The 288,358-nt window shown below is 38.9% G+C and overlaps 1 protein-coding gene and 2 pseudogenes across 2 annotated transcripts; 1 reads left to right on the top strand and 2 right to left on the bottom strand.

Annotated features, from left to right (window-relative positions):
• Window positions 1–67,969: 67,969 nt before the first annotated feature.
• On the bottom strand, window positions 67,970–106,060 carry LOC104673737 (annotated as a pseudogene).
• Window positions 106,061–108,395: 2,335 nt separating this feature from the next.
• Window positions 108,396–237,432, top strand: CHIC1 (cysteine rich hydrophobic domain 1). Of its 2 annotated transcripts, XM_030934482.1 has the most exons (6): window positions 108,396–108,826; window positions 122,765–122,819; window positions 129,764–129,919; window positions 229,626–229,682; window positions 229,955–230,014; window positions 231,245–237,432. In XM_030934482.1, exons 1-6 carry the CDS (start codon window positions 108,528–108,530, stop codon window positions 231,293–231,295), a joined length of 678 nt encoding a protein of 225 aa, XP_030790342.1. In that variant the 5' UTR covers window positions 108,396–108,527; the 3' UTR covers window positions 231,296–237,432. The 2 variants fall into 2 exon arrangements, with proteins under 2 accessions (XP_030790342.1, XP_030790343.1); XM_030934483.1 differs by lacking the exon at window positions 229,955–230,014.
• On the bottom strand, window positions 182,397–184,955 carry LOC104669206 (annotated as a pseudogene).
• Window positions 237,433–288,358: the final 50,926 nt, after the last annotated feature.

Here is a 288,358-nt window from a genome sequence, read left to right as displayed (position 1 = left end):
TTCTTCCTAGCATCTTTCTTTAAAATTTGGCACGTTTTTGCAGTGGCTGGTACTGGTTGTTCCTTTCCATGTTTAGTGTTTCCTTCAGGACCTCCTGTAAGGCAGGCCTGGTGGTGAGAAAATCTCTTAGCATTTACTTGTCTGTAGTGGATTTTCTTTCTTCTTCACTTATGAAGCTTAGTTTGGCTGGATATGAAATTCTGGTTTGAAAATTCTTTTCTTTAATGATTTTTAATATTGGCCCCCACTCTCTACTTGCTTGTAGAGTTTCTGCTGAGAGATCCACTGTTAGTCTGATGGGCTTCCCTTTGTGGGTAACCCGACCTTTCTCTCTGGATGCCCTTAACATTTTTTCCTTCATTTCTACTTTGGTGAATCTGACAGTTGGGTGTCTTGGGGTTGCTCTTCTCGAGGAGTATCTTAGTGGTGTTCTCTGTATTTCCTGAGTTTGAATGTTGGCCTGCCTTGCTAGGCTGGGGAAGTTCTCCTGGATAATATCCTGAAGAGTGTTTTCCAACTTGGTTCCATTCTCCCCATCACTTTCAGGTACACCAATCAAATGTAGGTTTGGTCTTTTCACATAGTCCCATATTTCATGGAGGCTTTGTTCAATTCTTTTTACTCTTTTTTTCTCTAAACTTCTCTTCTTGCTTTATTTCATTAATTTGATCTTCAATCACTGATACCCTGTCTTCCACTTGATTGAATCACCTATTGAAGCTTGTCCATGCATCATGTAGTCCTTGGGCCATGGTTTTCAGCTCCATAAGGTCATTTAAGGTCTTCTCTACACTGTTTATTCTAGCTAGCCATTCATCTAATCTTTTTCCAAGGTTTTTAGCTTCCTTGCAATGAGCTTGAACATCCTCCTTTAGCTCAGAGAAGTTTGTTATTACAGACCTTCTGAAGCTTCCTTCTGTCAACTCATCAAAGTCATTCTCCATCCAGCTTTGTTCTGTTGCTGTCAAGGAGCTGCAATCCTTTTCAGGAGAAGAGGCACTCCAGTTTTTAGAATTTTCAGCTTTTGTGCTCTGGTTTCTCCCCATCTTTGTGGTTTTATCTGCTTTTGATCTTTGATGTTGGTGACCTACAGATGGGGTTTTGTTGTGGATATCCTTTTTCTTGATATTGATGCTATTTCTTTATCTTTGTTAGTTTTCCTTCTAACAGTCAGGTCCCTCAGCTGCAGATCTGTTGAAGTTTGCTGGAGGTCCATTCCAGACCCTGTTTGCCTGGGTATCACCAGTGGAGGCTGCAGAACAGCAAATATTGCAGAACAGCAAATATTGCCGCCTGATCTTTCCTCTGGAAGCTTCGTCAAAGAGGGGCACCTGCCTCTATGAGGTGTCAGTTGGCCCCTACTGGCAGTTACTCCCAGTTAGGCTACACGGGGGTCAGGGCCCCACTTAAGGAGGCAGTCTGTCCATCCTCAGAGCTCAAACACTGTACTGGAAAAACCACTGCTTTCTTCAGAACTGTCAGACAGGGACGTTTAAGTCTGCAGAAGTTTCTGCTGCCTTTTGTTCAACTATGCCCTGCCCCCAGAGGTGGAGTCTACAGAGGCAGCAGGCCTTGGTGGGCTTCAGTGGGCTCCACCCAGTTTGAGCTCCCCTGGCCACTTTGTTTACCTACTCAAGCCTCAGCAATGGCAGACGCCCCTCTCCCAGCCAGGCTGCCACCTCAGAGGTCAATCTCAGACTACTGCGCTAGCAGTGAGCAAGGCTCCATAGGTGTGGGTCCTGCCATGCCAGGCATGGGATATAATCTCCTGATTTGCCATTTGCTAAGACTATTGGAAAAGCACAGTATTTGGGTGGGAGTGCCTCATTTTTCCAGGTACCATCTGTCATGGCTTCCTTTAGCTAGGAAGGGGAAATCTCCTGACCCCTTGTGCTTCCTCGGTGAGGCAATGCCCCACCCTGCTTTGGCTCAACCTCCATGAGCTACACCCACTGTCCAACCAGTCCCAATGAGTTGAACCAGGTACCTCAGTTGAAAATGCAGAAATCACCCATCTTCTACAACGATCACGCTGGGAGCTGCAGACCGGAGCTGTTCCTATTTGGCCATCTTGGAACGGACCTTCGAATTAGACACATTTTTTAATAACACTGGTTCCCAGGAGGATTTTGGCCTCCAATGTCACTCAGAGAAATGCTGAATTTAACAAATTATTATTAACTGAAGGGAAATTATAGGTATAAATTTCAGGGCATGCAAGCATAGGGCAATGTGTGTTGAGAGCTGCTGTTACAACAGTGCACAGGCCTTTTCATTTTATTGCAAGTTGCAAATAGACCTGGTTTTCAAACAGGAAAGAGTATCCTGTTCCTGCCAGGGAAATTCAAGTGGTAGGTCCTTGTAGAACCACATTAGGTTTATTGGTATTTATTCCATATTCATTAGCCACGATGCTTGGATTCCATTTTTCCCAAGGGTCAAAGTTCCTAGGCCTTATAGCTGAACAACAATTGCATAAGGGGTGATAGTCTTCATCACCATTTTTATGGGGGTGGTTAGATTGACGTAATATAGTTCAGATTCTACCCGTTTTGGAAGAGAACTAATTGAAGAAAAACTAGAATGACTATTATTATCCAACTTATGGTAACTACACAACACAGACACCATGGAAAGTTGGTAAGCATTTGCTTATTTCTTGATTGTTTTATAAACAGATACTTCAGGTCTTCTACAAGTTTACAAGTATAGTGGCTGCTGGGAGCTTCTGGTTCCAGGTCCAGGGCCTCAGGTATTGCTGGTAATACATCCTAGAAAGATGTATTCAACTATCTAACCCTAAAACTTTAATTGCTGAGGTCATGGCCAATATTACTGAAAATGGTCCCTTCCATTTGGGTTGTAGTTGTTGAGTAGGTGACCCCTCTTTCCATGTTTTCGTTAGCACCATATCTCCTGGCTTTATTTTGTATTTCTGGTTAGTTCCCAGTGTGGGGAGTCATTGAGTCCCAAACTTCTGTAACGTTTGCTGAAAATTGTTCCAGTTTAACTAAGTATTTTATCAGACTGGCTGTTTCTAGATTATTTAAGTCATTAGTTGAATATAATCTCCCATATAACATTTTATATGGGTTCATATTAATTCTTGCTCTTGGGGAATTGCAGACTCTTAAGAGGCCTATGGGCAACAAATGAGTCCAACTTTCTGATGTTTCCTGACATAGTTTAGCTAATGCTCATTTTAGAGTTTGATTAGCTCTTTAGACTTTTCTGGAAGATTGAGGTCTCCATGCTGAATGTCAATAGTATTTGATTCCAAGAGCTCTAGCAACCCCCTGAGTTATCTGGGAGACAAAATATGGGCTGTTGTCACTTTGGAGACTCTGGAGTAACCCAAACTGGGAGATTATTTCTTTTAATAGAATCTTCACAACTTTGTTAGCCCTCTCTGTTCTGGTAGGGTAAGTTTCAACCCAGACAGTAAAGGTATCTATTAACATTAGCAGAAACTTGTACCCTCTACAAACTGGCATATGAGTAAAGTCCAGTTGCCAGTTTTCCCTGGGTAAGTCCCCCTTCTCTGGATTGTCCCCATTAGAGGAAGCACTTTGTATCCATGGTTGTTGACTGCCCTCAGTGTACAGGCCTGACAGACATGTTTCACTACCAGAGCTAAATTAAGCCCCACAAAGAGGCTGTTTACCATGGTCAAAGTGGCTGTTTACCATGGCCAAAGTGGCATCTCTCACAACATGAAAAGAGCCTTGTAGGGATTTTATGATTTTCCACTGGGCTGCTTGGGGACGATTTTTTTTTTTTTTGATTCCCATACGCCACCAAAATTCCTATTTTAGTCTCCCTTGCTATTTTATTAACTGTTATTCCTGTGGTGTATATTCTGGTTTTATTAAGGAGTCACCAAAAGGGAGCAGTGCTAAGATTTGCTGAGACTGCACCCTGGGGGTCACTACTTTGGCTTCCTTATCAGCTTTTGTGTTCCCTTGTGCTATAATGATTAAATATTTTTAATGTCCCTTACAATGTATTGTGGCTATTGCCTTTGGAGGTTGTATTACTTCTAGTAGTTAAATAATTTTGGGTCCATGTTTTATGGAAGAATTTCTCCCAGTTAATAATCTTCTTTCTTTCCATACTGCAGCATGAGAATGAATCACAAGAAAGGCATGCCTGGGATCTGTATACATGTTAAGGCTTTTCCCTTTTCTTAATATCAGAGCTTGGGTAAGAAAAATAATCTCAGCCTTTTATGTGGACCTGCCTAGGAGCAACAGCTGGGACTTCATAACAGTATTATAGTTTACTATTGCATGTCCAGCTCAGTGCTTCCACCTTGACACAAAACTGATACCATCTGTGAACCAGTCATCTTCAGAATCTGGGAGAGGTTGATCCTTTAAACGAGGCTGGCTTCAATATATATGTGCAGTGACCTGTTCACAGGAGTGATGAGTCATTGGGCTTGTAGGCAAAAATGAAGCTGGGTTTAAAGTGTTACAGGTTTTAGTGGCTACATTTGGATTCTCTAGGAGTATGACTTGATATTTGGTTAACCCTTCCCCTGTCATCCAGATATGTCCTTTTATTTCGAAGACTGACTTACCTGACGTGGGGTTAACACTTTTAGGAACTGTCCCAAGGTGATCTTAATGGCTTCTTCCACTAACATAGCAGTAGCTGCTATTACTTGCAAGCAGTTTGGCTACCTGGTGGTTACCCCTATTTAATTTTTTGAAAAGTAGGCAACAGGTCTGGGTTATTTTTCTAATTTTTGAGCAAGCACTCATATTGCTATGCCTTTTTTTCTTTCTTCCACATGCAGGAAAAAGGGCTTAGTGAGATTTGGAATGTTGGGTGCAGGAGCCTGACTGACAGCCTGTTTTAACTTGGTAAAGGTTTTCTTCATTTCTGGGGTCCATTCCATTGGCTCATTTTCTGACCCCCTTGTGGCCTTATAGAGGGGTCTTGCTATGAGTTCAAAATTTGGGATTTGTATTCTACAAAATACAGCCATTCCCAGAAATGTGCAAAGCTGTTGTTGCTTATTGTGGGGAGGCTCCAAGTCACATATGGCTTGTACCCACTCTGGGGATATTTTGGGACTCCAGGTGTTAAAATGTACCTCAAATATTGAACTTGTTGAAGAGTAATTTGGGCTTTTTTCTTTGGCACTTTATAACCCTATTCTACCAGAAAGCTCAATGCTTTTATAGTATTTTGGTCAGAAGTTTCCTTGGTAAGATTACTTGTGTGTAAGAATATCATTTATATACTGCAGTATGCTTCCATTATCTAGCTGTAAGTCTCTCTGATCTTTTTCACGTCTCGGGCAAAATAATGGGTGCTATCTCAAAAGCCCTGGAGGAGCGTCGTCCAAGTGTATTGTTGCTTTTCTGTTGTATTTTAATCTTCCTATTCAAAGGAAAAAGGGTATTGAGATTTTGGGGCCAGAGGAATGGAGAAAAAGGCATCTTTTAAGTCTAAGACTGAAAACCATTTGGCATCTCCTGGCACTTGAGTGAGGAGAGTATATGGATCTGCTACCAGTGGGTGGAGGGAGATAACAGCTTCATTAATTATTCTAAGATCTTGTACTAGCCAGTATTCTCCTGAAGGTTTTAAGAAGGTTAATATGGGGTTGTTGTAAGGGGAGCTACAAGGTGTCAAAAGCTCATGGGCTAGCAGTTCCTGAATGATGAGTAGTAATCCTCTCCTTGCCTCTGGTTTAATCGGATATTGTTTTTGACTAGGAAAGTATTCAAGGTTTTTAAGCTATATTTTGACTGGTATTGCCATTTTAGCTTTCCCCAATTTCCCAGCATACCATGGTAGCAGGGTGACCTGTTTATTAACATGATCTGAGATGTTGTTTATATTTTTAATCGTTAATATCCATGCCTGGCAGAACTTGAACTGCAGCAGTGCCCTTATTTTGACCATAATGTCCCTTTCTAATAAAGGAACTGGGTGGGTTGGCATTATTAGAAACTCCTGCTGAAAAATTTTTGTTTCAAATGACAGATAAGGGAAAGAGTAAAAATTCTAGTCTATGGCTTTCTTTCCATTCCCATAACACTTGTAGGTCAGGGGGAGTTATCCTGTGTAAGCAGTGAGGACAGAGAAATTTGCCCCATGTGTCAAAAAGAAATGAAAAATGGGTGCCCCCGCATGTTCTCACTCATAGGTGGGAATTGAACAATGAGATCACTTGGACACGGGAAGGGGAACATCACACCACACTGGGGCCTATTGTGGAGAGGGGAGAGGGGGGAGGGATGGCATTGGGAGTTATACCTGATGTAAATGACGAGTTGATGGGTGCTGATGAGTTGATGGATGCAGAACACCAACATGGCACGTGTATACATATGTAACAAACCTGCGTGTTGTGCACATATACCCTAGAACTTAAAGTATAATAAAATAAAATAAAATAAAATAAAATAAAATAAAATAAAATAAAATAAAATAAAATAAAGTAAAATAAAATAAAATCAAGAAAAATGGGTGCCCATGATGTCCAGAGTTACCTGGGTCTCCTTAGTGGTAATGATGATGTTCCTGGACACGAACAGTGAGGAAGACCCTGGGCCCCTTCAGTCTTTGTTTAGTTTCCCCTTTTGCACTGCTAGAGTTTTAACTGGCTGGGGCCCTCAGTGAGACTGTGGACAGTCAATTCTCCAATGCCAGGGATTATGGCAGGAACCTTTGCATTGCCGACAGGAGCTTGGAGGAGGCTTGGTGAAATTCTCTACCCAATGTCCATTTTTCCTGGATTTAAAGCAAGAGCTCTTATCTCTGGGCCCTCGCTGGCTTCCCTCAGACACCTCTTGGGCCTTTGGAGTGTTGCCAATAAGGCAACCATAATTTTGTCTTGCTGCTTCTTTTCTTCCCTTCCTCCAGGTTATGATTGTTATATACCATGAAGGAAGTATCAAGAAGTTCTGCTTTGTGTGTTTGTGACTCAATCTGCAGCTTCTGGAGCTCGCACCTAATGTCTGGGGTGGATTGACTGATAAAATGCTGAACCATAAGTACTTTCCCTTTCTGAGAGGCTGGATCTAAGTTGGTGAATTTTTTGAAAGCCTCTTCTAGCCAACTATATAACATGACTGAATTTTCTTCTCTACCTTGGGTGACTTCTCTTAGCTTGTCATAGTTTATGGGCTCTGCTATTCTCTTTCTTATTCCCCCTATAAGAGCCTCTAGAAATTTTGCTTTATGGATCATCCATCTAGGGAGTTATAATTCCATTCAGGGTCAATTATGGGAATAGCATCTACCCCATGATGATTTCTGTCTGGATTTAGGGTAAATAAATGATCTGCTTCCTAATGGGCAGTCTCAGAAATCTGTTCTTTCTCTAATGGGGTGCAATAAGTAGCTAGGATGAATTGCACATTCCTCCATGAAAGATCAAATGCCAGGAAGAGAGTTTGAAACCATTTTACAAACTTCCTGGGATTTTCAGAATAGTTTCCTAATTTTTTTCTTGCATTGTTGTATATCTGTCACTGAGAAAGGGGCCTGTACTCTCATTGGGCTTTCTGGTCCTGCCACTTCTCTGAGAGGGAGCAGGGTTGGACAAGGATCAGCATATGAGGTGCACTGGCAGGTGTGGGGAAGGCTTAATGGAGCTTCTATGGGTACCCTGTGATTATCTTTCTGGCATACTAGGTGAAGAATGATATGGAGGGAGCTGTTGCTCCCCCGAGAGACTGATGTACCCTGCAACAGGGGATTTTCTACTACGTCTAATTCTGCCTTGGAATCCCCCTTTTGAGAACCTTTCCTTGTGGCCTTGCATATGGATGGATTTTGATATAAAGTCAAAAAGGCTTGAACATATGGGATTTCTGATCATTTTCTTTGCTTTTTGCCAAGTAAGTCTAGCTGCAGGATGATGTTAAAATTAAGGCTACCATTGACCACCCATTGTTTCTGACTGGCTAATTGGTAATGTGGCCAAACCATGTTACAGTAGAATATTAGGTGTTTCTTCTGCAAGTCATCAGGGTCAAATTGTTCCCAGTGTTTGAGGATGCAGCCAAGATGGGTACCAGGCAAAACTGAGACAAAGTTTTCATGCTTGGCTGTGGAGGAGAATAAGGGGAAACCAGGATCTCTGGTTTAATGCTTCTCACTGGGTGTACTCTGTGGAGTGTCTGTGCCAGAGATGAAGTCCACTGGGGCATCCCCCATATGGTTCTCTTTTCAGTGTGCCAGATATCTATGGTCTTAGAATGTCAGATATTTCTGACCTTGGATGGGCACCAGTGCTACTTAGAACCTGGGGATTTCTTCACAACTGGTGTCCAACAATGAGTTTTCCCTTTGTGCCTGGGTGTAATCCTTGGCCCTTTGCCTCCCTATAACCAGCAAAAATGTTTTCTTTCTCCAAAGAGCCTTCCTAGCTAGATAGGAGACTATGGCTCTGATTGCTAACACTTGTAAAGGACGGGTCTGGAATTGGTTAGTTGAAAGCCTATCAAGAGGGTTTCTCTAGACTCAAGATATACCAAAGAAGCCAGGCAATGCAATTTCCCCAATCATCACCTGCATGTTTGAGGAAGTGGTATCAAATGTGCCATTGTGTCCTATGGCTTAACATGCAGCCTATTATACGAGGTGGTCCCCCTAAGTCAGAGCCACCACACACACACACACACACACACACACACAAACCCACTCTACTCTGTTCAGTCAATGATGGGGCCCCATGTGTGGAATTAATGGGAGACCTTCTGTTCCCCACATAGCATATGCAGTCATTATAATTCTCTCTTTAGAGGAAATGTCCTGTATTGACCCTACACTTATTGTTGGGATTTAATACCTTGGTCCCCTTATCCCTAATATGGCATGAAATAAACATATCTAATCTTAAATAGGAAAGATCTGAAGTCATAATGTTATTGCCACACACACATAAACCTCCCTGAGGCAGGGATTTGTCTTGCACCTGGCAGAGCCTAATTGCTCCATTCCCTGACCAAGTTATCCTGTCATGGGAGTCTTCTCCCCAGTGGCTCTTAACTGCCCTACCCATGCCCATGATGGAGTGGCTTGAACACAAGACAACAGAAAGACACGACTAAAAATAAAATGTTGCCTCCTGGCTGGCTCTCTAAATTTGTTACTAGATGGTGTCATGCAGTTGCAGGTTCTTGGTGTCCCAAACAAATAATTTTATGTGACACACACAGCAAAGCAAAGCACCAATAGTTCATTAAGTGCAGTATTACACTCTCAGAGTGGGAGAACAGACTGACCTCTGTGAAATGACATCAGCCCCAGCTTGGTGTAGTTTGAATATTTTTATGTTTTCTTTTTTTTCCCCAAGGCTGCCTAATCTCTAGCCAGTGTCTTCCTTATGATTGATCAGTGGGTTGCTCAGCTTATTTGGCCCTTGTGTGCTTGCATGTCATTTCCATCCCATAATTTTAAGTACAGGCATAATATGCAGTCCATATGCATGAACTTCAAGTAGTGAATTACCATATGGGGACATTTTAAGGATAATTTTTCTCCTTAATGTATATGCCCATCTCTGAGGAGTTGCCCCTGACAGGCATGGTCTGAATCTAGCCAGTCATGGGGGCTCCTTACTCACTTTTTAAAAATCTTACTTTTGTTTTGGCTGCTGAACCTCTGCTTCTTCTCTACCTTCTTGTTCACTCACCCCTTCACCATGCTTCTGCTGTTACTCATTCTGCCCTTTATCCAATCTCTGATTTTCTCTACTATCTCCTGCCTCAATTCCAGATTTCTATCAAGCTCCTATTCCATAGGTCAGGGAACCAATAAGGACTTTTGCCCATTGCTGAGCCTAAATGTTCTAATTATGCATGCCCAAACTAGGGAAATAACTATAGGACGAATTTGCAGACCCACTGGATCTACTGTAGATGGACTTAAGCTGAAAGTTTATTGATCATCTGATCTACATAAACTCCTGCTCTAGCGAACAGCAGTGACATTCTGGGTCTTCTGGAATTAGTCTGTTCAGGGCCAGTGCCTATTTAATCCCTGAAAAGTCAGTTATTTTCTTATCTCTTTGCACAGTCAGCCTGTTAAAAGATCATAGGTGCCTTTGGGGAAAGCTTGGAGAAAGATTAACATTGTAAATTTGTGGCAGTGTAGCTGGATCCCTTATTAAGGGGTCTTGATCTCTCCTTTGTTCAAGGAATCTGGATCTGTGAACTGTCTCAAATATGTTCATTGATTAAGGAGTTGTAACTCTGTGTTTTAAAATTCAAGTTAGGCATCTGCTCGATAAACTTAGACCTCTTCCACTTACACCAACCAAGTAATAATTTAGTAGACTGTTCATTTATTTCACTGTGAACAACTAACTAACCAATGCCATACATCTCTGCAAGAAAGACTATCTCATTACTACTTTGACTGCTATCCATTATGGAAACCATGTTTGCATTGTCTTGTCAATTAAGTTCTGCCACTTGGCCCTTGTCCTCCGAGGATCCAATCTATCCTAATTGCATTTAGGGTTTTCAATTTGGTAGCAGTAGTTTCCACTGTAGTTTTTGCCTACAGAGAAAAGTGACCATATGACTCAAAGATGTTGGAGATCCCCTCACAAATTTATTTCTCATTATCATGGCAAAAAGTGTGTTCTTTGGACCCTCCTGGGATATAGAAATATTACATGATAAATCCCTTCTAACATTTCAATCTCTAACAAGGCAGTTCTGACATTTCTACTTCATTTGTAGCAGGCCATCTTTTGGTTCATGTTTCCATCAATTAACCATCCAAATGGACAGAAACCTTTCTAATCTCTCAGGTTAAAACATTGAATCCAGAATCTCTGCTTAGTAGACCCATATCAACGATTTCAGTCTGATCCAACTCTGTTTCTTCCACCATTATCCTACACCCTGATATCCATTTCTAAGCATATAACCCAGATTTTTGTCCATATAAATTAGAAAAAGCGTGGAAATCCCTTAGCGTGTAGCATGCTTCCTCATGGGTCACACTTTATAGCTCACCCTTTGGGGCTTGCTGGGACCTAAATCTAGTTATAGACTCATACACACATACACACACACATGTGCACACACATGCACACACATACAGTTTTTCCTACATAACAAACTTTGTACCCTTTCACCACCCCAGTTCCCAAGCCACCCTTAGGTAACCACCATTCTTCTCTGTGTCTATGAATTAGACTTTAAAATTCCACGTATAAGTAAAATTATACAGCACTTTTCTTTCTTCTTCTGGGTTATTTCATTTTACATAATGTCTTTGAGGTTTATCCATGTTGTTGCAAACATCAGTATTTCCTTCCTTTTTAAGAGTAAATAACATTAAATTACATATAATGAAATACATATATACACACAAGTAAGTACACATATATACTACAATTTCTTTGTCCATTCATTCATCAATGGACCACAGTTTCTTTTTTTTGAGGGGGGCAGTGGAGGAAGTAAAAAGGCGAAGAGGAAAAAAGGACATTTCTACCCAGCATCAAGGGCTACAAAAACTCACTGTGGTTGCTTTCTACCAATATGATGTGTGTAAACAAGCTTCAACATTTGCCTCAATAAACCAGGTAAGGACACATTTAAAGCAGTGTGTAGAGGGAAATTTATAGCACTAAATGCCCACAAGAGAAAGCAGGAAAGATCTAAAATTGACACCCTAACATCACAATTAAAAGAACTAGAGAAGCAAGAGCAAACACATTCAAAAGCTAGCGGAAGGCAAGAAATAACTAAGATCAGAACAGAACTGAAGGAGATACAGACACAAAAAGCCCTCCCAAAAATCAGTGAATCCAGGAGATAGTTTTTTGAAAAGATCAACAAAATTGATAGACCACTAGCAAGACTACTAAAGAAGAAAAGAGAGAAGAATCAAATAGACGCAATAAAAAATGATAAAGGGGATATCACCACCGACCCCACAGAAATACAAACTACCATCAGAGAATACTATAAACACCTCTACGCAAATAAACTAGAAAACCTAGAAGAAGTGGATAATTTACTGGACACTTACACTCTTCCAAGACTAAACCAGGAAGAAGTTGAATCCCTAAATAGACCAATAGCAGTCTCTGAAATTGAGGCAATAATTAATAGCCTACCAACAAAAAAAGTCCAGGACCAGATGGATTCACAGCCGAATTCTACCAGAGGTACAAGGAGGAGCTGGTACCATTCCTTCTGAAACTTTCAATCAATAGAAAAGGAGGGAATCCTCGCTAATTCATTTTATGAGGCTAACATCATCCTGATACCAAAGCCTGGCAGAGACACAACAAAAAAAGAGAATTTTAGACCAACATCCCTGATGAACATCGATACAAAAATCCTCAATAAAATACTGGCAAAATGAATCCAGCAGCATATCAAAAAGCTTACCCACCATGATCAAGTGGGCTTCATCCCTGGGATGCAAGGCTGGTTCAACATACACAAATCAATAAACGTAATCCAGTATATAAACAGAACCAAAGACAAAAACCATGTGATTATCTCAATAGATGCAGAAAAGGCCTTTGACAAAATTCAACAGCCTTTCAAGCTAAAAACTCTCAATAAATTCGGTATTGATGGAACGTATCTCAAAATAATAAGAGCTATTTATGACAAACCCACAGCCAATATCATGCTGAATGGGCAAAAACTGGAAAAATTCCCTTTGAAAACTGGCACAAGACAGGGATGCCCTCTCTCACCACTCCTATTCAACATAGTGTTGGAAGTGCTGGCTAGGGCAATCAGGCAAGAGAAAGAAATCAAGGGTATTCAGTTAGGAAAAGAAGAAGTCAAATTGTCCCTGTTTGCAGATGACATGATTGTATATTTAGAAAACCCGATCATCTCAGCCCAAAATTTCCGTAAGCTGAAAAACAACTTCAGCAAAATCTCATGATACAAAATCAATGTGCAAAAATCACAAGCATTCTTATACACTAGACAAACAGATAGCCAAATCATGAATGAACTCCCATTCACAATTGCTTCAAAGAGAATAAAATACCTAGGAATCCAACTTACAAGGGATGTAAAGGACCTCTTCAAGGAGAACTACAAACAACTGCTCAGTGAAATCAAAGAAGACACAAACAAAAGGAAGAACATACCATGCTCATGGACAGGAAGAATCAATATTGTGAAAATGGCCATACTGCTCAAGGTAATTAATAGATTCAATGCCGTCCCCTTCAAGCTACCAATGACTTTCTTCACAGAATTGGAAAAAACTGCTTTAACATTCATATGGAACCAAAGAAGAGCACACATTGACAAGACAATCCTAAGTCAAAAGAACAAAGGTAGAGGCATCACACTACTTGACTTCAAACTATACTACAAGGCTACAGTAACCAAAACAGCAGGGTATGGTACCAAAAGAGAGATAGACCAATGGAAAAGAACAGAGCCCTCAGAAATAATACCACATATCTATAGCCATCTGATCTTTGACAAACCTGACATAAACAAGAAATGGGGAAAGGATTCCCTATTTCATAAATGGTGCTGGGAAAAATGGCTAGCCATAAGCAGAAAGCTGAAACTGGATCCTTTCCTCACTCCTTATATGACAATCAATTCAAGATGGATTAGAGACTTAAGTGTTAGACCTAATAACATAAAAACCCTAGAAGAAAACCTAGACAATACCATTCAGAACATAGGCATGGGCAAGGACTTCATGTCTAAAACACTAAAAGCAATGGCAACAAAAGCCAAAATTGTCAAATGGGATCTAATTAAACTAAAGAGCTTCTGCACAGCAAAAGAAACTACCATCAGAGTGAACAGGCAACCTACAGAATGGGAGAAAATTTTTGCAATCTACTCATCTGACAAAGGGCTCATATCCAGAACCTACAAAGAACTCAAACAAATTTACAAGAAAAAAACAACCCGATCAAAAAGTGGGCAAAGGATATGAACAGACGTTTCTCAAAAGAAGACATTCATACAGCCAACAGACACATGAAAAAATTCTCATCATCACTGGCCATCATAGAAATGCAAATCAAAACCACAATGAGATACCATCTCACACCAGTTAGAATGGCAATCATTAAAAAGTCAGGAAACAAGAGATGCTGGAGAGGATGTGGAGAAATAGGAACACTTTTACATTGTTGGTGGGATTGTAAACTAGTTCAACCATTGTGGAAAACAGTATGGTGATTCCTCAAGGATCTAGAACTAGAAATACCATTTGACCCAGCCATCCCATTACTGGGTATATACCCAAAGGATTATAAATCATGCTGCTATAAAGACACATGCACACGTATGTTTATTGCGGCACTATTCACAATAGCAAAGACTTGGAACCAACCCAAATGTCCATCAGTGACAGACTGGATTAAGAAAATATGGCACATATACACCATGGAATACTATGCAGCCATAAAAAAGGATGAGTTCGTGTCCTTTGTAGGGACATGGATGCAGCTGGAAACCATCATTCTCAGTAAACTATCACAAGAACAGAAAACCAAACACCACATGTTCTCACTCATTGGTGGAAATTGAAGAATGAGATCACTTGAAACAGGAAAGGGAACATCGCACACCGGGGCCTGTTGTGGGCTTGGAGGAGGGGGGAGGGATAGCATTAGGAGATACTCCTAATGTAAATGATGAGTTAATGGGTGCAGCACACCAACATAGCACATGTATACATACGTAACAAACCTGCACATTGTGTACATGTACCCTAGAACTTAAAGTATTAAAAAAAAAAAAAAAAAAAAAACGTGAGATCTACTATTCTCCCACCTATGAGCCACACCCTCATTTTAGGGTATTTATCCTGTTCTTGTGTTCTGCTGGATCTCAAAAATAATTTCAAAAAAATTACAGACCGGGAGCAATGGCTCACACCTGTAATCCCAGCACTTTGGGAGGCCGAGGCAGGTGGATCACGAGTTCAGGAGAGCAAGACCATCCTGGCTAACACGGTAAACCCCGTCTCTACTAAAAATACAAAAAAATTAGCCTGGCGGGGTGGCGGGCGCCTGTAGTCCCAGCTACTCAGGAGGCTGAGGCAGGAGAATGGCGTGAACCCAGGAGGCGGAGCTGGCAGTGAGCCAAGATCATGCCACTGCACTCCACCCTGGGCAACAGAGCGAGACTCCATCTCAATAAAAACAAAAACAAAAACAAAAAATGTAAAATGTGTTTGCTAACTGCAACAACAACAAGATAAAAGCATGTTGCTTTTCAGTTACAATTGCCAGCCTTCCACAGGTTAGCTTGGCTAGGTCCAAGACCCATTATTTTGGGCTGGAGGAGGGAGCACAAGAAGAACCCTTTTGCTACCACAACACCTGATCTTCTACTTGTTTCCCCATCCCTGGATGCTTCCTTCCACCATTCTTTTGAAGGTGAAAAGAAGCCAGTTTGACAGTGTGGAAAGAGGAATTTTGCCAGTTGCCTTTGCAGTGTAGAGGAAAAGGACTGCTCTGTAAGCCATATCTGTGGCCACTCTCCACCATTTTGTGGTGGGGTCCTGAGATCTGGGAGTAGAGGGACTGAAGGGAGCCACTGGACAGTGGTTTTGTTAGCATTTGAGGGGGTTGCTGAGCAGCAAGTACAGGAAGAACAGTGTCTACCTGTCCCACAGTACCCAAAAGGCACCTCTGGGTGTAATTTCTTCCCATCATACTCCTCCCCTACATCAAGTGGACCACCTTCCAGGTGAGATGCAAAAGAAAAGGACTCTTCGGAGTGGCAGCTTGGAAGGATGCACATCCAGCTGCTCCACGCTGGTTTATCTGCTGTTTTTCCCTTTGAGCATCAGTCTTGGACCTGGGAACTATAACTACGTGCTTCCTCTGACCTTAAGTGGTGCAGCCAGACCTCACAAACCCTTTTTCTAGAGGCCCCAGCAGAAGCAAGAAGAGAAACTACTGAGATGCACACTGAGTGTTACATGGCTTAGATCTCAGTTGATTGAGGGGGAAGGAACTTGGTAGTTTTCAAAAGCCAGCTCTTGACAAAAGCTGAACCCAAAGTCTTCCTCCCACTCTTTTTTTAATTGCACAAATACACTTAACAGTGCAGTTTTACACAGAATGCTGACAGCACTTTTCTTCATATTTTACAGAAGGGCTTGAAAGATATAATTTTTTATTGGTAGTCTTACTACAGCACACCCAAATCTATTTTTTGCTGGCAGACTGCTTTGTTGGTAGCAGTTAGAACATATCAATAAATATTGATCCCCCAAAGAAGACACAGTTATTTATCAAATTACTGGTCCTAGAGAACTCTTTACCATTGAAAATAGAATCCATTTCAGAAAACTCAGAACCAATTCAGATAATTCATCTTTCAGGTTCTGTTCCTCCAGGATCACTCTTAAATCTGTGTCAGTGTTCTATCAGAGCAGCAGAACTAGAAGGGAGAGAGATATATATATATATTAATTTATTGCAAGCAGTTGGCTTATGTGATTGTGGTGACTGGCTAGGAAAGCATGAAATCTGCAGGGCAGTTGAGGGCTAGAACCTCTCAGGCAGAAGGTGATACTGCAGTCCACAGGGGGAAATTTCCTCTTCCTCAGGGAAACATCAGTTTTGCGCTTAAGGCCTAATGCTTAGGATTAAGACCAAAGATGTGCAAGACTTGTGCACTGAAAACTACAAAACCCACATGAAAATATATCACAGTCAAACTACAGAAAACCAAAAATGAAAGGAAAACCTTGAAAGAATCAAAAGAAACAATCTCATGTATGGAAGAAAGAAGTTACATCATACCTTTCATCGGAAGTCATGCAAGCAAGAAGACAGTGCAGTTAAATCTTCAATATGGTGAAAGAAAAATCTGCACACCTAGTATTCTACATCCAGAAAGAAAATTTTCCTTCAAAATTGAAGGAGAAATTTAAAAAATTTGGACAGATACTGGGGTAATTTATTGCCAGAAGACATGTCCTGCAATAAATGTTAAAAGTTTTCATCAGAAAGTAAATTTGTTAGGCATATCAGAGACTTGGATCTACATACAAATTAAAATTATCAGAAAAGGAATTAATAAAAAGAAAACAATTTTTAATTTTTATTATTAATCTAAAATATAACTGCTTAAAGCAACAATAGCTGCAATGTATTCGTATCTATAGTATATGCATAAGTAAAATAAATAACAGCAATACCAAAAAAGACAGTAAAAGGGAATTAGGCATACACTGATAAAATATATTTACACTATGCATGCAGTGTATAATGTTACGTGAAGGTAGAATCTGACTATTTAAAGTGTATATTGTAAACCCCAAAGTAACTGGCAAAATGTTAAAAACAAAAAAGTATAAATGACACAGCAAGAGAAGAGATAATATGTAATCTTAAATGATACTCAAGAGAGGCTGACAAGATGGCCAAATAGGAACAGCTCCAGTCTGCAGCTCCCAGTGAGATCAATGCAGAAAGCGGGTGATTTCTGCATTTCCAACTGAGGTACCTGGAGCATCTCAATGGGATTTGTTAGACAGTGGGTGTAGTCCACAGAGGGTGAGCTGAAGTAGGATGGGGTGTCGCCTCACCTGAGAGGTGCAAGGGGTTGGGGAACTCCCTCCCCTAGCCAAGGGAAGCCATGAGAGACTGTGCCATGAGGAATGGTTCACTCTCACCCAGATACTATGCTTTTCCCATGGTCTTCACAACCCACAGACCAGGAGATTCCCTCAGGTGCTTATGCCACCAGCGCCCTGGGTTTCAAGCACAAAACTGGGCGGCCATTTGGGCAGACACTGAGCTAGCTGCTGGTATGTATGTATGTATATATATATATCGTAGTGGCACCTGGAATGTCAGTAAGACAGAGTTGTTCACTCCCAGGAAGGGGGGCTGAAGCCAAGGATCTAAGGAATCTAATTCAAAAGATCCCACCCTCACAGATCCCGCAAGCTAAGATCCACTGGCTTGAAATTCTCACTGTAGGCACAGCAGTCTGATGTTGACCTGGAAAACTCAAGCTTGGTGGGGTGAGAGACATCTAACATTACTGAGGCTTGAGTAGGCAGTTTTCCTATCACAGTGTAAACAAAGCTGTGGGGATGTTGCAACTGGGTGGAGCCCTCCACAGCTCAGCAAAGCCACTGTAGCCAGACTGCCTCTCCAGATTCCTCCTCTATGGGCAGGGCATCTCTGCAAAATGGCAGCAGCCCCAGTCAGGGGCTTATAGATAAAACCCCCACCTCCCTGGGACAGATCACCTGGGAGAAGAGATGGATGTGGGCGCAGCTTCAGCAGATTTAAATGTTTCTGCCTGCTGGCTCTGAAGAGAGCAGCAGATCTCCCAGCACAGTGCTCAAACTCTGCTAAGAAAAAGACTGTCTTTTCAAGTGGGTCCCTGATCCCGTACCTCCTGACTGGGAGATACTTCCAAGCAGTGGTTGATGGACACCTCATACAGGAGAGCTATGGCTGGCATCTGGCAGGTGCCTTTCTGGGATAAAGCTTCCAGAGGAAGAAGAAGGCAGCAATCTTTGTTGTTCTGTGGACTCTGATGATGATACCCAGGCAAAGAGAGTCTGGAGTGAACCTCCAGCACACTCCAGCAGACCTGCAGCTGAGAGACCTGACTGTTAGAAGGAAAACTAACAAACAGAAAGGAATAACATCAACATCAACATAAAGGACGTCCAAAGAGAAACCCCATCCGAAGGTCACCAATATCAAACACCAAAGGTAGGTAAATCCACGAAGAAGAGATAAAACAGTGCAAAAGGCTGAAAATTCCAAAAACCAGAAAGCCTCTTTTCCTCCAGAGGATCACAACTCCTGCCAGCAAGGGAACAAAACTGGATGGAGAATGAGTTTGATGAATTGACAGAAGTAGGCTTCAGAAGGTGGATAATAACAGACTCCTCCACATTAGGGGAGGGTTAGAACATTGCATTGCATGCTCCAACCCAATGCAAGAAAGCTAAGAACCTTGAAAAATGTTAGAGGAATTGCTAAGTAGAATAACCAGTTAAGAGAAGAACATAAATGATGTGATGGAACTGAAAAACACAGCACAAGAATTTCGTGAAGCATACTCAAGCCTCAGTGGCCAAATCAATAAAGCAGAAGAAAGCACATCAGAGATTGAAGGTCAACTTAGTGAAATAAAGCCTGAAGACAAGATTAGAGAAAAAAGAATGAAAAGGAACAAACAAAGCCTTCAAGTTATATGGGACTATGTGAAAAGACCAAACTTACATTTGATGGGTATACCTGAAGGTTACAGGGAGAATGGAACCAAGTTGGAAAACCAGGAAAACTTCCCCAACCTAGCAAGACAGGCCAACATTAAAATTCTGGAAACACAGAGAACACCACAAAGATCCTCATCGAGAAGAGCAAACCCAAGACACATAATTGCCAGATTCACCAAGGTTGGAACGAAGGAAAAAATGTTAAGGGCAGCCAGAGAGAAAGGTCAGGTTACCCACAAAGGGAAGCCCATCAGACTAACAGCAAGTCTCTCTGTAGAAACCCTACAAGCCAGAAGAGAGTTGGGACCTATATTCAACATTCTTAAAGAAAAGAATTTTCAACCCAGAATTTCATACCCAGCCAAACTAAGCTTCATAAGTGAAGGAGAAGTAAAATCCTTTTCAGACAAGCAAATGCTGAGAGATTTTGTCACCACCAGGTCTGCCTTACAAAAGCTCCTGAAGGAGGCAGTACATATGGAAAGGAAAAACTGGTACTAGCCACTGCAAAAGCATATTGAATTGTAAAGACCATTGACACTATGAATTAACTGCATCAACTAACGGGCAAAATAACTAGCTAGCATCATAATGACAAAATCACATTTACACATAACAATATTAACACTAAAGGTAAATGGGATAAATGCCCCAATTAAAAGACACACACTGGCAAATTGGATAGTCAAGACCCATAGGTTTGCTGTATTCAGAAGACCCATCTCACGTACTAAGACACACATAGGCTGAAAATTAAGGGATGGAGAATATTTACCAAGAAAATGGAAAGCAAAAGAAGCAGGGCTTGAAATCCCAGTCTCTTATAAAAGAGACTTTAAAGCAACAAAGATCACGAGAGACAAAGAAGGGCATTACATAATGGTAAAGGGATCAATGCAACAAGAAGAGCTAACTATCTAAATATATATGCATTCAACAAAGGAGGACTCATATTCATAAACAAGTCCTTAGAGACCTGCAAAGAGACTTTGACTCCCACACAATAAGAGTAGGAGACTTTAATGTCCCACTGTCAATATCTTACAGATCAATGAAACACAAAATTAACAAGGATATTCAAAACACGAACTCAGCTCTGAATTAAGTGGACCTAATAGACATCTACACAACTTTCCACCCCAAATCAAAGGAATATACATTCTTTTCAGCACCACATCAGACTTATTTTAAAATTGACCACATAATTGAAAGTGAAACTTTTCTTAGCAAATACAGAACAATGGAAATCATAAAAGTCTTTGAGACCACAGAGCAATAAATTTAGAACTCAGGATTAACAAACTCACTCAAAACCGCATAACTACATGGGAACGGAACAACCTGCTCCTGAATGTCTACTGGGTAAATAACAAAAATAAGGCAAATACAACTAAGTTATTTGAAACCAATGAGAACAAAGACACAACATACCAGAGTCACTGGGACACAGCTAAAGCAGTGTTTAGAGGAAAATTTGTAGCACTAAATGTGCACAAGAGAAAGCAGGAAAGATCTAAAATTGACATCTTAACATTACAATTGAAAGAATTAGACAAGCAAGAGCAAACAAATTTAAATACCAGCAGAAGACAACAAATAGCTAAGATCAGAGCAGAACTGAAGGAGATAGAGAAATGAAAAACCCTTCAAAAAATCAATGAATCCAGGAGTTGTTTTATTGAAAAGATTAGCAAAATAGATACACTGCTAGTGAGACTAATAAAGAAGAAAAATATGAAGACTCAAATAGACACAATAAAAATGGTAAAGGGGATATCACCACTGATCACAGAGGAATAAAAACTACCATCAGAGCATAGTGTAAACACCTCTGTGCAAACAAACTAGAAAATCTAGAAGAAATGGATAAATTCCTGGACACATATACCCTCCCAAGAATAAACCAGGAGGAAAATGAATCCCTGAATAGATCAATAACAAGTTCTGAAAATGAGCAGTTATTCATAGCCTACCAACCAAAAAAAGCCCAGGACCAGTCATATTCACAGCTGAATTTGACCAGAGGTACAGAGAGGAGCTGGTCCCATTTTTGCTGAAACTATCCCAAACAATAGAAAAAGAGGGACTCCTCTCTAAAACATTTTATGAGGCCAGAATCATCCTAATACCAAAACCTGGCAGAGACACAACAGAAAAAGAAAATTTCAGGCCAATATCCCTGATGAACATCAATGCGAAAATCCTCAATAAAATACTGGCAAACTGAATCCAGCAGCACATCAAAAAGCTTATCCACCATGATCAAGTTGGCTTCATCTCTGGGATGCAAGGCTGGTTCAACATACACAAATTAATGAACAGAATCTATCACATAAACAGAACCAATGACAAAAACCACATGATTATCTCAAAGGATGCAGGAAAAAGCCTTCAATAAAATTCAACACCCCTTCATGCTAAAAACTCTCAATAAACTAGGCATTAATGGAACATATCTCAAAATAATAAGAGCTATTTATGACAAACCGACAGCCAGTATCAAGCTGAATATGGCAAATTCTGGAAGCATTCCCTTTGAAAGCCAGCATAAGAGAAGAATGCTTTCTGTCAGCACTCCTATTCAACATAGTATCAGAAGTTCTGGCAAGGGAAATCAGGCAGGAGAAATAAATAATGGTATTAAAACATAAAGAGAGAACGTCAAATTGTCTCTGTTTGCACATAACATGATTGTATATTTAGAAAACGCCATCGTCTCGGCCCAAAATCTCCTTAAGCTGATAAGCAACTTCAGCAAAGTCTCAGGATACAAAATCAATGTGCAAAAATTACAAGTATTCCTATACACCAATAGTAGACAAACAGAGCGAAATCATGAGAGAGCTCCCTTTCACAATTGCTACAAAGAGAATAAAATACCTAGGAATACAACTTACAAGGCATGCGAAGGACCTCTTCAAGGAGAACTACAAACCACTGCTCAAGGACATAAGAGAGGACACAAACAAATGGTAGAACATTCCACGCTCATGGATAGAAAGAATCAGTATCGTGAAAATAGCCATACTGCCTAAAGTAATTCAAGGATTCAATACTATTCCCACCAAACTACCACTGACTTTCTTCATAGATTTTGGAAAAACAACTTCATATTTAAAGTGGAACCAAAAAAAGACCCGTATAGCCAAGACAATCCTAAGTAAAGTACAAAACTGGAGGCATCACGCTACCTGATTTCAAACCACACTATGAGACTACAGTAAACAAAACAGCATTGTGCTGGTACCAAAGCAGACATGTAGACCAATGGAGGAGAACAGAGACTTCAGAAATGACACCCCAAATCTACAGCCATCTGATCTTTGACAAACCTGACCAAAACAAGCAATGGGAAAAGGATCCCCTTTTCAGTAAATAGTGCTGGGAAAAGAGGCTAGCCATGTGCAGAAAACTGAAACTGGACCCCTTCCTTACACCTTATACAAAAATTAACTCAAAATGGATTAAAGACTTAAAAGTAAAACCCAAAACCATAAAAGCTCTTGAAGAAAACCTAGGAAATACCATTCAGGACATAGGCATGGGCAAAGACTTCATGACTAAAACACCAAAAACAATGGCAACAGAAGCCAAAATTGACAAATGGGATCTAATTAAACTAAAGTGCTTCTGCACAGCAAAAGAAACTATCATCAGAATGGACAGGCAACCTACAGAATGAGAGAAAATTTTTGCAATCTATCCACCTGACAAAATTCTCATATCCAGAATCTACAAGGAGCTTAAAGAAATTTACAAGCAAAAACCAAACAACCCCATCAAAATGTGGGGGAAGGGTATGAATAGACACTTCTCAAAAGAAGACATTTATGCAGGCAACAAACATTAAAAAGAGCTTATCACTGCTGGTCATTAGAGAAATGCAAATCAAACCCACAAAGAGATACCATATCACCCCAGTTAGAATGGGCGTCTTTAAAAAGTCAGGAAACAAAAGATGCTGGAAAGGCTGTGGAGGAATAGGAATGCTTTTACACTGTTGGTGGGAATGTAAATTAGTTCAACCATTGTGGAAGACAATGAGGTGATTCCTCAAGGATCTAGAACCTGAAATACCATTTGACTCAGCAATCCCATTACTGGGTATATACCCAAAGGATTATAAATCATTCTACTATAAAGACACAGGCACACGTATGTTTACTGCAGCACTGTTCGCAATAGCAAGGACTTGGAACCAACCCAAATGCCCATCAGGGATAGACTGGATAAAGAAAATGTGACACATATGCACCATGGAATACTATGCAGACATAAAAAAGGATGAGTTCACGTCCTTTGCAAGGACATGGATGAAGATGGAAGCCGTCATTCTCAGCAAACTAACACAGGAACAGAAAACCAAAGACCACATGTTCTCACTCATAAGTGGGAGGTGAACAATGAGAAAACATGGAACCAGAGAGGGGAGCATCACATACTGGGGCCTGTCGGGAGGTGGGGGCTAGGGGAGGGATAGCATTAGGAGAAATACCTAATTTAGATGACGGGTTGATGGATGATGCAAACCACCATGGCACGTGTATAGCTGTTTAACAACCCTGCATGTTCTGTACACATATCCCAGAATTGAAAGTATAATAATAAAAGAATAAACAAAGCAGGAGCTAGTACAAGCTAATTTTAATCTTGGGGAAAAAAATCATTCAAAACCACACAACTACATGGAACTTGAATAACCTATTCATGAATGACTTTGGGGTAAATAATAAAATTAAGGCAAACATCAAGAAGTTTTTTGAAACCAATGAGAATAAGGAAATAATGTACCAGTATCTCTGGGATGCAGCTAAAGCAGTGTCAAGAGAGAAATGTATAGTACTAAATGTCCACATCAAAAGGCTAGAAAGATGTTAAGTTAAAACTTAACATCTCTACTAAAAACACTAGAGAACCAAGAGAAAACAAACCCAAAGCTAGCAGAAGACAAGAAATAACCAAGATTAGAGCCAAACTGAAGGAGATAGCGTCACATAAACAGAAAAAAACCCTTCAAAAAATCAACAAATTCAGGAGCTGATTTTTTAAAAAGAAAAATAATAAAAGAGAGAGACTTCTAGCTAGGCTAACGAATAAAAGAGACAAGAATAAAATAAACATAGTCAGAAATAAGAGGGATATCACCACGGACCCCACAGAAATACAAACCATTTGGGGATACTACAAACATGTCGATGAACCCAAACTAGCAAATCTAGAAGAAATTAATAAATTCCTGGAGACATACATCCTACCAAGACTGAACCAGGAAGAAATTAAATGCCTGAAGAGACCAATAAACATAGTATTGGAAGTTCTGGTGAGGGCCACTAGGCAAGAGAAATAAAGGGCATTGAAACAGAAAAAGAGGAAGTCAAATTATTTTTGTTTCCCAATGACATGATCTTATATCTCAAAAACCCCATTGTCTCATTCCAAAAGCTGAAATTTAGGCAGTAATAAATATCCTACCCACCAAAAACGCTCAGGACCAGATGGACTCACAGCTCATTTCTACCAGAGGTACAAAGAAGAGTTAGTGCCATTTCTACTGAAACTATTCCAAAAAATTGAAAAGGAGGGAATCCTCCCCAACTCATTCTAAGAGGTCAGCATCATCTCGATATTCAAACCTGGCAGAGATATAGCAACAACAACAACAACAGAAAAGCTTCAGGCCAAGATCCTTGATGAAAATCAGCGCAAAAATTCTCAATAAAATATTGGCAAACCAAATCCAGCAACACATGGCTTATCACGATCAAATTGGCTTCATCCCCAGGATGCAAAGTTTGTTTAACATATGCAAATCAATGAATGTGATTAATCCCATAAACTGAACTAAAACATAAAACATGTGATTATCTCACTAGATGCAGAAAAGGCTTTTGATAGAATTCAAAATCCCTTCATGTTAAAAACTCTCGGTAAACAAGGTATTCATGCAACATACCTCAAAATAATAAAAACCATATATGAAAAACCCACAGCCGGTATCACACTGAATGGACAAAAGCTGGAAGCATTCCCCTTAAAAGTGGACACAAGACAAGCATGCCCTCTCTCACCACTCCTGTTAAACATAATATTGGAAGTTCTGGCAAGGGCAATCAAGCAAGAGAAAGAAATAAAGAGTATTGAAATAGGAAGAGAGGAAGTCAAAATTTTTTTGTTTGCAGATGACATGATCCTATATTTCAAAACACCATCATGTCATCCCAAAAGCTTTCTAAGCTGATAAGCAACTTTAAGCAAAGTCTCAGGATGTAAAATCAATGTGCAGAAATCGCAAATATTCCTATACAATAACAAGCAGAGACACAAATTATTAATAAATTTCCATTCATAATTGCTACAAAAAGAGTAAAATACCTAAGAATACAGCTAACAAGGGAAGTGAAGGACCTCTTCAAGGAGAGCTACAAACCACTGCTCAAATAAATCAGGGAGGACACAAATAAAAAAACTTCCATGCTCACGGATACAAATATTAATTTGAAAATGGCTATACTGCCCAAAGTAATTGATAGAGTCAATGTTATTCCTATTAAAGTACCATTGAAATTCTTCACACAACTAGAAAAAAAACTAATTTAAAATTCCTATGGAACCAAAAAAGAGCTCAAATTGCCAAGACAATCCTAAGCAAAAATAACAAGGCAAGAGGCATCACTCTACCTGACTTCAAACTATACTACAAGGCTACAGTAATCAAAACAGCATGGTATTGGTACAAGAACAGACACATAGACCAATGGAACACAAAAGAGATCTCAGAAATAAGATTGCACACCTACAACCATCTGATCTTCGACAAACCTGACAAAAATGGGCAATAGGGAAAGGATTTTATATTTAATGAATGGTGCTGGAAGAATTGGCTGGCCGTATGCAGAAAATTGAAACTGCACCCCTTCCTTACATGATATACAAAACTCAACTCAAGATACATTAAAGGCTTAAACATAAAACCCCAAACTACAAAAAAACCCAGAAGAATATCTAGGCAATACCACTAAGGACATAGGCACGGGCAAAAATTTCATGATGGAAACATCAAAGGCAATTGCAACAAAAGCAAAAATTGACAATTAGGATCTAATTAAAGAGCTTCTCCACATCAAAGGAAATAATCATCAGCGTGAACAGACCAATTACAGAACGGGAGAAAAATTTTGCAATGTATTCATCTGATGATGGTCTAATATCAAGAGTCTACAAGAAACTAAAACTCACAACAACAAAATAAACAAATAATCCAATTAAAAAGTGGGCAAAGAACATAAATAGACACTTCTCAAAACAAGACATATATGGTCAAAAAACATGAAAAAAAAGCTCAACATCACTGATCATTAGAGAAATCCAAATCAAAACGGCAATGAGATACCATATCATGCCAGTTAGAATAGCTGTTATTAAAAAGGCAAAAAGCAACAGATGCTGGCAAGGTTGTGGAAAAAAAGGAAAACTTTTACACTGTTGGTGAGAGCATAAATTAGTTCAACCATTGTGGAAGACAGTGTGGCAATTCCTCTAAAACCTAGGTGCGGAAACTCCATTTGACCCAGCAATCCCATTACTGGGTATATACCTAAAGGAATATAAATCATTCTGTTATAAAGATACATACACACATATGTTCATTGCAGCACTATTCACAATAGCGAAGACATGGAATCAACCCAAATGCCTATTAATGATAGACTGAATAAAGAAAATGTGGTACACATACACCACGAAATACTATGCAGCCATAAAATGGAATGACATCATGTCCTTTGCAGGGACATGAATGGAGTTGGAAGCCACTATTTTCAGCAAACTAATGCAAGAACAGAAAACCAAACACTGCATGTTTTCGTTTATAAGTGGGAGCTGAACGATGAGAACACATGGACGCATGGAAGGGAGCAACATACACTGGGGCCTGTCAGAGGGGTTGGGGTGAGAAAAGGGAGAGCATTGGAAAGAATAGCTATTGGATGCTGGGCTTCCTGGGGCATGGGATCCTCTATGCAGCAGGCCATAATGGCATACGTTTACCTGTGTAAGAAACCTTCATATTCTGCACATGTACCCCTGAACTTAAAAGTTGAAGAAAAAGCAAGAAAGAAATGCTTCTAATTTTTGTATGCTAAGTTTGCATCCTGTGACTTTACTGGATTTGTTTATTAGGTCTAATATCTATTTTTGGTGGAATATTTAGTATTTTTTACATATAAGATTATGTCCTCCGCAAACAGGGATGTTTTGACTTTCTCCTTTTCAATTTGAATGTCTGTTATTTCATTCTTATGCCTCAGGGCTCTGACTAATGCTTCCAGTGCTGTCTTGAATAGAAATAGTGAAAATGGGCATTCTTGTTTTGTTGCTAATTTCTAGAGAAAATATTTTCAGTTGCTCTCCATCCAGTATTAAGTTAACTGTGAGTTTGTCATCTATGGCCTTTATTGTGTTTATGTATAGACCTTCTACATCTAATTTTTTGAGTTCTTATCATGAAAGGATGGTGATTTTGTAAAATGCACTTTTCTGTCTATTGAAATAATCTTATAATTTTTGTTTCTCTGTTAATGTGTTGTATCACATTTATTTATTTGTATGTCATAAATCATCCTTACATCTCCAAGAAAAATATGAGCTGATCATAGTAAATTATCATTTTATTTATTTATTTTTTAATATACTTTAAGTTCTAGGGTACATGTGCATAACGTGCAGGTTTGTTACATATGTATACTTGTGCCATGTTGGTGTGCTGCACCCATCAACTCCTCAGCACCCATCAATTCGTCATTTATATCAGGTATAACTCCCAATGCAATCCCTCCCCCCTCGCCCCTCCCCATGATAGGCCCCAATGTGTGATGTTCCCCTTCCCGAGTCCAAGAGATGTCATTGTTCACTTCCCACCTATGAGTGAGAACATGCAGTGTTTGGTTTTCTGTTCTTGTGATAGTTTGCTAAGAATGATGGTTTCCAGCTGCATCCATGTCCCTACAAAGGACGCAAACTCATCCTTTTTTATGGCTGCATAATATTCCATGGTGTATATGTGCCACATTTTCTTAATCCAGTCTGTCACAGATGGACATTTGGGTTGATTCCAAGTCTTTGCTATTGGGAATAGTGCCACAATAAACATACGTGCGCATGTGTCTTAATAGCAGCATGATTTATAATCCTTTGGGTAGATACCCAGTAGTGGGATGGCTGGGTCATGTGGTACATCTAGTTCTAGATCCTTGAGGAATTGCCATACTGTTTTCCATAATGGTTGAACTAGTTTACAATCCCACCAACAGTGTAAGTGTTCCTATTTCTCCACATCCTCTCCAGCACCTGTTGTTTCCTGACTTTTTAATGATTGCCACTCTAACTGGTGTGAGATGGTATCTCATTGTGGTTTTGATTTGCATTTCTCTGATGGCAAGTGATGATGAGCATTTTTTAATGTGTCTGTTGGCTGTATGAATGTCTTCTTTTGAGAAGTGTCTGTTCATATCCTTTGCCCACTTTTTGATGGGGTTGTTTGTTTTTTTCTTGTAAATTTGTTTGAGTTCTTTGTAGGTTCTGGATATGAGCCCTTTGTCAGATGAGTAGATTGCAAAAATTTTCTCCCATTCTGTAGGTTGCCTGTTCACTCTGATGGTAGTTTCTTTTGCTGTGCAGAAGCTCTTTAGTTTAATTAGATCCCAATTGTCAATTTTGGCTTTTGTTGCCGTTGCTTTTGGTGTTTGAGACATGAAGTCCTTGCCCATGTCTATGTACTGAATGGTACTACCTAGGTTTTCTTCTAGGGTTTTTATGGTATTAGGTCTAACATTTAAGTCTCTAATCCATCTTGAATTAATTTTCGTACAAGGAATAAGGAAAGGTTCCAGTTTCAGCTTTCTGCCTAAGGCTAGCCAATTTTCCCAGCACCATTTATTAAATAGGGAATCCTTTCCCCGTTTCTTGTTTCTCTCAGGTTTGTCAAAGATCAGATGGCTGTAGATGTGTGGTATTATTTCTGAGGACTCTCTTCTGTTCCATTGGTCTATATCTCTGTTTTTGTACCAGTACCATGCTGTTTTGGTTACGGTAGCCTTGTAGTATAGTTTGAAGTCAGGTAGTGTGATGCCTCCAGCTTTGTTCTTTTGACTTAGGGTTGTCTTGGCAATGCGGGCTCTTTTTTGGTTCCGTATGAACTTTAAAGCAGTTTTTTCCAATTCTGTGAAGAAACTCATTGGTAGCTTGATGGGGATGGCACTGAATCTATAAATAACCTTGGGCAGTATGGCCATTTTCACGATATTGATTCTTCCTATCCATAAGCATGGTATGTTCTTCCATTTGTTTGTGTCCTCTTTTATTTCACTGAGCAGTGGTTTGTAGTTCTCCTAGAAGAGGTCCTTCACATCCCTTGTAAGTTGGATTCCTAGGTGTTTTATTCTCTTTGAAGCAATTGTGAATGGAAGTTCATTCCTGATTTGGCTCTCTGTTTGTCTGTTACTGGTGTATAAGAATGCTTGTGATTTTTGCACATTAATTTTGTATCCTGAGACTTTGCTGAAGTTGCTTTTTAGCTTAAGGAGATTTTGGGCTGAGACAATGGGGTTTTCTAAATATACAATCATGTCATCTGCAAACAGGGACAATTTGACTTCTTCTTTTCCTAACTGAATACCCTTGATTTCTTTCTCTTGCCTGATTGCCCTAGCCAGAACTTCCAACACTGTGTTGAATAGGAGTGCTGAGAGCGGACATCCCTGTCTTGTGCCAGTTTTCAAAGGGAATTTTTTCAGTTTTTGCCCATTCAGTATGATATTGGCTGTGGGTTTGTCATAAATAGCTCTTATTATTGTGAAATACGTTCCATCAATACCGAATTTATTGAGGGTTTTTAGCATGAAAGGCTGTTGAATTTTGCAAAAAGCCTTTTCGGCTGTGAATCCATCTGGTCCTGGACTTTTTTTGGTTGGTAGGCTACTAATTATTGCCTCAATTTCAGAGCCTGCTATTGGTCTATTCAGGGATTCAACTTCTTCCTGGTTTAGTCTTGGAAGAGTGTAAGTGTCCAGGAAATTATCCATTTCTTCTAGATTTTCTAGTTTATTTGCATAGAGGTGTTTACAGTATTCTCTGATGGTAGTTTGTATTTCTGTGGGGTCGGTGGTGATATTCCCTTTATCATTTTTTATTGCATCTATTTCATTCTTCTCTCTTTTTTTCCTTATTAGTCTTGCTAGTGGTCTGTCAATTTTGTTGATTTTTTCAAAAAACCAACTCCTGGATTCATTGATTTTTTGGAGGGTTTTTTGTGTCTCTATCTCCTTCAGTTCTGCTCTGATCTTAGTGATTTCTTGCCTTCTGCTAGCTTTTGAATGTGTTTGCTCTTGCTTCTCCAGTTCTTTTAATTGTGATGTTAGAGTGTCAATTTTAGATCTCTCCAGCTTTCTCTTGTGGGCATTTAGTGCTATAAATTTCCCTCTACACACTGCTTTAAATGTGTCCCAGAGATTCTGGTATGTTGTATCTTTGTTCTCATTGGTTTCAAAGAACATCTTTATTTCTGCCTTCATTTCGTGATGTACCCAGTAGTCATTCAGGAGCAGTTTGTTCAGTTTCCATGTAGTTGAGCGGTTTTGATTGAGTTTCTTAGTCCTGAGTTCTAGTTTGATTGCACTGTGGTCTGAGAGACAGTTTGTTATAATTTCTGTTCTTGTACATTTGTTGAGGAGTGCTTTACTTCCAATTATGTGGTCAATTTTGGAATAAGTGCGATGTGCTGCTGAGAAGAATGTATATTCTGTTGATTTGGGGTGGGGAGTTCTATAGATGTCTATTAGGTCTGCTTGTGGCAGACATGAGTTCAATTCCTGGATATCCTTGTTAACTTTCTGTCTCGTTGATCTGTCTAATATTGACAGTGGAGTGTTGAAGTCTCCCATTATTATTGTATGGGAGTCTAAGTCTCTTTGTAAGTCTCTAAGGACTTGCTTTATGAATCTGGGTGCTCCTGTATTGGGTGCATATATATTTAGGATAGTTAGCTCTTCCTGTTGAATTGATCCCTTTACCATTATGTAATGGCCTTCTTTGTCTCTTTTGATCTTTGATGGTTTAAAGTCTATTTTATCAGAGACTAGGATTGCAACCCCTGCTTTTTTTTTGTTCTCCATTTGCTTGGTAGATCTTCCTCCATCCCTTTATTTTGAGCCTATGTATGTCTCTGCATGTGAGATGGGTCTCCTGAATACAGCAGACTGATGGGTCTTGACTCTTTATCCAGTTTGCCAGTCTGTGTCTTTTAATTGGAGCATTTAGTCCATTTACATTTAAGGTTAATATTGTTATGTGTGAACTTGATCCTGCCATTATGATATTAACTGGTTATTTTGCTCGTTAGTTGATGCAGTTTCTTCCTAGCCTTGATGGTCTTTACATTTTGGCATGTTTTTGCAATGGCTGGTACCGGTTGTTCCTTTCCATGTTTAGGGCTTCCTTCAGGGTCTCTTGTAAGGCAGGCCTGGTGGTGACACAATCTCTAAGCATTTGCTTATCTGTAAAGGATTTTATTTCTCCTTCCCTTATGAAACTTAGTTTGCCTGGATATGAAATTCTGCGTTGGAAATTCTTTTCTTTAAGAATGTTGAATATTGGCCCCCACTCTCTTCTTGCTTGTAGAGTTTCTGCCGAGAGGTCTGCTGTTAATCTGATGGGCTTCCCTTTGTGGGTAACCCGACCTTTCTCTCTGGCTGCCCTTAAGATTTTTTCCTTCATTTCAACTTTGGTGAATCTGGCAATTATGTGTCTTGGAGTTGCTCTTCCGGAGGAATATCTTTGTGGCGTTCTCTGTATTTCCTGAATTTGAATGTTGGCCTGCCCTACTAGGTTGGGGAAGTTCTCCTGGATGATATCCTGAAGAGTGTTGTCCAACTTGGTTCCATTTTCCCCCTCACTTTCAGGCACCCCAATCAGACATAGATTTCGTCTTTTTACATCATCCCATACTTCTTGCAGGCTTTGTTCATTTCTTTTTCTTCTTTTTTCTTTTGGTTTCTCTTCTCACTTCATTTCATTCATTTGATCCTCTATTGCTGATACTCTTTCTTCCAGTTGATCGAGTCGGTTACTGAAGCTTGTGGATTTGTCACGTATTTCTCATGTCATGGTTTTCATCTCTGTCATTTCGTTTATGACCTTCTCTGCATTAATTATTCTAGCTATCAATTCTTCCACTCTTTTTTCAAGATTTTTAGTTTCTTTGCACTGAGTACGTAATTCCTCCTTTAGCTCTGAGAAGTTTGATGGACTGAAGCCTTCTTCTCTCATCTCGTCAAAGTCATTCTCTGACCAGCTTTGATCCGTTGCTGGTGATGAGCTGCGCTCCTTTGCAGGGGGAGATGCGCTCTTATTTTTTGAATTTCCAGCTTTTCTACCCTGCTTCTTCTCCATCTTTGTGGTTTTATCTGTCTCTGGTCTTTGATGATGGTGACGTACTGATGGGGTTTTGGTATAGGTGTTCTTCCTGTTTGATAGTTTTCCTTCTAATGGTCAGGACCCTCAGCTGTACGTCTGTTGGAGATTGCTTGAGGTCCACCCCAGACCCTGTTTGCCTGAGTATCAGCAGCAGAGGTTGCAGAAGATAGAATATTGCTGAACAGCGAGTGTACCTGTCTGATTCTTACTTTGGAAGCTTCCTCTCAGGGGTGTACTCCACCCTGTGAGGTGTGGGGTGTCAGACTGCCCCTAGTGCGGGATGTCTCCTAGTTAGGCTACTCAGGGGTCAGGGACCCACTTGAGCAGGCAGTCTGTCCGTTGTCACATCTCAACCTCCATCTTGCGAGATCCACTGCTCTCTTCAAAGCTGTCAGACAGAGTCATTTGCGTCTGGGCAGGTTTCTGCTGCCTTTTTTGTTGTTGTTGTTTAGCTGTGCCCTGTCCCCAGAGGTGGAGTCTACAGAGACAGGCAGGTTTCCTTGAGCTGTTGTGAGCTCCACCCAGTTCGAGCTTCCCAGCGACTTTGTTTACCTACTTAAGCCTCAGCAATGGCGGGTGCCCCTCCCCCAGCCTCACTGCTGCCTTGCGGTTAGATTGCAGACTGCTGTGCTAGCAATGAGGGAGGCTGCGTGGCCGTGGGACCCTCGCGGCCAGGGCTGGGTATAATCTCCTGGTGTGCCCGTTTGCTTAAAGCACAGAATTGGGGTGGGAGTTACCCGATTTTCCAGGTGTTGTGTGTCTCAGTTCCCCTGCCTTGGAAAAGGGATTCCCTTCCCCCTTGCGCTTCCCAGGTGAGGCGATGCCTCGCCCTGCTTCAGCTCTCACTGGTCGGGCTGCAGCAGCTGACCAGCACCAATTGTCCGGCACTCCCTAGTGAGATGACCCCAGTACCTCAGTTGAAAATGCAGAAATCACCAGTCTTCTGTGTCGCTCACACTGGGAGTTGGAGACTGGAGCTGTTCCTATTTGGCCATCTTGCTCCGCCTCCCAAATTATCATTTTAATATGCTGTTGATACCATTTGCTAGTATTTCGCTGAGAATTTTTGCAACTATTTTCATCAGAAATGCTGGCCTGGAGTATTTATTTTTGTTGTGTCTTTGAATGGTTGTGGAATCAGGGTAATGCTGGACTTGTAACATGGGTGAGGAAGGAATCAATCCTCTTCAATTTTTTGTAGAAGTTTGAGGATAATTTGAATTAATTCTTTTTAAAATATTTGGTAGAATGCAGCAGTGAAACCACCAGGTCCTGGGCTCTTCCTTGATGTAAAACATTTTTAAAAATATAGTTTCAACTTTTCTTTTACATATGAGGGTATACATGAAGATTAGTAACGTGGGTATACTGTGTGATGCTGAGTAATGAAGCACGGGTCCTGTAACCCAGGGAGTGAGCATAGTACCCAATAGGTAGCTTTTGTTTTCTTTTTTTTTTTTTCTATTTTTTTTATTTTATTCCTTCCAAAAAAAAAAAAAAAAAGCAAAAAGCAAACAAGATATATACGCAGAATGTACAGGTTTGTTTTGTAAGTATGCATGTGCCATTGTGGTTTGCTGCACCTATTGCATCTGTTGACCCATCCTCTAGTTCCCTCCCCTCACCCCTCACCCACAACAGTCCCTGTTGTGTTATTACCCTCTCTGTGTCCATGTTTTCTCAGTGTTCAACTCCTACTTATGAGTGAGAACATGCGATGTTTGGTTTTCTGTTCCTGTGTTAGTTTGCTGAAGATGATGACTTTTGGCTTCATCCATGTTCCTGCAAAGGACATGATCTCATTTTTTTATGGCTGCATAGTATTCCATGGTATATGTGCACTACATTTTCTTTATCCATTCTATTATTGATGAGCATTTGGGTTGGCTCCATGTCTTTGCTATTGTAAATAGTGCTGCAATAAACATACATGTGCAAGTATCTTTATATTAGAATGATATACATTCTTTTGAGTATATAACCAGTAATGAGATTGCTGGATCAAATGGTACTTCTTTTTCTAGATCTTTGAGGAATCGCCACACTCTCTTCCACAATGGTTGAACTAATTTACATTCCCATCAACAGCGTAAAAGCATTCGTATTTCTCTGCAGCCTTGCCAGCATCTATTGTTTCCTGACTTTTTAATAATTGCCATTCTCGCTGGCGTGAGATGATATCTCATTGTGCTTTTGATTTTGATTTCTCTGATGATCAGTGATGTTGAGCTTTGTTTGTTTGTTTTTTCCTGGATATTTGTTTAAGTTCCTTGTAGATTCTGGATATTAGACCTTTGTCAGATGGATAGAGTGCAAAAATTTTCTCCCATTCTGTAGGTTGCCTGTTCACTCTGATAACACTTTCTTTTGCTGTGCAGAAGCTCTTTAGTTTCAGTAGATTCCATTTGTCATTTTTGGCTTTTGATGCCATTGTTTTTGGTTTTTGAGTCATGAATTCTTTGCCCATGCCTATGTCCTGAATGTTATTGCCTAGGTTTTCTTTTATGGTTTTTATGGTTTTGAGTTTTACTTTTAAGTCTATAATCCATCTTGAGTTAATTTTTGTATAAGGTGAGAAGAAGAGGTCCAGTTTTAGTTTTCTGCATATGGCTAGCATGCTTTCCCAGCACCATTTACTGAATAGGAGATCCTTTTCCCATTGCTTGTTTTTGTCAGATTTGTCAAAGATCAGATGGCTGTAGATTTGGGGTGTTATTTTTGAGGTCTCTGTTCTGCTCCATTGGTCTACACGTCTGTTTTATTACCAGTACCATGCTGGGTTTTTTTTTTTTTTTTTTTTTTTTTTTTTTAACTGTAGTCTTCTAGTATATTTTGGAGTCAGGTAGCGTGATTCTTCCAGCTTTGTTCTGTTTGCTTAGGATTGTCTTGGTCATACAAGGTCTTCTTCAATTTCACATGAAATTTAAAATACTTTTTTTGGCAATTCTGTGAAGAATGTTAATGGTAGTTTGATGGAAATAGCACTGAATCTACAAATTACTTTGGGCAGTATGTCCATTTTCATGATATTGATTCTTGCTATCCATGAGGATGGAAAGTTTTTCCACTTTTTTTTGTCCTCTCTTATGTCCTTGAGCAGTGGTTTGTAGTTCTCCTTGAAGAGGTCATTCCCATTCGTTGTGAGCTATATTTCTCAGTATTTTATTCGATTTGTAGCAATTGTGAATGGGAGTTCATTCATGGTTTCACTCTCTGCTTGCCTGTTGTTGGTGTATAGGAATGTTTGTTATTTTTGCACATTGGTGTTGTATCCTGAGACTTTGTTGAAATTACTTATCAGTTCAAAAAGTGTTAGAGACTAGGTGTGTTGGTTCACGCCTGGAGCCACAGCATTTTGAAAGGCAAATGGAGGCGGATCACCTGAGGTCAGGAGTTCGAAACTAGCCTGGCCAACATGGTGAAATACCATCTCCACTGAAAAAAATACAAAAATTACCCAGGTGTGCTGGTGCATGTCTGTAGTCCCAGACACTTGAGAGGCTGAAGCAATAGAATCACTTGAACCCGGGAGATGGAGGTTGCAGTTAGCTGAGATCACACCACTGCACTCCAGCCTGGGTGACAGAAGGAGTCTCTGTCTCAAAAAAAAAAAAAAAAAAAAAAAAAAGTTTTTGGGCCGAGATGATGGGGTTTTCTAAATATAAAATTATGTCATCTGAAAACAGAGACTACTTGACTTCCCCTCTTCCTATTTGAAGGCCTTTTATTTTTTTCTCTTGCTTGATTGCCCTGGTCACAATTTCCAATACTATGTTGAGTAGAAGTGGTGAGAGGGGACACACTTGTCTTGTATCAGTTTTCGAAGGGAATTCTTCCAGGTTTTGCCCATTCAGTATATTGGCTGTGGGTTTATCATAAATAGCTCTTACTATTTTGAGATACGTTCCATCAACACCTAGTTTGTTGACAGTTTTTAACATGAAGGGATGTTGAATTTTATCAAAGGCCTTTTTTGCATCTATTGAGACAATCATGTGGTTTTCGTCTATGTTTCTGTTCCTGTGATAGATTACATTTATTGATTTGCATATGTTCAACAAACCTTCCATCCCAGGGATGAAGACGTCTTGACCGTGATGGATCTGTTTTTTGATGTGCTGCTCAATTTGGCTTCCCAGTATTTTATGTAGGATTTTTGCATCAGGGATATTGGCCTGAAGTTTTCTTTTTTTGTTTTGTCTCTGATAGGTTTTGTTATCAGGATAATGCTGCCTTCATAAACCGAGTTAGGAAGGAGTCCCTCTTTTTAAGTTGTTTGGAATAGTTTCAGAAGGAATTTACCAGCTCCTCTTTGTACCTTTGGTAGAATTTGGGTGTGAATCCATCTGATCCTGGGCTTTTTGGGGGGTTGGTAGGCTATTAATTACTGCCTCAATTTCAGAACTTGTTATTGTATATTCAGGTATTCAATTTCTTTCCAGTTTAGTCCTGGTAGGGTGAATGCATCCAGGAATTTTTCCATTCTTTCTAGATTTTCTAGTTTATTTGTGTAAAGGTGTTTATAGTATTCTCTGATGTTAGTTTGTATTTTTGTGGGGTCAATGGTGTATCCCCTTTTCATTTTTTAACGTGTCTATTTGATTCTTCTCTCTCTTTTTCATTAGTATAAGTAGGGGTCTATCTATTCTGTAAATCTTTTCAAAAAAGAGCTCCTGGATTCAAGTTTTTTGGAGAGTTTTTCATGTCTGTATCTCATTCAATTCTCCTCTGTTGTTAGTTATTTCTTGTCTTCTGCTAGCTTTTGGATTTGTTTGCTCTTGCCTCTCTAGCTCTTTTAATTGTGATGCTAGGGAGTTGATTTGAGATATTTCTAGCTTTCTGATGTGGGCATTTAGTGCTATAAATTTCCCTCTTAACACTGCTTTAGCTGTATCCCAGAGATTTTGATATGTTGTCTCTTTGTTCTCATTAGTTTCAAAAAAACTACTTGATTTCTGCCTTAATTTCATTATTTACCCAGGAGTCATTCAGGAGCAGGTTGTTCAATTTCCATGAAAGCTTGTGGTTTTGAGTTTCTTAACCTGAGTTCTAATTTGATTGCACTGTGGTCTGAGAGACTTATGATTTCAGTTCTTTTGCATTTGCTGAGAATTGCTTTACTTTCATTTATGTGGCCAATTTTAGAATAAGTGCCATGTGACACTGAGAAGAATGTATATGCTGTTGATTTGGGGTAAACAATTCTGTAGACGTCTACTAGGTCTGCTTGATCCAGAGCTGAGTTCAGGTCCTGAATATCCTTGTTAATTTTCTGTCTCATTGATCAGTCTCATACTGACAGTGGAGTGTAAAAATCTCTTACTAGTATTGTGTAGAAGTCAATGTCTTTTTGTAGGTCTCTAAGAACTTGTTTTCTGAAACTGGGTGCTCCTGTATTGGGTGCATATATGTTCAGAATTGTTTGATCTTCTCGTTGAATTGTTCTCTTACCATTATGTAATGCCCTACTTTGTCTTTTTTGATCTTGTTGGTTTAAAGTCTGTTTTGTCAGAGACTAGGATTGCAATCCCTGGTTTCTTTTCCTTTGCATTTGCTTGGTAAATTTTGCACCCTTTATTTTGAGCCTGTGTGTGTGTCTTTGCCTGTAAGATAAGGCTGCTGAATACTGCACATCACTGGATCTTGACTCCTTATCTGATTTGCCAGTCTTTCTGTGTCTTTTACGTGAGATATTTAAGGTTAGTATTGTTATATGCAAGTTTGATCCTATCATCATGATGTCCTTTGGTTATTCTGTGCACTAGTTGATGCAGTTTTTACATAGTGTCATTAATCTTTATAATTTGGTGTGTTTTTTAGTGTCTGGTACCAGTTTCTCCTTTCTATATTCAGTGCTTCTTTCAGGAGTTTTAGCAAAGAAAGCCTGGTGGTAACAAAATTTCTCAGAATTTACTTGTCTGGAAAGGATTTTATTTCTCCTTCACTTGGGAAAGTTAGTTTGGCTGAATATGAAATTCTGGGTTGAAAATTCTTTTCTTTAAGAATGTTGAATATTGGCCCCCAATCTCTTGTGGCTTGTAGAATTGCTCCTGAGAAGTTCACTGTTACTCGGATGGGCTTCCCTTTGTAAGTGACCTGGCCTTTCTCTGTGACTCCCTTTAACATTTTTTCCTGCATTTTAACCTTGGAGAATCTGATGATTATGTGCCCTGGGTTTGATCTTCTCATGGAGTATCTTAAAGGCATTCTCTGTATTTCCTGAATTTACATGTTGGCCTATCTTACTAGGTTGGGGAAGTTCTCCTGGATAAAATCCCTAAGTGTGTTTTCCAACTTGTTTCCATTCTCTCCATCTCCGTCTGGTACTCCAATCAATTGTAGGTTCAAGTGAAGGGGCCAAGATGGCCAAATAGGAACAGCTCCAGTCTGCAGCTCCCAGTAAGACCTACACAGAAGGTGGGTGATTTCTGCATTTCCAACTGAGGTATCCAGTTCATCTTATTGGGGCTGGTTAGGCAGTGGCTCCAACCTGTGGAGGGTGAGCAGAAGCAGGGTTGGGGGTCACTTCACTCAGGAAGTACAAGGGCCTGGGGATCTCCCTACCACCAGCCAAGGGAAGCCATGATGAACTGTGCTACCCAGCCTGGTTACTATGCTTTTTCCATGTTTTCTTGCAATCTGCAAATCAGGAGATTCCCTTATATGCCTACACCTCAAGGGCCCAGAATTTCAAGCACAAAACTGGGCGGCTGTCTGGGCAGACACTGAGCTAGCTTCAGGAGTTTAATTTTTTATTTTGTACCCCAGAGGTGCCTGGAACTCCAGTGAGACAGAACCATCCACTCCCCTGGGAAGGGGGCTGAAGCCAGGGAGCCAAGAGATCTAGCTCGGTGGGTCTCACTCCCACAGAGCCCAGTAAGTTAAGAAATACTGGATTGAAATTCTTGCTGCCAGCCCAGCAGTCTGAAGTCAACCTGGGATGGTCCAGCGTGGTGTGCAGAGGGGTGTTCGCCATTACTGAGGCTTTAGTAGGTGGTTGTACCCTGACAGTGCTAAGGAGGCTGGGAGGTCTGGGCTGGGTGTAACAAAGCAGCTGTGGCCAGACTGCTTCTCTAGATTTCTCTTGACTGGACAGGGCATCTCTGAATGAAAGATAACAGTCCCAGTCAGCAGCTTAGAGACAAAAACCCCCACTTCCCTGGGGCATCGCACATGGGGTGAGGGGCGGCTGTGGGTGCAGCTTCAGTGGATTTAATCATTCCTGCCTGTCAGCGCTGAAGAGAGCAGCTGATCCTGACAAGAGGCATTCTCCCAGCACACTGCATCAGCTCCGCTAAGGGACAGACTGCCTCCTCAAGTGAGTGCCTGACTCCACATCTTCCTGACTGGGAGAAACGTCCCAATGGGACCAACAGATACCTCATACAGGGGAGTTCCAGCTGGCATAAGGCTGGTGCCCCTCTGTGATGAAGCTTCCAGAGGAAGGAGCAGACAGCAATCTTTTCTCTTCTGCAGAATAACCAGTTAGAGAAGAACATAAATGACATGATGGAACTGAAAAACACAGCATGAGAACTTCATGAAGCATACGCAAATATCAATAGTTGAATTAATCAAGCAGAAGAAAGAATATCAGAGATTGAAGATCAACTTAATGAAATACAGCATGGAGACAAGATTACAGAAAAATAAAATAAAAAGGAACAAACAAAGCCTCCATGAAATATGGGAGTATGTGAAAAGACCAAACCTACATTTGATTGGTGTACCTGAAAGTGATGGGGAGAATGAAACCAAGTTGGAAAACACTATTCAGCATATTATCCAGGAGAACTTGCCCAACCTAGCAAGAGAGGCCAACATTCAAATTCAGGAAATACAGAGAGCACCACAAAGGTACTCCTTGAGAAAAGCAACCCAAAAACACATAATCATCAGATTCACCAAGAAAGCCTGGTGGTAACAAAACTTACAAGGGACAATAAGGACCTCTTCAAGGAGAACTACAAACCACTGTTCAAGAAAATAAGAGAGGACATAAATAAATGGAAAGACATTCCATGTTCATGGATAGGAAGAATCAATATCGTGGAAATGGCCATACTATCCAAAGTAATTTATAGATTCAATGCTATCATCATCAATCTATCATTGACTTTCTTCACAGAATTGGAAAAAAATACTTTAAACTTCATGTGGAACCAAAAGAGAGCCCATATAGCCAAGACAATCCTAAGAAAAAAGAACAAGGCTGGAGGCATCCCACTACCTGACTTTAAACTATACCAAAAGGCTACAGTAATCAAAACAGCATGGTCCTGATACCAAAACAGATATATAGACGAATGGAACAGAGCAGAGGCCTCTGAAATAACACCATGCATCTACAACCATCTGATCTTTGACAAACCTTATAAAAACAAGCAATGGGGAAAGGATTCCCTATTTAATAAATGGTGTTGAGAAAACTGGCTAGCCATATGCAAAAAACTGAAAATGGACCCCTTCCTTACACCTTATACAAAAATCAAGATAAATCAAAGACTTAAATGGAAGACCCAAAAGCATAAAAACCCTATAAGAAAACCCAGGAAATGCCATTCAAAACATAGGCATGAGCCAATACTTCATGACTAAAACACCAAAACCAATTTCAACAAAAGCCAAAATTGACAAATGGGATCTGATTAAACTAAAGAGCTTCTGCATAGCAAAAGAAACTCGTCAGAGTGAACAGGCCACCTACAGAATGAGAGAAAATTTTTGCAATCTAACTATCTGAGAAAGGGCTGTTATCAAGAATCTAAAAAAAACTTTAAAAAATTTACAAGAAAAAAACAAACGACCCCATCAAAATGTGGGTGAATTATATGAACAGACACTTCTCAAAAGAAGACATTTATGCAGCCAGCAAACATGAAAAAAAGCTCATCATCACTGGCCATTGGAGAAATGCAAATCAAAACCACAATGAGACACCATATCACATTAGTTAGAATGGCGATTATTAAAAAGTCAGGAAACAACGGATGCTGGAGAGAATGTGGAGAAATAGGAACACCCTTATACTGTTTGTGGGAGTGTAAATTAGTCCAATCATTGTGAAAGACAGTGTGGTGATTCCTCAAGGATCTAGAACCAGATATACCATTTGATCTAGCAATCCCATTACTGGATATATACTCAAAGGATTATAAATCATTCTACTATAAGGACTCATGCACATGTATGTTTATTGTGGCACTGTTCACAATAGCAAAGACTTGGAACCAACCCAAATGTTCATTAATGATAGACTGGATAATGAAAATGTGGCACATATAGACCATGGAATACTATGCAGCCATACAAATGGATGAGTTCATGTCCTTTACAGGGACACGGATGAAGCTGGAAATCATCTTTCTCAGCAAACTAACACAAAACATAAAATCAAACAATGCATGTTCTCACTCATAAGTGGGAATTGAAAAACTAGAACACGTGGACACAGGAAGAGGAGCATCACACACCAGGGCCTGTCGTGGGGTGGGGGCCCAAGTGGAGGATAGCATGAGGAGAGAAGGAAGGGAAAAATAACCAAATGCAGTAAATAGAAAAAGTTACAAATGCTATAGATTGCATTCAACTATATTAATATTCATTTTAAATGTGGGTGGTCAAACACTGTGGTTAAAAGACAGAAATTGTCAAAATGGATAAAACATAAAGGGATTGAGGAGTATATAACTTCCCAACACAAAGCTGAAGTAACTATGCTAATTTAAGATGAAGAAGGTTTTAGGACAGAAAAGATTATCAGATATAAAGAAGAACATAGCAAGATAATAAAAGAGTCAATTCTCCAAGAATACATAATAATTCTAAACATATATTCATCTAACAAGACAGCATCAAAACGCATGAGTCAAAACTGATTTTAAAAATCTGTTTGGGCCACCTTGCCTGCACCTGCCTGGAGACAGCGGTTCTCCAAGCTCCCAGAATCCAGCGAGACGTGCCGCACACCAACGGAGGGGACATGGGCAGAGCAATGGTGGCCAGGCTCGGGCTGGGGCTGTTGCTGCTGGCACTGCTCCTACCAATGCAGTTTTATTCTAATCAAACAGCTGTTGTAACAGTTTCAAGTAACTCCTCCCAGAGTACTTCGGCTTCCCCAAATCCAGCTAATGCCACCACCACCAAGGCAGTGGTGGTGCCCTGCAGTCAACAGCTAGTTTCTTCGTGGTCTCACTCTCTCTTCTACATCTCTACTATAAGAGACTCAGGCCAAGAAACATCTGTACTTCCCCATCTTCCAAACCCAATCCAAATGGCTTCTGGAAGTCCAACGTGGCAAGGAAAAAACAGGTCTTCATAGAACCTACTAATTCTACACATTTTATTGACACAGAAAATGTTGACAATCCCAAATTTGTGTAGTTTGAAGAACATGTTAGAGGTTTGACTAGATAATGGATGCCAATATTAAATCTGCTGGAGTTTCACTTACAAGATGAAGGAGAGGCAACATCCAAAATAGTTAACACATGGTTTCCTTGAATGTGGCTTAAGAAATATAGACATTTAATGTTACCTTAAAAATAAAAATAAAAATTTTGATTGTGGAATGGAGATTCAGTTTTCATTTGGTTCATTAATTCTATAATTCCATAAAACAGGTAATATAAAAAGCTTCCATGATTCTATTTATATGTACATAAGGAGGAACTTCCAGATATTACTGCAAATCCTCAATGTATTGTTTCAACAGCACTAATTTAATGCTGATATACTCTAGATTAAGTTTTACATTCTTGGGTTATCACTGTTCTCTTGGGAACTGAGCTTACTCTCCTCTTGAGGCTTTGGATTTGACATTGCATTTGACCTTTTATTTAGTAATTGACAAGTGCCAGGAAAATAATGAATTAAAATCTACCCCCAGGTCCAAGCATTCTGAGTAACTCTTGATTATCCATACAGAGTCAAACAGTAGGCATTTCCTATCACCTATTTCCATTCAACAAGAGCACTACATTCATGGCCAGGTGCGGTGGCTCAAGCCTGTAATCCCAGCACTTTGGGAGACCGAGACGGGCAGATCACGAGGTCAGGAGATCGAGACCATCCTGGCTAACACGGTGAAACCCCGTCTCTACTAAAAAATACAAAAAACTAGCCGGGCGAGGTGGCGGGCACCTGTAGTCCCAGCTACTCGGGAGGCTGAGGCAGGAGAATGGCGTAAACCCGGGAGGCAGAGCTTGTAGTGAGCTGAGATCCCACCACTGCACTCCAGCCTGGGCCACAGAGCGAGACTCCGTCTCAAAAAAAAAAAAAAAAAAAAAGAGCACTACATTCATTTAGCTAAACTGATTCCAAAGAGCAGAATTGCATTGACTGTGACTAATTTCAAAATGCTTTTTATTTCTGCATATGTTAAATATTCTTTACAATTAAAAAAAGATCTGTTTTGAAGGTAAAATTTAAAATCATGAAATTAAAAAGGCAAAAATGTAAAGGAGTCAAAACTATAAATCAAATATTTGGGAAGTGAAGACTGGAAGCTAATGTGCATTAAATTCACAGAAACTTTCATACTCTTTTTGTATGTACTTATTTAAAAAACTATGGATCAGAATCACCACATTTGGAACACTTTTTGTTATCAGTCAATATTTTTAGATAGTTAGAACATGGTCCTAAGCCTAAAAGTGGCCTTGATTCTACAGTAAACTTTTTACAACTGCCTCGACACACAGAAACCTTTTTAAAAAATAGACGCTCCCCAAAGTCTTTTGTTCGCGTGGTCACACACTGATGCTTAGCTGTTCCAGTAGTCTAATATGGCCACAATAGTCTTGATGACCAAAGTCATTTTCTTCCACTGTTAGAAAACTACATGGGAACAAACAGATCGAACAGATCTGAAGCTACTCTGTGCATAAATGAACACTCTTTTGCTTCATTCCAGAATGCTGAACATCTATTTTGGATTGTATATTGTGTTTGTGTATTTATGCTTTGATTCATAGTAACTTCCTATGGCATTGATTTGCATTGAACACAAACTGTAAATAAAAAGAAAGCAATGGCTGAAAGAATGAAAAAAAAAGCTATCTGAAAAAGATTAATAAATTGTTAAGCATCTAGCCAAGCTAACCAACAAATAAAGAATGAAGGTATGAATTAGCCATACCAGATATAATAGACGGTTCATCACTACTGATCCTGTGAGCATTAAAAGGATCATAAAAGATACTGACAATAATCCTGTACCTTCAAATTTAATTTCTTAGGTAAAATGAATCAATCTCTTGAAAAACACAAACTACCCGAGGATGTGGCAAGATGGCCGATAAGGAACAGCTCCAGTCTGCAGCTCCCAGCCAGACCAACAAAGAAGGCACGTGATTTCTGCATTTTCAACTGCATTTTCAACTGAACCCAGTTCATCTCATTGGAACTGGTTAGACAGTGGGTGCAGTCCACTGAGGGTAAGCAGAAGCAGGGTGGGGCATTGCCTCACCTGGGAAGTGCAAGGAGCCAGGGAACTCCCTCCCCAAACCACGGGAAACCATGAGGGACTATACCATCCAGTCCGGATACTACTCTTTTCCCACAGTTTTTGCAATATGCAGATCAGGAGATTTCCTTGTGTGCCTACATCACCAGGGTCCTAGGTTTCATGCACAAAACTAGCAGCTGTTTGGGCAGACACTGAGCTAGCTGCAGGAGTTTATTTTCATACCAAAGTGGTGCTTGGAACCCCAGCGAGACAGATCCATTCACTCCCCTGGAAAGAAGGTTCAAGCCAGAAAGTCAAGTGATCTCACTCACCAGGTTCTGCTCCCATGGAGCCCAGCAAGCTAAGAACTATTGGCTTGAAATTCTCACTGCCAGCACAGCAGTCAGAAGTCGACCTGTGATGATCAAACTTGGTGGGGGAAGGTGCGTCTGCCATTACTGAGGCTTTAGTACGTGGCTTTCCCCTGACAGTGCTAAGGAGGCTGGGAGGTTTGGGCTGGGCATGGCAAAGCAGCTGCGACCAGACTGCTTCTCTAGATTTCTCTTGACTGGGCAGAGCATCTCTGAAGGAAACATTAACAAAATAGATAAACAGCTAGATAAACTAATAAAGAAGAAAGGAGAGAATAATCAAATATACGAAATAAAAAATGGTAAAGGGGATATCACCACTGATCCCATAGAAATACAAACTACCATCAGGAAATACTATAAACACCTCTACACACATAAATTACAAAATCTAGAAGAAATGGATAAATTCCTGGACACATATAGCCTCCCAAGAATAAACTAGGAAGAAGTCAAATCCCTGAATAGACCAGTAACAAGTTCTGAAATTGAGGCAGTAATTAATAGCCTACCAATGAAAAAAAGCCCAGGACTGGAAGGATTTACACCCAAATTCTACCAGAGGTACAAAGAGGAGCTGGTACCATTCCTTCCAAAACTATTCCAAACAATAGAAAGAGAGTGACTCCTCCCTAACTCATTTTATGAGGCCAGCATCATCCTGATACCAAAATCTGGCATAGACACAACAAAAAAAGAAAATTTCAGGCAAATATCCCTGATGAACATCAATGTGAAATCCTCAATAAAATACTGACAAACTGAATCCAGCAGCACATCAAAAAGCTTATTAACCATGAGAAAGTCAGCTTCATCTCTGGGATTCAAGACTGGTTCAACATACGCAAATCAATAAACATAATCCATCACATAAACAGAAGCGATGACAAAAACCACATGATTATCTTAACAGATGCAGAAAGGCCTTAGATAAAATTCAACACCTCTTCATGCTAAAAACTCTCAATAAACTAGGCATTGATGAAACATATCTCAAAATAATAAGAGCTATTTATGACAAACGCACAGCCTATATCATACTGAATGGGCAAAAACTGGAAGCATTCCCTTTGAAAACCGGCACAAGACAAGCATGTGCTCTCTCACCACTCCTATTCAACATAGTATTGGAAGTTCTGGCCGGGGCAAACAGGCAAGAGAAAGAAATAAAGCGTATTCAAACAGGAAGAGAGGAAGTCAAATTGCCTCTGTTTGCAGATGACATTATTGTATATTTAGAAAACTCCACCGTCTCAGCCCCAAATCTCCTTAAGCTGATAAGCAACTTCAGCAAAGTCTCAGGAGACAAAATCAATGTGCAAAAATCACAAGTATTCCTATACATAAATAATAAACAAATAGGCAACCAAATCAAGAGTGAATTCCCATTCACAATTGTTACAAAGAGAATAAAATACCTAGGAATACAACTTACAAGGGACAATAAGGACCTCTTCAAGGAGAACTAAAAACCACTGCTCAAGGAAATAAGAGAGGACATAAACAAATGGAAGAATGTTCCATGCTCATGGATAGGAAGAATCAAGATCGTGAAAATGGCCCTACTATCCAAAGCAATTTATAGATTCAATGCTATTCCCATCAAGCTACCACTGACTTTTCTCACAGAATTAGGGAAAACTACTTTAAATTTCATATGGAACCAAAGAAGAGCCCATATAGCCAAGACAATCCTAAGCAAAAAGAACAAAGCTGGAGGCATCACGCTACCTGACTTCAAACTATACTACAAGCCTACAGTAACCAAAACAGCATAGTACTGGTACCAAAACAGATATATAGACCAATGAAACAGAACAGAGACCCCAGAAATAATATCCCACATCTACAACCATCTGATCTTCGACAAGCCTAACAAAAACAAGGAATGGGGAAGTGATTCCCTATTTAATAAATGGTGCTGGAAAACTGGCTAGCCATATGCAGAAAACAGAAACTGGACACCTTTTTCACACCTTATACAAAAACCAACTCAAGGTGGATTAAAGACTTAAATCTAAAACCTAAAACCATAAAAACCCTGGAAGAAACCTAGGCAATACCATTCAGGACATAGGCATGGGCGAACACTTCATGACTAAAACCCCAAAACCAATTTCAACAAAAGTCAAAATTGACAAATGGATCCAATTAAGCCAAAGAGCTTCTGCACAGCAAAAGAAACTATCATCAGCATCAACAGGCACCCTACAGAATGGGAGAAAATTTTTGCAATCTATCCATCTGACAAAGGGCTAATACCCAGAATCTACATGGAACTTACACACATTTACAAGGAAAAAACAACCCCATCAAAAAGTGGGCAAAGAATACAAAAGGACACTTCTCAAAAGAAGACATTTATGTGGTCAACAAACATGAGAAAAAGCTCATCATCACTGATCATTAGAGAAATGCAAATCAAAACCACAATGAGATACTATCTCACGTCAGTTAGAATGGTGATGATTAGAAGGTCAAAAAACAACAGATGCTGGCGAGGCTGTGGAGAAATAGGAATGCTTCTACACTGTTGGTGGGAGTGTAAATTAGTTCCACCATTGGGGAAGACAATGTGGCGACTCCTCAAGGATCTACAACCAGAAATACCATTTGACCCATTTATCCCATTACTGGGTATACACCCAAAGGATTATAAATCATTCTATTATAAAGAAACATGCATATGTATGTTTATTGCAGCACTATTTATAAAGACTTGGAATCAATCCAAATGCCCATAACTGATAGACTGGATAAAGAAAATGTGGCACATATACACCATGGAATACTGTGCAGCCATAAAAAAGAATGAGTTCATGTCCTTTGTAAGGACATGGATGAAGTTGGAAATCATCGTTCTCAGAAAACTAACAAGGAAACAGAGAATCAAACACCACATGTTCTCATCCATAAGTAGGAGTTGAATAATGAGAACATATGAACACAGGGAGTGGAACATCATACACTGGGGCCTGTCAGGGGATAAGGAGCAAGGGGCAGGAGAGTATGAGGACAAACACCTAATGCATGTGGGGTTTAAAACCTAGATGACGGGTTGAAAGGTGCAGCAATCCACCATGGTACATCTATACATATGCAACAAAGGTGCATATTTTGCACATGTACCTCAGAACTTAAAGTAAAAATAAATAAATAAATCAAATACTTAAATGTCAAACCAAAAACCATTAAAAATCCTAAAAGAAAACCTAGTCTATATCATTCAGGACATAGGCATGGGCAAAAACTTCATGACTAAAACATCAAAAGCAGTTGCAACAAAAGCCAAAATTGACAAATGGGAACTAATTAAATTAAAGAGCTTCTGTACAGTAAAAGAAACTATCATCAGAGTGAATATGCAACCTACAGAATGGGAGAAAATTTTTGTAACCTATCCATCTGACAAAGGGCTAGTATTCAGAATCTAGAAGGAACTTAAACAAATTTACCAGAAAAAAAACAGACAACCTTATCAAAAAGTGGGCAAAGGATATGAACAGACACTTCTCAAAAGAAGACATTATGTAGCCAACAAACATATGAAAAAAAGCTCATCATCACTGGTCATTAGAGAAATGCAAATCAAAACCACAGTGAGATACCATCTCATGCCAGTTAGAATTGCTATCATTAAAAAGTCAGGAAACAACTGATGCTGGTGAGAATGTGGAGAAGTAGGAAGGCTGTTACACTGTTGGTGGGAGTGTAAATTAGTTCAATCATTGTGGAAGACAGTGTGGCAATTCTTCAAGGACCTACAACCAGAAATACCATTTGACCCAGCAATCCCATTACTGGGTATATACCCAAAAGACTATAAATCACTCTACTACGAAGACACATGCACATGTTTGTTTATTGCAGCACTATTTACAATAGCAACGACTTGGATCCAACCCAAATACCCATCAATGGAAGGCTGGATAAAGAAAATCTGTCACCCATACACCATGGAATAGTATGCAGCCAAAAAGAAGAATGAGTTCATGTCCTTTGTGGGAACATGGATGAAGCTGGAAGCCATCATCTTCAGCAAACTAACACAGGAACAGAAAACTAAACACCACATGTTCTCACTCATAAGTGGGAGTTGAATAATGAGAACACATGGACACAGGGAGGGGAACATCACACACCAGTGCCTGTCAGCAGGTCGGGAGCAGGGGGAGGGAGAGCATTAGGACAAATACCTAATTCATTCAGGGCTTAAAACCTAGATGATAGGCTGATAGGTGCAGCAAACTACCATGGCACACGTGTACTTATACAACAAACCTGCATGTTCTGCACATGTATCCCAGAACTTAAAGTAAAAAAAGAAAAAAAGAAATAAAAAAAAGGAAAGGCCACACACAAAAGGAACATAACTATAGTTCCAGATGGGTAATTCAGAACCAATAGAACAAAGACAAATGTAGCCCTATTAGCTTTAGCCCAGCTCATCCATAATTCAAATGAGCCACAGAAGTCTACTCTAAGTGCCTCCAAAAAATCAAATAAGGTGTTAATAACTACTAATCCACATGCAAATCAGTTAGCATGGTTTTTCCTGGACTTGTCTGCTCGTGGGTATACTTTCATTTCCTGTTGAATTTAGATTGATCAATTCTTGGGAAAACTATGAAAATAAAATGTTTTAGTAAGCACATACACAAAAAATAAAATAAAAATAAAAATAGGCTGGGCGCGGTGGCTCAAGCCTGTAAATCCAGCACTTTGGGAGGCTGAGACAGGTGGCTCACAATGTCAGGAAACTGAGACCATCCTGGCTAACACGGTGAAACCCCATCTCTACTAAAAACATACAAAAAACTAGCCGGGCGAGGTGGCAGGCGCCTGTAGTCCCAGCTACTCGGGAGGCTGAGGCAAGAGAATGGCGTAAACCCGGGAGGCGGAGCTTGCAGTGAGCTGGGATCTGGCCACTGCACTCCAGCCTGGGCGACAGAGCGAGACTCTGTCTCAAAAAATAATAATAATAAAAATAAATAAATAAATAAATAAAAATAAAAATAAAAAAACTCTCAACAGATTCAGTATAGAGAGAATGTACATCAACACAATAAAGGCCATATGTGAAAAACCCACAGCTAGTATCATACGAAATAGTGAAAAGCTGAAAGCTTTCCCTCTAAGATCAGTAACAAGACAAGGGTGCCCAGTGTCAACACATCTTTTTTACATAGTACTGGAAGCTTTATTCAGAGCAATCAGGCAACAACAACAACAACAACAACAACAACAAAACAAAACAAAAATCCCAATATGAAAGAAAAAAGTAAAAATGTCTTATTTACTCTTTGCTCTAACAGATGATATATCTATATAACCCAAATATTTCACCACAAAACTGTTGGAACTGATCAATAAATTCAGTAAAGTTGGAAGATACAAAATCAACGTGCAAAAATAAGTACCATTTCTGTATCCTAATAAAGAAATATTGGAAAAGGAAATTAGGAAAACAATCCTATTTACAATAGCAACAAAATAAATAAAATACCTAGGTCTAAATTTGACCAAGAAGGTGAAAGAATTATACTGAAACTATAAAGCAATGACTAAAGAAATGGAAGAAAACAAATAAATTAGAAAATATCCCATGTTTATGTATTGGAAGAGCTAATATTGTTAAAATGGCCATGTCACCCAAAGTGGTCTACAGATTTAATGCAATCTTTATTAAAATTCAAATGTCATTTTTCACAGAAATAAGAAAAAATTCTTAGATTTGTATGGAATCACAAAAGACCTCAAGTAGCCAAAACAATCTTAAGCAAAAGGAAGAAAGCTGTAGGCATCACACTCCCTGATTTCAAACTCTAATACAAGACTATAGCAGTCAAAACAGCTTGATATTGGCATAAAAACAAACACATAGACTAATGGAACAGGATCATAGCCAAGAAATAAACCCATATATTTATGGCCAATTTATTTTTGACAAAGATGCCAATAACACACAATGGAGAAAAGCAGTCTCTTCAAACAGTTGTGTTGGGAAAACTGTTTATCTACATGCAGAAGAATGAAATTGGATCTTTATTTCACATCATATGCAAAACTCAACTCAAACCAGTAAAGACTTAAATATAAGACCCAAAACTATGAAAATACTATGAGAAAACATAGGAGGAAAGCTCCGCAACATTGGTGTGAACAATGATATTTTCGGTATGATCCCGAAAGAACAGACAACAAAAGCAAAAATAGACAAATTGAATGACATCAAATTAAAAAACTTCTGCACAAGAAAGGAAATAATTATCAGAGTAAAAAGACAGCCCATAAAATGGAAGAAAACGTTAACAAACCATGCAGCTCTTAAGGAGTTAACATCCAAAATATATAAAGAACTCAAACAACTCAATAGCAGAAAAACAAACAAAAAAAAAACTAATTAAAAAGTGGACAAAAGACTTGAATAAACATTCTCAAAAGAATGCGTACAAATGGCAAACAGGAACATTCAAAAAAAGGATAAGCATAGCTAATCACTAGGATAAATGCAAATTAAGATTATAATGAGATATATCCTCACACATGTTAGAATGGCTTTCTACAAAAAGATGAAAGATAAACATGGCAAGGATACAGAGGAAAGAAAATTCTTGATATTTTTGGTAGGAATGTAAGTTAGTAAAGTGGTTATGGAATACAGTATGGAGTTTTCTCAAAAAACTAAAAATAGAACTACCATATGATCCAAGAATCCCACTTCTGTGTGTATATCCAAAGGAAATGAAATCTGTAATTCGAAAGGGTTGCTGCACTTCTATGTGTATTACAGCATTATTCATAGTAGCCAATATATAGATGAAACCTAAGTGTCCGTCAGTGGATAAAATGAATAAAGAAAACATGGTGTACATATGCACAATGCAATACTTATTGGCCTTTAAAAATTAAGGGAATTCTGTCATTTGTGACTGTGTGGAAGAGCCTGGAGGACATTATGCTAAGTAAAATAAGCTAGGCACAGAAAAATGAATACCACATAATCTCATTTATATGTGATTTCTGTAAAATTGAACTCATAAAAGTAGACAGTAGAATGATATTTACCAGAGTCTGGAAGGGGAGTGATGGAGGGAGTGAGGACTTCTTGGTCAAAGGGTACAAAGTTGCAGATAGACAGAAGGAAGATGTTTTGAGATCTATTACACAGCAGGTTGATCATAATCAATAATAATGTATACAGTCACGCATCACTTAATTACAGGGATACTTTCTGAGAAACATGTCATTAGGTGATTTCGTCATTATGTGAACATCATAGAGTTTACTTACACAAATCTACCTGGTATAGCCTACTATGCACCTACGCTATGTAAAATAGCCTATTGCTCCTAGACTATAAAGCTGTACACATTGTGACTATACTGATTACTGCAGGCAATTGTAACATCATGATAAGCATTTGTGTATCTAAACATATCTAAACATAGAAAAGGTTAAGTTAAAATACTATAATATAATTTTATGAAGACACCATCATACATGTACTTTACTGTTAACCAAAAAATCATTATGTGATATAGATTATATTTCTTTTTTTTTTTTTTTTTTTTTTTTTTTTTTTTTTTTTTTTTTTTTGAGACGGAGTTTTGCTCTGTCGCCCAGGCTGGAGTGCAGTGGCCGGATCTCTGCTCACTGCAAGCTCCGCCTCCCGGGTTTACACCATTCTCCTGCCTCAGCCTCCCGAGTAGCTGGGACTACAGGCGCCCGCCACCTTGCCCGGCTAGTTTTTTGTATTTTTTAGTAGAGACGGGGTTTCACCGTGTTAGCCAGGATGGTCTCGATCTCCTGACCTCATGATCCGCCCGTCTCGGCCTCCCAAAGTGCTGGGATTACAGGCTTGAGCCACCGCGCCCGGCCTAGATTATATTTCAAAATAACTAACAGAGTACATTTCAAATGCCTCACCATAAAAATTAAATGAAGTGAGTGATAGAAATGTTAGTTAGCCAGATTTAATCATTCTATGTTATATACATATATCAAAACATCATATTGTACTCAATACATGTATACAATTATAATTTGTCAACTAAAAATAATATCAATGTGTAAATTAAAAACACACAGGTCAAGAAAGAAATCAAAAGAAAAATTAGAAAGTATTTTTTACTGAATGAAAATTAAAATACATCTCAAACTGTGGGATGCCACTAAATCAATATTTAGAGAAAACTTATAGACTATTTCAGAAACCAAGAAAAGACTGAAATCAATTATCTCAGCCTCCACCTTAAGAAACTAGAGAGAAAAAAAGAAAACCTAAAGTGAGCAAAAGGAAAGAAAATAATAAAACAGATAAGAGAACAACCAATTAAATATTTTATTTTAATGGAGAAAATTGACAAAACTGAAATCTGGGTGTTTAAAAACTTTAAAAAGTCAATCAATTAATTGATAACATGTGTTACTTTACTGTAGCATTTGGCATATGGCTTTTTTCCCTGAGCATAAAGTTGTTTAGATCCATCCAAGTTGTTGCATGTATTAACAACACATTCCTTTTTATTGCTGAGTGGTACTCCACTGTAGGGGTTTACCTTTATCTGTCAATTGACTCTGAGGGAAATTTGGGCCTTTGCCAATTTTTCTTGCCTATGGTTGTCTAATTGGTCCAGCATCATTTGTTGAAAAAGTTATGCTTCCTAATTTGAATTGGTTTTGTACTGTTGTGAAAAATCATTCCATTGATTCATGTGTGTATGTCTCCACCAATACTATACAGTCTTGATTACTGTACCAATCTCAATATTAGATAAAGTGATTATTCCCACTTATGTTTCTTTTTGAAATTGTTTAGCTATTCTAGATACTTTGCTTTTCTGTATAAATTTTATAATAAAGTTATATATATTTACAAACAAAACTTTTGCTGGGATTTTGATAGAAATTATGTGAAATCTATAGATTAACTTCAGGAGATTTGGCATCTTGACTATATTGTCTTTTAATTCATAAACATTATATATATATATATATATATATATATCCATTTATTTGGATCTTCTTTTATTTGCTTTATCAGAAATTTCTAATTTTCAACATACAGAGCCTATACATGCTTTGTTAGAATTATACTTAATTCATTTTGAGAGTGACTGCACATGGTGTCACATTTTAAATTTCCATTTCCATATATCAATTGCTAAAATATAAAAACTTGATTGGCTTTTGTGTGTTGATCTTGTACCCTGTGACCTTGATAAACTCACCTGCTAGTTCTAAGAGTTTTGGGTGTATTCTGTGGGATATTTATGTAAATAACCATGTCATTTGCAAATTGTGACAGTTTTATTCTTTTCTTTCCAATATGTATGCCGTTTATTTCTTTTCCTTGACTTACTTCATTGGCTAGAATTTTCAGCACTATTTTGAATAGGAGTGGTTAATTAAGATATCTTTGTTTTATTCTAGAGCTTAGGGGGAAAGAATTAAGTCTTTCACCATTAATTATAATGTTAGCCATAAGTTTTAAAAACACTCTATCAAGGTAAGGAAGTTTCTCTCCAATCCTAGCTTGTTGAACAATTTTTTTCTTCATGAACGACTATTGGATTTTTTAAAATGCATCTCTGCATCAATCAATATGATTATGGTTTTTTTCTTGTTTAGCCTGCTGACATTGTAAATTACACTGATTGATTTTTTTAATACTGAACTAGAATTACAGCCTCTGGAAAAAAATCTACTTGGTCGTGTTGTAAAATTATGCATAGACATAGCTAGATTCTGTTTTGTAACAACTTGGTAGATTTTTGCGTAAGTCTCTGAGAGATATTTATCTGTAATTTTCTTCTTCTATACTTTCTTTGTTCAGTTATGGTATTAGAAAAACACTGGCCTCATAAAATGAATTGTAAAGTAATCCTTCACTTTTTATTTTGCATAAGAAATTGTGTAAAATTGGTGTTAATTTTTCTTCAAATATTTGGTAGGATTTTCTGGTGGCATTATCTGTGCCTGGGGATGGTTTTAGAAGGGTTTTAACTGTAATTTAATTTTTAAATAGTTCTAGGACTATTTTAATTATTTATATCCTATTGGTTGGCTTTTGGTAGATTGTGGCTTTTAAGTAACTGCTGTATTTTATTAAGTTGTCTAGTTATTGTTTCTAGAGTTGTTTGTAGTATTTTCTCTTTCTTTCTTATAACTTTTATTTTAGGTTTAAGGGTACATGTGCAGGTTTGTTAGTATTTTCTTATTATACATTGAAGGGCTACTGAATCTGTAGTAATAATCCTTGCTCTTTTCCTGATATTGGTAGTTAGTATCATCTTTTTTTTTTACTTTTGTCGGTCTTGCTTATACGTTTATCCATTTCATTGAACTTTTCAAAGGACCATCTTCTATTTCATTGATTTTCTCTACCTGTTTCTATTTTTAATTTTATTGATTTGTTTTTATTATGTCATTCCTTCTGCTTGCTTTGGGTTTATTTTGTTCTTTTTCTATGTTATTGAGATTGGAGTTTAGATTATTTATTTTGGGCGTTTCCCTTTTCTTTTCTTTTTTTTTTTTTCTTTTTGTTTTTTTTTTTGTTGTTGTTGTTGTTGTTGTTTTGTTTTTTTGTTTGTTTGTTTTTTTGAGATGGAGTGTCACTCTGTCACCAGGTTGGAGTGCAGTGGCATGATCTCAGCTAACTGCAACCTCCACCTCCTGGGTTCAAGCGATTCCCCTACCTCAGCCTCCTGAGAGGCTGCACACTACCACAATCAGCTAATTTTTTTTTTTTTTTTTTTTTTTTTTTTTTTTTTTTTTTTTTTTGGTATTTTAGAAGAGACAGTTTCACCATATAGGCCAGGATGGTCTCGATCTCCTGACCTCATGATCCACCCACCTCAGCCTCCCAAAGTGCTGGGATTCCAGGCATGAGCCACCGCACCCGGCCTCCCTTTTCTAATTTAAATATTTATTGCTATAAATTTCTCTCAGTCCTGCTATAGCTGCATTCCATGGATTTTGATAAGTTTTCATTTTAATTTAGGTTTGTGTACTTTTAGAAAATATTTCTTTGAGGCTTACACATGAATTATTTTAAAAGTATATTGTTTAATTTATAAATGCTTGGAGATTATTCTATTATCTTTCTATTATTGATTTCTAGCTTGATTCTACTGTTAGCAGATAATGTACTCAAAATTATTTCAATTGTTTTATATCTACTGGCCCATTTTATTTTTATTGGTGTTCACATAGCATATTTTCTCATGACCATTCTTTTTTTGTAATTTTTTAATGTTAGATTCAGGGAGTACATGTGCATGTATGTTACATGTGTATGTTGTATGCTGGCTTACTTTCAATCATTACATTTGAAATGTTAGTTGTAGACAGCATATTATTGGGTTTGTTTTATTTTTTAATCCACTCTGTCAACTTCTGCCTTTTAGTTGGCATATTTAGACCATTTGCTCTTAAAGTAATTTTTGTTAGTTAAGACTTAAGTCTACCATTTTATTATTTGTTGTTTGTTCTATTTCTCATTCTTCTGTTTTCCTTTTCTTGCCATTCTGATAATTTCTTGAACATTTTTAGAATTCCATTTTTATTTGCTTATACTATCTTTAATATCCTTCTTTTTATAGTTTAATTTCTTTGATATATGAATAAAAGGGGAAAAGGGTAGAACTCTGTAAAATATTTGAAGAGATTTATTCTGATCCAAGTATGAGTGGCCATGGCTCATGACACAGCCCTCAGGACGTCCTGAGAACATGTTCCCAATGTGGTCGAGGTGCAGCTTGGTTTTATACATTTTACAGAGGCATGAGACCTCAATCAAATACATTTAAGAAACATATTGGTTTGGTCCCAAAAGGTGGAACAACTCAAAGCAGGGGCTTCCAGGCTATAGGTGAATTTAAACATTTTCTGATTGACAATTAGTTGAGTTTATCTGAAGACCTGGGACAGATAGAAAGAGAATGTTCAGGTTAAGATAAAGATTGTGGAGACCAAAGTTCTTTAAAGTCTTACAGTGGCTGCCTTTACAGGCAATAGGTGACAAAGGTTTCCTATCCAGATCTTAATCTCTTTAGGTGTAGGAGGGTCTGGAAGAAAAAGATCTAGCTGTGTTAACAGAGATTCTTTACAGATGCAAATTTTTCCCTACAAAGAACAGCTTTGCAGGGCCATTTCAAAATATGGCAAAGAAACATGTTTGGGGATAAAATATTTTTATTTTCTTCTTTGTCTCACAATGTTATGCCAGAGTCGGTTTGGAAAGTAAATCATGATATATAGGGTTAAATAAAACCCATCTGATGATAGTTTATTATTTGTAGGGCATGGCTCCGCAAATCCCTTAGATAGAAATTTGGACAAGATAAAAATAAAAGAGTTTAGTCTTCGTGTGTGTGTGTTTATGCAACTTATCACAGTCTACTGATACCAACATTAAACAGCTTCAAATTAAGTATTGAAACCCTACTTTAACTTACCTCCCTTTACCCTGCCCATTTTTTAAATATAGTTGTCTTACATATTTCTTCTGCACACGTTGAGGACCATATCAGATGGTGCTATAATTTTTACTTCAACCTGTCAAACAAGATTCAGAAACCACGTGAAAAAAAAAACTATTATATTTTTATCCCTATCTTTACTCTATTCTATATTCTTGTTTTCTTTCGGAGATTCCAAGGCTTCTGCTTCTATATATATTTATTTCTGTTAAGTGAACTTTCTATAGCTATTCTTTAGGAGTAGGTTTACTTATAACAAATTCTTTTAATTTTTTTACCTGAGAAACTCTATTTTCCATTCACTCTTGGAGGATATTTTGCTGCATATAAAATTTTGAGTTAACAGTTCTTTAATTTCAGCACTTGAAAATGCTGTGCCACTTCCTTCTGGTCTATATGATTTCAGTTGAGAAATTCAGTTTTTTATGTTGGTATTCTTCCATGCATCATTTTTCTCTGTATTTGATTTTTTTTTTCTTCAGTTTTTAAAAGTCTATGATGTGTCTTGGTGTGGATTTCCTTGGGTTAGTCCTGTTTAGTTTACATGGAGCATCTTGAATCTATATGTTTGTGTCTTCTGTCAAATTTCAAGTACTCTTTTAAACCCACACTTATTTTCCCATCTTTCTAAAACTCCAATGATATAAATGTCAAATTTATCATTGTCTCCCAGGTCTTTGAGACTCTCACTTATTCTTTTCAGCCTACTTTTTCTTTGTTGTTTCAGTTAGGTAAACCCTCTTGAACTATCCTCTAATTCACTGATTCTATACTGTTATATCCACACTAGCATTGAACTTAGTAAGTTTTCTATTTTTGCAACTTTAATTTTCAATCTATAATTTACATTTAGTTCTTTTTTATTACATTGTAATTTTTTACTTCTTTTATTTTTTCATTTATTTCAAGAGAATTTGAAATTTCTGATAAAAGCATCTTTGTGATACCTGTTTTAAAATCATTGCAGATCATTTCAATTCCTGTGTCATGTCAGTTTTGGCATCTGGTAAGTGTCTTTTTTATTTGTCTTGTGATTTTAAGTTTTGGCCTCCTATTTTCCTGGTATAATGGGTAATTTTATATTTTATCTGTATATTTTGGATTAGTCAATTGATTTGTATTAAGTTGCAAAGGCAACTCAATGCAACTTAATGAAGAAAGGATTGTCTTTTCAATAAAGATCACTGAAACTACTGGATATCTGTAGGCAAACAGATAAATGAAAGTCCTCTCATAATTTACACTTCATAACTAATTAACTCAAAGTATATTATACATCTAAAAGTAACACTGGAAAGTACAAAACTTCTAAAAGAAAATACGAGAGAAAAATCTTTTGGCCTTGCATAAAGCAAACATTCCTTAGAAATGACACCAAAAGAATGACCCATAAGAAAAAATGATAAATTAGACTTTATCAAACTTTCCAAAAGAAAAACAGTATATTTCTGTAATCCCAGCACTTTGGGAGGCCGAGACGGGCGTATCACGAGGTCAGGAGATCGAGACCATCCTGGCTAATACGGTGAAACCCCGTCTCTACTAAAAAATACAAAAAACTAGCCGGGCGAGGTGGCAGGTGCCTGTAGTCCCAGCTACTCGGGAGGCTGAGGCAGGAGAATGGCGTAAACCCAGGGGGCGGAGCTTGCAGTGAGCTGAGATCTGGCCACTGCACTCCAGCCTGGGCGACAGAGCGAGACTCCGTCTCAAAAAAAAAAAAAAAAAAAAAAAAGAAAGAAAAACAGTATATTTCTTCTCTGTGAAATACATGGTTAATAGAATAAGAAGATAAGCCATAGAGTTCAGTGAAATCATTGAAAATCACACATCTGTCAAAAAAGCCTTTTATGCAGCATGTGTAAACAACTCTTGAAATTCAGTTATAAGGAAACAAACTCCATTTGAAAGCAGGCAAAAGTCTTGAACAGTTAACCAAAAATTATAGAGGTAGCAAAGAGGCACATAAAAATATGCTCAATATATTAGTCATCAGTAAAGTGCAAATTAAAACAATGATGAGATACTACTAAACACATATTAAAACTCAAAATTGAAACTTAAATTTTGTAACTAAATTTTTAAAAAATTAACATTAAAAGAACTGACAACACGTGGTGCTCTTGAGAATGTGGCATAACTGGCATGATTGTTGGTTATACAAAATGGTATAACAACCTTGGAAAAACAGTTTTAGTTTCATATAAGATTAAACATCCACTTACAATATAATATAGCAATTGCACTCTTAGATTATTGCCCAGAGAACTAAAAACTATGTAAGTACAAAAAAATAAAACTGTATAAAAGTGTTTATAGCAGCTGTATTCCTAATTGCCAAAAACTGGAAGCAACAGAATGTCTATCAGCTGTTGAATGAAAAAACAAACTATGGAACATTTATACAATGTATAATGCTACTCAGTAATAAACATGAATTGATACATGCAACATGATGAGTATCAGAAGAAAAAGGTAAGACTCAAAAAGCTACATACTATTTGATGGCATATTATATGCCTGTCTTAGTTTATTCCTGCTGTTATAACAAAAGATCTGAAACCAGGTAATTTATATAGAACTTAAAATTATTTCTCATAATTCTAAAGGCTAGAAGTTCAAATGAAGGTGCTGGCAGGTTTGGTTTCTGGTGAGAGCTTGATCTCTGCTTACAAGATGGTACTATGCTGCATTCTTCAGAGGGGAATAACACTGTGTCCTCCTATGACAAAAGGAACAGAAGGGGAACAAAAAGGCTTAGCTAGTTCCTTCCAGTGCTTTTATATGGCACTAATCATAACCATGAGAGCAGAGTCCTTATGGTCAAATAACCTCCTAAGGCCTCACCTCTTAATACTGTTACACTGGGGATCAAGAATCAACATTAATTTTGGAGAGGATACAAACATCCAAACTATAGCATTCTGCTCCTGGCCCACCCCAAATTCACATCCCTCTCACGTGTAAAATACATTCATTGTATCTTAATAGCCCAAAATATCTTAATTCTTTCCAGTATCATCTTTAAAGTCTAAGTCGAGAGTCTCACCTAGATCAAATATGGGTGAGATTCAAGGTATCATTCGTCCTGAGGAAAATTACCCCTCCAGCTGTGAAATCAAACAAGTTGTGTGTTCTGAAATACAATGGTGGGATCAGCATAGGATAGACATTTCCATTCCAAAAGGGAGAAATAGGCAAGAAGAAAAATGGCCCAAGTAAGTCCAAAACACAACAAGGCACATAACATTAAATCCTGGGGCTTGAGAATAACCTTTTCTGACCCTATATCCTGCATTTCAGATACACTGGAGTAGAGTTTGGGTCTCTAAGGCTCCAGACAACCCTGACCCCATGACTTTGCTGTGGATAACCCACAAAGCAGCTCTCAAGGTTTGAAGTCAGCTACTTGCAGCTCTCCTAGGTTGATGTTTCATGCTGGAGGCTCTTTATTTCTGGGGTCTTGGAGGCAGCCTTACCCTCACAGCACTGCTTGGAATTGCCCTAGTGGGGGATCTCTTCGTTAACCTCAATTCCACACCTCTTCTGGGCATTCTTCTAAGTGGAGACTCTCTGCAATGGTCCCACCCACATGGTAGACAAGGCATTGCCCTAATGGAGGTTCTCTGGGGTGGCCTCACCCCTGTGGCACTTCTCTGCCTGGGCCCTGAGGTTTTCTCCTAAGAATCTCTTGAAATCGCCGGGCGAGGTGGCTCAAGCCTGTAATCCCAGCACTTTGGGAGGCTGAGACGGGCGGATCACGAGGTCAGGAGATCGAGACCATCCTGGCTAACACGGTGAAACCTCGTCTCTACTTAAAAAAATACAAAAAACTAGCCGGGCGAGGTGGCGGGCGCCTGTAGTCCCAGCTACTCGGGAGGCTGAGGCAGGAGAATGGCGTAAACCCGGGAGGCGGAGCTTGCAGTGAGCTGAGATCCGGCCACTGTGCTCCAGCCTGGGCGACAGAGCGAGACCCCGTCTCAAAAAAAAAAAAAAAAGAAAAAAAAATAAAGAATCCCTTGAAATTTAGGTGAAGATAGCCATGCCTCCACAGCTCTTGCACACTGCATGCCTGCAAAGATGATGCTACATAGACATTGCCAAGATTTACTACTTGTACCTTTTGAAGGGGTGGCCAGAGCCACACCTGAGTCCTCTTGAACCATATTTGGTGTAGCCAAGGAGTGCTGTGCCCAAATGCAAGGAGCAGAAACTTGAGATGGCACTGGGCAATGTGTTATATCCTCAAGGCCTTGGCACTCTGGGCCTGTGATGGGCCCGGTAGCCTTGAAGATCTCTAAAATGTTGTCAGTGTCATTCTTTCATACTTGATAAATAGCATCTGACTTCCTTATGTCCACACTAACCTCCTTGTCAAATATTTGCTTGGCCACACCTTTAGTTTTCTCTCCTGAATATGCATTTTATTCTTTAAATGGCTAGCCTGAAAATTTTATACAATCTTTAAGTTCTACTTCCCCTTTGATTATACATTTATTTTAATTTATCTATTCATTCATTTATTTTGTTTATTTGTTTGTTTTGAGATAAAGTCTCACTCTGTCGTCTAGGCTGGAGTGCAGTGGCGCGATCTCGGCTCACTGAAACCTCCACCTCGCTGGTTCAAGCGATTCTCCTGCCTCAGCTTCCCTGAGTAGCTGGGACTACAGGCGCATGCCACCACACTCAGTTAATTTTTGTATTTTTAGTAGAGACAGGGTTTCACCATATTGGCCAGGCTGGTTTTAAACTCCTGACCTCAGGTGATCCACCCACCTTGGCCTCCCAAATTGCCAGGATTACAGGCATGAGCCACCTTGCCTGCCCTTATTCATTCATTTATTAAGACAGGGTCTTACTCTGTCACCCAGGGTGGAATTCAGTGGCATGATTATAGCTTGCTGCAGCTTTGAACTCCTAGACTAAAATGATCCTTCTGCCTAATCCTCATGCATGGCTAGGACTATAGGCACATACCACCATGACTGGCTATTTTAAAAAAAATTGTAGTGATGTGGTCTCACCATGGTGTCCAGGCTGGTCTTGAACTTCTGGCCTCAAGTGTTCCTCCTGGCTTGGCCTCAAAAAACACTGGGATTACAAGCATAAGACATCTTGCTCAGCCAATTTCATTTTTAATTTCTCTTTTCTCACATTCTACTATAAGCAGTCAAAAGAAGCCATGCCACACTTAAAACAATTAGCTTGGAGATTTCTTCCACCAAATATCCTAGTTTATCACTCTTAAATTCTGCTTTCCACAAAGTGCTAAGATATGGAAATAATTCAGACAAGTTATTTGCCACTTTGTCATAAAGGTGGTCTTTTTCCAATAAAATTTTCAATATTTTCCAATAAGATATTCCTATTTTCTGTCTTTAAGACCTTTACTTTCCATATTTCTGCCAACATTCTTATCACAACCACTTAGATAATATCTAAGAAGATTCAGGCTCTGTCTACAGCTATCCTATTTTGAGTCTTCAACGGAATCACCCTTAATCCTCCATTCACAGCAATCTGGGCTTTTTCTAGCATTACCTTTAAATTCCTCCAGACTCTATCCATTAACCAGTTCTAAAGCCACTTCCACATATTCAGTATTTGTTACAGAAATACGTGGGTCATTAGTACCCATTTCTGGCTCAGTCAATTCAGGCTGCAATAATAAAATACCGCAGACTGAGTAATTTATTAATAATAGAAATGTACTTCTTACAAATCGGGAGACTGGATGTCCAAGATCAAGGCACCAGCAGATTCAGTGCCTGGTGAAGGCTACTCTCTACGTCCAGATGACATCTCATTGTTGAATACCCCAGAGGGGATGAATGTCGTGTACTCACATAGCAGAAGGGGAATAAAAGGTTTACTTAGTTGCCCACAGCCTTTTCATAAGGCACTAATCCAACCCACGAAAGCAGAGCCATCATGGCCTAATCACTTCCTGCAGGCATCATTTCTTAATACTGTTGCACTGGAAATTATGTTTCAACATAGAATTTGGTGGGGACACAAACATTCAAATGATAGAAATGCCGTTATGGAAAAGGAAAAATTTTAAGTGGATGCCAGTAAATGAGGGTTCAGGAAAGGTTGGACTATAAGGATACAGCACAATGAACTTTTGGGGGATGATGGAATTATTTCATATTTTGATTGTGGTTGTGATTACACCTGTTTGCATTTTTCAACACTCATAGAATTATACACGAAGAAGTATGTTTACCATATGTAAAGAGAAAAAATGAATAAATGAACTACCAACAAATATTTATGATTTATTTAATAAGAAATATTGCAATTTAAATAAAAACACCAAAAACATATCAAGGAACTTTAGTGGTGATCTTTATTTGTATCCGAAGTCCAATAAAATGGAAAAAATTATATCTGTCATTTATGAGCTAATTGGAAATTTGAACACAGGATGTTGAGAATGTAATTAGTATGTTGGGTATGATTGTGGTATTCTGATTTTGTTAAAATAATACCATTGGGAGTTTTATTTTTTAATGTATTGAATACTTACAAATGAAATGTGATGTGTAGAATTTTCTTCAAAATAAATATAAGAAAAAGAAAAGTGAATGGGTGTACTGATAAAAAGTAAATATTATGTTGTTTTTGCTGAGTGATTCTTGAACTTGATAATGAATACACTGTGATTTATCACACAATTCTGTCTATTTTTTTAAATGTGAGATAATTTGGATATTTGTCTCCTAAATTTCTCACGTTGAAATGTAATCTCCAATGTTAGAAGTGGGGCCTGATGGGAGGTGTTAGGGTCACGGGGGCAGATTCCTTATGAATGTGTGGGTGCTGTTCTCACAAAAATGAGTGCGTTCTTGCTGTGAGTTCATGTGAGATAGGGCTGTTTAAAAGTGTGTGGCACCTCCTACATCTCTCTCTTGCTCCCACTCTCACTATGTGACATGCTGTTTCTACTTTACTTCCCACCATAAGTAAAGGTTCCCTGAGGCCTCACCCAAAGCCAAAAGGATGCTGGCACCATACTTCCTGTACAGCTCTGTGCAACCATGAGCCAATTAAATATCTTTTCTTTATAAATTACCCAGTCTCAGGAATTCCTTTAGAGCAAAACAAACACATTAACACAAAAAATTGTTATCAGGAGTGGGGTTTTACTATAAAGATGCCTGAAAATGTGGAAACGACTTTGGAACTGGGTAATGGGCAGAGGTTGGAAGAGTTTGGAGGGTTCAGAAGAAGACAGGAAAATGAAGTAAAGTTTGGAATTTCTTAGAGATTGATTAAATGGTTGTGACCAAAATGCTCTTAGAGATATGAACAGTAAAGTACAGGCTAAAGAGGTATCAGATGGAAATGAGAAAGTTGTTGGAAACTAGAGTAAAAGTAACCCTTGTTACATGCTAGCAAAGAACTCAGATGCATTGTGTTCATGCCCTGGGGAACTGTGGAATTTTGAACTTAAGATTGTCAACCTAGGGTACCTAGTGCAAGAAATTTCTTTCTTTTCTTATCTTTTCTTTTCTTCCTTCCTTCCTTCTTTCCTTCCTTTCTTTTTCATCATCACATCCTAGATTTATTACAACTGACCTGCAGGCAAAAGGACAGAACTATTACACAAACACTTCGATTCCATGTATATATCTTAAATAGAGGAGGAATTCAAATAAGAATACAGGATAAAATATTCCAAAGCTCCAAGAAGCAGTTATGTTACTGAGCTCCATTTTTTACAGACAAATAAGGCAATATCCCTGCACATTAGCTTTTTGATAATTTTTATACATTTTTCTCTGGTACAAGAGAAAAATAACCAGAGCTCACAATGTACAGTTCTTACACTATTTTCACAGTTTGTGAACACTATACACCCTTTTGTTTTAATAAAGATACATTGTAATAAACTCCTTGCCCTTAAGTTTATAGTATATAATAATCTATGATTAATATATGAAAATAGCCTTTTTATGTGGTCAGATTCAGTCAGATTCACTCCTGGACAGTCAGAATTGCTTTTTTCTCCATTTGCATAGTGGCAAAGTGAGTCTATGCTGAGACAGATGGAAAGTTGACAGCAGAGAAACAGATTCCTCTTGAGTCCCCTGGAGAAATGGAGGATGACAGCTTCCTGTGGTCAAAGGGAGACATAAAGCAATGTCTCCTTTCAGAACAGTGGGAAGTCTAAAATTTAGGATGCCGTGGGGGAGAAGATAGGGAAATAAGGCAAGTAGACCAAAGAGATAATCACTTTTGAATTCTGCAATTTACAGGGATGTGATTTTAAACAGCACCATTCTCCCTTCATTGTTTGATAGTATTTATGACTGTCACTCTGAGAGGAGACACAGCAATACCTGCCATGATTTGGTTCTGTAATGGCATCACCTGCATCTCAGACCATGGCTGCTTTATATTCCAGTGTGCTTGAACCATTCACAGTGCTGCTTCACTGTCATACAAAGCCTTAAGGTTCAGTGCCAGGGAGGCCCAAGCAAAACCTAATGAGAACCTGGCTAATGGATAAGTTAAGAAGCACACAATACTTAAATGGCCTCTTGTAACAGTGCTGAGGGTTTTGTTTTGCTTTTTGTATTTTTTCCAGTAGAATTCCAATGCCAAGAAATGGTGGTGTACTACAAGAGGTTCTAGCAGGTGATGAACGTAAAGGTTGCCATTTCAGATCCTCATCTGGTCCAATGTGTCTCTAGAAAAGATGCCTCTTTATCACCTACCACATTGACTGGGCCCCACTATTCTTAGTCTTTTAAACACTAGCGTATATGAGAGATTTGGGGCTAAAAATCCTTGGTAAGGAACATCCCTGGTAATTAAAAAGGTTTTTTGATATAAAAAAGGCAAAATATTGGATTAAGCAAAAGTCACATAGCAACAATAGACCACAGGGGAAGGGAAAGAGATTCGGAAACTGAAGACCTGGACCAGTGATGGCAAGAAGGAAACAACTGAGATTTGGTCTTTTGCTGCCTACTAGAAATGTTTATCTAATCAATCAAGGCACATTGCTACTAGCTACTTCTCCCTGTTACTGAGTTATGATGGCCAAAGTATCAGGTTTAGGACCAACTTATCTACAAGTTGTTCCAGATAAAATAGTAGAATTAAAAACATCTGTAAACTTTGCCTTCTGTACTGTTTTCTTCTTTCAGTCCTGGTGGTTTGTGGCAGGTGGAACATCAAGTTGGCAGCACACCGAACTCTGAGATGAAAAATTCTTAGGATCAGCACCTTCTTTGACAAGTGGCAGACTCCTGAGTCTTCCCAATGCAAAGTAGGACTGGTAAAGGAGAAAATAACACATCCTGTCCTGTCTCAATATTTCAATGTTCACCTCTTTGAATGCAACATGGTTTTTGGTAAAGATAAATTCATTCTAATTTAACATGATATTTCAAACAGGAAATTTGGCTGAGCACATTGATCCTCAAACATCAACTGTAACTGTAAAGCAACGAAATATCACATAAGTAAAGCTATTGCACTTGGTGAAGAAAGTAAATTCCTCCTTTGTCTCCCAGTTCCAGAAGGCAATGTGTCTCATTGGCTGTGCAAGCTCTTCTCACTCAAGCATGAGTCTCTATGTTCAGATATAGTACCTCCATCACTGTGTCCTTCCAGGATTTGGAAGTCTGATAAAACACCATTCCAGTAGCTGCATCTCCAGGTTTGGCGTCTAGAAATGAATTTAAGATGTGATCTAATCACAGTCAACAACTTGACAGTACTGACTTCTACATTTCATGAATATGTTCATCACAAAAGAGCAGGATGAGGTCTCTCTGACCAGCACTAACACTGTGTGATCAGTCAGGTATTACAAGGCTGCATGTTCTAGGTGACAGGAATATACAGACATGATGGAAATGAACGCCAATGTTATTGCACATGGTGTCTGGGCGAGCAATAAAAACACTGTGATATGGGATGAAAATTCTTTACCTTTTGCTTCCTCTCAGCCCTTTTTTCTAGAGTCTGATGTAGCAGCGATATCAATCAACATACACAGGAAAGCTGGGAGTAGCTGACACTTGATCCAGGATTTAACAAACATAGCATGCGACCTCAACAGTACGTTCTTCATACATCAAAATAAAAAGATGTTTCAGAAGCTCTTTATACTTTGACCTTTTGGATTCATCCTTCGTAAGGCACAAGTTGACAAACTTGATAAAACTGGGGAGAATTCCCTCTCCTCAGAATTACTCAGCTGCGGAGGATCTCCTTTCACGACTTGTGTTAGTTGATCAAATACACTATTCCACTTTGGATAAGGAAATCGGCCCGTGGCCAACCATACAATGTGATCTCCAAACTCCAGACATCACAGCGGACATCATATGCTTGTCACGATGCACTTGGGTCTATTCTTTCAGGTGCCATGTATGGCCTACAGCTAGCATCTTTTGTCTTGGCAATAGAGTCCACAACCTGTCCACTGATGCTGAAGTCATAGAGTCTAATATTTTCACTTCTGTCCAGAAGAATATTGGAAGGTTTGATATCTCTGTGAATAATTTTCAAGTTCTCTTTTAAGTGGTTTAGTGCTTTCACAGTTGCTAAAGTGATTTTGCCTAAAATTTCTTCTGTAATAACATCGTCTAATACACTATATACATATTTGTGAAACTTATCAAATGAGGTAGACATGAGTTCCATACAGATCAAGCAGTCACCCTCTCCGAAGAGTGCACCATAAAACTGAACAATGTAAGGGCAATCACTACGCCGAATTACTTCATCCAAATCCATAAGAAGTTGTTTTTGTTCTTTTTCATCCACTGTTGACCAAATTTTTTAACTGCCATTATTTGTCCACTTGGCTTGTGGACCATTTTGTTGACAGAACCATAAGCTCTTCATCCAATTTCTCCAAGCTTTTCAAGTCCTCTGCAGTGAAATCCCAATGTTGTTCAGCAGAGACCTTCAGTTTTCCTGATAACTCAAAGCTGTGTGATCTCGGTCTCTCTATGTGTGAGTTTTGAATTCCTGTAGGATTGGGATTCAGAGTAAACTTGGCTGTAGATTTGAAAGGTGGATTTGCAAAATTTAACTTCAGTGCTTTGCATTTACCCTGCATGCTGCTGACAGCTGGGTGACCTGGCGCCAGGGATCCTATGGGGCTGGGGTGCCGCTGCAGCTGTCGCCCCTGGTGCAAGAAATTTCTAAGCAGGAAAGCATTCAAGATGTAGCCTGGTTGCTTATAACAGCATGTTATCAGATATAGAAGCAAATAAATGACATGAAGTTAGTGCTTATATTTAAAAGGAAAGCAGAGCATAAGTTCAGAAAATGTGCATATTAGCCCTGCAGTAAAGAAAGAATCCAAGCAGGCTTTAGAGCAATCACTTGCTAGAGAGATTAGCATTACTAAAAGGGAGCCAAGTGCTAATATCCAAGACAATGAGAAAAAAAAAAAAAGACTAGGAGGCATTTCAGAAGTCTTTGGTACAGCCCAGAGGTCTACCAGGAAATAATGGTTTCAGGGGCCAAGTCCTGGGTTCTGCTATCCTACTCAGCCTCAGGACACTGCTCTTCATATCCTGGCTGCTCTGGCTCCAGCCTTGACTCAAAATGGTCCAGGACACTGCTTCAGAGGGCACAAGCTGTAAATCAGCAGCTTCCATGTGGTGTTAAGCCTGTGGGCACAAAGAATGCAAGAGTAAAGGAGCCTCGGCAACTTCCACCTAAAATTTCAAAGGTTGTATGAGAAAGCATGGATGCCCAGGCAAAAACTTGCCACAGAAATGGAGCTGCAACAGTGTGCCTCTACTAGGGCAGTGCTGAGGGGAAATGTGGCATTGCAGTTCCCACACAGACTCCCCACCAGGCCACTGCCTACCTAATGGAGCTGTGAGAGGGGGCTGCCATCCTCTAGACCCAACAACAACAGAGGTAAGCGCAGCTTGCACTCTCAGCCTGAGAAAGTCATAAGCACTGGGACTCCAACCCATCAGGGCAGCCATGTCAGCTGCATTCAGCAATTCCATAGAAGCAGAGCTACCCATGGCTTTGGAAGTCCACTCCTCACACCAGTGTGCCCTGGATGCAGGACATCAAGTCAAATGAGATTATTTTGGAGCTTTAAGATTCAAAGAATATCCTGTTGGGTTTAAGACTTGTGTGGGGCCTATTAGCCCTTTCTTTTGACTGAATTCTCTCTCTCTTTTGGAATGGGGACGTTTACCCAATGCCAGTACCACCATTATATCTTGGGAGTAAATAACTTGATTTTGATTCTACAGGTTCATAGATGGAAGGAACTCGACTTGAGTCTGAGATGAGGCTTTGGAATTTGGACTTGAGAATTTTTGTGTTGGGGCTGAAACAAGTTAAGACTTTGGGGGACAACAGAGAAGGGATTATTGTCAGGCTTCTGAGCCCAAGCTAAGCCATCATATCCCCTATGACCTGCAGGTATATATCCAGATGGCCTAAAGTAATTGAAGAATAACAGAAGAAGTGAAAATGGCCTGTTCCTACCTTAACTGATGACATTACCTTGTGAAATTCCTTCTCCTGGCTCATCCTGGCTCAAAACCTCCCCCACTGAGCACCTTATCACCCCCACCCCTGCCCACCAGAGAACAACCCCCTTTGACTGTAATCATCCTTTACCTACCCAAAACTTATAAAATGGCCCCATCCCTACCTATCTCCCTTGGCTGACTCTCTTTTCGGATTCAGCCCGCCTGCACCCAGGAGAAATAAACAGCCTTGTTGCTCACACAAAGCCTGTTTGGTGGTCTCTTCACATGGATGTGAGTGAAATTTGGTGCCGTGACTCAGGTCGGGGGGAACCTCCCTTGGGAGATCAATCCCCTGTCCTCCTGCTCTTTGCTCCGTGATAAAGATCCACCTACGACCTCAGGTCCTCAGACCAACCAGCTCAAGGAACATCTTACCAATTTTAAATCAGGTAAGCAGCCTCTTTTCACTCTCTTCTCCAACCTCTCTCACTATCCCTCAACCGCTTTCTCTTTTCAATCTTGGCACCACACTTCAATCTCTCCCTTCTCTTAATTTCAGTTCCTTTCCTTTTCTGGTAGAGACAGGAGACACGTTTAATCCATGAACCCAAAACTCCAGCGCCAGTCATGGACTCAAGAAGACAGTCTTCCCTTGGTGTTTAATCATGCGGGGATGTCTGCTTGTTATTCACCCACGTTTCAGAGGTGTCTGACCACGCGTGGATGCCTAGCTTGGTCCTTCACCCTTAGTGGCAAGCATTGCTTTTCTGGGGGGCAAGCACCCCACCACCCCTTCTCTCTGTGTCTCTACCCTCTTTTCTCTCCACTTTCCAAGGGGGCAAGCACCCCCACCCCTTCTCTCCATGTCTCTACCCTCTCTTTTCTCTGGACTTGCCTCCTTCATTATAGGCAGCATTTCACCCTCCATTCCTCCTTCTCCCTTAGCCTGTGTTCTCAAGAACTTAAAACCTCTTCCACTCACACCTGACCTAAAACCTAAATGCCTTATTTTCTTCTGCAATGCTGCTTAACTACACTACAAACTCAATAATGGCTCTACATGGCCAGAAAATGGCACTTTTGATTTCTCCATCCCACAAGACCTAAATAATTCTTGTCATAAAATGGGCAAACGGTCTGAGGTGCCTGACGTCCAGGCATTCTTTTACACATTGGTCCCTGCCTAGTCTCTGTTCCCAATGCAACTCATCCCAAATCTTCCTTCTTTCCCTCCCACCTGTCCCCTCAGTCCCAACCCCAAGCATCGCTGAATCTTTCCAATCTTCCTTTTTTACGGACCCATCTGACCTCTCCCCTCCTCCCCACGCTGCTCCTCGCCAGGCTGAGCTAGGTCCCAATTCTTCCTCAGCCTCCACTCCACCACCCTATAATCCTTTTATCACCTCCCCTCCTCACACCTGGTCCAGCTTACAGTTTCATTCCATGACTAGCCGTCCCCCACCTGCCCAGAAATTTCCTCTTTAAAAGGTGGCTGGAGCTAAAGGCATAGTCAAGGTTAATGCTCCTTTTTCTTTATCCGACCTCTCCCAAATCAGTTAGCGTTTAGGCTCTTTTTCACCAAATATGAAAAACTCAGCCCAGTTCATGGCCCATTTGGCAGCAACCCTTAGACTCTTTACAGCCCTAGACCCTGAAGGGTCAGAAGGCCATCTCATTTAAATATGCATTTTATCACCTAGTCAGCTCCTGACATTAGAATAAAGCTCCAAAAATTAAATTCCGGCCCTCAAACCCCACAACAGGACTTAATTAACCTCGCCTTCAAGGTGTACAATAATAGAGGCAGCCAAGTAGCAATGTTTTTCTGAGTTGCAATTCCTTGCCTCCACTGTGAGACAAACCCCAGCCACATCTCCAGCACACAAGAACTCCAAACGCCCGAACCGCAGCTGCCAGGGGTTCCTCCAGGACCTCCTCCCCCAGGAGCTTGCTATAAGTGCTAGAAATCTGGCCACTGGGCCAAGGAGTTCCCGCAGCCTGGGATTCCTCCTAAGCCATGTCCCATCTGTGTGGGATCCCACTGAAAATCGGACTGTTCAACTCACCTGGCAGCCACTCCCAGAGCCCCTGGAACTCTGGCGCAAGGCTCTCTGACTGACTCCTTCCCAGATCTTCTCAGCTTAGCAGCTGAAGACTGATGCTTCCCGATCACCTCAGAAGCCACTTAGACCATCGCAGACGCCGAGCTTCGGGTAACTCTCACAGTGGAGGGTAAGTCTGTCCCCTTCTTAATCAATACGGAGGCTACCCACTCCACATTATCTTCTTTTCAAGGGCCTGTTTCCCTTGCCTCCATAACTGTTGTGGATATTGACGGCCAGGCTTCTAAACCTCTTAAAACTCCCCAATTCTGGTGCCAACTTGGACCATATTCTTTTATGCACTCCTTTTTAGTTATCCCCACCTACCCAGTTTCCTTATTAGGCCAAAACATTTTAACTAAATTATCTGCTTCCCTGAGTATTCCTCGGCTACAGCCACACCTCATTGCCACCCTTTTTCCCAGTTCAGAGCCTCCTTCGCATCCTCACCTTGTATCACTCTACCTTAACCCACAAATATGGTACACCTCTACTCCCTCCCTGGCAACCAATCACATGCCCATTACTGTCCCATTAAAACCTAATCACCCTTACCCCACTCAATGCCAGTAACCCACCCAAAGCATGCTTTAAAAGGATTAAAGCCTGTTATCACTCTCCTGTTACAGCATGGCCTTTTAAAGCCTATAAACTCTCCTTACAATTACCTCATTTTACCTGTCCTAAAACCAGACAAGTCTTACAAGTTAGTTCAGGATCTGTGTTTTATCAACCAAATTGTTTTGCCTATCCACCCCATAATGCCAAACCCATATACTCTCCTATCCTCAATACCTCACTCCACAATCTGTTATTCTGTTCTGGATTTCAAACATGCTTTCTTTACTATTCCTTTGTACCATTCATCCTAGCCTCTCTTTGCTTTCACTTAGACTGACCCTGACACTCATCAGGCTCAGCAAATTACCTGAGCTGTACTGCCTAAAGGTTTCACAGACAGCTCCCATTACTTCAGTCAAACCCAAATTTCTTCCTCATCCATTACCTATCTTGACATAATTCTTCATAAAAACACACATGCTCTCCCTGCTGATCATATCCAACTAATCTCCCAAACCCCAATCCCTTCTACGAAACAACTCCTTTCCTTCCTAGGCATGGTTAATGCAGTCAGAATTCTTACACAAGAGCTGGGACCATGCCCTGTATAGCCCTTCTGTCCAAACAACTTGACCTTACTGTGTTAGCCTAGCCCTCATGTCTGCATGCAGCAGTTGCCACTGCCTTAATACTTTAGAGGCCCTCAAAATCACAAACTATGTTCAAGTCACTCTCTATAGTTCTCATAACTTCCAAAATCTATTTTCTTCCTCCCACCTTATGCATGTACTTTCTGCTCCCCGGCTCCTTCAGCTATACTCACTCTTTATTGAGTCTCCCACAATTACCATTGTTCCTGGCCCAGACTTCAATTTGGCCTCCCACATTATTCCTGATACCACACCTGACCCCCATGACTGTATCTCTCTGATCCACCTGACATTCACTCAATTTCCCCATATTTCCTTCTTTCCTTTTCCTCACCCTGAACACACTTGGTTTATTGATAGAAATTCCACCAGGCCTAATTGCCACTCACCAGCAAAGGTAGGCTAGGCTACAGTATCTTCCACACCTATCATTGAGGCTAACGCTCTGCCCCCCTCACTACCTCTCAACAAGTCAAACTCATTGCTTTAACTCAAGCACTCATTCTTGCAAAGGGACTACACATCAGTATTTATACTGACTCTAAATATGCCTTCCATATCCTGCACCACCATGCTGTTATATGGGCTGAAAGAGGTGTCCTCACTACACAAGGGTCCTCCATCATTAATGTCTCTTTAATAAAAATGCTTCTCAAAGCCCCTTTACTTCCAAAGGAAGCTGGAGTCATTCACTGCAAAGGCCATCAAAAGACATCAGATCCCATCGCTCAGGAGAATGCTTATGCTGATAAGGTAGCTAAAAAAGCAGCTAGCATTCCAACTTCTATCCCTCACGGCAGTTTTTCTCCTCCTCATCTGGCCACTCCCACCCACTCCCCCACTGAGACTTCCACCTTTCAATCTCTTCCCACACAAGGCAAATGGTTCTTGGACCAAGGAAAATATTTAGTTCAAGCCTCACAGGCCCATTCTATTCTGTTGTCATTTCATAACCTCTTCCATGCAGGTTACAAGCCACTAGCCTGCCTCTTAGAACCTCTCACTTCCTTTCCATCATGGAAATCCATCCTCAAGGAAATCACTTCTCAGTGTTCCATCTGCCATTCTACTACTCCTCAGGAATTTCTTAGGCCCCCTCCCTTCCCTACACATCAAGCTTGGGTATTTGCCTCCTCTCAGGACTGGCAAATTGACTTTCTCACATGCCTGAGTCAGGAAACTAAAATACCTCTACACTTTCACTGTATGTGTAGAGGCCTTTCCCACAGGGTCTGAGAAGGCCACTGCAGTCATTTCTTCCCTTCTGTTAGACATAATTCCTTGGTTTGGCCTTCCCACCTGTATACAGTCTGATAACAGACCGGCCTTTGTTAGTCAAATCACCCAAGCAGTTTCTCAGGCTCTTGGTATTCAGTGAACTAATGGTCTTTTAAAAACACACCTCACCAAGCTCAGTTACCAACTTAAAAAGGACTGGACAATACTTTTACCACTTTCCCTTCTCAGAATTCAGGCCTGTCCTTGGACTGCTACAGGGTACAGCCCATTTGAGCTCCTGTATGGACACTCCTTTTTATTAGGCCCCAGTCTCATTCCAGGCACCAGACCAACTTGGACTGTGCCCCAAAAACTTGTCATCCCTACTATCTTCTGTCTAGTCATACTCCTATTCACCATTCTCAGCTACTCATAAATGCCCTGCTCTTGTTTACACTGCCAGTTTACACTGTATCTCCAAGCCATCACAGCTGATATCTCCTGGTGCTATCCCCAAACTGCCTATCTCAACTCTTAAAGTAAATAAATAATCTTTGCTGGCAGGGCTATGCTGAACCTCCTTAGGCACTCTCTAATTGGATGTCCTGGGTCCTCCCAATTCTTAGTCCTTTAATACCTGTTTTTCTCCTTCTCTTATTCCGTTTAGTTTTCCAATTCATACAAAACCATATCCAGGCCATCACCAACAATTCTATATGACAAATGTTTCTTCTAACAACGCCGCAATATCATCCCTTACCACAAAATCTTCCTTCAGCTTAATCTCTCCCACTTTAGGTTCCCATGCCACCCCTAATCCTGCTCAAAGCAGCCCTGAGAAACATTGCCCATTATCTCTCCTTACCACCCCCAAAAATGTTTGCCACCCCAACACTTTACCACTATTTCATTTTATTTTTCTTATTAATATAAGAAGACAGGAATGTCAGGCCTCTGAGCCCAAGCTAAGCCATCATATCCCCTGTGACCTGCATGTATACATCTAGATGGCCTGAAGTAACTGAAGAATCACAAAAGAAGTGAAAATGGCCTGTTCCTACCAGCCTGGCCAACAAGGTGAAACTTCATCTCTATAAAAATACAAAAATTAGCTAGACATGGTGGTACAAGCCTGTAATCCCAGCTACTTGGAGGCTGAGGCAGGAGAATCACTAGAACCCAGGAGGCAGAGGTTACAGTGAGCTGAGTTAACACCACTGCACTCCAGCCTGGGTGACAGAGTGAAACTTCACCTCAGAAAATAAATAAATAAATAAATAAATAAATAAATAAATAAATAAAGTATTGGTGAAGATGTGGGGGAAAAAGGAACCCTAGTATACTGTTTACAGGAGTATAAATTGGTACCGTCATTATGGAAAACAATATAGAGATTCCTCAAAAACTTAAAAAGAGAACTACCATACTATCCATCAATTCCATTTCTGGATATACATACAAGGGAAATAAAATCAGTATCTTGAAGTGATATCAGCACCCCCCAGGTCCATTGCAACATTATTCACAAAGCCAAAATATAGAGACAACCTAAGTGTTTGTCAAATAAATGGATTTCTAAAGTAGACACACACACAAACACACACACACACGAAATATTATCTAGCCTTAAAAAGAAGAAAATTCTGTCATTTGTGACAATGTAGATAAACTAGAAGGATATTAGGTGAAGTGAAATAAGCCAGACACTGAAAGATAAATATTGTATGATCTCCCTTATATGCGGATTTTTAAAAACTTGAGTTGGCTAGGTGTGGTGACTCATACCTGTAATCCCAGAGCGTTGGGAGGCTGAGATAGAAGGATTGCTTGAGGATAAAAGTAGGACATCAGCCTAGACAACATGACAAGACCTAGTCTCCATTAAAAAAAAAAAAAAAAAGCTGGGCATGGTGGCACATAACTGCAGTCTGAGCTACTTGGGAGGGTGAGGCAGGAGGATTGCTAGAGTCAGGATTTAAAGGTTGCACTGAGTTATGATCATGACACTGCACTCCCCATCTCTGAAATTTAAAAAATATATAAATAAACAAACAAGCTGAACTCATATAAGTAGAGATTAGAACATTGTTTGCCAGGAAATGCAATGTAAAAAAAAAAAAAAAATCGAGAGCTGTAAGTAAAAGGGTACCAAAGTTTAGTCATGTGGGATAAATAAGTTCCAGGGATTTAATGTACAACATGGTGACTACAATACTATATAATAACTATAAAATACTTTATTATAGACTTGTAATTTGCCAAAAGAGTTGATCTTAGAACTCGGGGTCTGGTGGGCAGAGCAAGATGGCCAAATAGGAACAGCTCCAGTCTCCAACTCCCAGCGCGAGTGACACAGAAGACCGGTGATTTCTGCATTTTCAACTGAGGTACTGGGTTCATCTCACTAGGGAGTGCCGGACAATCGGTGCTGGTCAGCTGCTGCAGCCCGACCAGTGAGAGCTGAAGCAGGGCGAGGCATCACCTCTCCTGGGAAGTGCAAGGGGGAAGGGAATTCCTTTTCCTAGCCAGGGGAACTGAGACACACAACACCCGGAAAATTGGGTAACTCCCACCCCAATACTGTGCTCTAAGCAAACGGGCACAGCAGGAGATTATATCCCACACCTGACCGGGAGGGTCCCATGCCCATGGAGCCTCCCTCATTGCTAGCACAGCAGTCTGCGATCTAACCGCAAGGCAGCAGCGAGGCTGGGGGAGGGGCGCCCGCCATTGCTGAGGCTTAAGTAGGTAAACAAAGCCGCTGGGAAGCTCGAACTGGGTGGAGCTCACAGCAGCTCAAGGAAACCTGCCTGTCTCTGTAGACTCCACCTCTGGGGACAGGGCACAGCTAAACAACGACAACAACAACAAGAAAAAGCAGCAGAAACCTGTGCAGACGCAAACGACTCTGTCTGACAGCTTTGAAGAGAGCAGTGGATCTCCCAATACAGAGGTTGAGATCTGAGAACGGACAGACTGCCTGCTCAAGTGGGTCCCTGATCCCTGAGTAGCCTAACTGGGAGACATCCCCACTAGGGGCAAACTGACACCCCACACCTCACACGGTGGAGTACACCCCTGAGAGAAAGCTTCCAAAGTAAGAATCAGACAGGTACACTTACTGTTCAGCAATATTCTATCTTCTGCAGCCTCTGCTGCTGATACCCAGGCAAAGAGGGTCTGGAGTGGACCTCAAGCAATCTCAACAGACCTACAGCTGAGGGTCCTGACTGTTAGAAGGAAAACTATCAAACAGGAAGGACACCTATACCAAAACCCCATCAGTACGTCACCATCATCCAAGACCAGAGGCAGATAAAACCACAAAGATGGAGAAAAAGCAGGGCAGAAAAGCTGGAAATTTAAAAAATAAGAGTGCATCTCCCCCTGCAAAGGAACGCAGGCCATCGCCAGCAATGGATCAAAGCTGGACGGAGAATGACTATGACGAGATGAGAGAAGAAGGCTTCAGTCCATCAAACTTCTCAGAGCTAAAGGAGGAATTACGTACTCAGCACAAAGAAACTAAAAATATTGAAAAAAGAGTGGAAGAATAGATAGCTAGAGTAATTAATGCAGAGAAGGTCATAAACGAAATGACAGAGATGAAAACCATGACACGAGAAATACGTGACAAATGCACAAGCTTCAGTAACCGACTCGATCAACTGGGAGAAAGAGTATCAGCGATTGAGGATCAAATGAATGAAATGAAGTGAGAAGAGAAACCAAAAGAAAAAAGAAGAAAAAGAAATGAACAAAGCCTGCAAGAAGTATGGGATTATGTAAAAAGACCAAATCTACATCTGATTGGGGTGCCTGAAAGTGAGGGGGAAAATGGAACCAAGTTGAAAAACACTCTTCAGGATACCATCCAGGAGAACATCCCCAACCTAGTAGGGCAGGCCAACATTCAAATTCAGGAAATACAGAGAATACCACAAAGGTACTCTTTGAGAAGAGCAACTCCAAGACACATAATTGCCAGATTCACCAAAGTTGAAATGAAGGAAAGAATCTTAAGGGCAGCCAGAGAGAAAGGTTGGGTTACACACAAAAGGAAGCCCATCAGACTAAGAGCAGATATCTCAGCAGAAACTCTACAAGCAAGTAGAGAGTGGAGGCCAATATTCAACATTCCTAAAGAAAAGAATTTTAAACCCAGAATTTCATATCCAGCCAAACTAAGTTTCATAAGTGAAGGAGAAATAAAATCCTTTACAGATAAGCAAATGCTTAGAGATTTTGTCACCACCAGGCCTGCCTTACAAGAGACCCTGAAGGAATCCCTAAACATGGAAAGGAACAACCAGTACGGGCCATTGCAAAAACATACCAAAATGTAAAGACCATTGAGGCCAGGAAGAAACTGCATCAAGTAACGAGCAAAATAACTGGTTAATATCATAATGGCAGGATCAAGTTCACACATAACAATATTAACCTTAAATGTAAATGGACTAAATGTTCCAATTAAAAGACACAGACTGGCAAACAGGATAAAGAGTCAAGACCCATCAGTCTGCTGTATTCAGGAGACCCATCTCACATGCAGAGACATACATAGGCTCAAAATAAAGAGATGGAGGAAGATCTACCAAGCAAATGGAGAACAAAAAAAAGCAGGGGTTGCAATCCTAGTCTCTGATAAAACAGACTTTAAACCATCAAAGATCAAAAGAGACAAAGAAGGCCATTACATAATGGTAAAGGGATCAATTCAACAGGAAGAGTTAACTATCCTAAATATATATGCACCCAATACAGGAGCACCCAGATTCATAAAGCAAGTCCTTAGAGACTTACAAACAGACTTAGACTCCCATACAATAATAACGGGAGACTTCAACACCCCACTGTCAACATTAGACAGATCAATGAGACAAAAACTTAACAAGGATATCCAGGAATTAAACTCATCTCTGCAGCAAGCAGACCTAATACACATCTATAGAACTCTCCACCCCAAATCAACAGAATATACATTCTTCTCAGCACCACATCACACTTATTCCAAAATTGACCACATAATTGGAAGTAAAGCACTCCTCAGCAAATGTAAAAGAACAGAAATTATAACAAACTGTCTCTCAGACCACAGTGCAATCAAACTAGAACTCAGGACTAAGAAACTCAATCAAAACCGCTCAACTACATGGAAACTGAACAATCTGCTCCTGAATGACTACTGGGTACATAACGAAATGAAAGCAGAAATAAAGATGTTCTTTGAAACCAATGAGAACAAAGATACAACATACCAGAATCTCTGGGACACATTTAAAGCAGTGTGTAGAGGGAAATTTATAGCACTAAATGCCCACAAGAGAAAGCAGGAAAGATCTAAAATTGACACTCTAACATCACAATTAAAAGAACTGGAGAAGCAAGAGCAAACACATTCAAAAGCTAGCAGAAGGCAAGAAATCACTAAGATCAGAGCAGAACTGAAGGAGATAGAGACACAAAAAACCCTCCAAATATCCATGAATCCAGGAGTTGGTTTTTTGAAAAAATCAACAAAATTGACAGACCGCTAGCAAGACTAATAAAGAAGAAAAGAGAGAAGAATCAAATAGATGCAATAAAAAATGATAAAGGGGATATCACCACTGACCCCACAGAAATACAAACTACCATCAGAGAATACTATAAACACCTCTATGCAAATAAACTAAAAAATCTAGAAGAAATGGATAATTTCCTGGACACTTACACTCTTCCAAGACTAAACCAGGAAGAAGTTGAATCCCTGAATAGACAAAATAGCAGGCTCTGAAATTGAGGCAATAATTAATAGCCTACCAACCAAAAAAAGTCCAGGACCAGATGGATTCACAGCTGAATTCTACCAGAGGTACAAGGAGGACCTGGTACCATTCCTTCTGAAACTATTCCAATCAATAGAAAAAGAGGGAATCCTCCCTAACTCATTTTATGAGGCCAACATCATCCTGATACCAAAGCCTGGCAGAGACACAACAAAAAAAGAGAATTTTAGACCAATATCCCTGATGAACATCGATGCAAAAATCCTCAAAGAAATACTGGCAAACCGGATTCAGCAGCACATCAAAAAGCTTATCCACCATGATCAAGTGGGCTTCATCCCTGGGATGCAAGGCTGGTTCAACATTCGCAAATCAATAAACGTAATCCAGCATATAAACAGAACCAAAGACAAGAACCACATGATTATCTCAATAGATGCCCTTTGACAAAATTCAACAGCCCTTCATGCTAAAGACGCTCAATAAATTCGGTATTGATGGAACGTACCTCAAAATAATAAGAGCTATTTATGACAAACCCACAGCCAATATCATACTGAATGGGCAAAAACTGGAAAAATTCCCTTTGAAAACTGGCACAAGACAGGGATGCCCTCTCTCACCACTCCTATTCAACATAGTGTTGGAAGTTCTGGCTAGGGCAATCAGGCAAGAGAAAGAAATCAAGGGTATCCAGTTAGGAAAAGAAGAAGTCAAATTGTCCCTGTTTGCAGATGACATGATTGTATATTTAGAAAACCCCATTGTCTCAGCCCAATATCTCCTTAAGCTGATAAGCAACTTCAGCAAAGTCTCAGGATACAAAAGTAATGTGCAAAAATCACAAGCATTCTTATACACCAGTAACAGACAAACAGAGAGCCAAATCAGGAATGAACTTCCATTCACAATTGCTTCAAAGAGAATAAAATACCTAGGAATCCAACTCACAAGGGATGTAAAGGACCTCTTCAAGGAGAACTACAAACCACTGCCCAGTGAAATCAAAGAGGACACAAACAAATGGAAGAACGTACCATGCTCATGGATAGGAGGAATCAATATCGTGAAAATGGCCATACTGCCCAAGGTTATTTATAGATTCAATGCCATCCCCATCAAGCTACCAATGAGTTTCTTCACAGAATTGGGAAAAACTGCTTTAAAGTTCATATGGAACCAAAAAAGAGCCCGCATTGCCAAGACAATCCTAAGTCAAAAGAACAAACCTGGAGGCATCATGCTACCTGACTTCAAACTATATTACAAGGCTAAAGTAACCAAAACAGCATGGTACTGGTACCAAAACAGAGATATAGACCAATGGAACAGAACAGAGCCCTCAGAAATAATACCACACATCTACAGACACCTGATCTTTGACAAACCTGAGAGAAACAAGAAATGGAGAAAGGATTCCCTATTTAATAAATGGTGCTGGGAAAATTGGCTATCCATAAGTAGAAAGCTGAAACTGGATCCTTTCCTTACTCCTTATACGAAAATTAACTCAAGATGGATTAGAGACTTAAATGTTAGACCTAATACCATAAAAACCTAGAAGAAAACCTAGGTAGTACCATTCAGTACATAGGCATGGGCAAGGACTTCATGTCTAAAACACAAAAAGCAACGGCAGCAAAAGCCAAAATTGACAAATGGGATCTAATTAAACTAAAGAGCTTCTGCACAGCAAAAGAAACTACCATCAGAGTGAACAGGCAACCTACAGAATGGGAGAAAATTTTTGCAATCTACTCATCTGACAAAGGGCTAATATCCAGAACCTACCAAGAACTCAAACAAATTTACAAGATAAAAACAAACAACCCAATCAAAAAGTGGGCGAAGAATATGGACAGACATTTCTCAAAAGAAGACATTCATACAGCCAACAGACACATGAAAAAATGCTCATCATCACTCGCCATCAGAGAAAAGCAAATCAAAACCACAATGAGATACCATCTCACACCAGTTAGAATGGCAATCATTAAAAAGTCAGGAAACAACAGGTGCTGGAGAGGATGTGGAGAAATAGGAACACTTTTACACTGTTGGTGGGAGTGTAAACTAGTTCAACCATTATGGAAAACAGTATGGCGATTCCTCAAGGATCTAGAACTAGATGTACCATATGATCCAGCCATCCCATTACTGGGTATATACCCAAAGGATCATAAATCGTGCTGCTATAAAGACACATGCACACGTATGTTTATTGTGGCACTATTCACAATAGCAAAGACTTGGAATCAACCCAAATGTCCATCAGTGACAGACTAGATTAAGAAAATGTGGCACATATACACCATGGAATACTATGCAGCCATAAAAAAGGATGAGTTTGCATCCTTTGTAGGGACATGGATGCAGCTGGAAACCATCCTTCTTAGCAAACTATCACAAGAACAGAAAACCAAACACCGCAGGTTCTCACTCATAGGTGGGAACTGAACAATGAGATCACTTGGACTCGGGAAGGTGAACCTGATGTACATGACAATTTGATGGGTGCTGACGAGTTGATGGGTGCAGCACACCAACATGGCACAAGTATACATATGCAACAAACCTGCACGTTATGCACATGTACCCTGGAACTTAAAGTATAATAATAATTTTTTAAAAAGGGTTGATCTTAAGTATTCATAGCACAAAAAATAAGTATGTGATGTATACTTCACATACTCAAGTATACTTCAATAAAGAAAGAAAAATTAAGCAGGAAATATCCAAGAAATCTACATGTATATTACTATCATTAATAAGAGATTTAGTAAATTTGCTGAATAAAATTTATTATACATAAAATAAAATAATAATTAATATACTAAAGACTGTAATGGAAAGGATAGAGGACATGCAAAATCAGATAGGTAATTCTAACAGGGAGATCAAAAATATAATAAAGAATCAAATGAAAATGCAAGAAGGCAAAAATACAATTACAAAAATAAAGAAGACTTTGCTGGATACCAGGAGACTTGAAACAGTTAACAGAAATAATCAGGTAACTTGAGAACAGGGAAACAGAAATGACAAAAACTGACACAGACTTGGAAAAACTAGACTGTAAGAAACAGAACACTACATCCAAAAGCTGTTGGATAACATTGAATGGGCATAACATGTGTAATTGTACCCCCCCCCCAAAAAGAAAGAAAAGAAAACAAAACAGAAAAAAACATTTGAAAAAACAATGACAAAATAAAAACTGTGTCAGACACAAAATCACAGATTCAAGAAGCACAGAGAATAAGCAGGGAAAATGTCAAGCAAACAAGCAAAAATTCCACCAAAACATTTCAAATTCAAACTAGTGAAATTCAAACAAAAGAAAATTATGAAGGCAGACAGACAAGAAATGACATTACCTACAGAACATGAGAATTACAGCAGAATTCTTATCAGAAATCCTACAGGCAAAAAGAAAGTAGAGATGAGGGGCCAAGATGACCAAATAGGAACAGCTCTGCTCTGGAGTTCCCAGTAAGACCAACACAGAAGGTGGGTGATTTCTGCATTTCCAGCTGAGGTACCAAGTTCATCTCATTGGGACTGGTTAAGCAATGGTTCCAACCCACAGTGGGTGAGCAGAAGCAGGGTAAGGTGTAGCTTCACCCCAAAAGTGCAAGAAGCTGGGAGACCACCCTCCCCCAGGCATGGAAAGCCATGAGGAACTGTGCTACCCAGCTGGGTTAATATGCTTTTCCAATAGTTTTTGCAATCTGCAGATCAGGAGATTCCCTCATGTACCTACACTACCAGGGTCCTGGGTTTCAAGCACAAAACTGGGCAGCTGTTTGGGCAGACACCAAGATAGCTGCAGGAGTACCTTTTGGTACCCCAGTGGCACCTGGAACTCCAGCAAGATGGAACCGTTCACTCCCCTGGAAAGGGGACTGAAGCCATGGATTCAAGTGGTCTCACTCAGCAGGTCTCACTACCATGGAGTCCAGCAAGCTAAGAAACACTGGCTTGAAATTTTCACTGCCAGCATAGCAGCCTGAAGTTGACCTGGGAAGATCAAATTTGGTGGGGGAAGGTGGATCTGCCATTACTGAGGATTGAGTAGGTGGTTTTCCCCTGACAGTACTAAGGAGGCTGGGAGGTGTGGACTGGGCAAATTCATCAGAGTGCGGCAAAGTGACTGTGGCCAGTCTGCATCTCTAGATTCCTCCTGATGGGGAAGGGCATCTCTGAAAGAAAGGTAACAGCCCCAGTCAGGAGCTTACAGATAAACTCTCATCTCCCTGGGACAGAGCACCTGGGTAAAGGGGTGACTGTGGGTGCAGTTCAGTGGATTTATTCATTCCTGCCTGCTGGATCTGAAGAGAGCAGCTGATTCTGACAAGAAAGATTCTTCCAGGACAGTGCACAAGCTCTGCTAAGGGACAGACTACCTCCTCAAGTGGGTTCCTTACTCTTATGCCTCCTGACTGGGGACACCTCCAGACAGGGGTCAAGAGATACCTCATACAGGCGAGCTCTGGCTGACATCAGGCTGGTGCCCTCTGAGATGAAGCTTCCAGAGGAAGGAGCAGGCAGCAATGTTTGCCATTCTACAGCCTCCACTGGTAATACCCAGGTGGACAGGGTCTGGAGTGAACCTCCACCAAACTACAGCAGACCTACAGAAGAGGGGCCTGACTGTTAGAAGAAAACTTAACAAACAGAAAGCAAAAACATCAATGGGAACATAAAGGACCCCCACAGAAAAACCCCATCCAAAGTTCATTAGCCGCAAAGATCAAAGGTAGATAAATCCACGAAGATGAGGAAAAACCAGGACAAAAACACTGAAAGTTCTGAAAACCATGCCTCTTCTCCTCCAAATGATAGCAACTCCTCTCCACCAAGGGCAAAATACTTGACAAAGAATGAGATTGATGAATTGACAGGAGTAGTCTTCAGAAGGTGGGTAATAACAAACTCCTTTGAGCTAAAGGAGCATGTTCTAACCCAACGCAAGGAAGCTAAGAAGCTTGATAAAGGTTACAGGAACTACTAACTAAAATAAACAGTTTAGAGAGGAACATAAATGACCTGCTGGAGCTAAAAAACACAGCACAAGAACTTTGTGAAATATACACCAGTATCAATAGCCAAATTGATCAGGCAGAAGAAAATATATCAGAGATTGAATATCAACTTACTGAAATGAGGCATGAAGACAAGATTAGAGAGAAAAGAATGAAAAGGAACAAACAAAATCTCCAAGAAATATGGAACTATGTGAAAAGACCAAACCTACATTTGATTGGTGTTCCTGAAAGCGATGCTGAAAATGGAACCAAGTTGGAAAACACTTTTCAGGATATTATCCAGAAGAACTTCCCCAACCTAGCAATAGAGGCCAAAATTTGAATTCAGGAAATAGAGAGAACACCACTAATATATTCCTCGAGGATTGCTGGCAAGATGGCCAAATAGGAACAGGTCCGGTCTGCAGCTTCCAGTGAGAACAATGCAGAAGGTGGGTGATTTCTGCATTTCCAACTGAGGTACCCATTTTATTTCATTGGGACTGGTTGGACAGTGAGTGAAGCCCACAGAGGGCAAACTGAAGCAGCATGTGGCATCACCTTACCCAGGAAGTGGGAGATTTAGGGAAATTCTCTCCCCAATCCAACGGAAGCCATGAGGGACTGTGCCTGAGGAACAGTGCACTCCAGCCCAGATACTGCACTTTTCCCATGATCTTCACAAACCACACACCAGGAGATTCCCTCCAGAGCCTATGCCACCAGGGCCCTGGGTTCAAGCACAAAACTGGGTGGCCATTTGGGCAGACATTGAGCTACTGGCAAGAGTTTTTTTGCTGTTGTTGTTTGCTTGTATTTTTTTTCATACCCCAATGGTGTCTGAAATGCCAGTGAGACGTAACTGTTCACTCCTCCAGAAAGGGGGCTGAAGCCAGAAAGCCAAGTGGTCTGGCTTGGCAGGTCCCACCCCCATGGAGCCTAGCAAGCTAAGATCAACTGGCTTGAAATACTTGCTGCAAGCACAGCAGTCTAAGTTTGACCTGGGACACTCAAGCTTGGTGGGGGAGGGGTGTCTGCCATTGCTGAGGCTTGAGTAGGCGGTTTTACCTTCACAATGTAAACAAAGCCACCAGGAATTTTGAAATAGGTGGAGCCCACCACAGCTTAGCAAGGCAGCTGTGGCCAGACTGCCTCTCTAGATTCCTCCTCTCTGGGCAGGGCATCTCTGAAAAAAAGGCAGCAGCCCCAGTCAGGGACTTATAGAAAAAACTTCCATCTCTTTGGGACAGAGCACCTGGTGGAAGGGGTAGCTGTGGATGCAGCTTCAGCAGGCTGAAATGTCGCTGACTGATGGCTCTGAAGAGAGCAGCAGATCTCCCAGCACAGCGTTCAAGCTCTGCTAAGGGTCAGACTGCCTCCTCAAATGGGACCCTGACCCCTCTGTTTCCCCACTGGGAGACAAGTCTCTCAGTAGGGACTGAGAGAACTTCATACAAGAGAGTTCTGGCTGGCATCTGCATGTGGCCCTCTGAAACAAAGGTTCTAGAGGAAACAACAGGCATGGATCTTTGTTGTTCTGCAGTTTCCGTGGCAAACAGGGTCTAGAGGGGACGTCCAGCAAACTCCAGCAGACCTGCAGCAGAGGGGCGTATTAGAAGGAAAACTAACAAACAGAAAGGAATAGCACATCTACTCAGAGTCCCAAGCTGAAGGTCACCAACATCCAAGATCAAACATAGATAAACCTATGAAGATGAAGAAAAATCAGTGCAAAATGACTGAAAATTCCCAAAACCAGAACTCCTCTTCTCCAAAGTCACAACTCCTCAGCAGCAAGGGAACAAAACTGGATGGAGAATGAGTTTGACGAACTCATAGAAGTAGGCTTCAGAAGGTGGGTAATAACAAACTCCTCTGAATGAAATGAGCATGATCTAATGCAATGCAAGGAAGATAAGAACATTGAAAAAAATAATTAGACAAATTGCTAACTAGAAAAACCAGTTCAGAGAAGAATATAAATGACCTGATGGAGCTGAAAAACACAGCATGAGATCTTCGTGAAACATACACAGGTATCAATACTCAAATCAATCAAGTGGAAGAAAGGATAGTAGAGACTGAAGATCAAATTAATGAAATGAAGTGATAAGACAATATTAGAGAAAAAAGAATGAAAAGGAACCAAAAAAGCCTCCAAGAAATATGGGACTATGTGAAAAGACCAAATCAACATGTGATTTGTGTACCTGAAGGTGATGGGAAGAATAGATCTAAGTTGCAAAACACTCATCAGGATATTATTCAAGAGAAGTTCTCCAACCTAGCAAGACAGGACAACATTGAAATTTAGGAAACACAGATGAAACCACAAAGATACTCCTCGAGAACAGCAACCGCAAGACACATAATTGTCAGATTCACCAAGGTTGAAATGAAGAAAAAAATGTTAAGAGCAGCCAGAGAGAAAGGCCAGGTTACCCACAAAGGGAAGCCCATCAGACCAACAGCAGATCTCTCTGCAGAAACCCTATGAGCCAGAAGAGAGTGAAGGCCAAATTTCAACTTTCTTAAAGAAAAGAATTTTCAACCCAGAATTTCATATCCAGCCAAACCAAGTTTCAAAAAGGAAGGAGAAATAAAATATTTTATACACAAGCAAATGCTGAGAGATTTTGTCATCACCAGGTCTACCTTACAAGAGCTCCTGAAGGAAGCACTAAACATGCAGAAGAACAACCAGTACCAGTCACTGCAAAAACATGTAAAATTCTAAAGGCCACTGACACTATGAAGAAACTGCATCAATTAATGGGCAAAATATCAAGTTAGCATCCTAATGACAAAATCAAATTCACACATAACAACATTAACCTTAAATGTAAATGGGAGTGGTGCCCAAGATGGCAGAACAGGAACAGCTCCAGCCTCCAGCTCCCAGTGTGAGCAACACAGAAGATGGGTGATTTCTGTATTTTCAACTGAGCCTCCACTGCTGATACCCAGGCTAACAGGGTCTGGAGTGGACCTCAAGCAATCTCAACAGACCTACAGCTGAGGGTCCTGACTGTTAGAAGGAAAACTATCAAACAGGAAGGACACCTATACCAAAACCCCATCAGTACGTCACCATCATCCAAGACCAGAGGCAGATAAAACCACAAAGATGGAGAAAAAGCAGGGCAGAAAAGCTGGAAATTTAAAAAATAAGAGTGCATCTCCCCCTGCAAAGGAACGCAGGCCATCGCCAGCAATGGATCAAAGCTGGACGGAGAATGACTATGACGAGATGAGAGAAGAAGGCTTCAGTCCATCAAACTTCTCAGAGCTAAAGGAGGAATTACGTACTCAGCACAAAGAAACTAAAAATATTGAAAAAAGAGTGGAAGAATAGATAGCTAGAGTAATTAATGCACAGGAGACCTTAAAAGAACTGATAGAGTTGAAAACCATGACACAAGACCTACGTGACAAATGCACAAGCTTCAGTAACCGACTGGATCAACTGGAAGAAAGATTATCAGTGATTGAAGATCAAATGAAGGAAATGAAGTGAGAAGAGAAGTTTAGAGAAAAAAGAGCAAAAAGAAATGAACAAAGCCTTCAAGAAATATGGGATTATGTGAAAAGACCAAATCTACATCTGATTGATGTGCCTGCAAATGACGGGGAAAATGGAACCAAGTTGGAAAACACTCTGCAGGATATCAGCCAGGAGAACTTCCCTAACCTAGTAAGGCAGGCCAACATTCAACTTCAAGAAATACAGAGAATGACACAAAGATACTCCTCGAGAAGAGCAACTCCAAGACACATAACTGTCAGACTCACCAAAGTTGAAATCAAGGAAAAAATGTTATGGGCAGCCAGAGAGAAAGGTTGGGTTACACACAAAGGGAAGCCCATCAGACTAACAGCAGATCTCTCAGCAGAAACTCTACAAGCCAGAAGAGAGTGGGGTCCAATATTCAACATTCTTAAAGAAAAGAATTTTCAAACCAGAATTTCATATCCAGCCAAACTAAGTTTCATAAGTGAAGGAGAAATAAAATCCTTTACAGACAAGCAAATGCTGAGAGATGTTGTCACCACAAGGTCTGCTCTACAAGAGATCCTGAAGGAAGCACTAACCATGGAAAGGAACAACCGGTGCCAGCCATTGCAAAAACATGCCAAAATGTAAAGACCAACAATGCTAAGAAGAAAATGCATCAACTAATGAGTGAAATAACCAGCTAATATCATAATGACAGGATCAAGTTCACACATAACAATACTAACCTTAAATGTAAATGGACTAAATGCTCCAATTAAAAGACACAGACTGGCAAATTGGATAAACAGTCAAGACCCATCCGTTTGCTGTATTCAGGAGACCCATCTCACATGCAGAGACACACATAGGCTCAAAATAAATGGATGGAGGAAGATCTACCAAGCAAATGGAAAACAAAAAAAGGCAGGGGTTGCAATCCTAGTCTCTGATAAAACAGACTTCAAACCATCAAAGATCAAAAGAGACAAAGAAGGCCATTACATAATGGTAAAGGGATCAATTCATCAGGAAGAGCTAACTATCCTAAATATATATGCACCCAATACAGGAGCACCCAGATTCATAAAGCAAGTCCTTAGAGACTTACAAAGAGACTTAGATTCCCATACAATAATAACAGGAGACTTTAACACCCCACTGTCAACATTAGACAGATCAACGAGACAGAAAGTTAACAAGGATATCCAGGAATTGAACTCATCTCTGCACCAAGCGGACCTAAGAGACATCTACAGAACTCTCCACCCCAAATCAACACAATATACATTCTTCTCAGCACCACATCACACTTATTCCAAAATTGACCACATAGTTGAAAGTAAAGCACTCCTCAGCAAATGTACAAGAACAGAAATTATAACAAACTGTCTCTCAGACCACAGTACAATGAAACTAGATATCGGGACTAAGAAACTCAATCAAAACCGCTCAACTACATGGAAACTGAGCAACCTGCTCCTGAATGACTACTGGGTACATAACGAAATGAAGGCAGAAATAAAGATGTTCTTTGAAAACAATGAGAACCAAGATACAACATACCAGAATCTTTGGGACACATTCAAAGCAGTGTGTAGAGGGAAATTTATAGCACTAAATGCCCACAAGAGAAAGCAGAAAAGATCTAAAATTGACACTCTAACATCACAATTAAAAGAACTAGAGAGGCAAGAGCAAACACATTCAAAAGCTAGCAGAAGGCAAGAAATAACTAAGATCAGAGCAGAACTGAAGGAGACAGAGACACAAAAAACCCTCTAAAAAATCAATGAATCCAGGAGTTGGTTTTTGGAAAGATCAACAAAATTGATAGACCACTAGCAAGACTAATAAAGAAGAAAAGAGAAAAGACTCAAAAAGATGCAACAAAAAATGATAAAGGGGATATCACCGCCAACCTCACAGAAATACAAACTACCATCAGATAATACTATAAACACCTCTATGCAAATAAACTAGACAACCTAGAAAAAATGGATAATTTCATGGACACTTATGCTCTCCCAAGACTAAACCAGGAAGAAGTTGAATCTCTGAAGAGACCAATAGCAGGCTCTGAAGTTGAGGCAACAATTAATAGCCTACCCACCAAAAAAAGTCCAGGACCAGATGGATTCACAGCTGAATTCTACCAGAGGTACAAGGAGGAGCTGGTACCATTCCTTCTGAAACTATTCCAATCAATAGAAAAAGAGGGAATCCTCCCTAACTCATTTTATGAGGCCAACATCATCCTGATACCAAAGCCTGGCAGAGACACAACAAATAAAGAGAATTTTAGACCAATATCCCGAATGAACATTGATGCAAAAATCCTCAATAAAATACTGGCAAACCGAAACCAGCAGCACATCAAAGAGCTTATGCACCATGATCAAGTGGGCCTCATCCCTGGGATGCAAGGCTGGTTCAACATACACAAATCAATAAACGTAATCCAGCATATAGACAGAACCAAAGACAAAAACCACATGATTATCTCAATAGATGCAGAAAAGGCCTTTGACAAAATTCAACAGCCCTTCATGGTAAAAACTCTCAATAAATTCCATATTGATGGCATGTATGTCAAAATAATAAGAGCTATTTGTGATAAACCCACAGCTAATATCATACTGAATGGGCAAAAACTGGAAGCATTCCCTTTGAAAACTGGCACAAGACAGGGATGCCCTCTCTCACCACTCCTATTCAACATAGTGTTGGAAGTTCTGGCTAGGGCAATCAGGCAAGAGAAAGAAATCAAGGGTATTCAGTTAGGAAAAGAAGAAGTAAAATTGTCCCTGTTTGCAGATGACATGCTTGTATATTTAGAAAATCTCATTGTCTCAGCCAAAAATTTCCATAAGCTGAAAAGCAACTTCAGCAAAGTCTCAGGATACAAAATCATTGTGCAAAAATCACAAGCATTCTTATACACCAGTAACACACAAACAGAGAGCCAAATCATGAATGAACTTCCATTGACAATAACTTTAAAGAGAATAAAACACCTAGGAATCCAACTTACAAGGGATGTGAAGGACCTCTTCAAGGAGAACTACAAACCACTGCTCAGTGAAATAAAAGAGGACACAAACAAATGGAAGAATATACCATGCTCATGGATAGGAAGAATCAATATCATGAAAATGGCCATACTGCCCAACGTAATTTATAGATTCAATGCCATCCCCATTAAGCTACCAATGACTTTCTTTACAGAACTGGGAAAAACTGTTTTAAAGTTCATATGGAACCAAAAAAGGCCCCACATTGCCAAGACAATTCTAAGCCAAAAGAACAAAGCTGGAGGCATCATGCTACCTGACTTCAAACTATACTACAAGGCTACAGTCACCAAAACAGCATGGTACTGGTACCAAAACAGAGATATAGACCAATGGAACAGAACAGAGCCCTCAGAAATAATACCACACATCTACAGCCATGTGATCTTTGACAAACCTGACAAAAACGAGTAATGGAGAAAGGATTCCCTATTTAATAAATGGTGCTGGGAAAATTGGCTAGCCATAAGTAGAAAGCTGAAACTAGGTCCTTTCCTTACTCCTTATACGAAAATTAATTCAAGATGGATTAGACACTTAAATGTTATACCTAAAACCATAAAAAACCTAGAGGAAAACCTAGAAAATACCATTCAGGACGTAGGCATGGGCAAGGACTTCATGTCTAAAACACCAAAAACAATGGCAATGAAAGCCAAAATTGACAGATGGGATCTAATTAAGCTAAAGAGCATCTGCACAGCAAGAGAAACTACCATCAGAGTGAACAGGCAACCTACAGAATGGGAGAAAATTTTTGCAATCTACTCATCTGACAAAGGGCTAATATCCAGAACCTACAAAGAACTCAAACAAATTTACAAGAAAAAAGCAAACAATCCCGTTAAAAAGTGGGCAAAGGATATGAACAGACACTTCTCAAAAGAAGACATGCATACAGCCAACAGACACATGAAAAAACGCTCATCATCACTCGTCATCAGAGAAATGCAAATCAAAACCACAATGAGATACCATCTCACACCAGTTAGAATGGCAATCATTAAAAAGTTAGGAAACAATAGGTGCTGGAGAGGATGTGGAGAAATAGGAACACTTATACTGTTGGTGGGACTGTAAACTATTTCAACCGTTGTGGAAAACAGTGTGGCGATTCCTCAAGGATCTAGAATTAGAAATACCATTTGACCCAGCCATCCCATTACTGAGGATATACCAAAAGGATTATAAATCATGCTGCTATAAAGACACATGCACACGTATGTTTATTGCAGCACTATTCCCAATAGCAAAGACTTGGAATCAACCCAAATATCCATCAGTGACAGACTGGATTAAGAAAATGTGGCACATATACACCATGGAATACTATGCAGCCATAAAAAGGATGAGTTTGTGTCCTTTGTAGGGACATGGATGCAGCTGGAAACCATCATTCTCAGCAAACTATCGCAAGAACAGTAAACCAAACACCGCATGTTCTCACTCATAGGTGGGAACTAAACAATGAGATTACTTGGACACAGGACGGGGAACATCACACATCGGGGCCTATTGTGGGGAGGGGATAGTGGGGAGGGATAGCATTAGGAGATATACCTAATGTAAATGACGAGTTAATCGGTACAGCACACCAACATGGCACATGTATACATATGTAACAAATCTGCACGTTGTGCATATACCCTGGAACTTAAAGTATAATAATAATAATAAAAATTTTAATGTAAATGGGCTAAACACCCCAATTAAAAGACACAGACTGGCACATTGGATAAAGAGTCAAGATCAATCAGTGTGCTGTTTTGAGGAGACCCATCTCGTGTGCAAAGACACACATAGGCTCAAAATAAAGGGAGGGAGGAATATATACCAAGCAAATGGAAAGCAAAAAAAAATTTAAAAGCAGGGGTTGAAATCCTAGTCTCTGATAAAACAGATTTTAAACCAACAAAAATCAAAAGAGACAAAGAAGGGCACACATAATAGTAAAGGGATCAGTGCAACAAGAAGAGCTAACTATCCTAAATATATATTCACCTCATACAGGAGCACCCAGATTCATAAAGGAAGTTCTTAGAGAACTACAAAGAGACTCAGACTCTCATGCAATAATAGTGGGAGACTTTAACACCCTACTCTCAATATTAGACAGATCAAGGAGACAAAATTAACAAGAATATTCAGGAGTTGAACTCACCTCTGGACTAAGCGGACCTAACAGACATCTAAAAAATCTCCACCCCAAATCAACAGAATATACATTATTCTCGGAACATCATGGCACTTATTCTAAAATTGACAACATAAATGGAAGTAAAACACTACTCAGCAAATGCCAAATAACGGAAATCATAACAAACAGTCTCTAAGACCACAGGGCAATCAAATTAAAACTCAGGATGAAGAAACTCACTAAAAACCACACAACTACATGGAAACTGAACAACCTGCTACTGAATGATTACTGGGTAAATAATGAAATGAAGGCAGAAATAAAGACGTTCTTTGAAACCAATGAGGACAAAGACACAATGTACCAGAATCTCTGGGTGACATTTAAATGGTGTTTAGATGGACATTTATAATATTAAATGCCCACAAAAGAAATCAGGAAAGATCTAAAATCGACATCCTAATATCACAATTAAATGAACTAGAGAAGTAAGAGCAAACAAATTCAAGAGCTGGAAGAAGACAAGAAATAACTAAGATCAGAACAGAACTGAGGGAGATAGCAACATGAAAAACCCTTCAAAAAATCAATTAATCCAGGAGCTGATTTTTTGAAATGCTCAACAAAATAGATAGACCACTAGTCAGACTAATAAAGAAGAAAAGAGAAAATAATCAAATAGATGATTAAAAAATGATAAAGGGGATATCACCACAGATCCCACAGAAATAAAACTACCATGAGAGAATACTATAAACACCTCTATGCAAATAAACTAGAAAACCTAGAAGAAATGGATAAATTCCTTGGACACCCTCCCAAGTCTAAACCAGAAAGAAGTTAAGTCCCTGAATAGACCAATAACAAGTTCTGAATTTGAGGCAGTAATTAATAGCCTACCAATGAAAAAACGTCCAGAACCAGACAGATTCACAGTCAAATTCTACCAGAGCTACAAAGAGGAGCTGGCACCATTCCTTCTCAAACTATTTCAAACAATAGAAAAAGAGGGACTCCTCCCTAACTCATTTTATGAGGCCAGCATCATCCTGATACCAAACCTGGCAGAGACACAACTAAAAAGAAAAATTTCAGGCCAATATCCCTGATGAACATCAATGTGAAAATCCTCAATAGAATACTGGCAAACTGAATCCAGCAGAAAATCAAAAAGTTTATCCACCATGGTCAAGTCGGCTTCATTCCTGGGATGAAAGGCTGGTTCAGCATACATTAATCAATAAAAGCAATCCATCACATAAACAGAACCAATGACAAAAACCACATGATTATCTCAATAGATGCAGAAAAGGCCTTAGATGAAATTCAACAGCCCTACATGCTAAAAACTCTCAATAAACTAGGTATTGATGGAATGTTTCTCAAAATAATAAGAGTTATTTATGACAAACCCACAGCCAATATCATACTGAATGTGCAAATCTGAAATAATTCCCTATGAAAACTGGCACAAGACAAGGATGCCCTCTCTCACCACTCCTATTCAACAGAATATCGGAAGTTCTGTCCAGGACAATCAGGCAATAGAAATAAATAAAAGGTATACAAAGAGGAAGACAGGAAGTTAAATTGTCTCTCTTTGCAGATGGCATGACTGTATATTTAGAAAACCCCACCATCTCAGCCCCAAATCTCCTTAAGTTGATAAGCAACTTCAGCAAATCTCAGAATAAAAAATCATTGTGGAAAAAGCACAGGCGTTCCTATACACCAATAATAGACAAACAGAGAGCCAAATCATGAGTGAACTCCCATTCACAATTGCTACAAAGAGAATAAAATACATAGGAATACAACTTATATGGGATGTGAAGGACATCTTCAAGAACTACAAACCACTGCTCAAGGAAATAAGAGACAACACAAATAAATGGAAAGACACTCCATATTCATGGATAGGAAGAATCAACATCCAGAAAATGCCCATACTATCTAAAGTAATTCACAGATTCAATGCTTTCCCCATCAAGCTAGCTTTGACTTTCTTCGCAGAATTGGAAAAAAGTTCTTTAAACTTCATATGGAACTGAAAGAGAGCCCGTATAGCCAAGACAATCCTAAGCAAAAAGAACAAAGCTGGAGGCATCAAGCTACCTGACTTCAAACTAAACTACAAGGCTACAGTAACCAAAACAGCATGACACTGGTACCAAAACAGATATATAGACCAATGGAACAGAACAGAGGCTTCAGACATAAAACCACACATCTACAACCATCTGATCTTTGACAAACCTGACAAAAACAAACTATGGGGAAAGGATTCCCTATTTATTAAGTGGTGTTAAGAAAACTGGCTAGCCATACGTAGAAAACTGAAAATGGACTCCTTCCTTACACCTTACATAAAAATTAATTAAAGATGAATTAAAGACTTAAATGTAAGACCTAAAAACACAAAAATTCTAGAAGAAAACCTAGGCAATACGATTCAGCACATAGGTGTAAGCAAAGACTTCATGTCTAAAACACCAAAAGCAATGGCAACAAAAGTCAAAATTGACAAATGAGATCTAATTAAACCAAAGAGCTTCTGCACAGCAAGAGAAACTATCATCAGAATTACCAGGCAACCTACAGAATGACAGAAAATTTTTGCAATCTATCCCTCTGACAATGGGCTAATATGCAGAATCTACAAATAAACAAATTTACAAGAAAAAAACAAACAACCCCATCAAACAGTGGAACAAGGATATAAACAGACACTTCTCAAAAGAAGACATTTATACAGCCAGCAAACATATGCAAAAGAGCTCATCATCACTGGTCACTAGAGAAATGCAAATTAAAACCACAACAAGATACCATCCCATGCCATTTAGAATGGCAATCACTAAAAAGTCAGAAAACAACAGAGGCTGGAGTGGATGTGGAAAAATAGGAATGCTTTTACACAATTGGTGGGAGTGTAAATTAGTTCAACCATTGTGGAAGACAGTGTGGCGAATCCTCAAGGATGTAGAACCAGATATACCATTTGACCCAGCAATCTCATTACTGGGTATATACCCAAAGGATTATAAATCATTCTACTATAAAGACACGTGGACATGTATGTTTACTGCGGCACTATTCATAATAGCAAAGACTTGGAACCAACCCAAATGTCGATGAATGATAATCTGGATAAAGAAAATGTGGCACATATACACCATGGAATACTATGCACCCATAAAAAAGAATGACTTCATGTCCTTTGCCAGGATATGGATAAAGCTGAAAACCATTATTCTCAGCAAACTAACACAAAAACAGAAAACCAAACACCACATGTTTTCATTCATAAGTGGGAGTTCAATGATGAGAACACATGGACACAGGGAAGGGAACATCACACACCAGGGCCTGTCAGGGGTAGGGGGTTGGGGAGGGATAGCATTAGGAGAAATACCTAATGTAGGTGATGGGTTGATATGTGCAGCAAACTATCATGACACATGTATTCCTATGTAACAAAACTGCATGTTGTACACATGTGCCCCAGAACTTAAAGTTAAGTATAAGAAAAAAAGATACTCCTTGAGAAGAGCAACACTAACACACATAATCGGCAGATTCAACAAGGTTGAAATGGAGAAAAAAGTGTTAAGGGCAGCCAGAGAGAAAGGTTGGGTTACCCACAAAGGGAAGCCCATCAGACTAACGGCAGATCTCTCTGCAGAAACCCTACCAGCCAGAAAAGAGTGGGGTCAATATTCAACATTTTTAAAGAAAAGAATATTCAACCCAGAATTTCATATCCAGCCCTACTAAACTTCATAAGTGAAGGAGAAATAAAATCCTTTCCAGACAAGCAAATGCTGAGGTAATTTGTCACCACCAGGCCTGCCTTACAAGATCTTTTGAAGGAAGCAATAAATATGGAAAGGAAAATCTGGTAGCAGCCACTGCAAAAGCACACCAAAATATAAAGACCAATGACACTATGTAAAAACTGCATCAACTAGTGAGCAAAATAACCAGGTAGGATCATGATAACATAAATTCACACATAACAACATTAATCTTCTATGTAAATGGGTGAAATGCCCCAATGAAAAGACATGGACTGGCAAATTGGATAAAGAGTCAAGACCCATTGGTGTGCTGTATTCAGGAGACACATCTCACATGCAATGAGAAACATAGGCTCAAAATAAAGGGATGGTGGAATATTTACCAAAAAAATTGAAAAAAAAAAAAAGCAGGTGTTGCAATCCTAGTTCCTGATAAAACAGACTTTAAACCAACAAAAATCAAAGACAAAGAAGGGCATTAAATAATGGTAAAGTGATCAATGCAACAAGAAGAGCTAACTATCCTAAATGTCTATGCACCTAATACAGTAGCATCCAGATTCATAAAACGAGTTCTTAGAGACCTTCAAAGAAACTTAGACTCCCACACAATAATAGTGGGAGACATTAACTCTCCACTGTCAATATTAGACAGATCAATGAGACAGAAAATTGCCAAGAATGTTCAGGACTTGAACTCAGCCCTAGACCAAGCAGAACTAATAGACATCTACAGAACCGTCCACTCCAAATCAACAGAATATACATTATTTTCAGTGCCACACAGCACTTATTCTAAACTCAACCACATAATCGGTAGTAACACACTCCTCAGCAAATACAAAAGAGCAGAAATCATAGCAAACAGTCTCTCAGACCATAATCAAATCAGAACTCAGGATTAAGAAACTCACTCAACACTGCACGACTACATAAAAATTGAACCACCTGCTCCTGAAGGACTGCTGGACAAATAACAAAATCATGGCAGATATCAAAAAGTTCTTTGAAACCAATGAGAACAAAGAGACAACATACCAGAATCTCTGGGACACAGCTAAAGCAGTTTAAAAGGGAAATTTATACACTACATGCCCACATCAGAAAGCTGTAAAGATCTAAAATGGACACCCTAACATCACAATTAAAAGAACTAGAGAAGCAAGAGCAAACAAATTCAAATGCTAACAGAAGACAAGAAATAACTAAGATCAGAGATGAACTGAAGAAGATAAAGACATGAAAAATGCTTCAAAAAAAATCAATGAATCCAGGCACTGGTTTTTTGAAAATATTGACAAAATACATAGACTGCTAGTTAGACCAATAAAGAAGAAAACAGAGAAGAATCAAATAGATACAATAAAAAATGATAAAGGGCATATCACCAACGACCCCACGGAAATACAAACTAACATCAGAGAATACTATAAACACCTCTATGCAGATAGACTAGAAAATTGAGAAGAAATGGATAAATTCCTGGACACATACACCCTTCCATGACTAAACCAGAAAGAAGTGGAAACCAGGAATTCCACTTCTTCCTGGTTTCATATGGAACCAAAAAAAAAAAAAAAAAAAAAAATTGAGGCAGTAATTAATAGCCTACCAACCAAAAGAAAGCTCAGGAACAGATGGAATCACACCGAATTCTACCAGAGGTACAAAGAGGAGCTGGTACCATTCTTTCTGAAACAATTCCAAACAATGGAAAAATAGGGACTCCTCTTTAACTCATTTTATGAGGCCTGCATTATCCTGACACCAAAACCTGGCAGAAACACAACAAAAAAAGAAAATTTCAGGCCAATTATCCCCTATGAACATTGAAGTGAAATCCTCAATAAAATACTGGCAAACTGAATACAGCAGCACATCAAAAAGCTTATCTACCACAATCAAGTTGGCTTCATCCCTGGGATGCAAGGCTGATTTAACATACCCAAATAAATAAACATAATCCATCATGTAAATAGAACCAATGACAAAAACCATGTGAATATCTCAATAGATTCAGAAAAGGCCTTCAATAAAATTAAACATCCCTTCATGCTAAAAACTCTCCATAAACAAGGTATTGATGGAACATATCTCAAAATAATAAGAGCTACTTATGAAAAATCCATAACCAATATCATACTGAATGAGCAAAAGCAGCAAGCATTCCCTTTGAAAACTGGCACAAGACAAGGATACCCTCTCTCACCACTCCTATTTAACATAATATTTGAAGTTCTGGCCAGGGCAATCAGGCAAGAGAAAGAAATAAGGGGTATTCAAATAGTAAGAGAGGAAGTCAAACTGTCTGCTTGCAGATGACATGATTGTATATTTAGAAACCCCATTGTCTAAGCCCAAAAACTCCTTAAGCTGATAAGCAACTTCAGCAATGTCTCAGGATATAAAAATCAATGTGGAAAAATCACAAGCATTCCTACATACCAACAATAGACAAGCAGAGAGCCAAATCATGAGTGAACTCCCATTCACAATTGCTACAAAAAGAATAAAATACCTAGGAATACAACTTACAAGGGATGTGAAGGGCCCCTTAAACCAGAACTACATGCCACTGCTCAAGGAAATAAGAGACAACACAAACAAATGGAAAAACATTCCATGCTCATGGATAGGAAGAATCAATATCATGAAAATGCCATAGTGCGCAAAGGAATTTATAGATTCAAGGCTATTCCCATCAAACTACTACTGACAATATGAAAAAACTACATTAGATTTCATATGGAACCAAAAAGAAGCCCATACAGCCAAGACAATACTAAGCAAAAAGAACAAAGCTGGAGGCATCATGCTACCTGACTTCAAGCTATACTACAAGCCTGCAGTAAACAAAACAGCATGGTACTGGTACCAAAACAGATATATAGATTAATCGAACATAACAGACACCTCAGAAATAACATCACACACCTATAACCATCTGATACTCAATAAACCTGACAAAAACAAGTAATGGGGAAAGGGTTCCCTATTAAATAATGGTGCTGAAATAACTGGCTAGCCATATGCAGAAAATAGAAACTGGACACCTTCCTTACACCTTATACAAAAATTAAGATGGATTAAATACTTAAATATAAAACCTGAAACCATAAAAATCCTGGAAGAAAACCTAGGCAATACCATTCAGGACACATGCATGGGCAAAGACTTCATGACTAAAACCCCAAAACCAATTTCAACAAAAGCCAAAATTGACAAATGGAATCTAATTAAACTATAGAGCTTCTGCATAGCAAAGAAACTATCATCAGAGCGGACAGCCAACCTACAGAATGGGAGAAAATTTTTGCAATCTAACCATCTGACAAAGGTCTAATATCCAGAATTTACAAGGAACTTACACAAATTTACAAGGAAAAAAAACAAACACCACCATCAAAAAGTGAGTGCTGGGTATGAGCAGACACTTCTCAAAAGAAGACGTTCATGTGGCCAACATATGAAGAAAAACAGTGATGTTGCCACAAAGAGTGTTTGGTCAGTCTTATGATCTCTAGTTCAATGTTAATGTTGGTCAGCAGTGCCTAATCTTCAAAATGATGGGGTGTAATGAGGCATGTCTGACCTCCCTTTCTGTCATTGTTGGTCAGTTTCTCAGGTTTCTCTGGGGTCCCCTTGACCAAGAGATGGTCTGTTCAGTGGGTTGGGGGACTTAGGATTTTATCCTTGGTTTATATGAATGAAATAGAAAAATCTATGGCTAGGTAGTACAAGTAAAAAAAAAAAAAGAGAACACAAAATTACTAAATTTATAATGAACAAGGGGACATCACTATCCACTAATCTTACAGAATTTTTTTAACAAATTACAAGAAAAACTATAAAACATTTTAGGCCAACTAATTAGACAATTTATATGAAACAAATTCCTAGAAAGACAAAAATACTGAAACTGACTTAAGAAGAAAAAAAATCTCAATAGAACTATTACAAGTCAAAATAATAAATTAGTAATAAAAACACCCCCACAATAAAAAGCCCAGGCCTGCTGAATTCTATCAAATGTTTAAAGAAGAAAAATAACAATACTACACAGTTTCTCCCAGGAAATGGAGAAAACAGGGAAAGTCCTCAGTCTGATAACAAAGCCAAACCAACATCACAAGGAAAAAAATATATAGACCAATTAGAATTTATCCCAGAATTTTGCAAAACAATATGCAACTTCAACATTGTAAAGTTGATGGCATCCTCAAATTGATCTACAGATTCAAAGCAATGCCTATCAAAATTCCAGCTGGTTTTTTAAAAAGAAACTGATGACATGACCCTAAAACTTACATGAAAATGCAAAGACTCAGGATAGCCAAAATAATATTGAAAAAGTGCAAACATGATGGACTTAAATGTTCCAAGTAAAACCTTCCTATAAAGTTACAATATTCAAGATGATTTGGTGCTGGCATGAAGATAGACATAGAGAAAAAAATTGACTAGAATTAAGAGTCCCAAAATAAACCCAAATATTAATGGTCAATTAATTTTCAACAAAGATATTGAAGCAGCCTCATTGAATGGGGTGACACCTCACGTTCTTGGTCTCACGGCCACAGTGATCAAGGATGCAGACACATACAAAGGGTGAGGTTTATAGCAGAATTGTAATAGGAGAAAGAAATTTGCCTGCCACAGAGAGGGTTCCCAGAAAAATGGATTGCCAATGTGCAGTGAAATGCAAGGGTTTTTATAGATGAGCTAGTTGGGAGGCAGTACCTGATCGACATAGGACCTGAAAAACCCATTAGGACCATACGTGCCATCTGCATAGGGTGCAAATCTCTGGCAGCCCTAACCCCAATCTTTTATTATGCAGTTGGGTCCTCTGCCTGAGCTACTCCATGTTGCTTATTTCTTTCTTACTCTGCACATTCTAACAAAAAAGGGAAGGTGGAGACCCCATGGTGGACATGCCTGGCCCCAGGTAGCCCTTTCTATAGGTACAGCTGCTGGCATCCCCCGTGCAAGCTTCCAGCTTCCTTATCTATGTTTGCAGCATGATCTTCCAGACTTCCTTTTGTTAGAAAAGAAGTGTTTTCTGGCCAGGTGCGGTGGCTCACGCCTGTAATCCCAGCACTTTGGGAGACTGAGGCGGGTGGATCATGAGGTCAGGAGTTCAAGACCAGCCTGGCCAAGATGGAGAAACCCCCGTCTCTACTAAATAACTACAAAAATTAGCCAGGCGTGGTGGCAGGTGCCTGTAATCCCAGCTACTTGGGAGGCTGAGGCAGAATAATTGCTTGAACCCGGACAGCAGAGGTTGCAGTGAGCCGAGATTGCACCACTGCACTCCAGCCTGGGCGACAGAGAGAGACTCTGTCTCAAAAAAAAAAAAAAAAAAAAAAAAAGAAAGAAAGAAAGAAAAGAAGTGATTTCTTGGGCTGCTTTTTGTTGGAAAAGAAGTTCTGCTGAGGACACTCTTTTGCCTTATTTGCCTAAATAATTTATTTCTATCTCCTGTATCAATATCAAGGCAATTCAATGAAAACAGGACTGTCTTCAGTAAATGGTGCTAGAATAATTTCATAACCACAATGCAAAAATATAAATTTAGACCCTTACTTAATACCATACACAAAAAATTGATTAAGAATGAATCACAGACCTGAATGTTAGAGTTAAAACAATAAAACTCGGCCAGGACTAGTGGCTCACACCTGTAATCCCAGCACTTTGGGAGGCCGAGGCAGGCGGCATGAGGTCAGGAGATTGAGACCATCCTGGCTAACATGGTGAAACTCCGTCTCTACTAAAAATACAAAAAAAAAATTTATCCAGGCGTGGTGGCAGGCACCTGTAGTCCCAGCTACTTGGGAGGCTGAGGCAGGAGAACGGTGTGAACCCAGGAGGCAGAGCTTTGCAGTGAGCCAAGATTGCGCCACTGCACACCAGCCTGGGCAACAGAGTGAGACCCCAGCTCAAAAAAAAAAAAAAAAAAAAAAAAAAGCAATAAAACTCTTAGAAGAAAAAACATAAGAGCAAATATTTCTGATAATGGGTTAGCCAAAAATTTCTTAGGTATGTCATCAGAAGCATAAGTGATTAAAAATTGATGAATTGATCAAAATTTAAAACTTTTCCATTCTAAAGATATCATTAACCATGAGAAAAGGCAAGCCAAAGACTGGGACAAAATAGTTGTACATTATATATGTAATAAAGGACTTCTATCTAGGATGCATAAAGAACATTTATAAATCCATAAGAAGACAAATAGCCCAATTTTTTAAAGGACAAAAAAGCTGTACACAATTTTTTAATAGCAGTTTATTCATAACATCTGAAACGTGAGAACAACACATGCCTTTCAGTGGGTGAATAGCTAAACAAACTGGTAAATCTATACTGTGGAGTATTACACAGCAATAAAAATAACCACTGATACACACAATAACCTGGGTGATTCTCAGTATAAGTATGCTGAGAGAAAAAAATCTAAGCCCCCAAAATTACATATAGTATGACACAGTTTACATAATGTAAGGAGGAGGATAAGAAGTATTATGAAAATATAACAAGAGAGATCTTCATGGTGATGTAATTATTCTGTATCTTGACTGTAGTGATGGTCTTAAGAACCTATACCTCTGATAATATTGCAGAGAACTAAATGGACACACACACAGACACAAATGAGTACATCTATGATGGAAAATCTGAATAAAACAGACGGATTGTATCAATGTCAATTTTGTGGTTGTTAAATCTGCATAACAATAGTTATGCAAGATGTAGCTATTGGGGGATAGTAAGTAAAGTGTAAACAGGATCTCTCTGTATTATTTTTTACACCTACACATGAATCTACAAGTATCTCAAAAAGAACTTTATTTTAAAATGGGGCTAAAGAGTTGGGTAGACATTTCATCAAAGAGGCTATACAAACAGAAAACAGGTACATGAAAAGATGTTCATCGCTAATCATTAGGGAAATGCAAAGTAAAACCATGATGCACACCCATAAGAATAGCTATAATAAAAAAAGACAATAACAAGTGTTGGAGAGGATGTGGAAAAAGTGGAGCTCTCCCGCATTGCTTGTGGGAATGTAAATTGATGAAGTCACTTTGGAAAAACAGCTTGGCAGTGTCTTAATAAGTTCAACATCATCTTAGCATATGACTCGGGAATTCCACTCATAGGTTATCTATACAAGAGAAATTAAAACCTATGTTCAAACAGAAGCATGTGTGCAAATGTTTATAGCAGTATTTTCATAACATCCAAAATGTGGCAGCAACCCATATGTCATGAACTGGTAAGCAGATAAACAAAACACGATTTACCCCAACAATGGAATGTTATTCATCAGTTAAAAGGAATAAAGTACTGATACATGAAACAACATTGACGAACCACAAAAACATATGCTAAGAAGCTAGACACAAAGATCACTTAGTGTATGATCCCATTTATTTAAATGTCCATTAAACAAATCTGTAGAAAAGAAAGTAGATTAATGCTTACCAAGTGTTGGGGATGAATGGGGAATGGCTGAAAAATGGGACAGAGATTTCTTTTGGGGATAATGTAAATATTTTAAACTAGTTTGCAGTGACAGTTGCACAACTCTGTAACTAAAACCAATGAATTGAATGCTTTGATAAATAAATAAAATAAAGCTGTCTTTAAAAGGTTACAATTCTTTTCAGCTGTTAAGGTTGAAACCTCTTAGATGGTTAATGATCTCATGCCTCAGTTCCCTGTTAATTATATGGGAGAAATACCCCCATACCCTGCTTAGCAAGTTAGGCATAATGTTACACAACCTGCTTTCTTTTCCATCTACTCCTCGATTTACTATTCTTAATACTAAGGTATCATTCAGGAACCATGGTGTTTCTCGTGTTTACTGACAATGGATAAACAAAATGTATTTTTCTTCAGCTTGCTTAATTCCAAATTCTCCTATAGCTAAGCAAAACAAATGACCTTTGGAATCACATATGACTTTTAATCACAATATATAAGCCAGAAAACAGATGGACAGATTTGACTACCTTGTGCGTTTAGCCAAGTATAGCACTTCCCTGAATTGTTTGGTCCTTTTGACATCTGACTAAATAGGAGGGGCCTCTTTCTATTTTAACAGATTTTCCCCATCCCTTTCCTTCCTTCTCATTCTCCATGGCCATAATTTCTCCACTTTTACCATAGTTCCAATATCTTACTTGCACTTATTACAGAGTCCACCCCCTACTCCTTTCCCTTTCTGTCCTTCAAATAGCCTTTCCTAGCCTAATCTTGAGTGTGAGGAGAAACTATCATTTAAGTAGTAGTCGGTGAAATACTTTTCCCTCTATACACAGACTTAGTGGACCTTCGTGGATAAGATATTTGGAAAAAATTTAAATGTCGTTTACAGTTTTTTTTTTCTTCTTGAAATAAAAGAACTGTTGCAGAGTATTAATTTTGATCTTAACTCTGACACATTTATTAACATCCAAAAAAAGCAAAGATAAATGATACATGTCTTGCCAGAAGGCTACTACAAAATATTTTAAGGTTCCATCTTCTATAATTCCTGGCTAGTGGATACAATCATCTAAACGACAAAAAGTTATAATTTGTTGCTTATTGATAGTGTTATGACTTATTTTTAAAGTTCCCTAAATAATCCAACTGTTAAATAAAAATGGGCTTTTCGTTTTAATAACACATACTCCTTGATGATAGTGGTTTGATTCATTTCTCTTACAGAACTAATTTCTTCCTACTTCACACACATTAAATACTTTGTTTATACTGATAATGTCATGCTCATCCTAAATTAAAGTTTGACTATGTCTGTTTCCCCAGAGACACACCATCTGATTGGGATACAGCTGTAGTGTAGCAGAAAGAGCAGTGAAGCCGGTATTAGAATGCTTGGATTACGGTGTTTGTTCTGTTACTTAGCAGCTGTGTGACTTTACTGTCTTAATGATATGGAGTTTTGTGCTGCTTCCAAGTATGAAACAGTTTGGCACACTATTTGGAAACGCAAAATATGTGATCTCCACAACATTTTAGCGAGTGTAAAGAAGATAGGATAGACTATTTAAAATGGAAAATTGTGGACAAAAGGTCACCATATACCTGAATAAATTACTTAACTTCTGAGACCCACTTTTGTCATGTAATAAAATAGATATAATGATACCTACCTCTCAGGATTAAGGGTTAACTGAAATATTGTACATGAGGGTCTAGCTCAGTGCCTGGAAAATGGATGATGTTAATTAAGGTTTCCTTAGGTTAGAATGCTCCTTTCACTCCCTCCATCTGCCCCCTCCCCCAAAAAACACTCCAAAATTCAAACATGCATATTCTGATTCATCTTTTAAGGAAGAGCCCAAGAGGCACCACTCTACAAAATCTTTCCAAATAACTTCACGCAGTACAGCCCTTTGGTTAAGAGTACTGGGCTTTTGGAATCAGAAGAGACCACCAAATTAAAAATCAGGTCTGCCATTTAGTAGCTCCCTGACACTGGACAAATTACTTATTTTCTCCGCAGCTAGATTTCCCATCTGTAAAATAAAATCATCATGATACATACCTCATAGGGTTGTGGAGGATTAAATGAGATATACATACAGAGCACTTAGCACAGTCCCTGACTTAAGTCCTCCGTTAAGTATTACATAGTAGAAGTAGTAAAAAGTTTCCTCTTAAGTAAAATGCTAATAAAAGTGCTTACCCTGCCTCCCAAGATTGTGACAAAGTTATGACGCAAGGCTTTTAAACTGTAATGCTGAACAAACATAAGGGATTGGTATATACCTTGAGATATTTTGGATAAAGTTCTAATCTTACTTTTATACAATATGCTTTCCCTCACCCGCCTGCAGTGGGGTTAATAATGCCCAGCATTAACTAATAGGAAATCAAATCAGAAGATACCCAGAACACAAGTAGCTGACGCTCAGAGAGCAGTATTAAGGCGAGCACCCGCAGACCGGACCTGGATGATTCCCTGGAGTTCACCTCTAGCGGCCCCCTCCCCTTGGAGCCGCGCAAGCGTACACTGACTTTGCTCCTCTCTAGTGCCCCCGCCTCCAACAGCCGCCCCCCCGCCCCCCCCCCCCCCCCCCCGGTCTGCCCAACACGCAGGCGCGGCTCCTCAAATCCTGTCCCTACACGCCTCCTCTTTCTCTTCATTTCGTTCCCCCTCCTCTTGCAGCACCTCAGCAGGTTCAAACTCTTCTCCGGGAGAGTGGCGGCGATCGCGAGGTCACGTGATGAGCATCCTGCTGCCCAACATGGCGGAGTTCGACACAATCTCTGAACTGGAGGAGGAGGAAGAAGAAGCGGCAACGTCGTCGTCGTCGCCGTCGTCGTCGTCGTCTGTATCTGGGCCCGACGATGACGAGGAGGATGAGGAGGAAGAGGGGGAGGAAGAGGAGGAGGAGGAGGAAGAAGAGGAGGAGGAGGAAGAAGAGGAGGAGGCGCCGCCCCCGCCTCGGGTAGTGAGCGAGGAGCATCTGCGGAGATATGCTCCCGACCCTGTATTAGTGCGGGGTGCCGGCCACATCACTGTGTAAGCGAGAGGGGGTCTTGGGACTTGAAGCCTGAGATTTGGCAACAGAGGAATGAGAAGTGATCGAGGGGCCTGTGGAGTGGGGGAGGGTTTACTGAGGCGTACAGTTAGGAAAGGACACCAGGTCTAAATGGGGAAACCATGGGTGGATACGTGTGAAGGAAGTGAGGTGAATGTAAATATGATGCACCAATGCCAGGTAAAGAGTGAGTATAGGAGAGGGAAGTTAGGGGTTTGGGAGCCAGAGCGATTGGAGTAGGGGTGAGTCTCCTTTCTTGTACGTATGCTGGCAAGTGAACAGTCTCTAAACTGCAGGATGTACCAGAGCGTTTTTTGCTGACAAGATTGATACTTTGTGGGAAACAGCAATTGCTGTGACATGTGACAAGAACTAGGCTTGCATTCTTCAAAACAGAAACATGATACATTTTGTGAATAATAATAGAATGTTCATTCACCCACATATTCATCCATCCATTCTTCCTATCTAATCCTTCCTTGTATATCACTCAATTAGAGGTTCAGGTTGAGAGGCAGCTATGGAAAGTAGAAAGAGAAACGGATTGAGTCCGGGCTCTTAGATGCTAGTCCCGGTTTTGCTTCTTACTGGCCCTGTGACCTTGGTCAGGTTGCTTTTTCTGATTTCTGCGCCTTGATTTCTTCATCTCTAAAATGAAGGGTTTGGAGTAGATGGTTTCCAAAGCTTTTCAGTTGTGAGATAATTTACCTCCAAGGGATTTTGTATGCCCAAATATGAAATATACAGGCATTAAATATGTATATGGAAATTAGTAATTTGGGAGCTGAGCATGATTTCTTTAAAATTTATCCAGAGTGGTTTTTTTAAAAATTAAAATCTTGAGAAAAAATTGAATATTTGAGAAAATAAAATGGGGAGGGACTTCATAACATAGCTACAGGGCAAAGATGTTGATGATTCTCTGGGCTTTAAAGAGTGCTTCCTCATTTTTATTTGCTTGGACCATAACTGTTTGGAAGTTTGAGTAGTGTGTCATGTTCACCCTCTGAACTATGCTATCTTTTACTGCATTTTCAGAATAGGTTGCCTTTTGTTATTATGTCATGCTGCCTCTGGTTTTGATGATGGCTCACCTAGTCCCTTTGACTTTCAATTGAGTTCATGTTATATAAAATCATGTATGTACTACCTCCCTTATATTAGTTTTAATTTTTAATATGTTGAGTTGTTGTTGTTTTTATTTTTTTGAGATGGAGTCTCGCTCTGTCGCCCAGGCTGGAGTGCAGTGGCATGATCTTGGCTCACTGCAGCCTCTGCTTCCCAGGTTCGAGCAATTCTCCTGCCTCAGCCTCCCGAGTAGCTGGGACTACAGGCATGACATGTTGTGTATTTTAATTGTAATATACTTTTGTAATCTTTGCATCAAATATATTAACAAATATTTTGAAATTGGGGAAGGGTTGGGGGAAGGTTTTAGAGCTACTTTTTGATTAGGAAATTTTAAGACAATTTTTCTTGGTCCAAGAATTTTGCGGATAGCCTGCAATGTTTAGATGCCAGCTTATTGCACGGTTTTACTTCCATTCCTTTTGTCACTAGGGAGACAATTTATTACTCGAACTAATTATGATGGCTGGTACCAAAGGTTACCTTTATGCAGATTATGTTACATGTCCCTTTAGTCCATGATTTTATACTCCAATATTCCACCTCCACATTTGCAAACTTCATGCAAAGGAGAAGGAACAAGAAAATAAAATTAAAGTTACCTGAAATTTATTTGTGGTTCCATTCGACCCTGCACAGGTACTTTCCAACCTATTTTCTTCATTAGAAGAACACTGACACTTGCCATGCCCCAGGCCCTTGTGATGGGTATAACATCCTTCTAATTAGGAGCATGCGAGTAGTACTGGCAGTATTCATTGACTGAAACCAAAACCTGAAAAGCAGCAAACCAGTACTAGACTCACTAACCAATGTATATACTTTGGAAACTTATTTAGTTTTATTGTATACATTCTTACACCTAGAAATCACATATGACATTAAATGTCTTGGGATTTGAAAGAGATTACATGTCTAGGAGAAAATTTAACTGGATCTGAGAAATGGGTCTTTGTATGGTGGTGAAGCCTTCCTTTTATCAGGTAAAGTAAAATCCTTATGAAATAGGTAATCTTATTCTGAGACTTCTAAAATCTTATTCTGATACTTCTAAAATATCAACTTCTGTTTATTTTTTTTCTGGCATAGGAGTGTTAGAGTTGCCTTAAACTATATACCCTATCTGAATGAAATATTTAATATTATCTCCCAGCCCTGATTTTTTTTCCATTCTTTGTGCAGTCTTCTATTGTATAGAGCATTTTGTTTCTTCTCGAAGTTTAAAATTTGAGAGCCATCACCTCAAACTCAGTATATTGTAAGCCCAACATCCCTCTCCACATTGCCCGTGCTTTCCATTTGTTTCATTTCTTTCCTTGATGCCACCGTTCTGATCTCCCAGGTAACATTCAAAACCTTTGAGTCATTTTGACTCTTCCTTCTCCTTGAATCGCCCTGTGTCAGTCTGCCCCAGGATTATGTCATCATAGTTTCTGAAATATCTCTTAGATTTTTCATTTTCTCATTCCTATTTGGCACCACTCTGGTTTGGGTTGCTATCATCTCCTGCTTGAATTATTGCCACGGTCTGCTGCCTCTCCCTGCTCCAGTCCATCCTGTGTGCTTGTGCCAAACTAATTTTCTTAAAACACAGTCTAGTCATGTCACTTTCCTGCTGAAAACCTGCACTGGATCTTAATTAGCTCTGAGTTTCTGTGCCATCTTCCTTCAGTCTCAGAGTTCAAGGAGACCCTCCATGTGTCCAATGCTCACCTGTCCATTTGTGCCTTCCATACCTTTCTTTTCCAGCCTCCTCCCAGATCTTGCTCCACCAGGCCACCCATCTCTCCAATATTACCTCTCTACTGGCTCAACCTGTAACCATATTCAGTCTCTAATTTTTAAAAAACAAAATAAGACAAAAGCCTTCCTATGCCCATGTTCCCTTTAGCTACTATCCAATCTCTCTTTCTTATCCTTCAAATTTCTAAAAAAAAATAGCTACATTTACCTTATCTGTTTTATCTTTACCCGTCTCTGATCTGGATTCTGCTACCAAAACCACAGAGGAGCTATCCTTAATTAACATCACTGTGACCCTCTTGTTGCTAAATTAGTGGACATCTTTCATTCCCTATCCTACAGGTTCTCTCTGCTACATTTGATACTTACAATGATTTCTTCTTTTTTAGAAGCTTCTACTCCAGGGTTCACAAACACACAGGCCTTCAGAGGCAAGGCAGGTCACAAAAAATAGTGCAGCATAAGGAGAGATGGGGCTTTAGTTGAACTGAAAGTTTTGTATCTCATCTAATGGTATTCAAATTCTAATTTAAGAAAAAACATTTTGCCAGCCAAAATAAATTCCAGAACTCCTTGGCCACTTCACTCTCCTGGTGTTCCTTTTACTTTTCTGGCAGTTTCTTACCTGTTTATTCATGGGCTTCTCTTCCTTCTTGACCTTTAAATACCAGCATTCTCTAGAGTTTTGTTCTCAGCCCACTACTCTTCTTATTCCCTACTCTCCCTAGATGGTCTCATCTTACCTCTCATAGATTCAGTTATCTCATGGCTCCCAAATAGGGATTTCTTTACCAGACTCTGCTTGGGCTCTTATCTGGGCTTCTTCACTCAGTAGCTTACTGTTGTCTTAAATTTGACATAAACAAAAGTCTCCCAACACCCCCCTCATATCCCCACCCCCAAATGCTCAAAATAGCTTTCCTATTTCTGTATTCACAACCTCAGTTGAAGGTACCTCCACCTATCCCATTAAAGCATGCTTAGTTCTCCCCACTCACACTTGCCACTGCTAAGCAATTAGCAAATATCAACAATACATGGCTTAAGAATTTCTTTTTCTCCCTACCACCACTTTATTGATTCAGGACCCTTTCACTACCCTAGCTAGTCATCTTGCCTTCAACCTTGTCATCCTCACATCTATCCTCCAGCCTGCTGCTAGATTAAGACACAAAAACAGATCTAATCAAACCATTTTTGCTGCTTAAGATTATCTTGTGGTTTTTCCCTTCACCTGAGAATCTAAGCGCCATAACAGAGCATACAGAAATGGACTCTGTGTATCTGTCAGCCTAAACTTTTGCCATTTCACTTACTGCTTGTATGTTCCTGTTCACAGCGTGCTGTTTTTTTTTTTTTTTTTTTTTTTTTGTTGTTGTTGTTGTTGTTTTCTTTTTTTTATCTCACTGCCTCTGCTCAATCTGGGGCCTCCACCTAGAATGCTAACATTCACCTCCCGTTTCCCTGGCTCCCATTTCCCTGGCTCTCTATATGTCACCACCTTCTGCAAGTCTTCTTTTTTTCCACTAAATTGTAAATTGCAATGACAAGAACAATTTCTGATTCCCTCTGAATCCTCAGTGCATAGCACAGTACCTGACAAGAGGTGAGTTGAATGAATATTGGTTCACTTTAGTAACACTCAATGTGCCCAGATAGTACAAACTATACTATAGGCCCTCAACAAATACGTTAGTTGAATCCTGCTGTGGAGAGCACTTGTTTCTGAGCATAGATGTGTATGAATACAACAGTATCACCAGTACTAGTATCGCCAGTGATGGAGTTTATGGCATGAGCTTACCTCTGAAAGCTTTGTTAAGCTATTCCCTATGTGTCAGAGTATTATCTTAATGTTTTGGCTTTCTAGTTACCTTAAGAAGATATTAGTCTTTTAACATGAAATTTATTTTAATTTCTTAAGAGGTAGAATGACATAATCATACTACTTGTATTTCCAGTTCTGAGATGATGATCATAAATGGATATTAGGAGATCTTTTTCCAAATTTTAAAAAATATGATTATATTAACTCTTACAGATTTGAGACTATAGAAACAGAAATAATGAAATGTCTCTTGGAAGTATTGTGCTTCAAAAATACTGTACATCTGAATAATATAACAGTATCACATTTCTTCTTGATATTTTTAGGATAAATATTTGGATCTAATGTATTGAAATACAGAAAAAAAATTCCATCACATGAGATTGTTTTCCTTATAGACATTACCACCTTCTTTATATTACTTAAAATATATAGATATTTACCATTACACCTGCATAAAAATTAGTAGAAACAACATATTACTAATTCGCAGAGGCTCATAAAATTCTCATTAAAATTAAGAAAGCTGAAGTTATTAGATTATAGAATTGACAAAGATGGCCAATTTTGCCAAAGTGCATTTCTCCAAAAACTTAGCACTACAAATATTGATACTTCTGAAATCAGGGAATGGAATGCCTTTTCTGTAACAGTTGTCTGAGAAATTACAGTGATGCATTGTTAATTTGTTTTTATGTAAGGTGAATTTTTTTAAGGTTTTAGGCTTTGAGAATATTGAAGCCATGGTAACTTGCCATTGTATAGTATGGGAAGACATTTTTCCTGTATGAAATATTAAAGAGATTTAACTAGGATTGTTTAAAAATCTCCTTTTATTTTGTGGCATAGCCTTTTCCTTGGTGTAGCAAATAGAGTTCAGTGCACATGCTTCAGAATCAGTATTACTATAAGTGCATAGTTTTCTAGTGAAGTCGTGTCTTATTGGCAGAATTTTACCACATTTTCTTAAACTGAGTACGTGAACTTTAATTTGTGCAAGATTTTGAAAGGCTAGTATATGGCCATTTTCAAATATGAAAAATGGTGAGAGGTATGGGGAGGGAGAGAAAAGGGAAGAGGAAGTGAGAGTATAGATCCTTTGCCTCGGTTTCCTTTACTTCAAAGAATTTGTCTAAGAAATTAAAATTATGGGCATTGAAGACACTTGATGAAGAAAATACAATCATTGAGAACTACCAGCTGGGTCAGCTTCAAACGTACAATAGATTCTATATTTAATGAAGTTGATAAAATGATAGTGTGAGCACTTCCCAAGTGCCTGCTGAGCCCCACATCTTGGCTAATATCTACCACGGATCAGTAATAAGTAGATAAGTTTGTCTAGCCTCTCTGGACTCATAATTCTTAACTTAATGGTTTGTTTATGAAACCCAGCTGAGGTGTTTATTCAGCAGCAGCCATTTCAACATTTCCTAGTAGCTGCTAAGTGAAATGTACCTAAAGTTATTTAAGATAAGTATTTTTTTAGTGTGCTGAGTCTCTAACAGGGAAAGTTAAGGGAAAAAATGTCTTATAGGCAAGAGCAAGATTGCTGTTGCCTATTAGCCAAAAGTATGAGAGTATCAAGCCTACTTCCTACTTTGCCTTTCTTCATACTTTTTATATGGATATATGTAGGTCATAAGGGAGTATTTTAAGAAATAAAGCAACACTTTAGTTACCATTTCTAATATATTTCTTATATTTTAGAAAAGGAAATCCCTTTATATATTGGAGAAGAAAGTTAGTAATGTGAATATAGCAAGTATTTCTCTAGAACTTGAGCACTGGGCTAAACACTGTGAAGAACACAGAGAAAACGAAGTATAGGCTTTGCTTTACAAAGCGAACAGGAAAATTGCCTTTAAGATATTGATATGGAGCAGCAAGGAATAAAAGACAACATTTTGTTAACTGTTGAATTGTATAGTGCACATTAGAAGTGGCCGTGAGTATTTAGATAAAGAAGGAATCCATAAAGGCTTGGACATTGAAGGCGTTACAGCAGGGGTTGGAACTTGAGCCTTGAAGGCTGAGTAGGACTTAGATTTAAACTTCGGAGGGGAAGCAAGGAGAACCACATGAGCAAGGACAAGAGCCAGTATAGCAGTGACAATGGAAAGGAAGGGATCATTATGAGAATGATTTCAAAGGAGCAAATAACAGGATTTAGGGACCACCTGGCTGTAAGCAAGATGCAAAACATAGGAGAGGGAGGGTGCGAATATGATACCAAGGTATAGGTTAAAGGAAGAGAGTAATGTGCCATTGATAGAGATGAATTTGAAAGGGGGAACCAGGTTCCAAGAAAATATAACATTTAGTTTTAGACAGGTTTCACTTAAGGTGGTATTGTTTTGTGGCAAGATGTCCAAACAGAAATTTTCAGTATACAATTAAAGATGAGGGACCAGAGCATGTACAAAAATATATTACTAGAGCTATAGATATGATGATTGTTAACAGAGAAAAATGATTGTCAAAGCTGTCAAATACAGATGAACTTTTATAGTTTGCTTAGAAAGAAAAGCAGAAGACTAAAAACTAAATTTTGGAAGAACTATGGAGTCTGAGGGCAGAATGAAAGAATGGGAGTGTTAGGAAGGGAGTGATCAACAGTGTCACAGCTGCAAACAAAGTCAACTGAAAAAGTTCTGAGAAGACATTGAATTTGGCAATAAACAAGACAAAATGGACTTGTCATTTTGAGTAAATTTACTGAATAAGAGATTATTTTCAGCAAAATGACAGTATCAAAAATCAAGTTTCAAAATTTCTTAAGAAAGGAGATATTAGGGAAATGGAAGCAGTGGACAGTTCATTTGTCTGCTGATAAGTGAAAAGAGGGAATAGTAAAGCTAAGAATTTTTAAAACAATAAAAATATTATATACATTTTGAAGGATATATCTGTCTGTATTGACTGCATATTTGATATCTAGTAGGGGAATGACAGCTGGCAAAAGCTAAATTAGCAGCAATTGCTAATCAAGGTAGGAACATGTTACTGATGTTGCATCTATAAGACATTTAGACAAGATGTGGAAATAGAGGTCTACTTAAAATAATCATATCTACTTTCTAAAAATGAAAACTGCATCTATGTCTTTGTACAATAAGAATCTACTCTTCATGTAATAATGAATTGCATCTTTTCGCTAGTGATAAAGTCACTACTTCACTCGCTGAATAGATTTAAATAAGATATGTTTCTTGTAATATTAAATATTTGTTATTGATTGCTGAAGCAAATAATTACAAATGGGTTTAATACTAGATTGTCAATTTCTCAAGCAGCAGATGAAGATTGCCGTAAAAATTCATGCATAATGGTGTCCCACCTTGTTTTCAGTTTAACTATACTTTTGTGTCTATGTATTGATTTAAAGGGAATATGTATTTGTATAAAATATTCTCATTACATGTTGTACTGACACACCTGAACAGAATTAATGGAGGATTTTTTAAATGTAGTTAAAATCTTTTTTCAATTGCTAATTTATTTACTTGACTATTTTAAAATACAGAATTTGTTTCAAAATACATTTTAAACATACATAATATAGTATATTTATGTACAGGTATGTGTCTTGCTACTAGCTGCTAAATATAGAGAGTTTTTGTGCTTAAAACTGCATGTGTCCTTGAAAATGAGTTATTAGTATAAATGATACAAGGACAATATGAAATTCCTGCATAGAGGTTTTTTTTTCTTTGTCAACTTTTAGATTTGGGGGATACATGTGCAGTTTCATTACAAAGCTATATTACATGATGCTGAGGTTTGGGGTACAATTGAACCCATCACCCAGGTAGTGAGCATAGTACCCAACAGGGAGTTTTACAACCCTTACTCACCTCCCTTCTTCCCACTTCGTGTAGTCCACAGTGTCTATCATTCCCATCTTTATGTTCATGTGTACTTAATGTTTAGCTCCCACTTATAAGTGAGAACATGCGATATTTGGTTTTGTGTTTCTGTGTTAATTCATTTAGGATAATGGCCTCCAGCTACATCCATGTTACTGCAAAGAACATGATTTTGTTCTTTTTTATGGCTGCATAGGATTCCATGGTGTATATGTTCTATATTTTCTTTAGTCTGCCATTGATGGACCCCTAGGTCAATTCCATATCCTTGCTGCTATGAATAATGCTGTGATGAGTCACGTATGTAATTTTGGTAGAACAATGTATCTTCCCTTGGGTATACACCCAGTAATAGAATTGCTGGTTCAAATGGTAGTTCTATTTTTGATTCTTTGAGAAATCTCCAAACTGCTTTCTACAGTAGCTGAAATAATTTAAATTCCCACCAATGTTGTATAAGCATCCCCTTTCTCAGCAGTCCTGCCAACATCTGTTATTTTTTACTTTTTAATAATTGCCATTCTGACTGGCATGAGATGTAGTTTTGATTTGTATTTCTCTAATGATTAGTGATGATGAGCATTTTTTCATATGTTTGTTGGCCCCATATATGTGTTTTTTTTGAGAAATGTGTATTCGTGCCCTTTGCCCACTTTTTGATGGGACTATTTGTTTATTGCTTATTGAATTATTTAAATTCCTAATAGATTCTGTATATTATACCTTTGTTGATGCATGGATAGTGGATGTTTTCTCCCATTCTGTATGTTGTCTGTTTATTGATAATTTCTTTTGTTGTGCAGAAGCTCTTTAGGTTAACTAGGTCTTCATAATTTTTGTTTTTGTTGCAGTTGCTTTTAAGGACTTAATCATGAATCCTTTGCCAAGGCCAATGTTGGGAAGGGTGTTTCCCAGGTTTTCTTCTAGGATTTTTATAATTTGAAGTCTTATATTTAAATACTTACTCCATCTTGAGTTAATTTGTGTATATCATGACAGGTAGTGTTCCAGCTTAATTCTTCTGTATATGGCTGGCCAGTTATCCCAGCTCCATTTATTGAACAGAGGTGCCTTTCTCCATTACTCACATTTGTCAGTTTTGCCAAAGATCAGGTGGTAGTAGGTGTGCAGCTTTATTTCTGTGGTCTATTCTGTTCCATTGGTCTATGTGTGTTTTTGTGCCAGTCCCATGCTATTTTGGTTACTATACCCTTGTAGTATAGTTTGAAGTCAGGTAATATGATGCCTCTGGCTTTGTTATTTTTGTTTGGGATTGCTTTGTCTATTTAGGTCCTTTTTTGTTTCTATATGAATTGTAGAATAGTTGTTTCTAATTCTATGAAGAATGATGTTTGTAGTTTGACAGGTATAGCATTGAATCTTTAAATTGCTTTAGGCAGTATGGCCATTTTTATGTTGTTGATTCTTCCAATCCGTAAGCATGAAATATCTTTCCATTTGTTTCTGTCATCTCTGATTTCTTTCAGCAGTGTTTTGTAGTTCTCCTTTTAGACATGTTTCACCTTCTTGGTTAGATGTATTCCTAGGGTTTTTTTTTGTTTTTGTTTTTTGTTTTTGTTTGTTTGTTTGTTTGTTTTGTTTTGTTTTTTTGACTATTGTAAATGGGATGCTATTCTTGATTTGACTCTCAGCTTAAATGTTATTGGTGTATAGAAATTCTACTGACTTTTGGACATTGATTTTATTTCCTGAAACTTTAGTGAAGTTTTTTCTTTATCAGTTCAAGGAGCCTTTTGGCAAGTCTTTAGGGATTTCTAGGTATAGAATCATATTGTCTGCAAAAAGAGATCGTTTGACTTCTTGTTTTCCTGCTTGCATGCCTTTTTTTCTTTCTCTTGCCTGACTGCTCTGAGTAGTACTTGCAGTATTATGTTGAAAAGGAGTGGTGAGAGTGGACATTTTTTTTCTTGTTCCAGTTCTCAAGGGGAATGGTTCCAGCTTTTGCCTGTTGGGTGTGATGGTGGCTGTGGGTTTCTCATACATAGCTCTTATTATTTTGAGGTACATTCTTTTGATGGTTAGTTTGTTGAGGGTTTTATCATGAAGGAATATTGAATTTTATCGAAAGCTTTTTCTGAGCCTATTAAGATGATCTTTTTGTTGTTGTTTTTAATCCTGTTTATGTGGTAAATTACATTTATTGATTTGTGTATGTTGAACCAACCTTGCGTCCCAGGAATAAAGGCTCTTTGATCATGGCGAATTAACTTTTTGATGTGCTGCTGGATTCGGATTGCTAGTATTTTGTTGAAGATGTTTGTGTCTATGTTCGTCAGGGATATTGGCCGGTAGTTTTCTTATTTTCCTTCTTTCTCTGCCAGCTTTTCCTCTAAGGATGATGCTAGCTTCATAGGATGAGTTGGGAAGGAGTCTTTCCTTTTCAAATTTTTGGAATCTTTTGAGTAGGATTGGTACCAGCTCTTCTTTGTACATCTAATAGAATTTGGTTGTGAATCAGTATGGTCTTGAGCTTTTTTTGGTTGGTTGGTGTTTTATTTCTGATTCAATTTTGAAACTTGTTCTGTTTAGGGCTTCAAATCTTCCTGATTCAATTTTGGGAGCTTGTATGTTTCCAGAATTTTACCCATTTCCTCCAGATTTTCAATTTTGTGTGCTAGGTGTTCATAATAGTTATCTGAAGATTTTTTGTATTTCTGTGGGGTCGGTCGTAATGTCATCTTTGTCATTTCTGATTGCTCTTATTTGGATCTTCTCTCTTTTTTCTTTATTAATCTAACTAGCAGTCTGTAAATCTTGTTTATTCTTTCCAAGAACCAACTTTTGGTTTCATTGATATTTTGTGTGGATTTTTGGTTCTCAGATTTTCTTCTGCTAGCTCTGGGGTTATTTTGTTCTTGTTTTCCCAGTTCCTCTAGGTCTTGCACAGAGTTTTAATTAGACATTGGATTCTTAACATTTCTTTAAAGTGACCCTACAACCAAGTGCCATAAATCAGTTAAATAGTACAGTAGTTTATTATTCAACAAACATTTTTCAACACTGATTAGATTTCATTATGCTGCTAGGTATAATAGAAAACAGCAAAATAACCCATAGTTCCTGTTCTCAAGGAACTTAATATAGGATAAAATAAGGATTTAGGGGGTCAACATTGGAGTTTTGGTTTTCCCCACTTAATACATGACTGTGGGCAAGTCATTTAATTTATTTTTTGAATTTTTTTTCTGGATGTTAGCTTCTTTGTCTTTAAAATGGGGTTGACAATACTTCTCTTGAAGACTTTTAAAGCGTAAAAGTAATGTAGAGTCATGTGTCACTTAACAATGGGGATACCTCCTAAGAAATGCATTGTTAGGCAATTTTATCATTGTGTGAACATCATAGAGTATACTTACACAAACCTAGATGGCATAGCCTAGTACACACCTAAGCTATATGGTAAGCCTGTTGCTCCTAGGCTACAAACCTATACAGCATGTGACTATACTGATTACTATAGGCAGTTGTAGCACAATGGTAAGTATTTGGGTATCTAAACATAGAAAAAGTACAGAGAAAATATAATATAAAAGACAAAAAATGTTATACCTTTATTAGGGCACTTACCATGAATAGATCTTGAAGGACCAAAAGTTGCTCTGTGTGAGTGAGTGAGTGAGTGAGTGAGTGGTAAGTGAATGTGAAGGCCCAGGATATTACTGTACGCTACTGTAGAATTTGTAAATACCATATACTTAGGCTACAATAAATTTATTTTCAAATGCTATTCTTTGTTCAATAATAAATTAACCTTAGCTTACTATAACTTTTTAATTGTATAAACTGTTCAATTTTTAGAAACTCATTGACTCTTTTGTAATAATACTTAGCTTAAAACACAAACACATTGTACAGCTGTACAAAAATATTTTCTTTATATCCTTATTCTATTAATTTTTTTTTTACTTTTTAAACTTTTTTGTTAAAATCTAAGACACAAACACACACATTAGCCTAGGTCTACACAGGGTCACGATCATCAATATCACTTCCACCTTCACAGCTTATCCCATTGGAAAGTCTTTAGGGACAATAATAACACGGAGCTGTCATCTCCTGTGATAACAGTACCTTCTAGAATACTTGTAAAAGGGCCTGCCTGAGGCTATTTTACAGTTAACTTTTTGTTAGAAGAAGGAATATATTCTAAAATAACAATAAAAAGTATAGTATAATAAATACATAAGCCAGTAACGGTCATTTGTTATTATCATCATGTATTATGTATTGTATGTAATTGTATGTGCTATACTTTTCTATGGTGGCAAAGTAAGTTTGTTTATACCAGCATCACCACAAACGTGTGTAATACATTGTACTACGATATTATGAAGGCTGTGACTATGACATTACAAGGGCTATGGCAACACTAGGAAATAGAAATTTTTTAGCTCCATTATAATCTTATGGGACCACCATCATATATGCAGTCTATCTTTGAAACATGTTATGTAGCATGTGACTATATTTAGTTAGCACAGTGTCTAGCCCATGGTAAATACATAGTTATTGGTAGCTGTTACTGCTATTGCCCACCTCATATGGAGTTCTCAATAAATGTTACTGTCTTTTCCTTTTTGCTTACAACCTATCCTCCACTAATGTAAACTTGTAGTTAATATGAAATAGTATCATCTAACATTCAGGAAGTGACCTTTGTTATCCCTGAAATCAACAAGCAAGTGAGCAAAGCCTCATAAAATTCATTTTGACTTCTTAATGCAGATTTCACTGAGTGTACTGGAAAAGAGAGTTTTCAAGTCTGGGATCTGTTTTTTCAAAACTGGTTGAGCACAAACGTGAAAGCCATTCATAAGGATTAAACTTTGGGTATCTGAATAGTAACTGGTCACAAGTGGTCAAACTCTGTAGTTCCAAAGGCTGTATTAATTGTGGAGGGGTCGTTTTTATTAGGAACATTTGCATACATACACAAAAGTGGAAAGAATAGTATAATGAAATCCCACACAGTACCCATAATCCAGCTCCAACAGTTATCAACTAAAGTAGGTTTTAACTGAAACATTTCAGTTAAAAATGGACATTTCCAGCTCAATATGTGTTTCTTTAACTTATTATTTTTTAATCCTACATCATGGGTTGAGTTAGAATCCCACTTTAATGTTTGCTTTTTGTTAAGCTTTTTAAAAATTAGTTTGGATTAATAATCAAAGATTTGCTTTCTATAAATATCATATAAAAATTTTTCAGGGCACATTTTTAAATCAAAAGGCCAAAAGAAAAATGCATAGGTTTATAACTTTTTTTAAAAAAAGGAAATATTTAAATATGCTGGGTAGAACATATTTTGTTCTGTCTTTGTTTTGAAGGTTTGGCTTGAGCAACAAGTTTGATACTGAATTTCCCTCCGTTCTAACAGGGAAGGTAAGTGAGAATTTGCTTTGAAGTTTTCAGTTCTAAAGCATTGTTTTATGGCTTACTCATTGTTATGACAAATGCTTTGAATCATTGTTAATGAAGTCAAGTAATAGGAGGCCTCAGTAGTTGGAAGCTGTGTTTATAGTGTCTGAAAGCTGTTGCCATGGTTACCAGCCTCTGACCAGTTATTTTGTTCATTGTCCATTAATGCCAGCCATTATTTATTTATCCATTCAGCTTTTTCACTTTTGTATTTTTTTTCTCAGCATAGGTAGCTATAATTGTTTTTATTTGGGTCATTAATATCCAGTTTTAGAGTTAAAGTTATTTTTTTAACTGTATCACTGCTATTAATTTTTAAAGTACCATATGGTATGATTTGTTATACATGAAAATAATTAAATTTTTTATTAGATGTTTTTCTGACTTTTAGATAGTTTGAGTTAGTAAGATTGGACTCACTGTAATCAATTAGTACCTTTCTAGTCCCTGGTTTTCTACATTGAGTAGTAGTTTCTAGTAAATTCAAAGATTTACTAGGATTCAAAACTATAAATTTAAAGACCTAATGCACAGCCTGATTACTATAGTTGATAATATTGTATTATACACTGGAAATTTGCTGAGAGTAGATTTCAGGTGTTCTTATCACAAAATAACAAAAAGGTGACCGTGAGGAGATGGATATGCTAATGTGTTTGACTAGTAATCATTTTACTGTGTATATGTATATCAAAACATCATGTTGTACACCTTAAATATATACAATTTTTAAAAAGAAACTATATTTGGAAGATCATCTTATGACAATAATGTGAACTTTCTATTCCCAAAGGAAAAGGCTCTGCCTAAGGCAAAAAGTTATTTATATATGTTTGTTACTTGAGCAATTATAGAAGAGGAGAGAAAAACCATTGTAATATAGAATACTCAATCATTGCCAAATGGTTAACAGTTGAAAGCTTGGGTAGCTAAAAAGATGATTAGGGGTTAAAGGAAGTTAACTTTTTGTATTTTGAAGCCTTTAAATTCAATATATTTAATTTTAGTGCTAGAATAATGGTATTTGTCAGTATAGATTTTGGTCATGTTTTAAAATTATCTAATCTAACAGGTTTTTTATTCTATTGTAGCATCAATTATTCTCATATTGTTGGTGAGAAAAGCAAAATGAAAATCAGTGTTTTTAGTATGTGTAATAAATTGGAGAAATAAGCCCTTTAATAAATACATAAAGAAATTCTAGAGAGATACACATGAAACTAATAAAAGTTATTACCTTTGATGGGAGAAGAGGAATGAGATGGACGGAGGCAAGGATAAGGATGAGACTTTTCTGTATATCTTTTAGTATTGCTTTCATTTTTAAACCATGTAACTATATTACCTTTTGAACTTTAATTTATTCTTAATTCAATGTCCCTTGTTCTAAACTCTTTGAGAACCAGAAAAGATGCTTCTACTGACATTTGCTTCTTTTTGTCATGCATTTTCCAACTGTGTATTCTTTTTGCTTTTGGCCTAATCACAATCTTCCCCCCAGCCTCTTTGGGGGAGTAGACAGCAGACCTATTTCTTTTTTCAAGGAACATCTTTGAAATCATAAGAAATTCTGTTTAATTTAACCCTGCAAGGTATGTTACACTTTATTTGCTTCGTTTTCCCCTTGAAAAATGGGAGGTAGGTTGAGATAAAATATAGTAGTTAAACAAGCTTTGCAGTCAAATCTGGGTTGGAATCCAAGTTCTGTCACTTACCGTGTGGCCTTGGGCAGGTCACTTCTCTGAGCCTCAGTTCTTATGTGAAAAATAGAGATGATGCTGATAGTTACCTCACTTTTTAATTTAAGAGTTAAATGAGAGAGCCTATATAAAATTCCTAGTATTCTGTCATGTACTTATTAGCTTCCCAATGTTAGTTTGTAGTTGCTGTTGACTGTTCTTCATCATTGTATTGTAGTTTCACTCTGGTTGCTTTTCATTTTACTCACTGGCTTTCAATTTTCATTGCTTTTGCAATTTTTTTCATCTAATTCTGAGAGAATACATTATTATTTTATTATTCTCTGGTCTCACCACTAATTTGTTCTGTTGACTGTTGATCTTTTCTGTCTCTTCTGAGGTATAATATCAAATCATTCCACAGAATACTAAACAGGTGATCATAGTTCCTGGCTAAGTTAGCCTTAGAAAATATGTGGCCATTTAACATTTTAGGACACAAAGAACCCTTTGGTGTGAGATTTTGGCTCACTCTTGAGCACGTTCTACCTTCCTATCCTGATCAATTGGAATAATTTACCAATTAAAGCAGCAGCCTAGACTTAGATTTGTCTTATATGAATTAATCATAAATGTTTTTTTCCAATGAATAAAGTAGCTATGGAAATATATCTTGAATAATAATGTATTTTTGTAGGAAGATGGTAAATTCATTATTAAAATTAAAGAGAATGTGATTTATAAGAACTTCAGTAAAAAACTTATTCTTCATGTTTCCTTTGATGCTGCTGCATGTATTGTAGGTGTAGTTATATCCAACTTTACCATTGGCTTAGTTTGAAATACAGGTCCAAGAAATTCTAGAAATGAATAATCTAAAAAACACGTCAGTGTATAAAATTCCCAGGCATACAAATTATCCATTTTCGAAATTGGCCTATTTTATATGCTCAAGGAATCTTCAGAATTTCTTTTCACACTTTCTCATTTATTTACAAGCCTTCTGAAACTAAAAATTCCAGTGGCCCCAAAGGTAGTAGACTGTTTTAAACTAGAGGAGTAAGAAAGAATAATAAGCTGCTTTTGGTATGCACTCACACAGCCTAAATTATCTAGATATGAGCTGCTCATAAAGATATCCATTCTTTTCAAGTGATTGTTTTTGTAGCACATTATCGTAATGACTTGAGTATTTATTTAAGTGTACATTATGTATAGTGTACAAAATTTATCATGTGTTAGATAAGGTATAAATTGTAACTGTGATATTTTTCTTAGCATGTGTTTGGTGATGGGAAAAAAGCTAAAAGGAATTCTGAAGACCTGATTTTTGAAAGTCACGTGGTGGTAACATTAGCTTTATTCATTTTCTCGTTGAGATAATTTTTCTCTGACAGGCACTTTCATTAGTATAGGTTCCTTTGCATTATCAAAATGCTTCTCAAATAACTGGAGAGAAAAGGCAAACATTATTCATGTGTATCTGAGGAAAAAAATAAAAGAAAAAAAGGTCTAAATTTCAGACTTAACAGCTCTTACATTAAAATATTTTTAAATGAATAACCGGACAGCTAAAGTAGAAAAAAGTCTACCTTTTACGAAATCCAAAATCAGTCTTCCAATATGAATGCAATTCTAAATAGTTTTTATGCCCGCCTGAGCTAAGCAAAATTGCAGAGGGAAGTCTGAAAACCTCAAAAAACAATTTTGACAAGCTCTGTGGCTCAATTTTAATTTTTTGCTTCTTATGTGTTAATGCTTTTAATGCAAACAAAAAGATAACCTTTTATATTAAGTGCAGAAAAGATTTTTTTCCGTATTTCATATCAAACAGGTGTATACACACAGATTCTAGTGACCAGAAAATTAAAGAACCACAGAAATTTAGAAAAGAAAGTAAAACTTTTGGCCCTTAGCTTGAAACAATTAAACCATGTTATAGGGAGACTAGTGTGCAGTGTTTGGGGATTGTAAGCAATAAAAATCGACCTTTACTATTGTGATACAGTATGACACCTGATTGATAGGATTGTGTTCCCCATGATTGAAGGAAGCAGATCAGACCTGCTGGGGTTTCCTTAGAGTTTCTTCTGTTTACAGAGTCTCTTACATCCTGTTATAAAATATTATGACCCTTTACCCCACCTTTATGGTGTGGTTTTCTTTTTTCATTCCAAGAAAGCCAAAAGAAATGAAATGTTTCTTTACAACCTACTGTTCAGTTAGAAAGTAAGGATCTTCAACTATCTAACCTTCATTGCTAGAGATAATTATATGAAAGTAAATGAGTAAAATGTTAACCTGATTCTACAGAGTTAACTAAACATTTCTTTCACGTTGTTTAAAATTGAGTTAACTAATTCTCACTTCTTATGTCTTTAGCTCTGTTTTATGACTTTTACTGTTACTCAAATACAGATTTCTTTCAAAGGCAATCCTGTCCTCCTTTTAAAGTCAAAATGCAGATGTTAGTTTATTGTTTGAAACTCTAGTAAAAGCTTTTCTTTTCAATATATTTGTCTTATGACCTCAAAACATTTGAATTCTCATTTTTAGTAACTTGAATATTTTAGTTTTTAATTTGTCCATAGTAAGAAAATAGAAATTGACACTATTAAATGTTAAAAAGAAGAAAGTGTTGGCGGGAAAGAAGGAAAATGACCACATATTTAGGTAATGTTTTTGTTTTCAATTCCAGAAGCATATAATAAAAGGCAAATTTTATAACAAATTTTATATACCTCAGCATACAATTTATTTTATTCACAATGTTTGAAATAAAAAGCCAGTTTTCTCTTCCCTCTTTTATTCTCTAGCTTTTGTCTCCCTCAGTCTTCTAACACTATTCATCCCTGGTAGAAGTGGAGCTTTCTTTTCTAAGGCTCCTTATAAACAAATTTTTTTTCTTTTGGACTGACTCATTTCTGCACCTTTTAGTTTTATTTTTTAACATCTGTGTTTGTACCTACTTTTTAAATACAAATGTAAATTCCAGTTACAAACATTTAAATTTGTAAATGGACACATTTAATAATTTTATAATTTGCATGAGTTTATATCAAAATTTACCATGTTTAAAAAACGTTAGCTATTCTGGATACATAATTTAAAGAGAGTTGACAGTAATGTAATATTATAGTTTAAAGCTAAATATGTACATATTTTTTCTTTATTTTAACTTCTATTTGGTTGCTCAGTGATTCCCTAGGAGAAAAGAAGTTGAATATTGCTGTTGGAGAGGTAAATCTTAAGATAGAAACTTGGTACCTTGTTTTTAGAAAGAAGAGCTTGTTTTTTTTGTTTTTGTTTTTGTTTTGCTGAAGAATTAAAGAGCATTGAATCTGTGTTTAACATGCAGCAGATTATAAACAAATTATGCTTTTGTTTATAATATAGTATATAGGAAAACTATAGAATATTAATAGTTACTTGAGTAAACCCATTGCCTTCAGGTGACACTTCATGCAAAAGAGAGCTTTTTCTTTCTCCAAACCTTCTCAGAGACATGATTCATGGACTTTCTTTTTCAAAGCATTTCAGTCAGAAGCTTACTTCCAAGGATTAATTTACATTTTTGTGACATATATTAAACGAAGATTATTATTCTCATTTTATCAGTGGGAAACTGAAACTCAGAAAATTAAATGATTTTGCCTGAATTTTTCATAGCTAATAAGTAACTATAATTCAAGTCTCTTGATCTGTTTTTAAATGTTTTTAGTTTGTCTTAGTTTAATGTGCTTAGTGCCCTAAGTTTGTTAGTGTTGTCTAATTTCAATTATAAGGCAAGGCTCTCTGAATTTGTTTTCATATTTACTTAGAAATTTTGCCATTTAATTGGAATTCTTTGCACACAGTGATTGTCTTTACATCATGTTGCTGACAGTCTAGATGGAGAATGAAATTAGTTTACTTGCTCCGTGTAAACAAAGTTTTGAGCCTTATAATTTCACAACTATTGTTTGTTAACATATTAGTAAGAAAATCAGATTCATGGGCTACACAATTAACCTTATTGAGTGACATGAACAATTCTAATAAAGCTTCTAATAAAGCTTATATTCTTAATGTTTAGCTTACTTTAGTGCTGAATTCTGTGATCATGTATTTTTATAACATTTGCTAATAGGTATATGTTTTGTGGTGTTGATTCTAAGATATCTTTATTAAGAGACAAAAATATAATACATTGATTCCTCAAGTACAATTTTTATTTGGAGTAGTGGTAGTAAAGCTCTATATTTTTGATTCCTAACCTGCTAATGTGGTTTTTATTTTATAGTACCTTACTTTTCCTAACAATTGCATAATTTTTGCTTTTATAGCCAGATGCTAAAAGTTCTTTCGTAAACTTTATAGTCTGACAGCTTTCTAAATGAAAGGGAATCATTTTTGTAATCCAGAAATGTGATTTCACTGAAAGCAAACTATTTTTAGTGTACGTTTGAATTGTATAACCTTCAAGCAGAATTTTTGGTATAAATCTAATTATTCCAGTCATGTGCATGCCTTTGAACTGACTTTGTCCTTGTTTACAGAGAAGCACAAGCAGCCACTTCCAGGAATGGAGGTAGTAACTAGAAATATTAAACTTGTGTATTTAAAGACCTTTCAACTTTGAAAATTTACAGCAGTTCCGAGTCCATTTTATAATGAATATTAACAGGCCATTTTGAATGCAATCACTAGGCATTGTCTTTTGTTAGTGTAACTAACAGTGGCTAATGTTAAAATTGTTATATTGCAAATTTGCCAGGGAATAAGGGTTTGAGAGTTGCCTTTTTCAAAGTAATCCAGGAATATTGCCAAGGTCTAATTTTAATTGCATTTCCTCTAGTAGTATTTGGGTTTTTATTGTTGTGTTATGCTTCTAGTCTTACCCAGCTTTTACTCATAATGACTAGAGACTATCAATTATGCTGCCTTGATAATGAGAATATTTGGTAAGAAAACAGCTTGAAAGTTATCCTTTTCCGTCAAGTTTATTGCAGTCACTTTATTGGTGGTCATTTCAGAAGATTGTTTTTCAACATCAGGCTAAGTTCTATGAACATGAAATTATATTGTTGCGCTTTTCAATGCCACCCTAGAGTGTGTGAACATATTTATGAGGAATATATCTATTTAGATATTTGTGATTCCTTAAATTATTTGTAATAAATGTTTTTCTTAGATTTAGAGATAGTGAAAAGCTGCCCACAAACTGTTAAAGATTGTACCCTCTTGTAGGTGGCCCCAGAAGAATTTAAGACCAGCATTGGCCGTGTGAATGCATGTTTGAAAAAGGCTCTCCCGGTCAATGTGAAATGGCTGCTGTGTGGTTGTCTCTGCTGCTGTTGCACACTGGGTTGCAGCCTATGGCCTGTTATTTGTCTCAACAAAAGAGTGAGTAACTGTTTTATTGTATTATAATAATAATAATAACATTTATCGAAAACTTACTATGTGCTATGAACTCTTTTCAAGTACTTTACACAATTTATTTAATTCTTGTAACAATGCTATCTTTATTTTAGAGATAAGGAAACTTGGGAACAGACACATTGTTATTTGTCCAACTTTTACCATTTAACATGGGTTCCCATCATTTCACATAAATGCAGTATAAGTTAAATACTAAGTAATTATAAATGTAAGTGGGCTACTTATTCTTTTTAAAATACTTGATGCTGTGACTTAAGGTATTTCCAAGTTATAGGTATAAAGGAGAGCTTCTGATCTGAAGAAAGGCAAAAGTGAGAGTAACCTACAAAGTTTGCAGGGCAAATTCTTAGTTTTAAACATGTTACAATAACATGCTAGCATAGCGTTACTACTTATGTCATGGATTTAAGAGTACTCTCTTAATCTTGTCTTCTTTAAAATTTCACTTTAGTTTTTGTGAATTTTTTCCTCTGGTGGGAAGAGACCTTTAAAACATTTTAATTGAAGCCATTGAGGAAAATTCATTCATTTTACCTAAAGTATTTTTCCTAGTACTGCATGAATGATTTCATTTAAACTTTTGTATAATAAGTAGCCAACGAAATCAGATTCAAAATTATAGTGCCTTGTGGAAGAATAATTAGTGGTGCAGTTATTTTATTAAAGCCAAAAATATTCCCAAGAAGCACTCATTATTTTATCATCTCTATTCTTTTCCTGCCTGGTTTAATGTTTACTTCAAAAAGACAAATAATGAAATATTGCCAACTCTATGACTTTTTGAATGGAAAAGTTAAGCATTTTATTGATTCTGTTGGCAGTCACAAGTAGGTCAGAGCTTCACTGTAAACATTGCTTAGTTTATTGTTTGTCAAAGCAGGTACAGTATTCTCAAATGGTTTTCTATAAATTAAAAAAAAAAGATGACAGCATAAATTCCTTTTCTTAATTGTCATATCTTACTTTTAAAAGTTAAATCAGTAGCTCCTACCCATCCCTATTATTTTTAAAGCCTCAGTATGAATTAATCATGTTTTAATTTCCCCTCATGTAAATACAGCTAATCTCAATTACTTAAGAACAGATTTTTTTTTTTTTTTGGTTTCTGTATTATCCAGGACTATCCCTTTTTCTGATGACCTGTTTACACTTTGTCTATTTGTTAATACCTTCACCAGAAGGCCTGAAATAAGGAGAAACATTTTTTTTCAATTATTTGATTTTACTATCAATACTTTGAATAAAATATTCAATGGAAACTAAGATAATACTGATGCTCTGATCTCTCCTATCCTCCATTACTTTGGATAATTAAAAGCTCATAGTGAAGTTGAGGCATCAGTATATTCTAGTTCGCAAATCTGTCAATTTAAAAAATTTATTTAATATAGATTTGTAAATTGTCATCCATGAGCCAAATACAGCCCACTCTGTTTTTAAACATTTTAAGCAGTTTACCAGCATTTAAACATTGGAATATTTAAAATAAAATTCATGATATCCAGCCTCTTGTAAAATCTAAAGATCTGGCAATACTGGACCCACATGGCTATATGTCAACAGTTGGCTCTGAGTGGTGGCTGCTTCCTTTAAGTAGAACATACATTCTCTGGTTCATCTTAGAAACCACCAATAGTTTACATTATCTGCCTTGCTGTGTAAGCGTTATAGTTCGCGGCCTCTGATTTTGTATGTGCCATGTTGTCAACACTATACTAGACCGCAAAACATTAAGAACGTGCTGGTAACCTTGTGCAAGTCACTGTTCTTTCTGTAGCCTCAAGTTTTCTCACCTATAAAATCGGGATACTACTAGTTACTTTTAACATTGTTTTATGATGAAATTTAAAGCAACTCAAAGATGTCTGTCTACATTTATGAAAAATGAAATATAATTTATGAAATTTATATGAAATTTAATGAAAAAATATAAAATATAATTAAGAATTTTTATACATTCACTACTGATTTTCTAATATATGAAATATAATTTATGAAATTTATTAAAAAATATAAAATATAATTAAGAATTTTTATACATTCACTACTGATTTTCTAATCTGTAAAATAAGTTGAATAGACTACAATAGTTTAATTGGAAGGATGATTTGCATTCATATAGTTCACATCCCTTATTTTACAGGTGTGGGCATAAATCCAGAGAGGTGAAGTGACTTTCTCAGAGTTACACGGCAAATAGCCCAGCCACAAAAATAATCCTTGCTTTATTTTGTTTTTGTTTTTGTCTTTAACACTGCATTCTCTTGACTACATTGTGTTTCTTACATCAAATTGACTAGTCCTGAGACAAGAAATGTTCACATAAGTTGTATAATAAACAGCCCACTGAATTTTAATTCTTTAACAGTGAATAGAAAACCAAATAGTAAATATTTTAGTCTTTGTGGGCCAGAGATCTCTGTTGCAACCACTTAACTATGGCATTGTCACATGTAAACAGCCATAACCATATGTAAGTGAGTGAGCATTACTGTGTTCTCATAAAACTTTATTTACAAAAACAGGCAGCAAACCAGATCTGGCCTATGGGCTGTTGTTTGACATCTTGCTATAGTCATCTCTAATTGGGTATCTAGCTTTATCGAAGTCATATCTCTGTTTGCTCACAAAATAAAATGGAAATAATAATGAAGATGCTATGTTAGCCAATTATTGAAAATGTTTCCAAGACAAGAATTTTTATGTAGATAGTCTGCCTTATAATTTTTTGGCAGTATAATTCATGGGAATTTTCTCCAGCAAATTAGGTGATAAAGAAAAGAAATATAGGTCAGAGTGCCTTGAGTTCCCCCTAATCTCTCTTGGCTCTGGTGGGATTTCACAGCTACATGATATATGAAATGAGGCTTTTCATTTACCTGTTCTTCTATCTACCACTGAACCAACTGTGGTATCATAGTCAGTTTCAGCCCCAGTCATGCTGTCACTCAAAATTTGAAATTACTTTTATCCTTTCCTTTTTTGCTTTAATACTTATTAAATTGAGAGAGATGGTCAGAGGAAAGGACTACTTTCTGACTCATGACATGACTATGATGTTTCAGGAGATAGAGGTTGTAATTCACTGTCCTGATTGATTCTGTGTTTTTGTAGCTAGTTATAAAAAGAAGGAAAAGCATATGATAGAAACAAATGCCCCATCCATACATTATGCCATTTGGAAAAGAAAATCGGTCTTTGCAATGAGAGACAAATAGTTCTGCCAAGAATTAAGCAAATTACATGTAATCTATGTATAATTTAGGTCTTACATAAAATACATTTTGTGGTCTTGGTCAAAGACAACATGCATAAAGCAAGTGCATTGAGTATTATAACTTGGTCATAGACTGCCTTTTCCTTACTATCTTTGAACTTTTAATTTATGTGTCAACATTGAGTCATTTGAGCCGTATATAAGAAAATGATGTTTATGGCATATTAATACTAAAAGGTGATAAGTTTGCTTTCTTTTTTGTTAACTTTACTGGCTAATTGTATTGAATGTAGGATTGTATCTGCTCTGCAGAAGTACAGTGATTGGTATTAAGCTAACTTTGATACTTTTCTGGTCAGCTTGAGAGTCAGCCATCTGATTTATAAAAATAATTGAGAAATAATTTACAGAACATAAAGTTAACTCATATTAAGAGAGCAATTCATTGAATGTTAATGTACTTACAGAGTTATGTAACTATCACCATAATCTAATTTTAGAACATTTCCATCATCCTAAGAGTAAACCTTGTGACCACTTTTAGTCACTCTCAATTTCCCTCCAATCCTTCTAGCCCTAAACAACCAGTGATCTACCTTCTTTCTTATATTCACATTTTTGAACATTTTATACAATATGTATTCTTTCAGGGCTTTTAAAACTGAGCATAATGGTTTTTTGTGGAAAAATACACATGACATAAAATTTGCATTTTTAACTACTTTAAAGTGTATAATTCAGTGGCATTAACTACATTGACAGTGTTATGCAACCATCCACTATCTAGTTTCAGAAATTTTTTATCACCTGCAAGGAAAATCCCATATCCATTAAGCAGCCATTTCTCATTTTCCTTCCCCTCAGTTAGGAAGTTAAAAAGTGTTTCCCTCTCTTCTGTATTTTACAAAAGTTTAAGAAGGATTGGTATTCTTCTTTTAAATATTTGGGAGAATTTTCTTTCTTTTGGGCATATACCTAACAGTGACACCATCTGATCTTGGGATTTTTTTTTTCTTGATAGGTTTTTGATTACACATTCAATATTTACTTGTTATAGGTCTATTCAGGTTTTCTATTTCTACTTGAGTCAATTCTAGGAGTTTGTTCATTTCATCTAGGTTGTCTAGTTTGTTGGCCTACAATTATTTTTAGTGTTCTCTTCTAATTTTTTTCTGAATTACTGTAAGAGTGATATGTAATGTCCCTATTTTCATTTCTGATTCTAGTCATCTCAGTCTTCTTCTTTTTTTTCTTAATCCTTGTAGCTGAAAGTTTGTCAAATTTCTTTTCAAAGAAAAAACTTTTGGTCTTGTTCATTTTCTCTATTGTTCTATTCTGTATTTCATTTCTCTCCACTCTGTTTTTTCCTTTCTTCTGCTATATTTGGGTTTAGTTTGCTCTTTTTAGTTCCATAAGGTCTTAATTTAGGTTATTGATTTGAGATCATTCTTCTTTCTTTATGTAGGCATTTACTGCCCTCAGTGAATGTACATTGCTTACTCACATTCTGAGATACTGGGAGTTGTGATTTCAATGTATGAATTTCGAGGGAATGTAATTCAGCCCATAACACATAAGGAAGGACTTCTGCTATTTTGCTAATTTGTTTTCCATGTCGTATGTTTTTTGTTCTTCAATTCCTTCATTACTTATTTATTTTATGTTTCATTGAGGTTTTTTAGTGTACTGTGTACCTTATTTCCTTTTCTATATCTTTTTATTTTCTTAGTTGTTACAATCAACAACTTATAAACTTATAAAACACTAGTTTGAATTAATATCACCTTAGCTTTAATAGTATGTAAATTCTACTGCTATATATATCCATACCTCCCATTTTATGTTGTTGTTATCACAAATTATATGTTATGTATTGTGTGTCCATTAACAGACTTATGATTATCATTTTGTCTTTTAATCATGCAGGAAAAAGAGTTCCAACGCCAAAATACAATATTGGCTTTTAAATATATTTGTGCAGTTACCTTTACCATTTTTCTTTGTTTTATCACATGCCTCAAGTTATTGTCTAGTGTCTTTTCATTTCAGCCTAAGGATCTCTCTTTAGAACTTATTAAAAAGCTGTCCTAATAGTGATGAGCTCCCTCAGCCCTTGATTGTCTGGGAATTTCTTCATTTCTTTCTTTTTTTTTTTTTTTTTTTTTGGAAGAATAATTTTGCGTGGTATAGAATTTTTGGTTGACAGAGCTTGCTTGTTTGTTTTGTAATTTCTGCACTTTAAATACTATATGCCATCCCACTGCCTCTGACCTTCATGGTTTCTGATGTGAAAATAACTGTTAATCTTATGAAGAATCTCTTGTACTTAACAAGTCACTTCTTTCTTACTGATTTCAAGATTTCCCTCTTTGTTTTTTACTTTCAACAGTTTAATTATACTTTATCTTGGTATGGTTCACTTTGAATTTATCCTACTTGGAATTTATTTGGCTTCTTGAAATGTTTTTTTTTTTTTCTATGTGCAGATTCCAATTAATATCTGGTGTCACTTGATGCCAGCCTGAAGAACTTCCTTTAGTATTTCACATAAACTGGGTCCGCAGGCCACAGATACTCTCAGTTTTTATTTAGGAATGTCTTTATTTTATCTTCACTTTTTAATATGCAATTTTTAATTAATAGATTTTTAAAACTAATTTTAGGTTTACAGAAAAAAATGAGCAAAAAGCACAGATTCCATAAACCCCAATTTCCTCTACTATTGAGATCTTACATTAGTGTGGTACAGTTGTTACAGTTGATGAGCCAATGTTGGTATCTTATAATTAACTAAAGTCCATGGTTTACATTAGGCTTCACTCTTTGTGTTCTACATCCTATGGATTTTGGCAAGTGTATAATGATATGTATCCATCATCCAGTATCATACAGAATAGCAGTTTCACTGCCCTAAAACTCCATTATGCTACACCTATTTCATCCCACCCTCATATCCTGAGCAATCACCTAACATTTTATTGTCTCCATAGGTTTGCCTTTTCCAGAATGTCATATAAGTTGGAATTATATAGAATATATTAATATTGATTTCTTTCACTTATCAATATGCATTTAAGGTTCCTCCATGTCTTTTTCTGGCTTGATAGCTAATTTCTTTTTGTCACTGAATAATATTCCATTTTTGGGATTTGCCACAGTTTATCTATTCACCTGTTGAAGGGTTTCTTGGTTGCTTCCAAGGTTTGGCACTCATAAATGAGACAGTTATAAACATTCAAGTACAGGTTTTTGAGTGGGCAGTTGTGAACTCATTTGATGATTACTGGATCATATGGTAAGAGTATGTTTAGTTTTGTAAGAAACTGCCAAACTGTCTTGCAAAGTCGCTGTGCCATTTTGTATTCCCACCAGCAATGAATAAGACTTCCTATTGTTCTGCATCTTCATCAACGTTTGGTGTTGTCAGTACTGTGGATTTTGGCCATTCTAAAACGTAGGTTGTGATATCTCACTATTGTTTTAATTTCTAATTCTGCATAGTCATATGATATTGAGCAGCTTTTTACAAGCTTATTTTTCTTCTATGTATCTTCTTTGAAGAGGTTTCTGATCAGGCCTGTGAACCCCCTTTTTGTAGTGGCATGGGTACAGGATGGTTCCTGAAGGAAAAGAGGGCTTAGTGGCCTCCAAATTCCCTCACCCACCAGTTTCTGGAGGAGGCTCTAGTGGGGTGAGGACTGAGGAGCCTATGCACACTTTTTCATTGGGATGTTTATGTTATTATTGTTGAGTTGTTAAAGAGTTATTTGTATACTTTGGATACCAGTCTTCTACAAAGTATGTGTTTTGCAAATATTTTCTCTCAGCCTGTGGTTTGTCTTTTTACTCTCTTAATAGTATATTTTGTAGAGTGGAACATTTTAATTTTAATGAATTTCAACTTATTAATGTTTTCTTTTATGCATCTTACTTTCTGGTATTGTATGTAAGAATTCATTGCCAAACCCAAGGTCACCTAGATTTTGTTGTGTGTTATATTCTAGGAGTTTTAAGAGTTTGGCATTTGTAAAAGGTGTAAGGTATGTGAATACATTCAGTTTTCCTTGCATGTTGATGTCCAGTTGTACCAGCACCATCTGTTGAAAAGACAGTTTTCATTGAATTACCTTTTTGTCAGAGGGTCTGTTTCTGGCTTCTCTATTCTGTTCCACTGAATAACTAATCAGTTCTTTCATCAATTCCACACTGTCTTGATTACTGTAGCTTTATAGTAAGTCATGAGGTCAAGTAGTATCAGTCCTCTTTGTTCTCCTTAAATATTGTGTTGACTATTATGGATCTTTTACTTTTCCATATAAACTAAAGAAAACTTTAGAATCATTTTTTCAATAATCACAAAATATTGTGATTTTGTATTCTGAAACTTTACTGACTTTTTAAAAATCAGTTCAAGGAGCCTTTTGGCAGAGTCTTTTGGGTTTCTAGGTGTAGAATAATACCATCAGCAAAAAGAGGTAGTTTCACTTTTTAACCTATTTATGTGCCTTTTTATTTTTTCTCTTGACTGATTGTTCTGTCTAGGACTTCCAGTACTGTGTTGAATAGGAGTGGTGGGAGTGAGTATCCTTTTCTTGTTCCAGTTCTCAAAAAAGCTGGGAAATGGTTCCAGCTTTTGCCTGTTCTATATGATGTTAGCTTTGGGTTTGCCATAGATGGCTCTTAACTATTTTGAGATATATTCCTTTGATGGCTAGTTTGTTAAGAGTTTTTATGAAGTGAAGTTGGATTTTATCAAAAGCTTTTTCTCTGTCTGTTGACAAGATTATATGGTCTTTGTTTTTAGTCCTGTTTATGTGGTGAATCACGTTTATTGATCCGCATATGTTGAACCAACCTTGCATCCTAGGATTAAAGCCTACTCGACTGTGGAGAATTAATTTTTTGATGTGCTTCTGGATTCAGATTGCTAGTATTTGTTGGGGATTTTTGTGTCTATGTTCATCAGGGATGTTGGTCTGAAGTTTTTTTTCATTGTGTCTTTGCCATATTTTGGTATCAGGATGATGCTGGTTTATAGGACGAATTAAGGAGGAGTCTCTCTTCTATTTTTTGGAATAATTTCAGTACGATTGGTACTAGTTCTTCTTATGTCTGGTAGAATTCAGCTGTGAATCCATCTGGTTTACGGTTTTTCTTCACTGGTAGGTTTTTAATTGCTGTTTCAATTTTGGAACATGTTATTGTTCTGTTCAGGATTTCCATTTATTTTTTCCTGATTCAATCTTGGGAGCCTGTGTGTTTGCAGAAATTTATTCATTTCCTCTAGATTTTCTAATTAGTATGCATAGAGGTGTTCATAATAGTGTCTGAGGATCTTTATGTTTCTGTGAGATTGGTTGTAATGTCTCCTTTGTCATTTCTCATTGTGCTTATTTGGATCATCTCTCATTTTTCTTTGTTAATTTAGCTGTCAATCTACAGATCTTGTTTATCCTTTCAAAAATCCAACTTTTGGTTTCATTGACCCTTTGTATGGATTTTGGGTCTCAGTTCCTTTCAGTGCTCCTCTGATTTTTGTTTTCTTCTGTTAGCTTTGTTAGTTTGTTTTTGTTTTTCTAGTTCCTCTAGGTGCAATGTTAGATTGATAATTTGAGATCCTTCTAAGTTTTGAATGTGGGCATTTGGCACTGTAAACTTTCCTCTTCGTGCTGCTTTTGCTGCATCCTAGAGATTTTGTGTTTTGTGGATGATTGTGTTGTATAGTATCATGGAGAGATTCTCTGAATTTCTTGAATTTGCATATCAACCTCTAGCAAGATTGGGGAAATGTTCATGAACTGTATCCTCAGATATGTTTTCCATGTTGCTTACTCTGTCTCCTTCTGTCTCAGGAGTCCTAATGTGTCATAGGTTTGGTCTATCTACATAACTCCCTATTTCTCAGAGACTTTGTTCCTTTTTTATAATTCTGTTTTCTTTGCTTTTGTCTGACTGGCTTGATTCAAAACACCAGTCTTCAATCTTTGAAACTCTTCCTTGAGTTTGATATAATCTTGTTAATGCTTCTAATTTTATGTTGAAATTCCTGTAGTGAATTTTTCAATTCCAGAAGTTCAGTTTTTTTTTTTTGTTTGTTTGTTTTTTGTTTTTTGTTTGTTTGTTTGTTTTTTAATATGGTCAGGTCATCTTTCAACGTTTGGATAATTTTACTGGCTTCCTTGGTTTGGACTTCAACTTTCTCTTGAATCTTTTTGAACTTCTTTGCCATCCAGATTCTGAATTCTATGTCATTTCAGACATTTAAAACTGCTTAGAATCCATTGCTGGGGACATAGTGCAATCATTGGTAGGTAAGTAAACACACTGACTTTTTGAATTGCTGGAATTATTGCATTGATTTTTTTTTTTTTTTTTTTCTGCTCTGAGGGTTCTTGTGTTTCTCATTTTGAAATTGCTGTTATTTGGATGGGACCTTTTTATTTTCCAGGGTTTTTTTTCTCTTGAAGGTTTGGCAAATGTTGTATATAGGTGTTTTCCTTTGTTTTGTTTTGTTTTGTTTTGTTTTTTTGAGGCAGAGTCTCGCTCAGTCACCCAGGTTGGAGTGCAAAGTCATGATCTCAGCTCACTGCAATCTCTGCCTCCTGTGTTCAAGCAATTCTTCTGCCTCAGCCTCTCGAGTAGCTGGGATTACAGGCACCTGCCATCATGCCCAGCTAATTTTTGTATTTGTGTAGAGATGGGGTTTCACCATGTTGCCCAGGCTGGTCTTGAACTCCTGACCTCAGTCGATCTACCCGCTTTCTTTTTGAGTGCTTTCAGAGTGTCCTGGTTCTGTATGGGTTCCTTAGTTTTCTGCATTGGATTTCACAGGCATTGCATGCTGAAGGAATTTATTTTTGTTTGCTGGTATAATTCAGGTTACAATCCAGTAGATAGAGTTTAAATATAAGGGCCAGCAGATAGGATTTTACTCAGTAGTGTGTCTTTTTTGTATTTCAATGCATATGCATTTCAAGTACACAACTTGGAGGCCTCAATTACATTTATACTGTTGTGGAACCATTACCACTACCAATTTCCAGTTTTTTTTTCATTACCCCAAACAGGAACTCTATAGCCATTAAGTAATAACTTCTCAATTCTTCCTTTCTTCATACTCTGCTAACTTCTAATCTTTCTGTCTCTACAAATTTGCCTATTCTGGATACCTCATGTAAGTGAAATAATGCCATAATTTTTCTTTTAGATTCAGCTTATTTCACATACCGTAAAGTCTTCAGAGTTAATCCATTTCATATTTCAGAATTTCATTCTCTTTTATGGCTTAATAGCATTCTATTTTGTGTAAATATCATAGTTTTGTCTATCCACTTATTTATTGATGGACACTTGAGTTGTTTCCACCTTTTGGCTATTGGAAATAATGCTGTAGTAAACATTACTGTACAAGTGCCTGAGTCTTTGATTTCAATTCCTTTGGGTATATATCTAGGAGTACAGTTCTGGTCATATGGCAACTGTTTTGCTTTTTGAGGAACCACCATAACCTTTTCTTTTTTTTTTTTTTTTTAATTATATTGAAGTTCTGGGATACATGGGCAGAACGTGCAGGTGTGTTACATGTGCCATGGTGGTTTGCTGCACCCATCAACCCATCATCTACATTAGGTATTTGTCCTAATGCTATCCCTCCCCTTTACTCCCACCCCCCAGCAGGCCCCGTTGTGTGATGTACCCCTCCCTGTGCCCATATATTCTCATTGCTCAACTCCCACTTATGAGTGAGAACATGCAGTGTTTGGTTTTCCGTTCCTGAGTTAGTTTGCTGAGAATGATGGTTTCCAGCTTCACCCATGTCTCTGCAAAGGACATGAACTCATCCTTTTTTATGGCTGCATCGTATTCCAGGGTGTATATGTACCACATTTTCTTTATCCAGTCTAATATTGATGGGCATTTGGGTTGGTTTTAAGTCTTTGCTGTAGTGACTAGTGCTGCAGTAAACATATATTTGCATGTGTCTTTGTAGTCGAATGATTTATAATTCTTTTGGTATATACCCAGTAATGGGATTGCTGGGTCAAATGGTATTTCTAGTTCTAGATCCCTGAGGAATCACCACGCTATCTTCCACAATGGTTGAACTAATTTATATTCCCACCATCAGTGTAAAAGTGTTCCTATTTCTGGACATCCTCTCCAGCATCGTTTGTTTCCTTTATAATCATCGCCTTTCTAACTGGAGTGAGATGGTGTCTTATTGTGGTTTTCATTTGCATTTCTCTAATGAACAGTAATGATGAGCTTTTTTTCATATGTTTGTTGGCCGCAAGAATGTCTTCTTTCAAGAAGTGTCTGTTCATATCCTTTGCCCACTTTTTGATGGGGTTGTTTTTTTCTTGCAAATTTGTTTAAGTTCCTTGTAGATTCTGGATATTAGCCCTTTGTCCGATGGATACATTGCAAAAATTTTCTCCCATTCTGTAGATTCCCTGTTCACTCTGATGATAGTTAAACTTCTTAAGCTGATAAGCAACTTCAGCAAAGTCTCAGGATACAAAATCAATGCACAAAAATAACAAGCATTCCTATACACCAGTAATAGACAAACAGAGAACCAAATCACGAGCAAACTCCCATTCACAGTTGCTACACAGGGAATAAAATACCCAGGCATACAACTTAAAAGGGATGTGAAGGACCTCTTTAGTGGGAGCTACAAACCTCTCCTCAAGGAAATGCGAGAGGACACAAACAAATGGAAAAACATTCCATGCTCATAGATAAGAAGAATCAATATTGTGAAAATAGCCATACTGCCCAAAGTAATTTATAGATTCAATGATATCCCCATCAAGCTGCCATTGACTTTCTTCACAGAATTAGAAAAAACTACTTTAAATTTCATATAGAACTTAAAAAGAGCCCATATACTCAAGATAATCCTAAGGAGAAAGAACAAAGCTGGAGGCATCACACTATCTGACTTCAAACTATATTACAAAGCTTCAGTAACCAAAGCAGTTTGGTACTGGTACAAAACAGATATATGGGCCAATGGAAGAGAACAGAGGCCTCAAAAATAACACCACACATCTGTGATCATCTGATCTTTGACAAACTTGCCAAAAACAAGCAATGGGAAAAGGATACCCTATTTAATAAATTGTGTTGGGAAAACTGGCTAGCCATAAGCAGAAAACTGAAACTGGACCCGTTTCTTACATCTTACACAAAAATTCAAAAATTAACTCAAGATGGATTAAAGATTTAAATGTAAGATCCAAAACCATAAAAACTCTAGAAGAAAACCTAGGTAATACCATTCAGAACATAGGCATGGACAAAGACTTCATGACTAAAATACCAAAAGCAATTGCAACAAATGCCAAAATTGAAAAGTGGGATGTAATTAAACTAAAGAGCTTCTGCACACCGCAATCTTTTCCATGGGAGCTGTACCATTTTACATTCCTACCAGCAATGCAGAAGAGTTCAGATGTATGCAGATCCTCATCAATGTGTGTTATTTTCCATTTTATTTATAACAGCCGCCCGAATGAGCATAAAATGGTGTCTCATTGTGTTTTCGATATACATTTCCCTCATGATTCGTGATATTTAGTGTCTTTTCATTTGCTTGTTGAACATTTGTATATCTTTTTTGAAGACATGTCTGTTCACATCCTTTGTCCATTTTCTCTCTAGGTTGTTTATTTGTTCTTAAGTTGTGGGTTTTTTTATATAATCTTGTTGTTAATCTCTTATCAAATATATAATTTACAAATAATTTCTACTGTTCTGTGGTTTGTCTTTTCACTCTCTTAATAGTGCCATGTGATGCACAAAATTGTTGATTTTGATGAAGTCCCATTAAACTATTTTTCTTTTCTTGCCTGGGCTTCGGCATTATATCTTTTAAAATATATATTTTTATGTATTTTATATATAAAACATAATTATATATATACACTATAAGTTTTGGGATACATGTGCAGAATGTGCAGGTTTGTTACATAGGTATACATGTGCCATGGTGGATTGGTGCACCCATCGACCTGTAATCTATATTAGGTATTTCTCCTAATGTTATCCCTCCCCTATCCCCCCACCTCCTGAGAGACCCTTGTGTGTGATGTTCCCCTCCCTGTGTCCATGTGTTCTCATTGTTCAACTCCCACTTATGAGTGAGAACATGCAGTGTTTGGTTTTCTCTTCCTGTGTTAGTTTGCTGAGAATGATGGTATCCAGCTTCATCCATGTCCCTTCAAAGAACATGAACTCATCCTTTTTTATGGCTGCATAGTATTCCATGGTGTATATGTGCCACATTTTCTTTATCCAGAGTATCATTCATGGGCATTTGGGTTGGTTCCAAGTCTTTGCTGTTGTGAATAGTGCTGCAGTAAATATTTGTGTGTGTGTGTTTTTATAGGAGAATGATTTATAAACCATTGGGTATATACCCAGTAATGGGATCACTGGGTCAAATGGTATTTCTGGCTCTAGAGCCTTGGGCAATTGCCACACTGTCTTCCACAATGGTTTACTAATTTACACTCCCACCAACAGTGTAAACGTGTTCCTATTTCTGGACATCCTCTCCAGCATCTGTTGTTTCCTGACTTTTTAATGATCACCATTCTAACTGGCATGAGATGGTATCTCATTGTGGTTTTGATTTGCATTTCTCTAATGACCAGTGATGATGAGCTTTTTTTTCATGTTTGTTGGCTGCATAAATGTCTTCTTTTGAAAAGTGTCTGTTCATATCCTTCACCCACTTTTTGGTGAGGGTTGGTTTTTTCTTGTAAATTTGTTTAAGTTTCTTGTAGATTCTGAAGATTAGCCCTTTTTCAGTTGGATAGATTGCAAAAATTTTCTCCCAATCTGTAGGTTGCCTGTTCACTCTGATGATACTTTCTTTTGCTGTGCAGAAGCTCTTTAGTTTAATTAGATCTCAATTGTCCATTTTGGCTTTTGTTGCCATTGGTTTTGGTGTTTCAGTCATGAAGTCTTTGCCCATGCCTATCTCCTGAATGGTATCACCTAGGTTTTCTTCTAGGGTTTCTATGGTTTTAGGTCCTCCGTTTAAGTCTTTACTCCATCTTGAGTTAATTTTGTATAAGGTGTAAGGAAGGGGTTCAGTTTCAGTTTTCTGCTTATGGCTAGCCAGTTTTCCCAACACCATTTATTAAATAGGGAATCGTTTCCCCATTGCTTGTTTCTGGCAGGTTTGTCAAAGATCAGATGGTTGTAGATGTGTGGTGTTATTTCTAAGGCTTCTGTTCTGTTCCGTTGGTCTATATATCTGTTTTGGTATTAGTACAATGCTGTTTTGGTTACTATAGCCTTGTAGTATAGTTTGAAGTTAGATAGCGTGATGCCTCCAGCTTTGTTCTTTTTGCTTAGGGTTGTCTTGGGTATATGGGCTGTTTTTTGATTTGATATGAATTTTAAAGTAGTTTTTTCTACTTATGTGAAGTTAATGGTCACTTGATAGGGATATCATTGAATCTATAAATTACTTTGGGCAGTATGGCCATTTCCACGATATTGATTCTTCCTATTTATGAGCATGGAATGTTTTTCCATTTGTTTTTGTCCTCTCTTGAGCAGTGGTTTGTAGTTCTTCTTGAAGAGGTCCTTCATGTCCCTTGTAAGTTGTATTCCTAGGTATTTTTTCTATTTGTAGCAATTGTGAATGGGAGTTCACTCATTATTTGGCTCTCTGTTTGTCTATTATTGGTATATAGGAATGCTTGTGATTTTTGTACATTGATTTCGTATCCTGAGACTTTGCAGATGTTGCTAATTAGCTTAAGGAGATTTTGGGCTGAGATGATGGGGTTTTCTAAATATTCAATCGTGTCGTCTGCAAACAGAGACTATTTGACTTCCTGTCTTCCTGATTGAATATCCTTTATTTTTTTCTCTTGCCTGATTGTCCTGGCCAGAATTTCCAATACTATGTTGAATAGGAGTGTTGAGAGAGGGCATCCTTGTCTTGTGCTTCTTTTCAAAGGCAGTGCTTCCAGCTTTGCCCACTCAGTATGATATTTGCTGTGGGTTTGTCATAAATAGCTCTTATTATTTTGAGATGTGTTCCATTAATACCCAGTTTATTGAGAGTTTTTAGCATGAAGGGTTGTTTAATTTTATCAAAGGCCTTTTCTGCATTTATTGAGATAATCTTGTGGGTTTGGTCAATGGTTCTGTTTATGTGATGGATTATGTTTATTGATTTGCATATGTTGAACTAGCCTTGCATCTCAGGAATGAAACTGACTTGATCGTGGTGGGTAAGCTTTTTGATTTGCTGCTGGATTCTATTTGCCAGTATTTTATTGAGGATTTTCGCATCGATGTTCATCAGTGATATTGGGCTGAAATTTTCTCTTTTTTGTTGTGTCTCTGCCAGGTTTTGTTAACAGGATGATGCTGACCTCATAAAGTGAGTTAGGGAGGAGTCCTTCTTTTTCTATTGTTTGGAATAGTTTCAGAAGGAATGGTACCAGCTCCTATTTGTACCTCTAGTAGAATTCAGCTGTGAATCCGTCTGGACCTGGGCTTTTTTCGGTTGGTAAGCTGTTAATTACTGCCTGAATTTCTGAAATTGTTATTGGTCTATTCAGAGATTCAACTTCTTCCTGGTTTAGTCTTGGGAGGGTGTATGTGTCCAGGAATTTATCCATTTCTTTGAGATTTTCTAGTTTATTTGCATAGAGGTGTTTATAGTATTCTCTGATGGTAATTTATGTTTCTGTGGAATCAGTGGTGATACCCCTTTTATCATTCTTTAATGTGTCTATTTTCCTCTTCTCTCTTTTCTTTTTTGTTAGTCTGGCTAGTAATCTATTTTGTTAATTTTTTCAAAAAATCAGCTCCTGGATTCATTAGGTTTTTTTTGTTTTGTTTTGTTTTGTTTTTGAAGGGTTTTTCGTGTCTCTATCTCCTTCAGTTCTGCTCTGATCTTAATTATTTCTTGTCTTCTGCTAGCTTTTGAATTTGTTTGCTCTTGTTTCTGTAGTTCTTTTAATTGTGATTTTAGGGTATCGATTTTAGATTTTTCCTGCTTTCTCTTGTGGGCATTTAGTGCTCTAAATTTTTCTCTAAACACTGCTTTAGTTGTGTCCCAGATATTCTGGTATGTCGTGTCTTTGTTGTCATTGGTTTCAAAGAACTTATTTATTTCTGCTTTAATTTTGTTATTTACCTGGTAGTCATTCAGGAGCTGGTTGTTCAGTTTCCATGTAGTTGTGCTGTTTTGAGTGAGTTTGTTAATCCTAAGTTCTAATTTGATTGCACTGTGGTCTGAAAGATGTTTTGTTTGGATTTCCATTATTTTGCATTTGCAAAGGAGTGTTTTACTTCCAATTATGTGGTCAATTTTAGAATAAGTGTGATGTGGTGCTGAGAAAAATATATATTCTGTTGACTTGGGGTGGAGAGTTCTGTAGATGTCTATTAGTTCTGCTTGATTCAGAGCTGAATTCAAGTCTTGAATATCCTTGTTAATCTTCTGTCTCGTTAATCTGTCTGATATTGACAGTGGGGTGTTAAAGTCTCCCACTATTATTGTGTGGGAGTCTAAGTTTCTTTGTAGGTCTCTAAGAACTTGCTTTATTAATCTGGACGCTCCTGTATTGGGTGCATATATATTTAGGATAGTTAGCTCTTGTTGTTGCATTGAACCCTTTACCATTTGTAATGCCCTTCTTTGTCTTTTTTGATCCTTGTCAGTTTAAATTCTGTTTTATTAGAGAGTAAGATTGCACTTCTTGCTTTTTTTGGCCTTTCATTTACTTGGTAAATATTTCTCCATCCCTTTATTTTGAGACTGCGTGTGTCTTTGCACATGAGATGGGTCTTCTGAATACAGTACATGGATGGGTCTTTACTCTTTATCTAATTTGCCAGTCTGTTTCTTTTAATTGGGGCATTTAGCCCATTTACATTTAAAGTTAATATTGTTATGTGTGAATTTGCTCTGTCATTATCATGCTATCTGGTTATTTTGCCCATTAGTTGATGCAGTTTCTTCATAGTGTCGATGGTCTTTAAAATTTGATATGTTGTTGCAGTGGCTGTTACTGATTTTTCATTTCCATGTTTAGTGCTTCCTTCAGGAGCTCTTGTAAGGCAGGCCTGGTGGTGACAGAATCTCTCAGCATTTACTTGTCTATAAAGGATTTTATTTCTCCTTCACTTAGTTTGGCTGGACATGAAATTCTGGATTGAAAATTCCTTTCTTTAAGAACGTTGAATATTGGCCCCCACTCTCTTCTGGCTTGTAGGGTTTCTGCAGAGAGATCTGCTGTTAGTCTGATGGACTTCCCTTTGTGGGTAACCCGACTTTTCTCTCTGGCTGCCCTTAACGTTTTTTACTTCATTTCAACCTTGGTGAACCTGACGATTATGTGTCTTGGAGTTGCTCTTCTCCAGGTGTATCTTTGTGGTGTTCTCTGTATTTCCTGAATATGAATGTTGTCCTGTCTTGCTAGGTTGGGTAAGTTCTCGTGGCTTATATCCTGAAGGGTGTTTTTTTAACTTGGTTCCATTTTCCCTATCACCAATCAAATGTAGGTTTGCTCTTTTTACATAATCCCATATTTCTTGGAGGCTTTCTTCATTCCTTTTCATTCTTTTTTCTCTAATCTTGTCTTCATGCTTTATTTCATTAAGTTGATCTTCAGTCTCTGATATTCTTTCTTCCGCTTGATTGATTCAGCTATTGATACTTGTGCATGCTTCACGAAGTTCTTGTGGTGTGTTTTTCAACTCCATCAGCCCATTCATCTTCTTCTCTTAGCTGGTTATTCTAGTTAGCAATTCCTCTAATTTTATTTCAAGGTTCTTAGCTTCCTTGATTGGGTTAGAATATGCTCCTTTAACTCAGCAGAGTTTGTTATTACCCACCTTCTGAAGCCTAGTTCTGTCAATTCGCCAAACTTATTCTCTGTCCAGTTTTGCTCCCTTGCTCATGAGGAGTTGTGATCTTTTGGAGGAGAAGAGACATTCTGGTTTTGGGAATTTTCAGCCTTTTTGCACTCATCTTTTCTCATCTTCATGGATTTATCTACCTTTGGCCTTTGATGTTGATGACCTTTGGAACAGGTTTTGTGTACATCCTTTTTGTTGATGTTGCTGCTATTCCTTTCTGTTTGTTAGTTTTCCTTCTAATAGGGCCCTCTGCTGCAGGTCTGCTGAAGTTTGCTGAAGGTCTACTTCAGACCCTGTTTGCTTTGGTATCACCAACGGAGGCTGCAGGACAGCAAAGATTGCTGCCTCTCCTTTCTCTGTAAGGTTCGTCCCAGAAGGGCACTTGCCAGATGCCAGCTGGAACTCCCCTCTATGAAGTGTCTCTTGACTACTCCTGGGAGTTGTCTTCCAGTCAGGAGGCACGGTTGTCAGGGGCCCACTTGAGGAGGCAGTCTTTCCCTTAGCAGAGCTTGAGCGCTGTGCTGGGAGATCTGCTGCTCTTTTCAGAGCCGGCAGACAGGAATGTTTAAGTCTGCTACAGCTGCTCCCACAGCCGCCCGTTCCCCCAGGTGCTCTGTTCCAGGGAGATGTTTTATCTATAAGTCTTTGACTGCAGCTGCTGCCTTTCTTTCAGAGATGGCCTGCCCAGAGAGGAGGAATCTAGAGATGTCATCTGGCTACAGTGGCTTTGCCAATCTGTGGTGGGCTTTGCCCAGTTCAGATTTCCTGGCAGCTTTGTTTATACTTTGAGGGTAAAACTGCCTACTCAAGCCTCAGTAATGGTGGACTCCCCTTCCCCCAACAAGCTGGGACATCCCAGGTTGACTTCAGACTGCTGTGCTGGCAGTGAGAATTTCAGGCCAGTGGACCTTAGCTTCCTGGGCTCCATGGGAGTGGGATCCGCTGAGCTAGACCACTTGGCTCACTGGCTTTAGCCCCCTTTCCAGCAGGAGTGAACAGTTCTAACTCGCTGGCATTCCAGGAGCCACTGGGGTATGAAAAAAACACTTCTGCAGCTAGCTCGATGTCTGTCCAAATGGGCACCTAGTTTTTGGCTTGAAACCCAGGGCCATGGTGGTGTCGGCACCCAAGGGAATCTTCTGGTCTGTGGGTTGCAAAGTCTGTGGGAAAAGTATAGTAACTGGGCCGGAATGCATTGTTCCTCACTCACGGCACAGTCCCTCATGGCTTCCCTTGACTTGGGGAGGGAGTTCCCTGACCCCTTGTGGTTCCCAGGTGAGGCAACACCCCACCCTGCTTCTGCTCGCCCTCTGTGGGCTGCACTCACTGTCTAACTAATCCAGTGAGATGAGCTGGGTACTTTAGTTGAAAATGCAGTAATCAACTGCCTCCTTCATTGATCTCGCTGGGAGCTGCAGACCAGAGCTGTTTCTGTTCAGCCATCTTGCCAGCCACCCCTTTAGACATCATATCTAAGAAATCATAGCAAAATCCAGTGTCGTGACAATTTCTTCTTTTCTTCTGAGTGTTTTATAGTTGTAGCTCTTACATTTAGTGCATTGATACACTTTGAGTTAATTTTTATCTATGTGAGGTCAGCTTCCTACTTCACTCTTTTGCATGGGGATATCCAGGTTTCCCTGTAGCATTTGTTGAGAAGACATACTTTCTCCTTCGAATGTTTAATACTCTTGTTGAATATAGTTGCCCATATATTTGAGACTTTACTTCTAGGCTCAGTGTTCTATTTCATTGGTTTGTATGTCTCTCTTTATGCCAGTACTACACTTTTTTGATCACTTGAGCTTTTTATTATTATTATTATTATACTTTAAGTTCTAGGGTACATGTGCACAGTGTGCAGGTTTGTTAAATATATATATATATATATACACCATGTTGGTGTGCTGCACCCATTAACTCATCATTTACCTTAGGTATAACTCCTAATGCTATCCCTCCCCCAACCCTCCACCCCACAACAGGCCCCGGTGTGTGATGTTCCCCTTCCTGTGTCCAGGTGTTCTCATTTTTTAATTCTCACCTATGAGTGAGAACATGCAGTGTTTGGTTTTCTGTTCTTGCGTTAGTTTGCTGAGAATGATGGTCTCCACCTGCATCCATGTCCCTACAAAGGACATGAACTCATCCCTTTATATGGCAGCATAGTATTTCATGGTGTATATGTGCCACATTTTCTTAATCCTGTCTGTCATTGATGGACATTTGGGTTAGTTCCAAGTCTTTGCTATTGTGAATAGTGCTGCAATAAACATACGTGTGCATGTGTCTTTATAGCAGCATGATTTATAATCCTTTGGGTATATACCCAGTAAAGGGATGGCTGAGTCAAATGGTATTTCTAGTTCTAGATCCTTGAGGAATCACCGCACTGTCTTGCACAATGGTTGAACTAGTTTACAGTCCCACCAACAGTATAAAAGTGTTCCTATTTCTCCACATCCTCTCCAGCACCTATTGTTTCCTGACTTTTTAATGATCACCATTCTAACTGGTGTGAGATGGTATCTCATTGTGGTTTTGATTTGCATTTCTCTGATGGCGAGTGATGATGAGCATTTTTTCATGTGTCTGTTGGCTGCATAAACGTCATCTTTTGAGAAGTGTCTGTTCATATCCTTTGCCCACTGTTTGATGGGATCATTGTTTTTTTTTTCTTGTAAATTTATTTGAGTTATTTGTAGGTTCTGGATATTAGCCCTTTGTCAGATGAGTAGATTGCAAAATTTTTCTCCCATTCTGTAGGTTGCCTGTTCACTCTGATGGTAGTTTCTTTTCCTGTGCAGAAGCTCTTTAGATTAATTAGATCCCGTTTGTCAATTTTGGCTTTTGTTGCCATTGCTTTTGGTGTTTTAGACATGAAGTCCTTGCCCATGCCTGTGTCCTGAATGGTATTTTCTAGGTTTTCTTCTAGGGTTTTTATGGTTTTTGGTCTAACATTTAAGTCTCTAATCCATCTTGAACTAATTTTCATATAAGGAGTAAGGAAGGGATCCAGTTTCAGCTTTCTACTGAGGGCTAGCCAATTTTCCCAGCACCATTTATTAAATAGGGAATCCTTTCCCCATTTCTTGTTTTTGTCAGGTTTGTCAAAGATCAGATGGTTGTAAATGTGTGGTATTATTTCTGAGGGCTCTGTTCTGTTCCATGGGTGTATATCTCTGTTTTGGTACCAGTACCATGCTGTTTTGGTTACTGTAGCCTTGTAGTATAGTTCGAAGTCAGGTAGCATGATGCCTCCAGCTTTGTTCTTTTGGCTTAGGACTGTCTTGGCCTTGTGGGCTCTTTTTTGGTTCCATGTGAACTTTAAAGTAGTTTTTTCCAATTCTGTGAAGAAAGTCATTGGTATCTTGATGGGGATGGCATTGAATAGATAAATTACCTTGGGCAGTATGGCCATTTTCATGATATTGATTCTTCCTATCCATGAGCATGGAATATTCTTGCATTTGTTTGTATCCTCTTTTATTTCACTGAGCAGTGGTTTGTAGTTCTCCTTGAAGAGGTCCTTCACATCCCTTGTAAGTTGGATTCCTAGGTGTTTTATTCTCTTTGAAGCTATTGTGAATGGGAGTTCACTCATGATTTGGCTCTCTGTTTATGTTATTGGTGTATAAGAATGCTAGTGACTTTTGCACATTGATTTTGTATCCTGAGACTTTGCTGAAGTTGCTTATCAGCTGAAGGAGATTTTGGGCTAGACGATGGGGTTTTCTAAATATACAAGCATGTCATCTGCAAACAGGGACAATTTGACTTCCTCTTTTCCTAATTGAATACCCTTTATTTCTCTCTCATGGCTGATCAGTCAGAACTAGTCAGAACTTCCAACACTATGTTGAATAGGAGCAGTGAGAGAGGGCATCCCTGTCTTGTGCGAGTTTTCAAGGGGAATGCTTCCAGATTTTGCCCATTCAGTATGATATTGGCTGTGGGTTTATCATAAATAGCTCTTATTATTTTGAGATAAGTTCCATCAATACCGAATTTATTGAGAGTTTTTACCATGAAGGGCTGTTGAATTTTGTCACAGGCCTTTTCTGCATCTATTGAGATAATCATGTGGTTTTTGTCTTTGCTTCTGTTTATATGCTGGATTACGTTTATTGATTTACATATGTTGAACCAGCCTTGCATCCCAGGGATGAAGTCCACTTGATCATGGTGGATAAGCTTTTTGATGTGCTGCTGGATTTGGTTTGCCAGTATTTTTTTGAGGATTTTTGCATCGATGTTCATCAGGGATATTGGTCTAAAATTCTCTTTTTTGGTTGTGTCTCTGCCAGGTTTTGGTATCAGGATGATGTTGGCCTCATAAAATGAGTTAGGGAGGATTCCCTCTTTTTCTGTTGATTGGAATAATTTCAGAAGGAATGGTACCAGCTCCTCCTTGTACCTCTGGTAGAATTCAACTGTGAATCCGTCTAGTCCTGGACTTTTTTTTGGTTGTTAGGCTATTACTTATTGCCTCAATTTCAGAACCTGTTATTGGTCTATTCAGGGATTCAACTTCTTCCTGGTTTAGTCTTGGGAGAATGTATGTGTCCAGGAATTTATCCATTTCTTCTAGGTTTTCTAGTTTATTTGCATAGAGGTGTTTATAGTATTCTCTGATGGTAGTTTGTATTTCTGTGTGGTGGGTGGTGACATCCCCTGTATTGGTTTTTTTTTTTTTTTTTGTATCTATTTGATTCTTCTCTCTTTTTTTCTTTATTAGTCTTGCTAGCGGTCTGTCAATTTTGTTGATCTTTTCAAAAAACCAGCTCCTGGATTCATTGATTTTTTGAAGGGTTTTTTGTGTCTCTGTCTCCTTCAGTTCTGCTCTGATCTTAGTTATTTCTTGCCTTCTGCTAGCTTTTGAATGTGTTTGCTCTTGCTTCTCTAGTTCTTTTAATTGTGATGTTAGAGTGTCAATATTAGATGTTTCCTGCTTTCTCTTGTGGGCATTTAGTGCTGTAAATTTCCCTCTACATACTGCTTTAAATGTGTCCCAGAGATTCTGGTATGTATATCTTTGTCCTCATTGGTTTCAAAGAACATCTTTATTTCTGCCTTCATTTTGTTATGTACCCGGTAGTCATTCAGCAGCAGGTTGTTCAGTTTCCATGTAGTTGAGCGGTTTTTAGTTTCTTAATCCTGAGTTCTAGTTTGATTGCACTGTGGTCTAAGAGACAGTTTGTTTTAATTTCTGTTCTTTTACATTTGCTGAGGAGTGCTTTACTTCCAACTATGTGGTCAGTTTTGGATTAAGTGCGTGTGGTGCTGAGAAGAATGTATATCCTTTTTTTTTTGTTTTCCATTTGCTTGGTAGATCTTCCTCCATCCCTTTATTTTGAGCTTATGTGTGTCTCTGCATGTGAGATGGGTCTCCTGAATACAGCAAACTGATGGGTCTTGACTCTATCCAACTTACCAGTCTGTGTCTTTTATTTGGGCCACTTAGCCCATTTACATTTAAGGTTAATATTGTTATGTGTTAACTTGATCCTGTCATTATGATGTTAGCTGGTTATTTTTGCTTGTTAGTTGATGCAGTTTCTTCCTAGCATCAATGGTCTTTACATTTTGTCATGTTTTTGTGGTGGCTGGTACCGGTTGTTCCTTTGCGTGTTTAGTGCTTCCTTCAGGAGCTCTTGTAGGGCAGGCTTTGTGGTGTCAAAATCTCTCACCATTTGCTTGTCTGTAAAGGATTTTATTCCTCCTTCACTTATGAAACTTAGTTTGGCTGGATATGAAATTCTGGGTTGAAAATTCTTTTTTTTAAGAATGTTAAATATTGGCCCCCACTGTCTTCTTGCTTGTAGAGTTTCTGCCAAGAGATCCACTGTTAGTCTGATGGGCTTCCCTTTTTGGGTAACCCAACCTTTCTCTCTGGCTGCCCTTAACATTTTTCCTTGATTTCAACTTTGGTGAATCTTACAATTATGTGTCTTGGAGTTGCTCTTCTCAAGGAGTATCTTTGTGGCGTGCTCTGTATTTCCTGAATTTGCATGTTGGCCTGCCTTGCTAGATTGGGAAAGTTCTCCTGGATAATATCCTGAAGAGTGTTTTCCAACTTGGTTCCATTCTCCTCATCAGTTTCAGGTATATCAATCAGACGTAGATTTGGTCTTTTCACATAGTCCCATCTTTCTTGGAGGCTTTGTTCATTTCTTTTTACTCTTTTTTCTCTAAACTCCTCTTCTCGCTTCATTTCCTTCATTTGATCTTCAGTCACTGATACCCTTTCTTCCAGTTAATCAAGTCGGTTACTGAAGCTTGTGCATTTGTCACTTAGTTCTCATGCCATGGTTTTCATCTCTGTCAGTTCGTTTATGGACTTCTCTGCATTGGTTATTCTAGTTAGCCATTCATCAAATCTTTTCTCAAGGTTTTTAGTTTCTTTGCGTGGGTTCGTAATTCCTCCTTTAGCTCAGAGAAGTTTGATTGTCAGAAGTCTTCTTCTCTCAACTCGGCAAAATCATTCTCCATCCAGGTTTGTTCCGTTGCTGGCGAGGAGCTGCGTTCCTTTGGAGGGGGAGAGGCACTCTGATTTTTACAATTTCCAGCTTTTCTGTACTGCTTTTTCCCCATCTTTGTGGTTTTATCTACCTTTGGTCTTTGATGGTGGTGATGTACAGATGGGGTTTTGGTGTGGATGTCCTTTCTCTTTGTTATTTTTCCTTCTAACAGTCAGGACCCTCAGCTGCAGTTCTGTTGGACTTTGCTCGAGGTCCACTCCAGGCCCTTTTTGCCTGTGTATCAGCAGTGGAGGCTGCAGAAGAGTGAATATTGCTGAACAGCAGATGTTGCTGTCTGATCGTTCCTCTGGAAGCTTTGTCTCAGAGGTGTACCCGGCCCTGTGAGGTGTGAGGTGTCAGTCTGCCCCTAGTGGGGGATGTCTTCCAGTTAGGCTACTCGGGGGTCAGGGACCCACTTGAACAGACCATCTGTCGGTTCTCAGATCTCAAAACTCCATGCTGGGAAAACCTCTACTCTCTTCAAAGCTGTCAGACAGGGACATTTACATCTGCAGAGGTTTCTGTTGCCTTTTGTTTGACTAAGCCCTGTCCCCAGAGGTGGAGTCTACAGAGGCAGGCAGGCCTCCTTGAGCTTCGGAGGGCTCCACACAGTTCGAGCTTCCAGGCTGCTTTGTTTACCTACTTAAGCCTCAGCAATGGCGGGTGCCCCTCCCCCAGCCTCACTGCCGCCTTGCAGTTAGATCTCAGACTGCTGTGCTAGCAATGAGGGAGGCTCCGTGGGCATGGACCCTCCGAGCCAGGCGCGGGATATAATCTCCTGGTGTGCCGTTTGCTAAGACCCTTGGTAAAGCCTAGTATTAGGGTGGGAGTGACCCGATTTTCCAGGTGTTGTGTGTCACGGTTTCCCTTGGCTATGAAAGGGAATTCCCTTAACCCTTGCGCTTCCCAGGTGAGGTGATGCCACACCCTGCTTTGGCTCTTGCTCGTTGGGCTGCACCCACTGTCCTGTCCCCACTGTCCGACATGCCCCAGTAAGATGAACCCGGTACCTCAGTTGGAAATGCAGAAATCACCCGTCTTCTGTGTCACTCACGCTGGGAGGTGGAGGCTGGAGCTGTTCCTATTTGGCCATCTTGGCGCGGATCATCACTTGAGCTTTGTAGTAAATTATTAAATCGGAAGATGTGAGTCTTCCAACATTTTTTTCTCATTTTTAGGATTGTTTGGCTAATAGCGGTGTCTTGAGATTTCCTGTGAATTTTAGGATTTTTTTATTTCTATGAAAAAGTCACTGAGATTCTGATAGGGATTGCATTCAATCTGTACATTTTTGGGGGGTAGTATTGTCATCTTAACAATAGGAAGTCTTCCAGTCCATAAGAGCAGACTGTCTTTTTTTTTTTTTTTTGAGACGGAGTCTCGCTCTGTCGCCCGGGCTGGAGTGCAGTGGCCGGATCTCAGCTCACTGCAAGCTCCGCCTCCCGGGTTTACGCCATTCTCCTGCCTCAGCCTCCCGAGTAGCTGGGACTACAGGTGCCCACCACCTCGCCCGGCTAGTTTTTTGTATTTTTTAGTGGAGACGGGGTTTCACCATTTTAGCCAGGATGGTCTCGATCTCCTGACCTCGTGATCCGCCCGTCTCGGCCTCCCAAAGTGCTGGGATTACAGGCTTGAGCCACCGTGCCCGGCCAAGAGCAGACTGTCTTAATTAAGTCTTCTGAAATTTCTTCCTGCAATATTTTGTGGTTTTCTGTGTATCAGTGTTTTGCCTCCTTAGTTAGATTTAATCCTAAGTATTTTATTCATTTTGATGCTATCGTAAATTGAATTTTTTTCATTTTCATCAGCATGCTTATTATTTTACAGAAACAAACTGATTTTTGTATATTCAGTTTGTATCCTGTGACACTGATCATTTTTGTGAGATTTAATAAGTTTTTGTGGATTCTTTAGGGATTTCTACCTATAAGTTTATGTCATCTGTGGACAGAGATATTTTTACTTTTTCCTTTAAAATTTAGATGCATTTTTGGCTGGGTGCAGTGGGTCATGCCTGTATTCCCAGCACTTTGGGAGGCAGAGATGGGTGGATCACCTGAGTCAGGAGTTCGAGACCAACCTGGCCAACCTACACTGAAACCCCATCTCTACTATAAAATACAAAAAGTAGCTGGGTGTGGTGGCACACTCCTGTAGTTCCAGCTACTTGGGAAGCTGAGGCAGGAGAATCACTAGAACCCAGGAGGTGGAGGTTCCTGTCAGCTGAGATTGCACCACTCTATTCCAACCTGAGTGACAGAGTGAGACTCCATCTCTCTCAAAAAAATAAATAAATAAATAAATAAATAAATAAAAAGTTTAGATGCTTTTTATTTATTTTTCTTGCCTAATTGTCCTAGTGAGAATTTCCAGTGCTAAATTGAATAGAAGCAGTGAAAGTGTGTATTGTTACCATCTTCCCCTCTAAAACAAAAACCTTTTAGTCTTTTACCATTTATTATGATATTAGATTAGCTGTGTATTTTTCATGTATGGCCTTTATCATGTTGAGTAAGTTTCTTTCCATTTCTAATTTGTTTAGTGTCTTTTGTTTTGTTTTGTTTTAGACCAGTTCTTGCTCTCTTGCCTATACTAGAGTGCAGAGGTGCAATCATAGCTCACTTCAGCCTCACACTTCTGGGCTCAAGCAGTCCTCCCACCTCAGCCTCCCAAGTAGCGGCATCTTCAGTCACACACCATCACACCTGGCTAATATTTTCTTTTAAAATATTTTTAGAGATGGGGTCTCTTTGTGTTGCCCAGGTTGGTCTTGAACTCTTGGCCTCAGGCCATCCTCCTATCTCAGCCTTGTTTTTTCTAATTGATAGTTAATATTTCTACATATTTATGGAGTACATATAATATTTTGTAACATACATAGACTGTGGAATGAGTCAGGGTATTTAGGCTGTCCATCACCTTGAATATTTATTATTTCTATGTGTTGGACATTTCAAATTCTCTCTTCTAGCTATTTTGAAATATACAATACGTTGTACTTGAGTAAACATTCATACCCCGTGCTATCAAACATTCAAACTTACTCCTTTTAACTGCATGTTCGTACCTATTAAACAACATCTCTTTATTTCCCCCAATCACACACCCTTCCAAGCCTCTGGAAGTGTCATTCTACTCTCTACCTCTATGAGATCAATGTTTTTAGCTCCCACATGAGTGAGAACCTGCGCTGTTTGTTATTCCATGCCTAGCTTATTTTATGTAACAAAATGACCTCCATTTCCATCCATGTTGCTGCAAATGCATGATTTCATTTTTTAATAGCAGTTTTTGTTTGCTTGGAGTATCTTTATCCATGGGAAAAGCAGAGTACTCAGCATGGGTAGCACAGTCCCTCACCACTTCCCTTGGCTGGGAGAGGGAGGTTCCCCAGCTCCATGCATTTTCTGGGTGAAGTGATGTCCCACCCTGCTTCTGCTCACTCTCCGTGGGTTGCACCCACTGCCTAACCAGTCCCAACAAGATGAACTGGGTACCTCAGTTGGAAATACAGAAATCACTCACCTTCTGTGTTGGTCTCGGTGGGAGCTACAGACTGGAGCTGTTCCCGTTTGGCCATCTGGGTCCCTTCCCAATTTGTTTTTATGTTATGTCCTTGTCTGGTTTTGGTGTCAGTATAATGCTGGCCTATTATAATGAGTTAGGAAGAATTCCCTCCTCTTCAATTTTTTGAATAGTTTGTGATGAATTGGTATTAGCTTTTATTTGATAGTTTGGTAGAATTCACCTGTGAAGCAATCCATTCCTGGAGTTTTCTTTGTTGGGACACTTTTTAAAATTACTTCTTCAATCTCATTATATGATATTGGTCTGTTCAGGTTTTCTGTTTCTTGTTGATTCGATGCTGGTGGGTTATAGTGTCCTGGAATATCCATTTACTCTAGGTTTTCTAGTTTTTTAGTGTTTGGTTGTTCATAATAGTGTCGGATGATTTGTATTTCTTTGGTATCCATTGTAATGTCTCTGTTTTCACTTCTGATTTTATTTGGTTTTTTTTTTCTCTCTTTTTTTCTTGGTTAGTCTAACTAGCAGTTTATTGATTTTGTTTCTCTTTTCAGAAAACCAACTTTTTGTTTAATAGATCTCTTGTATTGTTGAATCGCTGTTACATTTAGTTCTGCTCTGATCTTTATTTATTTATTGTTTTTGGTCTATTAATTTTGTGTTTGGTTTGTTTTCTGTTTTCTAGTTCCTTGAGATGCAGTGTTAGGTTGTTATTTTGTGAGCTTTCTATTTTTTGTTGTTGTTGTAGGCATTTAATGCTATAAACTTTCCATTTAGCATTGCTTTTTTTATATCCTATAGGTTTTGGTGTGTTTCAGTTTTCATTTGTTTCAAGCAATGTTTTTATTTCATCCCTTATTTCTTGTTAACCCCATGGTCATTCAGGAACATGTGGTTTAATTTCCATGCATTTGTACAGTTTCTTACATTCCTCTTGTTATTGATTTCTAGTTTTGTTCCATTGTGACCTGAAAAGATCGTTAATAGAATTTTGAGTTTTTTTTGATTTGTTGATACTTGTTTTATGTGCCAACATGTGATTTATCCTAGAGAATGTTCCATGTGCTGCTTAGAAGAATGTGTATTCTGTAGCTGTTGGATGAAATTTTCTGTAAATGTTTGTTAGATCCATTTGGCCTAACATGTAGCTTAAGTATTATGTTTCTTTGTTACTTTTCTGTGTAGATAGATGATCTATCTAATGCTGAGAGTGGGGTGCTCAGGTCCCCAGTTGTTATTGTATTAGAGTTTATTTCTTCCTTTATAACTAGTAATACTTATTTTATGTATCTGGGTGCTCAAGTTTGTTCGGTGCATATATGTTTAGAATTTTTATATCCTTATGCTAAACCGATCACTTTATCATTACATAGTGACCTTTTTGTCTCATTTTACTATTTTTTACTTAAAGTTTGTTTTATCTGATGTATGTATAGCTACTCCTACTTGATTTGGTTTTTGTTTGCATAGAGTATCTTTATCTATACCTATTCTTTCAGTCTACATGTGTCTTTACAGGTTAGATGAGTTTCTTGTAGTCAGCATATAGTTGGTTCTATAATTTGGTTTCTTTGTTTCCTCCAGATCTCATGTTGAAATTTGATCCCCGGTGTTAAAGATGGGGCCTAATGGGAGTTGTCTGGGTTATGGGGAGGGATCCCCCCTGAATGGCTTGGTGACATCTTCATGGTAATGAGTGAGTTCTCATTCTGTTGGTTTTGCTGGTTATTGCAAAGATCCTGGTACCTTCCTTTCCACTCTTTCTTGCTTCCTCTTTTATCATATAATTTGTGCACATTCTGGCTCGTCTTCCCTTTCCACCACGAGTGGAAGCAACCGGAAGCACTCACCAGGAGCAGATGCTAGAACCAGCATTTTTGTAGAGCCTGCAGAACTTTGAGCCAAATAAGCCTATTTTCTTTATAAATTCCCCAGTTTCCAGTATTTTTTATAGCAACACAAATTGACTAGGACAGTTGTATCATAATTTTTTATTCATTCAGCCAGTCTGTTTCTTTTAAATGGAAAGTTGTATTTGTTCAGTGTTACTTTTGGTAGGTGAGAGCTTATTCCCCTCATTTTATCATTTGATTTCTGGTTGTTTTGTATACCTTCCCTCCCTCCCTCCCTTCCTTCTTTCCTTCCTTCTTTCCTTCCTTCCTTCCTTCTTTCATCCATCCATCTGTTGTGCTTTGTTGGTTTTCTATAGTGTTAATATTTGAGTCTTTTCTTTCTTATTTATATTTGCTTTACCAGTAGATGTTATACTGTCATGTGTTTTCATGAGGGCAGGTAGTGTGCTTTTGCTTCTAGGTGTAGGATTCCCTTAAGCAATTTTTGTTGGATGGGTCTAGTAGTGATGAATTACCTACCTCAGCTTTTGCTTATCCAGAAAAGACTCTTATTTCTCCTTCATGTTTGAAGGATAACTTTTCTGGGTATAGTATCCTTGGCTGGCATTATTTTTTTTTTTTAGTTCAGCAGATTGAATATATCATTCCATTCTCTTTTGGCCTCTAAGGTTTCTGCTGAGAAATCTAGTTAGTCTGTAAGGTTCCTTTATAAGTGACAAGACACTTTTCTCTTACTGTTTCTAGAATTCTCTCTTTGTCTTTGACTTCTGACAGTTTGGCGATAATGTATTTTGGAGGAGACTTCTTCGAATGGTATCTATTTGGAGATCTCTGATCTTCCTGTATCAGGATATCTAAATCTCTTGCTAGAAAACTTTGGAAGTTTTCAGCTATTAATTAAGTAGATTTCCTATCCCTTTCGTTTTCTCTTCACCTTCTTAGACACCAAAATTTCAAACACTTAATAACTTTATTCTGTCCCATGTCATGTAGGCTTTGTTCATTTTGTTCTTACTCTTTTTTTCTTATTTTTGTCTGGGTTATTTCAAAAGACCTGTCTTTATGTTCTGAAATTATTTCTTCTGCTTGAACTTGTCTGTTAAAGATTTTGACTATGTTTTCTATTTTATTTAATAAATTCTTTATTTCTAGAACTTCTGTTTAAATCTTTTTTATGGTATCTATCTCTTCAGTAAATTTCTTATTCAGATCCCCAATTGTTTTTCTGATTCTTTGTATTGTTTTACTCTATTCTGTATCTCACTGTACTTTTTTTAAGTATCACTGTTTTGAATTCTTTTTCCAAGTTTTTATAAATTTCTTTCTGATTGGAACCTGCTCCTGGAGAATTATTGTGTTCCTTTGGAGGTGTCAAACTTCCTTGCTTTTTGATGTTTTGTGTGTGTGTGTCCTTATGTTGATATGTATGCATCTAATATAACAGTTGCTTCTCCCAAATTTTCAAATTTGCTTTTTAGGGGCGGACTTTTTTTTGAAAATGTTTTTATGGTTTTGGTTGGGTAGAGCACTTTGGCTTTGATTCTTGATATATGCAGTAGTCTAGTCTTCATGGTATTTTCAGTTGTAAAAGCATCAGTGGTGTCTTTGATTCCTTTGGTGGCTTAGGGTGTGGTTGTTAGTGGAGCTTGTGGTGACGTTTTGCTGGGGATGACAACACTATGTAAGCCTTTTTTTGCCCCAGTGGTGACAGCAGCGGGTCCCCGAACAGCATATACTGGCACAAGTGTTAGCAGGTCCTGTCAAACCAATTCTTGGTTTCCAGACAGGGTGCTTCAGTGTGGGTAGTTGCAGTGGTGGGCCGGTTGGGTGGACAGGATCTTGGAGGGTAGTGGACATGGCAAAGACAATGGCAGTAGGAGTGGCATGACAACCCTCTGGCTACCAAAATGTCCACACTAATGTTGGCAGTGCCTGCTCTGGGCTGGGCAGGCAAGTCCCCAGGCCTTCAAACGGTGCTTGTGATTGGATGCCAGCTGTGGTAGTAGTGGTTAAGTAGGCCTGACCGTTGCCTCCTAGGAGGAGTTCTCAGGTGTCAGTGATAGTGTTCTGGGCTTGGTGGTCTCTAGGCTGCTGGATAATGTGTTTGGGCACTTGGGGGGGGGGGGCGTTGGTGGAGCTGGTCCAGATGGATGTGTCCTCAGGCCCTCTGGTAGTGTGTGCAAGTGCTTGGTTTGGTACACAGGGGCAGGGTGATCTCCAGGCTCCTGGTGGAATGTTTGGGTGGGGGCAACAGTGATTGTACTACAGCGTTGTTCCTGTGGCAGGTAGGGTTGCTTTCAGTGTCAGTGGCTATATGCAGGTGGCTAGGGGGCATTTGTTTTACTTGTGCTTTGGCCCTGGTGGTGGCGGCTCACAGTAGAGGCAGCTTTGTGGTGAGTTTGCTGCTGAGGGCAGTGGAGTTGTTACCAGTGATTCGGGATCAGCCCTGGTTGGGACAGCCAGTCACAGAGATGCTGCAGGTAGGGAAAATCAATGGAGTTCTAGGAATGTGGAGATTCCAGGGTTATTGCTCCCCTCCCCTCAGGCAGGAAGCAGTATAGGGGAGGCTGGGCTCTCAGTGTGGCACCTTACTGTAGCTGCTTAGGACTTGTAGGGGCATGGGACCCAGTGTGACTACCCTCTATGGAGCAATGCCTTCACATGATCTCCAGGCAGGCCTTTGTTAGTCTTAGGACCCATAAGCGTCTAGGGGCTCTCCTGTGGCTGGAATTGCAGTAGTCTGCAATGGGAATGTACAACACTGGAGGTATCTTAATTACCCTTTCCACAGATTTAGGAGCGATTTCAGGCTCCCAGCCTATCCTAGGCTATCTTACTTCTCTCTCCTTCATTACTTTAGGTATTTCCTGTCATTTCTCTGTTGACTTACAGGCTTTTCTGTGAGATGATCAATTGGAAGTGTAATTGTCTACTTGCTATTTTAGCTTTTCGTTGTGGGGGAAGTGAGTACCAGTTGCCTGTAGTCAGCCATCTTGAAGCCCCTCTGTTCAATGTTTTTATCATGAAAGTGTTGAATTTTCCTTTTTTTATGTGAACCACTTTATTGAGGGGTGGTTTAAACATAAAAGCTGTATATCTTAGTCTGTTCGGGATGCTATAAAAATTCCATAAACTGGATAGCTCATAAACAATAGACATTTATTTCTCACTGTTTCACCTCACATTCTGGCTATTGACACATTTGGTGTCTGGTCAGGGCGCACTGTCCTTTTCATAGATGGAGCCTACTGATTGTGTCCTCACATGGTGAAAAGGCTATCTGGGGTTTCTTTTGTAACTAATCACACGAACTAATTATCTTACAACAGCCCCAAATCCTAATACCATCACATAGAGCTTTCTTTTTTCCATTCATATTCAACATACAAATTATTTTGGGGGGGACATAATCATTCAGTCATTCCACTATATAGGTTTGATGCATACATCTTAGTGGGCTTGGGGATAAATAAGTAACGTAGAGAACATCACCACCATCAAGATGATAAACCCATTCATCACCTCCCAAAGATTCTTCCCACCACCCTTACAATTATTATGGGGATTTTAATTTATTTTTTTATTTTTATGGGTACATAGTATATCTATGTATTTATGGGGTATATGAGATATTTTGATACAGGCACAAAATGCATAATAATTACATCAGGATAAATGGGAGTATTAAGCACCTCAAGCCTTTATGAATTATTTATGTTACATTCTTAATGAAACTATTCAAAAAATAGAAAAAGAGGGACTTCTTCCTAACTCATTTTATGAGGCCAACATCTTCCTGATACCAAAACCTGGCAGAGATAGAACAAAAAAAGAAAATTTCAGGCTAATATCCTTGATGAACATTGATGCAGAAATCCTCAACAAAATACTGGCAAACTGAATCCAGCAGCACATCAAACAGCTTATCCACCATGATCAAGTGGGCTTCATCCCCAGGATGCAAGGTTGGTTCAACATATCACATCAATAAATGGGATTCATCACATAAACAGAACTAAAGATAAAAACCACGTGATTGTCTCAATAGATGCAGAAAAGACTTTCAACAAAATTCAACATCCCTTCATGTTTAAAAAATCTCTCAATAAACTGTTGAATTAACATACTTCAAAATAGTAAGAACTATGTATGACAGACCCCAGACCCATAGCCAACATCATACTGAATGGGGGAAACCTGGAAGCATTCCTTGTGAAAACTGGCAGAAGACAAGGATGCCCTCTCTCACCACTCCTATTCAACATAGTATTGGAAATTCTGGACAGAGCAATCAGGAAAGAGAAAGAAATAAAGGGCACCCAAAAAGGAAGAGAGGAAGACAAACTATCCCTGTTTTTAGATGACATGATACTATAGCTTAAAAAAAAAAAAAAAATCCCATATTCTCAGCCCCAGAGCTGCTTAGGCTGATGAGCAACTTCAGTAAAGTTTCAGGATACAAAAATCAATGGTGCAAAAATCACTAACATTCCTATACCTCAACAGCAGTCAAGCTGAGAGCCAAATAACAAACAAACTCCCAATTACAATTGCCACAAAAAGAATAAAATACCTAGGAATACAGCTAACTAGCGAGGTGAAAGGTCTATGCAAGGAGAACTGCAAAGCTCAGAGAAATTAGAGATGACACGAACAAATGGAAAAACATTCCATTGTCTTGGTTAGGACAATGAAGATGGCCTACTTTATTATGAAGATGGCCCTACTGCCCAAAGCAATTTATAGATTCAATGATATTTCCATTAAACTGTCATTGACATTCTTCACAGAACTAGAAAAAACTATTTTAAAATTCACGTCGAACTAAAAAAGACCCTGACTAGCCAAGCAAAAACAACAACAACAACAAAGTTGGAGGCATCATGTTACTCGACTTTATACTACAGGACTGCAGTAACCAAAACAGTGTGGTACTGGTACAAAAACAGATACATAGACCAATGGAACAGAGTAGAGAATGCAGAAATACGACCACACACCTACAACTATCTGATCTTCAACAAAGTAGACAAAAACAAGCAGTGGTAAAAGGATTCCCTGTTTAATAAACGGTGCTGGGATAACTGGCTAACCATATGCAGAAGATTAATACTGCACCCCTTCCTTACACCATATAAAAATTAACTCAAGATGGATTACAAACTTAAATGTAAAACCCAAAACTGTACAAACCCTAGAAGACAACCTAGGCAATACCATTCAGGCCTTAGGCTCGGGCAAAGATTTTATGATGAAGACACTAAAAGCACTTACAACAAAAGCAAAATTTGACAAATGGGATCTAGTTAAACTAAAGAGCCTCTGCACAGCAAAGTGAACTATCAACAGAGTAAACAGACAACCTAGAGAATGGGGGAAAAATTTTGCAAACTATGCATCTGACAGAGGTCTAATATCCAGCATCTTTAAGGACCTTCAACAAATTTACAAACAAAAAACAAAAAAAAAAAAAACCCGACATTAAAAAGTGGGCAAAGGACATAAACAGACACTTCTCAAAAGAAGACTTACATGCAGCCAACAATTATATGAAAAGAAGCTCTACGTCACTCATCATTAGAGTAATGCAAATCAAAACCACAATGAGATACCATCTGACACCAGTCAGAATGCCTATCATTAAAATGTAATAAACAACAGATGCTGGTAAGGTTGTGGAGAAAAAGGAATGCTTATACACTGTTGGTGGAAGTGTAAATTAGTTCAGCCATTCTGGATAACAGTATGGTGATTCCTCAAAAACCTAAAAACAGAAATACCATTTGACCCAGCAATCTCATTACTGGGTATATACCCAAAGGAATATAAATCATTCTGTTTTAAAGACACGTGCATGCGTATGTTCATTGCAACACTATTCACAATAGCAAATATAGGAAATCAACTAAAATGCCCATCAGTGATAGATTGGATAAAGAAAATGTGGTACAGGCTGGGCGCGGTGGCTCACGCCTGTAATCCCAGCACTTTAGGAGGCCGAGGCAGGCGGATCACGAGGTCAGGAGATCGAGACCATCCTGGCTAACATGGTGAAACTCCGTCTCTGCTAAAAATACAAAAAATTATCCGGGTGTGGTGGCGGGCACCTGTAGTCCCAGCTACTCAGGAGGCTGAGGCAGGAGAATGGTGTGAACCCAGGAGGCGGAGCTTGCAGTGAGCCGAGATCATGCCGCTGCACTCCAGCCTGGGTGATAGAGCGAGACGCTGTCTCAAAAAAAAAAAAAAGAAAAGAAAAGAAAATGTGGTACATATACACCACGGAATAGTATGCAGCCATAAAATAGAACAAGATTATGTCCTTTGCAGTGACACGGATGTGGCTGGAGGCCATTGTCCTTAGCAGACCAACCCAAGAACAGAAAACCAAATACCGCATGTTCTCATAAGTGAGAGCTAAATAATGAGAACACATGGACACATACAGGGGAACAAGACACACTGAGGCCTATTAGAGGGTGGAGGGTGGGGGGAGGGAGAGGATCAGGAAAAATAATAGGTACTAGGTTTAATACTGGGGCGATGAAATAATCTGTACAGCAAACCCCCACAACACACATTTACCTGTGTAACAAAACTGTACATGTACCCCTGAACTTAAAAGTATATTAAAAAAGAAAATAATGACAAATCCTACCATTTTCAAATTTTAAAAATATATATTTTATAAACAATTTAATTATACACTTTCAGTTATTTCAAAATTTACAATAAATTATTGTTAACTGTAGTCGCCCTGTCATGCTAACAAATAGTAGGTATTATTCATTTTATCTAATTAAATTTTTGTACTCGCCAACCATTCCCACTCCCACCTTTCCCTGTTCAGCCTCTGGTAATCATCAATCTACTATTTTCATGAATTTGATTGTTTTAATTTTTAGCTCCCACAAGTAAATGAGAACATGCAAAATTTGTCTTTCTTTTCCTGGCTTATTTCACTTAACACAATGACCTCCAGTTCCATCATTTGTTGCAAATGACAGGATTTTATTCTTTTTCATGATGGAATAGTACTTTATTGTGTATATGTACCACATTTTCTTCATTCATCTGTTGATGGACACTTAGGTTCCTGCCAAATTTTGGCTACTGTGAATAGTGCTGCAATAAACATGGTAGTGCAGATAACTTCTCAATATGCCAATTTTCTTTGTTTTGGGTGTATATCCAGCAGTAGGATTGTTGGATCATGTGGTAGTATTATTTTTAGTTTTTTAGGCCATTTACATTCAATGCTAATATTGAGATGTGAGGCAGTATTCTATTCATCATGCTACTTGTTGCCTGAATACTTTGTGGGTTTTTTTTTTTTTAATTTATTGTGTTTTTGTTTTATAGGTCCTGTGAGCGCTACGCTTTAAGGAAGTTCTATTTTGGTGTATTTCAAGGATTTATTTCAAGATTTAGAGCTTCTTTTAGCAATTCTTATAGTGCTGGCTTGGTAGTGGTGAATTCTCTTAGCATTTCTTTGTCTGATAAAGACTGTATCTTTCCTTCATTTATGAAACTTAGTTTCTCTGGATGCAAAATTCTTGGCTGATAATTGTTTTGTTGAAGGAAGCTGAAGGTGGGGCCCCAAACCCTTCTTGCTTGTAGGGTTTCTGCTGAGAAATCTGCTGTTAATCTGATAGGTTTTTCTTTATAGGTTACCTCATGCTTTTCCTTGGCAGCTCTTAAGATTCTCTCCTGTGTCTTGACGTTAGATAACCTGATAACTATGTGCCTAGCCGATGATGTTTTTGTGATGAATTTTTCAGGTGTTCTTTGAGCTTCTTATATTTGGATGTCTAGATCTCTAGCAAGGCTGGGGAAGTTTTCCTTGATTATTCCCTCAAATATGTTTTCCAGACTTTTAGATTTCTCTTCTTCCTCAAGAATACCAATTATTCATAGGTTTGGTCATTATCATAATTCCAAACTTTTTGGAGGCTTTGTTCTTTTTTTTTTCTTTTAATTCTTTTAGTTTTGTCTTTGTTGGATTGGGTTAATTCAAAAACCTTGTCTTTGAGCTCTGAGATTTTTTCTCCTTCTTGTTAGATTCTATTACTGATACTTTCCAGTACATTTTGCATTTCTCTATGTGTGTCCTTTATTTCCAGAAGTTGTGATTGTTTTTTATTTATGCTATCTATCTCACTGAAGATTTTTCCCTTCAAATCTTGTATGATTTTTTTGATTTCATTAAGTTATACTTCACCTTTTTCTGGTGCCTCCTTGATTAGCTTAGTAATCACCCTTCTGAATTCTTTTTCTGGCAACACAGGGATTTCTTCTTCATTTGGATCTGTTGCTGATGAGCTGTTGTTGTCTTTAGGTGGGGGTGTATTAGTCTGTTCTTACACTCCTATTAAAGATGTACCCAAGACTGGGTAATTTATGAAGAAAAAGAGATTTAATGACTCACAGTTCCACATGGCTGAGGAGGCCTCACAATCATGGTGAAAGGCAAAAGGCACTTCTTACATGGTGGCAGCAAGAGAGAATGAGAACCAAACAAAAGGGGTTTTCCCTTATAAAACCATCAGATCTCATGAGACTTATTCACTACCATGAGAACAGTATCGGGGACCTGCCCCCATAATTCAATTATTTTCCACTAGGTCCTGCCTACAACACATGGGAATTATGGGAGCTAAAATTTAAAATGAGATTTGGGTGGGAACACAGCCAAACTGTATCAATCTGCCCCGGTCCCTCCCAAATCTCATGTTCTCACATTTCAAAACCAATCATACCTTCCCAACAGTCCCCCAAAGTCTTAACTTATTTCAGCATTACCTCAGAAGTCCACAGTCCAAAGTCTCATCTGAGTCAAGGCAAGTCCCTTCTGCCTATGAGCCTGTAAAATCAAAAGCAAGTTAGTTACTTCCTAGATACAATTGGGGTACAGGCATTGGGTAAATACAAGCATTCCAAATGGGAGAAATTGGCCAAAACAAAGGGTCTACAGGCCCCATGCAAGTCCAAAATCCAGCAGGGCAGTCAAATCTTAAAGCTCCAAAATGATCTCCTTTTAATCCATGTCTCACATCCAGGTCACACTGATGCAAGAGGTGGGTCCCCATGGTCTTGTGCAGCTCTGCCCCTGTGGTTTTGCATGGTACAGCCTCCCTCCCAGTTGCTTTCACAGGCTGGCGTTGAATGTCTGCAGCTTTTCCAGGTGTATGGTGAGAGCTGTTGGTGGATCTACCACTCTGGGGTCTGGAGGACAGTGGCCCTCTTCTCACAGCTCCACTAGGCAGTGCCCCAGTGAGGACTCTGTGTTTGGAATTCAACCCCACATTTTCCTTCTGCATTGCCTTAGCAGATGTTCTCCATGAGAGCCCCACACCTGCAGCAAACTTCTGCCTGAACATCCAGGCATTTCCATACATCCTCTGAAACCTAGGTGGAGGTTCCCAAACCTCAGTTCTTGACTCTTGTGCACGCACAGGATCAACACCATATGGAAGCTGCCAAGGCTTGAGGCTTGCACCCTCTGAAACCATGGCTCAAGCTGTACCTTGGCCTCTTTTAGCCATGGCTAGAGTGGCTGGGATGGAGAACACCAAGTCCCTAGGCTGCACACATCAGGGGGCCCCTAGGCCTGGCCCACAAAACCATTTTTTCTTTCTATGCCTCTGGGCCTGTGATGGTAGGGGCTTCCACAAAGAAAGTGGAAAATCTGACATGCCTTGGAGACATTTTTCTCATGTCTTGGAGTTTAACATTTGGTTCCGTTTGCTTATGCAAATTTCTGTAGCCAGCTTGAATTTCTTCTGAGAAAATGGGTTTTACTTTTCTATCACATCATCAGGCTGCAAATTTTCTGAACTTTTATGCTGTTTCCCTTTTGAAAGTAAATAATTTTAATAGCACCCAAGTCACCTCTTGAATGTTTTGCTGCTTCGAAATTTTTTTTCTGCCTGATACCCTAGATCATCTCCCTCAAGTTGAAAGTTTCACAAATCTCTAGGATAGAGGCAAAATGCCGCCAGTTTCTTTGCTAAAACATAGCAAGAGTAACGTTTACTCCAGTTCCCAACAAGTTCCTCATCTTCATTTGAGACTACCTCAGCCTGGATTTCATTGTCCATATTATTATTAGCATTTTGGTCAAAGCCATTCAACAAATTACAAAGTTCCAAACTTTCCCACATTTTTCTGTCTTCTTCTCAGCCTTCCAAACTGTTCCAGCCTCTGCCTGTTACCCAATTCCAAAGTCATTCCACATTTTCAGGTATCTTTACAGCAGGACCCCACTCTGCCAGTACCAATTTACTGTGTTAGTCTGTTCCCAGGCTGCTAATAAAGACATATCCAAGACTGGATAATGTATAAGGAAAAAGAGGTTTAATGGACTCACAGTTCTGCATGGCTAGGGAGGCCTCACAATCATGGCAGAAGGCAAAAGGCGCTTCCTACATGGTGGTGACAAGAAAGAATGAGAACCAAGCAAAATGGATTTCCGCTTATAAAACCATCAGTTTTTGTGAGACTTATTCACTACCATGGGAACAGTATGGGGGAAATGGCCCCCATGATTCAATTATCTTCCACCAGGTACCTCCCACAACACATGGGAATTAGGGGATCTACAATTCAAAATGAGATTTGGGTGGGGACACAGCCAAACCATATCAGAGTGTTAAAGAAACTTGTTTTGTCATATTACCAGAATTGTTTTTCTGGTTCTTTCTCATTTGGTAGACTATGTCAGAGGGAAGATCCTGTGTCTTAAGGGCTACTGTTCAGATTTCTTTTGTCCCATGGGGTACTTCATTGCTGTAGTAGTCTCCCCCTTTTCCTAGGTATGTGGCTTCCTTAGAGCCGAACTGCAGTGATTATTTCTTTTTTGGATTTAGCCACCCAGTGGAGCTACCAGGCTCCTGGCTGGTACTGGGAGGTGTCTGCACATAGTCCTGTGATGTGAACTGTCTTCAGGTCTCTCAGTCATGGATAGCCATACCTACTATGATGGAGGTGGCAGTGGAGTGAAGTGGACTCTGCAAGGGTCCTTAGTTGTAGTTTTGTTGTACTAGTTTTGTGCTGTTTGGCTTGCCAGGAGGTGGCACTTTCAAGAAAACATCAGCTGTAGTAGTATAGGGATGATCAGGCAATGCACGGGGTCCTAGAACTCCCAAGATAATATGTCCTTTGTCTTTTGCTACCAGAGTGGGTAGAGAAAGACTATCACATGAGGGTATGGTTGAGCGTGTCTGAGCTCAGACTCTCCTTGTGTGGGATCTGCTGTGGCTGCCGTGGCGGCTCGGGGTATGGTTCTCAGGCCAATGGAGTTATGTTCCCAGGGGATTATGGTTGCCTCTGCTGTGTCATGCAGGTTGTCAGGGAATTGGGGGAAAGAGAGCCATTACAGGCTTCATCCAGCTCCCATGCAGCCCAAAAGGCTGGTCTCACTTCCACCATGCCCCACCCCCAACAGCGTTTCAGGCAGCAGGTAAGCAGGGCTGAGAACCTGCCCCAGGCTACCAGCTTCCTGGCTGTGAAAGCAAGCAGGGCTTTCAGGTTTTATTCCTCCCCACCTGCTGTGGCTTCTGTGCTGTATTTGCACTCTGGACTCACCTCCTCCCCTGATTTCTGTCCAGGAAACTTCACATTAGGTCGATTCTTTCTTTCTTTCTTTCTTTCTTTCTTTCTTTCTTTCTTTCTTTCCTTCTTTCCTTCTTTCCTTCTTTCCTTCTTTCCTTCTTTCCTTCTTTCCTTCTTTCCTTCTTTCCTTCTTTCCTTCTTTCCTTCTTTCCTTCTTTCCTTCTTTCCTTCTTTCCTTCTTTCCTTCTTTCCTTCTTTCCTTCTTTCTTTCTTTCTTTCTTTCTTTCTTTCTTTCTTTCTTTCTTTCTTTCTTTCTTTCTTTCTTTCTTTCTTTCTTTCTTTCTTTTTTTTTTTTACAAAGTTCAGCTAGAAGTTTTCTTCTTCCTCTGGTCTTTTCCCAGTTCCTCTGGCAGCCCTCCTTAAGGACCTCTGCAAGACAAAGTCAGAAATGGCTTCTTTGGGGGCTAAGAGAGCCCACAGGGCACTTCCCGCTGCTTCTTCTACCCCTGCATTTTGCTCGGCTCTCTAAAATCGTCTCAGTTCCAGGTAAGGTCAAATCTTTCTCCCATGATCTGGAACTTAGGTTCCCCAGTTCAGGGGTAAGATGATCCACCTTTCACACTTTCACACTTTGGAGACTCACCGGTTTTGAGCTGTCTCCCGGGGTGTGCAGGAGCAATCTTCTTCCTTCAAAGGGTCTATGAATTCTCTTAGCTTTTCTTGTATATTCATGCAGTAGTCCTTGGAGCAAGAGTTCACAGTGTGAATCTCCATACACTGCTCTGTCCCCCTGAGTGGGAGCCGCAATTTAGTCCTGCCTCCTATCTGCCGTTTTTCTTTTCTCTCCCCAGCCACTCTATTTCTTTTCATTGGAGAGTTTAATCCACTTATATTCAGTGTTATTATTGATCAGTAATGATTTACTCCTTTCATTTTCTTGTTTTTTAGTGTTTTGTTGTCTTCTCTTCCCTCCTTCTTTCCTTCCTGTCTTCCTTTTGGTGAAAGTGATTTTCCCTGGTGCTGTTCTTTAATGTCTACCTTCTTTTTGTTGTGTGTTGTATATTTAATTTTTGATTTGAGGTTACCATAAGGCTTGCAAATAACGTAATACATTATTTTAAACTGATGACAAGTTAACAATTATATAAAAACAAGCAAGCAAAGAGAAAACTAATAAAAACTCTACATTTTAACTTCATCCTTCCCACTTTTTTTCTTTAAAATTATTATACTTAAGCTCTGGGATACATGTGCAGATCGTGCAGGTTTGTTACATAGGTATACGTGTGCCATGGTGGTTTGCTGCACCCATCGACCTAATCTACATTAGGTATTTCTCCTAATGCTATCCCTCCCGTTTTCCCCCACCTCCCAAAAGGCCCCGGAGTGTGATGTTCCCCTTCCTGTGTCCATGTGTTCTCGTTGTTCAACTCCCACTTATGAGTGAGGACATGCACTGTTTGGCTTTCTGTTCCTGTGTTAGTTTGCTGAGAATGACGGTTTCCAATTTCATCCATGTCCCTACAAAGGACATGAGCTCATCCTTTTTATGGCTGCATAGTATTCCATGGTGTATATGTGTCACATTTTCCTTATCCAGTCTATCACTGATGGGCATTTGGGTGGGTTCCAAGTCTTTGCTGTTGTGAACAGTGCTGTGATAAACATACGTGTGCATGTATCTTTAGAGTAGAATGATTTATAATTCTTTGGTTACATACCCAGTAATGGGATTGCTGGGTCAAATTGTATTTCTGGCTCTAGATGCTTGAGGAATCGCCACACTGTCTTCCACAATGGTTGAACTAATTTACACTCTCACCAACAGTGCAAAAGCATTCCTATTTCTCCACGTCCTCTTCAGCATCTGTTGTTTCCTGACATTTTAATGATCACCATTCTAACTAGCATGAGATGGTATTTCATTGTGGTTTTGACTTGCATTTCTCTAATGACCAGTGATGATGAACTTTTTTTCATGTGTTTGTTGGCCACATGAATGCCTTCTTTTGAGAAGTGTCTGTTCATATCCTTTGGCCACTATTTGATGTGGTTGTTTTTATCTTGTAAATTTGTTTAAGTTCCTTGTAGATGCTGGATATTAGCTATTTCTCAGATGGATAGATGGTAAAAAATTTTCTCCCATTCTGTAGGTTGCCTGTTCACTCTGGGGATAGTTTCTTTTGCTGTGCAGAAGTTCTATAGTTTAATTAGACTTCATTTGTCAATTTTGGCTTTTGTTGAAATTGGTTTTGGTGTTTTAGTCATGAAGTCTTTGCCCATGCCTGTGTCCTGAATGGTATTGCCTAGGTTTTCTTCTAGAGTTTTTATGGTTTTGGGTTTTACTTTTAAGTCTTTAATCCATGTTGAGTTAATTTTTGCATAAGGTGTGAGTAAAGGGTCCAGTTTCAGTTTTCTGCATATGACTAGCAAGTTTTCCCAACACCATTAATTAAATAGGGAATCCTTTCCCCATTGCTTGTTTTTGTAAGGTTTGTCAAAGATCAGATGGTTGTAGATGTGTGACATTATTTCTGAGGCCTCTGTTCTGTTCCATTGGTCTATATATCTGTTTTTGTACCAGTACCAAGCTGTTTTGGTTACTGTAGCCTTGCAGTATAGTTTGAAGTCAGGTAAAGTGATGCCTCCAGCTTTGTTCTTTTTGCTTAGTATTGTCTTGGCTATACGGGCTCTTTTTTGGTTCCATATGAAATTTAAAGTAGTTTTTTCCAATTCTGTGAGGAAAGTCAATGATAGATTGATGGGGATATCATTGAATCTATGAATTACTTTGGGCAATATGGCCATTTTCACAATATTGATTCTTCCTATCCATGAGCAGGGAATGTTTTTCCATTTTTTGGTGTCCCCTCTTTTCCTTGAGCAGCGCTTTATAGTTCTCCTTGAAGAGATCCTTCACATCCCTTGTAAGTTGTATTCCTAGGTATTTTATTTTCTTTGTAGCATTTGTGAATGGGAGTTCACTCATGATTTGGCTCTCTGCTTGTCTATTATTGGTTTATAGGAATGCTTGTGATTTTTGCACATTGATTTGTATCCTAAGACTTTGCTGAAGTTGCTTATCAGCTGAAGGAGATTTAGGGCTGAGATGATGGGGTTTCTAAATATGCAATCATGTAATCATGTCATCTGCAAACAGAGGCAATTTGACTTCCTCTCTTCATATTTGAATACCCTTCATTTCTTTTTTTTTTTTTTTTAGACAAATACTGATTTTAATTAAACATAAGGTAAACTCTAGGCATCCGTCATCTTTCAGCCTAAAAATTAGCAAAAACTGTTGAAACAAGGCACAGTTTCTTTCCCCATATTTGTTACGACGTGGCTCCAGTTACAAAAAAAGTTTTAATGAAAACATTAAACATAAAAATAGAAGTTTGAGATTTTTTAAAAAGTGTATAAAAAGCCCCACAAAACTTGTCAACGTTGTTCCTTATTCTACAAAATAGCACCAGTAAGAAGAGTAAAAACCATTACGACAGCATTTCTGAAATGCAGCTTGTCTGAACTCCCATTCTCCCTAAAAATGACTTATCATGGAATAAAAAAGGATTTAAAAATCTCCAGAGGGAGCACCGAGCTTTGACTGCAGTTTCCTCTGTCATCTCTTTTTTTTTTTTTTTTTTTTTTATTATACTTTAAGTTCTAGGGTACATGTGCATAACGTGCAGGTTTGTTACATATGTATACTTGTGCCATGTTGGTGTGCTGCACCCATCAACTCGTCAGCACCCATCGATTCGTCATTTATATCAGGTATAACTCCCAATGCAATCGCTCCCCCCTCCCCCCTCCCCATGATATGCCCTGATGTGTGATGTTCCCGTTCCCGAGTCCAAGTGATGTCACTGTTCAGTTCCCACCTATGAGGGAGAACATGCGGTGTTTGGTTTTCTGTTCTTGTGATAGTTTGCTAAGAATGATGGTTTCCAGCTGCATCCATGTCCCTACGAAGGACACAAACTCATCCTTTTTTATGGCTGCATAATATTCCATGGTGTATATGTGCCACATTTTCTTAATCCAGTCTGTCACAGATGGACATTTGGGTTGATTCCAAGTCTTTGCTATTGTGAATAGTGCCGCAATAAACATACGTGTGCATGTGTCTTTATAGCACCATGATTTATAATCCTTTGGGTATATACCCAGTAGTGGGATGGCTGGGTCATATGGTACATCTAGTTCTAGATCCTTGAGGAATGCCATACTGTTTTCCATAATGGTTGAACTAGTTTACAATCCCACCAACAGTGTAAAAGTGTTCCTATTTCTCCACATCCTCTCCAGCACCTGTTGTTTCCTGACTTTTTAATGATTGCCATTCTAACTGGTGTGAGATGGTATCTCATTGTGGTTTTGATTTGCATTTCTCTGATGGCAAGTGATGATGAGCATTTTTTCATGTGTCTGTTGGCTGTATGAATGTCTTCTTTTGAGAAATGTCTGTTCATATCCTTTGCCCACTTTTTGATGGGGTTGTTTGTTTTTTTCTTGTAAATTTGATTCAGTTCTTTGTAGGTTCTGGATATTAGCCCTTTGTCAGATGAGTAGATTGCAAAAATTTTCTCCCATTCTGTAGGTTGCCTGTTCACTCTGATGGTAGTTTCTTTTGCTGTGCAGAAGCTCTTTAGTTTAATGAGATCCCATTTGTCAATTTTGGCTTTTGCTGCCGTTGCTTTTGGTGTTTGAGACATGAAGTCCTTGCCCATGCCTATGTCCTGAATGGTACTACCTAGGTTTTCTTCTAGGGTTTTTATGGTTTTAGGTCTAACATTTAAGTCTCTAATCCATCTTGAATTAATTTTTGTATAAGGAGTAAGGAAAGGATCCAGTTTCAGCTTTCTACTTATGGCTAGCCAATTTTCCCAGCACCATTTATTAAATAGGGAATCCTTTCCCCATTTCTTGTTTCTCTCAGGTTTGTCAAAGATCAGATGGCTGTAGATGTGTGGTATTATTTCTGAGGACTCTGTTCTGTTCCATTGGTCTATATATCTGTTTTGGTACCAGTACCATGCTGTTTTGGATACTGTAGCCTTGTAGTATAGTTTGAAGTCAGGTAGCGTGATGCCTCCAGCTTTGTTCTTTTGACTTAGGATTTTCTTGGCAATGCGGGATCTTTTTTGGTTTCATATGAACTTTAAAGCAGTTTTTTCCAATTCTGTGAAGAAACTCATTGGTAGCTTGATGGGGATGGCATTGAATCTATAAATGACCTTGGGCAGTATGGCCATTTTCACGATATTGATTCTTCCTATCCATGAGCATGGTATCTTCTTCCATTTGTTAGTGTCCTCTTTTATTTCACTGAGCAGTGGTTTGTAGTTCTCCTTGAAGAGGTCCTTTACATCCCTTGTGAGTTGGATTCCTAGGTATTTTATTCTCTTTGAAGCAATTGTGAATGGAAGTTCATTCCTGATTTGGCTCTCTGTTTGTCTGTTACTGGTGTATAAGAATGCTTGTGATTTTTGCACATTAATTTTGTATCCTGAGACTTTGCTGAAGTTGCTTATCAGCTTAAGGAGATATTGGGCTGAGACAATGGGGTTTTCTAAATATACAATCATGTCATCTGCAAACAGGGACAATTTGACTTCTTCTTTTCCTAACTGGTTACCCTTGATTTCTTTCTCTTGCCTGATTGCCCTAGCCAGAACTTCCAAGACTATGTTGAATAGGAGTGGTGAGAGAGGGCATCCCTGTCTTGTGCCAGTTTTCAAAGGGAATTTTTCCAGTTTTTGCCCATTCAGTGTGATATTGGCTGTGGATTTGTCATAAATAGCTCTTATTATTTTGAGGTACATTCCATCAATACCGAATTTATTGAGCGTTTTTAGCATGAAGGGCTGTTGAATTTTGTCAAAATCCTTTTCTGCATCTATTGAGATAATCATGTGGTTCTTGTCTTTGGTTCTGTTTATATGCTGGATTACGTTTATTGATTTGCGAATGTTGAACCAGCCTTGCATCCCAGGGATGAAGCCCACTTGATCATGGTGGATAAGCTTTTTGATGTGCTGCTGAATCCAGTTTGCCAGTATTTCTTTGAGGATTTTTTGCATCGATGTTCATCAGGGATATTGGTCTAAAATTCTCTTTTTTTGTTGTGTCTCTGCCAGGCTTTGGTATCAGGATGATGTTGGCCTCATAAAATGAGTTAGGGAGGATTCCCTCTTTTTCTATTGATTGGAATAGTTTCAGAAGGAATGGTACCAGCTCCTCCTTGTACCTCTGGTAGAATTCAGCTGTGAATCCATCTGGTCCTGGACTTTTTTTGGTTGGTAGGCTATTAATTATTGCCTCAATTTCAGAGCCTGCTATTGGTCTATTCAGGGATTCAACTTCTTCCTGGTTTAGTCTTGGAAGAGTGTAAGTGTCCAGGAAATTATCCATTTCTTCTAGATTTTCTAGTTGATTTGCGTAGAGGTGTTTATAGTATTCTCTGATGGTAGTTTGTATTTCTGTGGGGTCGGTTGTGATATCCCCTTTATCATTTTTTATTGCGTCTATTTGATTCTTCTCTCTTTTCTTCTTTATTAGTCTTGCTAGCGGTCTGTCAGTTTTGTTGATCTTTTCAAAAAACCAACTCCTGGATTCATTGATTTTTTGGGGGGTTTTTTGTGTCTCTATCTCCTTCAGTTCTGCTCTGATCTTAGTTTATTTCTTGCCTTCTGCTAGCTTTTGAATGTGTTTGCTCTTGCTTCTCCATTTCTTTTAATTGTGATGTTAGGGTGTCAATTTTAGATCTTTCCAGCTTTTGGGCATTTAGTGCTATAAATTTCCCTCTACACACTGCTTTAAATGTGTCCCAGAGATTCTGGTATGTTGTATCTTTGTTCTCATTGGTTTCAAAGAACATCTTTATTTCTGCCTTCATTTCGTTATGTACCCAGTAGTCATTCAGGAGCAGGTTGTTCAGTTTCCATGCAGTTGAGTGGTTTTGATTGAGTTTCTTAGTCCTGAGTTCTAGTTTGATTGCACTGTGGTCTGAGAGACAGTTTGTTATAATTTCTGTTCTTTTACATTTGCTGAGGAGTGCTTTACTTCCAATTATGTGGTCAATTTTGGAATAAGTGCGATGTGGTGCTGAGAAGAATGTATATTCTGTTGATTTGAGGTGGAGAGTTCTATAGATGTCTATTAGGTCCGCTTGGTGCAGACATGAGTTCAATTCCTGGATATCCTTGTTAACTTTCTGTCTCGTTGATCTGTCAAATGTTGACAGTGGAGTGTTAAAGTCTCCCATTATTATTGTATGGGAGTCTAAGTCTCTTTGTAAGTCTCTAAGGACTTGCTTTATGAATTTGGGTGCTCCTGTGTTGGGTGCATATATATTTAGGATAGTTAGCTCTTCCTGTTGAATTGATCCCTTTACCATTATGTAATGGCCTTCTTTGTCTCTTTTGATCTTTGATGGTTTAAAGTCTATTTTATCAGAGACTAGGATTGCAACCCCTGCTTTTTTTTGTTCTCCATTTGCTTGGTAGATCTTCCTCCATCCCTTTATTTTGAGCCTATGTATGTCTCTGCATGTGAGATGGGTCTCCTGAATACAGCAGACTGATGGGTCTTGACTCTTTATCCAGTTTGCCAGTCTGTGTCTTCTAATTGGAACATTTAGTCCATTTACATTTAAGGTTAATATTGTTATGTGTGAACTTGATCCTGCCATTATGATATTAACTGGTTATTTTGCTCATTAGTTGATGCAGTTTCTTCCTAGCCTCAATGGTCTTTACATTTTGGCATGTTTTTGCAATGGCTGGTACCGGTTGTTCCTTTCCATGTTTAGGGCTTCCTTCAGGGTCTCTTGTAAGGCAGGCCTGGTGGTGACACAATCTCTAAGCATTTGCTTATCTGTAAAGGATTTTATTTCTCCTTCACTTATGAAACTTAGTTTGGCTGGATATGAAATTCTGGGTTGAAAATTCTTTTCTTTAGGAACGTTGAATATTGGCCCCCACTCTCTTCTGGCTTGGAGAGTTTCTGCCGAGAGATCTGCTGTTAGTCTGATGGGCTTCCCTTTGTGGGTAACCCGACCTTTCTCTCTGGCTGCCCTTAAGATTTTTTCCTTCATTTCAACTTTGGTGAATCTGGCAATTATGTGTCTTGGAGTTGCTCTTCTCGAGGAGTATCTTTGTGGCGTTCTCTGTATTTCCTGAATTTTTATGTTGGCCTGCCCTACTAGGTTGGGGAAGTTCTCCTGGATGATATCCTGAAGAGTGTTTTCCAAGTTGGTTCCATTTTAACCCTCACTTTCAGGCACCCCAATCAGACGTAGATTTGGTCTTTTTACATCATCCCATACTTCTTGCAGGCTTTGTTCATTTCTTTTTCTTCTTTTTTCTTTTGGTTTCTCTTCTCGCTTCATTTCATTCATTTGATCCTCAATTGCTGATACTCTTTCTTCCAGTTGATCGAGTCGGTTACTGAAGCTTGTGCATTTGTCACGTATTTCTCGTGTCATGGTTTTCATCTCTGTCATTTCATTTATGACCTTCTCTGCATTAATTATTCTAGCTATCAATTCTTCCACTCTTTTTTCAAGATTTTTAGTTTCTTTACGCTGGGTACGTAATTCCTCCTTTAGCTCTGAGAAGTTTGATGGACTGAAGCCTTCTTCTCTCATCTCGTCAAAGTCATTCTCTGACCAGCTTTGATCTGTTGCTGGCGATGAGCTGCGCTCCTTTGCAGGGGGAGATGCGCTCTTATTTTTTGAATTTCCAGCTTTTCTGCCCTGCTTCTTCCCCATCTTTGTGGTTTTATCTGCCTCTGGTCTTTGATGATGGTGACGTACTGATGGGGTTTTGGTATAGGTGTTCTTCCTGTTTGATAGTTTTCCTTCTAATAGGACCCTCAGCTGTAGGTCTTTTGGAGATTGCTTGAGGTCCACTCCAGACCCTGTTTGCCTGGGTATCAGCAGCAGAGGTTGCAGAAGATAGAATATTGCTGAACAGGGAGTGTACCTGTCTGATTCTTACTTTGGAAGCTTCCTCTCAGGGGTGTACTCCACCCTGTGAGGTGTGGGGTGTCAGACTGCCCCTAGTGGGGGATGTCTCCCAGTTAGGCTACTCAGGGGTCAGGGACCCACTTGAGCAGGCAGTCTGTCCGTTCTCAGATCTCAACCTCCGTGTTGCGAGATCCACTGCTCTCTTCAAAGCTGTCAGACAGAGTCGTTCGCGTCTGCACAGGCCTCTGCTGCTTCCCCTGCTGTTGTTTAGCTGTGTCCTGTCCCCAGAGGTGGAGTCTACAGAGACAGGCAGGTTTCCTTGAGCTGCTGTGAGCTCCACCCAGTTCGAGCTTCCCAGCAGCTTTGTTTACCTACTTAAGCCTCAGCAATGGCGGGCACCCCTCCCCCAGTCTCGCTGCTGCCTTGCGGTTAGATCGCAGACTGCTGTGTTAGCAATGAGGGAGGCTCCGTGGGTGTGGGACCCTCCCGGCCAGGTGTGGGTATGATCTCCTGGTGTGCCCGTTTGCTTAAAGCACAGTATGGGGGTGGGAAGTACCCGATTTTCCAGTTGTTGTGTGTCTGTTCCCCTGGCTAGGAAAAGGGATTCCCTTCCCCCTTGCGCTTCCCAGGTGAGGCAATCCCTCGCCCTGCTTCACCTCTCGCTGGTCGGGCTGCAGCAGCTGACCAGCACCAATTGTCCGGCACTCCCCAGTGAGATGACCCCAGTACCTCAGTTGAAAATGCAGAAATCACCGGTCTTCTGTGTCACTCGCGCCGGGAGTTGGAGACTGGAGGTGTTACTATTCGGCCATCTTGCTCCACCCACCCCCCCCACCCCCGTCATCTCTTAAGATGAGGGGAAGGTGTGAGAAATGTACATCTGTCCCTGACTGCTGTCACTGCTTCTGAGTTTAGTAAAAAGATGAGAAATGAGGGTAGCAGACTTCTCATCTGGGGACCTGTGCCTGTGGGGGATAGGTCTCTTGGAGAGGGAATGGGTATGAGGGGGTGTCTTATCTGAGCTCCTACCTTCACACTCCTCTCCTAAGGAAGAGGGAGGCACGGAGGAGCCATACTTGTCTACAAAATATATGGCAACTTATGTTATAGAACTCAGCACACCCCTTCCTGAGCTCCCCAGAGGGTTCTATTGCAGTCACTGGGAGGGATTGAGCTAAGAGTGGCCCCTGCCCTTGGGTTTGTGGGGGGAAAACATAGCCCTGAATGTGATGATGATGTCATCCCTGCTGAAATCATCATCATTGTGGAAAATACTCTAATAGGTCCCGTCCAGACTCCAGCCCTTGTATTTAGGCAAGGGGAATGTGCCGGGTAAAAGACATATACAACATTTTCTCTTCTGCTTGCCCTGGGAAAAAACGATCCTGGGCCCTTAAAAATGTCCCATAGCTACATGCCTACAACTGCACACGTCTGTAAACACAGAGCAGCAGCCAGTTTTCAAAAATTAAACTCTTGCAATAACTGTCTTGGATGATTTTTCAGCATTAACCTGAGTATTGGAGAGCTGTCGGCACTGTGGTTTTGGTATCATAGCCATTGTTTCTCTGAGTGGTAGACCCAGGAAGGAAAAAAAAAAAAAAGCCACGTTGCTACCTACTTCAAGTTTTAAAGTTTTAGGAGAAGAAAAAATGAGCACCATGTTAGGCTGCTCCAAGCAGCCAGGTCTGAATTGTGCACAAGGAGGCGGCACCTCGGCCTCCCCCTGCAAGAGAGTCAGGTGGCTCTGCCCCCACTGAGCAGGAGGAAACTGAGGTACACGGTATGCCCCACACAGCTGAGGAAGAGCAGGGCCTGGGTATGCCTTCAGGAATCACACCTCCTGGGTCCTGGCTCTGCCACACACCCCAGTGGGCTTGGGGCCTGGCTGGAACTATTCACATGCAAAGTAGTCCTTCAGAGGGGCGAAGAGGTGTCGGATGACAGGCACGCTCCAGGACCTTCCCAGCAGCTTCTGGCGGGCACCGCGGCCCATGTTGGACACGTCTGTGTAGTGCACAGGAAAGCCAAAGATCCTTTCGAGCTCAGTGCACCACAAAACATCTTCTTTGCCATTCATGACAACAGGGAAAAGTTGGTTTTTCCCCTGTTTGATCGAATTCGACTTGGTGGTTATTGTCTGTACTTTCTTTAACTTGGCTATCCTATTGTATTCCAAGCAGTCCTGCAGCTCGAGTTTATCATTCTTTGATGCTATCACGGGCTTGTTCATCCCAGGTAGGTTGCCCCAAAAGTATCGGGCCCTGTGAGCAGCAGAAACTTTGATGGCATCAATCATCACTGGATTACACTCCAGGAACCGTGAGATGTCCCTCTTGTCGCCAACCTTCATGGCTACAACATTCTCAAACATCCAGAAGAACGGCCGGTCATCACCCTCCTTGGGGCGTAATTCAGCAGGTGGTAAAATTCGAAGAAGAGCCGGCCTGTACCCTCATACAGGCCTTTCCTGGCTGGATTCACATTTGAGAGATCGTTGCATGGGCTTCCGCCAATCACCAAGTCAAATTGGCCCCATTCTTCAATATTTTTCTTTGTGATGTTCCTCACGTCGTTCACGTATTTGATATTCCCCTTGTGCTTCACGGTTCCAACAGCGATGGACTCCTCACACACTTCAGAGGTGATGTACTTTCCTACCTTTATGCCCAACTCTTTGAGGACTAGGTAGCCTGTCGCGATGCCATCAAACAATGACAGGACTCGAATGGGCCGCCTTTGGGCTGCAGGAATGGCAGGGTACAGCTTGGGGGCTTCGTATTCAAGCCCCCTGTCACTGGTGAAGAAGGCCTGCGGGCGCACGTTCCAGTCCTTCCGGCGCCTCAGGACGCCATGACAGCACTGCGGGAGACGCATGTAGCAGCTCCAGGGCTCCTGAAGCTTGGCCTCGGCCGCTGTGCCTGTGCCCACCAGCACCTACAGGCACTCCACACAGAAGCACCGGCAGCAGCTCGTGTTGCTGCAAAGCAACAGCTCTCGGCCCTCACAGCACACGGTGCAGTAAGACTGATAGCCATCGTCGTCATACATGTAAAACAGCTCAAGGAAGCGATCCCAGCATGTCTGACAGAGGCCCACCTCAAAGAGAGGGTGGAAGGACACAGGGTTTTTCCTGCCACAAGACAAACAGCCATCTTCCAGGCTGCTCTTGTTGTTGGCAACATCTGAAGCCATTTGTTCTTGGCTCTGATCTTCATCCCCTCGGTCTTTGCCGTTGTTATAGCAATTTGTCTTGAGGCGCTTGGGTGCGGGGCAGTAGTCAGAGGTGGCTGAGTCGTCAGCTGTGCGTCTTCGAGTCTTGTTCTCTTATTTCCTTGATTCTAATTTCCTACTGCCTGCACGACGCACCTTCGACTTATTAACCACTGGTTGCGTGTTGTTGGGTTTGAGGCCCTCAATCCCAGTGGGCTTGAAGCCCCCGTGGGCCCACTCCAACATGGGCTTCAGCTGGTCCTCCAATGAGTCTCCAGGGCTGCTGGGGAAGGTCTTGCCAGCTCACACCCTAGCTTTCTCCAGAGCATGGTACATGGCGTTTCGATAGGAGACGAGCTTATTGAAGGTGGCCAAATTAAAGTGCTGGCTGAACAGCCCCCGTGCCACCAGTTTGTCTGCAGAGACCTCGGAAAACTTGCCATCGCCAAACCACTGGACCCACCGCATGCCAGACATAGCCTGTCGCTTGGAGGTGGCCTTCCAAGACACCACCATGGCAAGCCACCAGGAGAAGCCCTTGATCTTTCCCCACAGGAGGTCCCCTATTCCGAGCTCCTTCCCATCCTGATACTCTGAACTGTCTCCATCTCCACTGTCTGCCTCCACCTGCGGGGACTCCATGCCCTCCTGCTGGCTGTCCTGGGCTAGGCGGGCATAGGGGGTACTGCTGCTCTGGGGCGTCACACGTGTGTCCTCTGTGTCGTCTGTGAGGTCGATGGTAAGGTAAGAGCTGGGAGGGAACGGCCATGGCGTTCCTGCTGATGCTGTTGCCCGCCGCCTCAGGGACCTGGTAGCCGGGAACTCCACGGGAGACTCGTCCACATGGTTGCGGCCCTGCCGGCCTCGGGTGGAACGTGGGGAAGGCCTGTGCCTCTCCCGGCTGGAGACACTGTTGTTATTTCGAGTTCGGACAGCTGGGCTTTGTGACCAAGTCCTGGTTTCCCGGAAGAGCTTTGGCATCACTGGGGTGTCAGAGCCATCCCCATCTTCCCCGTCGCCATCGCCTGTCAAGTCCTGCATGTAGCTTAGCAGACTGGACACCTCCCTCTTGGAGAGTCGTGAGCTTGATCTTCGGCCTCTGATCTCCGGGGTGCGGATGGCCTCCAGGATCGGGAGCGAGTCGGAGGACTGGTCGCTGCAGGCCCCATTGACGAGGATCCGAGTCTTCCCTCCCGCCGGCGTCCTCCTCTCCATTGAGATGCCTGGTGTCTCCCTTCATGCTTTCCTGCCGCAGGGCTGGCTCGGGCGTGGCTGGGCGGCGGAGCCGCCGGTGGCGGCTGGCTGGCGGGAGGCGGGCGGGCGGCCGTGCAGGGCGCTGGGCTCGCGAATCTCCTGCGCCGATCGCCGAGCTAGGTTTACTTGGGCCACAACCCCAGCGCTGCCGGCCGGGCGCGGCCGCCCGCTCGCCCGACCGCCAGGTAGCCGGTCCCGTCCGTCCCCTTCATTTCTTTATTCAAATACCGTATTTGAATCAGTCTTGCGTGATTGCCCTGGCCTGAACTTCACATATTATGGTGAATAGGAGTGGTGAGAGAGGGCATCTTTGTCTTGTGCTGGTTTTCAAAGGGAATGCTTCCAGCTTTTGCCCATTCAGTATGATATTGGCTGTGGGTTTGTTATGAATAGCTATTATTTTGAGATACATTCCATCAGTATCTAGTTTATTGAGAGTTTTTAGCATGAAGGGCTGTTGCATTTTATCAAAGACCTTTTCTGCATCTATTGAGATAATCTTGTGGTTTTTGTCTTTGGTTCTGTTGATGTGATGAATTACATTTTTTGATTTGCATTTGTTGAACCAGCCTTGCATCCCAGGGATGAAACCAACTTAATCATGGTGGATAAGCTTTTTGATTTGCTGCTGGATTCGGTTTGCCAGTATTTTATTTTATTTTTTTTTTATTTATTTTTATTTATTTATTTTATTTATTTATTTATTTATTTTTTTTATGAGACGGAGTCTCGCTCTGTCACCCGGGCTGGAGTGCAGTGGCCGGATCTCAGCTCACTGCAAGCTCCGCCTCCCGGGTTTACGCCATTCTCCTGCCTCAGCCTCCCGAGTAGCTGGGACTACAGGCACCCGCCACCTCGCCCAGCTAGTTTTTTTTTTTTTTGTATTTTTTAGTAGAGACGGGGTTTCACCATGTTAGCCAGGATGGTCTCGATCTCCCTGACCTCGTGATCCGCCCGTCTCGGCCTCCCAAAGTGCTGGGATTACAGGCTTGAGCCACCACGCCCGGCCAGGTTTGCCAGTATTTTATTGAGGATTTTTGCATCGATGTTCATCAGGAATATTGACCTGAAATTTTCTTTTTTTGTTGTATCTCTGCCAGGTTTTGGTATCAGGATGATGCTGGCCTCATAGATTGAGTTAGGGAGGAGTCCCTCTTTTTCTATTGTTTGGAATAGTTTCAGAAGGAATGGTATCAGCTCCTGTTTGTACCTCTGGTAGAATTCAGCTGTGAATCTGTCTGGCCCTGGGCTTTTTTTGGTTGGTAGGCTATTAATTACTGCCTCAATTTCAGAACGTGTTGTTAATCTATTCAGGGATCTGTTCCTTCCTGGTTTAGTCTTGAGAAGGTTTATGTGTTCAGGAGTTTATCCATTTCTTCTAGATTTTCTAGTTTATTTGCATGGAGGTGTTCATACTATTCTGTGATGGTAGTTTGTGTTTCCGTAGGATTGGTGGTGATATCCCCTTATTTTTTATTTTGTGGATTTAATTTTTCACTCTTTTCTTCTTTATTGTTCTGGCTACCAGTCTAATTATTTTGTTAATCTTTTGAGAAAAACAGCTTCTGGATTCATTGATTTTGGGAAGGGTTTTTTGTGCTTCTATCTCCTCTAATTTTTCTCTGTTCTTAGTTATTTCTTGTATTCTGCTAACTTTTTAATTTGTTTGCTGTTTCTTCTCTAGTCATTTTGATTATGATAGACTGTCAATTTTCTTTTTTTTTCTTTTTTTTATTATTGTTATTATACTTTAAGTTCTAGGGTACATGTGCACAATGTGCAGGTTTGTTACATATGTATACATGTGCCACGTTGGTGCGCTGCACCCATTAACTCGTCATTTACATTAGGTATATCTCCTAATGCTATCCCTCCCCCCTCCCCCCTCCCCACAAGAAGCCCCGGTGTGTGATGTTCCCCTTCCTGTGTCCAGGTGATCTCATTGTTCAATTCCCACCTGTGAGTGAGAACATGCTGTATTTGGTTTTCTGTTCTTGCGATAGTTTGCTGGAAATGATGGTTTCCAGCTGCATCCATGTCCCTACAAGGGACACAAACTCATCCTTTTTTATGGCCGCATAGTATTCCAAGGTGTGTATGTGCCATGTTTTCTTAATCCAGTCTGTCACTGATGGACATTTGGGTTGATTCCAAGTCTTTGCTATTGTGAATAGTGCCGCAATAAACATACGTGTGCATGTGTCTTTATAGCAGCATGATTTATAATCTTTTGAGTATATACCCAGTAATGGGATGGCTGGGTCAAATGGTATTTCTAGTTTTAGATCTTTGAGGAATCGCCATACTGTTTTCCACAATGGTTGAACCAGTTTATAGTCCCACCAACAGTGTAAAAGTCTTCTTATTTCTCCACATCCTCTCCAGCACCTATTGTTTCCTGATTTTTTTGATGATCACCATTCTAACTGGTGTGAGATGGTATCTCATTGTGGTTTTGATTTGCATTTCTCTGATGGCCACTGATGATGAACATTTTTTCATGTGTCTGTTGGCTGTATGAATGTCTTTTTTTGAGAAGTATCTGTTCATATCCTTTGCCCACTTTTTGATGGGGTTGTTTGATTTTTTCTTATAAATTTGTTTGAGTTCTTTGTAGGTTCTGGATATGAGCCCTTTGTCAGATGAGTAGATTGCAAAAATTTTCTCCCATTCTGTAGGTTGCCTGTTCACTCTGATGGTAGTTTCTTTTGCTGTGCAGAAGCTCTTTAGTTTAATTAGATCCCATTTGTCAATTTTGGCTTAACCATAGTGCTCTTTAAAGAAAATTGTTTTTAAAATTTCTTATTACCTGATATTAGCCAAGCCAATGGCCAATATTTCTGGCTTTTGAACTTTCTCTCAGGTGAAACTAATAAGCCTTAGCTACTAAGCTCCAGCATTGGACAGTTCTATTGCTCTTCCCAGAAGGAGCCTAGAGCAGTCAGTTTTGAGCTTGCATAAGCTTGTAACTGCTCAATATAATTTTTAGGGCTGACTATGACATGAACCCTCAAATTTCTGTTCCCTGGATAGCAGAGACCAAGTGAGTACCACCACATGGTTACAAGGTCAAGCTCCCAAGGATATGAAACAAGATGAGAAGGAAACTTCATCCAGTTTTTTTGTTGTTGTTTCAGGGACCTGCAGCAGTTTGTAACTGAGATCCTAAGCCCATGTTCTATCTTAAGGTATTCCTCTTTACGACAGAATGATACAGAAAGACACACAAAGCACACCAGATTTGCTACAGCTTAAGACTAGCCTCACAAATTGTTTTTCCTGTTAATCAAAACTTTACAGAGGAGATAAACAGTGATTTTTACCATTCATTCAACTAGTTTGCATAAAGAAAGAGGACAGAAGTCTGACCAGTAACAAATCCTTACCCTTTTGCTAACATGTCAGGTTTCTGGGTTTTCTTTCCCTGAGCAGCCCTAGTAACCTTGCTTGCTACATCAAAGCCCTTGGGGCCAAGCCACAACACAAAAGAATTTTTTTTTCTGTTTCATGGAACCACAGGCAAAAGCCTCTCAATTTTGCAAGTGGCCACCCAATTGGCTGCATAGGGAACCTGAATTAATATTTTCCATTCAGCCAGAGAAAAATACATGTGACAGAGCATACCAATATTGAACTGGCAAGGCTCAAACTTGCCCCCTGATGGGCTCTGTCATCTTTAATCCATTCAAAGTAGATTAAAATAGTTTCAGCACATGGTTGTCTGGGCAAGATGGTCACCCTAAGTAACAGAAAAAATAATAAAAGGAAAGGAGAGAAAGAGAGAGAAAAGCATTGCCTGCTGCAAGGTGGGGAAGGCAAAGAGCTCAGGGAGGCTAGAGAAAGACCTACCCATTGCAGCAACATTTAATCAAAAGTTTAGGCAGCTGTTTGTTGGTCACAAAGGATCTTCTCCAGCATTCCCATTAGCTCTCAAGTTTTCCCCTTTAGGGAAAAAAAAAAAAAAAAGCTCCCCTTACCTCATGATCCTGTACCGGCCTAATCCTGTCACAGCCATCAGCAGAGTGCAAGGCAGATTAATCCAAAGAGAGTAACAGTTAATATCCCATAGTGTCAAACCAATTTTTTAGCTGATAAGGACTTTATTGAGAGGGTCCTCTAAACCCCTAAATCTTAGGAAGGTCTGTAACCTTCCTAAGTTGGGCCTCAAACCCAAGTTTGGTTAAGTGTCATTACCTTTTAAGAGGGGCCTTTAACCCTCTCTCTCTCTAGAGAAAGTGCTTTAACCCTCTCTGTTTCTAGGAGAGACTCTAACTCCCCTAAATTGGGCCTCTAACCCAATCCCGTCCTTTACTGGATACCCCACCACTTACCCAAAGTCAGCCAATTGTTGCTGCAGTCTATTTCCTTTGGGTCAGGGGTCTCCTCAGTATCATCCCTTCATGGTTCGCCAGGAAGATGTTACTAGAAAGGGGTCCCAATCCAGACCCCAAGAGAGGGTTCTTCGATCTTGCCCAAGAAAGATTTTGAGGTGAATCCATAAAGTGAAAGCAAGTTTATTAAGAAAGTAAAGAAATAAAAGAATGGCTACTTCATAGCAGAACAGCCAGAGCTCCATTGTATGTTGTTTCCTCTGTCTTGTGGCATTTAAAGGATTCTTTCTGTATCGTTTACCTTTGGGAGTATGATTATTAAATGTCTTGAGGTAGTCTTCATTAGGATAAATCTGCCTAGTGTTCTATAACTTTCTTGTGCTTGGATATTGGCATCTTTCTCCAAGTTTGGGGACTTTTCTGTTATTATCACTTTGAATAAACTTAATACTTCTGTCTCTTTCTCTGTCTCCTTTTTAAGGCCAATAACTCGTAGATTTGCCTTTTTGATGCTATTTTCTAGATCCTATTGGCATACTCTACAGTTCTTTATTTATTTTCATTTTTCTCCTCTGACTGCATTTTCTCATAGCCTTTCTTCAAGAAGCTAGTTCTTTCTTCTGTTTGATTAATTCTGCTGTTGAAAGACTCATATATTCTTCAGTATGCCAATTGCTTTTTCTGCTCCAGAATTTCTTCTAGAGTTTTAAAACTTATTTCAATCTATTTGTTAAATTTATCTGATAGAATTCTGAATTCTTTCTCTATGTTATCTTGAATTTCTTTGAGTTTTCTCAACACAGCTATTTTTAAATGTCTATTTGAAGAATCACATTTCTCTGTTTCTCCAGGATTGGTTCTTAGTGCCTTATTTCATTCATTTGGTGAGGTCATGTTTTCCTGGATGCTGTTGATGCCAGTAGATATTCTTCGGTGTCTGTGCATTGAAGAGTTGGGTATTTATTGCAGTCTTAGTTGTCTGGGATTATTTGTAGCCATCCTTCTTGAGAAGGTTTTCCAGATATTTTAAAGGGCTTCGGTGTTGTGATCTAAACTCTGTCTGCATAGGGGGCATCCCAAGCCTACTAACCCTGTAGTTTTTGCAGACTCGTAGAGATACCACCTTTTTGGTCTTGGACAAGATCTGGAAGAATTATCTGTATTACCAGGCAGAGACTTGTTTTCTTTCTTTAATTTCCCCCCTCCCCCCACAAAAAAACCAGAGTCTTTCTCTCTCTGTTCTGAGCCATCTAAAGCTGGGAGAGGAGTGACATAAGCACCCTTGTGGCCACCATCACTATGACTGTGCTTGGTCAGACCTAAAGCCATCACAGCACTGGGTATAGCCCAGGGCCTTCTGTAATGACTCACTGACTACTACCTATGTTCACTCAAGGCCCTGGAGCTCTACAATCAGGTGGCAAATCCAGCCAGGCCTATGCCCTTCTCTTCAGCGTGGCAAGATCACCCAGGCCTTGGATGGGTCCAGAGGTGATGTCCTAGAGTCAGGGACTAGAGTCAAAAACCTTAGAAGCCTACCTGGTGTTCTATGGTATTGTGGCTGAGCTGGCACTGAAACCATAAGACACAGTACTTCCCACTCTTCTTCCCCTTTCCAAAGGCGGAAGAGCTTGACCCCATAGCCACTGCCACCTCATGCCATGAATAATTCTACCAGAGCACCAGCCAGTGTTTCCTTCAGCCCCAAGGGCTCCTAAGTCAGCTTGTGGTGAAAGCTGCCTGGCCTGCAAATCACCCTTCAAGGCAGTGTGCTCTCCTCTGGCCTATGGTAGGTTGAGAAATGCTGTCCAAGAGTCAAGTCTTAAAATCAGGGACCCCAAGAGCCAACCTGGTGCTCTGCCCTGCCCTGGTCGTGGTGGTATCTAAGAAAGTCTTCTTTACTTTGCCCTTTGCTTTTCTTAGGAGTTTTGCCCCATAGCCACTGCTGGTAATGTGCTGAGTCTCACCTGAAGCCAGCAAGTCTCAGAGGCTCACCCAAGGCCCTCAATGTAGTACCTGGGTATTGCTGCTGGTTATTTCAAGTTCAAGAGCTCTTCAGTCAGCAGGTGATGAACGCTGCCAGGACTTGGTCCTTTCCTTCAAGGCAGTGGGTTCCCTTCTGGCCCAGGGTGTGTATAGAAATGTCTAGGAACTAGGTCCTGGAACGGGAGCCTCACAACTGTCTGGTGGCCTGTTCTGCTGTGGCTAAGATAGTATCCAAGATGGAAGACAAAGTTCTCCCAGCTCTTTCCTTTGCTCTCAAGTTGAAGGAGGGGGGTCTCTTGTGGAGCCAAGAGCTGTGCAGCCTGAGTTTAGGGAAGTTATGATACCAGCACTCCCTTGACTGCTCCAGCTGGCGTCTCAGCATGTTGTGTGACCCACAGTCCACTGTTTCTGGGACTATTTCAGCACTAGGACTCACCGAAAAGTTTCAGTCCTTATGGGGTAGATCACCTTTCAAGTTTACTTGGAGACATAGAGGGCTGTAGCCCTTTGTGGCAAGGTTTGTAGAAACTCAAGTTCCAAATACTGGAATCTGCAATTCCCCTCTGGCTAGGGCTGGTTTAAATGCTCCCTCCATGAGTGGGTGGGTGGGCATCAGCTGAGTTTGGTCCAGTTTTTCTTTCCGCTCTAGCAGAACAGCACTGTGTTCAGTGCCTCACTCTTGCTGTGTTCTTTCTCCCCCAGCAGGCAGAGATGCTCTCTACACCACACCACTGTTGCCAGTGTTTGGGGAGGGGTAGCCTTTGTGATTCCGGAGTGTTTTTTGTATCTCTTCCATGCCTCTTTCAGTGATATGAAGTTAAAACCAGGTACTCTGAGTGCTCACCTAATTTTGGGTTCTTATGAAGGTATTATTTCTGTATAGATAGTTGTTGACTCGATTTCCTTGTGGGGGTGGGGACGATTGGTGGAGCCTCCTGTTGTGCCATTTTGCTCCCAATCTATTTTTAATTTTTGAGGAAACTCCATACTCTTCTACCTATTAACTCTACTAGCTTATATTACCACCAGTAGAGTTCAAGATTCTCTTTGCTGTATTTCCTTGCCACACTTGTTATCTTTTTTAAAATAATAGACATCCTAATAGGTTTTAGGTGATACATCATTGTGGTGTTGATTTGCATTCTCTGACAATCAGTGATGTTGAGCACCTTTTCATATACCTGTTGGCCATTTATATGTCTTTTTTGGGAAAATGCCCATTGAGGTATTTTGCTCATTTTTTAATCAGGATTTTTTTTTCTATTCAGTTATTTTTCTTTTATGAGATTCTTATATATTTTGGATGTTAACCTCATATCAGATATATTGTTGGAATTTATGTTCTCACATCCCATAGATTGCTTTTTTATTTTGTTAATTGTCTCCTTTGCTGCGCAGAGGCTTTTTAGTTTGATATTGTCTGTCTTATTGTTGCTTTTGTTGCCTGTGTTTTTTTTAAATCACAACTCAAAAATCATTGTCAGTAGCAATGTCAGTGGGCTTATTCCCTATGTTTTCTTTTAGGAGTTTTACATTTTTAAGTCATGTTTAAATGTTTAATTTATTTTTAATTAATTTTTGTATGGTATAAGACAAGGGTCCAGTTTCATTCCTTTGCAAATGGATAATACAGTTCCCCAGCACCATTTATTGAAAAGATTATCCTTTTTCCAACGTGTATTCTTGTTTTCCTTTTCAAAAATTAGTTGACCATATATGCATGAGTTTATTTATGGGCTCTGTTGGTGTATTTGTCTACTTTTATGTCAGTATCATACTGTTTTGATTACTATAGCTTTGAAATATAGTTTGAAATCAGGAAGATTAGGGCCTCCAGCTTTGTTCTTTATTCTCAAGATTTTTTTGGCTATCCAAGATCTTCTGTGGTTCCATGTAAATTTTAAGATTGTTTTTTCTATTTCTGTAAAAAAAAAAAAATGCCATTGGAATTTTCATAGGATTGCATTGAATCTGTAGTTTGCTTTGGGTAGTATGGACATTTTAGCCATATAAATTCTTCCAGTCCGTGAATGGGATATCTTTTTGTGTATTTGTGTCTTCTTCAATTTCTTTCATTAGTGTTTTATACTTCACTATACAGATATTTGACTTCCTTGGTCAGCTATTGTAAACTGAATTGTTTTCTTAATTCCTCTTTTGGATAGTTTATACTGTATAGAAACACAACTGTTTTTGTATTTTTTTTAATTCAAACCTTTACTGAATTCATTTTTCAGTGCTAACAATTTTTTGGTGGGGTCTTTATAGGATTTTCTATATATAGGATTATGTCATTAGCAAACAAAATTTTACTTCTTTCTTTTAGATTTTGTTGCCCTTTAATTTTAATTAGCTTATCTATTTACTTATTGCCTAATTGCACTGGCTATGACTTCCAGTACTAATTTGAACAAAAGTGTCAAGAGTAGGTATCCTTGTCTTATTCCTCAGGATTTCATCATTGCATATGATGTTACCTGTATGCTTGTCGTATATGGCCTTTATTGAGTATATTTTTATTTACCTAATATGTTGAGAGTTTTTATTATGAAATGATGTTGAATTTTGTTAATGTTCTTTCTGCACATATTGATATGATCATGATTTTTATCCTTCATTCTCTTAGTATTGTTTACTGCATTTATTGATTCGAGTATGTTGACCCATCCTTGCATTCCAGAGATAAATCTTACATGATTGTGGTGTATGATCCTTTCAATGTGCTGTTGAATTTGGTTTGCGAATATTGTGTTCAAGATTTTTGTATCTATTTGCTTCAGGGATATTGGCCTATAATTTTAATTTCCTCTTGTGTCCTTGCCTAGCTTTGGTATCAGGGTAATGCTGGCCTTGTAGAATATATTTGGAATCGTTTCCTCCTATTCAGTTTTTTGGAAGAGCTTGAGAAGGATTGGCATTAATTATTTTTTCAGTACTTGGTAGAATTCACCCATGAAGCCATCTGATCCTGTGCTTTTCTTTGTTGGAAGATATTTGAGTACTGATTTTATCTCCTTGCTCTTTTTTGTTCTGTTCATATTTTCTAGGTCTTCATGGTTAGTCTTGGTGTTTCTTGGTATATTATATTTCTCTGAGAATTTAGCCATTTATTCTAGGCTATCCAATTTGTTGACATATAATTGTTCATAATAGTATCTTCTGACCTTTTGTATTTCTCTGTTATCAGTTGTAATGGCTCTTCTTTCATTTATGATTTTATTTATTTGAGTGTTCTCCTTTTTTCTTGCTTCAGCTTGCAAAAGGTTTGTCAATTTTCTTTATCTTTTCAAAAAAACTCATAGTTTTTTGGATCTTTTAAATTGTTTTTCTAGATTCTATTTTATTTATTTCTGTTCCTGTCTTTATTATTTCCTTCTTTCTGCTAACTTTGGGCTTGCTTTATTCTATTCTGGCTATTTACTTGAAGTGTAAAATTAGGTTGTTTAGGCTGGGCGCAGTGGCTCATGCCCCTAATCCCAACACTTTGGGAGGCTTAGGCGGGCAGATCACCTGAGGTTGGGAGTTTGAGACCAGCCTGGCCAACATGGTGAAACCGCATCTCTACTAAAAATACAAAAATAAAAAACATAAATAGCTGGGCGTGGTGGCACATGCTTGTAATTCCAGCTACTCAGGAGGCTGAGGCAGGAGAATCGCTTGAACCCAGGAAGCGGAGATTACAGTGAGCTGAGATTGCACACTGCACTCCAGCCTGAGCAACAGACTGAGACTCCATCTCAAAAAAAAAATAGGTTATTTGATATCTTTTTTAATGTAAGCATAGCATTTATCACTGTAGACTTTCCTCTTAGAACTGCTTTTGTTGCATCTCATAAGTTGTGATATATTTTGTTTCCATTTTGGTTCATCACAGGATTTGTTTTTAAACTTTCCATTTGATTTTTTTGACCCATTGGTTGTGCAGAAGTATCTTGCTTAATTTCCACATATTTGTGAGTTTTCCAATTTTTATCCTGTTTCTAGTTCTGTACAATTGTATTAGGAAAATATACTTGATATGATTTTAATCTTGTGAAATTTGTTAAGACTCATTTTCTGGCCTAACGTATGCTCTGTTCTGAAGAATGTTCTATATGCAATTCAGAGGACTGTATATTCTGCTGTTGTTGGATGGAATTTTCTGTGAATGTCTGTTAGGTCTATTTGTTTTGCATTCTTATTCAAGTCCACTCTTTCCATACTGATTTTCTGTCTATATGATTTATCCATTGTTGCAAGTGGCTTATAAATGTATATTTACATGCTCTGAACTTGGGAGCACATACATTTATAATATCTTCTTGATATATATCCTCTTGATAAATTGACCACTTTATTATATAGTGTCCTTTTTTTCTTGTGACAGATTGTGACTGAAAATATTTTTTCCAGCATAATTACTCCTGCTAATATTTGTTTACTATTTGCATGGACTGTCTTTTTCCATTCTTCACTTTCAGCCTAGTGTGTGTCTCATGAGCAGCATATAATAGGGTGTTGTTTGTCAAAGCATTCAGCCACTCTGTTTTTCTTTTTTTTTTATTTTAATTTTTTAAATAATTTTAATTTACATTTTAGATTCAGGGAATATATGTACAAGTTTACTACATGGGTATATTGCATGATGCTGAGGTTTGGGGTCCAGTTGATGCATATGCTCCAGTACTGAGCATAGTACCCAACAGGTAGTTTTTTTTCAATCCTTGTCCCCCTCCCTTTCTTCACACCTCTAGTAGTCCCCAGTGTCTATTGTTGCCACCTTTATGTCCATGAGTACTCAATGCTTAGCTCCCACTTATAAGTGAGAACATGTAGTATTTGGTTTTCTGTCCCTGCATTAATTCACTTAGGATAATGGCCTCCAAATCCATCTATATCCCCTGTAAAGGACATGATCTTGTTCTTTTTTACAGCTGCATAGTATTCTATGGTGTATACATACCACATTTTCTTTATCCAATCCACTGTTGATGGGTGCCTGGTTGATTACACGTTTTTGCTATTGTGAATAGTGTTGCAATGAACATGAAAGCACATGTGTCTTTTTGGTGAAATGACACCAAAAAGTGGTATATATTCTTTTGGAACAAAAAGGTGGTATATATTCTTTTGGCTATATACCCAGTAGTGAGATTGCTGAGTTGAACAGTAGTTCTGTTTTAAGTTCCTGGAGAAATTTCCAAACTGCTTTCCACAGTGGTTGAACTAATTTACATTCCCATGAACAGTGTAAAAGCATTCTTTTTTCTCCACAGCCTCTCCAGCATCTGTCATTTTTTTGGCTTTTTAATAATAGCCATTCTGACTGGTGTGAGATGGTATCTCATTGTGGTTTTGATTTGCCTTTCTCCGATGATTAGTGATATTGAACTTTTTTATATGTTTATTGGTCACTTGTATGTCTTCTTTTGAGAGGTGTCTGTTTATGTCTTTTTTCCACAAAAAATGGGCAAATATTTTAACAGACACTTTCTTAAAAGAAAAATACAAATGACCAACAAACTCATGAAAATGTGGCTCATCATCATTAGTTGAAATGCAAATCAAGATATTCCTACATATCCACTAGAGTGGCTATAAGTAAAAAGTCTGACAATATCAAGAGCTGACAAGGATGTGGAACAAGTAGAACTTGCTTACATTGCTAGTGAGACTGTGAAATGGCACAGCTACTTTAGAAACCAGTTTGGCAGTTTCTTATAAAGTTAAACATACACCCACCATATGACCCATTCATTCCACTTCTAGATATTTACCCACAAGAAACAAAAATATATGTCCATACAAAGACTGGTACAAGAACATCCATAGCTGCTTTATTCATAATAGCAAAAGACTAATAACAACCCAAACATCTATCAACAGGAGAAAAAATGAACAGACATTTGTACATCCATACGGTGAAACCCTACTCAGCAATAAAAAGGAACAAACTACTGAGGCAGGTAACACCATGGCACGAATGAATCTCAAAATATTTATGCTGAATGAAGGAAACCAGACAGCATAAAAATGTACACATGGTAGGATTTCATTTATGTGACATTTGAGTACACACAAAACTAATCAACAGTGACAGAAAGTGGATCAGTGGTTGCCTAGGGCCAGGGGTTGGAGTGGGGTTGGCTGCAAATGAAACATGGAACAAGAAAAATTAGGAGGACAATAGAAATGTCCTATATCTTGATTCTGGTGGTTACACATACTACATATGGGTATATAAATTTGATGAAACTCTTAGAACTGGATGTTTAAAATTGACACATTTACTTTATATCATACCTCAGTAAAGCTGATTATGGAAACTGTTTTGTGAAAGGGCAGGAATTCAAACAAACAAGGAGGAAGGTTAGGTGAATGGGATGTAGTAAGTGATGAGATCAAAGTAGGGGAAGGGGAAAATGATGAGAGCTTCCAGTTCTGGCTGATAACCTGGCTCTGCCATTTGTCACTCTGAGAGCTGCAGCAGGTCTATGGCTTTGAGCAAGGAAGTTAACTCCTTTCACACTCAGTGTGAAATGCAACAATGAGGGTGGTGGATTTATTTTCCACAGTCATTTCTAGAGCTAAGAGTCCATGGCTCCTGGCTGCCCTCAGACTTGAAGGCATCCAGAGCTATCTATTGCTTTTTTTTTTTTTTTAATACTTTAAGTTCTAGGGTACATGTGCATAACGTGCAGGTTTGTTACATATATATACTTGTGCCATGTTGGTGTGCTGCACCCATCAACTCGTCAGCACCCATCAACTCGTCAATTTACATCAGGTATAACTCCCAATGCAATCCCTCCCCACTCCCCCCTCCCCGTGATAGGCCCCGGTGTGTGATGTTCCCCTTCCCGAGTCCAAGTGATCTCATTGTTCAGTTCCCACCTATGAGTGAGAACATGCGGTGTTTGGTTTTCTGTTCTTGTGATAGTTTGCTAAGAATGATGGTTTCCAGCTGCATCCATGTCCCTACAAAGGACACAAACTCATCCTTTTTTATGGCTGCATAGTATTCCATGGTGTATATGTGCCACATTTTCTTCATCCAGTCTGTCACAGATGGACATTTGGGTTGATTCCAAGTCTTTGCTATTGTGAATAGTGCCGCAATAAACATACGTGTGCATGTGTCTTTATAGCACCATGATTTATAATCCTTTGGGTATATACCCAGTAATGGGATGGCTGGGTCATATGGTACTTCTAATTCTAGATCCTTGAGGAATTGCCATACTGTTTTCCATAATGGTTGAACTAGTTTACAATCCCACCAACAGTGTAAAAGTGTTCCTATTTCTCCACATCCTCTCCAGCACCTGTTGTTTCCTGACTTTTTAATGATTGCCATTCTAACTGGTGTGAGATGGTATCTCATTGTGGTTTTGATTTGCATTTCTCTGATGGCAAGTGATGATGAGCATTTTTTCATGTGTCTGTTGGCTATATGAATGTCTTCTTTTGAGAAATGTCTGTTCATATCCTTTGCCCACTTTTTGATTGGGTTGTTTGTTTTTTTCTTGTAAATTTGTTTGAGTTCTTTGTAGGTTCTGGATATTAGCCCTTTGTCAGATGAGTAGATTGCAAAAATTTTCTCCCATTCTGTAGGTTGCCTGTTCACTCTGATAGTAGTTTCTTTTGCTGTGCAGAAGCTCTTTAGTTTAATTAGATCCCATTTGTCAATTTTGGCTTTTGTTGCTGTTGCTTTTGGTGTTTTAGACATGAAGTCCCTGCCCATGCCTATGTCCTGAATGGTATTACCTAGGTTTTCTTCTAGGTTTTTATGGTATTAGGTCTAACATTTAAGTCTCTAATGCATCTTGAATTAATTTTCGTATAAGGAGTAAGGAAAGGATCCAGTTTCAGCTTTCTACTTATGGCTAGCCAATGTTCCCAGCACCATTTATTAAATAGGGAATCCTTTCCCCGTTTCTTGTTTTTTTCAGGTTTATCAAAGATCAGATGGCTGTAGATGTGTGGTATTATTTCTGAGAACTCTGTTCTGTTCCATTGGTCTATATCTCTGTTTTGGTACCAGTACCATGCTGTTTTGGATACTGTAGCTTTGTAGTATAGTTTAAAGTCAGCTTTGTTCTTTTGACTTAGGATTGTCTTGGAGATGTGGGCTCTTTTTTGGTTCCATATGAACTTTAAAGCAGTTTTTTCCAATTCTGTGAATAAAGTCATTGGTAGCTTAATGGGGATGGCATTGAATCTATAAATTACCTTGGGCAGTATGGCCATTTTCATGATATTGATTCTTCCTATCCATGAGCATGGTATGTACTGCCATTTGTTTATGTCCTCTTTTATTTCACTGAGCAGCCAATCTGTTTTTCTATTGGAGATTTTAATTTATTAACATTTAAATTAATTATTGGTAGGTAAGGACTTGTTATTGCTGTTTTTTAAAGTATTTCCTGACTGGTTTATAGTTTCTTTCTTCCCCTTTTGCTGTCCTCCTTTTCATTTGTTGATTTTTTTTTCATAGTGGTATGCTTTTATTTTTTTTTTTCTCATCTTTTCTGCGTCTACTATAGGTTTTATTCTTTGGAGGTTACCATGAGGTTATTTTTTTCTTTTTGTGTTATGTATCCATTAACAAATTAATGTAGCTATAGTTGTAATACTTTGTCTTTTAACTTTTATCATAGAGATAAGTGATTTTAACCACCATTACAGTATTGTTATTCCTTTTGTTTGTTTGTTTGTTGTTTGTTGTTTGTTTTTTGGTTTTGGGTGTTTTTTTAGATGGAGTCTCGCTCTTTCACCCAGGCTGGAGTGCAGTGGCAGGATCTTGGCTCACTGCAAGCTCCGCCTCCCGGGTTCATGCCATTCTCCTGCCTCAGCCTCCCGAGTAGCTGGGACTACAGGCGCCCACCACCACGCCCAGCTAATTTTTTGTATTTTTAGTAGAGACGGGATTTCACCGTGTTAGCCAGGATGGTCTCAATCTCCTGACCTCATGATCCACTGACCTCAGCCTCCAAAAGTGCTGAGATTACAGGCATGAGCCACCACCCCCCGCCAGTATTGTTATTCTTAACTTGACTCTGCTTACCTTTACTGTGAGTTTTATACTTTTTTGTGTTTTTATGTTGCTAATAAGCATTCTTTTATTTCAACTTGAAAAACCTCGTTTAGCATTTCTTACAAGGCAGATTTACTGGTGATGAACTTACCCTCCCTCCCGCCCCCATTTGTGTGGAAATGTCTTTATCTCCATTTCTAAAGGACAACTTTACTAGGTATAGTATTATTGATTGGCGGATTTTTTTCCTTCAGCACTTTGAATATATGGTCTCACTCTCTTGTGACTTGTAAGGTTTCTGCTGAGAAATCTGCTGATTTTCTTATTGGGGCAGTGGTGAATAGTTCCCTTGGATGTGATGAGTTGTCTTCACTTTCAAAATTGTCTCTGTTTTTGACTTTTGACAATTTCATTAAAACGTGTCTCAGTGAAGACCTCTTGGCGCTCAACCTATTTGGAATTCTTTAAGCTTCATGCATCTGGATGTCCATTTCCTTTCCAGATTTGAGAAGTTTTCTGTCATTATTTATTTAAATAAGCTTTCTGTTATTTCTCTTTTTCTGCTCCTTCTTTGACTCCCAGAATGTTTATATTGGTTCACTTGCTTTTGTCCAATAAGTCTCATTGGCTTTCTGTACTCATTCTTATTTTTTTTCTTTTTCTTCCTCTAACTGGATAATTTCAAATGATCTGTCTTTGAGGATGCTGATATTGTCCTTAGCTTGATCAAGTCAGACATTGGCTGTCTTCATTACACTTTTCTTTTCGGTCATTGTGATTTTCAGCTCTAGGATTTCTGGATTTTTTTTAAATAGATTTTCTTCTGCTTTTTTTTGAATTTTTCATTTTGTTCATGTTTTGTTTTTCTGATATTGTATAATTGTCTGTGTTCTCTTAATGAGTTTCCTTAAGATGATTGTTTTGAATTTTTGTCAAGCTCTTTGTTGATTCTCTATTTATTCAGGGTCTTCACTGGAACTTTATTTTATTCTTTTTGTGGTATCATATTTCCTTGATCCTTTATTTTCCTTTTGGCCACACATTGCTGTCTTCACAATTGAAGGAACACTCACCTTCTCCAGTGTTTACTCTTTGGCTTCAAGAGAGATAGAACTTTACCACTGAGCCTAGGTGGAGATTCCAAAGGTCTCTCAGAACTTTTCTGTGAATGTGCCCACCCTGCTTCACTTGTTCTTTCCTAGGGGACAAGTGTTAGAATTGTGTGCCTTTATCCTGTCAAGCCAGGTATGGTGATGAGCCTCCTGTTTCTTCTCCCTATGGCACTGTCCAAGCATGAACAAGGTTGAATGCCTTTTCTCAAACCAAAAGAGTCAAGTCAGCTATTAAGATATATACCTGCCACTGAGATTCATGTACTGTCTGTGGGAGGTCAGGCAGGCTGTGCTCAGGGAAGTATGGGCACCATCCACAGTGTTGTAGGGGTTAATTAAGTGCTCACAGCTCCCGTTGGCTAGTTGGTGGGTTCCTCAGGCAAGTCATTCTTCAGGTTTCTTGGGTGGGCCTTGTGGTGGAGTCTTTAGGCAAGTTAACAGGATCTGTAGCCACTGTTTTGAACTGCACACTGGTTGTTGTGCTCTCCCTCCCCTTCTTTTTGCTTCTTGCTGTCTCCAGACAATTTAACCATACACATTCCCTCAGTATTCAAGGTGCAGAGAGATAGAAGTGAGCCTGGGCCATATCCTGCAAGGCTGAGGAAGCCAAGTGCTCATTTAACTCTAACTTTTCTCCATCGTAGAAATTGCAGGTTAAGGAGGGGGGCTTTTTTGGCATCAAGCTGTGCCATCTTGGTGGAGAGATGACATGGGTAAATTGAAACTGTTGTTTTTACCCTCTTTAATGTGTCCACTTTCAGGATTTTTGCTGGATTACAGTGCTGAAGCCTTAGTTAGACTAGTTAGACTCTGGCTCCCACAAAATTGTTCTCATCTATGGGTGATTGCCAAAACCAGTGTATCTGTAGGGGGATGAAAGCTGGAACCTCTTATTCTGCCATCTTATCTTGGTGATGTTACTCTTTAATGTTTCAAATGTTTGTTTTGCATCAATGTAAATGATCATGTGGTTTTTTTCATTCATTCTGTTAATGTAGTATATCACATTGGCTTTCATATGATGAATCATTCTTGCATTGCAGGAATACATCATACTCCATCATGGTTTACAATCCTTTTATTATGCTACTGACTTTGATTTGCTACTATTTTGTTGTGAATTTTTGCATCAGTATTAATAAGGGATGTAAGAGTAGTTTTCTTTCTTTGTAGTGTGTTTGAATAGCTTTGTTAAATGGGTAATGTCCTCAGAGAATCAGTTCTTTCAATTTTTTGAAGAGTTTGAGAAGGACTGGTATTAATTATTCTTTAAATGTTAGGAATAATTCACCAATGAAGTCATATATGTCTAGGTCTTTCATTTGAGGGAGGTTTTTTATTTCTAATTAAATCATCTTACCACCTATTGTTCTATTTAGATTTTCTATTTATTCCTGATTCAGCCTTAGTAGCTTTTGTGTTTCTAAGAATTTAGTCATTTCATTTAGCCTAACCAACTTGCATATAGTTATTTACCATATTCTCTTACAATCATTTTTTATTTTTTTTTAAACCAGTAGTAACGTCTCCACATTTATTTCTGATTTTATTGAGTCTTCTCTTTTTTCTTCATCAGTCTAGCTAAAGGTTGTCAATTTTGTTTATCTTTTTCAATAACTAACTTTTGGGTTATCCTGGAGAATGTTTCATGTACCATTGAAAATAATGTGTATTCTGCTGTTGGATGGAGTGTTGTGTATATGTCTCTTCGGTCCTGTTGGCTCATGATGTTATGCAAGTACTCTCTTTTATTTCTCTCTTGGTGTTAACTTCATTATTGAAAGTGGTGTATGGAAGTCTGAAGCTATTATCCCTTCAATTTTGTCAATGTTTGCTTCATATGGTTAGAGCTGTGATGTTTGGTATATATCTTTTTATACTTTTTACATATTCTTAGCTGCTACGTTGACCATTTTTTAATATGTTGTTCTTTGTCACTTGTAAGAATTTTACTTAAGGCCAATTTGGTCTGACATTATTGTATTTATTTTTGCTCTCTGTTGGTTACTATTAGCATGTAATATTTTTATCATTTTACTTTCCATGTATTTGTGTATTTAATCCAAAGTGAGTCTTTATAGATAGGATTTCTTTATGTTTTATATTTCTAAAGATAAGGTCTTACTGTGTTGTCCCAGCTGGAGTGCAGTGGCTATTCACAGGAATGATCACAGTGCACTACAGCCTCAAACTCCTAGCCTCAAGCAATCTTCCTGCTTTAGACTCCTGAGAGGCTGGAACTACAGGTACGCACTGCTGCACTCAACTGAGAGCACTTTTTATCCACTCTCCCAATCTCTGAAATTTTGGTAGAGAGTTTCATCAATGTACATTTAAAACAATAATGGTAAGTAAAAACTTACTTTGCCGTTTATTTCTTTTCTGCATGTCTTATAACTTTTTTGTCCCTTATTGCTTTCCCTTACTACCATTTTCTGTTTAGTTCTTCTTTTTTTTTTTTGTAATGACACATTTTTATTTTCTTCTAATTGTCTTTTGTGTTTATTTTATAGATATTATCTCTGTGGTTACCGTGGAGGTTACATATGACATTAAAAAGTTACAAGAGTCCACTTTAAATTAATAACAACTGAACATAAATCAGATACAGAATCTCTATTTATGTACATACCTGTTCCTCTGACACTTTGTTATTGATGTCACAAATTACATTGTATATATTGTATACCCACTAATGTAGGCTCACAATTATTTTATGTGTTTATCATTTGTTTTATAGAAATAAAAAAGCAGTATATTACAATATGGTAATAATGATGTCTTTTATATATGTGCAGGTGTTTACCTTTACCAGAGCTGTTTATATTGTCCTCTGGAATTGAGTTACTTTCTAGCATCGTTTAGCATTTTTTGTAGGGCAGATCTAATGGTAATGTACTTCCTCAGCTTTTGTTTATCTTAGAACGTCTTAATTTTTCCTTTATTTTTGAAGGAAAGTTTTGCTGCATATGGAATTCTATGTTAACAGATGTTTTTTGTTGCAATACTTTAAGTATATATTCACTGCCTTCTTGCCTCCAAAGTTTCTTCTGAGAAATCAGCAAAAATCTTATTGAGGATCCCTTGTATATGACAGTTACTTCTCTTGCTGATTTTAAGATTGTTTTTGGTGTTTTTCTTTTGATAGTTTGAGTATGTCTTGGTGTTGGTCTCTTTGGGTTTATCATACTTGGATATCATTGAGCTTGGATTTGTAAATTCATTTCATTCATTAAATTTGGGAAGGTTTTAGCCATAATTTCTTCAAAGTTTCTGCTCCTGTATCCCAGGTCTCTTCTTGAAAGCCCATAATACACATATTTGTCCATTTAATGGTGTCTCACAAGTCCCATAGTCGCTGCTCGTTTTTCTTCATTTTCTTTATTCTCTTCAGGTTCAGTAACTTTCATTGTCCTAACTTCTGCTTTGTTGATTCTTCTGCCTGCTCAACTCTGCTCTTCAACTCCCTCTATTGAATTTCTATTTCAGTTATTGTATTTTTCAGCTCTAGAATTTGGTTTGGTTTCTTTTTACATCTTCTATCTCTTTTTTTTTTATTTTTATTTTATTTTATTTTATTTTTTGAGACGGAGTCTGGCTTTCACCGTGTTAGCCGGGATGGTCTCAATCTCTTGACCTCGTGATCTGCCCACCTCGGCCTCCCAAAGTGCTGGGATTATAGGCGTGAACCACCGCACCCAGCTCTTTTTTTAATTTTAATTTTGTTTATCATTTTCTTGATTTTGTTTCTATATTTATGTTTTTAGTTCTTTAACAATACTTAAGAAAGCTCTTTTAAAGTCTTTGTCACATAAGTGCAATGTCTGGACTTTCTTATGAATGTTTTCTGCCAGTTTATTTGTTCCTAAGAGTGGGCTGTGCCTTCTTGTTTTCTTGTATGCCCTGTTATTTCATTGTTGTTGAACACTGGGAATTTGAAAAAACAACCACATCTGCCAGTCTTTGCAGACTGGATCTGTTCAGGGCCAGTTCTTAATGGATTACCTGAGCTCTATCTTAGCATAGGAATGAGATGAAAAGCTACGATCTTCTCAGGTGTTTTCTGAGTATGCATTTTGCCTGGTCCTGTGTGTGGCTTTCTCAATTCCCCGTATACATAACTGTGTATTGAGGACCGCGGTGGTGGTGGAGGAGAATGAACAGACACAAGAGACAAAGACAAACAGAGAACATGGCGGCCGCAACTAGAGCCTCCGCCTCACTTTATTTATACTCCATAAACCCCACGTCAGCAAAAATAACACAATGCAAAACAAACTTTCTGCACCCAGATGTAACCTTCTGCTTAGTTCCTTGTCTCTAAGCTCTTTCTTATTTGTCTGCCTTCTTGGCGCCTACTAGAGTTCATTCAAAGTTCAACTAGAGATACTGTCCTTGACTACTGGAGTTCATTAAAAGTGCAACTAGCTAGAGATACTGTCCTTGAGCCTTATCTATTCTTAGCATATTGTTTTCAATGGCCCCTGCAACTGTGTTTCAGTGTCTTAATTTTACAACTACTCTCATCTTTGGAACTTTAGCTGGTCTATTTTTATGTATTGACTTGTAATCTCTTGCCCTAGCCTTCTACATGTCTGTTGCCTCCCTGCAATGTTTATGAGGAGTACCTTCTGCAGTCCTATTCATTTATTTCTGCTTTTGTTGCCTGCGCTTTTACCAAGAAGTTACTACCCAGACCAGTGTCATGGAGATTTTATCCTATGTTTTCTTCTAGTAGTTTTATATTTTCAGGTCCTGCATTTAAGTCTTTAATCCATTTTGAGCTGATTTTTATGTGTGGTATGAGGTAAGGTTCCAATTTTATTCCCCTGCATGTGGATATTCTGTTGTTTCAATATCATTTATTAAAGAGACTGTCCTTTCTCTATTGTGTGTTCTTAGCAACTTTGTCAAACCAATTAACCATGGTTTGACCATGAATAAACATAAGTTTATTTCTGGGCACTCTATCCTGTTCTATTGTCCAATGTGTCTGTATTTATGCTGTTACCATGCAGTTTTGATTTTTATAGCTTTGTAATATATTTTGAAATCAGATAGTGTGAGACCTCCAGCTTTGTTCTTTTTTCTCAAGACTGTTTTGGCTATTTGCAATCTTTTGTGGTTCCAAATGAATTTTAGAAAATGCTTTTTCTATTGTTGTGAAATATAACTTTGGAATTTTCATAGGGATTGTCTTGAATCTGTAGGTTGCTTTAGGTAGTATGGACATTTTAACAATATTCTTTCAATACACAAACACAAAATATCCTTCCATCTGTGTGTTCTTCCATTTATATTATCATTGTTTTTGTAGTTTCAGGATACAGATCTTTCACATCTTTAGTGAACTTTAATCCTGAGTAAATTTTTGTGATGCTATTGTAAATGGTATTGCTTTCTTAATTTCTTTCTTAGTTTGTAGTATATAGAAACACAACTGAAACTCGTATGTTGATTTTGTGTCCTGTAAATTTATTGAATTTGTTTATCAACTCTAACAGTTTTTTGGTGGAATCTGTCAGGTTTTCTATTTACAGGATAAGATCATAAGCAAACAGAGACAATTTCATTTCTGTCTTTTTTACTTTATTGCCTTGTTTTTTTGTTGTTGTTGTTGTAATCCCATTTGTCTATTTTTACTTTCAAAGTTTTATCCATAAAATCTTTAACCAGACCAATGCCTTGAAGCATTTCTCCAACTTTTCTTATAGTAGTTTCATAGTTTCAGGTCTTACATTTAAGTCTAAAATACATTTCTATTTGATTTTTGTATATGGTGAGAGATAGGAGTCTAGTTTCATTCTTCTGCATATGGATATCCAGTTTTCCCAGTACCATTTGTTGAAGAGGATACACTTTACCCATGGTATATCTTTGGTGCCTTCACTGAAAGTCAGTTGATTGAAGGGAGTGAGCATGCTACCCAGCTAGGGAAACCATGCTTTTTCTACAGAACTGTGTAACCCACGAATTGGAAGATCCCACTTATAAGCCCATGCCACTGGGGACTAGGGTTCCAACATCAGAGCCGTGCAGATTCTCAGCAGCATCTCAGCTAGAATCTGATTAAATTTCCAGTTAGAACTTAACTAGAGTTAAGTTCTAGGGAGTTTCTAGAACTCCCCTGCTGAGTTCCTGGAGAGACGGGCAACCAGCACCACAGCTGTGGCTGCCTGTTAAGCTGATTGAGCTCCTTGGGGGAGAGGCAACCGCCAGCACTGGAACAGATAGCTGCCTAAAGCACTAAGCTCTATGGGCAGGGGAAGGGTGGGAGCCATCTCTGTAGCTTGAGGCCACAAGTTTCCCCTGCTGGAGCCAGGGAGGCTGGATGACTTAGTCCCAAGAGATGTCCCCTAAAGCCTAACACACTGGCTATGTGTCAGACTGTGGCCAGAGTACCTCTTCAGGCCTGATGCTGACCCATCCCTCCTCACTGGGTGGGGCCTCCCTGCAGGAACTCCACCAACTTCATCCATGGGCTCAGGGACAGAACTCTGTTTTCCCTGGACCTGAGCCCCTAGCGGAAGGCATGGCCACAGTCTCTGTGGACCAGCAGACTTAGCCTTTCCTCCTGCTACTTCTGAGGAATCCAGGCAGCGTAGATGAGTGGGTTTCTGCCCAGTGAGGTACATCTCCTCCATGAAGGGACAGAGTGCTTGGTTAAATGGATTCTGTTCCCTGTGCCACCAAACTGGGTGAGATCCTCCAACAGGAGTTGTCAGACACCCTATACAGGAGCAGTTCTACTGACATCAGGTCAATGCCCCTTGAGATCAGAGATCGCAAAGGAAGAAATAAACACCCAACTTTGCTGTTCTCCAGCCTCCAGGCGTGGAAGAGAACCAGATGAATAGGGCCTGAAGTGAACCCCCAGCAAACCACAGCAGCTGAAGAGAAGATGGACCTGATTATTGAAAGAAAAACAAACAGAAAGCACCAACAACAGCATCAACCACAAAATAAACATACCAACAAAAACCCCAAGGGACAGCAGCTCCAAAAATCAAAACTTAGACAAACTTATGAAGAAGAGAAAGAATCAACAACAATAACAGCAATAACAACAACAACAAAACTGAAAACCCAAAATACCAGAGTGCCTCTTTTCCTCCAAATGATTGAACTCCTCTCCAGCAAGCGTGCAGAACTGGACAGAGGATGAGATGGATGAATTGACAGAAGTAGGCTTCAGAAGATGGGTAATAACAAACTTCACTGAGTGAAAGGAGCATGTTTTAACCCAATGCAAAGAAGCTAAGAAGGTAGGTAAAGGGTTAGAGGAGCTGCTAACTAGAATAACCATTTTAGAGAGGAATATAAATGACCTGATGGAGCTGAAACACACAGCACAAGAACTTGGTGAAGCATACACAAGTATCAATAGCTGAATTGACCAAGTGGAAGAAAGGATATCAGAGTTTGAAGACCACCTTGCTAAAAAAAAAAGGGCATGCATACAAAATTAGAGAAAAAAGAATGAAAAGGAATGAACAAAACCTCAGAGAAATATGGGACTATATAAAGACTGAACCTATGATTGACTGGAGTATCTGAAGGAGATGGGGAGAATGGAAACAAGCTGGAAAACACACTTCAGGATATTATCCAAGAGAAATTCCCTAACCTAGTAAGAACAACATTCAAATTCAGGAAATACAGAGAACACTACTAAGATACTTCATGAGAAGATCAACCCGAAGACACATAATCATCAGATTCTCCAAGGCCAAAATGAAGGAAAAAGTGTTAAGGCAGCCAGAGAGAAAGGTCAGGTAACCGACAAAGGGAAGACCATCAGACTAACAGCAGATCTCTCAGCAGAAACCCTACAATCCAGAAGAGAGTGGGGGCCAATATTCAACATTCTAAAAGAAAAGATTTTTCAACCCAGAGTTCCATATCCAGAAAAAATAAACTTTTAAATGAAGGAGAAATAAAATCTTTTCCAGACAAGCAAAGGCTAAGGGATTTTTTTCACCACCAGGCCTTTCTTGCAAGAGCTCCTGAAGGAATCACTAAATATGGAAAGGAAAAAAGGGAACCAGCCACTGTAAAAACACACCAAAATATAAAGACCAGTGACACTATGAAGAAACTGCATCAACTAGTATGCAAAATAACCAGCTAGGATCATGATGCCAGCATCAAATTCACATAACAATATTAACCTTAAATGTAAATGAACTAAGTGCCCTAATTAAAAGACACAGACTGGCAATTTGGATAAAGAGTCAAGACCCATCAGTGTGCTGTATTCAGGAGACCCATCTCATGTGCAAAGACACAGGCTCAAAATAGAGGAATGGAGGAATATTTACCAAGCAAATGGAAAGCAAAAAAAGGAGGGGTTGCAATACTAGTGTCTGATAAAACAAACTTCCCAACAAAGATCAAAAAAGACAAAGAAGGACATTACATAATGCTAAAGGGATCAATGCAACAAGAAGAGGTAACTGTCCTAAACATATATGCACCCAATAAACGAACACCCAGATTCATAAAGCAAGTTCTTAGAGACCTACAAAGAGACTTAGACTCCCACATAACAAAAGTGGGAGACTTTAACACCCTACTGTCAATGTTAGACGGATTGACAGAAAAATTAACGAGGATATTCCGGACTTGAACTCTGCTCTGGACCAAGCAGAACCAATAGACATCTAAAGAACTCTCCACCCCAAATCTGCAGAATATCCATTCTCAGTGCCACATGGCACTTATTCTAGAATTGACCACATAATTGGAAGTAAAACACTACTCAGCAAATGCAAAACAATGGAAATTATAACAGTCTCTCAGACCACAGCGCAATCAAATTAAAACTCAGGATTAAGAAACTCACTCAAAACCACACAACTACATGGAAATTGAAAAACCTGTTCCTGAAAGATTCCTGGGTAAATAGCAAAATTAAGGCAAGAATCAAGTTCTTTGAAACCAATGAGAACAATGAGACAACGTACCAGAATCTCTGGGACACAGCTAAAGCAGTGTTAAGAGGGAAATTTATAGTACTAAATGCTCACATCAGAAAACTGGAAAACTTTGAAATCGACACCCTAACATTGCAATTCAAAGAACTAGAGAAGCAAGAGCAAACAAATCCAAAAGCTATCAGAAGACAAGAAATAACTAAGATCAGAGCAGAACTGAAGGAGATAGAGACACAAAAAACCCTCCAAAAATCAATGAATCTAGGAACTGGTTTTTGAAAAAATTAACAAAATAAACTGCTAGCTAGACTAATAAAGAAGAAAAGAGAGAAGAATCAGATAGGCACAATGAAAAATGATGAAGGGGATATCACCACTGACCCCACAGAAATACAAACTATCCTCAGAGAATACCATAAACACCTCTCCACAGATAAACTAGAAAATCTAGAAGAAATTGATAAATTCCTCGATACATACACCTTCCCAAGACTAAACCCGGAAGGAGTCGAATTCTTGAATAGACCAATAACAAGTTCTGAAATTGAAGCAGTAATTAATAGCCAACCAACCAAAAAAAAAAAGCCAAGAAGCAGACAGATTCACAGCCGAAATCTATGAGAAGTACAGAGGAGTTGGTACCATTTCTTCTGAAACTATTCCAAAAAATTGAAAAGGATGCTAACTCATTTTGTGAGGCCAGCATCATCCTGATACCCACACCTGGCAGAGACACAACAAAAAAAGAAAACTTCAGGCTGATATTCCTGATGAACATCGATGCAAAAATCCTCAATAAAATACTGGCAAACTAAGTCAAGCAGCACATCAAAAAACTTATCCACCACAATCAAGGTGACTTCATCCCTGGGATGCAAGACTGGTTCAACATAGGCAAATCAATAAACGTAATCCATCACATGAACAGAACCAAAGACAAAAACCACATGATTATCTCAATAGATGCAGAAAAGTCCTTTTATAAAATTTCACATCCCTTCATGTTAAAGCTGTCAACAAACTAGATATTGATGGAACATGTCTCAAGATAATAATTTATAGATATATTATTCCCATCAAACTACCATTCACATTCTTCACAGAATTAGACAAACCCACAGCCAATATCATATTGAATGGGCAAAAGCTGGAAGCATTTCCTTTGAAAACCTGCGCAAGACAAGGATGCCCTCTCTCACCATTTTTTTTCAACATAGTATTGGAAGTTCTGGCCAGGGCAATCAGGCAAGAGAAAGAAATAAAGGATATTCAAATAGGAAGAGAGGAAGTCAAACTGTCTCTATTTGCAGATGACATGATTGTATATTTAGAGAACCCCATTGTCTCAGCCACAAGATTCCTTAAGCTGATAAGCAAGTTCAGCAAAGTCTCAGGATACAAAATCAAAGTGCAAAAATTACATGCATTCCTATACATCAACAATAGACAAGCAGAAAGCCAAATCATGAATGAATTCCCAATCACACTTGCTACAAACAGAATAAAATACCTAAGAATACAGCTAACAAGGGATGTGAAGGACCTTGAGGACTTCTTCAAGGAGAACTACAAACCACTGCTCAACAAAATAAGAGAGGACACAAATGGAAAAACACTCCATGCTCGTGGATAGGAAGAATCAATATAATGGACATGGCCATACTACCCACATTAATTTGTAGATTTAATTCTATTACCATCAAACTACCATTGACATTCTTCACATAATTAGAAAAAAACTACTTTAAAGTTCATATAGAACCAAAGAAGAGCCCATATAGCCAAGACAGTTCTAAGCAAAAAGAACAAAGCTGGAGGCATCACACTACCTGACTTGAAACTATGATACAAGGCTACAGTAACCGAAACAGCATGACAGACAGACCAATGGAACAGAACAGAGACCTTAGAAATAACATCACACATCTACAATCATCCGTTCTTCAATGAACCTGACAGAAACAAGCAACAGGGAAAGGATTTTCTATTCAATAAATGTGCTGGGAGAACTGGCTAGCCATATGCAAAAAGCAGAAACTATACCCCTTCCTTACACCTTATACAAAAATTAGCTCAAGATGGAATAAAGACTCAAATGTAAATCTCAAAGCCATGAAAACCTTAGGAAAAAACCTAGGCAATAACATTCAAGACATAGGCATGGGCAAAGACTTCATGACATAAACACTAAAAGCGATTGCAACAAAAGCCAGAATTGACAAATGGGATCTAATGAAACTAAAGAGCTTCTTCACAACAAAAGAAACTATCATCAGAGTGAACAGTCAAACTACAGAATGGGAGAAAATTTTTGCAATCTACCCACCTGACCAAGGTCTAATATCTGGAATCTATGAGGAACTTAAATTTACAAGATTAAAACAACGTCATCAAAATGTGGGCAAAGTATATGAACAGACACTATTCAAAAGAAGACATTTATGTGGCCAACAAACATACAGAAAAAAAGCTCAACATTGCAGATCAACAGAGAAACGCAAATCAAAACCACAATAAGATACCATCTCATGCCAGTCAGAATGGTGATTATTAAAAAGTCAACAAACAACAGATGTTGGTGAGGCTGTGGAGAAATAGGAATGCTTTTACATTATTGGTGGGAATGTAAATTAGTTCAACCATTGTGGAAGACAGTGTGGCGATTCCTCAAGGACCTAGAACCAGACATACCATTTGACCCAGCAATTTCATTACTGGGTATATACCCAAAGGAACACAAATCATTCTATTATAAAGATACATGCACACATATGTTTATTGCAGTGCTATTCACAATAGCAATAACATAGAACCAACCAAAATGCCCATCAGTGTTAAAGTGGATAAAGAAAATGTGGTATATATACACCATGGCATACTATGCAGCCATAAAAAGGGATTATTTCCTTTGCAGGGATGTGGATGAAGCTGGAGGCCATCTTCCTCAGTAAACTAACACAGGAACAGAAAACCAAGCACCTCATGTTCTCACTCATAAGTGAGAGTTGAGCAATGAGAACACATGGACACAGGGAAGGGAACAACATACTCTGGGGCCTGTTGTGGGGTGTGGGATGAGGGGAGGGAACTTAGAGGATGGGTCAATGGGTGCAGCAAACCACCATGGTACACGTATACCTATGTAACAAACCTGCACGTTCTGCACATGTGTCCCGGAACTTAAAGTAAAATAAAAAGAAAATCAGTTGGCTGTAAAATATGTGGATTTACTTCTGGGTCCTTTGTTCTGTACTCTTGGTATATGTGTCTGTTTTTATGCCAGTATTATGCTGCTTTGGTTACTGTTGCTTAGTAGTATATTTTGAAATTATTTTAGTGCCTGCAGCTTTGTTCTTTTTGTGCAAGATTGTTTTGCTTATTCAGGGTGTTGTGTATTTCCATTCACACTTTATAATTATTTTATCTTTCTATGAAGAATGTAATTTGTATTGTGATTGGAAATGCATTGAAATTGTGTATTGCTTTGGGTAGTACAGGCATTTTAGCAGTATTACTTCTTCCAACCCATTACCATGGGATGTCTTTTCCATTGTTTGTGTGTGTGTGTGTGTGTGTGCCCTTTTTAATTTCTTTCATCAGTTTTATAATTTACAGAAATATTTTACCTCTTTGAGTAAATCTATTCCTAAAAATTTTTTGTATCTATTATAAATGGGATTTTTAGAAATTTCTTTTTCAGATTGTTTATTGTTGGCATATAGATATGTTACTGACATTCATGTGTTGATTTTGTATCCTGCAACTTTATTGAATTTGAAAGATTGGTGACATCTTTAGGCTTTCCTAATTATATATGATCATGTCATCTGCAAATAGGACAATTTGAGTTCTTTCTCTTTGTTGCTTTATATTTCTTCTTTTGCCTTATTGCTGTGGGTAAAACTTCTAGTAAAATCTTGGTCAAAATAGTGAAAGTGGACATCCTGGTTTTGTTCCAGATCTTAAAGGAAACACTTTCCTTTAGTTTAGTAGGAATGGTACCAGCTCTTCTTTGTACCTCTGCTAGAATTCAGCTGTGAAGCCTGGTCCTGGGTTGGTTTTTTGTTTGTTTGTTTTTTGTTTTTTGGTTGGTAGGTTATTTATTACTGCCACAATTTCAGAACTCATTATTGGTCTATTCAGGGATTTACTTTCTTCCTGGTTCAGTCCTGGGAGGGTGTATGTGCCCAGGAAAATATCCATTTCTTCTTTATTTTCTAGTTTGTGTGTATAGAGGTATTTATTTATAGTATTCTCTGATGGTTGGTTGTATTTCTGTGTGGTCAGCGGTGTTATTTTCGTTATCTTCTGATTGTGTTTACTTGATAATCTTATCTCTTTTCTTCTTTATTAGTCTAGGTAGCACTCTGTTTTATTATTTAAAAAAAAAATCCAGCTTCTGGATTTGTTTTTTGAAGGTTTTTGTGTGTGTGTGTGTCTCTATCTCTTTCAGTTCTACTCTGATCTTGCATATTTCTTATCTGCTACTAAATTTGGCATATGTTTGTTCTTGGTTCTCTAGTTATTTTTGTTGTGATGTTGGGTTGCTAACTTGAGGTCTTTCTAGCATTTTGATGTGTCATTTAGTGCTATAAATTTCCCTCTTAACACTGCTTTAGCTGCATCCCAGAGGTTCTGGTACATTTTATCTTTGTTCTCATTTGTTTAAAGAACTTCTTGATTTCTGTCTGCCAGGTCTGACTGGCAGACCCTGGCCAAGCAATGGATGAAAAAATTTATGCAGACACAGGTTTTTTGCCTGGCCACGTGGCTAGGGGACCAGGCCACCCACAGATACTGAGGAGGGTGCCATAAAGAGTCCCAGCAGCTGCAGCCCTGATAAGCCAGTGCTGCAGGGATTTATCTAGTATAGATTTAATGACAAAGACTTTGAGTCAACACACTTGTGGGTAATTAACATGGTCACCTCCCTGGAGAGAGCACTGCTGCACGCAAATGATTAAAGTCCAGGTTCCAAGGCCTAAGTAAACTAACTTATCTAGATCAATTCTCTCAGGCTCCAGATAAGAGAATTTGGTTGCCTTCAGTCAAATTATCTTTCAAAGGTTTAACGTCCCGGCCTTCCAATAAGGTTTGTGTTTTTCCTATAATTTCTCCCACCACCCTGAATGATGTCCTATATCTTCCCCTTTGCTTTCTTTCTTTCTTTTTTTTTTTTTTGCATCAGGTTTTGTTGATTGAGGTGTGCAGATGTGTGCAGCAACAGGTTTGTCCGGCACAGCAGTTATAACTCATATTCCAGCTTTGCATCCTACAATTTTCAAGTAACATAAGACAAACATGAGTATAATTAGCAACATTCCTTTCAAATCAAGGAGTGACCCCCAGGAGTAGGGGTCTATCCAGGAGAGATGTTCTTGCATGCCCTTCCATTTGACTGTTTTTTGAGTGTATAGATCTATGGCATTTAGGGATTCTAGAATTTTAGTTTTAAGTTGCTTTACATCTGCTGTTAAATTACCATGAAAGGTTCCCTAGAGGTGTTGTTTCACCTCATCTCAACTATGTATTGATTGATTCCAAGGTAGAGAGGTGACACAGATGTGCTTAAGCTCCCAGTCACAGTTTAATTGCTGTCAGAATGCCAGTGTATCTTGTCGCTCCCCCACATATTTCAAGGCACATATTTCGAGGGCTTTCAGACGTGCAAGAATCTTTTGATCTATATATACCCTGCTGTAAGAGACATTCATTAGACACATTCCTGGCCAAATTATTTACAAAAGTAGCTGTTTGTAGTGATTCAGTAATAGATACTACAGCAACACTAGCAATTGCTAGGATGACTATGGCAGAGACTATAAAGGCTATAAGTGTAACTATGAATCTTTTGTGTCTGACCTGGGACAGAGTACTTTCTAAGGTGGTAAGAGCAGAGGAACCTTGCCAATCGTGTGTCAAATTGACTGGTAGGAATGCCTTAGATTGTCTCCTTAATACCATGACACTTGTAATTTAAATTAGGTATATTGTAATTAGTGATACAAGAGGCAAACTAAGCCTGTCCCTGCACTCAGGTCACAAACGTGGAGTTTTGGGATGTAATGGAAATATTGGTTCCCATAAGGAAAACATGTGGATGGATAGTGCAAATCAGTTACTGATCAGTGTGATTATGAAAAATGGTCATAGTGTAATTGTGACTGGAATTATGATATGTCCCATGCCAGGTTTTAAGGGAGGTGCTAAGATGTCCCAGGCACCATAAAGTGTCCTGGGGTGGCATGGACTCTAGTTGGGATCTGGGATACCCCATCCCCCTATTGGCCCAAATTATAGGGGAACAGGCCATGGCTACGAAACTGTCAGTGATGCCATGGTAGATGAGGACATCAGTATGATCACTCTGAAAGGGCTGTGGGAGCTCCAGTTAAAGATGTTATAATTGCCTAACTGGAGGCTACGGGCTTGTGCCCCGTGATAGACCTCCCAACCAAGTGGAATCCATTACTTTCTTGGCTTTGCTCTTTAGCACAGGGAGGAATGCTGGGGAAAGTGGCATTGGTGGCATTGCCCAGTTTGAGGCTACCTACAACTAAGACTGTTAAGGTATTTCCTTTGCCATGATATAGCCATAATTGTGTTTGGGCAGGTACACCGTAAGGGTTAGAACTTTTATAACTTACACACAGTAGGAGGATAGTGGAGTGATATGTAGTGTTACCTGGCACCTTAGTCCAATGTGTGACATTAATGAGGGACCCCACTGGGAGTAGATCTATTCCTCCTAGCCAAGCAGTTACATTATTAGAGGCTGGGAAGTGTGTGTCTGCCCAGGTGATGGGGCAGAAGAAAGGTGGGTGCAAGATATGAACCCAATAGAGTGTAGCAGGTACAGGTTGCAGACAAAGCAAGAGCATAAAAAGGATTAATACCCTATGCGAGTTGCAGTGTACAACAGAGAGCATAGCAAGGAACAAATTATCTGGAGTAAATGGTGTCTTGTATCCAGAGCAGGATTCGCTCAGCCTCCAGAGTTGTCTTCTTCAGCATCCCCCAGGTAATGTCCAGGGCTTGTGTCGTCCAAGGAAGCTGCATCGTCTGGGGCTGCAGGTCCTGCACGGTCATTTTCTTCATTTCTGGTACTGGGTTGGGTCCTAGCCACGCCATGGTATGGTTTGATGCATCATACTGGAATCCAAAGAGGACCTGAGGGGGTGTGAACACAAGCATATCCTCTTCCCCACATTAACAAATTATTTGGACCACACCATACATTACTGTTAACATCTTTCCATAAAACTGTGGGTTTTATGTCTTGAGAAGTTTTAGCAAAGTGCTTTTCTACAGCTGATTGAAATTCATCATTTAAATTTAAGAAATGAAGGGTAAATAAGGCTTGTGCTAGCGGTGTTGCAGGGTCCTTACTCATATTCCCCCTTTTTTGTTTTTTGAGCATATTTTTAAGGGTGGCATGGGTACGTTCTACTATGGCCTGTCCTTGGGGGTTATACAGGATGCTTGTGGAATGTTGGATGTTCCACGTGTGACAAAATTATTGAAATTGTGAGCTGGCATAAGCCATACCATTCTCAGTTTTAATTTTTATGGGCTGCCCCATAAAGGCAAAAGTTAAAAGAAGATGTTTAATGACATGTCAAGTGGACTCTCCAGAAAAGGCATGAGTGCTAATTGAGAATTGGTATCAACAGATACATGTACATATCTTAGTTTTCCAAATTCGGGGATGTGTGTAACATCTGTTTGCCATAACTGATTAGGTTCTAGTCCTCTAGGGTTAACACCTCTTGAAGGAGGGGACATGCCTGTGAGCTAGCAATCTGAGCATTGCAGGATAATTTATTTAGCAAGTCTCTGGGTAAGTTGAAATTGTTAAGTTTCTCCAATTTTGGTGGAAAAGTTGATGCAATTGGGTGGCTTGATCAAACAGTAATGTCATAACTTGTAGGTCTGCTTGATCATTGCCATAAGCCAATGGGCTAGGCAGTGAGCTGTGGGCTCGAATATGTGTGATAAAAGCAGGATGTGTACATTAATCTAGCAGTTGCTGAAGTTGAAAAAAAAGTGCACACAGTGTGGGCTCCAGAGTGGACTTCATGAGGGCTGTTTCAAGGTTCTGCAGTAAATAAACAGAATAAGCAGAGTCACTAACAATATTGATGGGCTGAGCAGAAAAAGTTTCCAGGGCTCCCACTTCAGCTCTCTGAGTGCTAGTAAATCCAGAATGAGTGAGGGAATTATGCGGTCTCCACCAAACAGCCATTTTTCTATGTTTACCAGAGCCATGTAAACAGTGTTAAAGCGTTAGGTATGGGGGAGTGAAATATTTTGGTAGGCAAAACCACAGAAGTATGAGATAAGAACTGAAGTAGTTTATCAGCAGGAAGGGCATTCTCTATGTGGCCTGTGTAATCAGAAAGTGCTATTTGCAGGTCTAAAGATAAGGGCAATACTGCTTCTTATTGCTTCTAATTGCTTTTTACTTAAAGGAATTCTGATGACATCAGGGTCATAACCTAGCAACTGATTGCATCATCTGCCACCTGAATAGATGACTTTACTAACTAGTTGGATATAGGGAGAGGGTGATTTAGTCCTGGTATGTGAGCAAAAAACCCATTCTAGAAAGCTCAGCCCTAGGGGCATCTGTCCTGTTAACCCTGTTGGAGAATGTTTAGTGGGAAAAACAAACAACTGAACTGAGTATTGTGGATCTTATGTGATCTAGTTGCCTCTGAGAAATAACTTGCTCTATTTCTTCTGTTTCCCTTTTTGCTGCAGGAGTTAAATACCTTGGAGAGTCTAGGGCAGCATCACCCTTTAAGATAGAAAACAGGTTTTGTAACTTACCAGTAGTTTTGCCCAAGGTGGGGTGAAGTCAGTTAATATCGCCTAGTAATTTCTGATTATCATTTAAGATGTGCAAGTTGCTAGTATTTAATTTAACCTTTTGAGTTCTTACTGACCAGGAAATTAGTATGTACCTGAGATATTTCCAAGGAGAGAACATTTGTACTTTTTCAGATGCTATGATTAAACCTCTTAACTGTGCATTCTTTATGACAGAGGCATATAAACTTAAAAGTACTGGCTCATTGGGGCTGCTAGTAGAATATCATCCATAAAATGAATAATTGTGCAATTAGGAAATTATTTTCTATTGGGGAGCAAAGCTTGATTTACATCATACTGACACATGGTAGGACTGTTCAGCATTCCTTGAGGAAGCACTTTCCGATGAAATTGGTGAGCTAGCCTTTCATTATTGATAGCTGGTATTGTAAACGCAAATTTTTCTCTGTCCTGTTCTGGAAGGGGAATAGTATAGCAACAGTCTTTTAAGCCAATAACAACTATAGGCCAATATTGAGGAATCACCATGGGGGAAAGGAGACCCTGTTGAAGGGGTCCCATAGGTTGCAAATTAGCATTGATAACCCACAGGTCATGCAAAAGTCTCCATTTACCAGACTTTTGGGAAATGACGAAAATGGGCAAATTCCAAGGGCTGTTTGATTGTTCTATATGGCTGGCTTTTAATTGCTCAACTAATTCATGGGCTCTTTGTAATTTCTCTCCCTTTAAAAGCCACTGTTCTACCCAAATTGGATCTTGAGAGAGCCATGTCGGGTAGGGGAGGGATAATAACAGTGGCCATTATTAGAAAGGGGTCTGCAGAGTGACTCCCGCATTGGGCTAATAGGTCCCATTCCCCAAAGATTAACAGGGATGGGCATGATTAGGGGTTGTATAACTGCCTTTCTTCCCTCTGAATTGCAACATGTTAGGGGGCACGTGCTCTGCTTGGCAGTGTGTGCTTCCCCAACACTGACAATTTTTTGTTTCTGAGTGACCCAAAGCCAAGTTTCTGTTCAGTTTTGATAACTAATTATTGAAACGCCCACCCCTGTGTCCAATAAGCCAGTAAAATTTTTATTTCCAAATTTTAAGGTAATCATGGGTCTCTGATCAGTGATTAATTGGTTCAAATATACTCCTGTGGCTCCCGTGCTTCCAAAACTTCCCTTTCCCCTTTCTTTTCCCTGGGCATTGGGGACCCAGTACAGTAAGAGTATTAACTGAGCTATCTTTGATCCAGGGGGAAGAATATGCAGACTTTTACATTCCATCATAACTAATATCTCACCTTGATAACCACTACCCTGGTGAGCACATTAATTCCTTTACGGGATAGGTGTGATCGCCCTAGGACTAATCCCACATTTCCCAGAGGCAGTGGGCCCGAGATCCCGGTTGCAACCCTTTTAAGGTCGTCTTCTTTTAGCCCTAATTCTTTGGGGCAGAGTAAGTCCAGTCCTGTGCTCTCAGTGGTGGCAGCTCTGAGAGAGGACTGTGGGCTTTTCATCTGACAGAGGAAAGCCACTGGCATTGCCCCAATTTGGAACAGAGCCTGGGGCCAGTCCCTCATGAAGTTTCCTGCCTGATTACTTATGGGGTTGCTGTTTTTATCAATTTGGACCTGCATTGATTTGCCCAATGTTTCCCCTTTTTATATCAGGGGCATATAGAAGGGAGTTCTTTTCCTGAGTTAACTTTAGTCTCTATTATTGGGGCATTCCCACTTCATATGACCTGGCTCTCCACATAGAAAACAATTTGGGTTTCTCTCCTTTTTCACTTTAGGAGGCCTTAATGCCATAGCCAATATTTTGGCTTTGTGTGTTTCAGTCCCCACCAGTTGACATGCTCATATAAAAGTTCCCCGACTGTGGCTGCCTGTCCTCTGATTGCCTGCATTGCTTGCTGGCAGTCGATGTTAGCATTTTCATAAACCAATTGCAGTAATAATATATCAGTGGCCTGGGCATGACTAATTCATCTCTTAATTGCCTGGGTTAACCAAATGATAAATTCAACAAATGGCTCCTGTGGCCCTTGTCGAACATTTACAAAAAAATGCCTGTTGAACTCCACTTTTGGGAATTCAGTTCCAAGCCCTGAGATCACACAAAGACACTTGTGTGTAGACCAGGGGATCACAATTTAGTTGTTGTTGTTCATCGGCATGGGGACCCCTCCCCTGGAGCATAGCAGTGGTTGTGTCTTGCCCGGCCACTTGATTTTGTTGGCTTGTTGTTCGCACAATTCATCATATTCTGCCCTACAGAGGAGGTATTGACTGGGCTCCCAAGTTGTTTTAGCTAGCACTGACTAGTCCCATGGGCTCATACAGAAGTTGTCTGCCATCACCTCAATTATTCCTTTCGTAAATGGTCTAGCGACTCTGCTTGCTTTGATGCTTTTTTTAAATCTTTTTATAAATGTTAAAACAAATGGGTTCATATACCTTTTTGCCTTGTCAATTTTGTATTAACAGGCAGGCCAACAGCTCCCCTTCTAATGCCACTTGCCTACGACAGGGTCCCATAGCTGTAGTGTATCCCTTGTCTTTTTTCCAATTTATTGGAGGAGGGGGCTCAGGCAAAACTTCCATTTCCTCTTTGTTATTTTTGCCCAGAAACGGCAAGGCTGAGGGAGATGGAGGTGGAAAGGTAGGTGATGGTTCCTCTTCCCTCCCCCTTTTAGGCTCTTCTGTGTATAGCGGGACCAAAGCAGCCCTTACTAAAGCCCATACCATTAGAGATGTGACTGGGACCCATTGCCCTTGTGCATGATGTTCTTGAAGATTTCTCTTCACTTGTTCCAAGAGCTCTACATCTAGCGTACCTTCTTCTGGGAACCATGGGTTATGGGAAACAACAGTTTGCATTAGGTCCCTTAATTGAGCCTGCGAAACCAAGGCTCCACTAGCTTTAAGCAGCTGTTTCAATACTTTTATATACTGTTGCTGTTGAGCTGATAACTGTTGTCCCATGATGAAACCCTAGCCTGAACAATTTCCTCAAACTTGCAAATCCCAAGCAGGTACCAATGACTTACTGACTGTGCAGTCTCTTCACCTTTGTTTTCAGCGGTTCCATTGCGATCCATTGCAGTTATTTCTCACATAGGGCAACAGCTGCTGGGTCTGACTGGCAGACCCTGGCAGAGTGACAGATGAAAAAATGTATGCAGACACAGGTTTTTTGCCTGGCTGCATGGCTAGGGGACTGGAGTGCCCACCAAGGAGGGCACCATAAAGAGTCCCAGCAGCCACGGTCCTGACAAGCCAGTGCTGCAGGCATTTATTTAGTACAGATTTAATGACACAGGCTTTGAGTCAACACACTTGTGGGTAATTAACATGGCCGCCCCCCTGGAGAGAGCAGTCCTGCACACAAATGATTAAAGACCAGGTTCTGAGGCCTAAGTAAACTAACTTATCTAGATCAATTCCTTTACACTTCCTTTTTTTCTACGTTTTACTCTCAGGCTCCGCATAAGAGAATTTGGCTGCCTTCAGCCAAATTATCTTTCAAAGCTTTTGTAAAACCTCCCGGCCTTCCAAGAAGGTTTGTGTTTTTCCTATAATTTCTCCCACCCCCATGACCAATCTCCTACATCTGCCTTAATTTCATTACGTACCCAAGAGTCATTTAGGAGCACATTGTTCAGTTTCGATGCAGTTGTTTGGTTGTATTGGGGAGTTTATTACATATTAACTGACACAATCACAAGGTCCCACAGTCTGCAAGCTGAGGAGGAAGGAGAGAGAGTCTGAGTCCCAAAACAGAAGAACTTGGAGTCCAAGTTCAAGGGTAGGAAGCATCCAGCATGGGAGAAAGATGTAGGCTGGGAGGCTAGGCCAGTCTCTCCTTTTCACATTTTTCTGCCTGCTTTATATTTATTGGCGGGTGATTACATTGTGCCCACCAGATTAAGGGTGGATCTGCCTTCCCCAGCCCACTGACTCAAATGTTAACTTCTTTTGGCAACACCATCACAGACACACCCAGGATCAATACTTTGTATCCTTCAGTCCAACCAAGTTGACACTCAGTAATAACCATCACAGTGGTTTTGAGTGAATTCCTTAATCTTGTGTTCTAATTTGATTGTCCTGTGCTCTGGAAGACTATTATGATTTCTGTTCTTTTGCATTTGCTGAGGAGTGTTTTACTTCCAATTATGCGATCAATTTTAGAGTAAGTACCATTTGACGATGAGAAGAATGTATATTCTGTTGTTTTGGAGTGGAAAGTTCTTAGATATCTATCAGGTCCACTTGATCCAGAGCTGAGTTTAAGTCCTGAATGTCTGTTAATCTTCTATCACAATGATCTGTCTAATATTGTCAGTGGGGTGTTAAAGTCTTTCACTATTATTGTGTGGGAGTCTAAGCCTTTTGAAAGTCTCTGAAAACTTGCTTTATGAATCTGGGTGCTATTGTATTGGTTGCATATATATTTAGGTAGTTAACTCTTCTTGTTGAATTGAACCCTTTACCATTATGTAATGCCCTCTTTTGTCTTTTTTGATCTTTGTTGGTTTAAAGTTTGGTTTTTCAGAAACTAGGATTGCAACCCCTGCTTTTTTCTGCTTTTCATTTGTTTGGTAAATTTCTTCCTTCCCTTTATTTTTAGCATATTTTTGTCTTTGCATGTAGGATGGGTCTTTTGAAGACAGCATACCAATATGTCTTTGTTCTTTATCCAGCTTGTCATTCTGTGTCTTTTAATTGGGGCATTTAGCCATTTACATTTAAGGTTAGTGTTGTTATGTATGGATTTGATTTTTTTCATCATGATGCTAGCTGTTTATTTTGCAAACTTGTTTATGTGATTACTTCATTGTGTCACTGGTCTGTGTACTTAAGTATGTTTTTGTAGTGACTGATGACAGTTTTTCCTTTCCATATTTAGTGCTTCCTTCAGGAGTTCTTGCAGGGGAGGTCCGGTGGTAACAAATTCCCTCAGCATCTGCTTGTCTGAAAAGGATTTTATTTCTCTTTTGCTTATGAAGCTTAGTTTGGCCGGACATGAATTTGGGGGTTGGAAATTCTTTTCTTTAAGAATGTTGACTATTGGTCCCCAATTTCTTCTGGCTTGTAGGGTTTTTCACTGAGCGGTCTGCTTTTAGTCTCATGGGCTTCCCCTTGTATGTGACTTGGCCTTTCTCTCTGGCTACCCTTAACATTTTTTCTCTCATTTCAACCTTGGATAATCTGATGATCATGCATTGGGGATGATCTCGTGGAATATCTTACTGGGTTTCTCTGCATTTCTTGAATTTGAATGTTGGCCTGTCTAGCTAGTTTGGGGAAGTTCTCTTGGATGATATCCTCAAGTATGTTTTCCAATTTGGTTCCATTCTCCCAGTTTCTTTCAGGTACCCAAATCAGTCATAGATTCGGTGTCTTTACGTAATTTCATATTTCTCAGAGGTTTTGTTCATTCCTTTTCATTCTTTTATCTGTATTGTCATCTTCCTGGCTTATTTCAGAAAGATAGTCTTCCAGCTCTGACATTCTTTCCTCTGTTTGGTCTACTTTGCCATTAATACTTGTGATTGTATTGTGAAGTTCTTGTAGTATATTTTTCAGGTCTAACATATCAGTTATTTTCCTCTCTAAACTGGCTATTTTGGCTGTCAGCTCCTGTATTGTTTTATCATGATTCTTAGCTTCTTTGCATTGGGTTACAACATGCTCCTTTAGCTCAGCGAAGTTCATTATTACCCACCTTCTGAAGCCTACTTCTGTCATTTCAGCTATCTCAGCCTCAGCCCAGTTCTGAGCCCTTGGTGGAGAGGTGTTGTGGTCATTTGTAGGAACAGGGGCCCTCTGGATTTTTGAGTTTTTAGCATTTTTTGTTCTTTCTCATCTTTGTGGGCTTATCTACCTTTGATTTTGGAGGTTGCAACCTTTGGATGGAGTTTTTGTGGTTTTTTTATTGTTGTTTTCTCTTTGTTTTTCTTCTGACAGTCTGGCCTCTGTTCCATAGGGCTGCTGCAGTTTGCTGAGGGTCTTCTCTAGACCCTAGTTGCCTCAGTTTTTCTCATACCTGAAGGTATCACTAGTGAAGACTGCAAAACAGAAAAGATGGCGGTCAGCCTATTCCTCTGGAAGCTCCATTCCAGGGCAGTACTGACCTTTTGCCAGCCTGAACATGCCTGTAGGAGGTGACTGGAGACCCGTTTGGTGGTCTCTCCCAGAGGAATAAGATCAGGCACCCACTTAAAGAACCATTCTGGCTGCATTTTGGTAGAGCAGCTGTGCTGTGTTGGTTATCCCTTCAGCCCCTGATCAGTTTGGGCTTTTCATGGCCCACAGACTGGACCAACTGATAAGTTGGCAGCCTGCCTTGCCCCTCAGGCATTCCATCCCAGGGAAAGGAGGGGTGAAGGGTGGCCAGAGGTTCCAACTGGGAGGACACACCTCAGAAGGAGGAGTGGATCAGGGTCCCACTTAAAGAAGCAGTCTGGTTGTGCCTAAACAGAACAGCTGTGTCATAGTGGGGAACCACGTCTGCCCCTGTGCGCTTGGACTCTCCAAAGCTAGCAGAATGGAACAGCTGAGTGACCAACCAAACCAGGTGGTGGCCCTCCTCTCTCCCGGGCACTCTATCCCAGGAAGAGATCAGAGCTCTGCCCCTAATAGGTGCCAGCAGGCATGGCTGAAAGGTCCTGCTGGGAGGTTCTGCCCAGTGAGAAGGAATGGATCAGTGCCCTGCTTCAAGAAGCAGTTTGGCTACAATCTGGGAAAGCCACTATGTTGCATTACTCAGGGGACCCTTCCTCATCTGGATTGTTTGGACTCTAAGCCCACATGGTGGAACTGCTGAGTTGTCCAACCAATCCAGGTGGTGACCCTCCTCCTCCACCCCTGCCCATCCCCTGCCACACTATGTCTCAGAGAGAGATCAGAGCTCTATCTCTAGTAGGTGCCTGCAGGCGTGGCTGGAGGATCCAGCTGGAAGGTCCTGCCCAGTGTGGAAGAATGGATTTGGTCCCACTTAAAGAAGCAGTCTGGTGACAATCTGGCCAAGCCACTGTGCTGCATTGCTGGGGGACCCCTTTCTCCTCCAGACCATTTGGATTCTAGAAAGCCCACAGGCTAGAACAGCTGAGTCAACCAAATAGCAGAGGTAGAACCTGTCCCTCTCCCTGTTGCCTGAGGCTGACTAGGATTCCAAGCCAGTGGTTATTATTTTGTGAGGTGAGGTGGAAATGGGGCCTGCAGAACATGCCTCTTGGCTCCCTGGACTCTACCCCCTTCCTAGGCGTATATGCAGACCTCCTGTCTTGCCTGAGTTGCAGACACATTCATTGGGGATCTCCAGACCAAAGTATGCAAAGCTCTTGGGTCTCTGTGCATGCCGGAGTAGCTGCTCCCCTAGACTCCATACAGCTCTGTATCGGACCCAAGGCTCTGGTGGCATGGGCTCACAAGGAGATCTCCTGACCCATGGGTTGCAAAGATCCCTGAGAGAAGCATGGTTTCCCAGGGTCACACAGTCACTCACTGCTTCCTTTGGCTGGAGGTGGGTTTCTCTTGGCTCCATGTCACTCCCAGGTGGGCCATTGCCCCACCCTGCTTTTGTTCTCTGTGTGTCGAGTTACTTCTCTAATCAGTCCCAACATGAGAACCTAGATATTTCAGTTGAAGGTGCTATATTCACTCACCCCTTTCATTCCTCTCCTTGAGCATGGTGGACCACAGCTGCTTCTAATCGGCTATCTTGGCCCCTCTCCCTTTATTTGGCTTTTCTCTTTTTCCCTTAGTCTAGCTAATGGTTTATCTACTTTATCTTTTCAAGAACCAACTTTTTCTTTCATTTATCTTTCATATTTTTTAGTCTCTTATTTTTTTCTGCTTTGGTCTATATTATTTTTTCCTTCTACTAATTTTAGGTTTGGTTGGTTCTTGCTTTTCTAGTTCCTTGAGGTGCATCATTATATTCTTCCTTTCAAATCTACTGTTTTGATGTAGGCATTTATTGCTATAAACTTCTTTCTTAGTATTGCGTTTGCTGTATCTTATAGGTTTTGGTACGTTGCTTTTCCTTTTTATTTGTTTTTGGAAACTTTATTTTCTCCTTAATTTCTTCATTGACCTAGTGGTCTTTCAGGAGCACATTATTTAATTTCCATGTATTGACACGGTTTCCAAATTTCTCTTGTTATTGATTTCTGGTTTTATTCTATGGTGGTCTGAGAAGATACTTGATATGATTTTGATTTTCTTCCATTTGAGACAGTTTTTTACTTAACATGTTTTTTGTCATGGAAAATGTTCCATGTGCTGATGAGAAGAATGTGTATCCTGCAATTGTTGGATGAAATGTTTTGTAAATGTCTATTAGGTCTGTTTGGTCTATAGTGCAGTTTAAGTCTGATGTTTGTTTTTTAATTCTCTGTTCAGATGATCTGTCTAGTCTCTCCTGGCCTGGAAGGTTTCTGCTGAGAAATCTCCTGTTAGTTTATGTGAATTCCCTTATATGTGACTTGCTGCATTTCTCTTGCTATTTTTAGAATTCTGATTCTGACTTTGACAGTTTGAGTATGATGTGCCTTGAAAACGACCTTTTCAGTTGAATCTCTTTTGGAGTCTTTGAGCTTTCTGTATTTGGATGTCTATATCTCTTCCAAGACTTGGGACATTTTCAGTTATTGTTTCATTGAATATGTTTTTTATCCATCTCTTCTCTTCTAGAACTCCCACAAGTCAAAAATTTGTTTGCTTGATGGTGTCACAGAGGCTTTCTTTATTCTTTTTCCTTTCATCTTTTTTTTCCTGCCTAGGTTATTTCAAAAGACTTGTCTTCAAGTTCAGAAATTGTCTTTTGCTTGTCTATTGTTGAAGCTTTCTATTATATTTTTAATTTCATTCATTGAATTCTTCAGTTCTAGAATTTCTGTTTTGTTCTTTTTAACGATATCTTTGTTGGGTTTCTCATCTAGATTATTAATTGCTTTCCTGAGTTTTAAATCTTGTTTATTTTGTTTTCTTATATATCAATTTTCTTAAGATCATTTTTAATGCCTTTTCAGGCACTTCATAAATTAAATTTTCTTTGGAGTCTGTTGCTCGAAAATTGTTGTGTCCTTTTAGAGGTTTTTTTGTTTGTTTGTTTTCTTTGTTGTTGTTTGTCCTTACATTGATATCCACATCTGCTGTAATTGCCACTTCATTCATTTCTGTGGAGTAGTTCCCACAGGGAAAGAGTTTTTCCTGTAGATGTATCTATAATGTTGGTTGGGTAAGGTGCTTTGGCTTTGGTTCTGCATGGGCAGCACAGTGTAGTTTCCTTTGATTACTTTGGCTGTAATCAGTTTCAGCAGTGTCTTTGAGTTCCTTAGTAGCTCAGGCTTCAGTTGATTGTGGAGGCTGTGGTAAGGCTTTGTTTGGGACAGCAATGCCAAGTAGACTGGTCCTCAAACCCCCAGATAGTGCATGTGGGCACTGGCATTGGCTTGCCCTGAGTATGTCAGTCTTCAGACCATGGGTGGGCCATGCAGGTGTAAAAAGTGGTGGCAGCAGGCCCTGAGTGGGCCAGTCCTCAGGCCCTCATTCAGGGCATGCAGGTCCCAGTGGGCCAAGAAGCTTGCTCCCAGGCCAGATAGTCCCTGGGGCCCTGGGAGGAGCACATAGGTTCTGGCAGTGTGTGCAGTGAGCCAGTGGGTGGGTCTATTAGTTCTCAGGTAGGGCACACTGGTATTGGCAATGTCCATGATGAGCTAGGCAGGTGTCATCTTTTATTTTAATGTTTTGAAAAGTTTTTTTAACATTTTGTACTCCCTACAAAATATACAGATTCTAAATAAAGCAACTCAGTCTCTGTCCCCCTCTTTGCTACATTACTGCTTCTCTGATTTATATTTTTCTAAGTATAAGTTTTTCCACTGGCTGTTTTAACATGTTCTTTTCAGTGGAAATTCTGATATATGTTGGCTTGCTTTATTCAGCCTGTAGACCTTGACTGAATGCTATATGACAGGTATTGTGCCAGGAGCTGTGGTAGGAAAACTTTCCATGAGAAATTAGATTAGCTTGGCATTAGATGATTATTTAAAGTAATTTTATGACAGTTGTGTGAAAATTTAGATTAAATTCATAAATGAACTACTGTCTCAAGTTAGTATATTGTTTAGGTTTTCACAGTAGTCCAGTGAATGTCCTCACAACACAAAGAAATTCATACATATTTCATTTTAGAAAACATATATAAAAATATGATTGATTGATTGATAGGTAGATAATCTTATAATAGTCATTCAAAATTTTACGCCTTTTTAGCACTTTCTGCCACTTATATTGCTTATTTCTCATTTCTAATAGAAAAACAAGGAGAAAGTAATGGGATATTACAAGTAGGTAGAAAAATATAGATGCACATAGTTTACACAGCTCTTCAGGTCATCTTGTAACAAAGTCTTGATCATTTTTCTTAGACCAGAAGATCAATTCAGAAGTTAATAGAATGGGAAAATAACAGATTATACCACAAGGTAAGAAATTTTAAGCAAATAAGTGCCCCATTCATGTATTTGCAGTATTAAATTGAAAAATAAATACAAAATGAGAATTTTTTAGGCCACAAAGGAATGGATTAGAGAACTAATACTCAATTTTTAATATATATTCTTTACAAGGTATTTTTAAGTGCTCTGTTTTGTATCCTGTACTTTTCCTGGATTGTTTTCAGTGATTTATTCAAATGTATAGGTTGTAATTAGTTTAAGTTAATATAAAAATTCTTAACAAGACTATACTTTCTTAGCTTGCTTTGCACTGGAAGTTGACTAAGAGGAAATGTGAAACTAGCAATATGATGGAGTATGTAAGTATGAGGTTGTTTTTAATTATTTTTTGATTCATTCTAAATGTACCATTTTCCTGTGTTTCTCATTTGTCAACTATTCCTTCTTTTTTTCTTCTCAGCCAGAACTTTTGTCCATTGAAATATAGAGTTTTCTTCTATCTTCTTTAGATTTGTAACCAATCTAAAATATCTTGAAAGCTAACAATCATTTAGATCTTAGAAAAGTTTCAGTTAGTATGCTAAAATGAAAACATTGTACAACCTTAATCATTTAACATAGGCACAAACCATAGCATGTGGTGGTGGGGAAAGCTGCTGTTGAACAAAATGTTTCTAAATGTAATCTTGTCAAAACTTGCATAAAATAAGAGTTGACATCTGCATTCTGGATTCCTATTAATGGCTTTTTTTTGGCTGACATTTAACTTTTAGTGAAGAAACTGTAAGGTTCTAATTTTTGTTTTAACTGAAAGCTATACAATCTTAGTCATAAGACATAAATTCACATATAACCAATGTGATCAATTTTGCATAATTAATATTGAATATTAAATTTATCCAAACTTCCAACATGTAGTATATATTTAATAATAAACATTCCATGTGTGTTTCATAAGTAAGGATTATTATCGTATCTCTCTGCACTTTGAATAATTTTGGGGAAAATGTGCATATGACCACAACTCTTAAATTCATTATAGATAAAACAGTCAAAAAATATCTGAGTTTTTTAAAATTATATTTCCAAACCTTTTGTAATTAATATGTTTTACTCAATCCATTTGGGCACATTATATTTTTCACAACTTGTGAACGATAGTAATCTCCAACTAATATCAGTTGCTTTAATTGAAAAATATATAGATCTAATATAAAGACATTTTTTAATCTGTGTAGCATTTTTTTAAATCTCTACTTTGCTAACAAAAAGATAGGGGTGTGGGGGGAAAACATAATATAATAGAGTTTGCTCCTCTGAACCTAAACAAATAGTTATTGTAAATCAGATAGTAAAATCTGTTAGCTACAATAAGTAGTTTTGTTTGCCAGCTTAATTTTTAAATTGCCAATCTAATAACAACTTGTGGTTTAAGTTCTTTACATAATTTTTCATGTATTTCACTTACTTTATATGGTGTAGAATTGAAATATTGTGCTATGAAAAACGATTATAGAGTTTCTGGGTTATTTGTAAGTTATATTAAATGAAAAATATTTTGTAAATATATTCTTGTTTTTATTTTACAGGTAATACTAATAGAATTCTTACCAAAATATCCCATATTCCGACCTGACTGAGGAGTTTTATCCAGTCACTTCTGTGTTACCTGTCATTTCCTACCCTTAGTGCCTTGTAGATTTGGAATGAAGATGGTCTTCTTTGCTGTGTTCAACTTATTCTTTATAATGGTAGAATATTCTTCTCACTCTTTTGTGTTGGTTTATGAAGAACATTTGCACATCTTTTTTGTCGTTAAATGAGGCTTGTGTTTTGCACTCTCAATTTTAAATACACACACTTGTGTGTGCATATATATATATAGATAGTTGCCATTAAAGATAAATCATCAGTGTTGGTGTTTAAAAAACAAAAACTTGTTCTGAGCATGCTGCCTTATAATTTTCATATTCATTGTTTCTAAACTCGCATCATTTTTCTAGGCTACTTGATGCTCTGTAATCCCTTACTGGACGAACTTAAATAAGCTTTTGGTAGCTCTTAGAAATGGTTTTACTCTGCTTTTAAAGGACATGCAATTAATGGCACTGGTTTTGTCCTGCACTTTGCTTTATCACTTATGTTAGTGGATAAAATACTTAAACTCCTAAAGACTTGTAAATATTGCCTCTTTGCATAATGTAAAATGTGGTATGCCATGGTTTACATAATGTAATATTACTCTTATTGTATTGCCAACCATTTTACGTAAATTCTAATATGAATGAAGTTTGCAAGCATCCCTTTGAATGTAGAGACTGCTAACATGCTGTTTTATGGCAAGGCCATAATGAGTATGTTAAGAATTTCAGGTGTAGGGCAAGGTTGCCCTTTGTAACAAGTGGATTAAAATTGAAATTATTATCTCAGATATTCTGTATTGCACCTGAAACCATGACCTTTATTTTTCCATTTCATTTAATAATTTCCATTTTGTTCTCTACTCCTTCCCACAAAAAAATTACTTGACATCTGACACATTTCACAGTCTCACTATCCTGCATTTATTAGCCTTTTCTTCCTTTGAAAATACACACAATTATGACCTTTAAGGAGTATTTTGAGATTTCAGATATCTTCAGAAGGTATCTAGACCCTCTTGAAAGCCATTAATGCCTTTCTGCAGTTCTGATATTCTAGTTTGAGAAAGAGAGAACTAATTGAGAAGCTGTAGCTAAAGAGTATATAGCAGCTGATTCATAATTGAAAAAAATTCTCAGTTCTGTTTTTGAAGATCTTTTATAAAACATTAATGAGGAAAGACAAGTGTTTAGACAAAATTAGTTTATAAATTCGGCACATATGTAACATTTATTTGGTACATATGTCTCTATTTTTCTCCACAACTAAAATGATTGCTAGCACCACACAACTAGAATTTGAAAATTCAGTATAATGAAAGCTTTACATCACATTAATTCAACTACAAATGTATGCCTGTTTGCAGGCATTATTTGTAACTCATAGTGCTAAAAATAAAAGTGTCTAGGGCTCAATAATATTTTGTCATCTTACTCTTACTGCTTTTAGTAAACCTTTTAGGCAAGATTCATCTCAGTGAAGTGGACAATCATTTATTTATACAAGGTCAAGCCTTTTTAAGCCACTCTTAAAATTTATGCCTAATTTGAAATCCATAGTCCTTGACCAGTTTTAAAAAGAGAGAAAAAGAAGATACTATTTGTTATGTGATTATAATTGTGTGCACAAACACTTTTCCACCTTCCTCTGTGCCCCATTACCTCTATGCCACTCAGCCACCCCAAATCTCTAACCTTTAATAATGTGTGTGCCTGCAAATATCATGTGTTTGCCTGCTGCAAAATTCAAGGTGTATTTTTATAGACAAGGTAGAGGCCTCTGAAAATGTATACCAAATGTCTTGTTTTATAGCTAAGGTCAGGGAAAAATTGTATCTGAGGTTTATGTTCCAGCTAATGTTATCATATTTATGCTTCAAACTGTGATATTTTAATACCAAAATTGATTTTCAGCATAATATAAAATGTCTCATTATCACTGATAGGATAATTGCCTTTAAGTGTTAATCCTTAGAAGTCTTATTTTTTTTTTTCTGTAACCTTAGAATTTGATCATATGATAGTCATAGGAACTTTTTCTGCCATGTATAAATCACAGTTGGTTTTGCTCGAAGAACAGCAGGAAGTGATGAATTGTTTCCATGAAACAATTATTGAGAATGGGAATAGAGTGTATCTGGAAATAACATGGTATAATTCAAGTTACAGTAGCATTTGTCACAAAAACCATTTGTCAGCATGTGTAAACTTAATTTTAAAGCCTATTCTAATCACTCAAGTTTGTTATTTTATGGTTCGTTATGCTGGTTGACTCATCTTAGTTTCTCCAACTACCCAAAAAAATACCAATTTTTTTCCTCTCTTGTATGACTACTTTTTCAAACTGTTTTTCTTTGCAGGGGGCTGATTAGCAATTGAGTATTTTGTAATGTTTGCGGGCAGTGGTGCTTTGTTTTCAGTGAAATTGGTTGCAGTGAATGCTAAAATGACACAGCACACTGGTGATTTAATTCCTCCCCCATGGAGCCTTTTTTCTGTTACGCTTAGGATAGAACATACTTGTAATTTTCCATTAGGTTAGTAACATACTTTTGTGAAAGTTGTTTTTAGACTGAAGAAAGTAATTTTGAATTTCTTTGTTACATAATATTCCTTTATGAAACTTGTGATAGTTTCCAGAGCAAAACAACATGTATTTTGCCAAAGTATATAAATCTCACAAGGCTTTGAGGTTACAAGCTAAGATTGTCTTTTTTAAATTAATGTTCCAGTGTTTCTCATTTGGCCCAAGATTCTGGCTTAATAAATTTGACCAACTGCCTATTTTTAAGCTTGTCCTAAAAGCCAATAACATGTTTATACCTAATAACTAATATGGACAAGTGTTATTTACAGATTTATTAACTCCATCCCAGATACATCTCCACTCTTTGTTCCCTCCTAACACTTATGCTAGTTTAGGAAAGAGACCACTGTAGTAAAACTTTAGAAGAAGATGGAGAAGTGCCTTGTCTTTTTAGAACAAAGATAACACATTACGTGTAAGGAAGCATAATAAATGAATTGGTAGATTATTAGATTGAAAATCATCCTTTTCAATTAGGTTTAAGAATGTTTTGCTGGTGTATTATCTTTTATTTATTATGTAAAGCCTCTTTCCTTCCTTTTCCCCAATCATGATATATTAGTGACAAAATATTATAGAACCGGACTATTAGTCACTTAAAAAAACAGTATAATTCTAAACATGTAATTGAACATGTAATTTAATTTAGTTCTGGAAGGACAGTTGTCTTTGATTAAAGCCCCACCAAAACCCATTTAAGTATTTAATGTACATACTATTCATATTATGGCCTGTAAACACTAATATCTGAGCAATTAAACTCATCTACCATTTTGATGAAATTTGAATAAGTTTAAAAACATGTAAGCCTTTGAACAGATGTGTGAAAGCTTTAAAAGATCATTAGCATTTTTATTTTGTTTACAAATAAGCTTCCATTTAAAATAAATAAAACCTCACTACTTGAACGTTAAGCTCTCAAACAATACTGTATTAAAATGTACTATATTGACCTAGGAGGATATAGAAATTATATTCACCTGATTAACTGGAGCAGTTTCACATAGTGGAAATACTTTTTTGCTAATTTGATTATAAGTGCTCAAATTTATTGAAATTAGATTCTCTTATGCCTATAAAAGTATACTTTAAAAATATTTTGCAACAACTGTCAAATTATTTGGGTTCCTTTAAATAGCAAACAGTTGGGAAATGTTCCACAAAAAATGCATAGGTTTTATTAATACCTGTTCGTGTAGTATGTGGACTAAAACAATTGATATTTATCTGTATGTATAAATGAATGATCTTATCTTGCCCCAAATTTTTCTTACCTGATTCTGAGCCAGCCTTTTTGCTTTGATGGCACCCTGTGAGTATGTTCCATTTTCTGTGAACTTTGTCAAATTCATACAATATGAGGAAATGATCTAATATTGTGGGCCCCAGGCAGGTCATCTTAGTTGCATGTCTGTCTCTTCTTCTGTAAAATTATGGGGTGGAACCTAGAGCTGGACAAAAAATTAGAGATCACTTAACATTCTGTGATTCAAAGAATTCTTAGGACATTTTTACTCTATAGAATCTCAGAATGATTACTCTCGGATCTACTGTTCTTGGTGGAAACTCTCACAGTGCCTTGCATGCAGTAAAAGTTTGATTTGCCTACTGGCTGCTGGCTGATGTGTGTTAAATTATCACACAGACTCCAAGAACCTGATGCTTGCTAGACCTTAGTTCCCCAGTGATGCTAAGAGTAAATGTAGTTTTCCTAGGAACTGAGCACTGAGGTCTGTGTGCTTTGCCTGTGTAGAATCTGTCTATGCAGTTGGTATTCAGGCAAGAATTATAGCTGTAACAACAATGGAAATATTGGAGGACCCACTTTTGCATTTATGTAAAGATTTCATATCCTATCCAACATTTACTTTAGTGTCTAATCAAATTCCATGCCCTCAAAAAGATCTGTTGGAACAAATTGATAAAATTAGGTGGAAAGGAAAGTGGTATGGGTCTCAAATGCAAGTCACTTCTGGTTTAATTATTGGCTCTGCTGCTTAATTCCTCTGTACCTCACGTCCTCATTGTTGAAGTGGGGACAATAATCTGGACCTACCTCACAGGGGAATTGAGGATATTTTCATATATTAGTGTGCTTTGAAGTTGACTGAAAGATATACTGGATATCATAATTATATAATTTCTAAATAGATTTCTTTAAATCCATGCTGTGTTTTCTTTCTCAGTCAGGTCCTACAGAATGACTATTGCAGTTGATCTGTTGTTTTAATAGTAAATTTTGTTATTAATCCCCTATATGTTAAAAGTGGGTAATTGTATTATGTTAATACATATTTAGGGAGGAAAAGCAGGTGGATATAAATCGGTGGTTCCCAACTTCAGCAGATGATAGTAGTGGAGGGTATCCTTGATCTTTTTGTAATATTTCAAAAAGTATATTAGAAATTATATATTTACCCATAATATTCCTGCTTCACAAGCCAATTAAGACATTGAATTTCCATGCATCTTGCCTATATTCTCTCTATTTTGTGTTATCACTGCTTACTTATTAAAAACTGATCAAAAGCTGTGAACGGCAGTATGTTTTTGATTAATAATAAAATAAGCCTATTATGTGCAACTTATTAAATACTTGGAAACATGGGAAAAAGAATAATGAAGGGATTCTTATGGTAAAAATGTTGGGAACCACTTTTGTAAAGGAACTAAGATTATTTGACCCTCTCCACAGATTGCTTACCTAGTCTCTAAATAATGAAATGCGTGTGTTTGCGTGTTTTGGCTATTTTAGGCTATATAACTCAAGGTGAAAATTTGCCTTCAGTTTTTTTTCTGTTTTAGAATATAACTGGTCTAGTTTATTTAGGTGTGTACATGTTGCTCATATATACACACACATAGAGGATTACAAATGTGGAAAATGTTATAATGTCATATTATAGCATTGGACTAAATATCAATTTCTGACTCTTAAAGTAGTTCTGTATATAAATTCAACATAATAATCAAGGCAATAATTTCTCAAATGTTCTTTTATTTCTTTGTTTTTATCTCGACATTTTTTTCTATTTTTTTCTAGTATGCAAATAGTGTAAAATTGTTTTAATGCCTGGACTTTGAAACAAGTAACAAGTGTTTGAAAGTATATAATCTACAAGCGAATTTGCCCTCCTTGGACTAACCACATACAAATATTAATCTGGCTGCAAGAACAGGATATCCAGGTAACTAGAGGGTGGGCATTGATAAAAATATCTGGTGGAGAAGCCTAGGATTTTGACTTTTTGTCAGAGGATTCCTGTTGGGACAGCTTTACCAGAAAAGAATAATAGTGGATATGATCGTCCAAACTAAGAACTTTCATGCATCTTGCATTGTTACATAGCCTGTGGAATGAATTCATTTTTTCTCCCTTGAGTCCAAGAATGACTTCCCTGGAAAAACTTAATCTATATACAGCTGTGCCAAAATGAAGGATACCTGCCTCTCTGAAACTTTCACTGCTGCTTCTGTCATTGTTCACTTGTCAGATAAAATTTTATTATCTCAGGATGCAAACTTAAAATAAAGTGTAAATCTATGTTAATGAATTGAATTCTGTGTTTTTTTGATGCATCTTCCTTTCTTCCCTTCCCCATGTGTCCATCCTTATAAGGCAATTAATTGAGGCTTCCTTTTAAAAATTGCATTTTATATCTGGCCTTTTCCCACATATACTAGTGTTATGTTCAGTCCTGTAAGTATTTTATGCTATAAAGACATGCCTCAGAGAAGTGTGAATTCAGTTCCAGACAACCAAAATAAGTTACACAAATTTTGGGGTTTCCCAGTGCATATAAAATTTGTGTTTACACTATAATGTAGTCTCCTAAATATACAATAACATTATTTCTTTAAAAAAGTACACACCTTAATTTAAAATATTGTATTGCTAAAAAATACTAGTGATCATCTGAGCCTTCCATGAGTCATAATATTTTTGTTGGTGAGGGGGTCTTGCTTCAATGTTGATGGTTGCTGACTGATGGGGCAGGTCATTGCTGAAGGTTACGGTGGTTTTTGCAATTTCCTAAACTAAGACAGTGAAGTTTGCCATATTGATTGATTCTTCCTTTCACAAAAGATTTCTGTGCAGCATGCAATACTGATTGATAGCATTTTACCCACAGAACTTTCAAAATTGGAGTCAGTCCCCTCAGACCTAGCTACTACTTTATCAACTAGGTGTATGTAATGTTCTAAATCATTTGTTGTCATTTCAACAGTATTCACAGCATTTTCACCAGGAGTATATTCCATCTCAAGAAACCACTTCTTTGCTAATCTATAAGATGAGCATCCATTCAAGCCTTATCATGAGATTGCAGCAATTCAGTCACATCTTCAGCTCCACTTCTAATCCTCTTGCTGTTTTTACCACACCCGCAGTTACTTCCTCCACTGAAGTGTTGAATCACTCAAAGTCATCCTTGAGGAGTTGGAATCAACTTCTTCCAAACTCCTGTTAACATTGATATTTTGACCTTCCATGAATCGCAGATGTTTTTAATGGCACCTAGAACAGTGAATCCTTTCCAGTAGATTTCCAATTTAATTTGCCCAGAGATTGATCAGAGGAATCACTATCTATGGCAGCTATAGCCTTACAAAATGTATTTCTTAAAACTTGAAAGTTGAGTTACTTGTTGATCCATGGGTTGCCAAATCGATATTGTGTTAGCAGTCATGAAAACAACATTAATTTTCTTGTACATCTCCATCGGAGCTTGGGTGACTAAGTGCATCATCAGTGAGCAGTAATATTTTAGAAGGAATCTTTTTTATTCTGAACAGTAGGTCTCAACAGTTGGCTTAAAATAGTAAGCCAGGCTGTAAACAGACATTTGTTATTCTATTTGTAGGACACAGGCTGAGAAGATTTAGTGTAATTCTTTTTTTTTTTTTTTTTTTTTTGCTTTTTATTTTTTTTTTTTATTATTATTATACTTTAAGTTCTAGGGTACATGTGCATAACGTGCAGGTTTGTTACATATGTATACTTGTGCCATGTTGGTGTGCTGCACCCATTAACTCGTCAGCACCCATCAACTCGTCATTTACATCAGGTATAACTCCCAATGCAATCCCTCCCCCCTCCCCCCTCCCCATGATAGGCCCCGGCGTGTGATGTTCCCCTTCCCGAGTCCAAGTAATCTCGTAATTCTTAAAGGTCCTGGGATTTTTGGAATGATAAATGAGCATTGGCTTCATTAGCCCCTAACAAGAGAGTCAGCGTGTCCTTTGACGCTTTGAAGCCAGGCATTGATTCCCCCTCTCTAGCTATGAAAGTCTTAGATGGTGTCTTCTTTCAATATAAGGCGGTTTTGCTTACATTGAAAATATGTTATTTAGTGTAGCCAACTTCATCCATGATCTTAGCTAACTCTTCTGGATAACTTGTTGCTTCACCTTGCACTTTTATAGAGAAAACTTCTTTCATTCGACCTTATGAACCAATCTCTGCTAGCTTCAAACTTTTCTTCTGCTCCTTTCTCACCTCTCTCTGCCCTCATAGAATTGAAGAGAATTAGGGCCTAGCTCTGGATTAAGCTTCGGCTTGAGGGTGTGTTGTGGCTGGTTTGATCTTTGATCTTCTATCCAGACAACTAAAACTTTCTCCATATCAGCAATAAAGCTGTTTTGCTTTCTTATCATTCATGTGCTCATGTGTTCAAATAGCACTTTGTATTTCCTTTAAGGCCTTTTTCTTTGCATTTACAATTTGCTAACTCGTGAAAGAGGCCTGGCTTTCACCTTCTCTTGGCTTTTGACATGCCTTCCTTGCTAAACTTAATCATTTCAAGCTTTTGATTTAAAGTGGAAAACATGCACCTCTTTTTTTCACTTGAACATTGAGAGGTGATTGTAGGGTTATTAACCGGCCCAATTTCAATATTATTTTGTCTCAGGGAATAGGGAGGCCTAAGGAGGGAGAGAGCTGGAGAAATAGCACATCAGTGGGGCAGTCAAAACACAACATTTATTAAGTTTGCTATCCTACATGAGTGCAGTCCATGAACCCCCAAAACAATTACAATAGTAACATCAAAGGTCATTGATCATGAATCACCATAACAGATTTTAATAATGAAAAAGTTTGAAGTATTTTAAGAATTACAAAAACGTGGCACAGAGACATGATGTGAACACATGCTGTTCAAAAAAAATGGTGCCAATAGACTTATTCAATGCAGAGTTTCCACGAATCTTCAATTTGTAAAATCCACAATAACTTCAGAGCACACCAAAATGAAGCACAGTAACATGAGCTGTGCTTGTATATTGTGTTTGGAGACCTGTGTCGTTCCCAGCATTTGGCACTTGGCTAAGTAGGAAGTTATTTCTAAATGACTTTGCATTTACCCTGCATAGCTACCTATAAACTGTAAAATTTAAGTATAAGTATAGTTCCACCTTATGGAGCATAAATTTTTAGTGCAAGGTTGTGGAAATGTGAAGCTACTTGGGAAACGTTTTGACTCTTCATCAGATTGTGTAAGAAATTCAAGTGTTAATATCTTCTACTTCAGTTACTACTCAAGTTGATTTTATGCAATAATAGATTTTTTAAGGTTATGCCTAATTTTTGCAAACTCAAAGTACAACATATACAAGACAAACATTAATATTTCCCAATATATTTGGTAATTTTACTGAATATTTCGGAAAGACTATAAATTTCAAAATGTTAAAGCAGAGATGACAACACACTTAAACCTATATAAAAGTTTCATAATGCTTTGTTTAAAATTTTTTTCAAAGCTTTATTATATGGATGGGGCAAAAAAAGCATACTTTTATTGATGACTTAGATGTGAAGTAGAATATGCTATGCGGATTAAGAAAATGTGGCACATATACACCATGGAATACTATGCAGCCATAAAAAAGGATGAGTTTGCGTCCTTTGTAGGGACATGGATGCAGCTGGAAACCATCATTCTTAGCAAACTATCACAAGAAGAGAAAACCAAACACCGCATGTTCTCACTCATAGGTGGGAACTGAACAATGAGATCACTTGGACTCGGGAAGGGGAACATCACACACTGGGGCCTATCATGGGGAGGGGGGAGGAGGGAGGGATTGCACTGGGGAGTTATACATGATATAAATGATGAATTGATGGGTGCTGACGAGTTGATGGGTGCAGCACACCAACATGGTATAAGTATACATATGTAACAAACCTGCACGTTATGCACATGTACCCTAGAACTTAAAGTATAATAAAAAAAAAAAAAAAAGAATATGCTATGCGGGAAATAGTGTTACATTCAACTTTACTTTGAGGGCAGAAGCCACATGACATTACATGTATTATTAAAATACTTAATGCTTCATAAGATACTTCACTTACATAAATGTAGGAAATTCTCTGGAGGATAGTAGAATGCTCCAGTTATAATTACTAGGAATTTGAGTTAAAATCCTTGGTCACCTAGGTTACCTCTAGCAAAAACTTAGTACACTCAGTGAGCCTAATTTTGTCTGTCATACTCAAGGTAGGAGGTTGAGCTAGATCAAGGTTGTAAACTGAGCTGTATCCAGTCCTCAGACATGTCTTTTTGACCTACAGAATTTCTTTTGCACATCTTAACAGACTGAAAAGTCTTCATATAGAAATCCAGATTTCTGGCTTTCTTTGAATTTCACATATGGACAATAAGCTAGAGCTGAGTAACAGCCTGTCCCTTTTAGATGGCAGATTTATTTTCTGTTTTGCCATGGTCACCACTATTCCCTCTTATCTTTCTGAAATCCAAGTTTTCTTATGATTCAGTTAAAAGGAAAGCGAAAGATTTCTTGAACCCATGTTTCTTTCAAAATTGAAAAAATACAGACCATGATAGCTACATATATTCATTACAAAAATTGAGGGTGATGGAAATGGAGCGACTGCTGTGTGTGTATGTGTAAGGGAAGCATTTTAAAAATGACCTGCTTCATTCACTGTTATTTGGTGATTGTGGGCACTTGATTTCATGATCCCTGAGATCCCTTAGACAAAATCTCTAAAGTCTCATCTAATTCTGACATTGTGTTTCCATGAAACGATTCTTAGAACATTGGGGTATTTGAAATCATTATGCCTTTGAAAGTGTGTGTATGGTGATGAATGGATGCTGTTTATGAAACTTGCTAAGCTTCCAAATAGAATAGTGGCATCACAGACCCCTTTTAGTGAAACATAACCACAAGCTGGCAAGACCAACACATTATTTTAGAACCATTTTTTTACTTTGTATCTTTTCAACAAAAGTTTGGACAGCCACCCAAAGAAGCGTTGGCCTTGTTATCTCCCAAGAGTGATACTGCCCAAGGTGATATTAACATGGTTTAAAAAAAAAAAAAATCTCTTAGGTGAGAATCTATAAAACCTGCCTTTTATTTTCTTATGTGGATAAGACTACTGACTGGAATTTTTTTCTTACACTACATTGAACCAATTTGGCATTAATCTAAATGAAAATTTTTTATTTCAAAAATAGGCTTAACTCATTAAGTTTAGACACTGCAACCAGGACTAAATTAGGGGTTTTTTCCCATAAGACCTGTATTAGGGTCTGATGAATGAGAAATATGGCTATTAACAGAATTTTTTCTTTATTATAAAAACATATTTTCTAATAGAAGCAATTATGAAGAAAATTAATATCTCTCATTAACCAAACCACCTACTACCATTTTAATGTTTTAAAATTGCACTGTATTATTTTGTGTTCCAGGATATATGTGCAGAACGTGCAGGTTTGTTACATAGGTAAATGTGTACCATGGTGGTTTGCTGCACCTGTCAACCCATCACCTAGGTATTAAACCCCGTATGCATTAGCTATTTATCCTGATGCTCTCCTTCCCTCCCCACCCTGACAGGCCCTGGTGTGTGTTGTTCCCCTCCCTGTGTCCATGCGTTCTCCTTGTTCAACTCCTACTTATGAGTGAGAACAGGTGTTTGGTTTTCTGTTTCTGTGTTCGTTTGCTGGATGATGGCTTCCAGCTTCGTCCATGTCCCTGCAAAAGACATGATCTCATTCCTTTATATGGCTGCATACTATTCTACGGTGGATATGTACTACATTTTTTTATCCAGCCTATCATTGATGGGCATTTGGGTTGGTTCCATGTCTTTGCTATTGTGAATAGTGCTGTAATAATCATACATGTGCATGTATTTTTGTAATAGAATGATTTCTAGTCCTTTAATAGTAATAGTTCCTTCAATAGTAATGGGATTGCTGGGTCTATTCCTTTACTAGTAATAGTTTCTTTAATAGTCATGGGATTGCTGGGTCAAATGGTAGTTAACTATATTGTCTATTGAATATTGGTAGTTACCTATATATTAACTACCAGTAACTATATAACTAGCAGTTAATTATATTGTCTATTGAATACTGTTTTTACAGTTTAACATTTTCCCATATATCTATTCTTCAAAACTAAATTATGGTTATATAACAACACAATGTATGAATATATATTAATTTCATTATTTCCCATTATTTGGTATTTAGTCTGTTTTCAGTATTTTGCTACAATGAATAATGACTTTATGATCATCTTTATACAGAAATATTTGCCTCAATCTGATCATTTCCTTCATATTGGTTTCTATAAATTGATTATTGGTTGAATGGGTATGAAGTCTGTATTGCAAAATTGATTTAGGAAAGGCGTGGTCTCCCATTCTGAAACTGGTCATGTGTTCTGCTGGATAGAAGAGGAGAAATAAGAGCAGGAATTAACAGACACATTACTTAGAGCAGATAATTTGGTCTGGGTGCAGGCAAAAAAAAATGTAGGGATAAAATGGCCATCGCCAGCAGCTAAGAGTAGAATAGAGTATTCTTGATCCTCCAATCAAGAGCACATGAAATACCATCAACCCTCAGCCCTGCAGAACTGTCACTATAAATCAGTGAAAGAAATTATCAGCTCTTGAATTCTGATTTACAGAGCTCTGATAGCTGAATAGCATCAGCAAGAGAGAGAGAGAGAGAGAGAGAGAGAGAGAGAGAGAGAGAGAGAGAGAGAGAGAGAAATGTGTCAGTCTGTAAATATCCCCCTCCCATATTTCAGCAATCAGATGGGAAAACAAACTGCTTACTCCCCTCTCCCAAACATCAACCACAGACTTTAATGGCCATTTTCCCTCACTACTTCCCTTGAAGATTTTTAAAATTTGACTTCACCTGTTGAAGACTATGAACAAGCTCTCTCCTCACATATTACTTGCCACATTCTGGGCCCTCTAGGATTATTTTACACTTCCCCTAACATGGCTGCCTCTTTCCTGCTTTATCCATTCTTGAAGGTAGGCATGATTCAGGGAAAGGAGCACTGGATTTAGTATAACTGGCTTTATGCTTCTGGGCTGCCATTTCTTTCTCTAGAAAATTTTCAGAAAGTAAACTCTTTTAGCCTTGATTTCTTTTGTAAAATAGGAATAATCTGACCTTTTAAATAGAACTGTAATGATCACCTGCTGGTTCTTATGTTAGATATGTTGACCATTCAAAACTCTGCCAAGGTAGAGGTTAAGGGTTGTTTCTCAGTTCTTTTTAGTTAGGGGCACGCCTCAACTTTTGGGTCATTCTTTATACACCCATCATGTGCATGGTTCCCTGCCATGTCTATGCAGCATGTGATCCCTACCTTCTGGAAGCTAACCCTCTAAGATAGCACAGTTCATTGATTCATTCTTTCATTTATTCAATCAATACTTTGTGAGCAGTTACTATGTACTAGGCACAGCATTAAGCATTATTCCCACACTGTTTTGTTTCTCCAGAGACTATATTCTTAGCCACCACGCTATTGTGACATCATACACTCCCTATGAATATATACATATACATATTTAAATACTTCATATACACAAAACACTTGAATAAATGCATCTAATGATACAGCATATTAAGTAGCAACTATATTGTTTCTTGAGAAGCTTTGCATTCTGCTTTGTATTTCTTTAATAAAACATGTTTGAATCAGTATAGATTAGAAAGGAATTATTTGATAGAAGGTGGAGAACAAAAGTGGATCCAATCAACCAGCAGAACACTGAGGTATCTGAAAGTCTGGTTCTCATTTCTCTTGTCTGAGAAAGCATCCTGAAGTACTTGCAGTTTGACAAGAGGTTTCACAGATGAAAAGTGGGTAGCAATGCAGATATTTAGAGTGGCATAGATAATGGTCAGAATGTAAGGCAGAAGGAGATCAAAGGAGACCACAAAATGTTTTCAAAAGATAAATCTTCCATTTTAACTAAACAAAACATTTACACAGAGGTCAAAGAAAATAGAATTTGCTTGAGAAATAAAGAATTGCAATTCGGCAAGAGGAGGCAAGACGGCCAAATAGGAACAGCTCCAGTCTGCAGCTCCCAGCGAGATTAACGCAGAAGGCAGGTGATTTCTGCATTTCCAACTGAGGTACTCGGCTCATCTCATTAGGACTGGTTAGAGAGTGAGTGCAGCCCAAGGTGGGCAATCAGAAGCAGGATGGGGTGTCACCTCACCCAGGAAGTGCAAGGGGTCGGGGAGCTCCCTCCCCTAGCCAAGGGAAGCCTTGAGAGACTGTGCCATGAGGAACCATACACTCCAGTCCAGAAACTATGATTTTCCCATGGTCTTTGCAGCCCACAGACCAGGAGATTCCCTCGGGTGCTGATGCCACCAGGGCCCTGCGTTTCAAGCACAAAACTGGTCAGCCATTTGGGCAGACACTGAGCTAGCTGCAGGAGTTTTTTTTCATACCCCAGTGGCACCTGGAATGCCAGCAAGACAGAACTGTTCACTCCCCTGGAAAGGGGGCTGAAGCCAGGGAGCCAAGTGGTCTAGCTCAGTGGATCCCACCGCTACAGAGCCCAGCAAGGTACAATCCACTAGCTTGAAATGCTCACTGCCAGCACAGCAGTCTGAAGTCGACCTGAGATACTCGAGCTTGGTGGAGGGAGGGGCATTCACCATTACTGAGGCTTGAGTAGGAGGTTTTTCCCTCACAGTGTAAACAAGCCACCAGGAAGTTCGAACTGGGCAGAGCTCACCGCAGCTTGGCAAAGCCTCTGTAGCCAGACTGCTTCTCTAAATTACTCCACTCTGGGCAGGGCATCTCTGAAAGAAAGGCAGGAGACCCAGTCAGGGGCTTATAGATAAAACTCCCATCTCCCTGAGACAGACCACCTGGGGGAAGGGACGGCTGTAGGCAAAGTTTCAGCTGACTTAAATGTTCCTGCCTGTCGTTTCTGAAGAGAGCGCCAGATCTCTCAGCACAGTGATCAAGCTCTGCTAAAAGACAGACTGTCTCTTCAAGTGGGTCCCTAACACCCATGCCTTCTGATTGGGAGACACCTCCCAGGAAGGGTTGACATACAGTAGAGCTCTGGCTGGCATCTTGTGGGTGCCCCTCTGAGATGAAACTTCCAGAGGAAGGAGCAGGCAATCTTTGCGGTTCTGCAGCCTCTGCTGCTGATACCCAGGCAAACAGGGTCTGGAGTGAACCTTCAGCAAACTCCAGCAGACCTGCAGCAGAGGGGCCTGACTGTTAGAAGAAAAACTAACAAACAGAAAAGAATAGCATCAACATCAACAGGAAGGACGTCCACTCAAACCCCATCCAAAGGTCACCAATATCAAAGACCAAAGATAGATAAATCCATGAAGATGGGGAGAAACAGCACAAAACGGCTGAAAATTCTAAAAACCAGAACTCATCTTCTCCCCCAAAGGATCACAACTCCTCCCCAGCAAGGTAACAAAACTGGATGGAGAATGAGTTTGATGAATTCACAGAAGTAGGCTTCAGACAGAGGATAATAACAAACTCTTCCAAGCTAAAGGAGCATATTCTAACCCAATGCAAGGAAGCTACAAACCTTGAAAAAAAAGTTAGATGAATTGCTAACTAGAATAACCCATTCAGAGAAGAACATAAATGATCTGATGGAGCTGAAAAACACAGCACGAGAACTTCGTGAAGCATACACAAGTATCAATAGCCGAATCAATCAAGCAGAAGAAAGGTATCAGACACTGAAGATCAACATAATGAAATAAAGTGTGAAGACAAGATTAGAGAAAAAAAATGAAAAGGAATGAACAATGCCTCCAAGAAATATGGGACTATATGAAAAGACCAAACCTACGTTTGACTGTTGTACCTGAAAGTAAACGGGAGAATGGAACCAAGTTGGAAAACACTCTTCAGGATATTATCCAGAAGAACTTACCCAACCTAGCAAAACAGGCCAACATTCAAATTCAGGAAATACAGAGAACACCACAAAGATACTCCTCGAGAAGAGCAACCCTGAGACACATGATCATCAGATTCACCAAGGCTGAAATGAAGGGAAAAAATGTTAAGGACAGTCAGAGAGAAAGGTCGGATAACCCACAAAGGGAAGTCCATCAGACGAACAGTGGATCTCTCTGCAGAAACCCTACAAGCCAGAAGAGAGTGGAGGGCCATATTCAACATTCTTAAAGAAAGAATTTTCAACCCAGAATTTCATAACCAGCCAAACTAAGCTTAATAAATGAAGGAGGAGAAATAAAATCCAGACAAGCAAATACTGAGAGATTTTGTCATCACCAAGCCTACCTTACAAGAGCTCCTGAAGGAAGCACTAAATATGGAAAGGAAAAACAGGTATCAGCCACTGCAAAAACATACCAAATTGTAAAGACCATCGACACTATAAAGAAACTGCATCAACTAATGGGCAAAATAACCAGATAGCATCATAATGACAGGATCAAATTCACACAGAACAATACTAACCTTAAATTTAAATGGGCTAAATGCCCCAATTGAAAGACACAGACTGGCAAATTAGATAAAGAGTCAAGACCAATCGCTGTGCTGTATTCAGAAGACCCATCTCACGTGGAAAGACACACATAGGCTTAAAACAAAGGGATGGAGGAATATTTACCAAGCAAATGGAAAGCCAGAAAGGGAGGGGTTACAATCCTAGTCACTGATAAAACACTGTAAACCAACAAAGATCAAAAAAGACGAAGAAGGGCATTACATAATGGTAAAGGGAACAATGCAACAAGAAGAGATAGCTATCCTAAATATATATGTACCCAATACAGGAGCACCCAGATTTACAAAGCAAGTTCTTAGAGACCTACAAAGAGACTCAGACTCCCACACAATAATATTGGGAGACTTTAACACCCCACTCTCAATATTAGGCAGATCAATGAGACAGAAAATTAGCAAGGATATTCAGGACTCAAACTCAGCTCTGGACTAAGGAAAACTAATAGACATCTACAGAACTCTCCACCCCAGATCAACAAAATATACATTATTCTCAGCATGTCATGGCAATTCTTCTAGAATTGACCACATAGTTGGAAGTAAAACACTCCTCAACAAATGCAAAAGAATGGAAATCATTTAAAAAAAATATTTTGGACCACAGTGCAATCAAATTAGAACTTAGGATTAAGAAACTCACTCAAAACAGCACAACTACATGGAAACTGTACGACCTTCTCCCGAATGACTACTATGTAAGTAACTAAATTAAAGCTGAAATAAATAAGTTATTTGAAACCAATGAAAACAAAGACACAACGTACCAGAATCTCTGGGACACAGCTAAAGCACTGTTTAGAGGAAAATACATAGCACTAAATGCCCACAAGAGAAAAAAGGAAATAAAGAAAAGTGACACCCTAACATCACAATGAAAAGAACTAGAGAAGCAAGAGCAAAAAATTCAAAAGCTAGCAGAAGACAAGAAATAACTAAGATCAGAGCAGAACTGAAGGAGATAGACACACGAAAAATTCTTCTAAAAAATCAAAGAATCCAGCAGCTGGCTTTTTGAAAAGATTAGCAAAATAGACCACTAGCCAAACTAATGAAGAAGAAAAGAGAGAAGAATCAAGTACACACAATAAAAAATGATAAAGTGGATATCACCACTGATCCCACAGAAATACAAACTACCATCAGAGAATACTATAAATGCCTCTACGTGAATAAACTAGAAAACCTAGAAGAAACGGATAAATTCCTGGACACATACATTCTCCCAAGACTAAACCAGGAAGAGGTCGAATCCCTGAAAGGACAAATAACAAGTTCTAAAACTGAGGCAGTAATTAATAGCCTACCAACCAAAAAAAGCCCAGGGCCAGATTCACAGCTGAATTCCACAAAAGATACAAAGAGGAGCTGGTACCATTCCTTCTGAAACTATTCCAAACAACAGAAAAAGAGGGAATCCTTCCTAATTTATTTTGTGAGGGAGGCCTGCATCATTTTGATATCAAAACCTGGCAGAGACACAACAAAAAAAGGAAATTTCAGGCCAATATTCCTGATGAACATTGATGCAAAAGTCCTCAATAAAATACTCACAACCAAATCCATCGCAGCACATCAAAAAGTTTATCCACCATGATCAAGTCGGCTTCATCCCTGGGATGCAAGGCTGGTTCAACATTCACAAATCAATAAACGTAATGCATCACATCAACAGAACCAATGACAAAAGCCACATGATTATCTCAATAGATGCAGAAAAGGCCTTTGATAAAATTCAACAGCCCTTCGTGCTAAAAACTCTCAGTAAACTAGGTAATGATGGAATGTATCTCAAAATAATAAGAACTATCTATGACAAACCCACAGGCAATATCATACTGAATGGGCAAAAACTGGAAGCATTCCCTTTGAAAACTGGCACAAGACAAGGATGCCCTCTGTCACCACTCCTATTCAATATAGTATTGGACGTTCTGCCCAGGGCAATCAGGCAAAAGAAAAAAATAAAGGTATTCAAATAGGAAAAAAGGAAGTCAAATTGTCTCTGTTTACAGATGACATGATTGTGTATTTAGAAAACCCCATCGTCTCAGCCCAGAAACTCTTTAAGCTGATAAGCAACTTCAGTGAAGTCTCATAATACAAAATCAATGTGCAAAAATCACAAGCAGTTCTATATACCAATAATAGACAAACAGAGAGTCAAATCATGTGTGAACTCCTATTCTCACAATTGCTACAAGGAGAATAAAATACCTAGGAATACAACTTAAAAGGGGTGTGAAGGACCGCTTCAAGGAGAAATACAAACCACTGGTCAAGGAAATAAGAGAGGACACAAACAAATGGAAAAACATTCCATGTTCATGAATAGGAAAAATCAATATCGTGAAAATGGCCCTACTGCCCAAAGTAATTTATAGATTCAGTGCTATCCCCATCAAGCTACCATTAACTTTCTTCACAGAATTAGAAACAACTACTTTAAATTTCATATGGAACCAAAAAAGAGCTCATATAGCCAAGACAATCCTAAGCAAAAAGAACAAAGCTGGAGGCATCATGCTACCTGACTTCAAAGTATACTACAAGGTTACAGTAACCAAAACAGCTTGGTATTGTATTAAAACAGATATAGACCAATGGAACAGAACAGAGGCCTCAGAAATAATGCCACACATCTACAACCATCTGATCTTTGACAAACCTGACAAAAACAAGCAATGGGGAAATGATTCCCTATTTAATAAATGGTGTTGGGAAAACTGGCTAGCCATATGCAGAAAACAGAAAATGGATTCCTTCCTTACACTTTATAGAAAAATTAACTCAAGATGGATTAAAGACTTAAATATAAGACCTAAAACCATAAAAACCCTAGAAGAAAACCTAGGCAATACCATTCAGGACATAGGCATGGACAAAGACTTCATGACTAAAACACCAAAAGCAATGGCAACAAAAGCCAAAATTGACAAATCAGATCTAATTAAACTAAAGAGCTTCTGCACAGCAAAAGAAACTATCATCAGAGTGAATAGGCAGCATACAGAATGGGAGAAAATTTTTGCTATCTATCCATTTGACAAAGGGCTAATACCCAGAATCTACAAAGAACTTAAACAAACTTACAAGAAAAAACCAAACAACCCCATCAAAAAGTGGGCAAAGGATATGAACAGACACTTTTCAAAAGAAGACATTTATGCAGCCAACAAACATGATAAAAAGCTCATCATCACTGGTCATTAGAGAAATGCAAATCAAAACCACAGTGAGATACCATCTCACACCAGTTAGAATGGCGATCATTAAAAAGTCAGGAAGCAATAGATGCTGGAGAAAATGTGGAGAAATGGGAATGCTTTTACACTGTTAGTAGGAGTGTAAATTAGTTCAACCATTGTGGAAGACAGTGTGGTGATTGCTCAAGGATCTAGAACCAGAACTACCATTTAACCCATCAATCCCATTACTGGGTATACACCCAAGTGTTATAAGTAATTCTACTATTAGGACACGTGCACATGCACACATATATTTATTGCAGCACTGTTCACAATAGCAAAGACTTGGAACCCACCCAAATGCCCATCAATGATAGACTGGATGAAAAAAAAAAAAAGTTGCACATATATGCCATGGAATACTATGCAGCCATAAAAAAGGATGAGTTCATGTCCTTTGTAGGGACATGGATGAAGCTGGAAACCATCATTCTCAGCAAACTAACACAAGAACAGAAAATCAAACACCGCATATTCTCACACATAAGTGGGAGTTGAACAATTAGAACACATGGACACAAGGAGGGAAATATCACATACCAGGTCCTATTGGGGGTCATGGGCTAGGGGAGGGTTAGCATTAGGAGAAATGCCTAATGTAGATGACGGGTGGCTGGGTGCAGCAAACCACCTTGGCACGTGTATTCCTATGTAACAAACCTGCACATTCTGCACATGTATCTCAGAGCTTAAAGTATAATTTTTTAAAAATTACAATTCATGTATATTGAATCATGGCAATCCCAATTAACATCCTCTTATAGAAGCTCAGGAAAGGTTTTTTTTCATTATGGGCTGTCCATAAAAAGTTGTCTTCAAAGACAGTTCATTGGTTATGCGGGAATCCTAAATTGCAAACTCATTCTGATTGTTTTATTAGGGTACTCTCAACTGAGAGATGTTAAAGGCCAGAGGATACTGACTTCTGTTATTATCCAAGTCTATTGGAACATCCTGTGGCTTTACTCAGCATGTGAGGATGCAATCATCTCACAATCTCCTGACTCCACTTTAAAGTCTTAGCCTTAATACATCCTTTTCTTTCATATTTACCTCTTTTGATCAATATTTTTTCCAGAAAACATTGCAGATCAATTAGTGAGTCTGATTTTTTCCCTCACTGCCTGGATGGGCCTGTCTTAGGGAGTCATGACTTTTGTTGAAAGATCTCAATGTCTAAAAGTGTGTATGGCTAGACTGGGCCACATTTGAATAATGAGATTTTGAGGGGAGTGCTCTCCAGTCTGCTTAGGTCCCAAAAAAGTTGTCAAATCAGATGTCTTTTCTGAACCATAGGCTTGATTGACCATATTGAGCATCCTGGCAACCATTACTTTGGTTACCCTGTTATTTCTAAGCAAATTTGGGTGAGGAATAATATAAATAACTTAAATATTACAACAAGAACAACAATGGTGACAATAACCACAGTAATGAGTAACAAAAGTTGAAGACTGAATTTTGGCCATGTTCTGATGTTAGAGGGTAGTCAGCTGATGAGATCAAAAAGCCAAACATTTTAACACTGGATACTCTAATTTCCTATTTAGTATGCGCATGGGTTTTTCCAAGTTGATCTCTACTTTATTAGAAGTACTTATCCAAGTGTAGCAGTGGGTATTGGCTACAGTGCAAACACATCCTTGCTCAACCATGATACGATTCAAGGTAACCATTGTACAAGGAAAGAGAAGGCAAAAACCAAGCATATAGAGAAAGCAATATATAACAAGCTGAATATTTCAGGGAGCTTATTCACATACAGGGTGTTGTTGGGTGAGCAGTCAACTTCAGCTGTTGTCTGCTTCACTTCCAGGTCAGAGGAAGCTTTAAGTTTCTGATTGCTTCTGAATTCCAGAAAGCAGCAGGATATTTTTTTACTGAGAAACATGAATAAAAGAGCCAATGCCTTTTAGTTTGGCAGCGCTGGAATTGGTAAGGAGGATCTAACAGGGACATTTCCATGGAGGTTGAAGGATATCCTGTTGTAAATGCCTCTTGCAACAGAGAAAAATCACCAGGCTAAAGGCTGTGATGTTTTATGTCTTTATCTCCTGGGAGCACACTGTGGAAATATTGTACTACCAGCATATGATTTTTACCTTTAGCCTTAATTATTTTTTTATTTTATTAGAGAATGTCTCCTTTAATCGAATGAATATCAAAGGCAGAGGAAACTAAATGCATCTGCCATCCAATGATCATTTCAAAAGGTAACAACTCATGTTTTCCAAAATATGCAGACCTTTGATTTAATAGGGCCAGAGGCAATTGTAAAGTTTCCACAAATTTTACCAGTTTAGTTTTGATGATGCCGTTTGTTCTTTCCACTCATGTGCAAGATTAGAAATGGTAGGCACAATAAAGAGTATTCTAATATGAGCCATGATTCACAAATGTGTTTTATAACATGGCCAGTGAAATGAGTTCCTTGGTCACTATATAACTCTGAAGGTATTCCCCATCAGTAATAATCTGTCCTAATAGCAGTTTTATAATAGCTGAGGCAGTGGCATGTCAGCAGGTGAACATATCTACCCAATGAGAAAACACAAATTATAACAAGAACATATTTATAACATTGAATGGGAAGTAGCTAGATGAAATCCATTTGCCAAATCTCAAAAGGTTCACTAGACAGGTCAAGATAACATATAACTGTCTGAATTGTTTTTCCTGGGTTGAATTTTGGACAAACAATACAAGACAAATGTGCTTCTTCGAAAGTCCTTGAAATGTTTCCCCACTAATACTGTTTAATAAAACTTATGGGGGGCATTCCAAGATGGCCAAATAGGAACAGCTCTGGTCTGCAGCTCTCAGCATGATTGACGCAGAAGATGGGTGATTTCTACATTTCCAACTGAGGTACCTTGTTCATCTCACTGAGCCTGGTTGGACAGTGGGTGCAGCCCATGGAGGGAGAGCTGAAGCAGGGCAGGGCATCGCCTTACCCAGGAAGTGCAAGGGGTCGGGGGATTTCCCTTTCCTAGCCAAGGGAAGCCCTGACAGATTACCTGGAAAAATGGGACACTCTTGCCCAAATACTGCACTTTTCCCAAGGTCTTAGCAACCAGCAGACAAGGTGATTCTCACCAGTGGCTGGCTCAGGGGGTCCCACGCCCAGGGAGCCTTGCTCACTGCTAGCGCAGCAGTCTGAGATTGAACTGTGAGGTGGCAGCTTGACTGGGGATGGGGCTTCTGCAATCGCTGAGGCTTGAGTAGGTAAACAAAGCGGCCTGGAAGCTCAAACTGAGCAGAGCTCACTGCAGGTCAACAAGGCCTACCTCCTTTAGACTCCACCTCTGTGGGCAGGGCATAGCTGAACAAAAGGCAGCAGACAACTTCTGCAGACTTAAACCTCCCTCTCTGACAGCTCTGAAGAGAGCAGTGTTTCTCCCAGCACGGCATTTGAACTCTGAGAATGGACAGACTGCCTCCTCAAGTGGGTCCCTGACCTCCATGAAGCCTAACTGGGAAATATCTCCCAGGAGGGGCCAATAGACACATCATATAGGCAGCTACCCCTCTGGGACAAAGCTTCTAGAGGAATGATCGGGCAGCAATATTTGCTGTTCTGCAATATATGCTGTTCTACAGCCTCTGCTGGTGATACCCAGGCAAACAGGGTCTGGAGTGGACCTCCAGCAAACTCCAACAAATCTGCAACTGAGGGGCCTGACTGTTAGAAGGAAAACTAACAAACAGAAAGGAATAGTATCAACATCAACAAAAAGGTCATCTACACCAAAACCCCATCTGTAGGTCCCCAACATCAAAGACCAAAGGTAGATAAAACCACAAAGATGGGGAGAAACCAGAGCAGAAAAGCTGACAATTCTAAAAATCAGAGCACCTCTTCTATTCCAAAAGATCGAAGTTCCTCACCAGCAACAGAACAAAGCTGGACAGAGAATGACTTTGATGAGTTGACAGAAGTAGGCTTCAGAAGATCAGTAATAACAAACTTCTCCAAGCTAAAATAGGATGTTCAAATGCATCGCAAGAAAGCTAAAAACCTTGAAAAAAGATTAGATGAATGGCTAGCTAGAACAGTGTAGAGAAGACCTTAAATGACCTGACGGAGCTGAAAACCATGGCACGAGAACTTCGTGACACATGCACAAGTTTCAATAGCCAATTCGATCAAGTGGAAGAAAGAGTATCAGTGATTAAAGTTCAAATTAATGAACTAAAGTGAGAAGACAAGGTTAGAGAAAAAGAGAGTAAAAAGAAATGAACAAAGCCTCCAAGAAATATGGGACTATGTGAAAAAAACAAATCTACATTTGATTGGTGTACCTGAAAGTGATGGGGAGAATGGAACCAAGTTGGAAAACACTCTTCAGGATATTATCCAAGAGAACTTCACCAAATGAGCAAGGTAGGCAAATATTCAAATTCAGGAAATACAGAGAACACCACAAAGATACTCCTCAAGAAGAGCAACCCCAAGACACATAATCGTCAGATTCACCAAGGTTAAAATAAAGGAAAAATTGTTAAGGGCAGTCAGAGAGAAAGGTCAAGTTACCCACAAAGGGAAGCCCATCAGACTAAGATCAGATCTCTCGGCAGAAACCCTACAAGCCAGAAGACTGGGGGCCAATATTCAACATTCTTAAAGAAATGAATTTTTAATCCAGAATTTCATATCCAGCCAAACTAAACCTCATAAGTGAAGAAGAAATGAAATCCTTTACAGACAAGCAAATGCTGACAGATTTTGTCAACACCAGGCCTGCCTTACAAGAGCTCCTGAAGGAAGCACTAAACATGGAAAGAAACAACTGGTACTGGCCAATGCAAAAACATGCCAAATTGTGAAGACCATTGACGTTACAAAGAAAATGCATCAGGCCGGGAGCGGTGGCTCAAGCCTGTGATCCCAGCACTTTGGGAGGCCGAGACGGGCGGATCACGAGGTCAGGAGATCGAGACCATCCTGGCTAACACAGTGAAACCCCGTCTCTACTAAAAAATACAAAAAACTAACCGGGCGAGGTGGCGGGCGCCTGTAGTCCCAGCTACTCGGGAGGCTGAGGCATGAGAATGGTGTAAACCCGGGAGGCGGAGCTTGCAGTGAGCTGAGATCCGGCCACTGCACTCCAGCCTGGGTGGCAGAGCGAGACTCGGTCTCAAAAAAAAAAAAAAAAAAAAAAAAAGAAACTGCATCAATCAACAGACAAAATAACCAGTGAACATCATAATGACAGAAACAAATTCACACATAACAATATTAACCTTAAATGTAAAGGGGCTAAATGCCCCAATTAAAAGACACAGACTGGCAAATTGGATAGTCAAGACCCATCAGTGTGCTGTATTCAGGAGACCCATCTCATGAGCAAAGACACACATAGACTCAAAATAAAGGGATGGAGGAAGATCTACCAAACAAATGGGAAGCAAAAAAAAAGCAGGGGTTGCAATCCTAGTCTCTGACAAAACAGACTGTAAACCAACAAAGATCAAAAGAGACAAAGGCCATTACCAATAATGGTAAAGGGATCATTTCAACAAGAAGAGCTAACTATCCTAAATATATATGCACCCAATACAGGAGCACTCAGATTCATAAAGCAAGTTCTTAGAGACCCACAAAGAGACTTAGACTCCCACACAATAATAATGGGAAATATTAACACCACACTGTCAATATTAGATCAATGAAACAGAAGGTTAACAAGGATATCCAGGACCTGAACTCAGCTCTTCAACAAACAGAACTAATAGACATCTACAGAACTCTCCACCCCAAATCAACAGAATATACATTCTTCTCAGCACCACGTCACACTTATTCTAAACTTGATCACATAATTGGAAGTAAAGCACTCCTCAGCAAATGTAAAAGAACAGAAATCACAACAAGCTGTCTCTCAGTGAAGGGGCCAGCCCCTCCACAACCTATGGGTGTTTCTCATCAGGTGGGATGAGAGACTGAGAAAAGAAAGAGACACAGAGACAAAGCATAGAGAAAGAAAAATGGGCCCAGGGGACCGGCACTCAGTATATGGAGGTCCTGCACCTGCACCACTCTCTGAGTTCCCTCAGCATTTATTGATCATTATCTTTACCAGCTGGGAGAGGGAGATGTGGCAGGACAATAGGGTAATAGTGGGGAGACAGTCAGCAGGAGAACATGTGAACAAATGTCTCTGTGTCATAAACAAGGTTAAGAAAAAGGTGCTGTGATTTGATATGCACATACATAAACATCTTGGTGCATTAAAGAGCAGTACTGTCACCAGCATGTCTCACCTCCAGCCCTAAGACAATTTTCTCCTATCTCAGTAAACAGAACATACAATCAGGTTTTACACTGAGACATTCCATTGCCCAGGGATGAGCAGGAGACAGATGCTTTCCTCTTATCTCAACTGCAAAGTGGCCTTCCTCTTTTACTAATCCTCCTCAGCACAGACCCTTTATGGGTGTCAGGCTGGGGGATGGTCAGGTCTTTCCCTTCCCACCAGGGCATATCTCAGACTATTACATGGGGAGAAACCTTAGACAATAGCTGGCTTCCTAGGCAGAGGTCCCTGTGGCCTTCCACAGTGTATTGTGTCCCTGGGTACTTGAGATTAGAGAATGGTGATGACTTTTAACAAGCATCCTGCCTTCAAGCACTTGTTTAGCAAAGCATATCCTGCATAGCCCTAAATCCATTAAGCCTTGAGTAAACACAGCACATGTCTCTGCAAGCATAGGGTTGCGGATAGGGTTACAGATTAATAGCATCTCAAGGCAGAAGAATTTTTCTTAGTACAGAACAAAATGGAGTCTCTTATGTCTACTTCTTTCTACATAGACACAGTGACAGTCTGATCTCTCTTTCTTTTCCCCACATTTCCCCCTTTTCTTTTAGACAAAACTGCCATAGTCATCATGGCTCATTCTGAATGGTAGCTGTCTCTACAGAGCTGCTGGGTACACCTGCAGACTAACAACAGACAGAACAGGCACACAAGGATTAATATGAAATTTATGATAGTAGTACTTCCGATGGTCTTAACCCAAGTGACAGGGTTAAGATTTGCAAGGCCATCAGCAGCTACCGCGATTGCCTCAGTTTCTGGTACCAAATTTAAATGGGCTTTTGATGCTTCGAAAATGTGTTCTTTTAATTTGGAAATGTTTAAAGTGAGATTATCTTCTCTTCCCTGTAGATGGTGTCTAACTGTGTCCCAGTGATGCTCAGACTTATTATAAACTCGGAGTGTAATACAAAAATCTGACGTATTCCAGTCACACTGTAACTGGAAACGATGTTCCAAGCTCATGAGCCTATCTCCCATCCAAATGACAGTTTGTCTAAGATCATTAATTTGATTTGCCAATTTTTGATCAATACCAGATTGTGAATTCCACAATCTTGTAGAATTCTTTTGCCAATCATTAACAAAGTTTATTGTCTAAACAGAAGAGTGCAATGCAACTCCCGCCACTGTGGCCGTAGCTGTGCCTGCAATTAATCCCATAATCACTGCAATTAAAGTAAAAATGAATCTTTTGGATCTATTTGAAATGCCTTTTAATACTTCAGTCAAAATATGGACGGATGGTGAGGCCTCCCACGGTCAGTCCATGGACACAGGGATCCACATGCCTTCTCTTGCTGTCACTAGCAGAATATGGTACTGCCAATTAAAAGTTGAATCAATGTAAGTAAACAATCTGCAATTTTCACAGGTTATAGTTTGGGAGTCTGGTTTAATACCTATATTTCCTACAACTAGCATATAAGGGGGCTTTACACAACTTTGCAAAGGAACTGTTAGACTGGAATTTAGGTCGATAGAATCAAATGGCTTATGATCTCTTGTTTCTATAGTTTGATTTCCAGACCAAATTCTAAGGCGGTATGAGGCTATCCATAATTCTGGATGTTCAGAACCAGAAACAGGACTTATTATTTTTGGTCTTGGAGTAGAGATTCCTTTTGCTCCCCATGCCCAAGGGTAGAAAGACTGTAATTTTTTATGCTTATGTTTGTCTAAACTTTCTGTTAAGTCACTATCAACAGCTGGACTCGCTCGTGCACTGGGACACGGTTGAGTTTGTACTGTGCAATTGTGGTAGAATTGACCTCAAGGTGCCCAATCTATAATAGTTCCGAGTTTATTGTTTTGTAATATCACCACACTATTGGCCACACAGAAGTTTTGTGAACTAAAACTTCTGTGTCTTTTGATTTTTTGGGAATTTCCTTGGGCCAAGTTTTCCCTGTAGGTCTAAATTTTAATGATCTTTGATAAGAAAAGTCATGTGAATAATTTACCTGTGGCCTGAGTGACACTGCACTTACCATGTGATAAGCAAATCTACTGGTGGTACTGACAGTAGATACTACTACCAACCAATTTTGGATTGCCGGAATCAAACATCCTGGTGCTCTCCCTAGGCAAATAGGAGGATAATGATACCCAGTGGAAATATTTATCATCATTCCTTCTTCCTCAGGTTTGGCAGGGCAACGATCATCTGTGGGGCCAGGTACCCACACACTATTTTTAACATATACTTCAATAGGATTATCCATCCATGTGACTGCCCAAATTAAGGGCAGGAAAGGCACATAGGCCCAGTAGGTATAATTAGCTCCTGCAGGCATGGGGAGACTTACACCACTGATACAATCATCAAAGCTGCAAGGAGCATATTCTCTGGAGTATGTCACCTTTGTGTTCTCTAGGCTTTTTTAAGCTAATTGTGTCAGCTTTTTTAATTGTGCCTAAGTCAGCAGCTCTGCTTTCTTGGTGGATGGCAACTTTATCTGTTCTTCTGACATCACCATCTTGTTCATCTTGTGAGTCGATGGTGCTCGATTGCGGTGTTTCTGTCTCCATGGAGGCGCTTTTCTTTGCATCTCCGACGGGTTCATTGTAGAACTTCAAATGTCTAGTGGGTATTCAAACAGGAAGCTGATTTTCTCCTGGTGAAACACAAGCAAAAGCTCTCCCCCACATTGCCACCTTCCCTATTTCCCATGTCTTATTTTTGTTGTCTTTTCACCAAATCAGTTTTCCTTCATGTGGGCTGTTCTTTTTACCAGTAAGATGTTGTTCTGCAGAAGTAGTAGTCTGATTTCTGTAAATGTTTAAAAAATTTAAAGTATAGAGTGCTAGATTAAGTTGCATCTGAGGAGTGGTACACTCCTTACTGTCTCCCCCTTCTTTTTGTTTAACTAATTGAGTTTTGAGTGTTCTATTAGTTTTTTCAACTATGGCCTGTCCTTGGGAATTATAGGGAATTCCTGTTGTATGTGTAATTTTCCACTGATTTAAGAATTTTTGGAAAGCTTTACTACAGTATTCTGGTCCATTGTCAGTTTTAATTTTTTCTGGAACTCCCATGACAGCAAAACAAGATAATAAATGTTTTTTAACATGGGAAGTACTTTCTCCTGTCTGGCAGGTTGCCCATATGAAGTGTGAATAAGTATCGACTGTTACATGAACATATGATAATCTTCCAAATGAAGGTACATGTGTGACATCCATTTGCCATAAAGCATTAGGACACAGACCTCTGGGATTCACTCCTACCTCTTGAGTGGGTAGTTGTAGGACTTGACACTGGGTGCAATGTTGTACAATATTTTTTGCCTGTTTCCATGTGACATCAAATTTGCTTTTTAATCCTGCTGCATTTACATGAGTCAAAGCATGAAGTTCTTGTGCTTTTATGAATGCAGATGATACCAGTAAGTCAGCTTGTTCATTTGCTTTGGTTAAAGGCCCTGGTAAATTAGTGTGTGCTCTAATATGAGTAATGTAAAATGGGAAATTCCTTTTTCTTACAGTTTGTTGTAACAAATTAAACAACTAGTTTAACTGATCATCCATACTATGTTTGATTAGAGCTGTCTCAACATCCCTTGTAGCCTGTACTACATATGCAGAATCTGATACAATATTAATAGATTGATTAAAACCTTGTAACACTGTAATGACTGCAACCAACTCTGCTCTTTGAGCCAATTGATATTGAGTTTTGATTACTCGCGCTTTTGGCCCTGTGTAAGTCGTTTTTCCATTGCTGGAACCATCAGTAAATACTGTCAGAGTATTTTCTAAAGGGTTCATGTCTGGTAATTTTAGGTAAAATCCAAGTAGTCAATTGTAAAAACTGGAAGATTTTTGTTTTGGGGTAATGATTATCAGTAATTCCCACAAAATCAGCAAGACCAATCTGCCATGCACCAGAATTGATAAAGGCTTGTCTAACTTGTTCCTTGTTTAAAGGAACAACTATTTTGTCTGGGTCATTTCCACACAATTTTATTATTCATAATCTTGCCTGACCAATCAATATAGTTATTTGATCTGAGTACAATGTAAAAGTCTTAATTGTACTGTGAGGAAGGAATGACCACTCCACAAGATCAGTATTTTGAACAATGATGCCTGTTGGAGAATGTGCAGTAGCAAAAATCAAAAGTTGGAGTGGGGCTAAGGGATCTATTTATTTGTGCTGACTTAATTTTTTCTTCCACTAATTTAATTTCTTTTGTTGCCTCTGGTGTTAATATTCTTTTACTATTTAAGTCTGGGTCTCCTCTTAAGATAGAGAACAAATTTGACATGGCATAAGTAGGAATGCCTAGAGTTGGCCGAATCCAATTAATATCTCCTAGCAATTTTTTGAAAGTCACTTAATGTTTTTAATGTGTCTTTTCTTATTTCTATTTTTTGTGGCTTAATTTTTCTATTTTCTATCTGCATCCCTAAATAATGAAAAGGAGTAGAGGTTTGAATCTTATCAGATGCTATTATCAGTCCTGCGTTGGCAACCTCTGCTTGCAGAAATCTGTAACAGTCAATTAATTTGTCTCTCGTTTCTGCAGCACATAAAATATCATCAACATAGTGAATGATATAACAGTCTGAAAATTTGTCTCTAACTGGTTGAAGAGCTTGACCTATGAAAGTCTGACAAATAGTTGGACTATTAAGCATGCCTTGAGGTAACACTTTCCACTGAAACCTGGTAGCTGGTTCTTTTAATTTATGGCTGGTGTAGTAAAGGCAAATTTTTCACAATCCTGCTCCGCCAGAGGAATGGTAAAAAAGCAGTGCTTCAGATCAATTATAATTAAAGGCCAGTCTTTTGGGATCATGGCCAGAGAGGGCAACCCGGGTTGGAGAGGCCCCATATGTTCAATTATGGCATTTACGGCTCTTAAATCAGTTAACATATGCCATCTGCCGGACTTTTTCTGAATTACAAACACAGGAGAATTCCAAGGCGAGAATGAAGGCTCAATATGTCCCTTTTCTAATTGTTTCTTTACTAATAAATGTAAAGCCTCCAGTTTTTTGTTTTGGTAGCGGTCACTGATTTACCCATACTAGCTTTTCTGTTTTCCAAGTTAATGGAATGGGTTTAGGAGGCTCTACAGTGGCTGCCCCTAAAAAAGATACCCTATTCCTTTTCTTTCTTGATTTACCTCAGTCTCAATTGGGACTTTAATGCCATTTTCACTTTTTCCTAGTCCCTTTCCTGGAATATATCCCATCTTAGTCATGATTCTTTGACTCGTGGGGCTGTATAACGGAGCGGGCGTAATGATTTCTGCACCCCATGGTTGTACTAAATCTCAACCACACAGATTAACAGGAATTGAAGTAATCATTGGCTGAACAGTACTTTCTTGATTATCTGGCCCTAAGCAATGTAAAATCATGGTACTTTGATACACTTCTGAGGCTGTGCCTACGCTGACAAATCCTGTAACAGCCTTTTGTTTAGGCCAATATTTTTGGCCACTGATTTAAACCAATGATAGAGACATCTGCTCCAGTGTCTACTAACCTTTCAAACTGTTTTTCTTGAATAATGGCCTTATACACAGGTCTGCTCTCTGAGACTGACTTGCCCAATATGTAGCCTTTCCTGCCGGATCAGTGCTTCCAAACCCTGCTGTTCTTTTTATTTCACTGTTTCCAACGTTAATATAAGGCAGGAGTAATAATTGAGCAATCCTGTCTCCTAGACTGGCACTCCAAGGAATTGAAGAGCTAATAACCAATTGAATTTTGCCTTTATAATCTGAATCAACCACATCAGTATGAATTTGAACTCCCTTTAGATTTAGACTTGATCTTCCTAAGATAGTCCTACAGTCCCCTCAGGCAGTGGGCCATATACCCCTGTGGGGTATTTTTGTGGGGCTCCCCTGGAAGTAGAAAGACTGCTTGTATAGTACATAAATCTACTGCTGCACTGCCACTTGTGGCGGGGGACAATTGCTGTATTGTGATAACTGGCTCATTCCCGAGGCACTTGTGACAGTGGGGGTTGTTGTGTTTGAAAACCCTGAGGAGCAAAGGGCTGAATTGGGTATGCCCCAGTTTGTTGTGGGGCCTGAGGCTGGCCCCTCTTCTGTTTCCTGACAATGGTTGTCCATTTTTATCAAATTAAGAATGACATTGATTAGCCCAATGTTTTCCTTTTTTACATTTTGGACATAGGCCAGGTGGCTCTTTACCTGTTGTTGTAGTAGCTTGAGTTGTTATATTTTGTTTATTTGAGACTGGCAATTCTTTTTTAGATGACCAATTTGACAATCATAACATTTTCCCCCAAAAGTTCTAACTTGTCCTCCTAAAGCAACTCCCATTATTGCTTGAGCCAAAAGCTTAGCTTTATGCACAGCTCCTCCAATTCCATCACAGGCTTTTACGTACTCTGAGATTACATCTGATCCTGCCAGGACCTTTGCTTTTAATGGCTTAATGGCTGATTGACACTCAGGGTTGGCGTTTTCGTATGCCATCAACTCCACTATGACGTTACCGGCATTCTCATCAGTAATTGACTTTTGAGCAGCATCTTGGAGCCTTGCCACAAAATCAGGGTAGGGCTCTTTAGAGCCTTGTCTTGCTGTATTGAATGAGGGGAAGGTGGCAGGTGGTTTCTGGGTCTTGAATTTTTTCCCAGGCTCTAAGGCAGATAGCTCTAACTTGCTCAATGACCTATTTTGCATTATTGCTTGTTGATTAGTAGTGCTCCAATTTTGACCTGTTCCTAATGGTTGATCTGCTTCTATGTTAACTGGAGGATTGGCATCCCTATTTTTTCGGACCTGTTCTTGTGCCCCATCAATCCACCAAGTCTTAAATTGTAAAAATTGAGAGTGTGAGAGTGATGATTTGGCCAAAATCTCCCAATCATAAGGAATGAGTCTATGTCCATGAACAATGGATTCTAATAATGTTCTCATATAAGGGGGGTTGAGTCCATACTGTTTTACTCCCTCTTTCATATCTTTTAGCATTTTTATAGAAAAGGACTCATACCTGGCCTCAGCTAGGGGAGGCTCTCCCTCTTGGGCCCCTTCTCCAGGTGGTCTTGGTTCAAATATTACTAGGAATTGCCACACCTCAGTATCTCCTTGTTTTCTTGCCTCAAAAGTTTTATGTAATGCACTACCCTGTCCACTAGGTGGTGCTGTAGGATTAAGTCTCATAGTGGGCGGCTGAGGCTATAGCCCCCTGCTCTGTGGTGCTGGAAACATTCCTGGCTGTCCAAACTGATTTTCTGGGGGCGGCTGCTACCGAACTTCGGCTGGCGAACAGTATTGATAGGCTACTGGTAGTTGGGTCTTATTTTCTACTGGCTGATACTGTGGATACTGTATCTGGATTGGCATTGCAGTGACAGAGACTCTATCTTTTTCTATTTGATATTCTTTTGGGGTTTGTACTTGCCTAACCTGCATTTGAGGTTGTAATGTTACAGGCATCTGAACAGCTGGAAAAGGAGTTGGCCATCGTGGTTTAGACTCTGATGGCCCCGCTAATTCTGGACCTTTTTCCTCTAATTTTAATGTTTCAGAATATATTACCTCCTGGAATTGATTATAGTCAACATTTTGCATTGACCAAGCCATTACCAGCTCTGCTACATATTTACGATGTGAACTTTCTGCTCCTTTCTGGGATTCTATCCCTGCCTCTTTTCACAATCTATTATACAGCTTTCAGGGGCATCAGAAACTGAAACGCTATCTTCTCCTGTTTCAAAACAGTTCTAAAGCTACTTTAATAATGGCCCAATCATTCCATACTGTAAGTGGCATGATTTTACACTCCCTACTTGCTTCTGTAATTCTTTGCCAATCTTTCCCCAATCTTTTAGATCTAAAGTTCCCTGTTCTGGAAACCATGGGCAGAATTGTTCTATTGTTTGAAATAGCGTAATTAGATTTTCTGTAGAGACTCTAACTCCCCCTCTTCTTAAAAGAATTTTAATAAAGCTGAGATAAGGGGCATATTTACTTTCAGTTTGTCCCATTGTTACCTTAGGTTCTTCAGAGTGCACAAGCTTACCACAAGGCTGACTGTAGATGTACTTGGGAATCTCTAGTCAACTTGTCCTCAATGACCATGCTGGAGAGTACCTTCACCCTAGATAAAAGCACCCACGTTGGGCACCAGATAAAGGGGACCAGCCCCACCACAACCTGTGGGCATTTCTCGTCAGGTGGGACGAGAGACTGAGAAAAGAAAGAGACACAGAGACAAAGCATAGAGAAAGAAAAGTGGACCCAGGGGACTGGCGCTCAGCATACGGAGGACCCGTGCTGGCACAAGTCTCTGAGTTCCCTCAGTATTTATTGATCATTATCTTTACCAGCTTGGAGAGGGGGATGTGGCAGGACAATAGGGTAATAGTGGGGAGACAGTCAGCAGGAGAACATGTGAACAAATATCTCTGTGTCATAAACAAGGTTAAGAAAAAGGTGCTGTGCTTTGATGTGCACATACATAAACATCCTGGTGCATTAAAGAGCAGTACTGCCACCAGCATGTCTCACCTCCAGCCCTAAGGCTGTTTCCTCCTGTCTCAGTAAATAGAACATGCAATTGGGTTTTACACCAAGAGGTTCCATTGCCCAGGGATGAGCAGGAGACAGATGCTTTCCTCTTATCTCAACTGCAAAGTGGCCTTCCTCTTTTACTAATCCTGCTCAGCACAGACCCTTTACGGGTGTCAGGCTGGGGGATGGTCAGGTCTTTCCCTTGCCAGGAGGTCATACCTCAGACTATCACATGGGGAGAAACCTTGGACAATACCTGACTTTCCTAGGCAGAGGTCCCTGAGGTCTTCTACAGTGTATTGTGTCCCTGGGTACATGAGATTAGAGAATGGTGATGACTTTTAACAAGCATCCTGCCTTCAAGCACTTGTTTAACAAAGCACATCCTGCATAGCCCTAAATCCATTAAGCCTTGAGTAAACACAGCACATGTCTCTCAAGCACAGGGTTGTGGGTAGGGTTACAGATTAACAGCATCTCAAGGCAGAAGAATTTTTCTTAGTACAGAACAAAATGGAGTCTCTTATGTCTACTTCTTTCTACATAGACACAGTAACAATCTGATCTCTCTTTCTTTTCCCCACACTCAGACCACAATGCAACCAAATTAGAACTCAGGATTTAGAAACTCACTCAAAACCATACAACTACATGGAAACTGGACAACTTACTCCTGAATGACTACTGAGTAAACAATGAAATGAAGGGAGAAATAAAGATGTTCTTTGAAACCAGTGAGAACAAAGACATAACGTACCAAAATCTCCGGGACACATTTAAAGCAGTATGTAGAGGAAAATTTGCAGCACTAAATGCCCACAAGAGAAAGCAGGAAAGATCTAAATTCCACACCCTAACGTCACAATTAAAAGAACCAGAGAAGCAAGAGCAAACAAATTCAAACACTAGCAAAAGGCAAGAAATAACAAAGATCAGAGCAGAACTGAAAGAGATAGAGGCACAAAATCCCTCCAAAAAATCAATGAATCCAGGAGCTGGTTTTTTGAAAAGATCAACAAAATTGATAGACCACTAGCAAGACTGATAAAGAAAAAAACAGAAAATAATCAAATAAATGCAATAAAAAATTGTAAAGGGGACATCACCACTGATCCCACAGAAATACAAACCACCATCAGAGAATACTATAAATACTTTATTACAAATAAACCAGAAAATCTAGAAGAAATGGATCCATTCCTGGACACATACATTCTCCCAAGACTAAACCAGAGAACTAAATCTCTGAATAGGCCAATAACAGGCTCTGAAATTGAGGCAATAGTTAATAGCCTACCAACCAAAAACAATCCAGAACCAGACAGATTCACAGCCAAATTCTACCAGAGGTACAAAGAGGAGGTGGTACCATTCCTTCTGAAACTATTCCAATGAATAGAAAAAGAGGGAATCCTCCCTAATTCATTCTATGAGACCAATGTCATCCTGATACCAAAGCCTGGCAGAGACACAACAAAAAAAGATAATTTTAAACCAATAACCCTGATGAACATCGATGCAAAAATCCTCAATAAAATACTGGCAAGCTGAATCCAGCAGCACATCAAAAAGCTTATCCATCATGATCAAGTTGGCTTCATCCTTGGGATCAAGGCTGGTTCAATATACACAAATCAATAAACGTAATCCATCACATCAACAGAACCAATGACAAAAACCACATGATTATCTCAATAGATGCAGAAAAGGCCTTCGACAAAATTCAACAGCCCTTCTATGGGCTGTTTAGAAATGCTAAAAACTCTCAATAAACTAGGTATTGATGGAACGTATCTCAAAATAATAAGAGCTATTTATGACAAACCCACAGCCAATATCATACTGAATGGGCAAAAACTGGAAGCATTTCCTTTGAATACCAGCCCAAGACAAGGATGCCCTCGTTCACCACTCCTGTTCAACATAGTGTTGGAAGTTCTGGCCAGGGCAATAAGGTGAGAGAAAGACATAAAGGGTATTCAATTAGGAAATGAGGAAGTCAAATTGTCCCTGTTTGCAGGTGAGAATAAAATACCTAAGAATCCAGCTTACAAGGGATGTGAAGGACCTCTTTAAGGAGAACTATAAAACACTGCTCAACGAAATAAAAGAGAACACTAACAAATGAAAGAATATTCCATGCTCATGGATGGAAGAATCAATATCATGAAATGGCCATACTGCCCAAAGTAATTTATAGATTCAATGCCATCCCCATCAAGCTACCAATGACTTCCTTCACAGATTTGGAAAAAACTACTTTAAAGGTCATATGGAACCAAAACAGAGCCCACATTACCAAGACAATCCTATGCAAACAGAACAAAGCTGGAGGCATCATGCTACCTGACTTCAAACTATACTATAAGGCTACAGTAACCAAAACAGCATGGTACTGGGACCAAAACAGAGATATAGATCAATGGAACAGAACAGAGGCCTCAGAAATAACACCACACATCTACAACCATCTGATCTTTGACAAAAACAAGAAATGGGGAAAGGATTCCCTATTTAATAAATGGTGCTGGAAAAGCCGCTAGCCATATGTAGAAAGCTGAAACTGGATCCCTTCCTTACACCTTATACAAAAATTAATTCAAGTTGGATAAAGACTTAAATGTTAGACTTAACATCATAAAAAAAAACCCTAGAAGAAAACCTAGGCAATACCATTCAGGACATAGGCATGGATAAGGACTTCATGACTAAAACACCAAAAGCAATGGCAACAAAAGCCAAAATAGACAAATGGGATCTAATTTAACTAAAGAGCTTCTGCACGGCAAAAGAAACTACCATCAGAGTGCACAGGCAACCTATGGAATGAAAGAAAATTTTTGCAATCTACTCATCTGACAAAGGGCTAATGTCCAGAATCTACAAAGAACTCAAACAAATTTACAAGAAAAAAACAAACAACCCCATCAAAAAGTGAGCAAAGTATATGAACAGACACTTCTCAAAAGAAGATATCTATGCAGCCAACAGGCACATGAAAAAATGTTCATCATCACTGTCACCAGGGAAATGCAAATCAAAACCACAACGAGATACCATCTCACACCAGTTAGAATGGCAATCGTTAAAAAGTCAGGAAACAACAGATGCTGGAGAGCATGTAGAGAAATAGAATGCTTTTACACTGTTGGTGAGAATGCAAACTAGTTCAACCATTGTGGAAGACAGTGTGGCAATTCCTCAAGGATCTAGAACTAGAATTACCATTTGACCCAGCAATCCCATTACTGGGTATATACCCAAAGGATTATAAATCATGCTACTATAAAGACACATGCACACATATGTTTATTGTGGCACTATTCACAATAACAAAGACTGGAAACCAACCCAAATGTCCATCAATGATAGACTGGATAAAGACAATGTGGCACATACACACCATGGAATACTATGCAGCCATAAAAAAAAAGATGAGTTCATCTCCTTTGCAGGGACATGGATGAAGCTGGAAACCATCATTCTTAGCAAACTATCGCAAGGACAGAAAACCAAACACTACATGTTCTTACTCATATGTGGGAATTGAACAATGAGATCACTTGGACACAGGGCAGGGAACATCACACACCAGGGCCTGTTTAGGGGTGGGGGCCTGGGGGAGGGATAACATCAGGAGAAATACCTAATGTAAATGATGAGTTGATGGGTGCAGCAAACCAACATGGCACATGTATACCTACATATCAAACCTGCACATTGTGCACATGTACCCCAGAACTTAAAGTATAATAATAAAAAGAAAAAAAGAAATAAAACTTATAACTTTGTTGAGTCCTCTTATGTGTCATTTTGAGTAGCTTTTTTTCATAGATCCTGATAATACCAATTTATTATTGGAACCATGCCATAAATCTCTTGTTGAGCAAATAATGCAACCATTATCAGCCCAAATAAATTTTTATTTATGTGGTACTCAGGACTGACCATGTTTAACAACATCATTTAAATCCTTTTTTGGAAAATAATGTTAGCTTTTCAGTGTAAGCTAACATGTCAGCTAAAAATGTAAAGTTTTCAGTCTTAGTGAAACTCAAGGCAGGCATTTTTACTGCATCATCAGCCAAGTTGTTTCCTTTATCCTCATCAGATTCCAATTTTAATTAATTGTAAATTTTAAAATAACTGAAAGAGTATAACTGGATTTTGTAACACAAAGGATAAATTATTGATCACAAATCTCAATTATGGCCAAGGCAGGGGGATTTTATAAATCATTGACAAAAGTTTTATTTTTAATTTGATTGCCTTTGGAGGAAAAAAAAAAATTCCTCTTCATTTCCAAAGCATGCTACTCATGAACAATCCCAAAGGCATAATGACTACCAATGTAAAGGTTTGCAGTTTTACCTTTTGCCAGGACACAAGCTCTGGTTAAGCCATAAATTCTGCTTGTTGGGCCAAAGTAGCCATCAAGAGTAGGGCTAATTCAATCACTTCATAAAGGATAGTAATAGAATATCCAGCCTAGTTTTCTTCATTACATATCATATATGATCTATCAGTAAACCATGAAAGTTAAGTGTTTGGTACAGGAGTTTCTTGTAAATCAACTCCAGGCTTTAGTGTCTGGTCAGTTCAATTTAGACAGTCATGAGGTGTCTTTTCATCAGGTGGGGGAAGGAGGGTTGCTGGATTAAGATTATTGCAGTGAGAAAGAATAATATGAGCAAAAATCAAAAGCAACTTCTTACAATAAGTGAGCCTTCTTGCAGAGAGATGTTGAGCATCATGAGAGTTGAGTAACGCTTCTACAGCATGAAGAACGTAGACAGTGACAGGTGATCCCATGACTATTTCTTTCATATATTTAGTCAAAGCCACAGTGGCTCACGTAGCTATCATGCAGGGAGAAAGTCCCTTAGTTACTGAATCTAATTGCTGGCTATAACAGACAAGGAGTCTGTATTGATCTCCACATTTTGGGGTAAAGACCTCTAATGCATGTCCTTCTCTTTCATGCATGAAAATGAAGGAGGGGAGCTCATAATTGGGGTGCCCTAAGGCAGAACTTAGAAAGTCTTTGAATTGATAGAAGGCTATACAAGCATTCTCTTCCCAGTCCAGGGAATCCAGTTTGCTAACTTTCAGAAGAGTGTATAATGGTTGAGCTATCAAAGAAAAATAAGGTATTCAGTTTTGACAGAAAACTGCCAGGCCCAAACCCCCTTGTAATTGTCTCTTAGTCTAAGACTGGGGAAAGCTTTAAGTGTTTATCAAGATCCAAGAGAAGTCCTTGGTTTGATATCAAATATCTTGAATATTTGATATGGGCCTGAATAAATTGGAGTTTTTCTCTGGAAACCTTGTATGGCTTTTGTCTGCTAGAAGTTTAAGGAGGTGAATGCTATCATGTTCACAGGCCTCTTTAGAAGGGGACAGAGGAGGTGGTTATCAGCACACTGCAAGAAAGTCGATCCTTGGGGGGAAAAATGTCTGCTAAATCTGTCTTCAGTATCTATGAAAAGAGGGACTTTCAGTACAGGCATTACTGTCCAGGTACATTGTTGTCCTTCCCATGTAAAGGCAAATAAAAATTGACTCACGGGGTTCATAAGAATGCTTTTTAAAAAAGCACTACAGTGGTCTATCACTGTGAAAAACTTTCTTTCCATGAAGATAGAAGTAAGGAAGGTATGGGGATTTGAAATGACAGCATCAAGGAATGACAATGTTATTAGTGGCTCTTGGGTCTTGTACAACTCTTCATCCTCATCCATGAGGTTTATTTACGGGAAGGATAGGAGTTTTGCAGATGCTTGTGTGAGGCACTATAAGATGATTGGCTTTATATTCTTCTATAATTGGTTTAATTATAAACCAATTAAATGAAAAAGCAATAAAGCAAGGGCTTCAGGGTTTAGGGGGTATTGTCTGATATTAGGAAGGGGCTTGTTTGGGTCAATTTGAATTTTGTAGTGGGGAAGCCAAATGGATTCATCCAATGTCTGTTGTGATTTAGCCAAAAGGTCCTCAAGAACCTCTTTTAAAATAGCTAATCTCTCAGTATTTTTGTTATTTAGGTTAAGGGCAAAAATGGACAAAGATGTTGAGAAATTTTCACTGTTGTCAGTTAAAGGAAGGGTTATGTCCATTTCAAGAACTCTATCCCCCTTTTGGGAAAAAGAAATGGCAGCACGACATTTTTAAGTCCCTTCAGAGTAAATTAACTGGGGTCAAAGGAGTTAGAAAAAAGAATGACTGTCCTGGAGAGGATTTAATTGAAAAAGCAAGGGTAAAGATTTGCAAACTGTTATAGGTGTATTAGAAACTCCCACCATTTGAATGTTCTCAATACTCCAAGGAAGGGGCTGCTTGAGGCAGGTGGGGTTATACACAGGGAGTTGCTCCAAAGCCAGTAATGACAGTGAGAACCTCTTTTTCAGTCATTAGGGGTATTTTGCCCAAGTGATTAAGAGTTTGGAAAACTCAACTATGTTTTCTCAGACCACCGTCAGTCCATAAGCAACATAGAGGGCAGTTTATTAAGGGAATTTTAGCAGGTTTTAATTGTATACTTTTTTTCAATGTCCAGACTATTTGCAGTAGTGGCAAACCCATTTAAGATTTGGTTTTATGAAAAGAATGAGATCATGTTCTTTGCAGGAACATGGATGGCGCTGGAGGCTATTATCCTTAGCAAACTTAGGAACAAAAAACCAAATGCCACATATTCTCACTTATAAGTGTAAGCTAAATGATGAGAACTCATAAACACAAAGAAGGGAACAACTGACACTGGGTCCTAATTAAGTGTGGAGGGTGGGAGGAGAAAGAGGAGCAGAAAAAGAGAACTATTGGGTACTAGGCTTAGTACTTGAATGATGAAACAATCTATACAACAAACCCATGGCACAAGTTTACCTATATCACAAACCTGCACATGTACCTCCAAACCTAAAAACAAGTTTTAAAGATTTGGTTTATGGCATTAGACTGCCATATTTTATTATAAAGGGCATTTTCTTTGCCCTTGCTTTATTGGTCATAGAAATTTTTCAGGCTAATTTGTTGTCCAGGTTAACTAAGTCAGAGGTGGATATTGTTTCCCAATTAAGTTGAGCCAATTTAACTAGAATTACAAGCTCTTCAGCTAGGCCATTTATAAACATAGAATTAAAGGCCACTTTGGTAGATTTCACATCCAAGGGAGTCCAGTTTTCCTCAAAACTATTTCAAGTCTATTGTAATAATCGTGTACTGCCTCACCTTCCTTTTGAGTGCCAACCTGAATCCTGTTCTATTCTAGTGGCTTAGGGAATGCTAAAGGAATGTCTTCATATAAATGTTTGGCTCTTTCTTGGGCATTTCCCCTATTGGGCAGCATATTGTGTTGGTTATCAGTTAGATGATTGTTTCTACCTGCTTTTGCCATCCAGTGTTGTGGCTGACCTTCTCCAACAAGCATGTGCATTAATTGGTAAAGATCAGAGAAACCAGATTCATAAGATTGGATAACAATTGAAACTCTTCGGCAAATTCGTGAGGGTTCTCAGTAACCTTGGGGAACTCTAGGTTAAGCTTTTGTCCAGGGTGTTTAGGAAATACTTAAGAGAGGGCCATTATTATTTGGATGGAGCTTAAAGAGGTGAATTTGAATAGGTTTAGAAGAATGAGGGGAATCAAGGGAAGTTTTGGGATGAGAAGAACAGAAGTTCAGCAAGTACAGGATATAGAGACTGAGGAGCAGAAGAAGTAGAAAAATGAGAGTAAGGGGAAGAAACCTGGGCCTTGAGGACTTTTTCTTTCTTTCAATTTTTTATTCACCTTTGTGAGTTTAGAGACTTTGTTTTGGAGGGAGGCAATTTTAGAGTCCTGAATGAGTTTGGACACTTCTAAATGCTAATTAAAATAAGCATCTCATTTAGATTTTATTATTTTAAAACCAAGGTCTTCTCCATTTAGTTCAGAGAAAGTCTAGTTTAAATATATCAAAGGAATACCAATTTGGTCATTTTAGTTTCAAAATGTCTTTCGTATAAAAGGTCCATGGTTCCAGATAAACACAGATGGAGAGTCCATAATTTTTGAACATATAACTATCTTGAATCCCAGAAGGGGGACAATAATTACAAAGTTTAGAATTAAAGAATCCCACATTTATAATGATAATTACACTCATCAATGGAAGAACTCCTAACCAACAGGACATTTTCTAACAAAGCAGGAAAACTCCTGCACAAGGTAACAGCCTTTGCCAGAACAATTAGAACAGCTGTTCCCAAATTCTCAAATAAAGACATTGTCCTCAACTAAAGGGAAGGAGATTGGAGCCTGAAAGGACTTGCCAGTGACCATATCAACAATCGGAAGAAACAAAGAGCATAAGGAGCTCTTTGTTTTGGGTACGTCACCTGAGTTCAGAAAACGGCGGTCCACTGGAAGGTAAAATCACTTAAGGTCTCACTTCTGTAATCCCGCTATGTTAACTAAAATATATATTGATACAAAATTCAAATAAAATAGCATTTATTTGAAAAACAAAGAATTGCAAGCCAGGTACACAAAGTCGGGGCAACCCTGAAAAACGCACCCAGAGACAAGCATAGGAAAGCTTTATTTAATAGGGAATGATTTCCACCAAAAAAAAAAAAAAAAAAAATGTTGTTTTCAGAGGCAGTTTATCGTCTGGGCAGAAATCCTAAATTGCAAACCCATTCTGATTAGGTAATTAGGGTACTCCCAGCTGAGATATGTTGAAAACTGGAGGATACTGACGTCTGTTGTTATCCAAATATATTGGAACATCCTGTGGCTTTATCTTTAACAGGTGGGAGTGCAATCCTCTCACAGTATCCTGGCTCTAAAGCCTTAGCCTTAAGTATTTCATTTGCTTTCACGCCCATACTAGTGAAGGTTTAATAAACTAAAATAGGATGTACATAACCGGGGCCAAACAGAAAGAGCAGTTAGTGAAAAATTACAAAGGCTTGGAACTTTCAGTTGTTGGGGAAATTTTTAGAGGCCTTTTTTCCTACAGCTGATTATTTGTGGTGGCTAAGGAAAGAAAATTTCAAATAAATGAACCTTTAAACTGATACTCTTAACATCCATATTTGAAGGGAAAAACATCTAAGCCCCATTTTCCATGATATCTCTAATATTCATCTGACAATCTACAGGGGCTTAATGAGTAATCAATTACAACATGTTATAAAATCTTCAGTTTCATTTGTCTTTCTGTTTGGCTTTTGTCTGTAAGTCTTGACTTTTCTTCATCTCTGTCTAAACCTTCCGTTTGCTCAAAGTGCTGAAAACAGTCAGCAAATAAATTTGTGTGGACAAGTGGGAATGATAACTCTACTGACTACCCCACTGAATTCACCTGATTCATGTTAGTGTTGGTTTGGCTTCTGAGATTAATGAGCTTTGTCATAATCCAGACTCTAAGTAAGAATTAAGTCTCAATGGGTAGAAAGAATGCCTGGTTAAAAGACACCAGAGGCCGGGCGCGGTGGCTCAAGCCTGTAATCCCAGCACTTTGGGAGGCCGAGACGGGCGGATCACAAGGTCAGGAGATCGAGACCATCCTGGCGAACACAGTGAAACCCCGTCTCTACTAAAAATACAAAAAACTAGCCGGGCGAGGTGGCGGGCGCCTGTAGTCCCAGCTACTTGGGAGGCTGAGGCAGGAGAATGGCGGGAACCCGGGAGGCGGAGCTTGCAGTGAGCTGAGATCCGGCCACTGCACTCCAGCCTGGGCGACAGAGCGAGACTCCGCCTCAAAAAAAAAAAAAAAAAAAAAAAAGACACCAGAATTCCATATAACACAAGACTAAGGAAAATGGATTGATGACTCATAGCATGCCCACACTGGTGCCAGAAGTTGTAATGAAGGGAAGAATTAGTCGAGATTAACCATGAAGAATAGGGCAAGTGAAGGGATGTATGCTATTGGATCTGAATAAGTCAGAGTGTTTCCCAAAGACTGTTATTCATTTCCTCCTCAGACTAGTAATGGCTGACAGAGATAATTTATGTTCATGTTGTCTAGTTGTTTAACAGAAAAGATTGGCCATGGGACATGGCTTGATGACTTGGGCAATGATTTAGAATTTGTGAAAATGAATAGTTCCTCAAGAAATGTCAGCAACTGAGCCTATAACACACTCACAACCTACTTTAAAACCTCACTCTGTTTTCTAGGTACGCAATAGATCTTTTCCATGTCAACAGAATGTAAAGTAGAACTAAAGATAAGCATGAAAATAGATCATGGACCAGTGAGTAGGAACAGAAAGAATAGTTGGTTTTTGGAAGCTGCAGTGAGACTTTGCGTCTGAGGTAGAGAAAAAGTGGTTGTGGAAAAAGCACTGAACTTGGATTGTGTGGATTCAAATTCTGGCTCCACATCTTACTAGCTTTGAGATTACTTAGTCTTTGATAAGTTTATGAAATGGGAAGAATATAATAATCCTTGTCTTGCAGGACTATTGTGAGGATCTAATTAAGTCATGGATGTGGAAGAGCTTTCAAAATTGTAAAGTGAAGGGGAAGGTATTGTTGTTATCTAGGACATCTCCACACATACTAGCTACAAGGGCACTGTGGAGAAAAAGGAGAAATCCTCTCCCTCAGGAGAGCTGTATCCAGTGAACTCCTACAGCTATCAGCCTCTCATTTGGACTCTTGGGAAGTCCAAAGTTTGTGTGAAACCTCAGTGGCATATACTACTAACGATTACTAACTAATTTACCTTTCCTTTGGTTTTCTTCCTCCAAATGTAGGCTTTTAAAGGAAACTTGCTCTTTTATTCCCTTTAAATCTTTCCAACTGACCTCCAGAAAGCTGACACAATAGTTTTAAGCAGATTATGCCTTGCTTTCCTAATACTCAGGCAGTACTATATTGGCATTGTTTACCGGTTTTGAGAATGTAGCCCAAACACTTTCATTCAGGCCTCCCCATGACAAGTAACATATTTGAGAGATTGCTACCTAGGGTTGAGGGGTTAGCTTGTGATTATAGAAGAAGGGGAGCATGTAAGATTTAAATGCAGTGGTTGGCATTAGGAGCATGATGTTCTAACCAACTCTTTGAATTTAATTTTAAGCTTCCAGGAACCATATTATAGAATGACATAAAATATTGGCTATAAATAAAGATCTTTGAGGTCATCTACTCCAAAAGAAACAAGAAAACACCCACCCAGAGTGGTGTCAGAGACTTGGTTTTAATGGCAGAGTTGGAACTGAAGCTAAAGTTGCCTTATTTTCAATGCAGAATTTCTTATTCTGTTTCCATTGAATTATCTTTACATTAAGGACAGGACCACCTCCTTTCTCTATGCCTATTTCTGGATAAATTGTCTCTGAATCAGGCAAATCATCCAAGAAGCATGTTGCCAACTGTTTGATAATTTAGAAATGTCAGATAGCTGTCAAGGAGTGGGCCTAAAAATTTAACTTTTCATGGGCTATATTTTTGTTTTCCCCTTTTTATTACATTTTCATTGAAAGCTGTGACTACCATATTGTGTCCATACCTTGTCTTATATTTTATAGTCTTTATCAAGTTTGGCTGTAACATATGCATTCCAGTTGATATTAGAGTTTACATGAGTTCAGCTGCTTCCTCTGAAAAATAAAAAAGGGTGGCAAATAAATGGTATTTGGACAAAATGACCTCAAAGATTCTAGCTTCAGCGTTCTATGATTTTATGATTTAAATAGTTTTTCATTGTAGGATTTTGGACAATTCCCAATTTTTCGTTAATAAAAATATCATTTTGGGCCGGGCGCCGTGGCTCAAGCCTGTAATCCCAGCACTTTGGGAGGCCGAGACGGGTGGATCACGAGGTCAGGAGATCGAGACCATCCTGGCTAACACAGTGAAACCCCGTCTCTACTAAAAATACAAAAAACTAGCCGGGCGAGGTGGTGGCACCTGTAGTCCCAGCTACTCGGGAGGCTGAGGCAGGAGAATGGCGTAAACCCGGGAGGCGGAGCTTGCAGTGAGCTGAGATCTGGCCACTGTACTCCAGCCTGGGTGATAGAGCGAGACTCCGTCTCAAAAAAAAAAAAAAAAAAAAAAAAAAAAAAAAAAATATATATATATATATCATTTTGTACAAATATTTTTAATTTATTTATAAATGTTTCCTTGGGGTACATTCCAAAAATGAGATTGCTGGGTTAAAGGGCAAGCTTACTTTTTAATGACCTCTCAATGCATAATGCCAAACTGCTCTCTATAAAGATTTATACTACCTAGTTATATCATTATAGCAATTCATAATTGTTCCTGCTTCTTGACAACCTTTCCAACATTGGTTCCTTTATTATAGTTCTATTGTTTTATTTGTCTAGATTTAACAGATACAAGTGTAGTGTTTTTACATGTATATATCGTGTAGCGGTGGAGTCTAAACTTCTAGGGTAACCATCAGCTGAATAATGAACATTGTACCCATTAAGTAATTTCTCATCCCCCACCCCCTCCCACACTCCCACCCTTTCAAGTCTCCAGTGTTTATTAATTTACGTTCTGTGTCCCTGTGATCACATTATTTAGCCCCCGCTTTCATAAGTGAGAACGTGGTATTTGATTTTGTTTCTGAGTTGTTGCACTTAAGATAATGGCCTCCAGTTCCATTCATGTTGCTCCAAATGACATGATTTTATTATTTTTTATGGCTGAATAGTATTCCACTGTGTGTGTATATATATATATCGTTTACTTTATCCAATAATCAGTTGACAAACAGGTTGATTCCATATCTTTGTTATAGTGAAGAGTATTGTGATAAACATGAGTGCAGGTAGGTTTTTATATAATGATTACCTCTGGGTAGATACCCAGTAGTGGAATTGCTGGATCGAATGGTAGTTCTAGTTTTAGTTCTTTGAGAAATCTCCATGATGTACTCTATAGAGGCTGTAGTAATTTACATTCCCACCAACAGTGTATACGTGTTCTTTTTTTGCTGCATCCTCACCAGCATGTTATTTTTCAACTTTTTGGTAATAGGCATCCTAACTGATGTAAAATTGCTGGGTCTGACCCGCAGACCCTGGCCAAATGATGAATGAACAAATGCACTCCAAAACAGATATCCAGTGAAAGAGTGGGCTAGGGGACCAGGCCACTCACAAAAAGAGTTGTAGCAGCCATGGCCCTGACAAGCTGGCACTGCAGGCATTTATTTAGCACAGATTTAATGACAAAGGCCTTGAGTTAACACACTTGTGGGTCATTAACATGGTTCCCCCTCCCCACCTCCCAAGGGAGCAGTCCTGTGTGCGAATGATTAAAGGTCAAGTTCCAAGGCCTAAGTGAACTAACTTCTCTAGATCAGTTTCTTTACATCCCCTTGTTATCCAACCTAAGCTTTCAGGCACTGGATAAGAGAATTTGGCTGCCCTCAGCTAAATCCTTTTCCAAAGCTTTTGTAAAACCAGCCAGCCTTCAAAGAAGGTTTGCATCTATCTACAACTTTTCCCACCACCCTGACTGATCTCCTACATAAAATGATATCTCATTGTGGTTTAAATTTGCATTTCTTTGATTAGCAATGTTGAACACTTTTTCATATGCTTACTGGCCATTTGCATGTCTTTTGAGAAATGTCTGTTCATGTTCTTTGCCCACTTTTTAATGGGCTTATTTGGTTTGTGGTTGTTGAGTTCTTTATAAATCCTGAATATTAGTCCCAACTGATGCATGGTTCAAAAATATTTTCCCCATTCTGCAACTTGTATGTTCATTCTGGTTATTTCTTTTGCTGTGAAGAAGCTTTTTAGTTTACTTAAATCCCATTTGTCTGTTTTTGTTTTTGTTGCTTGTGCTTTTGAGATCTTAATCATGAATTATTTGCCTAGACCAATGTCCAAGAGAACTTTCCCTAGGTTTTCTTCAAGTATTTTTATTGTTTGAGGTTGTATTAGTCCATTTTCATGCTGCTAATAAAGACATACCTGAGACCGGGAAGAAAAGGAGGTTTAATTTGACTTACAGTTCCATGTGGCTGGAGAGGTCTCACAATCATGGAGGAGGGCCAAAGGCACTTCTTACATGGCAGTAGCAAAAGAAAATGAGGAAGAAGCAAAAGCGGAAATCCCTGATAAACCCATCAGATCTCGTTAGATTTATTCACTATCACAAGAATAGCACAAGAAACACCAGCCCCCATGATTCAATTACCTCCCACTGGGTGCCTCCCACAACACATGGAAATTCTACAATTCAAGTTGAGATTTGGGTAGGAACACAGCCAAGCCATATCAGAGGTCTTACATTTAAGTCTTTAATTCATATTGAGTTAATTTTTGTATACAGTGAAAGATAAGGGTACAGTTTTTCTCTTCTGCATATGGAAATCTAATTTTCCCAGAACTGTGTATTCTTTCCCCCGTGTATGTTTTGTCAACTCTGTCAAAGGTCAGTTGGCGTAGATATGTGGCTTTATTTGTGAGTTCTCAACTGTTCCATTGGTCTATGTGTCTATTTTTACACCAGTACCATGCTGTGTTTGTTACTATAGCCTTGTAGTATATTTTGAAGTTAGGTAAGTGTATATTTTGAAGTTTTTTGATGGAGTCTTCAGGGTTTTCTAGATATAAGCTTACATCATCAGCAAAGAGGGATACTTTCACTTCTTCTTTTCCACTTTGGATGCCTTTTATTTCTTTTCTTGCCTGATTGCTCTGGCTAGATAGGATTTCTAGTATAATCTTAAATAGGAAAGGTGAAAGTGAGCGTCCTTATCTTGTTCCAGTCTTAGGGGGAATGCTTTCCACTTTTCCCCTTCAGTATTATGTTGACTGTGCATTTGTCCTATATGGTCATTATTATTTTGAGGTATGTTTTTTCTATGCCTTCTTTGCTAAGGGTTTTTATCACGAAGGGAGGCTGAATTTTATCAAATGTCTTTTCTAATCTATTCTAATGGTCCCATGTTTTTACCCTTAATTGTTTGTGTGATGAATCACATTTATTGATTGGTATATTTGAACCATCCTTGAACCCCTGGAATAAAACTCACTTGTGTATTCTCTTTTTGATGTGTTGTTGGATTCAGTTTGCTAGTATTTTTTTTCTTGAGGATTTTTGCATCTATTTTCCTCAGGGATATTGGCCTGTGATTTTCTTTTTTTGTTGTGTCTTTGCCTGGTTTTAGAATCAGAGTGATGCTGGCTTCATAGAATGAGAGGAAGAATTCTCTCCTCCATTTTTTAAAACTGCTTCAGGAAAATTGTTACCATGTCTTCTTTTCACATTTGGTAGAATTCATCTGTGAATCCATGTGTCCTGAGCTTTTTTTCTGCTCTGGTTGGGAAACTTTTTTTAAATGATCGATTCAGTCTCATTAATTGTTGATGGGCTGTTCGGAGTTTCTATTTTTTCCTGGCACAACCTTGAGAGGTTGTATGTTTCCAGGACTTTATCCATTTCCTCTAGGTTTCCTAGTTTGTTAGAATATGGTTGTTCATAGTACTCTCTGATGATATTTTGTATGACTGAGGCATCAGTTGTAGTGTCTTATTTTTCATTTCTGATTATTATTTTAGATTTTCTTTCTTTTCTTGGTTAGTCTAGCTAGCTATTTATCAATTCTGTTTGTCTTTTCAAAGAACCAGCTTTTCATTTCATTGATCATTTGTATTGCTTTATTGGCCTCAATTTTATTTAGTTCTGCTCTGATCACTATTTTCTTCTGCTAGCTTTAGCTTTGGTTTTTTCATGTTTTTCTATTTTCTTGAGGTACAATGTTAGGCTTTTAATTTGTGATATTTGTATTTTTTGATGTAGGTATTTAATGCTACAAACTTTCCTCTTAGCACTGCTCTTGCCATCTCTCAGAGGTTTTGGTATGTTGTTTATGTTGTGTTTTCATTTGTTTAATTTTTCTAATGTATGCCCTAATTTTGTCACGGACCCAGAGATCAGTTAGGAGTATGTTGTCTAATTTCTATGTGTTTCTATTGTTTCAAGAATTCCTCTTGTTATTGATTTCTAGTTCAATTCTGCTTTGATATGAGAAGATACTTGATGTGATTTCCATTTTTAAAAAATATTGAAACTTATTTTGAGGCCAACATACAGTCTATCTTGGAGAATGATCTGTGTGCTGATGAGTAGAATGTACATTCTGCAGTTGTTAGGTACAATGTTTTGCAAATGTCTGTTAGGCCCATTTGGTCTAAAGTCCAGTTTAAGTCCAATGTTTCCTTTTTTTATCTCTGATTTTTATTTTAGGTTCAAAGGTATACATGCAGAATGTGCAGGTTTGTTACATAGGTAAATGTGTGACATAGTGGTTTGCTACACAAATCATCCCATCACCCAGGTATTAAGCCCAGAATCCACAAGCTATTGTTCCTGATCCTCCCCCTCTTCCCATCCCCCACCCTCCAAAATGCCCCAGTGTGTGTTGCTCCCCTCCATGTGTCCATGTGTTCTCACCATTTAGCTCCCACTTATAAGTGAGAACAGGCAGTATTTGGTTTTCAGTTCCTGCATTAATTTGCTAAGGATAATGGCCTCCAGTTCCATCCGTATACCTGCAAAGGACATGATCTTGTTCCTGGCTGCATAGAATTCCATGGTGTATATGCACCACATTTTCTTTATCCAGTCTATAATTGATAGGCATTTACATTGATCCATGTCCTTGCTGTTGTGAATACTGTTGCAATTAAGATACACATTCATGTGTCTTTATAATGGAATGATTTCTATTCCTTCAGGTATATACCCAATAATGGGATTGCTGGGTCAATTGGTAGTTCTGTCTCTAGATCATTGAGGAATTGCCACACTGTCTTCCACAATGGTTGAATTAATTTACATTCCCACCAACAATGTAAAAGCATTTCTTTTTCTCCACAATCTCTCCAGCATCTGTTATTTTTTGACTTTTTAATAATAGGCATTCTGACTGGTGTGAGATGGTATCTCATTGTAGTTTTGATTTGCATTTCTCTAATGATCAGCGATCTTGAGCTTTTTTCATGTTTGTCGGCTGCATGTATATCTTCTTTTGAGAGGTGTCTGTTCATGTGCTTTGCCCACTTTTTAATGGGTTTTTTTTCTTGTAAATTTGTTTAAGGTCCTTGTAGATGCTGGATATTAGATATTTGTCAGATAAATAGATGGAAAATTTTTTCTCCCATTATGTAGATTGTCTGTTCACTCTGATAGCTTCTTTTGCTGTGCAGAAGCTCTTTAATTTAATTAGATCCCATTTGTCAATATTTGTGTTCACTGCAATTGCTTTTGGTGGCTTTGTCATAAAATCTTTGCCCGTGCCTATATCCTGAATGGTATTGCCTAGGTTTTCATCTAGAGATTTTGTGATTTGGGGTTTTTGTTTGTTTGTTTGTTTGTTTTTGACCGAGTTTCACTCTTGTTGCCCTGGCTGGAGTGCAATGGCATGATCTCACTTCACTGCAAGCTCTGCCTCCTGGGTTCAAGAGATTCTCCTACTCTAGCTCCCCAAGTAGCTGGGATTATAGTCATGCACCACCATGCCCACCTAATTTTTGTGTTTTTAGTAGAGACGGGGTTTCACCGTGTTGGCCAGGCTGGTCTCGAACTCCTGACCTCAGGTGATCCATCCGCCTTGGCCTCCCAAAGTGTGGGATTACAGGTATGAGCTATCATGGCCGGCTGATTTTTGGTTTTAGATGTAAGTCTTTAATCCATCTTAAGTTGATTTTTGTATATGGTGTAAGGGAAGGGTCAAGTTTCAATTTTCTGCATATGGCTAGTCAGTTCTCCCAGCACCATTTACTGAATAGGGAATCATATTCCCATTGCTTGTTTTTGTCAGGTTTGTCAAAGTTCAGATGGTTGCAATCTTATATCTGGTTTCTCTATTCTGTCCCATGGGTTTATGTGTCTGTTTTTGTACCAGTGCTATGCTATTTCAGTTACTGTAGGCCTTTAGTAAAGCTTGAAGTTGGGAAGTATGATGCCTCTAACTTTGTTCTCTTTGCTTAGGATTGCCTTGGCTATTCAGGCTCTTTTTTGATTCCATATGAATTTTAAAATAGTTTTTTTTAAATTCTGTGATAAATGTCAATAGTAGTTTAATGGGAATAGCATTGAATATATAAATTGACTTGGGCAGTATGACCATTTTCACAATATTTATTTCTCCTATCCATGAGCATGGAATGTTTTTCTACTTGTTTGTGTCATTTCTGGTTTCTTTGAGCAGTGATTTGTGGCTGTCTTTGAAGAGGTCCATCACTTCCCTTGTAAGCTGTATTTCTTGGTATTTTATTCTTATTGTGGCAATTATGAATGAGAGTTTATTTATGATTTGGCTCTTGGCTTGCCTCTTGTTGATGTATAGGAATGCTAGTCATTTTTACATAGTTAAGTTGATTTGGGATGGACAGTTCTGTACATGTCTGTTAGGTACAGTTGACCCAGCACTGAGTTAAAGTCCTAAATGTCTTTGTTAATTTTCTGTCTCGATGACTGGGCTTATATTGTCAGTGAGGTGTTAAAGTCTTCCACTATTATTGTATGGTTGTTCAAATCCCTTTGATGGTTTCTAAGAACTTGCTTTATGAATCTGAGTGCTCCTGTGTTGGGTACATATCTACTTAGGAGAGTTAGTTCTTTTCATTGAATTGAACTCCTTACCATTATGTAATGCCCTTCTTTGTCTTTATTTATCTTTGTTGGTTTAAAGTCTGTTTTGTCAGAAATTAGGCTTGCAACACTTGCTTTTTTGTGTTTTCCATTTGCTTGGGTACTTCAGTCAGTCCTAGATTCAGTCTCTTTACATAATCCCATATTTCTCAGAGGTTTTGTTCATTTCTTTTTATGATTTTATCTCTATTCCCTCACAGCCCAACTGGTTTTACTTCTTCCTGGGGGCTGTGTTGGGAACTGCCTTTCTGTGAGGATTCATGGGGTGGCTGGGCCACCATCTGTCCAAAGGGAGGCACCAGGGACAAAGGACAGAAGTGGTAAATTTTTCTCCATTTTTTGTGTGTTTTTGCATGAGATGGGTCTCTTGAAGACAGCATACCTGTGGGTCTTGGTTCTTTATCCTGCTTGTCACTCTGTCTTTTAATTGGGGCATTTAGCCCATTTCCATTTAAGGTTATTGTTGTTATGTGTAGATTTCATCCTGTCATCATGATGTTAGCTGGTTGTTTTGCAGACCTGTTTATGTGATTGCTTCATAGTGTCACTGGTCTGTGTACTTCAGTATGTTTTTGTAACTGCTGGTAACAGTTTTTCCTTTCCATATTTAGAGCTTCCTTCCTGCAGGGCAGATCTGGTGGTAATGAATTCCCTCAGCATCTGCTTGTCTGAAGAGGATTTTATTTCTCCTTTGCTTAGGAAGGTTAGTTTCGCTGGACATGAACTTCGGGGTTGGAAATTCGTTTAAGAATGTTAAATATTGACCCAAAATTTCCTCTGGCTTGTTAGGTTTCCCCTGAGAAGTCTGATTTTAGTCTGATGGATTCCATTTGTATGTGACTGAGCCTTTCTCTCTGGCTGCCCTTAACATTTTTTCTTTCATTTTGACCTTGGAGAATCTGATGATTCTCTGTGTCTTGGGGAGATCTTCTCATGGAGTATCTTACTGTGGCTCTCTTCATTTCCTGAATTTGAATGTTGGCCTGTCTAGCTAGATTGGGGAAGTTCTCTTGAATTATATCCTGAAGTATATTTTCCAACTTGATTTGATTTTCCCTGTCTCTTTCAGGTACCCCAGTCAGTCATAGATTCTGTCCCTTTACATAATACCATATTTCTTGGAAGTTTTGTTCATTCCTTTTTATTCTTTTATCTCTATTGTTGTCTGCCTGCTTACTTCAGAAAGACAGTCTTCAAGCTCTGAGATTCTTTCCTCTGCTTGTCTATTCTCCTATTAATGCTTGTGATTGCACTGTGAGGTTCTTGCATTTTGTTTTTCAGCTCTATCAAGTTGGTTCTTTTTTCCTCTCTATACTATTTTGGCTGACAACTCCTACATTGTTTTATTATGATTCTTAGCTTCTTTGCATTGGTTTACAATGTGCTCCTTTAGCTCAGCAAAGTTCATTTGTATTCACCTTCTGAAGCCTACTTCTGTCATTTCAGCCATCTCAGCCTCAGGCCAGTTCTGATCTCTTGCTGGAGAGGTGCTGTGGTCATTTGGAGGTAAAGGGGCTCTGTGGCTTTTTGAGTTTTTAGTGTCTTTGCACTGATGCTTTCTCATCTTTGTGAACTTATCTACCTTTGAGTTTGAAGTTGCTAATTTTTGGATGGGGTTTTTGTCTTTTGTTGTTTTTGTTGCTGGTGGTTTGTTGGTTTTTCTTGTAACCGTCTGGCCACTCTTCCCTAGGGCTGCTATGGTTTGCTGGGGGTCCACTCCAGAGCCTAGTTGCCTCAGTTTTTCCAGTATCTGGAGGCATCACCAGTGAAGGCTGCAAAACAGCAAAGATAACAGCCTGCTCCTACCTCTGGGAGCCTTGTCCCAAGGGGCTACTGACCTGTTGCCTGCCTGAACACACTTGTAGAATGTGCCTGGAGTCACTGGTTGGGAGTACTTACCCTGTCAAGAGGAATAGGATCAGAGACCCACTTAAAGAAGCAGGCTGGCTGCTTTTTGGCCATAAAAAAGCATGAGTACGGGGACATGGATGAAGCTGGAAGCCATTATTCTCAGCAAACTAACACAGAAACAGAAAACAAACACTGTATGTTCTCACTCATAAGTGGGAGTTGAACAATGAGAACACATGGACACAGGGAGGGGAGCATCACACACTGGGGCCTGTCAGGAGGTGGGGGGCCATGGGAGGGAGAGCATTAGGATAAATACCTAAGGCATGTGGGGCTTAAAACCTAGATGACAGGTTCATAGGTACAGCAAACCACCATGGCACACGTATACCTACGTGACAAACCTGTACAATCTGCACATGTATCCCAGAGCTTAAAAAAAAAAAAAAAAAAAAATGAAGCTGTCTGGTTGCATTTTGGTAGAGTGGCTGTGCTGTGTTGGGGGATCCCTTCAGCCACCAATTGGTTTGGGTTTCCAAGGCCCACAGGCTGGACCAACTGTGATGCTCAAACAGCAAAGGTGGTGCTCTCCATCCCAGGAAGAAAGTAGAACTCTGATGGCTATGGGACACAGGTGGTGGTGGCCAGAGGTTCTGACTGGGAGGACCAACCAGCAAGGAGGAATGTATTTGGGTCCATTTAAAGAAGCAATCTGGCCATACCTCAACAAAACAGCAGTGCTGTGCTGGTGAACCACCTCTGCCCCGGGCATCTTGGATTCTCCTAAGCCCACAGGCTAGAATGGCTGAGTTGTGCAAACTGCAAAGGTGGAGGCCCACCCCACCCTCTGGGCACTCTGTCCCAGGGAGAAATCAGAATTCTATCCAAAGAACACAAGTGAGAGTGCCTGGAGGCCCTGGCTGGAAAAGGAATGGATTGGGGTCCTGCTTAAAGAAGCAGTCTGACCATGTATTGGTAAAGCAGCTGAGAGTCCAAACTGTTTGGACACTCCATGACCCACAGGCTGGAACAGCTGAGTCATCCAAACAGCAAAACTGGTTACCTACGCCTCCCTGCAATGACTTCATCCCATCTCAGGCAGATGCTACCCTGTTACCAGTGGCTGTCTGGATTTCCAAGCCAGTTGGTCTTATCTTGTGAGGTGCCATGGAAGTGGGGCCTGCAGACCAACACTGCTTGATTCCCTGGATTCATCCCTCTTCCTAGGGGTATGTATGGACCTGCCTGCCTTGCCTGAGTTGCAGTCACCTTTGCCAGGGATCTTGGGCCCAGAGTGTGTAAATCTCCTGTGTCTCTGTGCATGCCTGAGCTGCTTTTACAAATCCTTTTGAATATAGCTTATCTTTATAACTGCTTCTCTGGGAATGGTCATCTCATAGAATCACATATAGTCCAGTAGTTTTCAAACCCAACTTTTGATATTTACTTGAGAATATGATAAACATCAATGTATGAGCCCCACTCCAAAACAATCAGAATCCCTGGGAGACCTGCAGATCCCACACCACATGGGAGCCACCAATGCTTGGGAGTTGCATCCTCTGAAGCAACATCCTAGCTGCATGTTGACCCCTTTCAACCATGACTGGATCTGGAGTAGTTGGGTCACAGGGCACCAAGTTCCAAGGCTGCACAGAGCAACAGGGTCCTTGGCCCAGCCCATGAAATCATTTTTCCCTCTTAGGCTTTCAGGCCTGTAATGGGACAGGCTGCCATGAAGGTCTCTGACATGGCCTGAAGACAGTTTCCCCATTGTCATGGCTATAAACATTCAGCTCTTCGTTACTTATGCAAATTTCTGCAGCCAGCTAGAATTCTTCCCTAGAAAACGGGTTTTTCTTTTCTACTACATGGTCAAGCTGCAAAATTTTCAATCCTTTATGTTCTGCTTCTTTTTTAAACATAAGTTCCAATTTCAAACCATCTCTTTGTGAATGCACATAATTGAACACTTGCAGAATAAGCCAGGTCATCTCTTGAACGCTTAGCTGCTTAGAAATTTCTTTTGCCAGATATCCTAAGTCATCTCTCTCAAATTCAAACTTTCACAGATATCTAGG

The sequence above is a fragment of the Rhinopithecus roxellana genome, chromosome 7 (genome assembly GCF_007565055.1).
Source record: "Rhinopithecus roxellana isolate Shanxi Qingling chromosome 7, ASM756505v1, whole genome shotgun sequence".
NCBI classification, from domain to species: Eukaryota; Metazoa; Chordata; class Mammalia; order Primates; family Cercopithecidae; genus Rhinopithecus; species Rhinopithecus roxellana.
This window is presented reverse-complemented; position numbering and strand designations above follow the sequence as displayed.

What these genes read in the sequence shown, in the direction of transcription:
- CHIC1 (XM_030934482.1), top strand. Translation starts at nt 108,528, where the DNA reads ATGAGCATCCTGCTGCCCAACATGGCGGAGTTCGACACAATCTCTGAA. An exon ending in TTATTTGTCTCAACAAAAGA is followed by an intron (nt 129,920 to 229,625) that starts GTGAGTAACTGT and finishes CATTTTTCTTAG; the next exon opens with ACCAGAAGATCAATTCAGAA. An exon ending in CTAGCAATATGATGGAGTAT is followed by an intron (nt 230,015 to 231,244) that starts GTAAGTATGAGG and finishes TTTATTTTACAG; the next exon opens with GTAATACTAATAGAATTCTT.